Source organism: Plecotus auritus (genome assembly GCF_963455305.1).
Source record: "Plecotus auritus genome assembly, chromosome: 9".
Classification (NCBI taxonomy): Eukaryota; Metazoa; Chordata; class Mammalia; order Chiroptera; family Vespertilionidae; genus Plecotus; species Plecotus auritus.
Window position 1 is genome coordinate 24,736,026 of NC_137783.1, and position 271,018 is coordinate 25,007,043.

The 271,018-nt window shown below is 41.9% G+C and overlaps 7 protein-coding genes across 22 annotated transcripts; 2 read left to right on the plus strand and 5 right to left on the minus strand.

Moving 5' to 3' along the window:
• Positions 1-308: 308 nt before the first annotated feature.
• On the minus strand, positions 309-17,714 carry LOC308257603 (solute carrier family 35 member G1-like). Its single transcript, XM_080687616.1, has 3 exons — positions 17,476-17,714; positions 13,322-13,502; positions 309-1,797 (listed from the first exon to the last, which is right to left on the minus strand). Exons 1-3 carry the CDS (start codon positions 17,666-17,668, stop codon positions 1,059-1,061), a joined length of 1,113 nt encoding a protein of 370 aa, XP_080543742.1. The 5' UTR covers positions 17,669-17,714; the 3' UTR covers positions 309-1,058.
• Positions 17,715-37,045: 19,331 nt separating this feature from the next.
• LGI1 (leucine rich glioma inactivated 1) lies at positions 37,046-77,915 on the minus strand (the record flags this gene model as incomplete). Of its 2 annotated transcripts, XM_080687606.1 has the most annotated exons (8): positions 37,046-40,263; positions 42,850-43,014; positions 43,291-43,460; positions 45,973-46,044; positions 57,055-57,126; positions 57,230-57,301; positions 76,990-77,061; positions 77,449-77,786. In XM_080687606.1, the coding sequence occupies 8 exons, from the start codon at positions 77,661-77,663 to the stop codon at positions 39,428-39,430; spliced, it is 1,674 nt and encodes a 557-aa protein (XP_080543732.1). In that variant the 3' UTR covers positions 37,046-39,427. The 2 variants fall into 2 exon arrangements, with proteins under 2 accessions (XP_080543732.1, XP_080543733.1); XM_080687607.1 differs by lacking the exon at positions 57,230-57,301 and having other exon boundaries at positions 77,449-77,915.
• LOC308257602 (protein FRA10AC1) lies at positions 77,852-158,331 on the plus strand. 8 transcript variants are annotated; one of them, XM_080687612.1, is made up of 17 exons: positions 77,852-78,330; positions 79,192-79,428; positions 80,191-80,260; positions 108,669-108,738; positions 110,836-110,912; positions 112,626-112,721; positions 112,853-112,898; positions 115,791-115,867; positions 116,951-117,034; positions 117,564-117,648; positions 121,362-121,407; positions 130,175-130,288; positions 131,357-131,399; positions 135,710-135,828; positions 139,990-140,028; positions 147,223-147,301; positions 150,065-150,232. In XM_080687612.1, the coding sequence occupies exons 5-17, from the start codon at positions 110,836-110,838 to the stop codon at positions 150,105-150,107; spliced, it is 948 nt and encodes a 315-aa protein (XP_080543738.1). In that variant the 5' UTR covers positions 77,852-78,330; positions 79,192-79,428; positions 80,191-80,260; positions 108,669-108,738; the 3' UTR covers positions 150,108-150,232. The 8 variants fall into 8 exon arrangements, with proteins under 8 accessions (XP_080543738.1, XP_080543739.1, XP_080543737.1 ...); XM_080687613.1 differs by lacking the exon at positions 79,192-79,428 and having other exon boundaries at positions 77,873-78,330; XM_080687611.1 differs by lacking the exons at positions 77,852-78,330; positions 79,192-79,428 and adding an exon at positions 78,873-78,904.
• On the minus strand, positions 153,662-194,644 carry PDE6C (phosphodiesterase 6C; the record flags this gene model as incomplete). 4 transcript variants are annotated; one of them, XM_080687602.1, is made up of 22 exons in its annotated part: positions 153,662-153,932; positions 156,004-156,160; positions 156,509-156,592; positions 156,709-156,783; positions 158,010-158,073; positions 158,162-158,269; positions 159,713-159,813; positions 166,705-166,792; positions 171,386-171,495; positions 172,338-172,445; positions 172,675-172,821; positions 178,910-178,978; positions 180,299-180,442; positions 181,001-181,150; positions 182,479-182,526; positions 183,895-183,961; positions 184,065-184,129; positions 184,896-184,970; positions 186,268-186,408; positions 187,006-187,095; positions 187,203-187,355; positions 194,165-194,644. In XM_080687602.1, 22 exons carry the CDS (start codon positions 194,642-194,644, stop codon positions 153,871-153,873), a joined length of 2,586 nt encoding a protein of 861 aa, XP_080543728.1. In that variant the 3' UTR covers positions 153,662-153,870. The 4 variants fall into 4 exon arrangements, with proteins under 4 accessions (XP_080543728.1, XP_080543729.1, XP_080543730.1 ...); XM_080687603.1 differs by lacking the exon at positions 186,268-186,408 and having other exon boundaries at positions 194,165-194,416; XM_080687604.1 differs by lacking the exon at positions 180,299-180,442 and having other exon boundaries at positions 194,165-194,416.
• Positions 194,645-200,322: 5,678 nt separating this feature from the next.
• RBP4 (retinol binding protein 4) lies at positions 200,323-208,582 on the plus strand. Of its 5 annotated transcripts, none has more exons than XM_080641157.1 (6): positions 200,323-200,627; positions 201,075-201,202; positions 201,301-201,437; positions 201,617-201,723; positions 206,250-206,462; positions 208,284-208,582. In XM_080641157.1, exons 2-6 carry the CDS (start codon positions 201,092-201,094, stop codon positions 208,319-208,321), a joined length of 606 nt encoding a protein of 201 aa, XP_080497283.1. In that variant the 5' UTR covers positions 200,323-200,627; positions 201,075-201,091; the 3' UTR covers positions 208,322-208,582. The 5 variants fall into 5 exon arrangements, with proteins under 5 accessions (XP_080497283.1, XP_080497282.1, XP_080497281.1 ...); XM_080641156.1 differs by having other exon boundaries at positions 200,494-200,733; XM_080641155.1 differs by having other exon boundaries at positions 200,614-200,969.
• A 1,128-nt stretch (positions 208,583-209,710) lies between these two features.
• Positions 209,711-229,033, minus strand: FFAR4 (free fatty acid receptor 4). Its single transcript, XM_080640073.1, has 3 exons — positions 228,054-229,033; positions 220,762-220,890; positions 209,711-211,295 (listed from the first exon to the last, which is right to left on the minus strand). Exons 1-3 carry the CDS (start codon positions 228,618-228,620, stop codon positions 210,906-210,908), a joined length of 1,086 nt encoding a protein of 361 aa, XP_080496199.1. The 5' UTR covers positions 228,621-229,033; the 3' UTR covers positions 209,711-210,905.
• A 16,930-nt stretch (positions 229,034-245,963) lies between these two features.
• CEP55 (centrosomal protein 55) lies at positions 245,964-263,964 on the minus strand (the record flags this gene model as incomplete). The annotated part of the gene is made up of 8 exons (XM_080643247.1): positions 245,964-247,306; positions 248,894-249,019; positions 249,990-250,061; positions 251,086-251,399; positions 254,608-254,758; positions 258,848-258,919; positions 261,754-262,023; positions 263,782-263,964. The coding sequence occupies 8 exons, from the start codon at positions 263,962-263,964 to the stop codon at positions 247,106-247,108; spliced, it is 1,389 nt and encodes a 462-aa protein (XP_080499373.1). The 3' UTR covers positions 245,964-247,105.
• Positions 263,965-271,018: the final 7,054 nt, after the last annotated feature.

Here is a 271,018-nt window from a genome sequence, read left to right on the forward strand (position 1 = left end):
CTATAAATTCAAAGGGAATTTATAGAAAAATCACATTTCTAATGAGGAGAAAACACTTTAGGATGGAAATGTGCACATTGGCCATGTCAAGATTTCTTGTGATTAAAAATAAACAACTTAGTGTGGTTTCAAATATACCCAAAAAAATCAGAAGACAACTGAAATTATAGAATGACAGTTACAGTTGCTAATGCCACTGAAAGAGAAACTATTAGTCAAATTTGGTGATTTAAAAACTTTTCAAAAAGTTTATATATAAATTAAAGTCTGGCATTAAAATGAAAAGGCATAAATATGGGTTAAAAGAATAATAATCATTTATAATAGCCTTGAAAATAAGGCTAATTTATTTGTATTTTTAACACCATTAAGTAGGCACCTATTCCAAGTTTCAGCTTTGGCCTCCTAAACAGAATTATGTTTCAAATGAATTTTCAACATATTAATCATAGCAGCATTATTACCAGTAAGTTTCTTAGCCTCTACACTGCTGAAAGAGCATCTAAAATTTCCTCCCAACCTAAATTCCATCATTACAAACATACACTTTAAAAACTTATATCTATTTATACTAAAGTAATAAAAATTTTTCTAAGTGTTTCTTGAACTAATGAGCTGTCCTTACCAATGCCACCCCAACAGAAAACAAACCAAAAACAAAAATAATCGCTAGACCACACCAACAGGCTATGCTTCACTAATAAAATATAGCATATTCAGCCCTGGCCAGTTGGCTCAGTTAGTTGGGAGTGTCCTCCAGTTCAGTTCTGGTCAGGAGACATACTTAGGTTCGATCCTTGACTGTGGTGCACAGGGGAGGCAACCAATCAATGTTTCTCTCTCTCTCCCCATTCCTCTAAAAAAAAAAATCAATAAACATATCCTTGATGAGGATGAAAAAAAAAAGGCATACCATATTCAAAAATAATACTTAAACTATGAAATTTATTAAATATAATCAATTAAGTAAATGCCGATTTTCCAGGTATGTGCATATGTGGTGTTTGTACTTGGTGACGGTGGACTTGTAAAAAAATACACATTCCCTCAATGATGCTTCATTTGGAACCCTGGCACCATTTACGAATGGCTGCTCCAGCACTACTGGCTACTACGCAGAGCGCACCACCCACCGTCCACCATGTTGGTACATCATGAAGGAAAATAACCTGAAAGATAAAAGCAAAAACCACATCCATGGTCTTCATTAGTGCCACTAGCCCAGCTTTTTCTATTTGAAGGGCTTTGGTGAGAAACACCTGACCCGCCAAACCAAACAGCCCGATTAGTAGGAGAAAGAGCCTGTCCATCCCGCAGTTCGGCAGCCTCCACATTCCAAATACAAAGAGGATGATCACACTCCCCACGAGGCCAATCAGTACATAAAACCAGATGGGCAAAAAGTAGTCCACAGATTTCCCCATTTTTCTGAGGATAACGAGAGTCAAGGCATTAGACACAGCATGTCCGAGTGCTGCGAACGTGCCCTTCAGGTGATCTGAGTAGCTTCCAGTCATCTTTGCAGCGTTGGAACCAAACAGAAACGGCGGCCTCACGATGAGGATCACTCCGGTGAAGGCGAATGTGGTGAAGAGAACATTCCAAAGGCTGTATTTCTCCTTGAGAAATATGCAAGCAAATAGAGACGTAAACACTGGACAGCTAAATGCGACCACCGTGGCATCGGCGAGGGACGTTGCCTGGAAAGCGTAGTATAAAAGGATCATGGCGGTAGAACCAAGGACTCCTCCGAGAATGAGGAAGATTCGTAGATCTTTTGGGCCTATAAACCCAGTTCTGGAAATTCAAATAAAGGAATGCATATTAAACAAAACTTGCTAATTGTTTTAAAATACAATCCTATATAATAAAAGGCTAATGTGCAAATCGACCGAACGGCAGAATGACCAGTCGGTATGACGCACACTGACCACCAGAGGGCAGACATTCAACGCAGGAGCTGCCCCCTGGTGGTCAGTGTGCTCCCACAGGGAGAGTGCTGCTCAGCCAGAAGCTGGACTCACAGCTGATGAGGGCACTGGCGGTGATGGGAGCCTCTCATGCCTCTGCGGCAGTGCTAAGGGCCTAAGGTGGCAGTTGGACATCCCCCAAGGGGTCCCAGACTGCAAGAGGGCGCAGGCCGGGCTGAGGGATCCTACCCCCCCAGTGCACGAATATCGTGCATCAGGCCTCTAGTTTTTAATAAAGTATTATTTTAGAAGTCTTAGCTATCAAAAAAATAGGGGAATAGCAAATTAAATATGATAACATCCACAACTATTATATCCCTTTAAAAATGTTTTCTAAGTATAGCTAATGACATTAAAGTGTTTACAGTATAAGCAAAAATAACACAAGAGAATTACATAACAGTATCATTAAAATTTAGTAAATACAGATATATTTTTTATTTTTTCTTACGTTAGATATTATTTGCTACATGAATATATAGGGTATCCCTCAAAATGTATACACACTTTGAATAATTATAAAGGCAGTGTTTATTAAAATGCATTTCATTTTCAAAATGTAACAAAAATCAGCCATTAAAGTATTAATGCAGTGCCGTGGCTGACCAGCAGACCCCAAGTGACGGATGAACAGATTGATCAGCAAGTTTCTGTGAAAGAGAGGCTAAGGGACTGTCTTACTTTAGAGGAAAAAGCAGTCCCGTTCGCTTGCCTCATTGGCTTTTTATTGTAATAACAGTTTGAACTAAAATTAACCTCTGGATACAATCAGTAGGGTAAGTATCCTTGAGAAAGTATATGCTTCTACAAGGTCTTTAAAGAGTAAACATAGAGATTCTAGCAAAACATCCCAGGGGATCGGACTTGTTTGGAAAAGTCAAGGTAGGGGCTGCTGCCTTCGTCAAGGTCCCCTCAAAGGCCCCCAACCTTTCGGAGAATCCTCCTTACAGACATTCCAACCAAGTCCCGTGCTTCCCCACATCTCCCCCCTTTTTGTTTTGCTGGCTGCAGAAGACAGAGGGAGGCAGCAAACTTTCTGCTTTGGAAGGTTGGGTCTGTGAAGCATGTTCACTGCTTTTGAAGACTATCTATATATATATATATATAAAAGGCTAATATGCAAAGTGTCCCTTCGGGAGTTCGACTGGGAGTTCAATCACTCACTATGATGTGCGATGACCACCAGGGGGCGGTGTGGAATGAAGGAAGGCCTTGGCCGGCAGCCGGCAGCTGGGGAAGGAAGGCCCTGGCTGGCAGCAGGGCCCCTAATCACTGACTGGCCCTAATCACCGGCCAGGCCTAGGGACTCTACCTGTGCACGAATTCCATGCACTGGGCCTCTAGTAAGAAAAATAAAGAGAATTACAATGACAGTTAATGGTTAGCCAGATCAGGTACCAATTGATTTTAGGGAACCATGTGGTGGGGTCTATCCACTCTAAATACTCCTTTACCATATTCTAAGCAGTAGTCTGTTTTTCATGTTTATTCATAGCAAATAAGGATTCTTTAATTTGCCTTTGCAACATGTTTACTTCTTCAGTAAGGTTATCATGAAAGACTTCCCATAGATGCTTTTTAACATCAATCCAATGATAGTCACTACTGTTCCATTTCAAAGGGGTGACACATATGTGCTTATGCTCCCAATCGCAATTAAGCACTTGCCTGTATGCTATAGTGTCCTGTCTTTTCCCTAGATATTCAATGGCTGCCTCTATTGCCTGTAGTCTAGCTAATATTTTTTTTACCTATATGCTATTGTATAGTGAATTCCCTAGTTATATTATAGGCCATATTGTCTACAAATGTGGCCATCTGCATAGACTCAGAAAGGGCCTTCACAGCAATGCTGGCAGTAGTAAGAATAACAGCTGAGATAATGGCTGCAATGAGCATTCCCCAAAATTTTTTGGGCTGTAAACTGGCTCAATGCTCTTTCTAAGACTTCAACAGCTGATGAGCCTTGCCATTTCCTGGTGAGATTAACAGGTATCAGGATTTCTGCTTCTCTTCTAAGTACCATAATAGTGCTGATGTTCAATGAAGTAATATTCTGGGTGGTAATACAGGATGTAAAATAAGCTTTCTTTCTAACCTGTATTAGGAAAGATGAACTATGGTTTATTAGTAGATCGGGGCCCATAACAAAGACAGGGATAAGTGGTGCAAATCAGGCTATTGTCAGTAAGATTATTAGTAAAAGTTACACTATACTGGCCAGAGGAGTTCTGGTAGTTACCATGCCATGCCATGATAGAGTTCTATCCGACAAACGAATCCACAGCGGCCCTGTAGGGGTAGAAACACACGTATATCCTCTCCCCCATGTTAATATTTCATTGGGTCCTTGAGTCCCATATTCTCCCTTTTGTGTTTTACTAGTATGTTCTTTAATGTTGAATGGGCACACTCAATAATGGCCTGCCCCTGTGGATTGTAAGGGATTCGCGTGGAATGCTGGATGGACTAAGTCCTGTAAAAGGTGGTAAAGGCATGGTTGCTATAAGCAGGCCTATTGTTAGTTTTTTATCTTGGTTACTATAGCTATAATTGGAAATAGGTCTTAGTGAATTTATGTAAAGAAATGTATTTCTACTTATTAAGAATTGCTAAATTTTGGAAGGACAGGCAGAGAGAGAAATATATAGTTTACTAAATTGCTTTAAAAATGCTTTCTTATATCTGAAAAACAAAAAGTTTAAGAATTAGCAATACTTTCAACAAAAGTTACAAAAATACATAATTATTTTTTACTTATTCAGCTTTATAATGAAATTGTTTCTTTTTTTTTCTTGCTAGTATTTCTATAGATCTAGATACTTTATAGAGTAATGTAAATTACATGGAATTTTGTTCTTTTTGCAAAATATAATATTCTATATTATAATTTATAACAATTAGTTATAAATTAAAACATATTAGAATTTATTTAATGTGTAAATATAAATAGAATATAATTATTATTTTTTATTTGACAGAGCTTCCCATATATTTTAAGTATAAAATTTCCTTTATAAGGAGAGAAAGTAAATCTTAAAATTTAAATCCTGGGAAGGTAGTCAAATATATTATATTATTATATATAATAATTATTCTTTTTAAAAAATATTTTATTGATTTTTTTACAGAGAGGAAGGGAGAGGAAGAAGGATAGAGAGTTAGAAACATCGATGAGAGAGAAACATCGATTCAGTTGCCTCCTGCACACTCCCTACTGGGGATGTGCTCGCAACCAAGGTACAGGCCCTTGATTGGAATCGAACCTGGGACCCTCAGTCCGCAGGCCCATACTCTATACACTGAGCCAGACTGGTTAGGGCTATTATTATTATTAAACAATACTAAGTAATTTATTTATTTAAAGTAATCAGGTTCCTAATGAACATAACATAATTATTTTATTTTATTTATTTATTTATTTTTTTTTTTTAAATATATTTTATTGATTTTTTACAGAGAGGAAGGAAGAGGGATAGAGAGTTAGAAACATCGATGAGAGAGAAACATCGATCAGCTGCCTCCTGCACACCTCCTACTGGGGATGTGCCTGCAACCAAGTTACGTGCCCTTGACCGGAATCGAACCTGGGACCTTTCAGTCCGCAGGCTGACGCTCTATCCACTGAGCCAAACCGGTTTTGGCTAACATAATTATTTTAATAATATATATATATAAAGCCTTTGCTTCTTAGGCAAAAATATTTTAATGATCCTATATAATAAAAGGTGAATATGCAAATAGACCCAACAGCAGAATGACCAGTCACTATGATATGCACTGACCACCAGGGAGCAGACGCTCAAGGCAGGAGCTGCCCCTTGGTGGTCAGTGCGCTCCCACAGGGAGAGCGCCACTCAGCCAGAAGCCGGGCTCACGGCTGGCGAGTGCAGTGGCGGCGGTGAGGGCCTCTCCTGCCTCGGCGGAAACGCTAAGGATGTCTGACTGTGGGCTTAGGCCTGCTCCCCTGAGGGCTCCTGGGCTGCGAGAGGGCGCAGGCCAAGCTGAGAGACCCTGAGTGCATGAATTTCATGCACCAGGCCTCCAGTATATATAAAACCTTTGCTTCTTAGACAAATATAGGAAAAACTGTTTCTTTTCTTTTTTTCTTACTTTTAGAAATGGGCTTATTTTTCCAATGGAAAATATACTCACATTCTTAAGAAGCATAATAGAAAATAATATGACCTTCACAACTCTTAGGAGTCTGGGTGTGTATGTGGGAAGATAGCAGGTCCTGGGTTTCTTCCCAGGACTGTAGTAACTTCTGGGCCTTTAACGGCTTTAGTGTAAAAGTACCTTTTTGTTTCTTTACAAGGAGAGTGCCCTTTCCCTCACCCCACTGTTGCACTTCTGTAGCTTATTCAAGGGTATTTCTGTAGCTCTAGCCTTTTAGGATAAATACTTGGGGAGTGTAAATAATTATTTCCCATATGTTTTCTCTTTTTGAGTAGATTAACAATATGAAATTTTGTATATAGTAAGAAGAGATCTTAAAAACAGAAACAAAAAACCCTACACTAAGTGAATGAGTACTCACAAAAGGGTGGATTGGGACATTAACCAAGTTACATTACAGACAGACAAGAACATCTACTAGCTAAGAGTTTCTAGTGGCTGATGTCTTGAGAGGGAGAGCAGGAAGGTCCCTAAGAATAAGAATTCTTTAAAAAAAAAAATATGTATTTTATTGATTTTTTAATTTTTAATTTTTATTTTTTACAGAGAGGGAGAGGGATAGAGTTAGAAACATCAATGAGAGAGAAACATCGATCAGCTGCCTCCTGCACACCCCCTAACTGGGGATGTGCTCTCAACCAAGGTACATGCCCTTGACCGGAATCGAACCTGGGACCTTTCAGTCTGCAGGCTGACGCTCCATCCACTGAGCCAAACTGGTCAGGGCAAGAATAAGAATTCTTGGCAACTGCTGGGAACTTCCCATAATCCCTATTACGAGCTCAGCCTGTTACAAGTAGCTGGGGCCCCTAGTAAAGTGAAATATGCCCTATCTTTAAACAAATTAAACTAAACCACAAAGACACAAAACAACAATTAACAGAGACACTCTATGAACAACATTTATAGGCGTGCACAACCTACAGATAAGACTTAATAAACCAGAGTCCTTTCCATGGATTTTTTAGATGTTTTATAGTGCCCGGGACTTACAGCTAGAATGCGGCCCAGAGGGCTCCCGGGTGGGGTGGCCAGTGAACACCCATAAACAGTTTGTTGTTCACAGATCTTATTATATTCTGCTTTCCTTAACAGATATTGACTGGCATCTAGAGTTGTTTTGGCTAAAATCTGCCAGTCCCAAGGAGTCATGTGATAATTTTCAGACAAGGCATTACGGAGTTCTTTTGTAAATGGACTGTTAGTCTCATTTTCTCTAACACTTTTCCTTATTTCTTTAAAGGCATTAAAAAAGAGCGGCTCATAAACTTGATTATCTTGTTGATTTTGTATATCTGGGCAAGTTAAAAGCTCTCCTTCTAACATGGCTTGCCTGACATAGGACCCCATAACTGAGGATCTGGTTGATGAGCTTTCCCACACCGGAGGCGGAGGATTGGGAAATATTTCCTGCAGCGGTGAGGCTTTAGGTATTATAGGCTCTGCTTCAGGCGGAGGGGGCGGTGGTAAATACTCCTGTTGCTCTGTAGGCTTTTGATCTTCAATATGAAGTGGGCATAGGGCAGCTCGAATAAGAGCCCATGTAGTTAATGATGATAAGGGCACTTGTTTTCCCTGGGCCTGATTTCTTTTTAAATTTCTGCCCACTTGTTCCCAGAGATTAAGGTCTAGTGTTCCAGCATCAGGGAACCAACGATTATAAATAAAAACAATCTACACTAATAAAAGAGAAACATGCAAATTGACCATCACTTCACTACGCCCACCAGCCAATCAGGAGTATGTAAATTATAACCCAACAAAGATGGCGCGGCCCTGCCCCCCAGCCCCTCCAGGCCTCCTGGCAACATGCTCGCAGGCATGGAGTGGCCAGGTGGGGCTGGACGCCTGGTATGAGGAGGAGGGCGGGGGGTGGAGGGAGCTACAGGAGCAGCGCTCCGCCCGGAGCGAAGAGTGAAGGCAGCGGCCAGAGCGAAGGGCCTGGGTCCCGGGTGTCAGAGGAAAGCCAGTGACGGCGGAAAACCAGTGCCAGCAGTCAGGGGAAGGAAGGCCTATTGCACGAATCTCTTCGTGCAATGGGCCTCTAGTTTTTAATAAGCTTTTTAGTTGTAGTTCTGTAACAAGAGGCACCACGTGCTTTTAATAACTGTTTCAGCACTGTGATACATTGCTGCTGTTCTGTAGACAACTGTTGTCCCATTATGAAACCTTAGCTGAAAAAGAATTCCCTCGAACTTGGAAATCCCAAGCAGGCTCCAATGACTTACTGCACAGTTACTTTCACTTTCTTCCTCTTTGCTTTCGAGGATTCCGTTGTGTTTTGTTGCGTTCCTGAACTCCTCACACGGCGGGCACCAGCTGCTGGGGCTGACCAGCAGACCCTGAGCGATGGATGAACAGATTGCTCTGACACAGGTTTCTGTGAAAGAGAGCCTGTTTTACTTTAGGAGCAAACAGCCCTGATTGCCTGCCTTGTTGGCTTTTTATTGTAATAACAATTTGAACTAAAATTAACCTCTAGATCAGAGGTTCTCAACCTGTGGGTCGCGACCCCTTTGGGGGTCGAATGACCCTTTCACAGGGGTCGCCTAAGACCATCGGAAAACACATATTTCCAATGGTCTTAGGAACCCAGACACCACTCTTCTGTCTCCAGGCGGGTCCGCCCACATGCAGATACGCCCACATACGAGTACCTGGCGTGATGACATCATCGCGCCAACCCCATCACATACACCCCGTAAAATACAGGTGTGACAGGGTTGGCGCCATAATGTACTTATGCGGACCAGTCACACATGTGTAGAGAGCAGCTACTGTGTAGAAAGCAGCTGCTGTATTGAAAGCAGCTATTCTGTTAAAAGCAGCTACTGTGTTGAAAGCAGCAGTATTGGAGGTAAAACGACACTTCATGAATTATAATTACTGGGTAAATGTAAAATCATGTATTGTAAAATCATCTACTGCAAAAAAAATCTGTACAATGGGAACTTAATCTGGATGCTGAACGGTCTTTTTATATTTAGCTGTGGTTGATGTGAATACTGCCCCCTTGTGATAGTAACAGGTATGTAAAAAAAACAACACAGAGAATGGTAAATCATAGGAAACTTTAATGAACTGTATTGACTGAACTATGCCACATATCATCTTTTGTATTATTAAAGCTATTGTTATATATTATTTTCATTAGCAAACCATCCCATGACAATGGATTGTGTAGAGAAGAACGTTAAGAAAAGAAAATATAATGAGGATTTTTTACAGTATGGTTTTACCTCAATAATTACAGCAGGAATTGAGAAACTGCAATGTGTTATTTGTTGTGAAGTTTTATCAGCCAAATCTATGAAGCCAAACAAACTAAAACGCCATTTTGATAGCAAGCATCCGAGCTTTGCCAGCAAGGATACCAACTATTTTAGAAGCAAAGCTGATGGATTCAAGAAAGCCAGACTTGACACTGGTGGCAAGTACCACAAACAAAATGTAGCAGCCATTGAAGCTTCATATTTGGTGGCACTCAGAAGCACCAGAGCTATGAAACCTCACACCATTGCTGAGGATTTACTGTTGCCAGCGGCCAAAGACATTGTTCAAGTTATGATTGGAGACGAATTTGTTATGAAATTGAGTGCAATTTCCTTATCTAACGACACTGTCCGCAAAAGAATAGATGACATGTCTGCTGATATTCTTGATCAGGTAATCCAGTAAATTAAATCTGCTCCACTTCCAATATTTATTATCCAGCTTGATGAACCTACAGACATTGCAAACTGTTCACAGTTACTGGTTTACGTGAGGTATATTAATGATGGCGACTTTAAAGATAAGTTACTTTTTCCAAACCTCTTGAAATGACAACTACTACACGTGATGTATTTGACACAGTTGGTTCATTTCTGAAAGAGCATAAGATCTCTTGGGAAAAGGTTTGTGGTGTTTGCACAGATGGTGCTCCAGCTATGCTAGGATGTCGATCTGGATTTCAATGTTTGGTACTGAATGAGTCACCAAAAGTCATCGGAACTCACTGTATGATTCATCGGCAAATATTAGCAATGAAGACGCTGCCACAAGAGTTATAAGAAGTAATGAAAAGCGTCATAAGTTCTGTCAATTTTGTAAATGTGAGCACTTTAAACAGTCATCTGTTTTCGCAACTGTGCAACGAGTTGGAAGCACCGAACAATGCTCTGCTATTTCACACTGAAGTGAGATGGTTGTCAAGAGGAAAAGCTTTAAAACATGTTTTTGAGCTTCGTGATGAACTCAAAATGTTTTTTAATCAGAAAGCAAGACCGCAGTTCGAAGCACTTTTCAGCAATAAAAGTAAACTGCAGAAAATAGCTTACTTGGTTGACATCTTTGCCATCTTGAATGAGTTAAATTTGTCACTGCAAGGACCAAATGCAACATGCCTCAATTTGTCTGAAAAGATCCGATCATTGCAAATGAAACTTCAGCTTTGGCAAAAAAAAATTGGATGAAAATAAAATTTATATGCTGCCTACCTTATCTGCTTTCTTTGAGGAACATGACATTGAACCAGACAAAAGGATTACGATGATAATTTCTGTGAAAGAACACTTGCACATGCTTGCAGATGAAATTTCTTCATACTTCCCAAATCTACCTGACACCCCATTCGCAGTCAAAGTTGAAGATGTTCCTGAGACAGCACAAGAGGAGTTCATTGAACTTATTAACAGTGATGCAGTGAGAACTGATTTCTCTATAATGCCAGTTACAAAATTCTGGATCAAGTGTTTGCAGTAATATCCTGTTCTGTCTGAGACTGTGTTGCGCCTTCTTCTTCCATTTCCAACAACATATCTTTGTGAAACAGGGTTTTCCAGCTTGTTGGTTATCAAGTCTAAATACAGAAGTAGACTTGTTGTGGAAGATGATCTTCGTTGTGCTCTTGCAAAGACTGCCCTGAGAATTTCTGATCTGGTGAGAAAGAAGCAATCTCAACCTTTGCACTGACGTTGGCTTTTTACGCATACTGTCGCAAAATGTAGCAATGTAGTTTGTTGTTGTTATATATTAAGACTGTTACCCATGCTACACCATGCTTCAAGACAAAATTTCATTTATTTGTAATTAAAAATAAATATTTCACAATACATAATTATATATTGTTTTTGTGATTAATCACTATGCTTTAATTATGTTCAATTTGTAACAATGAAAATATATCCTGCATATCAGATATTTACATTACGATTCATAACAGTAGCAAAATTACAGTTATGAAGTAGCAACGAAAATAATTTTATGGTTGGGGGTCACCACAACATGAGGAACTGTATTAAAGGGTCGCAGCATTAGGAAGGTTGAGAACCACTGCTCTAGATACAATCTGTAGGGTAAGTATCCTTGAGAAAGTATATGCTTCTACAAGGTCAGGTCTTTAAAGAGTAAACATAGAGATTCTAGTACAACAACCTGGGTCATCAGACTTGTTTGGAAAAGTAAAGGTACGGGCTACCGCCTTCCACAAGGTCCCCTCAGAGACCCCAGACCTTTAGGAGAATCCTCCTTACAGACATTCCAACTAAGTCCCATGTTTCCCCACAATACAGTTTTGGGGGGCACCCTGTATATGCTTGCAAAAAAAGACAAAGGAAAATATACTGAAATGCTCATTGTGGTTAGACCTCATTCTAGTATAGTAATTTTCCTTCTTTACATTTATTTCCCCAAATTTTCTGTTAAATATATAAATATATGAAAGCGTGTTACTCTGATAATAAGTATAATTTCAAGATTTAGCTGCCCCATATAAGAAAACTTGATCCTAGACAGTGTGCATTCTTATGAGTTTTTCTATAAAAGCGGAAGCAATGCTACATGTTCTGTAAGTCATTGAATGTGAGGCAACTTTTCACTGTTCTCTTTAGGGAAAGAGTTAAAACACACTGAAAAAGAACCTGCAGCATTCAGTAAGTATAATTGCCATACAAGTTTTTTCAATTAAGTATTTACTAAACAGAGTACTGTGTTAGTTCCTGGCTAGGTGCATCTTGCTGATCTGTGTTTGGGCTGGACATCTTTAGGGCAGCATGTAGGCCAGACATGGGGACCCTGGGTCTCTGGAGTCAGAAATAAAAGTGTGGTTACCTTTGGTCCGTACTTTGAGAAGCTAGGAATCTTCCTCAATAGTGAAATTTAAAATGGGTCGAACTAAGTTATCACCAAGGTTTTAAGAAAATTTTTCTAGTGCCTTCCTTGACAATACTTTTATTCCAAAATGGGGAAGATGAACAATATTGACCTTAGCAAATTTTAACCTTTTTCACCAAACCCTCAGTATATAGACTGAAACAATTCTAAGAGAATATGCACAGTATTATAGATATAAGGAGAGTTCCGTGGCAAGCGACTGGAGCTTTTAATTTGGGGTTTAAACATCTTTGCCAAAGAGAGAAAGAGCCAGGAAGCCACCAGGAACCGGACTGGTCTTTTTCCCAGGGTTCAAAGTACACAGGGGTGTATAGAGGTTATAACAGTGTGAGAGAGGCATACTTTTAACCTGGGGAAGGTGTGTTAGCAGAATTCACATGAATGAGGAAGATGGGATGGGTGAGATCAATGCTACATTTTTTACAAAGCACTCTGATCTATAATAATTCCATTTGATTCTTGTAACCATGGGTAGGTAGAGGATAAATATTCCCTTCAGTTTACAGATGAGGACACTGAATATGGAAAGCAGTTAAAAAGCCCCTCAAGATTACCTTTCCCCTTTCCCACAGCACCTTAGACCTAAATATTACTATGGTAGCCGCCTCTCTGCCCTTTTAGCAGAGCAATCTATTCTACCTAAAGAAACCTCTGACATTGGTAGACACTACCACGTCCTCTTGTTTACTTTTTCTTCCAAATACTAGTTATGCCAAAACAAAGAAGGGAAGGTGGTACAAGATGAGAGGAATTATACCAGGAAAGTTTTGTTCTCAAAATGAGGGTGGAGAATAACTGAATCTCTTTATCTCCCTCTGTTGGGCATGTTGTGTGTGTGCTTATGAGCATCTTATTTAGGTGGGATCCTTGTGACTTTTCAGTAATCAGAGCCAAAGGGTGTAGGGACTGGCAAATCTATGACAGGGATTAAAGCAGATACTATAGAGAAAATTTGGGCAGGTCAAAAGATTTACAACCACTTATTAATATCATCTACTTTGCAGTTAGGAAATACTTACTTTCTGTATATTAAGCAAGGGATAACGACTAACATTTGGAACACACATCGGAATGTACTAATTTCTATAGCATGGAGGTCTTGCACTTTTTTAACAAATAAAGAGGCCACTGAGAAAAGGAAGGCAGACAATAATGTGTAAAACAAGCCAAGTCCAGGACAGGGTGCTTTCTTCTTGGCTTCTGAAAAAGATTAAATTCCGGTTAGTTCTTACTTCCAAGTGTATGCTTTATCATTTTCACTTAGAAACTGAGAAAAATGGGACAGTGTTAATGGCTAACAAGCTGCAAATATTACCTCCTAAGCATGTCTATTTTTTGGATCGGAAACATTTTCCCACCAAAAGTGAAGAACCATAGAAGAAGGAAACAATTTAAACCTGTTTTCTTAAAAGCAATTTCTTTTTTTTTTTCTTTTTAATCTTTATTGTTCAGATTATTACAGATGTCCCTCTTTTTTCCCCCCATAACTCCCCTCCACCCGGTTCCCACTCCACTCCAGGCCTTCCTCCCCATCCACACTGACCTCCTCAATAGGTGTAAGCTCTTTGTCCAATCTCTTCCCACTCCCCCCATACCCTCTTCCCCCCGAGAATTGTCAGTCTGCTCCCTTTCCATGCCCCTGATTCTACACCAGTTTGTTCTGTTCATCAGGTTTTTTATTCATTTGATTTTTAGATTCACTTGTTGATAGATATGCATTTGTTGTCACTTTGTTGTTCATAATTTTTTTTATCTTTACCTTTTTCTTCTTCCTCTTCTCAGAGAATACCCTTCAGCATTTCATATAATACTGGTTTGGTGGTGATGAACTCCTTTAGCTTTTTCTTGTCTGTGAAGCTCTTTATCTGGCCTTCAATTCTAAATGATAGCTTTGCTGGGTAGAGTAATCTTGGTTGTAGGTTCTTGCTATTCATCACTTTGTATATTTCTTGCCACTCCCTTCTGCATAGTTTCTGTTGAGAAATCAGCTGACAGTCGTATGGGTGCTCCCTTGTAGGTAATTAACTGTTTTTCTCTTGCTGCTTTTAATATTCTCTCTTTGTCTTTTGCTCTTGGCATTTTAATTATGATGTGTCTTGGTGTGGTCCTCTTTGGATTCCTCTTATTTGGGGTTCTCTTGGACTTGTAAGTCTATTTCTTTCACCAGGTAGGGGAAGTTTTCTGTCATTATCTCTTCAAATATATTTTCAATATCTTGCTCTCTCTCTTCTTCTGGCACCCCCAAAAAGTGTGTTTGTGTGTGTGTGTGTGTGTGTGTGTGTGTGTGTGTGTGTGTGTGAAAATGGCCTTGCATTATAAAGGCAAACACCAGGTAATGTATTTTAAGATCCTAGTGTTAGATATTTTTGCCCACAAGTGACACATTTGCAAAGTGTGATGATGCAGTCTTCCTGGTGGCATTCTACAGCCTGTCCTTGGCAGTAACAGATGCCATTCTGGTCAGAGGCTTCACCTCTTCCTGTTCTAGGTGCACAGCGGAAGAGAATGATTGAGCTGTCATGTTACAGAGATTTTACGTTGTCTAAGTGCCAGAATCTCCACATTTTGTTCTGTAATCATGTGCTCAGATACTGCAGAACAGACTACACATACCTACTCTGCCCATGAGAAGGAAGCTTTAGAAGACTGCTTCTAAAGCACCACCACACAATACATGTTTTGGCTGTAGTCAGCCTTAGAATTTAGCTTCTGAAATTTCAGAATTCAAGTCCAAATAAAATAGTTTTTCTTCAAAGAAATCCAACCCATACATAGAACCTACACTCTCAGACAGAACAGAACGAGATCAAGGACAAAAAACACCTTCCTGGTCTATATTTAAAGGATCTTCTCCAACCTAAACTTCTCAGTTTTTCTCCAGGAATATTTTAACATGCTATTTTAACTTTTTGAAGACTTAATTTCACACCCCTGGCTCTGATTATCTTTTCCTTAAGACACATTCACTCACATATTTTCTTGCCTATGAACTCTTACGGCCCATGCTTCCCCATGAGGTCAGGACAGTTGGTACAAGGCCAGCTGAACTTCATTATTTGTTAATGGGGATGAGAACTGGCTCTACACAGGCAACCTCAGTTTCTTACTGAATAATAATTTCAATACTCTGTCAATGGAGATGAGCAAGAGTAGCATAATCCAGAGGCATTTGCTTATGTAATAAGCTTCCAAGTTCATACCCTACCACAAGCATATGTATTAATTTGCTGACTCTAAACAATTCAAATTAATTGGCCATAGTGCAATTTCCTGAGTAAGAAAAAAAACAGAAAAGTTGCTGTTTCTCTAATCTCTGCTTTAAAGTGGTGATTCGAAATCTTGGTTGGGAATTAGAACCGACTAGTAATTTTTTAATAAATCTTTATTGGTGAATGTATTACATATGTCCCCTTTTCCTCTATTGACCCCTTCTAGCCTGCCCCTGCCTCCCACCCCAGCTCCAGGCCTTCCCCATACTATCAACTCTGTCCATGGATTATGCATATATGCATACAAGTTATTTGATTGATCTCTTCCCACCCTCCCCACCCTAAAACTTTAATTCCCAAGCCCTGCCCTAGACCTATTGAAACAGGATCTCTGTAAACTGTACAAAGCTCTACTGGCTAGAGAATCACTGTTAAAGAACTCATTCCTTCCAGGGGAATGTAAGAAAAATTGGTAACAGTTTCAACCTGAACTTGAAAATGAGTTTTGTTGAGGTAACCAGTTGATTCAAGAGGCTAAAATGATACTGTCACACAGTTCAATGACAACAGTACTGTGGTTTAAAGTGTTTCTGTGGCAATCCTGTTTCTGGAACATCATCTGGTCCCCTTTTAATAACTATTGCTAAGCTTTATTGTTACCAACTTTCTTTGAAGTTATAAGACTCCAGAAGATTCTAAGCGCAATCACTTATATTGGTTTGTCATTTTGCCATGTGCCGCCTGAGTGAACAGTGTTCCTCTTCCATTCCCAAACAGGGGAAACGTTTAAGAGTTTGCAAAGTCTGACTCAGCATTCCATCAGAATGACATTTAGCCATAGGGTGATAAGGTGAGAAACTGACCTCTTCAAGGTCTGCACATCTGGCTAACCCCGCTTGGGGTAACTTCTGCTCTAGAGAGAGGCTCTACCATGCGTAAAAGAATAGAATTCTGTTCATTTCTGTTAGCGTTTAGGACAAAAATGGAGCAAGAGTCATTTTCCTGGAGTTTCTCTCTCTAAATTGGAGAAAGGGCATACAGAGAGGAGGGAAGCTGGGGTGCAGCAAGACACATAGAAATCCCGAGTCACACTTAGGGGAGGTGACCCAGAAGACGAGGTGGTGCCGACTGTGTAACTGTGTCTGGAAAGGGCATCTGCTTATTTCTCTCTTCTTCCAAGCAGCTGCTCCAAGTGGGTGGTGGAGTTCAAGGAGAAATGTGCTTGAGGCTAATAGAAAGGGCCCTAGGCTAGGTTTCTGGCAAGCTGGTGCTGAGGGACCTAAGCCAGATCTTCATAAAAACAAAAAAGCCCAAGCCCTCCCTTCCTGGGCCTCACTTTCCGCATCTGTCAAAGTGAGGCGTTGCACGAGATCATGGGTTTTTCCCACGGGGTCCTTGGCTTGGGGGACGAGTCCCTGAACCCCTTAAGCACATCAGTAAGACTGTGCCTCTGCCTTCTTGTGCATCAGTTGCTAACAAGTCCTCCTAACCCCATCTCTGCCTTCCCAAGATTCTGGGACAAACATTTTTTAGACTCGAATGTTTTTCAACTTCCTCTTCAGGGTACACCGTTTACCACCGAGATCAGTTTTCACGGTTAGCTTCCTCCCAGCCACGGCCGGCTGTGGGATGGCCTTTCTCGCTGACCACCCAACCTCCGACCTCGGCCGGGAGCGCCCAACTGCAATCTGACTCCACCGACTTGCCAACACTTTAATTATAGGAACAGTTTAACAGTTTTAGAATCCCCAAAGGGTTCCAAACACAATCAGAAACTTTCTCGGGCTTCGCGCCGGCGGATACAGGGGACTTCTGCTTTGCTGCCCCCAGGTGACAGCTCCCAGGTTTTCCGGGGCTCTAGGCAGGGAAGAGCAGGGGGTCGTGGTCCGCAATGCGCCCCGCGCTAGCGCCTCCCCGGCCCCCCAAGGGCGAGACCGGCGCCACGGTCCGCACGCCACACTCACCGGGCTGCGCGCGCGAACCGCACGGCGAGGAGCGGCACAGCCAGCACCAGCTGGGGCCCAGGGTTTCCACTGCCTCCGCCGGCTCTTCCCTCGCGGCCGGCGACTCTTCACTCGCGGACGGGGAGGTGTCCGCCGTCAGCGGCAGCCCGGGCTCCCGCAGCTCGGCGACCCCGGTGCTGCCGAGGGGCCGCATTGCGCGGCCGGCGCTCTCCCCGCGGCCGTCGCAGCGTCTGGCGTGGAGCTCGGCTGCCTGGCTCTTCCGGCGGCGGGGCGGGGGCGCGCCTGCGCGCGCGGCCCTCCAGTGCTCGGGGTAGGGCTGTCCTTCGCCGCCCTCCCACCTCCAGCTCCCTACCCTCCTGTGCCGCTGGAGGTCGGCCACCTCTCTCATGGGGTTTCGTTGGCCACAGCTGACCCGAAGGCGTCCACCCCTCTGCTGCGGTCTGGCTAGACTGGCCAGAGGTTTGGAGTCTTCTTTCCCAAGGCACACTGGACCCCTTCTCTTGGGCAGGCCTTCAGGAGGTTAGGAGGGTACCCGTTTATTTATTGGTGTGGCGCCATAATCACTTCTGGAAGCTTTGTCAAGCCCTGTTTTCCCCATGACTCATTGCCACTGACCCAAGGAGGGTAGAATGTTACTGGTTCTAGGTCTTGAAAAAGGGGTTAGGGGATTAGCACATAACCATAAGGAAAATATATCAATAGAACTGGGATAGAACCCATTTATATGTTCTTTGTAACAGTAGGCATCTGTTATTGGTCCTTCTGTTGTAAGCAGTTAGACGTGAGCAGAGGGAGGAGGATGGGCCAGGTACAGAAGAAGGTCACCAGGGTGGAAACCCCTAGGTGCCTAGCAAGGGACAGTCAATTATAGGGTGGGGCCTCGCCCCAGGGGTAACTTAGTCCTTCCCTAGCATATCACTGGTCATGCGGTTTGCACTCCCTGACCTTTTCTCTGTGGTGATAACATCTAGGCCTCCTTTGTATTTCAGCTCCCCCATGCCTGTAATAGACATTTTGCATACCCATTCTTATTCCTTTTGCCTACCTCCCTGTGTAATCTTTGTCCTACCTCATATAAGCAGCTGGCTTATGGAGGGGTGGAGGATTGCAGAGCAGATTTTTGTGGATGACCTGCTGCTCTCCCATACTCTCCCATGACTCTGGCTTCTCTGAGGCCTTGCCATGCTCAGCATATTATCCCAGAGTCTTTGGTTTACTAGATCTGTATTGTTGTAACACTCTTTTCCCAGAGATTATGATGATTAGCCTGGTCCAAAAATGTACTACTTTCCATCGAAAGGAGACTCAAGAGGAAAGGAAGAGAGAGTGAATAAGCAGGAAACAGACTGGGTTGGTTCCCTACTTGCTACAGGTCTTTGGTGACTACAGGGAGGCCTTCTGTATTTGGATGAAAGTGGTCTTTCTAGTTGAGAGCTTTCCATGAATTCTACATGTCAATCCTTATGCTAACACCAATCTTCCTTTCTTTTTTTAAGTTTCTGTTTCAGTTTTATTGAGAAATAATGGGCATGTATAAGTTTAAGGTGTACAGCATGATGGTTTGATTTGCATATATTGTGAAATGATTACCATAATACATTTGGTGAATATCAATCATCTCATACTAATGGCCCGGTGCATGAAATTTGTGCACATTAAAAGGGGATTAGAGGAAATATTTTAATATTGCTATTTGTCCTTTCTCTATAATAGAAGTGTCAGAGATGAAAGAATATTAGTAAAATGTATATGAAAATCTTCCTCCTGTCAAACTCTGGGCACACCATGGGACCCAGAGTGAAGTCCCCGCCCAACCCACGTGCACTTCAAAATTGAAAGAGACCCAGACCCAGCCGGCCTCCTTCCTCATTGGGCTAGATCCGGACCCGTCCAGTCCCATCCTTGTCAAGCCCCGCTGGGTGGGTATGCAGCCTCAGGTCTCCTGGCCCAGCACCGGTGTGGGGGGCATGACCTGAGGTCCCCCAGCCCGGGCCGGGGCAGGGGGCGTGCCTTGAGGTCCCCGTCAAGCCTCACCAGGTGAGGGGGGCGCTGCCTCAGGTCCCTGCTGATTGCTCATTAGGCTCGTTACGGGAACTCAGCCTCTGCTGTGGGCACAGCCATCTTTGTGGTGGAGTGATGGTCAATTTGCATATTCCCTCTTTATTATATAGGGTAGATACAATAAAAAGGAAAAAATTTTCTTATGAGAACTATTAGGATCTACTCTATTAACAACTTCCTTATGTATCTCACAGCAGTGTTAGCTATAGTCATCATATTGTACATTACATCCCTAGTTCTTACTTATAACTGGAAGTTTGTACCTTTTGACCACCTTCCTCCAATTACCACCTCCCCCACCCTCACCTAACCACAAATTTTACCTATTTTTCTATGAGTTTGGTGGTTTTTTGTTGTTGTTTAAATTTCATTGAAATCTATTCTCCATTGGGTATTTATAACTGAGCCTTAATTCCTAAGACGATTTTGTTTTTTCTTTCCTGAGTTCTATCATTGGTTGATAAATTTATCTATCATCTATCTCTCTATTGCTTTGTCCATTTCTGTTCTTGAATTTTGAATTTCCAATTTAAGGTTTTTTTTCATATTCCAAACGCTTGTTTTAAGATATTAATCCCATTTGGAATTTTGTGTTTTGTGGTTGTTTTTTGGTAAGAACTTTCTACAGCTAAGATGCTTTGATTCTCATTTTTTCCCTCTCTGAGTGTAGCTTCCTGTGGCTTTGTGATGGTTCTTTTTATTTCACGGAGTTAGAGTTATTTACATTCCTAGTTCAAGATCACCCTCTTCTGTCAGTGTAGTGAAGTACAGTTCCTTTAAAGGATGGTTTCATTTTTACGTTGGGAGGTGATAATTTTCTAATGTTCTTTTTATTATTTATCTATTTTAGTTTCATGATATCTTTTCTGATTTAATGATGTTATCTTCTTTTATTTCCTTGAAGATTTTAGACAGAACTTTATTTTAAGTTGGTTTTATCTTCTCGTATTTCTGTCACCTCAGGATAAAAACCTCTCCTTTGTGACTATTTTTATTGTATTAAGTGTGGTGTTAAGGTCTTCCTGGAAAGCTCATATTGTGTGGGAATTTCCTTGCATACTTCTCTCATCTGTGAAGCAGTTTCTTAGCTGCCTTAGCCTTGGTCTCATGGGTTCACCAGACTCAACCCAGGCCATATGTTTGCAGCTCACCTCAGCGCTCTCCATTTCTGGGATGACACTTCACCTGGTACAGACCAGAAGGGGACTCTGCTGTGGACGCTGGCCCTGAGCAAGTAGTGTATTTCTGCCACAGTTCTACATGCATGGATGAAGGTACATCACCCACTGTTCTTGGGTAGGAATCCCCGCTCAGGTTCCTGTTACAGAAGGCAGTTAACTCCAGCCCTGCTTGCCTGGCTCCATTCCTACCTTTTATACTCTGTTCATTGTTTAAATTTTACTCTCAGTTTGAGCTGCTGAGATTTTCTTCTTATATTTTGAAAGAAGCATATAAACATGTCTTTTAATATCATGTCTCATTGTTATGGATTTGGAGTACAGGAAAGAAGATCATGAGTGTATGTACTTTGAGACCTTTATCCAGAGGCTTTCATGCCTTTTAAAAAGTGAGAATGGCAATATGTTTATGAATTCGAAGAAAATACCCTTTGATCCAGTAACTCTGCATCTGGAAGTCTTACTTAAGGAAGGGAAAGTAGCTTTATGCGCAAGGTAATTATTTTTGGTTATAAAAATTTGCATATATTGGAAATATTTACCAACAGCAGGGAAATATTTCATAAACATAACTGCTCAATGTAATATTGTGCAGCTACTAAAAATAATAATTTTAAAAATGTGTAATATAAAAGTGCTTATTAAAATGCAAGAGAGGAAACTGTCCTTCACCATTTTTGTTGTTGTCGTATTATACAAGTGTGCTTAAAAAAGAAAAGAACAGAGAGGGGTTCCCAGAGGCTGAATTTCAGCGAGTGAGGAATGGAGTGAGCTTTGCGGGTGGAGGAGAATTCACAGAGCTCGTGAGCATTTTGAGTTTTATTTTAAATGTAACAGGAGAGCAAAGGTAGATTTTAAACAGAATGTCATGATCTGATCAAAGTTTTAAGAAGCTCGGTGAACCAATTTCTTGTCTTGTTTCTCGTCTTTTCTACAGTGTTAGATTGTGGCTGGAGTCAGGAGTTGGGGGCCATCAAAGAACAAACACCATTAGCACCCACCAAGAACTGAACCACAGACATTGATTCATTTTATGAAATGCTTCTTTGAAATGTTACTGTGACAGGATTTATGGACATCTGTCACTTAATTAGTGAATGCTTTACGAATTGTGCATTAATCATAGGTAAGAGCCCTAAAAAGTGCCAGCAAGGAGCTTAGAGGTGGGGTCAATTCACGGGTGAGGCTGGAGGGGGTGACATAATACACAATCAGTTCCCAGGAAAAGTCTGTCTGAGGTTGAAGGAACCAGAGAGGTTTGGATTGATTGTATGAGGTTTTGTTCTGACTTGATTTTTTTGAAGACATATTGTAGGGAATAGTTAGGGAATGTCCTACAATAGTGAGGAGAGAGGGGAGCAAGAAGGATGGAATGTGGATAGGTAATTAGAAACCAACCATTTGGGGTTCAAATCCTCCCTCCCTTCTACCTTTTCCTTTTCTCTTTTCTGTTTTTAATATATAGGGGATGAGAAGAACAAGAAGATAGTTAATCAGTGGATGTCACCTTATTACGGTTACCAGGGAACAAACATGCTAAAATATTAATTTTGACATTCAAAATTAACTGGGGGTCCTGTATTTTTATTTGCTAAGTCTGGTCACCCTGCCTCTATGGCTCTGGTTTTGCCGTTCCAGCTCTCTACTCTCCTGTTAGACAGCTGCCACCAGGAGGCAGCTGGGTGCTGTGCTCGCTCAGAAGAAGGACTCTCTGGGCTTCTAGGTTGCTCAGAGTCGGTCTTCCTTCCTCTTCCAACCCTCCCCAACCCACCCCTAACTAAACCACAACTTTCTACTGCTCGCTTGTAATCTTGCTATGTTAAAATAGCTGAACTCTAAAGAAGCATTTAACACCCTTTCAAATGTAGAAAGAATATGCAACAACATGCTTCCTGCCTTCCTAGTTAATTACAGTCATAAATCAATTTTCTTCCCTTAAAAACCTGAATTTGGCTTAGAAGACTTACAGTTTCTGTCACTCACTCCCTTGATCTGGGTGTTCCCTCCCCTCCCTGCATTCCCTCCTGCCCTCTCTCCAGGAGGCTTTTTGCTCCCTCTCTCCCACCCCTTCCTTTCTCAGCTTGTCACCATGGTTACATGGGGACCTTTTTCTGTGGTGCCCTATTCTGTAGCCTGCTTCTGAGGTAATTTACCCAGTGAATTCCTACTCTTCTCTGCCCTTATCCTGCCCTTATCTTCCTTCAATGAAGAAGGAAAAAAAATCAGAGAGAGAGAGGAGAAGAGTACATCCCAGCATCTCAGATATCAAAACTCTTTTTATCTGTAGCCAGGAGACTTTCTCCAGTTACCTCTTCTTTTTGTTCTTTAGGCAGGCCATTCCTGACCCCACACCTCTTGCTCTGGTGTCAATCTAAATGCACATTCAACAGTTAATGAAGCATCCTTTGGCCTTGCAGCTTTAATAACACTGAGCAACTGTTTTCTTCTTTAAATGCCTCCAATTCTGGGATTGAAAAGGGTCCCTTTGGGACAGAAAAAAGGAACTGAACCAAGAATATGGTTATGTCACATGGGGGAGACATCAACTTAGAAAACATCAGCCTGATGAGTCCCTGCTGCAGTGAGAGGTTTCAAAGGAACAGGGCGGGGTGCAAAAATAATTCTCCTCTCACATCTCTGAGTTCTTACAACAGGGCTAGTGATCCAATTAACAGAGACAGATTCACAAGAGAAAATGATCAAAATGTATTAAAGATGTACATGCTGGGGTGGGAGTGGGGTGCCATAAGAATATGACCTGAAAGCGCATTGGGCTTATATGCCTTCTGGAGCTAAGGAGAAGGAGGGATGTGGTTTGGGACTTCAAAGGCAATTTACATGGAGACAGAAAAGCAGTTGTTTGGTAAATAGATGTTGGCCTGACCATCTGTAACCAGGGGACACACAGAGGACTTAGACCAAAGGGCCTTGCTAGGTTCGCCCCGTCTATCACACGTGAGTGCATATTAAACTATAGTTACCTGTGATATCTCCCTTCCTGGAGCACGTCCTCTATCTACATTCATTTTAGACAGTTGTGGGGGAGATCAAAAGTTTTTTCTTTTATATTTTTCTCCTAAAAATAACCAGCTTAAAAGAATAAATGAAGGCATGTGCTGGGGGGTGGGAGTAGCCAGGGAGAGGTCAATGGGGAAAGGAGACTGTGTGTAATACTTTCCACAATAAAGAATTTAAATTAAAATAAAAAGAATCAATATCCCAAAGAGGCATATTTTGGGGTGGCAAACTCTTCTCCCCTCAGCAGGCTGGAGCCAGGTAATGATATGTTAAAGCCAAAGGCGCCCAGAAGAAGGAAGTTTCCAAGAGAGATGGAGTGGAAATGAATCCAACATTTTTAAAGCAGCAAAAATTATTGCAGAAAGCTTTAGGTATAATAATATGGAAGCAAAGATCATAAACAATAGAATTTTGATAAATAATTGGCTTTTGGTTTGCTTGATTCTGTGAATTAGGTAATTTTTCATGATCCTCCTGAGCTACAGTATAACCTACTCAAATTATGCAAATGCCTATTCAAAGGAAGAGGCAGAATTATGTTAGTCTCCTTTATAATTCTAGATTCATGGGCTCCATTATCAAAGAAGACTTGCATCAAATGAACACAATCAAGCAAAGTTGTTGTTTTTTTTTAATGTTATGGACTGTAACCCACAGAAACACTTTCTTAGAGTCCTCGAGTCCTTGCCCACCCACTTCCCTTACACAGCTGCTTCTGGGCCTCTCTTAAAAAATGCAGATTTGGACAGCTTTCATCAACCTAGTTTGAGAGTTTCTTTGTGTACCTTCCTCCCAATTCTGCTTCATGAGAGTTCCCCAAACAGGACTCTGCTGGGAGGACAGTGGGAAAGGGAGAAATTGAGTAGGGGACAGCAGAACCTTCTTTAGCTTTTAGGGCCAGGGGAAGGGCTAAGAATTCCCTGACAGCAGCAATTTTGCCTTGTTAAACTTAGTATTTTTTATAACAAAGTTAGATAACCTTGAGTATCTGAGCATTTGCCCAGACCCATTAGGATAGTCATTTCAACCAGCAATAACTCTGAGTGGTACTCTGTACTTGACCCTACACACATAGCTCAGTGAGTCTTGCTGTTTTCAAGGGCAGTACAATTCAACTACAGTCATCTCTGGTTTAACCAAAGGAGAAAGGGAAGCAATTAATGTGATATGAAGCAGACCCTCTCTTTGTATGTACCAACCTTGCATTGCTCACCATCACCTGAATGAGAACACTGATATTCCAGAGAAGGGGGTGAGAGGCAGGACATCTAGTGGGAAGATGAGAGCGAAGTGTTTGTATTGCCCCCTCTTTGTTGTGGAGGTGGTAGGCATTAGTGACACAGGCGACCCAGTGGTAAATCTGCTGGGGCATGCAGGGAAGGGTGGGCAGTTGTTCCAGGCTGGACTTAATTAATTGTTTATATCTTGGTTGAGTCATCGAGAGTCTGTGTTCTAGTGTTCAGCTTTGCATGATTCCACTTGCTATTCTGACTGTCCCTCTTCGGATGACCTGGCTTTGAAGGATTAATCCAGTCTCAGGAGGCAGGCCAGTGGACTGATTTCAGGGAAGAACAGAGAAAGTCTATTTGGAATACCAAAGCAAGATGCTAGTACTAAATAATTCCTTCAGTTTCACATGCTTCCTCTGGCCCTGGCTGCCTTCCTCATCTGGCAGAAGTAGGACATAGGCAAAGCTTATTTAGCAGGACTTTAATCATCATTACAGTTCTTGAACCTTGGTAGCCCCTGGCCTCTGTTATTGGAACGTCCAGAACAGCCTTGCTGGCCATTCTCAGGAAGGACATCTCTTTCCCCAAACACCCTTTTCCGTTTTAGCTGTACCTTTTCTGGGGACCAGCCTCTGGGATCCATATCTCCTGATCACAGATGTCCATAGCAGATGCCACATTGTGGGTCACTGGGGCCACCTGCAGTGGCAGCATGGTTCTGCTGCCCTCTGCTGGCCACAGTGTGCTTGTTCTGCCTGTTAGCCATTGGGTCATGTCCCCCTCCCCAAAAGGCTGCAGTTCCTATCCCCTAACTCCCCTTCCTCAGCAGTCTTTAGCAGATACCAAACCCTCTTATTATTAAGGACTGGGGCATGAGACCATGATGCAGCTTCCAGGTAGAGTTTATCTAACATGCTCAGGTGAATGATTCTGGCACCCATCACAATGGATAATGGGTTATTTCTGGGAAGGGCTCTGAAATATGGCCAGAAAATGTCTGAGTTCATCAATTATGCCCTGACTCTCATTTGATTTGTTGTCAAACGATGATATCGCTTGACCTTGTCCCCACATATTGTGATACTCCTATTAGGAGGCCTCTAAACACAAAGCCACTAGCTATAGCATAATAATAATTATTGTTATGATTTATCAGCTACTGCATCCTTGATGTGGTAGCTGAGCATTGCAGAAATCTCAAATATCAGCATTAGATTGACCCTTTAAACTGAAAGTGAAGGAGAGATTTGGAAAGATGCTGATGGAGGTGAAATCAGATATCCTGGAGATAAAAGAGACTAGGTTTATATACCCCAACATGCTGGGTCATTAGGGACCATAATATATGCCAAATTTTATTTTATAATATAGACCTCCTCAGAGTCTGGGGCTGGCCCCTCTGCCGATGCAGGCTGGCAGTGCAGTGTCTGAGATGCACTTTTGGGAGGATACACCTACCACGTCGCCTTTCTTCTTTGCCATGGAAGAGCCTTTTAGCAAATGAGTGTGTTTAAAAGTGGTCTGCACTTTGCCCTCACACCAGTGTAAATATTATGAACATGAACATCTGGCCCATATCATTGATGACTACAGGGCTTATTGGCCTCAGATTAGGAGGATGAGACAGCAAAATCCTTATCAAAACAACAGTGGCATCTTCAAGATGACTAGGGTGAGGGGAAGAGGGAGCTTAATCCCTTTTAATCTCTATTTGGGGAAAAAGTCCCTTTAAAAAGTTATCCAGCCCTGACCATTGTGGCTCAGTTGGTTGAGTGTCGTCCCATGCACTGAGAGGTCATTGATTCTATTCCTGGTCAGGGCACATGCCCGGGGTTGTGGACTTAATCTCCAGAAGGGGCTGTCCAAGAGGCAGCTGATCGATGGATCTCTCTCAATGTTTCTCTCTCTCTCTCTCCTTTTCTCGCTCAAATCAATAAAAACATATTTTAAAAAATAGATCAAAAGTTATCCAAGCATTATATGAAAATATATTTTGAAATCAAGTAAAGGAATTCCATTAAAAATAGTAGCATCCAGTATAGCAGTGGTTCTCAACCTTTCTAATGCCGCGACCCTTTAATACAGTTCCTCATGTTGTGGTGACCCCCAACCATAAAATTATTTTTTTTGCTACTTCATAACTGTAATTTTGCTACTGTTAATGAATCGTACTGTAAATATCTTAGGCTCTACAGCGGCAGTTCTCAACCTGTGGGTCACCCCATAGGTTGAGAACCGCTAGCAGGGTCGCCTAAGACCATCGGAAAACACAGATATTTACAGTACGATTCATTAACAGTAGCAAAATTACAGTTATGAAGTAGCAACAAAAATAATTTTATGGTTGGGGGTCACCACAACATGAGGAACTGTATTAAAGGGTCGGGGCATTAGAAAGGTTGAGAACCACTGCAGTATAGGCTTTGCCATGGCTCTCTTTTCCCCTGATGTAGTTACTTAGTAATGTCCCATATAGTGGCTAGTCCATCAATGCGTACATCAGTGTATAAAGATGGTGATACTTTGAAACAGTGCTTTCAATAGCATAAGAAATGTCTTTGTTATTTTAAACCATTCATTTTGGAGCATTACCAAAGGGTTACCAAATAACCCAGCCTATCTTGACTAATACAATCAATGTAAATACAGTGGTCAGTTTCTAGGACACTGATTTCAGATAGACATGGGTTTGAATTAAGGCTCTGCTATCGATTAGCAACATGCCACGGGTAGACTTCTGAACCTCTCTGAACTTCAGTTCCTTCTCTAGAATATAGTGGCAATAATAGCCTCATTGCAAGGGTTGAATGACTAAATACATGTAAAATATTCAGCACATGTCCTGCACATAGTAAGTGCTCAATAAATTGTAGCTATTACTATTGCCTTCAGTCACTAACAGTGTCTTTGGCTCATCCTATATAATAAATAGGTAATATGCAAATTGACCATCGTGCCCTCACAAGATGACTGCCTACAACCAGGCCGGCAGGGGGGTTAGTGAGGAATGACCAAACGACTGAACAAGCAGGCTGTGTGGGGCGACCAGGCCGGCAGGGGGGTTATTGAGGGATGACCAAATGACTGAACACCAGGCTGTGTGGGGTGACCAGGCCAGAGGGGGGGCTGGGAGGGCAACCAGGTCAGCAGGGGGTGCAGTTGGGGGTGACCAGGCCAGCAGGGGGGGAGTTGGGGGCAATTAGGCTGGCAAGGGGGGCAGTGAGGGGCAACTAGGCTGGTGAGGGGCGCAGTTGGGGCAACCAGGCTGGCGGGGGGGCAGTTAGAAGCGACCAGGCCTGCAGGGAGGGGCAGTTGGGGGCAACCTGGCCAGCAGTGGGGGGCAGTGAGGGGTGATCAGGCCGTGGCAGGGGCAGTTAGGGGCGACCAGGCAGGCAGGCAGGTGAGTGATTAGGAGCCAGTGATCCAGGATTGTGAGCAGGATGTCCGACTGCCGGTTTAGGCCTGATCCTCGGGATCGGGTCTAAACCAGCAGTTGGACATCCACCGAGGGGTCCTGGATTGGAGAAGGTGCAGGCTGGGCTGAGGGATCCCCACCCCCCCATGCACGAATTTCGTGTACTGGTCCTCTAGTTAAACATAAGTATGCAGGCCATGTGAAGACAGGCGATGTGTGTGAGCCAGCAGAGTTATTAAAATAGATGGAATACTGTCTTTTAGAAGATGTAGAAAGGAGTTAAGTTCTTCAAGCTTTGTGATGAAAATAAGTGCACATATGACTATTTTGTGATAGTGGAGGTGAAGGGGTTTTTATAGTTGGTCTTTTAAAATAGTATCTCTGCTGTTCACACTCCATTCAGTGAATAAGCCCTCTTTACTGAACCTTGGTGGATTCTGTGCTAAAAATATTCCATTCCCAGTTGGTATAGTGAAATGTCATATCCATTAAACACCAACATACCAAATGCTGCTGGCAGTTCCTCAACACAGCAAATCCAAGTCAACAGGGAATTGTGATCATCCTCGGCTTGTTCATATTTAACATCTCAGCAGATTATTCTGAAGGATATCTAGGCTTAATTGTTATCATAGAGCTACTTTAGAATTATAAAAACAAAGAACTCATGTACTGCAACCAACTCATTTTTAAAAAAAGGAAAGTGTGGCCCAGGCACTGAAAGTGCCTTTTCAAGGTCACACAACTATAAAAGTGGTTTATTGGCACAAGATCTCCAAACTCCCAAGCTAATGTTTCGTTCCTTTTATAACAGAGAGTTACAGAATTTTCAGAGCTGAAAGGACCTTTAGGATGACCTGACCCAGTTCCAATATCTTACAGAGAAAACTGAGGCCAAAAATACCCACCTCAAATGTCTTGTCCAGGGTAATACTTAAAGCTTGCGTATTTCAGAGCTTTTGACCAACTTTTGTTACCATAGGTTGGTGCTCTTGACATTCTGCTGGTCTGTCCACTGTGGTTATTTAGAGCAGGGGCCCCTAAATCCCTGTCAGTGGACTGGTGATGGGCTATCAATACCAGAATCCTAAGAGATGTTTAAAAACAAAATTTCCCAGGTCCCATTCTTCTTCTTCTTCTTCTTCTTTTTAAATATGTTTTTATTGATTTCAGAGGAAGGGAGAGGGTGAGAGGGATAGAAATGAGAGAAAATCATTGATGGGCTGCCTCCTGCACACCTCTTACTGGGGACTGAGCCTGAAACCCAGGCATGTGCCCTGACTGGAAATCAAATGGTGACCTCCTGGTTCATGGGTCGACACTCAACCATTGAGCCACAATGTCCGGGCCCAGGTCCCATTCTTTGAAGATTCAATTTTAGTAGGTGTCAGATGGGGTCTCCAGAATCTGTGGTTTGCTTTCTAATTGATTCTGGGGGAACACCCAGATTAGGGAACCATTATTAACAGAAGTCAGTGTTTCATGTGCTACTTTGCTGAGATTGGCTTATGATGATTTGCAGCTAATGGCTAGATACCTGCTGGAAAGCTAAGTCAGGAAAAGTCCTGGGCCACTAAGGCGCTTCTAAGATTTTAATCTGCAAAGCCAAGCTCAGGGTGGTAAGAGCAAGGAGAGAGGTGCCCTGGCCAGATGGAGATTGATCGGAAAGGGCAGCACATCCAGGGGAACAGGAAGTGATCTAGGAACTCTTGGCCTTGTCTCCCAGGCACAGGGACACTCACTCCGAATTCACAGCTAGACTTCACTTGGCAGAACATAATTTTGAAACAAAGGATATCAATTTAAGTATTTTAAAACAGAATATTTGAGAGAACACTATTAAAAAATGTACAGTATTTAGAAATTGTAAGAGTAAATCATCATGAATAATAGACAAAGATGGGAGATTATATTTTGTCAAGTTTTGCAAAATAAGAGCTGGAAGGGTTTTTCAAAACCTTTTAGTGACACGTCTGAGGGTGTGGCCTCTTCCTTGGTAACTGACTTGCTAAGTAGAGATTCTCAATAGAGACCACACTTCTGTTGATGACTGCTATTTTTCCTGTCCAGCAGTCTTTTCTCCTTTTAAATAGCACTCCAATTTTACTTTAGGGAATCACCCTTACCTCACTCTCATTCCACCTTGGTTCTCATCCAGGGGTTCCAGGGAGGGCACATGACCCAAGCTTGGCCAATCAGAGCCTTCTATCCTTTGCCAAAGCAGTTGCCTCAGGGACAGGCACTGGGCCATGAGCACCAGCCCTGAACTTTTGCTAGGACTACTGGGAAAGAGGCACTGTGTTTCTAAACTGGCAAGATGTAAAGTTGGAGCTGCTGGTGGGTTTCTCTCCACTGTGAACGGAGAGACTGACTTACAAAAAAGTCAATGTAGAGGAAAAGAGAGCAAAGAGAAAGACAGATTCAGAAAGTATCACCTGAGTACCTGGTCCAAGTATTTCTGAAGCTTGGCTAATATTCATGTTTAAACTAGCTTAGTTGGATTTCAGCAACTTACACCCAAATGTCTCCTCATTTAATATGACTTTGCTGAAATTGCTTCATTTTATCATTCAGGGATAATTGCCTTTTTAGACCCAAAAGCCAGACAGAACTTGAAACATTTTTCACACATGTTCCCTCTATTGATACAAACATGGACCACATTTTATTTTTTATTTATTTATTTTAATATATTTTATTGATATTTTACAGAGAGGAAGGGAGAGGGATAGAGAGCTAGAAACATCGATGAGAGAGAAACATCGATCAGTTGCCTCCTGCACACCTCCCACTGGGGATGTGCCCGCAACCAAGGTACATGCCCTTGACCGGAATCGAACCCGGGACCCTTCAGTCCACAGGCCGACGCTCTATCCACTGAGCTAAACCGGTTTCGGCTGACCACATTTTAATAAGAGGAAGTTTTATGAAAGCATAGGTAATTTCCTAGGGGCCCAAGTTCCTCAGTAGGAATGCCTGACTCCTGCTGTCTTCCATGTTGGAGCCAGGGATGCTGCTGGGTGATCTGCTCACTTCACTCGGGCTATCTGTCTGCCCCTCTCTTAGAGGGCTCAGCTGCCTCTGATGGCAGGATCACCTGGATTTTTATCTCACCTCTTCTAGAAGTCTTCAGACAACCTCAGCCCTCACAGAGAAGGATGTGATGGTACACAGGAGTCCTCTGCCTAACCTGACAATGATTACAGCTCCTACACAGCAATACACCACTTTCACAATATTCCCCAAGATAGCAGAACAGCGTGGTGAGGTACAGGCTCCCAGGTCAGGCTTGGCTGTGTGTACGTCAGCAAGTTACTAACTTCATCAGTAAAATGTAGGTATTAATAGTAACCTCCTCCTGGGATAGTTGGAAGGCTTATATTAAATCTATTATCCTACTCTATGATGATCATTATTCACATTTTACAGCTGAAATTTATTAACTTGCCCAAGGTCATAGAACTAGTAGGTGGACACATTGAGATGCAAATCCAGGTCTGCCTGAGTTTAAAACACAAGCTATTGATCACTATGCCCACTGTCCCAAAGACAGAAATATTGTAGGCATCAACTGGATAGACCTACAGGCAAAGAGCAGGAAAACATGGATCATGTTTCACTTCTCCTTTAGATCCTATAGAACTTACTTTGCCTCTTTTATTTTTTTGGATGCTGCAAATAAGAAATTTAGAAATAAGCCCTAGTAGTGTGTAAATCCTTTAAGGGTAGGGACAACTTCTTGCTCATTTTTGCTTTCTTTGTATCACCTACCATAATGCTTTGCATGTCATAGGTGTTCAATAAGCGTCTTGAATGAAATTGAGCTCATTGTGTCCATAGGTGTAAATATACCAATCGATAGCCTTAGGATACTGGGGGCACTCCAGACTCCTGAGGGGGTATCCATCTGGCAGTTCACAGAGTTCTGAATTACTAATATATATTTTGTCTTTAAGCACTTCATAGTATGGTGCCACTGCTGGACACTATCTGAATGAATCTTTTTTTTTTTTTTAATATATTTTATTGATATTTTACAGAGAGGAAGAGAGAGGGATAGAGAGCTAGAAACATCGATGAGAGAGAAACATCGATCAGCTGCCTCCTGCACACCTCCCACTGGGGATGTGCCCGCAACCAAGGTACATGCCCTTGACCGGAATCGAACCCGGGACCCTTCAGTCCGCAGGCCGACGCTCTATCCACTGAGCCAAACCGGTTTTGGCTATCTGAATGAATCTTGACTCTACTTCTTAACTAACTATATGACTATACACAAGTTATTTAGCTTTTCTAAGATTCAGCTTTCTCATTTGTCAAATAATACTATTATTATAAAATTACAGAGGATGGAATGATACTATAGATAAAGCACTTAGTATAGTGCCTGGCTCAGAGTAAGTGCTTAATAAATGCCATTTATTGTTATAATTAAATGAAAATATTAAAGAATATTTCCATATTAAATTTGTTTTGTTTGTTTTAGAATTTTTAAGTATGTGAGGGTAGATAGGATCAAGAGCCTGAAGTACAGAGGACAGCTGTCCTGGGATCAGGCACTGTCCAGAGGACTGATTTCTGGGACACAGTTTTGCTGGGAACAATTGTTAAAAGCTTCAGCCAGGCAAGATGCTCCCTCTGGGGTTCTCTGAGTGGTGTAGACCAAGGATGTGGATCCCTCTCTAGGGATAAAAATTTCAAAGGGCATAGACTTTCCGAAAGTGTTAGTATGAAGCTTCTTGCTCTTTGGGTCTCCATAGATTAATTAAATCAGTTCCCATTCTTTAGTTCTGTGGACCAAGTTTTAGGTAGACCTACAATCTGTTTCAATAAGGATTTACTCAGGAAATATTGTCTCTTTCATCTTCCAGCTCAATCGATTACCCTTGGGAAGCAGGTGGGCATGGGCAGGCCTATTCTTTTGGGGTAATCTGTAGCCAAGATTCTTTGTAGGGCTGGGAATTCACAGTAGGGGGTGTGTCCGCTTCTCAGATATGCAAACAGGAAGGCTGAAGGTGCTTAAAGCTATTTCATTTCCACCAACTTTGTGGACTTTCTACAAAGTAGGACTGTTCTAAGGGATGGAGGGTGAGGTGAGATAGAAGAAAGAATGCCATATGCCTAAGACACAGTCCTGATCTCAGGGATGTGTAACCTGATGGAGAGATGGCTATAACAACAACTAACCATTATGCAAGGCAAAATGAATTATGAGCCTTGCTCATGGTAAAAGCAGTGGGCTGAGAAAACCGGAGGAAGGAGAAATCCTATCTAACTGATTGGAGGAGAAGGACCAAGATTTTAAAAAGTAGCCTGGCTGGTGTTGCTCAGTGGTTGAGCATCGACCCATGCACCAGGAGGCCACTGGTTCTATTTCCAGTCAGGGCACATGCATGGGTTGTGGGCTCGATCCCCAGTGAGGGGAGGGGGCGTGCAGGAGGCAACCGGTCGATGTTGATGTTTCTCTCTCATTGATGTTTCTATCTCTTTCTATCTTCCTTTCTCTCTCTCTCTAAAATTAATAAAAACATTTTTTTTAATAGAAGGGTGGGGAAAGAGGATTGTAGGTGGCGGGAGCAGCACTTAGATAAATAGGGCTTGTCAAGTTGCATGGGTAACTGGGGTGTGGGTGAAGTGGAGGGTGGGAGGAGAAGCTGGGCTAGATTTTAAATTCCACTTTCAGGACTTTCTAAGGCCTTGTAGGTCTTCTGGGCTTGTGGTATCCCTGGATGCCCCATGCCCTTGATAGCAACCATATTAAAATGCATGTATATCCCACTTTAAGACCAATGTATAACTGTAAGAGCTGAGATGAATGCGTTGAGCTCTAATTGACTAGTCTAGTGTACCTATAGATGTGGTCCTAGGACCAGTGCCAGTCTAGGAAAAGTTTAGAATCAGTGTGGGATGAGATAAGCACAGAACTGGAGAGGAAACACTTAGAAACTTTTATAGGCCGTTTGACATGACCACAATAACCAAGCAAGTGATCATTTTTCTAGTAATTCACTTTTATTCTAACTTCCAAAAATATTGGTTCACAATACAAACAGATTACATTGGTCTAAAATGCACTGGAGATTTTTAAATCTCTATGGTCCAAACCTTTTTTAAACATTGGGAAAAAACATAACGTGGAGAAGCACTGATCTAATTGAAATAATATTACTTGTTCAAGAAAGTTGAGGTTGGAGATAACAGAGGAAAGAATTGATGAACTTGAGGATAGATTAATAGAAGTTTACAGTCTGAATAGCAGAGATTGAAATATCTAGTACTTACCATCATATCTATACACATCTATATTATAGTCCATTGTGCCTAAACATTCTGACTTAGTTGAAGCTAACTTTGTGGCAAGTACAGAAATCCACTCAAACTAACATAAAATAAAATAAAGTGTGTATGTGTATGTGTGTGGGTGGGCGTGGTTGTTATTAGAAGACTACAGAAGTACCTAAAGGAATTCAAGGGCAGGGGGTGCCACTGGTACTAATGAGGGGTGAAGCAGGAAATGGAATCCAGGCTGTTGCTCCTCCCTTTTCTCTCACTCACCCTTCTTTCTGTCTCTTTCTTCTGCAATGGAGGCTGTGTTGCACCACCCATCCTCATTCAATAATAAAGGGTTTGCCCTAACCGGTTTGGCTCAGTGGATAGAGCATCGGCCTGCGGACTGAAAGGTCCCAGGTTCGATTCCGGTCAGGGGCATGTACTTGGGTTGCAGGCACATCCCCAGTGGGAGGTGTGCGGGAGGCAGCTGATCGATGTTTCTCTCTCATCAATGTTTCTGACTCTCTATCCCTCTCCCTTCCTCTCTATAAAAATCAATAAAATATATTTAAAAAAAAAAGAATAAAGGGTTTGTTTTCCAGTTGTGGCTGTAAGATGAGCCTCTGCTGTCCGCCATCTTTGGGGATTGCGTTGGCTAAGAAAACAGCCCCATCTAAAGCCATACTTTCTCCCAAGGATGGCCACATCTAATGAGTAATCAACACGAAGGTATAAAGCTCTGGTACCCTTGCTCCAACTTGGGACAACTGGGAAGAGACGTCTCAGCTCTAGAGCTCCCTACAGGGTTACCTTGATGGGACCTGCATCACAGCTCAGCTTCTCTGCCAAATGCTTCTTTCCCCTCCCTTCCAGATGTTGCTCTCAATGGTACTACCTAATAAAGGTTTGTGCATTAACTTCTCAGGTGACCCAACGTGGGACACCAGACTTCCCAATCTTCCTCTACTCTCTCTCCCACTTCCTTTTTATACTCCCATTTTCCCTCTCTCCTTCTCCCTTTTCTTACCCCTTTCCCTCCCTCCATCCCTCAGACTACGTATTTTCTCACTCCTGCTTCTTTCTGAGCTTCTACTTCATTCCCTTCTCACTTTTGAGACCAACCTTCTCTGCTCCTCTGGTACATGGACCATCATGGCTGCTCCAAAATGGTGTCTTCAGTGTCACTGTGGCTTATGCTATTGGTATCCCACCCACATGCCCTTTACTAGGCTGATGCACCCATCCTGCAGCAGACGTGGGTGCTACTTAACAGCTCACAGCTGTACCCTTCTGTGGAGCATTGCCCATAGCCAACCTTCTCTGCTGGAGATTCCTGAGAGATTATGCCCCACACTTTTTGGACATTAACTATCAGATGAGAGGCTATAAAAGTCCATCCTCCTTGCCTCGAGGCAGGATATGCTCTGCGGTACAATTCATGCTCTAGAGTTCCCCATGGGGTCGCACTGAAGCCAGACTTTTGAAATGGCATCTTCACATAGCATCTTTCCCTGCCCTGTGCCCCTCTCACTATCTTTCAGGTGTAGAGAAAGCACTCACTCAGTAAATCCCGCTGCTTCAAGGGAACCTGATATAAGATCATCACCTTCAAATCTGGTGCCTATGGCTACAGACATAGCTTCTGCTGCCCCAATGTCAACTATCCAGGAGGGATAACTACACTGGCTCAGGCTGAGCCCAGCCCAGCCCAGCTTCTGGGTTGAACACCTGGACCAGGAGTTCACTCCAGGCCCAATCATCTGTGGCTGGAGAGTGGTACAGTGTAGGGTAGATGAGGGACACAGAAAGAGAGGGCAGCTCATAGGAAAGACTGGTCAATTCCTGCAAAAGTGGACCCTACCATCTGTCCTTCTCCTCAGTCTTTTTAACACTTATTTTCTCTGTCAGCTTCCTCACCTCTCCCCATCCACATCCCAGGTTTGAAATGAAGGGGGCGGTTTTGAAAGGTAGTGCCATGTTATGGACCAAGGATTGGACCACATGTCAGGAGACCCGGATTGTAGCCTACTTCACCCCACTTGCTTCACATCTCTGGGTCTCAGATTTAAGGTAAATTAGAGAGTTGGTTTGCCAAGTTGAATAGTCAGTGCTCCTATGAAAACAAGCAGAGCAAGTCTTTAATGTCTGCATCCCTCAGCTCAGCACAGTGCCTGGCACAGAGTAAGAACATGGTAACATATTGAAAACAGAAGAGAGCATTTAAAAATAAAATGACAGTGAATTACATTAAGACAGTAAAGGAAGAGTGTGACCCAAACTTATACTGTGGGTGTGGAACCATTAGCACTTGGTGAGTGCTAATCCGTGCCAGTTGTGGATTAAGCACTTCAAATGCTATTCCCAGTACTGCTACAGTGTGACAAAGCACCCCAAAACTTAGCTGTTTAAAACAACCATTTTATTATGTGTATAGATTCTATGGGTCAGGAATTTGGGTAGGTGATTGTGGGGATGGCTTGTCTCTGCTCCGTAAAATCCAGGGCTTCAGTTGGGAAGATTTGATGGCTGGTGACTTGACAGCTGGGAGCCGGAATCCCCTGGAGCCATCACTCAGATGACTGGTGGTTGATGCTGAGACCTCAGCTGAGGTTGCCGACCAAACCCTGGGCTTCCTCACAGAATGGTGGCTTCAAGCTGCTAGGACTTTTGCCATGGCAGTTCAGGTTTGCAAGGCAAAAGCATCATTTTGTAACCCAACCTTCAAAGTCAAACTGCATAATTTCCTCCACATTCTATTGGTTGCCCATCCAGATTTAAGAACAGAGGAATTAGGAACCACTTCTTGATGGGATGAGGGCAAGGTTCTCATAGCACATGTGGGATGGGAGATATAGTTAGACCATATTTGAAAAGTTCAATCTGCCATGTGCTCCTTAATTCTTCCATGTCCTTGGAGTAGGCATTATTGTCCCTTTACGGATGAAGAAACTGAGGCTCGGAGAGGTTAAGTAACTTGTCTGTGGACAAAGCCAGTCCATGGCAAGGCTGGACTTGATCCCTGTCTCTACAAAGCAGGTGTTCTCCAACAGCATATAGGCTGCTTACAGAAAATAGGAACTGAGGAAAGGAATGCATTTAAAGGCCAGTTCACCCTCTGTGCAGAATCAGGAGTGGGTAAGCCTTCTTCTCCTCCCCCATAACCCTGATGTCAGAGTTAATATCTTCGCCATGTTATAAAGGAGTCAGGTTTCTGTGCATAACTCCCTAAGGTATTGCTTCTGGGAGACTCTATAACGATGTGTGTACCTTTGATGCCTCAAGTTAGCCAGATAAGTGCTGGCAGAGGGGTTGCTGTCCTCTTACCCACACCTTCCCACAATCATTTGGTCAAAGACTCTGGGGAACAATGGGCTAGAGGAAACTCTGTTCCTTTACATAAAGGCAGCATGCAGAACCAAGTGCCAGGAATACTTTCTCTATTGTGATCCCCATTTAAACTCTTATCTTCCCTTAAGTTCAAACAAGGACCACTTCTTTCAGGAAGACATCTCTGATGCTCTCCTGAAACCTACAATTGGATGTTCAGATGATACCTGGCACTTACTGCTTGCTCTGTTCTGTCCTAATCCCCCAATGAGCCTTCTAAGGACTCAGAGGGCAAGGACGGTGCCTTTCTCTTCCTCAGTTCTCCCCACACCACCACAGGAATGATACCTTATTCTTATTAGGTACTCAATACATACTGACTGATGAGATCAAAGGGCCTCATAAAGTTTATTATTATAAAAGTAGGACACATGTGCACCTCTGAGAGCCCACGGAGTGCACAGGCATTTTACTATTTGCTACCGACCCTTGTGATCCAGGAGCAGGTTTTAGAAAATCAAATATGATCCTCCTGGGCACTCTGCAGCATGTCAATAACATCAAACTTGGTCTCTAGAAGTCCTTGGTCAGATCAAGAGGCCTTCATTCCAGGTATATTTGAGGCCAGCGCTTTAAGGTTACAATCTCAATCAGCTGTCAGATGATTCTAGAGTCAGACAGTTAGAAAGTCCCTAAAGCGGGTTTTTGAAAATCCCAAATCTTGGCTATAACTTATCCTGTAAGTTGTTTGAATGATTGCTGTAGCTATTGGATAGGAAAGGATGGGTCTTACAGTTTTTATTTCAAATTGGTCTTCTTGTAATAAGCAAATTTCTCTACCCTTCTTTTAATTTGTCACCACTTTACCTCAAAGTGTTCCCAAAAGCCATGACTTTTGGAAACACCTTTGAATGTTCAAAATCAACTGATGAACCTGTTCATAAATTATGGGTAATCAATATCAGTGTTTGACCTTCACTCATTAGTCACAACATACGTAAACTCTTGATTCAAATATAACCTTATGGTATAAAACTATTTCCTAAATACACCATCACCAAGAAAAAAAACTAAACTCCCTTAAGTAATTACCTTGGGATATGAAAGAAAATGTAAACATTTTATTTGGCAGTTGTTTCTGAACACATGAATAAATAAATGGAAAAGTACATATTAATATTTCTTTTTGGAGTAACAGATACCATTAAATGCTTATTTACACATCTTCACTGCAAAGAACAGTTACACAATTCAGTTTTCTCTTATAAAAGGTAACTTCCCACACCACTGGACTGGACAGTTAAAGATGGGGATACTGGTAGTGCTTGGTTCTAGCAGTCTCAATGTTTGAAAGGCATTCATCTGCAAGTGGGATAAGAAGAGTCATCATGCATTGAGTTCATCCGGACCATGTACTGTAGAAAGTTTCTGACGGCAGCCACAGAATTTGTGTGTCATGCGCTTAAGTCAACTATGACATGTTTGTAAATCTGTGTATTTCCCTTAAAACTGGAAGCAAAAAGAAAATTGCGTTTATTAATGGACACATATGTGAATGATCTTGGTGCCTGAACATTTAATTCCTGAAATTTCACAAATTTGGCTTTCTCTGCATCCCAGTTATACACTTGAGTAAAAGAATAATCACTTCCAAGAATTGCATATTGATAGTTATTTATCTGAAGAGGCTGGAACACCATAGATCCTCGTGATGGCATCCTCTGAATATCCTGAAATGAGGAGCCTCCCCATTTCATTACTTTGGAATCACCAATGAATCTTGTCAAGCAAATGTACACGTCACCTTTCACTGAGAAGTGCTTTACAGCATATACATCCTCCATGTTAGGGATGTCAGTTTGGTTAATGAATAATTGTGTTGCTTTGTTCCACTGATAAATTACAGGACGCTGGGAACTACTGGACAGGATTAAGTGAGGCGTTCTGAGTGCCTGAGGTGTTCTGGCTATTTCTAGGTATTCCACATCAGTGTCCCTGTACCACGCATGTAAGGATTGATGGGAGTAGAATCCATTTCCATTCCATTTGTAAATGGTAGTAAAACCAGCTTTTGAACTGTCAGCAACAACAAAGTACCAGTTGTTTTCAATCTTGAATGTTTCAATATCATTGGGTTTTCGGATTTTGAGAATTTCAATATCCTGGATTTTTATGAATTTATTCGCAAAACCGTCTCGCTTATAGATGTGAGAGCCGCCAAACAGCTGGGCCACAATAACATAGAGCTGAGTTTCAATGACTATAGGCTTGCATACTACAGTGGACGTGCCTGGGAAAAGACAAGTGAGAGATTAGCTGGATGGTCATCCTCTTTTGGAGCATGCAGACATTGTCATGTTACATCCAACCTGTACTAGATATTTAGGATACATGGCTATAGCCTGAGTTTCCTTCTCTCATTTCTTGCAGAAAGAAAGCATTGCTCTCCCTAATACATCATGAGTTAATCTTTGTAATTGTAGTGAAAGCAGCCGTTTATTGAGCACCTACTATGTGCTTTGCCAAATCATCTCATTAAAATTTTCCAAAAGGTTAAATAATGAATATTATTATCCTCCCTTTTGTTGATGAGCAGGCTGAAGCTCAGAGAGGTTCAATGCTGCTAGGAGTAGGCAGGGTTGGGATTCAAACCCAGGCCTACCAGCATCGCTATGGGGTGGGCAGCTAGGTGTTCCAGGGTTTCCATCTTGGGCTTAGATCCAACAAGGTTCTAGGAGGTTTGCATGGTGGTTTGGGAAGCCCATAGCTCTGTCTGTAATTGGTTTCTTCTAAGTGCAAACTACTTCTTGAATAACCTTTCCCCTGAGAAAGGAAAGTGATGCCACTTGGCATTTTTCTGCATCTTCAGGTCACTGATGGCAGGTGAGAAGAGAAGGAAGAGGGAGGAATACATAGATGATGCTCATGAATGTTACTTTGGGAAATATTAGAGAACAACACGAGGTCTCTCAGTGGCCTAGCTCAGTATATTTTTGGTAAGAGTTTAATATTTATTAATATAGTCTGAACTCCTCAAGGGAGCTTGATTCTAGGTAATCCAAAGAGAAGCGGGGCAAATCTAGGCCCCTGGTCTTTTCTGCCTGCAGCCTAGGGGGCTCTGAGGCAATAAGTTCTGCATCAACTCTTTCTACTAATTGACTCCATCCAGAGACAAAATTACTCTATTTGTGACCCTTTTCAGGACTCAACTGATTGTATGACCTTGGAAAAGTTACTTAACTTCTGTGGGATTTAGTTTTCTCTTTTGTACAAAGAGGGTTGAAACTAGATCAGGGCTGGTCGCTAGATTTTAACTATGTACCCATAATGACTGACTGATGATGATAAGAGCGACTGCCTGGAGAACTGTGTTGAGAAGGATTCTGTGGCCACTGCTGCACTCTGCAAGAAAGAGCACCACAGTAGATTAGCAATGTCTGTCTGGGGGTGAGGGACGGGATGTTGACCATGTACATGACATCTGTTTGTCATTTTATACTAGATGATGCATTTTGAAGTTACAAATACATGATTCATTTCTCTCTCAAGTGCTCATCTAAAGATTCACTCAAGCCCTAGCCAGTTTGGCTCAGCCCATGGACTAAAGAGTCTGGGGTTAGATTCCCATGAACCTCCCATGCAGGCTCTATCCCCGCTCTCATCAGGGCATGTGTGGGAGGCAACCAACTTATGTGTCTCTCTCACATCGATGTTTTTCTCCCTCTGTCTTTCCCCTTCCCTTCCACTCTCTCTAAAAATCAGTGGAAAAAATGTCCTTGGGTGAGGATTAACAACAACAAAGCAATTGATGGACTGTACACAGGTAAAAAGAACTGGTTTAGATTACACAAATACCTAACGTAATCCACTGGAAAACAAGGAAGGCTTAGGGAGAAAGGGAAGCATAGCCTTTCTCCTTGAGAAAGAAGGAGGATTCTAGAAGGGTATCAGTTAGGAGGGGATTCCTTCATCTGGGTACCTCTGTCTCAAGCAAGCTCAGACCTGTATCGATCCTTTGAGCAATGGGGCTGATGACCACCAACAAAATCTAATTATGACCCTCTCCGTTTTGTCTAGGAGCTTTTAGGAGCAGATTTAAAGGTATTAGAAACTAAAGCTGATGTAAATATTTCACAGGGTATCCCATGTTCTAATTTATGACTTAAAAATTTTCAAGTTGTTGAAATGAGAAAGGAACCTAAGAGATGACCTGAGTAAACGTTTGCATGGCAAAAAAAAAAAAAAAAAATGGTTTCGATGGTCAAATTAAATGCAAAAAATTCTGGAAAGAGGCTTGTTTTTTCACTGTTAGGACTTCTCAGAGCCTCTAATGTGTATTATTCTGAGTCTCCAAGAGGGAGATAGGTTCATAGAAGTATTTGACCACAAAACCCTTTTTTGTCACAGGCACACATTAATATTTTACAGAAGTAATGTTTGTGCAACAAAGTTTGAGACTCATTGATCTAAAATAACCTTCTTATTTTAAAGTTAAGAAAAAGAGGGCCCAGTGAGAGTGAGTGGCTTCCCCAATTTGTGGCAGAACCTGGATTAGAACTCATGATTCCTAGTCTAATATTTTCTCTTCCAGGAAAAATTATCCACCTTTTGTTGCATATTTACTAAGCTAGTTACTCTGGTCAGTTTCTTGAATATATGCTTGAATTATCTTTGACAACCCTATGAGTTAGGTATTATTATTTCAGATTTACAAGTGAGGAAATTAAAGTTTAGGGAACAATTTCAGATCACTCAGTAAATGGCAGAGTTGGGATTCAAATGTCTCAAAGCCTGCCCAATATCGCTCATCTTTTCCTGTTGCCCTTGGTCCAAGCAGCTTAACTTTCCACTCAAAATGTGATTAGGCTTCTCATACCTGTAATGTTGTCATAATTCCGGAAGGTCTTTTCTACATGGTCCCACTCAAGGAAAATGCATTTTCCATTAAAAGGCTGAGCAATGACTACATACTCATCGTTCATATAAGAAAAAGTGTCTATGGACAATGATTGATAAGGCAGCTCTTGAGACTTTGCAAATTCTGCAAAAATAGGAAGTGACAATGAGTAACTGTGTGCTAAAGTCTAGCTCCTTGGCTAGATCTCAGATGTCCATAACAAATGCATTTATTTTAGAAAAGTAGTAAAATGACAATTTTACTTTGCTTTTAAATGCATGACGTTTTAAGGGTTCATAATATTTTAAAAATTAAATTGCTTAGTTGGTTTTTGAGATATAAAAATATCAGTTCCTGCACATGCAAAAAGTGTAGCCCTTCTTTTAATTTTATGAGGTGGAGAGACTTGGAATACATTACCTGTAATGATACAATCGAAATCCTTGGAGGAGAGACTATTGATTTTGCGCTTCTTGTATTCTGGAGGGCTTTCGCAGTAGATGTCTTCGACAGTTGCATTGGTGTGGCCTAGCCATTCCACCAGCCACTTCAGTTTACAGTCACAATTAAATGAATTCCCTCTGAGGTCCCTGAAAGACAAACTTCAGCTGCTTTTGCTCTATGTGGGTCCTACCTTCACAGTATGACTTCTATTTCAGCCATTAGCATGTGCCAGAATGCCTCAGAATCCACCTTGAACCTGACTAATTCACTCTGAGCTCAGAGTTACCACAGTGTATCCTTACAGGCCACCCCAGTCAAAAGAACCTCCTAACTCACTCCCTCTTAGATTCAAAGGTAGCTGGGTCTAGAGCTGTGCTGTCTATAGAAATATAATGTGAATGACATGTGTAACTTAAAATTTTCTATAGGCACATTAAAAAAGTAAAAAGAGACAGGTGAAATTAATTTTAATACTATATTTTATTTAGCCCAACACATACAAAATATTATTTTGATATGTAGTTATTATAAAATTATTAATAAAATATTTTACATTCTTTTTTATATTAAGTCTTTGAAGTTTAATGTGTATTTTATACTCATATCTCAATTTGGATGCTAAATTTTCATCAGAAATACCTGATGTGTTCTTAAGATTTAATAAAATTTCCAGTTAAAAAAATAGATTCACGCACCCAAGTTGTTGCAAAGAGACTTAAAAGTTTTCCAATAATTGAACCGAGAATCAATTTTTAAATTTAAATTTAAAAAAATTAAGTAAAATTTACAATTTAGTTTCTCAGTCACACTAGGAACACACTTCAAGTGCTCAGTGACCGCATGTGTGGCTACCATACTGGACAGCGCAGGTCTAGAGGAAAGTATGTAGTGATTATTGTATCATATTTAATTAAATGGAGTGAGTTATTTGCTTTTCTTCTTCCTCACAGACATAATTAATCCTGACCTTATTTCATGGTCTACAAATTCAATTTTAATAGGAAATGACTTTGACACAGCAGAGTTAACGCAGACATGCAATAGCTCATGTTCATAATAAACCACATATCTAGATAGTTTAAATTTCCACATATGATTCCAACTTACCAACCTCTATTTGTTTGCACTGCTGTTGTTCATAAAGTCCATCTCCTTCCTAAAACCCTTCTTCATCACACAGAATTTGTACAGTAACTATTGCCTACTCTTCACACAGCACATAAAAAATTTTTAAATGTTGAAGCTTTAAGATTTTTTTCAGGAGACATAGTCAAGAAAACCAAGAAATTCACTAAAAGTCAAGTTGGCATAATCCTGTACTTCTTAGATAATTCTTGATTTTGGGCATATCAAAGTAGGCCCAAGAAGCCAAACCCATTATGGGATTCCCTGGACAGACTGAGACAATTTCAAGTGGCTTTCTTTTATTTTTTGTTAGTGTGAGGTACAGGCTGACATAAAGATAAGACAAAGGGTCTCCAAATAAGCTGTATCCCCAAGTCAGCCATGAGGTGTCATCTAACTTCTAAAACATTTCCAGTACTGACCTAATCTCCCAAGAATATTCTGACCCAGAATAATAAGTGTCAACTTTTCTAGGCTATTGTTAACCAGAGCAGATAACTGTGGTCTGTTAGAGACTTTCTTGGAAATGTCCTGATCCCTGCACTCTCTTGGAAATAAACCAGGAATTGGGCTAATAGGCATGAAGGAGGGGCTGGGGGAATACTACAAGGAACAAAGAAAGTTTTTCAGTAGTTTACTGATTTGAACTTAAATACTAGGCTTAGGAGAAAACACTTGACTCAGATTTTTTGTTATTGGAGAAAAGTTGTTCTGAATAGTCTATTTTATCATAAAATAGACTCTATAGCAAAGTACCTGAATAATAAGAAATCTTTTGTTATCATATGTCCTTTCATTTGTTCCTGAATTCTACCTTACGGAATTTAAATACTTTTCAAATATTCTGGAAGGCACTTAATGAAGCTAAATTGCTTTTGAGAGCTTTAGGCATATATTACTTGCTTTGCTTACAGCAAAATATACAAATTCCTTACAAAGATCTTTCACTCTGAGGCTTAAAAGTCAAAGTTTGAAAGCTCTTTTGTTTGAAAAGGGGTCAAAAATAATTAAGTTCATTCCCTTCCTGGGGCTTAAGCCAAATTCCTGGGGATTAAGCCTAGAGTTGTTGTTCAGTCTAATGAGAGAAAAGGCAAACTTTCCTCCCTTCCCCCATTTCCTGCTCCATTTCTGTGTTGACTGACCAACCCATGGGTGTAACCTTTCATCTTTACTCTGTTTCCCAGACTCCTTTATGTTTTTCCTTTGTAGCCCCATTTCCTGGACCTCTTGGGGGAAAAAAAGGCATCTTGAGATTTCTATCTGGGCCTCCTGGTCCCACTCCTTCAAACTTCCTTATCATCACTCCCTCCCACACAGACACACACTCGGTCAAAGGAATGTCTGGGCACTATATTTTCAGAATGTCCAGTGGTAAATACTATTGAAGAAAAACATTAGTCCAAGTAAATTTAAAATTCAAGTCAATTTATATTCTAATTTAATTTTAAAGCCAATTAAAAATTGTAATCATCAATACCAGGCTTCTTTGTTAACTATTACAAGTTAATTGATTAATCACTCAGATCCTCTTACACATTTGTTAAAGAATCCAGGCCTTTGAAAATATCTTTTGGGAGCGTCTGGAGATTGTTGTTTGCAAGGCTCCTGGGGGGAAAGAAAAAGAGTGAAGTAAACTGTAGTCATAAACTAAATAAATGTATTTTATGGTAAAGCTTTGTTATGAGTCCTTTGTGTTCTTCCCAGACTATACTAAATCACTTCTTCTGCTAAGATACTAGTCAGGTTCCTATGGTTGTATTTTCAGTCCTTGCCTCCTTGCTTCAACACTCACTCAATGGTACTTCATGTATCATGTTTATCATGCCCTCCCCACCCCCAAATACCAGTAACAAAACGATGCCTGGGAACTGATCTTTCTGTTTAGAACGGATAAGAGAGTCACACTCTCAGACATTGTCTAAGGGATGTCTCCCAAAGGATGACTAAATGGGTGACAGGGTCTATCCCCAAATGCCCTCTCCCCTCATGCTGCCCCTTCTCTTCCCTCCCTCCTCCTCACTTGTTCCAAAGAACAGCTTAAACCTCCAGTTGATAGAGCCAACAGCTCAGAGTTTGGTGCCTCTGTCCCTTCACCATCACATCTTTTTTTCTTTCCAAAGTACACACCTCTGTTTTCTACATTGTTTCCCTTTTAGTTCCATTCATACCCCCTTTTCCCCCAGAAAACAGCTTTCTCACAAATACCCATCCATCCATCTATCCAGCCAGCCAGCCATCTATCTTCTTCAATCGTCTCCTTCTTTCCCTTTCTTCTAGTTCTTGCCCTATTACCACAGGAATTGTTTTCTTTCTCCTTCTATTTGTTCTTTTATGAATCACTAGAATGATTTTAATCAAAGTCAAAGAGTCTTGACAGCATCAAGGAAAGAGAAATGTGTCTATATTACAGAAATGTGGACAAGCAAAGAGCAGATGCTGTCTGATGGGGAAGGGTTCTAGTTACTGGTAACTTTCTATTTTTTAACCAGCATTGTACATATTCATGTTTCATAAACTTTTCTTAGAAGTGGCCTTTTTTTTCACAATAAAAATCAAAAAGTAAAACAAAAAAAGCCTATGGTGTCAGCCTCCAAAACCCTTGAAAATGGAAATTCTCTTTAAAACACTCTTAAAAGTCTTCTGTGTCTTCCACCTCCTAACTAATTAATATGAGATTTTCCAGTGTAAACATTGACTTTTAAAACCTATTTTGAAGTTAATTATGTTGCTTTTCTGAGTTTTGAAATTACAACTAGATTGGAAAGCCTTTTTCAATGAACCTTGGCATTTAAGAATGAGAACTGAGTCGGAATGTTCCCGCCTTATCGACAGTCTATTTTGTGAAGAAGGACACAGATGTGGAGTCATTCTGAGCTTGGTTTGAATTCTGGGTCCACTATTTACTGGTTGTGTGATTTTAGTTATGCATCTTCTCTGATACTCAGATTTTTTTCATTTTTAAGTGGATGAATGAGACTCATGTGTTAAGATTGTTAGAAGTAGTAAATGAGATAAGGATGGTATCTGGCTTTTGGACTACCCTCAAAGGGCAGCTTGGAGAAAGGAGTGGGGAAAAGAAGGAAAAGGGCTTCTGCCTGTCCATTGCCCAAGACACAGCATTGAGAGAACTGACCATCTGAATGAACTGCTGCGTAGTAATAATAAAATGCTAAAGAAGACTATTCAAGAGAATGTTTCCATAACTCACCTTACTGCCTGGTGGTTGAATGAAGAGATTTCAACCAGTTCAGAGTCACTCTCAAGTTATGTGTCTCAATTTATTTTCTGGCACCATGTGCCCTAGAGTTCTCATGCTCACTTCTCCTCAGTGGACATACCTCCCCCAGAAACCAGCACACTGTCATTGGCTTCAGGGCAGGAGTTTGGAGGAGGCGGGGTCAGGGGACAGTGGGCATGAAACAGCAAGTCCTGAATTATTGCTGCCACTAGGGCTGCATAGGAAGAAGCACTTTGTTTGCATTGCTGCCCAAGGTGGTTCTTTTAAACAATGGAGGAATCTAGCAGTTTTACTTCCTGCACAAAGGAGTAGAGCTCTAGGCCTCACATGCCCCAAGTGAAGGCTAACTGCAGAAGCAGCAGGTGAGATGGTCAGAGATAGAGACTTAGAGCTCTGGGGCTTCTGGAAGAGAGAGTTGGTAATTTTTCATGACAAGATGGATTTATAATCTAACAGATTTGGGAGATGGGCTGATGAGGCAGGCTGGCCTGATGGACTGTAAAATGAGGCATTATGCTTCTTGAGGATGTCTTGTGACAGGGAGGCTCTCGCCAAGGGAACCAAAGGGTGAGGGAGGCAGTGCAGTATGAGGGGTGCCAGAGGGAAGAATGGTGGATGGATTTACTGCACTCAATCAGACCCCTCCCCTGTTCCATCACCAAAATTCAATTGAACACTGACTCCTCAAGGAGATAGGATGGAGCTTCATGACTAGGTTTGGTAAGGAGTAGGCATGAGAAGGCTGCCTGAACTCACAAAAGAAGCAGAAATAAGAGTAAGTAAGACTCAGAAATGAGAGGGAGACTTCTGGATGCCCAAGAAACATAGCTACCCTGTGTTTCTTGGAGGCCTCAGTGACATTGGGTTACATTTGGAAAAGAAGAAAGCAGGCAGCAGGATTTGGGCAGAGAATATCTTAGGGAAAGAATGCTGACAGAGCCTGGGAATTATTCTGCAAAAGATATAACAAGGTACTGATATAAAGCAACCTTCTGGCTCAGGTTGATAGGTAGGTGGTGAAGGGTGCATAGGACACATAGAAGGGATCATCAGAGCCTGAAAAGTTAAGAAAGGAAATGTGAAATGCCACTGCACAAATACTTGCTGTGGCCAGTTAGGACTTTTTACCAATTCCCAAGGAAAGAGAAATTGGAAATATTGGAGGCCATCTGCATAATTGAGAAAAGATATTTAACCTAGAATTGTCTATAGTGGCAAAAACTAGAAACAACCTACTTGCCCATTAATAAGGGATCATGTAAATAAATGATAGTTCATGCTTAATATGAAATATTTTGCAGGAGATTTTTTTAAATGAGGTAGATGTCTATGATTAGACATGAAACAATGCCTAACTAGAAAAATATGGAGTTGGAGAATAGTTGTGTAGACTGTAATTCCACCAGGGAGGGAGGATATATGTCTATAGATGCATAAAAAAAAGATCTGGAAGGAGATATAAAAACTTTTGATGGAGTTTACATCTTGGCATAGCTGGAATCTTTCACTTTTTCAATATAGATGCCTGGATTGTGAGGGTTTTAAATAATCGAGCATGTATTTTTATTTTAAATTCAGAAGAAATGAAGAATAACATTGAATTTTTAAAAGGACCCCTCTGTATATGTAATAGTTCCGTCCAGTGCGGACTCAGTCAGTCTAAACCAATTATTTGACTGCATTCATAAAGATCCAAAGTTCTAGGCTGGAATGCAGATTACTATCACGGTCAGCACTTGGGTGCCTAGGTGGCCTGAGATGGCAACTTCTTTCCTGGGATGGGCTTCAGGATGGAGCTGCCTTCTTTTTTAAAAAAATCTCTTTATTGATTAAGGTATTACATATGTGTCCTTATCCCTCCATTGTCCCCCCATCCCCCATAGTGTCTGTGTCCATTGGTTAGTCTTATATGCATGCATACAAGTCCTTTGGTTGATCTCTCCCCCTTACCTCCACCCTCCCCTACGAGATTTGACAGACTGATCAATGCTTCCCCGCCTCTGGATCTGTTTTTTGTTCATCAGTTTATGTTGCTCATCATATTCCACAAATGAGTGAGATCATGTGATATTTATCTTTCTCTGACTGTCTTATTTCACTTAGCATAATTGGAGCCGCCTTCTTTACCACGATTCCCACATGGCTTAAAGGCCCTCATATCTGGGGGAGTTTAGGACTACAGTCAGGCCAGGCTTGGAACCATCCCTGTGGGTTCCTTGTACGAGCTCAAAGTTAGCCTTCAGGAGGGTCTGGAGCCTCCAAAAAAACCATCAAAGGCATGTGGGGGCTTAAGAGAGATTCTCTGCAGGGAGAGCTACTGAGGACTCTGGGCCAGGGCTACCAGGAAGAAAAAGAGGTAAACCCTGTGATGCTAACTTATGCAAAAAAATGGGAATAGAATGAGATCTGGTGTCTATTTGGTTATATCAACAACTGGAGATATTGAGACAGCATTTCTGGGGTTAGCATTAGTGTTATTTTGGGGGTTGATGTTAGCATTATTAGATTATTCAGATCCCATCTCTACATTGAGTTTTGCCACTGGAAAGCAAAATGGAAAATCAATTCATTCATTTTCCTCCGTTTCTTCTTTCCCTCCACCTGCCCTCCTTTTCCACAGAGTTACAATTTAATATTATCATTCCCTTTTCCTCAGTGGAAGCTCTGGTTGAAATATGTTCTGTATCTTTTGTAAAACTGGTTGTAGCTATTATTATTATTATTATTGTTATTATTATTATTATTTGCATTATTTAGAGCAGTGTAGTGGTTGGGTCTCAAGTAGACAAGGGATTAAATTTTAGCTTCATCACTCTCAGGAGTGTGTCTTTAGACAATTAAATTTAACCTTTCTGGGTTTCTGTGTTGACATCTGCAAAACTGAGCAAAGAAAACCTATTTCATTTATTGTGAAAATTAACACCTGTAGCTACAAATATTTTTATACACATACTTTGAAATAGTTTCCAGAAAAATTTTATCTGCAGGTGAATTTTTTGTTTTGTTTTGTTAATCCTCATCGGAGGATAATTTTCTATTGATTTCTAGAGAGAGTAGAAGGGAGGGGGAGAGACAGAGAAAGAGAAACATCAATGAGAGAGAGATACATCAATTGCTTGCCTCCCACAGGCGCCTCACCTGGGGCTGGTTGTTGAGCCTGCAACAGAGATACATGCCCTTGACCAGAATCAAGACCCTTCAATCTGCAAGTTGATGTTCTATCCTCTGAGCCAAACTGGCTAGGGCTCTGCAGCTGAATTTTTATGCCTTATGTCAGATGTCAAGACCACAAAATCAATCTTTTTCATTGTGGTTGATGTCAAAACCGGTAATATTTAATATCTAAGCACTTTTAAATGCTCAACTCAGGAGGATGAGATACCTTTCTGTCTTTTTGAGTAGAAAGAACTCTATGCCTTGTATTCTTAAATGTTCCATCTTTTACTGATATCTATCTATATCTATGTTCTATCTATGTATAACAGACCACATGTACACATATATACATACATATATACACAAACATATGTAATAGCTATTATTATTATTTCTTCACTTCAATAAAATTTGGAAAGTACAAGAAAAAATTTTAAAGAAGGAAAACAATAATTATTCTGGCAGAGGCAACCACTGTTAAGATTTTGTCATATTTTGTTTTAATCATTAATACAAAGCCCATCTCATGGGGACATTAATGTGGAAAACAGGTGTGTCCAGAGAGCCAGACTACTAGTCCCCAAGTCTTAAGACCTCTGTCTCCTCTAGTGGAAGCCTAGATTGGTGTGAGACAGCTTCTTCCTCTGCAAGTCTTTTTGCTGGGCAAGGGTCAAGTCAGTGCTGGATATTAAAACTGAATATGAATACTATCAGCAATAAGAGGAAGAAAACTTAAAATAATGAGGGAGAGAGAGGCAAGGACATAGAGGTATAGCTACTAGAGTTGACAGGAAAAAGATTTTCTACATGGTACGATGGAAGGAAACCAGGCTACTGCCCAAGCTGACCCATTGCCTGTCAGCCTGACTTCAGGGTTCCCTGGACTCAGCAGCAGAGCACGGTGCCAACAGTATGGGCCCCGGAATCACATATCTGGGTTTGAGCTCTGGCTGTTTCCCTTTCTACAAAGGGAATGATCACTTGGTAGAATGATATCCAGGCTCTATTTTAGCTCTAAAATCACATCTGTATACTTTTCACTGTGGGAGGCATATGGCTTAATTTTAATAATAATAAAATGATACTCAGAGAGCTAATACTTTAAGCTCCATAGATAAGAGTCAGAGAGTCTGGCCATGGGTTTTTATAGAGGGTAGGAGTGCACTGGAATATCTGCAGGGGGTGGATGAGTAGGACTGATTGGGAGAGGGGTGAAGATAAAGCAATGAGAAGTTGAGAAACATTGCATCAGTGTTAATTTTTTAAGGATGATTCTGTGGTGTTACTGGAAGGACTCTTACCACTGCCTCCCCAGTGCCTGGCGCAAAGTAAGCCCTCAATAGATACTTTGAAATGAATGAATGAATGGGGCAGGGTGGGGAGGAGGAGAGGAAGGGCAGCAATCTAGACAAAGAAAAAAGCAGAGGCCCCTTGTACCAAGGCACTGAGCTAAGGAGAAAGTGCAGAGCCCTGTGAATTACTGTGGTCACCCCCCTCATGTGACACGGACCCAAAAGTGCCCTCGCTCCTCTTAGCCTCACCTTGGTAATAATTCCAAAGCACTGGGGAAGCTCTTTAAAGCGTGTCTTCAAGTAAACACCTTGCTCTAGGTCCAGAAAACTGCCCAAATAAACCTCTAGTTGCTTTGAGCCAGCTGAGAAGATTCAAGCATTCTCAATGTCAGCCTTTCCTTCCCAGCAGAGATAATGACCATTCCTCCACTTCGGTTTTTTCATGGTTAACCTGAGAAATCCTCTGATAATGACTGTGGAAACTACTGGAAAGTCTTCTCCCTAAAGCAGACCGGACTGGCTCAGACAGCACGTTTGTTTCAGTTCCACTGGGCTCTGCTGCTAAGAAAGCATCGCCCACAGCCATCTGGGTGCTCCCAAACTCCCCACAGTGCAGATCCTCGTTTGAGTTGGTGTCTCACTGAATTTGTGGTGCTTCAAGTGCAGTTATTTTAATTGCATACAAAATGTTTAAAGGGCATAAATACACGGCAGCATTTGGAATCCTGATCGGGGGCCAATAGAGAGGTCAGGCAGCGAGTTTACTGCATACCAGGCTCTGTTCTAAGCACTTTGCAAAAATTAACTCACTCTCATAACAACCTTAGGATCTAGGTACTTCTAAGTACATTATTATCCCAGCCCCCATTCTTATAGATGATTATTATCACCTTCATTTCACACATAAGAAATGTGAGGCACGATGAGGCTAAGAAACCTCTGATGTCCTCCAGCTGGTAAGGGGTAACATCAGGCTTTGCACCCAGGCAGTCTGGTGGCACAGATCACCCTCTTAGCCACAACATCTCACTGCCTCTCTACATGCATGTCCTTGTGAAGGCTGAAATGAAGACATGCTGCCTGACTGGGAGCACACAGGCACCTTAGTTTGGGGACTTCTGTTAATAGGTTTTGTACTCCCACAGTGCTGAGCAACCAGGAGGTGCTTCACAGCATGTACAGATTGATGACAGTTTTCCCCAAATGCATGCAAATATCCCGCCTCCACTGAGCCCTAGCCACGGTGACACTTATGGGATGCCCAGGGGAATCATTACTAAAAAGCTCAGGGGTATTAACAGAAACCAGTTAATGTTGACAGATTTTGTCATCATTGGCCATCAACTATTTTTTAATTATTTTCCCCTGATTTCAAAAGTAATACATGGTCATCAGAAAAATTCAAACCTTACTGAAATATATAAACTATTTAAACATTTAAGTTAATCATATATAACGTTAGGACAGTATCTAAAATAAAATAATTGAGAGAGGATTTGACTTGCTTTGAAAGGACTTAAATATAAAGAGCTCTCCCCTTTTTAAGGGCTAGTTTGAGAGGCAGGGGTTCATAGAATAATTTTTAAGTTGTCTATAAATGTCTCTTTAGAAGATAAGTCTATTGAGACATGTATAAGAAGGTGAGATAAGTTCATTGCTTTTTTTTTTTTTTTTTAGTTCATTGCTTTTTTAGGAGCTAACTGAACTTCTATACATTCTAGCCTAACATTAAAGCTGCTCCGAAGGACCTATCTGAGCATTTATAGAAGTTCAGTTAGCTCCTAAAAATGCTCAGATAGGTCCTTCGGAGCAGCTTTAATGTTAGGCTAGAATGGGAACTACTTGGATCTAAAATATATGTGTAATCCCAACTATTTGCTTTTGAAAATTAAGAGTGAGGGTAGGGCCTCTGTCTTCAGGATCTTATCTTTCTTCCATAGCCATGGTTGCTCCTCAAATCATGTCCCATGGAAGGATCCACTAGCTCAACAGCTTTCTGGTCCTGCTACAACTGCCATGGTGAAGAGGGCACTGGGTGGCTCAGTGAAGACCTTGGGAAACTTCTGGCTTTGCCGCTTACTAAAGTGGGAGCTTAAACTCAGAGTGCTTCTTCATGCTCTTATTTGTCAACAGGGGTAGTGCTACTGTGCCGTCTCTTTCTTAAGGCCATCAGGAAACGAATGAGGTCAAGAATATGAAAAAGGTTTGTAAACTCTTCCTGCAGCATATGCAAGTTAGAGGGCGAGGCGATTATTCCTCACTGCTTGAATATCTGCCTTTGGGAAGAATTAGTCTTAGGTGGAGAAAAGTGCACTCTGAAACCTAAAATCTTAAAAAAGGAAGTTAATGGCTCAAACAAATGTCAGATTTATTTATAAGTGGTAATTAATGGAAAATGAACTTGATGTACTGAGCAGTCAGAGGAACATTTGGGTTTCAAATCCTCTCTACCCATCATCTCTCCTGGAAAGGAAAAAAAGTAAGAAGGAAAAGAGGAAGGAAGGAAAGAGGGGAGAAAGGAGAGAATAAGAAACGAGCAGAAATAAATAACTCGGGGGCAAAGGCACCAGAGAGAACATATTTGTCCAATTCCTCTTGTTTGAGCTCCTCCAGGTTGGAACTAGATCTTCTTCATCTTTGTGTGGCACATCCTAGAGACTATTTAGAATGAATCATATGGCATTGCCATTTTTATAGACAAAAACAGTCTAATATTGGCAATGCCATATGAGTCAACCCCCAGTGTTAGATAAAGATACAAGAGATCTAAGGGTTATATTCACTCAGTCAGTTTTAACCTGTTCCCATAAATACCTCTTTCCCATTTCCAGGACCTGGCCAGAGAGGTGGGATTTCCCTTTCACTGTTTGACCCTTAAGATTCATGCCTCTCTCTTTTAACGCTGCCTTTGGTGTTCTCTTGAACTTAGCAATTTCTAAATATTAAGTACATGCTGTACTAATGTCCCTTTCTTATGGTCTTCATATCTCTACAGAGAGGCCTCATTATGAGCCAAATTTAAATTTCCATTTTAGTTGATAGATATAATAGGCTCTAGTCAAACAAATAGATACTCTTCACTATGGTGTGTACAGATTTTTTTCTTTCCTTCTTTCCTCCCTCTTATTCCCTCCCTCCTTTATCCTCCCCCTCCTCGCCCTTTTTTCTTCCTTTCCCTCCCTTCCTTCTTTCCTTCTTCCCTCCTTCCCTCTCTCCCTCCCTCCTCCCTCCCTCTCTTCCTGCCTCCCTCCCGCCTTTCCTTCTTTCCTTCCTTCCCTACTGGCTGAGCTAGGTAGACTTGAGTGAACTAAGAGGCATGGCAAGGCTTATATCATGGGTTCCCAGAGAGGACCCTGGACAGAGGCTATGTTGAATGGGATTTATGTGAATCAAGTAGATCTCTAAGTGGTGGTCATGAACTTCAGCTCCTCCTTCCATATATTTGTTTCTTTTATTTACTTTTGCCTGAAAGACCAGGTTTGACAGTGTTTGGCATAACGTTCACACCATCACAAGAATTTTTGCATCACACTGTGCAGAGCAGCATTGCAAATGCTGTTTTTATCATAATGACTATATACAGAAGCTTTGGAAGGTACAATGATTTTATAAAATACAGTGGGCCATCAGTTCCTCCTTGATGCAAATCCAAACAGCAGTAGAGACAGGGCCTGGTAGAGGTAGCATGATGACCAGGTGGACACACTAGGATGTAGGCTCAAAGGGCAGGCATTGTTATCTGCTTTGTTCCCTGCTGTACCTGGGGCCTAGAGCAGAGCTGGGAATGAGATGTTGTGAGGGAGCAGCTAAAAGTTGAAAGAAGAGCACTTAGACCTTTAAGGCATCTTTATCTGAACTAATGAGACACATAGTGGGCACTCAGAAATAGTTGTTAAAGGGATGAACAGGCATTGTGGTTCAACTATTAAGTTGAGGTTATCGTAATTCCATAACTACTCAGTTTACTAGTCATATATCCCCTCCAAGCCTCTGTTCCCTCATTTATAAAAATGGGGATTATTGTGCCTTTCTGGCAGGACAGTTGAGAAGATTAAATGAAAATTCATGTAAAGCATAATGACCAATATAATAGTAGTCACTTGTAAATGTTAGTGTCTTTTCTTCCCATGCCCTTGTAGTTTTCTGAAGATTACATCTGTGTGTATGTGAGTGTGTGTGTGTGTGTGTGTGTGTGTGTGTGTGTGTGTGTGTGTGTGTAAGGGGGCAGGGAGGCCAGGAGAAACAAATTATTTGGTTCATATTGATCAGGATTTCTCAAACTCAGCTCAGCACAATGCCATTTTAGGCTGTAGAATCCTTTGTTGTGGGGGCTGTTCTGTGCACTGTAGGATATTTAAAAGTATCGCTGCTTCCATCTACTAGAAGCAGTTACTCCCTCCAGGCTTGACAACCCAACATGTCCAAACATGTCTCTAGATATTGCTGAATGTTCCCTAGGAAGCAAAATTGCCTCCTGTTAAGAACAATGGACTCTAATCACCCATTGAATAATTAAATATTTCAATTTATAAACAAGTTGTCAGGTACTATGTACAGTTGCCTATGGTTATAATATATGTTTAAATATATATAAAGTCAGGGTATATACAGAAAAAGAAATAAGCAAAATATCAAATTAAGCTATACAATCAACCCATAATTATCCATGAAGTGAATAATGATTTAGATAATAAGAACGTTATTTCAGTCACACAATTGCCCTGCATTAGATTGGTTTAGACTCATCATATTAATAGCAGTCAATTTCCTGGACACACACCGGCTAATACAAGTGTGCATGAAGAGATACAAGTGTGCATGGAGAGAAATTGTTTGCATTTCTTAAATGTTCATGGATACCCACAAAGTGCCCACTTTAACCACAGGTTATTAGCAAACTTAAGAAGTAATAGCAACTTTCATACTTACAGGTGAATTAATGACTTCAGTCCCCGGAAAGTATGTCTTGAAATGGACTTGATGTTGTTGTTTTCTATGAATCTGCAATAGGTTATAACATTTTTTTTGTCAGCCAGCTGTAAAAATCTGAGAGCACTTGTCCTGAATCATTATGTTAAAAAATGTTGTTGTTGTTTTTACTTACAAATACTCTAAATGTGGAAGACCAATAAAAGCATCATCACTGATCACATCAAAGGAGTTCGATGTGAATAACCTGCCCAGAAAAAGTACACAATGAAAATGGTTAAACTGACAGATTGTCAATTTATGCTGCTTTATCTCTCAAAGAAACGAGTGGGAGTTGTGTACAGAAAAATGTCTGGATGTCTGCCTTCTAAAGTGTTATTTATTTAGGTAATTTTTGTAGCTTTTTTAAAATCCCCAATTATCTCCTAACCAAATGCTCATCCAGGAAGGCGGGCTTTGTGATGGATGTCACATGCCCTCGGTAACTTTTTGAGATACAATTTGGGCACTATAACAGCCAAATCAACATTTTATGCATTTTCATGAAAACACACACACACAAAAATACACTAGGAATCTTTCCTTTGCCCGAAAAACTTCTGGAACATTATGACCAGCCCAAACAATGGTGCTTCTGGGTTTTAAGCCACTATGATATCTCTTAGATGAGCCATTGACACTGGCTCAATGAATATCAACTAACCTCCTTCTATGAAAATAGAACAGGAATTTCAGAGGGAAGGTGGGGGTGGGGATGGGAGATTAATTGGGGAATTTATATGCATATATGCATAGCCCATGGACACAGACAATAGTGTGGTGAAGGCTTGGGAAAAGCGGGTGCAGGAGAGAGGGAGTCAATGGGGAAAAGAAACAAAAATAAAAACAAAAAATCCAAAGGGGACACCTGTAATACTTTCAACAATAAAGATAAATTAAAAAAATAAATAAATAAACTTAAAGAACAGAACAGGCTGAAGGTGTGAAATAATGAGGCTTAGGAAGAGTCTTAGATCCAGTTTATTACTAAATAGTTGAAAAGAACACTAACTTGGACAAATTTATTTGCAATTTCAAAATCCACAGGGATTTGGTTTCAAAATTACCAATGAAAAGGAACATTAACCAGCAGTCCTCACACCCTGTCGAACTCTTTGGAAAACTTGCCAATTTCCTGAATTGGGAGGCTTAAAAGAGGTGATCATAGGCTAAACAACACGAAGAGGGTTTTTGGTTTTTAGAGTGAGCATTAATTTTTGGAAATCGCTAGATAAAATATTGATACAAATGAAAAATAAGGTTTTAAATGTACTGATGACAAATTTATAATAACATTCAGTCTACATGTTAAGTTTCTTGTGCAGGGGAATCTCATATTCCATCTGTAACTATTGTCCAAAATGTAACCATGATCATGGACCAGACCAGATGTTAGACATAATTTGACAATTCACATCTCATATATACTGTTTAATTGCACTATTAAAAGTTCAATATTCTGTTATAACATTTTTGACTTTACTTTTGTAGTATAGCGATTAAAAATAACACACACTAACTAGTTTAGTGACTTCATCTCTCTGAGCTTGTTAACTAAGGAGATTAAAAGGAGGAGACCTCGCTTTCTGAACATTTATGAATAACTTATTTGATATCTGGAATTGCTTCAAAATAATCAGGGGAGGAGACAGCAGTGGCTTAGAGGTGAATTGAGCATGAGGTGATAATTTTTGAAGCTGAAAAATGAGTACATGGGAGTGAACTTTATTATTTCTACTTTTTATATGCTTATATGCTTGAAATTTTTCATAAAAATGGGAAACATGAACCAAGCAAATGAAACTAGATGATCTCTTGCACTTCTTCCAAAATTATCAATCCTGGAGTGATTTGTATTCTCTTTTACCTTCCTCCCTCCTGTGTCATAGCTTTATACTCAAGTAATTCACCACTGAAAATCAACACTGATGAATAGTCATACATTTTAGGTGCCCTTAGTTATTAAAACAAATTCAAGTGTGTATGATTTTAGTCACAACATTGTCAATTGCCTCCTCTTACTTCATGGTTCTGTAAAACAAGAAGATTATGTGCCTTTACTCCAAGATAAGCTAACATCCAAAGACTTCCTAAGGCTCCAGATTTTCATTTCATTCTGTACAGACAGCATCAGGGGTGGAGAGAATGGAATAAGGCAGAAATAGATACAGAGAAATACTTCCCATGCTCACTGGTTTGCCAACTGTCCTGTGGGTGGACCAGCAACTTCATAATCATGCACTTCAAGTCACCAGAAGAAATAGCTTCTCTCACTAGTTCCCCTTATGTTGAATCAGATGTAAAACAGAGTGGGAAATGGATATTAGTGGGCAGAACCTGCCCACACATGCCAGGGAAATAAAACATAGGTATTTCCACTAGAATTTTTATCTGCTTGTTTTTACTTATCCCTAGCATATATAATACTACCTGTGCCATAATGGACACTGAATAAATATTTGTTAAACAAAGAGGAATTCACTCTACATTAAATTCTGGGCATTACCACATTACTAGGTTGGTAAGAGCAAGGACTTATCCTTATTTGCTTTTGTGTCCCCAGCCCTGAGCACAGTTTCTGGCTGAATAATATTTGTTGAACTAGATTTCAAGGATTAAACCTCTGGTTAAAACTTCAACTACATACAAAAATATGGATGACTTCCACAAATTTAAGTCAAGGGAAAGAAAACAGAGCACAGTGAAGTATCTCCAATAGTATAGGACCTATAAGATAATACTTACATAAGCAACAAAACCCAGCAAAACTGATTTATGCCGGCAGAAGTCAGGATAGTGGTTACTCTAGGAGGCAAGTAGTAACTGGAAGGAGACACAAGGGGAGTCTTTGGGAATAGTTATAATGTTTGGTTTCTGGGTGCTGGTTATAAGAATGTTCACTTTATTGAAAAATCATGGCAGGGGATGAGTTAAATAGGCAGAGCACAGAGGATTTTAGGGCAGTAAAAATACTCTGTATGACACTGTAATGATGGATACATGTCATTATACATTTGTCCAAACCCATAGAATGTACAACACCAAGAGTGAACCCCAGTGTAGACTATGGACTCTGGGCGATAATGTAAGTTCAATCAATTGTAACATATCTATCACTCTGCTGGGGAAGTTGGTAACGGATGACGCTATACATGGGTCAGGGCAGGGGTTATATAGGAAATCTCTAAGCCAGTGGTTCTCAACCTTTCTAATGCCGCGACCCTTTAATACAGTTCCTCATGTTGTGGTGACCCCCAACCATAAAATTATCTGTGTTTTCCGATGGTCTTAGGCGACCCTGCTAGCGGTTCCCCGCTGCTGTAGAGCCTAAGACCATCGGAAAACACAGATATTTACAGTATGATTCATAACAGTAGCAAAATTACAGTTATGAAGTAGCAACGAAAATAATTTTATGGTTGGGGTCACCACAACATGAGGAACTGTATTAAAGGGTCGCGGCATTAGGAAGGTTGAGAACCACTGCTTAAGCCTTCTCAATTTTTCTGTGAACCTAAAACTGCTCTAAAAATATGAAGTTTTAATTTTTAAAAGTTGAGATGTATACTTAGGGTATATGCACTTTTCTTTATTTTTTAAATTATTTTTATTGATTTCAGAGAGGAAGGGAGAGGGAGAGAGAGAGAGAAACATCAATGATGAGAGAGAATCATTGATTGGCTGCCTCCTGCACACCCCACTCTGGGGATCGAGTCCACAACCCCGGCATCTGGCCTGACTGGGAATCGAACCATGACACTCAACCACTGAGCCATGCAGACCAGGCCTGCACTTTTCTTTATGTATATGATATTTCGATAAAAAGTTTCCTTATAAAAGTGAAAAATGTTCCCTTTGTCTGAGATAATAATGAATATCAGTCCTTCAATTCTAAATTCAGTTGTGGTTTTCTGTGGACAAGGATTCCATGGATAAGGATGTGTAAAATTATACATGCATTCTAAATCAGTTGAGTGGGCTATCCATTTTATTGTCCTCTGTAACACTAAAAAGACTTTACAAGCGCATGTCCTATAAAGTGGATGAAACTCTGATCCTTAATATTTTTATGGATTCTTCTGAATACATTTGATTTCAATATTATAACTTGTTTTTGTATCACATATGTTAAAGAATCCCACAGTCTGTGATAAGAAAAACTGTGCCCACCCATCCCATCTGCACATACAATAGACTTGGGGCAGCCCAGGTATCTGTGCTTTATACCATACAACTTCTGTCTCTCTCCTCAGATTATTAGGGCAAGAAGGACTCAGCTTCGGAGGAGAAACCAAGATGGCGGCATAGGTAAGCACCTAAACTGCTGCCCCGCACAACAATTTCAAAACTACAACTAAAAGACAGAACAGACACCATCCAGAACCACAGGAAAGCTGGCTGAGTGGAAATTCTACAACGAGAAGGAAAGAGGAAAGCTCACGGAGAAGGAGCAGCAAAGGGCTAAGGTATGGAGACACGCGCGTGCGTGCGCAAAGAGGAAGGGCGGTGGAGTGCCTGGCTGGCTTTCTCTGACGGGAGGGGGAAGGAAACCCCCGAGTGCACTGAACCCCAGTTCCGACTGCACTGAACCTCAGTTCCGGGCGAAACCCCGTGGACCCAGGCTCATACAGGGGGAGTTTGGACTGTCAGGTAGAGAGAAAGGCACACGGAGACTCGGAGACTTGGAGACTCAGGGGAGCCACAGTGGCAGGGGTCTGGAGGCGCGAGTGCGCACAAAGACTGACTGTGGAGGTTACCACAGGCTATCCCTAGCAGAAGGGAGTCGGAAGCTCCTGACTGCACTGAACCCCAGTTCTGACTGCACTGAACCGCAGTTCCAGGCGAGCCCCTGGGGACCCACGCTCTTACGGGGGAAATCTGGACTGTAAGGCGGAAACTCAGGAACCACGGAAGGCAGAGGTCTGGAGACTCGTGCGCAAGGGCAGGGCTGACGGGAAGCCAAGACTGTCTGCTCTGCCCTGAGACTCCACCCCTTCCAAGCTGAGCATAGAGGCTTTTGCAATCTGGCAAGGCTAATCCTATAAGGCTGTCTCCAGCACTGGAAATCTCCCAGTGTAGACACAGCTGATCCTCACAGCCAACTGGCCTGCAGGTCAATTCCTCCCAGTGATACCAACAACAATCAAGACTTAACTACAACAAGGCTGTACACACAGTCCACAAAGGGGTGCACCAAGAGTGTCCACCTCAGGTTAACTGGGGAGGCCGACCCACTGAGCCATATAGGCAACCTAGCACACAACTCAGGGAAGCAGTGAAAAATGGGGAGACGAAGAAACAGATCACAAACTAAAGAAATGGAGGAAAACAAACGACTGGATATAGAATTCAAAACCACGGTTATAAGGCTTTTCAAGAATATCCTAGAAAAGGCCGATAAATATAATGAGACCCTCGAAGATATGAAAAATGACCAACTAGAAATTAAACATACACTGACTGAAATAAAAAATATTATACAGAGACCCAACAGCAGACTAGAGGAACGCAAGAATCAAGTCAAAGATTTGAAATACAAAGAAGCAAAAAACACTCAACCGGAAAAGCAAAAACAAGAAAAAAGAATCCAAAAAGTTGAAGATAGTGTAAGAAGCCTCTGGGACAACTTCAAGCATACCAACATCAGAATTATAGGGGTGCCAGAAGAAGACAGACAGCAAGATACTGAAAACCTATTTGAAGAAATAATGACTGAAAACTTCCCCGACCTGGTGAAAGAAATAGACTTACAAGTCCAGGAAGCACACAGAACCCCAAACAAAAGGAATACAAAGAGGACCATACCAAGACACATCATAATTAAAATCCCAAGAGCAAAAGACAAAGAGAGAATATTAAAAGCAGCAAGAGAAAAACAGTTAATTACCTACAAGGGAGCACCCATACGACTGTCAGCTGATTTCTCAACAGAAACTATGCAGGCCAGACGGGAGTGGCAAGAAATATTCAAAGTGATGAATAGCAAGAACCTACAACCTAGACTACTCTACCCAGCAAAGCTATTATTCAGAATGGAAGGTCAGATAAAGAGCTTCACAGATAAGAAAAAGCTAAAGGAGTTCATCACCACCAAACCAATATCATATGAAATGCTGAAAGGTATTCTTTAAGAAGAGGAAGAAGAAAAAAGTAAAGAGAAAAATTATGAACAACAAATACATATCTATCAATAAGTGAACCTAAAAATCAAGTGAATTAAAAATCTGAGGAACAGAATGAACTGGTGAATATAATAGAATCAGGGGCATAGAAAGGGAGTGGACTGATAATTCTCAGGGGGAAAGGGGTGTGGGGAGTGCAGGAAGAGACTGGACAAAAATCGTACACCTATGGATGAGGACAGTGTGGGGAGAGGTAAGGGCAAAGGGTGGGGTGGGAACCAGTGGAGGGGAGCTATGGGGGGGAAAAGGAGAAACAATTGTAATAATCTGAACAATAAAGATTTATTAATTTTTTTTTTTTAAAGGACTCAGCTTCTTACCCAGAGTAGCTAATTCTAAGGTTGGTCAGCATGGCATAGCCCAAGTAGCCTGGATCAAAAAGATGAGTTGGACTAGGAATGAGTTGGACTGGGATGGGGTTTAGGAATCAGCAGAAATGGAGCCAGCTGGCAGAAGAGCTGGAGGAGAAAGGATGCCTTTGGGTTGAGTTAAATCCATGGCAGGCAGAAGTGTGTACAAGACACACTTAGGAGAGAGCACAATGTGAATAAGATGTGTGTGCAAAAGGGAGGTGTGTGTGAAGGCTGGAGCAGTGAGCCCTCTAGATCTGTGTTCAATCCTAAACCAGTATTTCTCAATCTTGGTCACACTTGGAATGACCTGGTGAACTTTAAAAATACTGGTACCTGTTCTCAACCTTAGGGATTCTGGTTACATTCTATGCCTGGGGAGCAGAGGACAGAGAATGAGGATCCAGCTACATCAGAAGAAGGTCAAAGCTAAGGCTGCCCATCATCCAGCTGAGAGGGCAGAGGTGGGAGTCCACAGAAGTGAAAGTACTGGACAGGCACATGCGTCAGTGCCAAGACTGATTGGTCACTGACGCACTTTCCTACTTTGCTTCTCATCTCTTCTAGGGACTAGGAAGGAGCACTCTGAAGAGGGAATCAGGAAGCCTTGGTTGTAATTCCCACATGGCCATGAATCCTCTGAGTGGCCTTGAGCATGTTACTCCTCCTTTCTATATCATCAAATCAAAGGTCTAGACTAGATAACTTTTTTTTTTTAATATATTTTATTGATATTTCACAGAGAGGAAGGGAGAGGGATAGAGAGCTAGAAACATCGATGAGAGAGAAACATCGATCAGCTGCCTCCTGCACACCTCCCACTGAGGATGTGCCCGCAACCAAGGTACATGCCCTTGACCGGAATCGAACCCGGGACCTTTCAGTCCGCAGGCCGACGCTCTATCCACTGAGCCAAACCGGTTTCGGCTAGATAACTTTTTAGGTCACTTCTAGCTTGAAAGATGCATGATTCTTTACTTGAAGCGTTGTGGGCTTCATTCATGCAATAGTAGCTATGGGCTTTGCATGGGGAGTGGTAAGTCTACAGATGGCTGCATGGGAATGGTAACCCTGCTGAGAAAATTTTTCTTTGTCTCAAATCAGAGTGTTCAAATGGTCATGCCAGGGTCCCATGGCTCTAACGACACCCACTTCTTCAAATTCTGTCTAGTCATCTGTGACATCTTGATTACCATCAGAATTGTCATTGGCCCATGGGTGGGCTGTATCCTGGCTTCCAACCCAAAGCAGATTCTCCTGGCTAAGAAGGGGAGATAATTTAGGGGGCTGTCCCATACAATATCCTCTCCCCTGGATGAGGACCATTCTGGATGAAGAAGAGAAGAGTGAGCACTAGGTTGTCACTTGAAGACCACATTGATTAGATATAGAATAAAGAATCTAGTTTCTAATCTTGTAGCTGCCACTTATTATGCACATGATGCATTAAGACTTCCTGGAAGATTTTTAAGACTTGCATGATATGATGTATATGAACATGTCTCCAGTGCTTCTGCTGGAGAATAGCTAAGCAGACTGACATGAAATGTCCGGGCTGGATGAACTCTAGATACAGTGAAGGACTTTAGTTTTACTGCTAGGGAAATGGTTCAGTAAGACTATAACCTGCCCAAGGGGACTGTGATAGGCATCACCATGAAATTGGGCAACCACGGGCAGTGTGAATAAACGTGAGTATGCACACTTCCAGGTACATATGTGTGTCTGTATGTTTATAAGTGCATCTATATGTAGATAAGAGCAAGATGCACAGGTTACAGCTGTTGGAATATTTGTGGGCACAGCCAGAGGGCTTGCCAACTTGTTTAGAACTGCCTCTGCCTAAATGATTCACACTTTGGTTGTTACTAATATTCTCCTTTTTCCAAAAGAATAGGGATGGTTGAATGATAATTAATAATAGGCTGATGACTCACTTTAGTTAAATGTGCACAGTCTAAGTTCAGGTGTTGTGGGAATAACCTGAATAATTTACATTTGAATATTTAAAGATATGCTCTCAAGATAGGAAAGCATTAAAATGGGAAGCATCACACAGCAGCACATTGCTTCACAGTTCTTTTTGACTCTGCTGCTTGAAAAACATTTTCAGTGTAATTCAGCTGATCCCTAAGTCTACTACCACCGCTTCAACCTGGGTTGATGGGGAATTAATAATCTTGCTTTTAGCTCCACATAAATCTGAGGTGGGGGCACCCCAGAAAGATATATAGTTCATTTCCTCTTTTTTTTAGGTGAAGAAAGTGAGGCCTGCAGAAGTTAAGTGACTTAACCGTGTCAGCAGCAGGGCCAGGATGAGAATGTAGGTGTTAGATTTGCAAAGATTCTCTTACGAGTGTTCTTGGCATGTCCACCAGCAAAGATCTGAGTATAGCCAGTATAGCCCTGCCTCTTTGCTTTTCTCATCCCAGGGCTGTCAAACTTTTCCTTTCTAGGAGTTGGCATAACTCCTAGTAAACAGCCCATCTCCCAGTGCTGAAAAAATTCAACTTGCATCGCCCTGGTCCTGAAACACCAAGAAGGACTTCAGTTTTATCTAAAACCTGTTCTGTGCTATGCCTCATCCTTAGCAGCTTACCACCTCTGAGGATCTGAGTTCTCATTCAAAGCCTCAAATGAACACTACCATGTAGGTTTTATATTCTCCACTGAGGTGAGAGAGGGAAAGCTGTATGAAGCTTGTAACTGCAGAGCTGGGACTCTGTGCTTAGGCATGCTCTTCCCAGGGTGGCTGGTCACAGTCCTGGGCAAGGCTGTGCTTCCTCCTTTTAGTCCCATCAGATCAGCCCCGTATCCGCTGCAAATCTAAAGAGCCTTGCTCGGTAGTGCCAGAGTGTATGCCCTGAAATGCAAGATCTTTTGGGGTAGAAAGGTTTTACATGACATACATACATACATACATACATACATACATACATACATACATAAATTTGGGAAAAGTGGTTAATTGAGGTTCGTTCTTACACTCATCTTTCTATCTTTAAGTAAAAGGACTCTTTAAAAGGAAACTAAATATGCAGTTTCCCAGTCTTACGGAAAATGGGACCCTTTTATCTTTGAGCTTTACATAAAATGAATATTACATGGAATGCATCCAGGGAAATGCTGGGTTAGCTGGCTGGGAAATAGCTGTGATGGAACCCACTCCATACAAAAACAGGGAGATTGTATATTTAAGCTCAGGGGTCTTTTTCCTGATGAATGGGCTGCCAGTGAGAGTCTACTTCCATCTAAAGATGGAGGAGCATCCACTTGGGAGGCCCCCAAAGGATTGGTGTGTGTCGAGCTGCTTGACCAGGTAGATAGCCTGGTGGTGAGGCCTGCGTTCCCGATACCACACTTAATGAACCTGCACTAACAGAACTGTGTGGAGATAGATGGTTTAAGGTAGCTTTTAGGATGGGTTTCTTTCTACCTTCCTTAAGCTCTGCTAGCAAGACTCTCTAGAACAGGTGAAGTATAAATAATTAAGCCAAGAAATAAAATGACCACCAAAGGCATAGATTCCCTAAATGTAGTCCATAGAACCAATATTATGGGATTTTAAGAAAAGTGAAACAACATAAAATAAGTCCAGATCCTTTTCCATGCCAAGGTGCATAGCCAAGCAGGGAGAGAATGTGCAGTTTTCCAAATTTATGTGAGCATAAAACCCTTTTCTCTCAAGACAACTGTTTGATGGGACACAAGTTTAGAAAACATTGGCCTAAGGTGTAACTTTAAAGTAAATAAATACTTTTTCTTTTGCTCTCTTCCTCTCTCTCTCTCTCTCTCTCTCTCTCTCTCTCTCTCTCCCCCCCCCTCCCTCTCTTTCCTCCCACCCCCTGCCTCTGGGACCATAGCTTACACATACAAATGAGAGTTAAGTCCCAGGGAAACCACATGTTCTTGCCAGCAATGCTCCAACTCTTTGAAAGGGCTTTTGAAACTCCTTTTCAGTAACTGTCTGCAGGAATCAGGACACATTCTCCCCAATACCCTCCTCAGTGGCAGAGGCTGACCCTTTGAAAGGGAAATTGATTTTGGGGACAAAACTATTCAAAGTCAAGCCCAGTGACTCATGTTCAAGAGGAAATAGAAGTGGTTAAATTGAGGATGTGGATTTAAGCCCCATTCTGCCAGTTATTAGGGGTGTGACACTGAGGAGGTTACTTAACTCTTCTAGGATTCAGTACTTTACCTTCAACGTGGAGATAACCAAACCCCCTCGCAGGGTTATTGTGATGGAGAAAGAAAAGACAAGATATATAAAGAACTTAATGTCAGGCAATATAAAAATGACAAATGTCCTCTAACAAAAAGTCACTGCTTTAAAAAATAGCATGGTTGGTATACTAGCAGTGAAGACAATTCTCAAGGAAGGATCTAGAAATAGTTAGCCACAGAAGTACAGGTGGAAGACTCTGTGACCTCCTACAAGGAGTTCTATGTATGTCAAGAGTTCTTTGTACATATAAATTCTAACCTGTTTAGCTTTTTAAAGTCTCATTGCTTTTTAATAACATTGTGCATAGGCAAACACCTGCCATCTTGCCATGTAAACGGGCCCAACATTTCCTTCCCAACCCTTGCTCTGTGGGAGAGATACTGAAACATTGTGTTATCATCAACCACCATGGGGAAGTCCTGGTAAAGTCCCAATGGACCTGCTTGGGAAATCGGGAACTACATTATTATTTTAATAATAACTTCGTGCCCTAGCCAGTTTGGCTCAGTGGTAGAGCATCACCTACAGACTGAAGGGTTCCAGGTTCGATTCTGGTTGAGGGCACATGCCCAGGTTTCAGGCTTGGTCCCCAGTGAGAGGCATGTAGGAGGCAGCTGGTCAGTGATTCTCTCATCATTGGTGTTTCTATCTCTCTCTCCCTCTTCCTTTATTTCTGAAGTCAATAAAAAATATTTTAAAATAATAATAATAACTTCGTAATAGCCAGTTTCACATTATGAAAAATTTCCAGTCAACAATCTAATTTACTGGTTTGTTAGAATTGATACAATAAATTATGTCCATTTCCTTAACAAGACCATTTTTCTATATTATATTATAGTAACTGTTTGTAAAATAGAATTTTAAGCTAGGAAGAGATCTTAGTTAATTAAATGTGATGCTCTCAGATGCCAACTTATGTTTTGTTTGTTCTTTATCCTGTTTCGAAATCTGCTTCCAGATTTCTGCCTTTCCCTGAAAATTAGGAAAATATGGCTTCATGCTCATGTACCACATTCTCATCAGCAACAATCGGTTGGGGCTGAGGATGCCATTTTAATTTTATTTTTTTAATTAATTAATTTAATTAATTAATTAATTAATTAATTATTTAATCCTCACCTGAGGACATGCTTAGAGAGAAGAGAGAGATAGAGACATTGATGTGAGAGAGAAACTTGGATTGGTTGCCTTGTGTACGTTCCCCTACCGGGGATTGAACAAGCAACCTTTTAGTACACAGGATGATGCTTAACCAACTGAGCCACTTCTCTGGGCAAGGATGTCATTTTTAGATAAGACTTGTCTTCTCTGGCTTATTGTAGTCACTACCATTCTCTATTGTCTTATACCCAGCTATTTCCTTCATTTACCTTATCACCCCAATCCCCATTGGCATTTGAGTTTGAGAACCATAATTTAATCTAGCTCTGATATTTTACACATATAACATCTGAGGCCCAGGAATATTTTGTGACCAACCCATGGTCACACAGCCCATTAGTGGCTGGACTGGATTTCAAACCCATCGCTCATGACTTCTAGTTCAGGCCTTTACTACCCTACCACAGAACCACTCATCTGAAGACTGGCCAGTGCTAATCTTGTAAACAACATTTGACCTGTCTTACAAAATGTGGTGCTAGTTGTTTTATTTCAGCCCTTTTCCCTCTACCCCCCAAAAAGGTAAATAGTTTATGTTTTCCCTTGAGAAGTAGTTAAAGGAAAGATTTCTTTGCAGGTTCTGATGGAGACCTATGTGTGGAACAGCAAAAATTTAATTTGGGATTGTAAGCAAACCCAGCCTACATGATCAGATGCTAATTTGATGTTACGGTCATTCAAATTAAAGTGATCTTCAGATACTATAATAAAAGCGAATGTTTATCAAGTTATAGGAACTTTGCCAAGCACTTTACATGTATTGTTTCATATAATTCTTACTGTAATCTTGTGCAATAGGTACTATGGTTATTCCCCATATTGTACATACAGATAATGGGACTTGATTAAGCTCATCTAAAATAAAAAACTAGAGTGGGGATTTGAACCCATGTTTATCTGACCACAAAAACCTGTGTTCTTTGCTACTTGCCACATTGCTGGCTCACTAGGGTTAGTCATTTTGATACCACAGCTGTCACTGTGAAGTCCTTGCAATCATTCTGTAGCCTATTGCAGCCGCAGGATCAATAATTGGCAAGCACTGCCATCATCACCATTCAACTGAATAACATTTTGAACAAAACAAGGTAGCTTATCAAGACTACCTTACAGTACTTTCTAATACAGGCAAAACATAATTTACCCTTTCAGAGATCACTGCCAGCTTAGAGCTGTCATATCAAGGTGGGGAGGGAGAGATGCCACTTATCTCTGTGTCCTTCACAAAGCCCAGCGCTGTGCCTGTTGCACAGTAGAACCCCAAATGTGTTTGCTGAAATAAGAAGCTTTTGATTTCATTTTGTTACTGCTTGCAGCTAAAAGTGAATAAATACTTGTTTTATCTAAGCAAATATAATTAAGTCAAAGAGGAAATTATCTTTGTGTTAATGAAATTTTTTTCATCTTCGTAATGCTTACTGAACCAGCATTTCCCGTGTGATGTCCTGTCAGATTGGAGAGAGGGGAATTCTACCCTTCACAGGAGAGACTGGTCAGCCTCCAAAATCAAATGAAGAACCTAAGAGGCTAACCACACAATGCAACATACAGCTGATGTATTATAGACTTGTACACTTGAAACCTATATAATTGTATTATCTAAAGTTACCCCCAATAAGTTCACTTTTAACAAAAAGAACCTAAGAGCCTAAATATGATATTTTTACATGTCAAAAGCATAAAGGAAGTCTGAGTGGCATAAAAAAGATTCCGCCAGTGGGTCTAAAGACAGGCTTTGGATCTTGCCTTCTAAGTTCTGGCACATTGGAAATCTCTAAGAAGTTTGACGCTCTAATGTAATAAGCAAATATCTCCTCGCATTTTTTTTTGGTTCAGACTACTTTCCAACCTCAAAACTATTAGTTCCTATGAAATAGAAGAGCAAAAACCAAACATAAGAATGTGAACATAATCAAGACTGTCTACGGATAGAAAAACAGGAGTTTTAGTATAAAATCTATGAAACTATGGATTGAATTCAACAAATATAATGTGTCCCCAAAAATGTATACACACACTTTGAATAATTATAAAGGCAGTGTTTATTAAAGTACATTTCATTTTCAAAATTGAGCTATCAGCTTTTAAAGTGTTTATACATTTCGGGGGGACACCCTGTATATGGTTAGCAAGGTCTAGGCTTACAATATCCAGGCTCTTGTCTAGGAGCTTAGCTCTTGATAATCCTTCATGCGAGACAGATAAGGCACAAATAGCTCCAAAAATGACAGAAAGTACTAGAGACATCAGCTAAGCCCAGAGACCTTGAGAACACAGAAGTCAGGGAATGAGGTACCTCAGCCTGTTTGGATCTTGGTTTGTGTGTGTGTGTGAGTGCGTGTGTGTGTGGTGTCAATATTGTCAGAGAGGACTCTGGACAAATAGCCAAATTCTATTCATATCAAATCAGGTGTTCAGACATTCTGTTTCTAGGAACCCATTACAGGCTTCAAGGCATGGGGGTGACATGATGAGATCTGTATTTCAGGAAGGTAACGTTAAGGAGGTGGATAGGATGGGAACCGGAAGTAGGAGACCAGTGCAGAAGCTCCCACAACAGCCTGTGACACAGTGAGTGCAGCCTCAGTTAGGGCCATGGCCCTCAGGTGCAGAGGAGGTGACAGATTCTCCTGCTATTTGAAAGGGGATTTGTCCAGTTGGAAGTGGACAGTTAGGGAGAAGGGACAGGTAATTCCTAAGTTTCTTGCCTGAAGAATTGAGAGAATGAATTACTTTCAGAGAAAACATTTGTTGTACAAGGCTAGTTTGCGCAATTACAATTAAGTTAAAAATCAGCCCTGGCCAGCATGGCTCAGTTGGTTGAGGGTTGTCTCATGCACCGAAAGGTCACCAGTTCAGTTCTTGGTCAGGGCACATACCCAGGTTGTGGGTTTGATCCTGGTCAGGGTACATGTGGGAGGCAACCAATCAATGTTTCTCTCTCACATTGATGTTTCTCTCTCTCTCTCCCTCTTCCTTCCTCTCTAAAAAACCAGTAAAAACATATTTTTTAAAAAGTTAAAACTCAGAGCTATGGGTCACTGGGAAAGTTGTAGACAAAACAACCTAGATGACTAAAATTTTTACTTCTTGGTCCATTGTGGGGGCATCAGCTCTGCACAAACTGAAGCATGCTTATCCATAACCAGCTACTAATTCTTCTAGAAGCCCTCTTAGCCAATAGGTCTGGCTTGAGTAGTCATTGAAGAGTGCTACATTTTCTTTTTTCTTTTTTTTATATTTTTAAATATATTTCTTTATTGATTTCAGAAAGGAAGGGAGGAGAGAGAGAGAGAAACATCAATGATGAGAAAGAATCACCAATTGGCTGCCTCCTGCATGCCCTTCCTGGGGATCGAGCCTGCAACCCAGGCATGTACCCCCGGCTGGAATCGAACCTGGGACCTTTCAGTCCACAGGCTGATGCTCTATCCACTGAGCCAAGCCGGCTAGGGCAAAGAGTGCTACATTTTCTTACACTTGTAATATAAAGAGGAATAGAAAAGGAGGCTAATCCCTATAAAGGTGAGATAGGCCATGGATATTTTTACCTGGACAAATGGTATTTTGAAGGACTAAAGTATAAAACTTTAGTAAGGATGGATTTATTATTTATCTTGTTCATGTTGCTAGCATTTTCATTTTCAGTTTTGATATTTTATGGACTATGTACTTACATTGATTGTGGATTAATAAAAAAAAATTTCTTCCCAGAAGGGTCAGTTCTATTGCTTCAAATGAGATAAAATCTTATTAGAATAAATAGACATTTTTTTTCTGGTCATACTGAATTTTTATGTACAGATTTTTTTTTTTTTTTTAGCATCTTACCAACACCAGCCCTGTAATTTACTTCCTGCAAATAGAACTCTCTCTTTTGTAAAAAATGTTTTTATTAATTATATACATATATAAAACACACACACACCGAGTGGCCAGATTATTATGATCTCTGAACGCATAATAATCTGGCCACTCAGTGTGTGTGTGTGTGTGTGTGTGTGTGTGTGTGTGTGTGTATTTTTTAGAGTCTTGGTGCATGAATTCATGCATGGTTGGGGTCCGGCCAGCCTGGCCAGGGGAAGGGGACATGGGCGGTTGGCCAGCCTGCCTGCTGGTCAAACTCCTGGTGAGGGGACAATTTGCATATTAGCCTTTTTTTATATAGGATATACACTGAGTGGCCAGATTATTATGCGTTCAGAGATCATAATAATCTGGCCACTCAGTTTATATTATTGATTTCAGAGAGGAAGGGAGAGGGAGAGAGAAATAGAAATATCAATGATGAGAGAGAATCATTTTTCAGCTGCCTCCTGCAGGCCCCCTACTGGGGATCGAGCCTGCCACCCACACATACGCCCGGGTTAACTGGAATCGAACTCGGGACCCTTCAGTCCACAGGCCGATGCTCTATCAACTGAGCCAAACCAACTAGGGCTAGAACTCTCTTAAGAGTTGAAGGCATTTATGTTACTAAAAATATTATAAACAAATGGCAGTGTGGCCACATTTTATACTCTTAAATTTGAATTTTACTTCTGTAATGAGTATGTATCATTGGGGATTTCAGTCTGTAGTTGAGAAGAACAGGACTGTAATTGTGAAAACACATTCATTTCTGTAAATTGCATTCATTACAAGTATCACTCCCTATCACGAAAAGCAAACCAGAATGAATAATTGTTCTCACTGGTTATGTTTCACAACCTGCCCTGAGGAAAACATCAATGAAATTGCATTTTTTTGCTTAAGGTTGTTTAAAACAATAAATTAGATATTTTTAAAAATATATGTTTTATACAACTAATCTGATAAATTTTTATTAGATAATTTTATTCCTTCTCTCCTCTCTCTACGGAGTGTGGGCTTTCTGTTGTTGTTCTCCCACACACACTGCCAGCCACGGCCTATCAGGATCTTTTCCCCAGACACTGTGTGTAACTTAAGGAGGAACCGTGTCTGTTTCCCTCAGTACCCAGGCGGACATTTCCAAAAGTACTTCTCATGATATCTCCTCAGAAGGTCTGAAAAAGCATTTGGGGCCATAATGAATTTATCAGATTGTTAGAGTGGGTGATGGGAATGGGACATTTCCCTGCTCAACAACAGGCAAGAAACCAATTGACTTTGTATGTCCATCAAGCAGAATTGATTCCGAGGTTTATCACTTTGCAGGATATGACAGGTCAGTTTGGTAATCTGTGGTCACAAATGCTGTTAGAATTCATTGCAAACCCCAAGCAATGGCAGGCCTGACCTGCTGGCAAAAGTCATGCAAAGGCAAATTAGGGCCCCTTGGTCATCTTGTTCTAATGGGGGTTGGCAGCCCACCGGGGGTTTTCAGAGCACTAGACGGCCCTGTGCCCCAGAAGAACTCCCTTTGTCTGTGAACTATCCATTTTCACCACTGTTATGATTACGGCGCAGTTCACATTTGGAGCCTTAGCATTTATTTCCTCAGTGAAAACGAGCTTACTATTTCCTCAGGAAAGATGGGAGGAAGCAGAGGACCCGGGCAGGAAGAATGGGAGCAAAATCTTTCGAAAACAGGGTCCTGGAGATTAGAGACAAACTTTGACCCCTGACCATTCTGCATAAGATCAGCCCGGCATAAATCTGTCCCGTGGAAGTTAGCCAATGTGAGTTAAGTAAGGACATACAGGACAGGAATTACTCTCCCTTTTGTTATTTCTGAAACCTGAACTGCTTTCAGAAATAAGGGCTGGAATGTTCCATAGGAACTCGGAGCATGGGACACAGGGGCATGGCACACACTCTGTGTGGGCTATTTAAAAACCAGTTCCTTGGCTTCCCTCTGTGATTCTAAATACGTGTAATCACATTACCCTGCAGCAGCCGGGAACTATTTCTATAACATTGTCCAGCATCTGTGCTTGCCGAGGCCGGTCCACCCAGCAAAAGCAGCGTGGAGATGTGCTCACTGATTAGGTTGATCAATTCAGGCTTTCGGTGTCAGAGCTAAAGTCCAGCTAGTGTGGGAATATCAGGAGTATGTGTTGACTGACACCTCTTGAATTTTAAGACTTATCTATTTAACTATCCTGGGAGATGGGGCGGGGGAGGGGTGCTCTAGCTCATCAAAAGGATGCTTTTTTAAAAAAAATTATTATTAATTTTAATATATTTTTATTGATTTCAGAGAGAAAGGGAGAGAGAGAGATGGAAATATCAATGATGAGAGAATCATTGATCAGCTACCTCCTGCACACCCCCTACTGGGGATTGAGCCTGCAATCTGGACATGTGCCCTGACTGGGAATCGAACTGTGATCTCCTGGTTCAAAGGTCAACACTTAACCAGTGGGCCGAGCAGCCTGGGCAAAAAGGATGCTTTTTAAATGAGCCATTTATTTATTTAACAAATGAACAACAGCACAATTTATCACTTTCTCAGATACAACCAATTCTTACTGTATGGAAGGATCTCAGCATTGGAGACTTTAATACTTTAAGTGCTAAAGACTATCTTTTTGGAGTTTGTTCAATGTGCTAACACTTCCCCTAATCATATCACTAGCCATTAATCAAACACATAAATCCCTTAGGAATATTCTATTCAAATGTTAATTGTTCAAAGACATTAGCTAGTAGAAGGGCATTAACCAACACTGTTACATAATATCAAAACACCTGATCATCTTTGTGAATTAATAAAGTAATCAAACCAATTTTGGCATTTCATATAGACAAAACAATAGATCAAGTGATTTTTTAGCTTTCTGTAAACATTTAAAACCCTACCATTTATAAAATGTGTAACCATTTGACCCTATGCCAAACATTTTATCTACTAAAATCTTATTTATCTCTGATAACAATCTTTTAATGTGTTGTCACTTCCATTTTACAGATGAGGAGACTGAGGCTCAGAGAGATTTAGTCATTTGCACAAGATTACAAATCTAGTTTCTAGTAAGTGGTGAGATAAATTTACACACAGATCTCTCTAATTTCAAAACCATGCTGTTCGCCTCTGTATGTGTAACCTCACACAGCCAAAATGGCCAGTTCAGGCAAGAGAACAACAACAACAACAACAACAACAAAACCTTGGGTCCTGAATCATGCCGTTAAGATAACCAAAACTCAGTTCATCAACGATTCCCTCCTGAAGCATGTTAACGACAGCCCCGAACTGTTGCCTGACATCTAAGCACCGGGGACCTTTTGACTTCCACATGGTCTTGCTCTGAGAACTAGCACTCCAATAGCCAAACATTACACATTAGAAAAAAATTGTACATGTGACATTATGCCTGTGGGGAGACCTGAGTGAAATATTATTTTTTGACTATTTTGAGACATAGACTGAATATGTAGTTCCCTCGTGGCTAACTCAAAACACAACAGCAGAGATTAATCCTTTGCACTACCCTATATTAATATTTTCTTTCCCTTCTTGCAAGGGAAATAATTATAAATTAGATAAGATTAGAAAACAATCTCTCCAGAATTAATCTTTTACGGAATTACCTAGAAAGAATCAAGTCCTCCCCCCGCCTCCCCCCCCCCCCCCCCATGGTAAATCACACAGAGTAGCAGCCTGCCCCAGATCCCCGGGAGACAACATCTTGAGCACATATGTTATGCTGGGTTCTGTATTGACTAATTCAAAAACTCCAGGGCAAAATAACCAAAGTTCCCAAGTCAAAAATGAAAGTAAAATAGTGGAATGAAATTGGAATCATTGTGGCAACATTCCCACAACTTCATACATAGCCATGGAAGTAGACAGCATTACAGGTTAGCGAATTTCCCACTGCAAGAATCACCCTGCACGATGGTGTCACGCTGCACACAAACCCCTGGACCTCTCACTTTACTGATAATCTTTTTCTCTCCAGAAATATAATCACATTCAATAAAATTAAGATTAAGATTGTTTTACTAGAGGGCTTATCCAAATATATGCTATATTAAAAATAGTTATGATATAAATATTTCTCACAAGAGCTGCAGCGATGGTGTGAATAAAAAACTCCCTTCTGAGATTTCAGTAAAACCAGATCTCACAAAGGATCTGAAAGAAAACAAACAGACAGACACACACAAAGAGACACACACACAGAACAAACCTTGTGTTAATCCAGTTTAGCAAAAACAGTCACTATTTTGACACTATTTTATGAAGTACCGTACTGTTCCTTCCCAGATGAAGTAGGAGAAATGAATCTGCTACAGGTTTCTCATAATAATGTTCAAGGGTGGGGGGTACCTAAGCATGTTCCGTAGCAGCTAATCAAAATCAAAATCTCTAAATGCAGCAAAATGTTAGCACTGTCAAATGGCCAAGTGTGCGAGAGGAATCTCTCTCTCCATGCCCTTCTACCAGTACATACAAAGCCCCAAATACACTGGCTGGAATTTTTAAATCGTAAATTAGATAGCAAATGCTTACGGGCCTTACAATGAGATAACATCAGGAGGCACGGTGCGTGGAATGGATCTGGCATTCTCACATAAAGCATTATCTTTGGTACAAGTACACACGGCAGGGCATTTTGGCTTCGCTGGTTTCTTCCCCTCAGTCAGCAAAAGCGCAGATAAGAGACATAGGAAATAAGCAATTCTTTTCAGGGGGATGCAGGCATTTCCCATCCTTTGGCTTCTCTCTGATTCCATGCAGTCGGAAAAATCTCCCCAAACATGAACAGGGCTTCTGGAATTCAGCTGGTGATTGTCTTGCTCTGAGATCAGGTCACATAGGAGTCCACCCTTCCCCTTTGCCTCTGTATCTCTGCTTTTCAAAACGGGGACCTGCAGCTGATTCGTGAGCTGCTCCTCGATCCAGCAATGCACTGCTCGGGGAAGAGACCTGTGAGGTGCTGCGAGATGGGAGGGATCCAACTGCCGGAGGAGAGAGCCGACTTGCATCACCAGGAAAACACTGAGCGCAGACCAGCCTTCGAAGGCAAAGTGAAGTGATGTAACAGAAAATAAACAGCTTTCTGCTTTCACCGGGAGGCCCTGTAATTGTTACCAAAAATAGGACGGCGTTATGTCTTATTAGTGAGTGGGTGGGCGCGTGGGTGGCAGCAGTCATCTTGCCTCGGAGCTCGGCAATCTCAGAAACCTCTGGGAATTTGCTTTTCGTGTGGCAAACAACCCAGTCAGAAAAACTGGCTTTGGACCCAGCCCTGGCTGGAAAAATGAAGTTAAATCAAACTCCCTCTCTCCGCAGCATTTGGCTAAAACCTTGGTCTGCCTTGCTGAATTCACCTGACTAATGCCACCGTTGAAAGACAGATAAGAACACACGGAGAATGTGACTTTCAGGGAATGAATGTGAGTAAGTACTTTTCTGACATTTATCAACTGTCATGAATTATTGGTTTTCATAGTCCACCCCCCCACCTCCAATGTGCAAGCCATTCCCTCCTCCCATGATGAGGGAGGGAAATAGAAGCATAGACTGGCTCTGTGCATAATCCACCTTTCTTGCTTCTGGAACTCCTTCTTCTTTAGCAGTAGCACCCAACGCCTCAGGAACTCTCTGCCAGCTGGATGCAGCCAACTTGGGCTTCTCAGGGCTCTGAAGAAGGCCTGGCTTAGCCCAGGGGGCAAAGACAGGGTGGGGAAAACGCCGGACCAAGAGCCGGAGACTTGCTCTGAGGTCCCAGTTCTGCCATGATCTAGCCTGTGTCTCTGGATCTATTCCCCTGTCGTCAAGTGGGGATGATATCGATGTTCTATAAATATTATGAACATTAAATAAAAATGGTAGGCTGGACTACTGTCATATTTGGGAAAGAGTATGCACCTTTGGAATGGAAATTCATTTAAAGGAGAAACAAATGAGATGCTGGCTTTGGGGCAGGGCGGTATAGTCCCAGAGCTTGGGAAGACTGTTAGGATGGAGAGAGGTAAGTAGACCCTGGCTCCTCTGACCATGCTGGCCCAGGGATGTCAACCCATGGTCTTTCTCTCTCAGCTTCTTAGATTGAAAGTAGTAAAAGCGTTGTTTGAGCAAATGTGTGATTAGGACATAAATTCATCCTACGTGGGAACCTAATGCATGGACAGTCTCCCCGTTTCCTCTCACAGCACGCCCCACAATGACTCCAGTCACTCTGTGAGCTCTGTGAGGAGAGAGCAATGGTTGGTAGTCGTGTTCATTCTTGTAGTTGACTACTGTCTGTTTGCCTGGAAGACAGGTGGCTCCATGTCTGTTTACCTGGAAGAAGGAAGAGACCCTGCTGTGAGTCAGTGCCTGGACAGTGTCGTCCATGCAGTGAGCCACCCATGTGCCCTCATGAGCAACCATAGAGTGAAAAGGCTCTTCTGGTCAGGATGTGCTCATCCAGGGAAACTTCAGATCGCACCTCAGAGTTATCGTAAAGGGATCTGACAACTCCCTGAAGAAGTAATGAGAGAGCAGAGTTCCAAGGTAGGGGGGATGGATGAGAGAGTTGGGGAGAACATTCCAGGTGGAGGGAACAGCACATGCAAAGGCCTGGCCGCCACCTGGCCAGGACCCTGGAGAACAGTGGGAGACCTCTGGAGTGCTTTAGGCAGGAAAGTGATATATCTGGTTTGTGCTTCGAAAGGACCAATAGATTATTATAATTAAGCCAGTTTTTAAAGGTTTATAAATATAATTTTTATAGAAAAGAAAAGGAAAACTCTGTCCAAGAGAAGTAATGATTTTAGAATGGATTCTACTCCTTCACTGTCAAGGATTCTCTGGAGGGAGGGAGTTATCATAGTGTTTTTAGAAACTGTGACCTATGGGCAAGCCCCACATGCAATAGTGAAAGTGTCATTTAAAAAGTTGGCAGAAAGTCAGTATTTTGTACATTGGATCCTGCATCAAGTACACAGTGAAAACGTGCTCTACAAAATAATTATGTGGTGAAAGTTTTATAGAGAGGATCATTTTTATTCAAACAATCACCTCCCCCCTTACTTATCTCACTTGTAAAGGATGTGTTTTGTAGCTATAAAATAAAGACTCTGAGAACTTGAAGGACCTTAGAATTCTCAGATGCAACCCCCATATGTTACAGATGGGTAAACTGAGGTACTAAGAGGTCGCACAGATTGTGAGTGACAGAGCCACCACTCTGCATGGGGTGACACTGGCAGACACTTGGTTAAACTGGTGGATATAGTCAATCAGGATAATTCACTCCCTATGTTCCACTTTCAGATGTGTCAAGTTATCAAGACTGCTTCATCAGCCCTTGGCTTTGTGCTCTGTGGACATAATCAAAGAAACGGTGAGTGGTCTTTCAAACTCTCTGACTTGGTTAAGCTGGGAGGGCAGATGAATGAGGGAAAGAAATCATACCCATACCTATTCACTGTGCAGCTGTATTTCTCTGGCGGTTCAGTTGGTCAGTTTAAGTGGAAAGGACCATGATGGGGAGGAGGGACATGGAGAAAGGGGCGGGGGAAAGAAGGATCCTAAGGACAAGTTACAATGGGCATTCTGAAAAGACAGTAACTTTTTCTTTTTCTATGGCATTTAAGCCCAGACTTGAATTCCCTATTCAGCTAAGATCGGGCAGAATTTTAACTGTAATGCAGAATGCTGATAGCCATTTAGGGAGGAGAAACCACTCCTGCCTCCAGAATTGGGTCTGAGGAGGGGACTACAGAGAGGAGGGCAGGTTGCTACACTAAAGCCCTGAGGGGTCTTGGGTGGGGTCTATTGCTGATGAAGCTTCCTTTCCTGACCAATCCTCTTCTAGAAGCCCTGGCCAGGTCCAGAGAGGCTGTGGGAAGTGGGAGGGTGGAAGCCTAGGGCAGTGGTCGGCAAACTGCGGCTTGCGAGCCACATGCGGCTCTTTGGCCCCTTGAGTGTGGCTCTCCCGAAAAATACCACGTGCGGGTGCACACGGACAGTGCGATTGAAACTTCGTGGCCCATGCGCAGAAGTCGGTTTTCGGCTCTCAAAAGAAATATCAATCGTTGTACTGTTGATATTTGGCTCTGCTGACTAATGAGTTTGCCGACCACTGGCCTAGGGGTTTCCCATTTGAAAGCCTTTGGATAAGGTTTGGCATCCCACCTGGAGCTTTGGGAGAGGGGCCTCGAAAGGAGGAAAGCAGACCTGGAAGGAGGCCCAGGGAGGCTGCAGGCCTTGGCCAAGGCCGCTCAGTGCCCAGTCCGAGCTGTAGAGGAGTGGCTGAGCGGGTCCAGGGCTGGCTCTTTGCTGCCAGCCATGAGCCATGGGCTAGCTACTTAACCTTTCCAGGCCACAGTTTTCTCCTGTGTAAAATGAGGATAAGACTAGTATGAGCCACACAGAATTTTTGAGGAAATGAATACAGTAATGTATCTAATGTGCTTAGCAAGGGGTCCGATACCCAGGAAAGATTCATTGTTGTCATCATGGTCGTCGTTGTCGTCGTCGTCGTCGTCATCATCATCATCATCATCATCGCAACAGGACTCGAATTCTGAACATGTGACTCCTGATACCTGGGAAGCAAAGCTCTCAAATAAAAATGGGTTTAGCTTAAATCTATGCTCACTCTAGAAAGCAGGCTCTTCTGGGCAGGATGACAGACTGTGGCCTTGCCAAGAATCTATTCACATGGAGGAACCAAGGAGTCTCCTGGGAAAGAAAGAACTTACCCGTTTGGATGAGAGTAGCAACATCCAAACTTAGTCCAAGGACAGGTCTGGAGCTGGAAAGGAGAAGGTGGTCTGAGTGCAGGGTAGAGATTGTGTTCTGCCCCCTGCCCTTGAACATGTGTAAGTTAGAGAAGGTAAGAGAGATCCACTTTGGGATCCTTGTAGTAAAAGGAGTTCTGTCCAGTTTGGTGTGCACTGTGGCATTGCCTTTGAGGACCAGGAGGAACTACTCACAGAGCTGTGGTACCGGAGATGCTATAGGATGTGAGACCAGCAGCATCCCTATCCAGGCCCTCAGCTTACACATCGCCAAAGTCACTGGATTTTCCACCAAAAGCAGCTCCTCCTTAGTGGCCGAGCAGCAGTGACAGCCCCACAGACATCAGAGGGACTGGGGAATGATCCCGTGAGGCAGCTGGAGCAGAAGAGAAGGAAAATGAAGGGTAGAGTGTGATGTTTGGGGGCACATGTGCAGTGTTTCCTAGGCATCCTCAGAAACTGGAAGGGGTCTCTGTGGAGGGTTGGGCGATTCCGCGAGAGCCAATGAGAGCAGAGAGTGAGAGAGAGAGAGAGAGGAACAGCCTGTGCTGTGATTCTGATCTCAGTTTTCCCCTCAGGCTGGTGTGGCCTAGGAAACACACTTTGTACAAGTAAACAAATCGTTATTATGAGACTTGAAAGATCCATCTTGGCCCTGCCTCCTTTTGCAAACACTCAGACATGCAAACGGGTGTCAGTTTAAGCAGCTTTCTTAATAGAGCAGGGTTTTTGAAGCTGCAAGTCAGACGCGTTAATGAGTTGCAAAATCAATCTAGGATAAGCAGATTGTATAAGCAGAATTTTAAAGAATGAAATAGTTTTGGCCCTGGCCGGGTAGCTCAGTTGGTTAAAGTGTTGTCCCTATATGCCAAGGTTGTAGGTTCAACCCCAGGTCAGGGCACATACAAGAAGCAACCTATGAATGCATAAATAAGTGGAACAATTGCTATTTCTCTCTCTCTCTCTCAAATCAAGAAATAAAAACACTTTAAAAAGAGTAACTATTGCCTTGTGAAACCTTTGTTTCCATTGTGTGAGTGTGTGTGCGTGCATGTGCGTGTGATGTAAAATATTTCTTACAATCAGTTTATGAAAAAAAAAAGGAAGAGAGGAAGGAAGGAAGGAGTGTGTCACTTAGGATGCGTTGGTAGAAAGTGACAGACATGGACCCTGCCAACCTAAACATAAAAGGGTCTTATTGCCTTGGTAATAGAATGACTGGCAGATCTCAGGGAAGGGCTGTCCAACCAGGATTCAGCAGTGAAGAAACTTGTGGGGGCTTGGGGATCTAGGTGGCAGGAATTAATGGGAAGTCTCTTCAGGTGAATCCTCTCCAGTCAGTTCTCATCCCTGTGTTCCTCTCCAGAGGAGAGAGCCCAATGGACTGAGCTGGGTCCAGTGCCCACCCATTTGCCATAGGGAGGCAGGGCACCTTGGTGGCAATCCCACCAAGAGAGCACACAATGAGAGAGGGGTGGCTCCTCAAAGGAAACTTTGGTGCTCCTACCAGAAGTAGAGAGGATGGACGCTGAACAGGCAAAACCCCAAGGGATACTCAGTATGGGACGTGTGCCAGGATCTGTTAGCTAATATCATTGACCTCTTCCCCAGCCTATCACCTCAAATCCAACCTCAGTATTTTAAGGAGAAATGACCCGAGGGCCATTTAGAAAAATAGATATTGATAATTTCGCATAGGACAACTAAACTCTTATGTCCTGACTGTGAATCAGGGCATTTTCCATTTTTATGGTCCAAGAGAATAGAACTTTGGCCAAAAGAGAAGTTGAGAAGGCAATAATAATGAAAGCTGACACTTACATAATGCATATTATGTGCCAGCTGCTGTTCTAAGCAATATACATATATTCATTTAATTCTCATAATAATCCCAAAGTCTAGATATGTGTATTATTATTTCCTCTCTATTTATAGAAAAGGAAACTTAGGCCTAGGAGGTTAGGTAGTTTGCCCAGGGTCCTGCAGCTAGTGAGGAGTGGCCATGGGATCTGACCCAGGCATTCTGACTCTTATGTCCATGGTATTAGCCACTACTGGACACTGCCTCTCCAAAAGGCTGTGTGGGATGTGGAGAATTGGGTGCCTCTTTGGATGCCCACAGTGCTTCACTGGCTAGGCACTGCTATTGAACTACAATTCCCAGAATGCAACTAGGTATCATCTTAACCCCTTCCTCACCAAAAGTTCCTCACTTTCTTGTATAAAAAATGTTTAGTGGCAAAATTTGGTCTCTCTAAAGGATGATTATGCAATTGAGGCATGAATGCAGGTGTAAGTGGGAGTAGATAGAGAAGATGGCAAGATTCCAGGTTAAAATATCTTCTGCATTTTTTAGTATTCAAAGGAAGACCTTGGGAATTACCATAGGAAAGATTGTTTTTAATTTAGAAATGCATACTGTGGGAAGATCAATAGGGGGTTTTAATGCACCCATTCTCAAACTTGGCTGCACTTTGGAATCACCTGAGGAATTTTTATTTTATTTTTTATTTTTTTTAAATATATTTTATTGATTTTTTACAGAGAGGAAAGGGAGAGGATAGATAGCTAGAAACATCGATGAGAGAGATACATCGATCAGCTGCCTCCTGCACACCCCCCACTGGGGATGTGCCCGCAACCAAGGTACATGCCCTTGACCGGAATTGAACCCGGGACCCTTCAGTCCGCAGGCCGACGCTCTATCCACTGAGCCAAACCGGTTCCGGCCACCTGAGGAATTTTTAAAATTCCTTGGATTGCATCCTTAGAGGTTCTAATTTATTTGGCCTGTAGTACTACCTAGACATTGAGACTTTTAAAAGTTACATGAGATTCTAAAGTAAAGTAAAATTTGAGAATCCTGTTTTTAAAGGAGGGGCATATTCAGGTTGGGTCATAAAAATTAATCAAATTGTGACTAGCTCAAGGAAACTTTTAAGAAAAAAGGGAGGGAGACATAACAGATTCTAACAGTGGTTTTGGCCCTGGCTTCACGTAAGGATCACCTGGGAAATATTTTTAAAAATACGGATACCTGGTTCTTACCCAAGACGGATTGAATTAAAATCTCTGAGGATGTATGCTAGTCCTGAAACAACCCCTGAACAGTGGTTCTCAGAGTGTGTAGCCAGAAAAGTAACATCAGCACCACCTGGGAACTTGTACACATTCTTGGGCCCAACTCAGACAAATGGAAACACAAACTCATTAGCAGGAGTAGGGGGCGGGATGGGGGGGAAGGTGTGTGCAGCAGTCTGTGTTTTTACAAGGCTTCCAGATAATTCTGATGTACTCTTAAGTTTTCAGAACCACTGACCTGGGATATAGGCTCTGGTTTTCAAAGGGAACTCTTGGACTAGGTCAGTGGTCGGCAAACTCATTAGTCAGCAGAGCCAAATATCAGCAGTACAACGATTGAAATTTCTTTTGAGAGCCAAATTTTTTAAACTTAAACTTCTTCTAACGCCACTTCTTCAAAATAGACTCGCCCAGGCCGTGGTATTTTGTGGAAGAGCCACCTTTAAGGGGCCAAAGAGCCGCATGTGGCTTGCAGTTTGCCGACCACGGGACTAGGTGATCTGAAAGGATCCTATACATGTAGACTGCCCCTGCCAGGAATCCTATTGGATAGTACATTACTAGAAAGCAAGGAGAATGTTGAGCATGTTCTTGCATATCCACAAGTAAGTAGCTATTTGGGTGTTGTGAGTTCTGAGAACATTGGGCTTAGTTGCCTCTTGCTTCATGTTGCACCATATGCCTGAAGCTGGTGAGTGGATAAACATTACTAGTGGCTATTCCTGGATGATCAAGAAACCTTGCAAAGACAGAATGAATGATTATTTAGTGAGGAGAGTATTAAAGAAGACCCTGGGGCAGGGTAAGGAGGAGAATGAGGACTTCTCATCGTTTTGGTCTTAGGATTCCCATCAGGTGCTGTGGGCATCAACTTAGAACACTACTGCCCTCCTAGGAGGTGTTTGCCTGAGGGCATTACTGCTGTTACCCTGGCTGCAATTATTGGACTGAAGATGCTGACATCCTGAAACTCTTAGGACCTCTACACATAACAAAGAATTGTCCTGTCCCAAATGCTCTTAGCATTCCCACCGAGAGGGAAAAAAAGAAGTTCCCATAGTGGGGAACATAAAAATCTCCTTTGTGCATTTTTCTGAACAGTAATCAATAATCCATTAACTCAGGAAAGCTGAATGATCTTCATAGAGAATCCAAAACAAACCGACAGCTGTCCTCTGGCAAGAACTGTGGAGAGGTTGTGTGGCCATGGGCAAGGCGTTTTATTTCCTTAGGCCTCAGTTTCTCCATCTTTATAGTACTCACATTCTATAACTTTTGGATTTCTCTTCTCAGAAAGGAGAAATATCTTGTAAAAATCAAAGCTTGGAGAAACTTTGTTTTTTCCCTTTTGTGTATGGTAGACACATATACTGCAGTTAAGCAAAATGGATATGATAAAGTATAAATCAAAATATACAGAAGCAAATGATCCCAAAATATTTTTAATAAAGTATGATTTTAGCTATTTAGCATTTTCTCTGGAAATGTGTTTGAGTTTTTCAGAACCAAACACTAAAAATGCAGGCAAGGCCATGGTAGGCCATTCTTCCTACTGGAATAGCAAAAAAAAAAAAAAAAAAAAAAAAAAAAGCTGTTAGGGAATAAAACAAACATAATTCTACGTCATGGGAAAGGTGAACATAATTGAGCCAGAAGTGTAATTTGGGGTGATTTTGTTGCCCTAGCGTGGGATTTGTTTATTGGACTATAAAGTTGAAAAAATGATTTTTCTCCTTTCTTCTTCTACTTTGTGCCTGAATCACTCCCAAGATAGTTATTAGCAGTCATGTTTTCTTAAAACAGACACTCCTTCATCCTTTCAAGGAGACCATTAACTGCTTTTTGTTTGTTTTGGTTTAAGATTCTGAAATTAAAAGGAGAAACATGCTTTGGAAAATTGAACTTCAAGATGTTGGATTTCAGGCTTTTGCTTTGGTCTTATCCCTTTAGAAAGGCTCTGTTATGTTTTGTCTGGCTTTATACTGTCATTCTGGTGGAACTCAGAGCTTTCCATTGTTGCCTGTGACTTGTGGCCTGTATTACACCCATTAGTTTCGGTTGGAATGATGACCCAAGAAGGTTGGAATTTGACCCAAGAAAATGGCAAGGGGATGACAGAACTGGTGATGACCATAGGATTAGTGACCACAGGATAGGCATCAACAGCAGAGAAGCATCAAGCTTCTGCACCAGCCCCCTTCCAGGCCCCACATTTGGCACTGCCCCTGCTGCCCCCAGCAGTGGAGGGAGGAAGTGACTGTAGGATGAACATCAACAGGAGGAAACAATACTTTCTGGGTTTCCAGCAGGACAGATACTCAGTTGATCATCTTACCTGCCTTGCAAGTGAGGCAATAGCATCCTCACTCTACAGTGAGGAAACAGAAGCTCACAGAGATTAAATGACTTCCCCAAGACTATTTAGTTTCAAACTAACGTCTGTCTCTTTCCAAAATGTTTATCATGTGATTCCTTACTTTTGATATATATGAAATGATGGTTAGTTCTTGAGGCCTTGTCCATGTGAAGCAAGTATTGTGTAAAATGTCTGTACAGTGTCGTTTGTTAATATGAGGCATGGAAACCACTGAGGCTGGCCTAGTCCTAGCTCCGGAGGCTCTCTGGGGATACCTGGGAGACCGCTTGGGCCATCCCAACCCAGTGGAATGCAATCTAGTGAGGAGGTTACAACTCATTATCTGACTGCCATTTACCAATTCAGTGACCTTGGGCAAGATTTTACACTCTCATCCTCAGTTTCCTCATCTGTAGAATGGAGATAATTATTAGTACTCACATCACAGATGGCTATAAAAAAGAAATGAGGTAATGGAAGAAAATGCCTATCACATAGCAAGCTACTATTATTTTGATCTATCTCCCACTATTCAAAGTACCCTTATTAGAGCCCCCCTCCTGTGGTTGTCAGAGTGACGGAGGAAGGAGGGATGAGAGGAGAAACCAGGCCAAAGTGTTGCGGGGGGGGGTGGGGTGTGTGTGGAGAGAACAGACTAGCATGACTGCGTGCCTGACATAGGCTATACCCTTCAACCGCAGTTGGGTAAGTTATGGGAAGGTGACTAGAAAATTTTATGTTAAAAAGATTTGTAAGTTAGTAAGGCTTGTTATGCAAATAAGAGTCCTCTCAGGTGATAAAAGTTATATTGGAGAGGAACACATGTTTACAAATGGAGCTTATGTTACCTTTACAAAGGGAAACATATCCTGCTTCTGGACAGGAAAGGAGAGGGCAGAGAGCTAATTGCTTTCAGCTCACAGCAATCCTAAAAATAGTGGCATCCTTTGGGGTGACATACTCTGATCCCCTTCACCGGGCCTTGCTTGGGTATTAAACATTGTGCTAAGAACCTTCATATCTATTATGTTATATCATTTGTTTCTCTTAACTCAGTGAGGTAGGTATTAGCCCATTTTTTCAGGTAAGGAAACTGAGGCTACAGAGGTGAAATAGGTCATAAACCTAACCAATGGCAGAGGTAGGATTTGAACCCAGGAAAATGAAAAATTAATTGATCATTTCTGAGTAAGGGCATTTTTTTTTTCAGAAGTGGAGGTGAGAGACACTATTTTTCCTAAAAAGGGACCTTTAGGGAGAATCAAGAAAGGGACCCTTAGTAGTTGTAAATCAATCCTCCAGCACCTGGCAGTGCTGGCCACAGGAGGAGCTCAATAAATATGAATTGAGTAAGCAGTAAGAGAGGGCGTGAAGAAGGGAGTGAGGGAATGCATGAAGCCCCTCAGATGGTCTCTCCCAATTCATCAGGACCCTTCCAATCCCAGTCACAGGCCAGCTGCCTGTGTCCTCCTCTCTTGCATCTTGCAGCTCCCAGGAATTTGAGGGGTTGGGTGATTGTTTTCCCCCACTTTCTCTGGTCTTTGAAATCCTAGGTCTCAGCACTGGCTGCTCCTGTGATTCAGTCTCCTTGGCTTCTTTAGATGCTGCTGCCCAGAAGACACACCCATAGCACCTTTCATCTCAAGGGACAGAAGATTACAATAAATAGCAAATGTAAGAACATTATAGAGGTGGTGGAAACTTCCCAAGTTCCACAAGTGGAGGAGCTTGGGATGTTTCCACAACCTGACTCCATATATCATGGTCTCCCCAGAGTCAGACGACAGCCTTGCCACTTGGTACAGAGGTGATCTTGGGCAGTTATTTAACTTCCCAGACCACATCTGCAAAATGCACCTATCTCTTCAGGGTGGGGTGAGCATTCAAGAAGGTTGTGTATTTGAAAGTCTTAGCACAGAATAAATGCTAAATATGTTGAAGTCCTACTCTCCAATATAACTATTATTGGAGATTGGACCTTTGAGGAGGTAATTAAGGTTAAAGGAGGTCATAAGGGTGGGGCCTTAATCCAATAGAACTAGTGTCCATATAAAAAAAGGAAGAGACATTAGGGGTATACCCACATGGAAAAGGCAATGTGAGGACACAGTGATCAGGCAGCCATCTACAAGTTAAGGAGAGAAGCCTCAGCAGAAACCAAACCAAACTTCGATCTCAGACTTCCAGCTTCCAGAATTTTAAGAGAATAAATTTCTGTTGTTTAAGCCACACCAGTCTGGGGCATTTTATTATGGCAGTCCTAGCAGACTAATATAAAGTTAACTCCACTTCTTTTCTTATTGTTTGAACAAACTCACACATTCAAAGACAACTCAGAATTTGAACTACAAAACTTTTGACTTGCCTCAACCCAACTGGAGTCACTGGGACTCAAAACTTGGAAAGAAGGCAAAGGGAGTTTAGCGTGTCTTCTCAGTGTCATAGTGGAACACTGTTTACAGGCGTGCCCAAGGATTAACAATGAGCTGGGCTGAGTAGTGAACCTTTGCTTGAATTTCTGCTTACCATTGGTCAAAGGCCAATTTTAAAGTTACTTCTGCACTAGTAGACTTGTGTCCAGTAGAGAAGTATATGAATTCTGAAAGGTAAAATATGTAATTCTCAAGTTATGGTTCTATTGCCTGCAGGGCATTAGCCAATTTTATATCTAATTCAACTGTCTTCTTCTTAGATTCTTTCTCCAATGCCTATATGATTCCAGTTCTAATTATCTTTAGAACCAGCTTCCCCTTCCATCACTAATGAGTTGAATAAATCTCTGACATGTGTTCATACAAATATAGAATGAATACATGTCAGATATTTATGTTTTTGACTTTTGAAAACTATACTTTAGCAAGTATGAGGAATTCTAATATTTCTAGAATATAAAGATCACACTTTAAGGTGACATAAGGCCTTTTGGATTGAGGTTTGTTTTTTTTTTAATTTCTAGATATCTGTATTAGTAGCTTTAAAGTGCCAATGTTTAGGACTCACAATATTTATTAGCTACAGAAGGATTTGATTCCTTCCAGAGACAGAGCAAACTTAAAGTAGATTGTAAAGGAGTTTCCTTTATCCTTTATTCTACTCTTTCTTTCCTTCCCAGCTTGCCACATACTGACAGGGCTCTTTAGCATGGCTCTGTTATTCTATCTCCTTATCTCAGGTGGTAAGAAATGATCTGGTAGGACATAGGGTATGGATGACAGCAAGGGGTTCCTCCAAGGCTATTTGCATTGAAATAATGGCAGATGTTTTAACCTAGTGGCTTTCAGATTGTATTTCTAAGGCTTTACATCTACTTCCCCTAACTTTCCTTCTCCTTGCCTCTCTTCCTATAAATACAGTTCAGCCAGAATGACTCCTCTTATACACTAAGATTCAGGTAAGATTTAATGTGAATGATCAATTAATTAGAGGTTCATTTAACCCAAAGAAATAAAGCCTTAATAATGGCAGAAGCGATTGTGGTGTAGAGGGGAAAACCCTTAAGCCAGGACACGTAAAGAGTCCTTGCTCTGCCATTTACCAGCTGTGTGATCTTGTGCAAATCATTTGATTTTGTGGAGCCTTAAGGTCCATACTTTACAACCCTATCTTGCAGGTGAATTGGGATAATTAAGAGAAGTTATGTAAAGTGACCTGTAATTGTGGAAGGGTTGCTATGAACAACCTATCAGGCATTGCCAACATGCAATGAAGGAAATTATGGGGACCTAGAACTCCTAAATTATGCTGATGAAGTAGCCAGCTAGTCACATGGCTCTTGATTTTAACCTTATTGTATGAGGACTTGCTCCATCATTACCTTAAATTCCTTTTGCCACCCATCTGCTTCTAATTAAAATTTGGAAGTTTCATGAAAATTCTGCAGAAACAGTTTTTACGAAAATGTCTCCAGTGGAGCAGATTGTGCTGCTCATCCAAGTCAGTTCTCAAACTAATTTAACTCTCAGCCCCATAGCCTTCGTAGGGAAAAGCAGGGAAAGCAGAAATGGAGCTGTGACAAGCAGTGCCAACTGGACTGCCTCATGCTTGTGACTCATTTCAGAACCATTATCATGTCAATAGAAGCATCTCCCCGTCCCCATATTTTTTTGTAAGGAAATGCTATTAGGAAAGCAAGGTCCAGAGGTACATCACATTAAACTGTGATCAGATTTAAAGACAAAGCAGGGTTAGACACCCAGAGATGCCACGGTCACTGGAAAAAAGGGGAAGAAATAGCATTGGGAAAATGGGAAGGGAAAAGTCTACATACCTAAAGCAGGGCAGATATCACATGATAAAATAGCTATTACGTACTAAACATTTACTAGTTTCCTAACACTGTGCTTATAAATCAATTATCGTGTTTGATCCTTACCATTGCTGTATTAGTCAGGGTAAGCTAACTGCCATAACAAACAATCCCCAAATATTAGTGACTTGATATAGGAAAGGCTGATTGCTTGCTTGTGCCTCACCCTTCCCAGGACCTTGGAGTCCTCCATTGACTCTGCATCCTGCCAATGGATGAGGGGAGAGTGAGAGAGCACTTAGGTAGGATCCCATGGGAGGTTTCTTAAGGTCTAAGCCAGGATGTGGAATGCACCACTTCTGCCAATATTCCACTGGCCAGAACTCAGTCACATGCCCCTACCTAACTGCAAGGGAGTCTGGGAAATGTCCAGGAGATATATGACCAAGAGGAAAAGGAAACAGAGTTTAGTGAACACATTGTTTCTGCCATAACAGCTCATCATCATCTTTATTTTACAGAGGAAACAGAGTCTTGGACAGGGGAAGTAACTTGCCAAGTAGCACATAGCAAGTAAGTGGTAGAACTGGGGTATGTTCTCGGGAACAAGGCAGAGGGGTCACTGCCCTCAAGAACTTCTTGTCTGTACCCGAATGTTCTTGCTCCACGATCCCTCTTTTGCTGGTGTCATCTGGGGAATTCGAAAGCAGCTTTAACGTTGCCCCAGGAGAACAGAGTGGCAGTCATCAGTATGGGAAGAGAGCAATCGCTTCTCTGACATCAGCAGATTGAAGGATGGATGTCTTTGTTTCACATCTGTTTTCTCCCCATGAGAAGCAGTTGGCTTCACTGATTATGTCCTATTGAGCGTGACCTTTCTGTTTTTCTCTCTTGGAAATGTGTAATTTAATGTGAAGCATCTATTGATGGACTGCAAGCAGGAAGAATTCTCAGGACAATGTGTGTGATTTTCCCCTTGAAATAAATTCATATTTATTAAGTGTCTTTTATGTACAAGGCATGGAGCAAGGTGCTTCACATACATTATCTCATTTAGTCTCATTTAAGCCACCCAATTGCTTCTAATGTAAGAGGCATCATTAGCCAGCTTTTACAGATAAGACAAAAGGGGAAAGAGGAAATGATAGCTCAGGGCGCAGAAAAATGCTAATTCACTTCCGAGGGACAAATATGCTTACTCTCTGGTTTCTAGTGGGTGGATTTCGATGAACCATTTTAACATTCATACCTGCTTCACATTTGCATAACCCTTTCAACTTTTCAACTCACTGTCAGCTCTTTCATACCTCATCGGATGCTCAGGCTAGTCCTATGCTGGTAACAGTCTAGAACTATCTGATGACGTCTTTTTTCAATCCTAAACTCTGCAGAGAGACTTGCCTTTATTACCTAGCTAAGGTCCAGGATGAAGCCAACAGAAATCTTGACCAAATCCAGAAAATCTAATCCACATCTTCACCTGCAGGGTCTCCTTGGGGTGGTGTAATCTGTTGCTTAGTACAAGCAGCACACATACATCAGTACTCTCATATCAGAGCTGATTGCTAGGACTGCATTTGCCCCCAACATTCTCTAAAACTCTAGATTCTAGACGTGCCTTTACTGCCCTGTCCTTGTCGGGGTCTTCATGCCACTCTGTTTGCCCCAGTTAAGGATAGCCAAAGAAAAAAGGAAGGAAAGAGCAGGTTTGCGTGTTTGTGCAATTAGATGCATTTATCCTAAACAAACAAACAAACAAACAAACAAACAAAAAACCCTCCACTGAAACCAGCACGAATGAAGCAGGGTTGGGGGGGGGGGGTGGCAGATGAAGCATGAAGCAGGTGCTTACTTAATTGCTACAGCTGGTGCCAAGGATTTGGCATAATTTTTCTCCTCACTTTTAATTATTGGCACCGGTGCTCATTTCACTTTTTAGTTGAAGCCTCTGAGGAAAGTCCAGGAAGCTGCTCTGTCCCTCTTACTTTTCCAGAAAAGCACGTCGGCAGACTCTTACAAATATTGTCAGTAAATCCCATTCTGAGGGTGAGTGTGTTTGTGTGTGTGCGCTCGAGCTACTTAAAACAACTCGTTGATTATAGAAAGGGAAATTGGCTTACATGAAATTTGACCTTTTGTTTGATTCTGCCAAAATTGCCCTGGGTTGAATTTTTAACTTCTTTCAAAAGACTGGATTCAACTGTTCAGACTCATCTGAGTGACTTGGATTTCAGTTGGATGTCTGAGCCCACCACTTCCCAAGGCATCTCCCTTTAAAACGCAGGTTGTTACCGTTTCTGGTGGCTGCGGCGCACTCATTTTGCTATTTGACTTTTCTCCTTTAAGTGGCGAAGGGAAAAGTTGGGAAAATGTAGGATACAATTTATTTTATGCACTGTCATTCCAAAAATGTTTATGAAGAGCACACACTGTGCCAAAACCTTATGAAGAACAAAACAATGTGCCAAGAACAACACAAAGAGCCAGGAGGCGTGCGAAGATAAATAAGACAAGGTCCTTTGCTTACAGCTGGTTGGGTCTTGAAAGGGAAGTGCAAGGAATAACATAAACAGTTTTGAGAGAAGGAACAGTAATACACCGAAGAAACGCATGTGTGGACCAATCCCTTCTGATGGCACGTCCAACATAAAGGAAAAAGTGCCTCACTTCCCCCCTTCTTGAAGTAATGTGATTTAGGGGATGCTATTCAATTTCTGTATTTAAGGTGAAATTTAAATTTCTATGCATTTGCCATACTTTATCTCCTTCGTTTGAATCTAATCTCTCTCTCTGTGTGTGTATTTAGTACAGTTTTAAACTGAAATTAAAAAAAAAAAATCAGAACTTTATTTCAGGCTGCATTTAAGGAAGGGGGAAGGAGAGAAAGGTTGTAGTCCAGAGAGGGCATGAGCACACCTGGGTTCTGATCTTGTTTTCACCCTCATGGGTCCCAGAGGGCTTAGCTTGGGTGACTCCCAAGACTTCTTTCAGCGCTAATGGTCTGAATGGAATGTCTCCCATCTTGTGCTGAACAAATCCAGGGGCTGTCCCCTAGGAGCAAAGGGAACAGGAAGCTTGAGGGAGTGTCAGAGGGGCCAGAAATGGGAAAGAACAGTGGTATTGGGGTGACATACTCTTGGGCTCCTCTATTTCTCAGCTTCCTAGTTAAAGACCACCTCATTTGTAGGAAAAGCATTAAGTTCAGAGCCACTCAAGTTTATAGTGGGTCTGATTCCTTTTATCTCCCAGTGGGTATAGCACTGGCTGAAAAATATAAACCATGGCATGGCCTGGCAAAGAAATACCTAAAAGAACTGCAAGCTGGCTATATTTTGAGCTGCATTGCATCCACAAATAAGCCGGAAGGTAAATGAAGTGAATTCTAAGGAACAGACTGAAGGAAATTGGAAAAAGTGTGGAGTGAGAATGAGGAATGCCATTTCTCTCCATGGTTCTTTCCTGTCTAATTTCACAGCCAGCAATCTGGTCCAGGTCCTAATTAACCACATGGCCATTGGTTGCTGCTGGTCCCCAAAGGTCCCCTCCCTTCAGACTCTGCCTTTCCGGTACACACACCATTGTCCTTCCACAAACACTCCACTCACCATACTGCTCCCCTAGGCAGTGACTTATCATAAGGTCCTATTACCTGTCACATCTCATCTGAACTCTTTAGTCCGGGGCTTGGGATCTTTTATCCAGAAAGCCTGGTATTAAAAACAAGAGATTTAGCCCTGGCCAAGTAGCTCAGATTTGTTGTCCCTATATGCCAAGGTTGCAGGTTCGATCTCCAGTCAAAGCATATACAAGAAGCAACCAATGAATTCATAAATAAGTGGAACAACAAATAAATGTATTTCAATTTAGTTTTTAAATATGGAAACTATCATTATGTACAGAGGACTAGACAGTGTACTGAAAATTCACAGAATGAATACAAATATTATCAAGTTTACAATAAATACAAATAACATATAATTTTTAAAAACCCACACAAAACAGACCAGGAGATCTAGCTTTAACCTTGATCTTTGCAGCTGTGTGGCTTTGGGCCAGCTGTTAAACTTCCCTTGCCTTCATATTCCTTGTCTAAATGACTGGGGGCTGAGGTCTCAACTGTAAATGATCTCCTAGAACTGCTGATCCAGTGTGACTGCCCTGGTCTCACATTTCTCGGGAGTGCCCAGATTTAAATATGCTGGCCCACACTTTCAATAGCATCTAGAAACTTGGCAGACCTTGAGTCCCAAGTTTTAGTTTTTAAATGTCATCCCCTAGCTTCCCAAGGCCATCTCTTGTTATTCTCTATAGCATTCCTTTGCTCTGGACAAATCAGTGGCCTCCGGCTCTGAACAAACCTAACTGCTTCCATCTTATCTGCTCTGGCTCTGAGCCAGTGCCCCTGATGGAAAGCAGCTCCCGGTCCCCTATACCACCCCACGGCTGTCAGCTCCCCGATTAAAGCCCTTTTTATCCAGAAGACCTCACTGACTAACTATACCTAACAACAGGCTTTCCTTCCATGGTGACAAGTTCAATAGCCATGTCCTTGGCCCCAGTGGCCTTTGACAATCTATTGAGAAATTCCAATCATTCCTCCAAGAGAACTTTTTTAGGTAAACATAATTTACCTACGCACACTACCTAGGAAGCCCCCTACTCCTCCATTCAGCATTGTATAACAGATGTTTTCTTTCATTGTCTCATAGTCTTACAAGCTATACTGGATGCCTTGGGACTTTTCTCTTTTAAGTGGTGACCCTTCCCCTAATGTTGGACAATTTAAGTGTTTAGTCTTTCAATATTATAAATCTCAGTACATGTAGCTTTTGGAATATTTTGCATCATTTCCCTAGTTGACTCAAATGTGTTGTTATTGTAAGACAAACTTTTTTACCGTATCTTGTGGGTTGGCAAGCCTTGCATGTACCTATCTCGAGCTAACTTCCTGGCACACCCCTACAACTGTTGTCCCAGACCTCCTCTGCTGCTTTGGCCTCCACTTAACTCTCTCTGTCTTCTGGGAGATAGCCTTCCCCAGGACACGACATAGCTTTGTCTCAAAGATCCTTGCTTCTTCAACTCGTCCCTAATTCAGTGGTTTCAGTCTGCAGGTGCATTGGAATCCCCTGGAGGGCTTGTTAAAACACATACTTCGGGGCTCATTCCCAGAGTTTCTGATGCAGTAGGTCTGGGTTGGAGCTGGGAAATTTGCATTTTTCTTTATTGATTAAGGTATGACATATGTGTCCTTATCCACCCATTTCTCCCTCCCCACCCCCCCAACCCCCCCCCCCCCCGCCACCGTCCCCCCACTCCTGCCCTCTCACCACCCTGGTGTTGGAAATTTGCATTTCTAACAAGTTCCTGGTGGTACTGATGCTGCTGGACCAGGGTTCACACTTGGTGAACTTCTGCACTCATTCTTCCCTCTGATCTCAGAGGAAACAATTTAGTCTCTCTGACTCATACCCTCCCCAATACCTATCCTCGGAACCTCTTTCCCATCTACTCTGGGACCAAACTCCTATTCCTGCCTGTTTTCCTCTAGTGCTTCAATTATCTGCACCACTGAAACTCCTTCCTCTGTCCTTCAGGTGTCCTCCCACCACTGCTAAATTAATAATAACCTTTTTCTTACCAATATTACTGATGTCTTTCCTCCTGCTGCAATCTTTCTTGAACTTGAACTTGTGATTTTCACTTGCTGCTTCTACTTCCTATCCATGTATTTCCTTTTTAATTCCCAGAAACTTCCAAAGCTGCTCTACTGAAACTATCTGGAAAGTTTAAAATTACCCCTTTCTTCCCAAATTCCATGGTTCTTAACCTTGCCCATTTTTATTATGTAATAACAACAGTCAATAGTCATTGACTTTTAACTGTGTTCCAAGTATTGTGCTAAGCATGGTATATATGTCATGTGAAGATTATCCTTATGTTGGTGGCAGCAACAACAGCACTAGGTGTCAGTCCAGTGGAGTCAGATCGGACCTTGGTTCAGCAACCTTGGTACTTGAGTTCTGGCTAGGAAAGAATTCAGAGTCAAGACTCAAAACTATAAGAGAAAGTTCATTTAGGAAGTCATAGAGTAGAAGAAGTGAGCGGTAGAGGAAATGAACTCAGAAAACAAGCTACAGAGGCAAAAGAAGGGGCCCTTGGAACTTAGGAGAGAGAAGGGTAAAAGTAATGCACCTGAGGAGAAGGTGAGGGTGAGGAAGAGAGCACAGGGTCCACTGTCCTAAGGGCTTTTAAGGGCAGGGAGTTTTAAGGGAGGTCCCAGGGGAGGATTAGTAGAATATTCATCAGCTTCCCAGGTGTGTCTGTTCAGGGTCATGGTCTCCACTGATTGGTCAGCGTCAGGGCAGGGGTCATTAGTCAAAGTAGCTGGTGCTTGTATGGTTTTGCTGCTTTTCCAGGCCTGGAGCTGAAACACAACTGAGACCTGGATATATTTGATGTGGGTCAGAACCTCCTTGTCCTGAGGACTTAATGCTTAAGGGCCATGCTCTTGACCCCTTGTTCGTCCCCCCTCTAAAGGGGTCTGACCCACAAGACCAGCAATATGGCAATATGCCAGGGGGGGAAAGGTCAGGAGAGGATTCAAACTGCATGATCAGTGATATGCTAGGGAAGGAAAGGTTCCCCTGGGGGCGAGGTCTTTGTTTTGCCCGTTTTGCCTATTGCTAGGCACTTGAGGCTTTCCACCCTGGCGACCTTCTGTGCCTGGTCCTCATCCTTGCTCTGCTCATGTCTGTCTAACTGCCTACCACATTAATATCAACTGTATATAGTGGGCATTATTTTACAGATTTAAAAAACTAGGCTCAGAGAAGTTAAATAATTTGCCCAACAGCTCAAATGAAGGGACCAAAATTGAACCTGGCTCAGATTCCACATCTCACGTGTTTAAACACAATTCCAGAACACACATCAAAATCCCTGGGCACCTATTACAATACCAATTCCTGGTTCAAGTGCCAGACATTACAAATCACGTGTGGCTAAGGCCTAGAAATCTGAATTCTTAACATTCCCCTGAGTGATTCTGATGTGGTTGCTCCAGCAGCCACACACATTTTGAGAAACAGTCCCTCTGTATTGACATAATTGGCCACTTCCTTTCTTTAAACACTTCCCTCGGTTGCTATGATACAACATTTTTGTTTTCTGGTTCGGTGGGTTCTCTGAGTCTGTTGCTCTCCCTCTCCTTCTTCCTCTCCTGCTCATATCAATGCCCCCAGACTCTGCCCTTCACCTTCTCCTGCTGCTGCCTGTCCCCATGAGCCCATCCACTTCCAGTACTCCAATTCGGGCAGATGGTTCTCAACCTTGCCCTTCTGGTGCCAGCTTCCTGGGGAGACTCACAGAGCAGCATGAAATGATTTTGGAACAGTGATGAGCTACAGCCTAGGCCTTGGACAAAGCCCTGAGGCAGGTGACATTGATCCTGGAGTTCCATCGCCCCACACCACCGTCTAGCCCAGTGGTCGGCAAACTCATTAGTCAACAGAGCCAAATATCAACAGTACAACGATTGAAATTTCTTTTGAGAGCCGAAAACTGACTTCTGCGCACGGGCCACGAAGTTTCAATCGCACTGTACATGTGCGCCCGCATGTGGTATTTTGTGAAAGAGCCACACTCAAGGGGCCAAAGAGCCGCATGTGGCTCGTGAGCCGCAGTTTGCCGACCACTTGTCTAGCCCATCAGATAGCTTTGCTTTGCAGCTTTCTAATCAAACCAGTTCAGGAAAAGAGCTGGTCATTTTACACAGTCACACTAATATGTTAATTCTCCCACTCATTTGCATTTTTAAAGCCTTTTATCTCTTTTTGTGGGTTCAACTGATGCTCATGTGTTGAAGACATTTCAGGCTTCACTTAACTGATGGGGGAATTTAGAGGGAAACTGGGACCAAAGAGGAAGGAAGGAGGGTGAGTTGGTTTGGGAGGCCCTGTCTTCCGCTGGAAATTTTTTGAAGCATAGACTCAAAAGCAGCCGCAACACCAATGGGAGGGCAGGACTTGGCTGAACTTGCCTCCTGCACACCCTGGGCTGGGTAAGCAATAACTGCAGCTGCTGCAGACCTGTCCCCAGAAGCTAGAGGGTGAGGACAGACTGTGGAGTTGGCTGCTCGCTGGCTTCCTGCCACCCCCCACACTCAGAATGGCTGGCTCCTCTTCATCTTTCAAGTCTCAACTTAAATGTTCTCTTGGAGCAGATCATCCTGATGCCCTACTTAGAGAGATTCCTTTTAGTGATTCTCTGTGTTGGCAGCTGTTTTCCTTCATTGCATTTTCCAAAGTTTGTGATTATTTTATTTGTTTATTTACTTATTCTTCTTGTCCCCATTTGGACCAATAAGGTTTAAGAGGACAGAAACCAGTCTGCATTAATCCCCACTGTGCTCATAGCATAATGTCTGCACCTAGTAGATATTAAGTATTTGTAGCAGGAATAACTAAATAGCTGTCCTTTCACCACAAGGCACTTAATGAATAGTCCTTGAGCTGAACTCACTGTCCCGAGTAGCTATCCCAGTGCTGAAAGACTTGAGAGCAGCTGGATCACCTCACTGCTGCGGTAGGGGTGGGGTGGGGAATCAGAAAAAAATGATGACTTTGAAATAGGCAAAAATTACTAGGAGTCCTTTTTAGTACCCTGTTGAGTAATCAAAAATTTCATTGTCTTTGAGCTATTTTACAACTTTTTAAGTTATATAAAACTGAGAATAATACAAATGATTCTTTTCAATGGAGATGAAAAGGAAAGTTGTCTGGTGGAGGAGCAATTGATTATTGCCCTGAGGCTATTGACCAATTTTGAATCTATTTGTACATTCATTTTAGCATTCCTGATTGCCTATATAGGTGTATTCTTTGAGTTCTCTTTTGAACGATCGTAACATCTTGCTGGTTCCCTCATGAATTAGTTAAATAAAATATCATATGTGTGTTAATTTTATATTTGTACAAGAACCACAATTTTAGCCTTTAAAATTTACCTTTTTCAATTGGACTTTTAATCAAATCAAGAACTTTTGTGCATCAAAGGATACAATCAAGAAAGTGAAAAGACAGCCTATGGAATGAGAGAAAATATTCGCAAATCATATATCTAGAGTTTACAAAGAACCAAAATTCAACAACAAAAAATAAAGAACCCAATTCAAAAATAGGCAAAGGACTTGAGTAAACAATTCTCCAAAGAAGATATAAAAATGGTCAATAAGCACATGACAAGACTCTCAATACATTAGTCATTAGGGAAATCCAATCGAAACTACATTGAGCCCTGTTTTGGCTCAGTGGGTAGAGCGTTGGCCCAGGGACTGAAGGATTCCAAGTTGATTCCTGTCAAGGGCACATGCTCTGGTTGCAGGCTTGATCCCCAGTAGGGGTGTGCAGGAGACAGCTGATCAATGATTCTCTCTCATCACTGATGTTCCTATCTCTCTCTCCTTCTCCTTTCATCTCTGAAATTCCATAAAAATATATTTAAAAATAAACCTTTAAAAAAAACTACATTGAGATACTGCTTCATATCTACTAGAATGGCTATAATAAAAAATAACAACAAAGAACAGCCCAGCTGATGTGGCTTGGTGGTTGAGTGTCGACCTATGAACTAGGAGGTCACAGTTTCATTCCTGTTCAGGGCATATGCCTGGTTGCAGGCTTGATCCCCAGTGTGGGGTGCAGCCAGCTAATCAATGATTCTCTCTCATCATTGATGTTTCTATCTCTCTCTCCCTCTTTCTTTCTCTCTGAAATTAATAAAAATATATTTAAAAACAACAACAAAGAACAGAAAATAACAAGTATTGATGAGGAGGTGGAGAAGGTAGGAATGTAAAATGGTAGCTATTGTGGAAAACAATTTGGTAGTTTGTCAAAAGATTAAACATAACACTCTCATATGACCCAGCAATTTTACTCTTATGTATGTATCAAAAAAATTGGAAGCAGGGATGCCAACAGATATTTGTACACCAGTGTTCATAGCATTATTCACAATAGCCAAAAGGTAAAAACCACACAAGTGTCTATCCACATATGAAAGAATAAACAAAATGTGGTCTTATATGCAATGAATATTATTCAGCCATTAAAAGGGTATAAGCAGGGACACATCAGCATGTAGATGGTCCTCTGAGCCCTAGGGATGACTGTGAGTGTAGGTAGAGAACACTCAGCCCCAGCCTTGCTGAACACCAGGAGCCTGAGATGGCCAAGACTCTGTGGAAGAGAGAAAACTGAGTGTGGTGTTGTAGAAGCCAAGACAGACCTTATTCCTGATGTCTGGCAACTCATTGTCCAGTGACTTGGAGTCACTTCGGCTGCTGCTTGCCCTGGGAGATGGCACCGTCCAATAGAGTAATACTTCATAAACAGAACATATTATTGTCAGAAATTGTGCTAAATAGTATAGTATACAGAAGGACAATGTCAAAAAACAAATCCGGATTTAGTTAGGAGCAACTTTTATTCAAAAAGGTTATGGCAAGGGGGAAAGGAACTATCGCAATAGGGGAAGAGCACTATTGCAACAGGGAGAACCTGCAAGTATCTCAAACGTCAGGCAAATAAAGGTCTTCTTTTATAGAGAGGTGTGAACAAGGCTCGAGAGAACGGAATGTGGGGAAATGGAATGAAAGGGTGGTGTGATCAGATGGTAGATCAGAGAATAGTTTATGCTGAGGCCAGTCTGTTCACAGGAGGGGCTGTATGCTGGCTCAGGCTGAGGGTAGGCCAAAGCTCAGGGGCTTGGAGGAAGTAAAGAAGCTTAGCCAAAGTTTGGTTAACAAACATCTAGTTCCAATTGACCAGTGGGGATGATCGGTGCAGTTAATTATTTATGAGGCAAAGAATGGGAATTTAGAGGGTCTGTGTCTAGCTTTCTTCCAGGTTAAATAGTCTTATCTAAGTCATGTGGAAAAGAGTGGTGGTTTGTAGTAAGCTGTTTTCCAGAATACAAAAATGGGGGGTGGGTAGCAATAAAGTGTGTCACTGAAAAAGTTCTGCTTATGAATCCAAGTATTACGTTGGGTGCTGTTGCTTTTACATAGCCAAAGTAAGGCAAGGCATGAACTCTCCATCTCCTGTTACCACTGTTCCTTTAAACCTATCCTGTCATTTATGTTATCTGTGTGTGTTTATGTATGTCCATTTCCTACCAACAATTATCACCTTCAGTTACCAGGACATCTAATCAAAGAGGTTTTACTTTCAGAGAATATGTTAACTAAGGCATCATTTAGGCACATGTAATTGCTTACTATTTACACCTAACTGCCTGACCACATAATAATGATGACATGCATCCTTAGACATGTGGCAGACTCACTGCACGGGACATTTCACTTCATTATACCAGCACACTCTCTACATGGTCAAACTGTGTTCATAAATTTTAAAATCATGTGATACGGTCAACTCTTCCTTGGTGCTTGCTTACATCTTATAAGAGAAGCTCTTGGTGCCATTGGTGAATATGGCAGGTCTTTGCCTGGGAGGATATAAATCCCTTTCTTTTGGATGCAAAGTCAGTGCAGTTTGTGGCACAGGATTAAACCTATGGTTGAAGCATTTTGAACATGAACATGAAGTCCTCTGTCTCTGAAGCATTTCCTGTCTTCCTTCTCTCATGGCTAGGTGTTCCCACAGGCTTCTGGGACTATTCCTAATGCCCATAGCACTGAACTATTTCTGTGCCTGTGTCCCACCTAAAATTTGAACTTGATGAGGGGAATTATATCTTTTTTATGATTACAGCCTTAGGTCTAGCCAACCCTTGAGGAAGGGTCCAGAGGTACAATACCTGCCGAAACCGGTTTGGCTCAGTGGATAGAGCGTCGGCCTGTGGACTGAGGGGTCCCGGGTTCGATTCCGGTCAAGGGCATGTACCTTGGTTGCGGGCACATCCCCAGTGGGAGGTGTGCAGGAGGCAGCTGATCGATGTTTCTCTCTCATCGATGTTTCTAGCTCTCTATCCCTCTCCCTTCCTCTCTGTAAAATATCAATAAAAATATATTAAAAAAATACAGAGGTACAATACCTATAACCTTCATTAATATAGTGAGTCTCTCCACTTGCACATTTATACCCAAGGATATTATATGACACAAAAAAATAGTGCATCTGTTTTCCGGTGACGTTTAGTGTTCCCAGTCTCTGTTTCTCATCTCATCTGACCTGCTAAGTATCTCCCTATCTCTTAATCACAAGGCTCTTTATCCATGACTGCCTCAGAGAGGGGTTCTATAGACATCCTGTCTCTGCTTTTGCCTCCTGGGAACAAGCCTAATAATGACAATTAATTCATTTGGCTAATAGGTATATTGCTGTCTTTCCACTTTGCTTCACAGTGTTAATTCATGCTCCAGCAGCCTCCTCCTGGCACTTACACAAGCAAGGGACTGACCTTTGACCAGCTTGCAAAAGATAGCTATTAGACTTCGTCTCTATTCATGGACTGAGCTTTACTACAGAGGCCGTGGATCTGCCTTCTGCCTAATTCTGGCTTATAAATGTACAGGAAGTACAGGCTGACCTTGCCAAGTGTTCAAGGCCTGGGCGCTTGCAGTCCTTTGGGTGCTGACTAGCATCTTTTTAAACACTTATAGAGCCCCCTGTCTGCTTCCATCTCAGTGCCTACAGGAAATTTGTCTTTGACTGTGCAAGCATTTAAATAGCACCATTTCTGAAGCCTCAGGAAATCCCACCTATGCATTCTCCAATCTATTCTGTCATTTCCATTTGCCAATTGGAGTCAAAGTTTAAAAAACGGAAAGGAACAGTTACATTTTAAAATGTACACTTTTTGTTGAAATGTTACATACATATATATAAAAACGCACAAATCATAGGTATAAATGGACCATTCATGTAATGAATAGAACCAGGTCGCTAGAAGCACCCTTCCCGCCACTGCCACCACTGCCTTGTTCCCACTTCCAGTCTCCTCCCTTACACACACCAGGAAAACGACTATGCTGGCTGGTAACAGATAACTTCTGCTTTTGTCCTTTATATAAATGGGGTCATTTTATATGTGCTATTTTGCATCTCCAAATGCTTCTTTGGCTCAGCATTATATTGATGAGATTTATCCATGCTCTGCCATATATAGTTGTACTTGGTTCATTTTTATTGCTGTATAGCATTCCATTGTGTGAATAAACTGCTATTTGTTTAACGATTCTAATGCTGATGGACATTTGGATTGCTTCCAGATCTGAGTTATAAACATTGCTGTCATTATCACTAGTGCTTTCTGATATAGGTCTTTTGATGAACATAGGTACACTTTTCTGTTGAAAATACACTGGGGAATGGAATATATGAGATACAGGATATATACATTCAGCATTAGTAGGTACTATTGAACACCTTTTCTGAGGTGGCTACCCATTTACACTCCCACCAGCAGCATATAAGAGTTATAGTCATGACACATCTTCATCAGTACTAGATCTGTCTTGTCCATTTAGGTATTCTGGTGGGTGTGTAATAATGTGCATTGTGTTCTTAATTTTCATTTCTCTGATAACTAGTAATGATGAGCACTTCACTTTATGTGCATTGGCCACTTGAATATCTTTTTAAAAAAATATATTTCTTTATTGATTTCAGAGAGGAAGGAAGAGAGAGAGAAAGAGAGAGAGAGAGAGAGAGAGAGAGAGAGAAACATCAATGATGAGAGAGAATCATTGATTGGCTGCCTCCTGCATGCCCCCTACTGGGGATGGAACCTGCAACCCCATCAGGTGCCCCTTGACCAGAATCTAAACTGGGACCCTTCAGTCCGCAGGCCAATGCTCTATCCACTGAGCCAAACTGGCTAGGGTTGAATATCTTTTTTGTCTTTTGCTAATTTTAGTGGCGGGGGGAGGGGTTTATACCATTTACTTAATAATTTTTAAAAATACTTTTATTGATTTCATAGAGTAAGGGAGAAGGAGAGAGAGACAGAAACATCAATGGTGAGGAAAAATCATTGATAGGCTACCTTCCGCACCCCTCTTCCCCCACCAGGGATGGAACCCACAACCTGGGCATGTGCCCTGACCAGAATCTAATGGTGACCTCCTGGTTCATACGTCGACCCTCAACCACACTGGCTGGGCAATAATTTTTAAAGTTCTTTTTATATTCTGATAAAGTGTTGAATATGCATATTGCAATGTTTTCTCCCATCTTGTGAACTTAATGCTTCTTTTTCTTAATAGTCTTTTAAATGAGTCCTTTGTTTGTGTTTTGTATCGAAGAAAAGTTTTCCCACTATAAAGAAGCTATCATGAAATATCATGAAGATGTTTTCTATGAAATTAACTTTTGTATATGGTGTGAGGTAGGAATCAAGATTATTTTTTACCATATTATTCTGTTGACCCAGAACTGTTTATATTGAAAAATTCATACTTAAACGTATATCATTAATCATGGGATTATATATGTATGGATCCATTTTTGGACCATTTCTAAGAAACAGTTAATTGTTAAACTTATTCTCAAGAAAGAATGCCTGTAATCTGATTCTTTCCTCAAGTAGCATTTATTATATGTTTATTATGAACTAGGCATCATGTTAATTAGCTGCATCATTTCATGTTAAACCTTATCAACCTCCCCGTTAGATAGGCACTACTACTACCATTATCTCCATTTTATAGATAAGGAAATTAAGACTCAGAGAATAAAATAACTTGCTCAAGATTTCCTAGCTAGTATCAGAAACCTGATTTGAATGTAGGTCTGGCTGACTTTGAAGTGTGCCTCTTTATTATACTGTTTAGAGCAGCTTTATTTTGGCGGGGGGAAGCAATAAAGATGTGTGAAAGGGAGGGTGATGGAATGTGGGGACCAACTTCCCTTACCTCCATTATATATCTATCAGAATATTTTGTTACTTTATTTGAGTTACACAGCCTTGGTGCACATTTAAATTTTCACATTAATTGAAATAATGCATTTTAAAGATTGGGAACCATAGGTTCATGCCATTTGCTAAGCACTTGGCATGTGATAGAATACGTTGTTGTTATTATTCTATATATTCTTTCTTTCTTACTAGCCAACTTTCAAGAGTAAGGAGTGGCTTTTACATATTTGTAACTCTGATTACTAAGGACACTGCTCTGCCCAGAGCAGGCACTTAATAAATAATTGTGTGTTTTTTTATAGTTGTTGAGCTATAATTGCTAACTTGAGATTTCCTGATCAAGTAGGGTTTCTATCCTGTATTAATGGTTTTCAGTTTAGATCATGTGACCAATTCCTAACATATATTTTCTATTTTTTCTCTTTCAATAACTGCTGCCTCAAAGGGGAAAATGCAGATCTGTGGCTCAATGGTCTGGTAGCAACAGATCTGAAATTTTTAAAATGTATAATCAGGAGCTGCTTCCCACACAACTGAGGAGTTAAAAAGAAAGAGTGACAGAGAGCCTGAAATTGACACACAGAGAGACAGAGAGCAAACTGGGTCTTGTTCTAGATCCTCTCCCCATCTGTGGCTTTAAGTTCTGTGCTTCTATTTCTCATATGCAAAACAGGACTAATAACACAACAGCACAGGCTTGTTGTAAGATAAAAGGAAGCAACAGACAAAAATATACTAAGAATTGGAGGAAAATGCTATTTAATGTCAAATATTGGTAGAAAGTAAATTGAATACAGGTACAGATGTGTTTGCTTTTATTGTTAATAAATAAAAGAACAAAATACATATTTTTAGATATTTACTAAAAATGGAACTGCTTGACAAAATAATTCAATATAGTATAATGGTAAATTGTGAAGCTTTCTATTGCTTTAAAATTTTTGAATAAACATTTTAATTGATGTATAATCAGATTACATTTTGACGTAACTGAAAAAACAGTAATTTAACTTACAGATTTTTAAGATCATAGTCAATGTGTTGGCAAGGCAGGATATTTCTTAATTTACTGATAAAAGGGGCCTTGAACCAATAAGCATATTGTTATCTATTGGGTAGTGTAAAAGATATGAAATAATGAGTGTGTATTAAGTGCCAAGATTTTCTCTAAACTCAGTGGTGTGCCAGTTCAATTCAACAAATATTTAATTATTGCTTGTGTTTTCCAGGGACCCGTGTTGGGTACTAAGGAGGAAGCAAAGATGAATAGCATCAGCCAAAGGGAGACAAGGCATTAATCCAGTGACTAGGCTACAAAGCAGAATTTAGAATCATAAAGTAGAAAAGGTAAAACACAGTGAGGACCTGGTGGAGCCTAAAATAATTTTTCCTTCCTCCCTCCTTTCTCTCTCTCTCTCTCTCTCTCTCTCTCTCTCTCTCTCTCTCTCTCTCTCTCCCTCCCTCCCTCCCTCCTATTTTGGACCTCTTTTCACATGTGCCAGGTGGCTTATCTGAGGTCCCTTGTCTGCAGAGAATCTGCAATCCTGTAAAATCTCCCCTGTTCATCCTTTCCTCACATTTTTATGAGCTCCCCTGCCACCAGCACTGCATTTGGAATGGTATCTATTGTGTGGGTGGTAAAACGATGGACAGCTATTTTTGTTCTAATTATGAGAACGGGTTTTATTGGGCGCGGGGGTTGGAGGGGGCGGGTAGGGGAGAAGGAAGAAAGCAGATCAGAGACTGAGCAGCTCAGCAAGGATGCTTCGAGGAGGCGTTACTAAGGTTACTAGAAAGCGGACAGCAGGTGATCTTTAGGCAGGATTTTTTCTAAAACAAAACATATTTTCAAATGAGGCGTGTGGACTTAGAGCAGTGCCACACAGTATTAGATGTGGCCCCAGTGAGAGCAGTGCCACACAGTATTCTCGAGAGGGGAAGGGAAACAGGCACACACACACACAAAACAACCCCGAGGGCTGCGACTTCGAGACCGCAGGGAGCCTCTGCCTCCCCTTCAGGCCCTGTTCTTCCGCCGCCTTTGTTTCCCGGGAATCTTCTGGTTGTAGCACAAGTTCGGCTACTCCTGGGGACGGTGCCATTTAGGTGTGACACGCGTCCGAGCCGGGCCGGAAGCACCGCCCAGTTGGGCCCCGTAGGGAGAGGCGGGGAGCGGGTGGCGGCGGCGGCGGTGGCGGAACTGCGCGGCCGAGCCGGACGGGGGTGGCCCTGCAGCAGCTCGTTCAGGCCGTGGGTCGTCGCTGCAGCCGCCTAGAAAGCAGAAAACGACGACTCTGCGGGCGAACTCGGCAGAGCCGGGAGACGGGGAAGGAGTGTGTGAGAAGGGCCGTGAGTGCATTGGGCGTTGGGGAAAAGGACCTCGAACTTGCACCTGCCATGCAAAAGTTGATTATCTTTTTTTCTTTTCTTTTGATAGATTCTGGAGATACCCGGCGTCTCCTTCCTCGAATTTCTCTCGGCCCTTGTCAGTTTATTCGTCGCCTGAAGTGAGTGAGGAGAGCATTTTAGTGCAACCGCTGAGTTGAGATGGGCATGGGATGGATGAAGCGGCCAGAGAAAAAAAGAAACGGGAGAGGGGAACGGGTAGGAGGTAGTGTCCTGGGATGTGGGAACTAGATGGTGATGGTACTAATAGTTAGCATGTACCGGGTTTTACTGTACCACACACTGTTCTAGAAACCTCTGAATGTGGTCATTCAATTTCCAGTCCCGTGAAGCGGTCCTCTTCACTAACCTCACTGAGAGATGTGGACCCTGAGGCTCACAGGGTGTAGAACCTGCTCAAAGGAAGACAAACGAGACGTGCAGAGCCAGGATTTGAATGCTGACCCCAGAACATACCTCTAAGCAGCACCCAGTGGTTGTTCCCTATAAAGATGTGAAGAAAGTGAGGACTTAAGGAGTGAGGGGCTGGTGTGGCTTGAACAGATGTGATAGGTGGAGCAAGGAACCGACAGAGAGAGAGTGTGATCCAGGTGAAGACAGATGTGAGGGTAGAGCTGAAACTACTGCCTTATAACCCTCTCCAGTCCTGGCCCGGGCCTTCCTCTCTAGGATTCTGTGGATCGGAAGAGGTATTCAGCCACACACCTACACTTGAAAGTGGAAATATAGAAGATAGTCAAACCTCGGTTCTGAAACGTCTTCCATCTCAAACAGTTAGGTTCTCAACCAGGTTGTTCATGCACAATTCTCTGTTGTCGAACAAAACGTTGATTCTCAATCATGCTGATACCTGTATGATCAATCACTGTCTCAGGCAGCAAAGGAATGTGCCAGTGGAGTCAGTTTACTGCTAAACCCCACGTTAACATTTCAGGAAATTGTGCTGTGAATATTTTCGTGGGTTTTTTTTGTTTGTTTTGTTTTTTGGGAGGGGGGCTTTTGGGAGTCTGGAATGGATTAATTCAATTTACATTATTTCTAATGGGAAAAAATGATTCGGTTTTCGAACAGCCTTCCGGAACAAAGTACGTTCCAGAACCAAGGCTCTACTGTAATAGATCATAGGATTTAAGGATTATGTGATACAGCCACCTTATTTAGCAGGTGAAGCCCAAAGAGATGAAGTAATCTATTCAAGGTACCCAGGATTAGAAACATATATTTTGTCTTAGGTCCAGTGCAATGAAATTTAGAGTTCTTCCCTCTTTTTTTTTTTTTTCTTAACTCATCACCTGAGGATATGGGTTTTTGTTGTTCTTTTTAGAGAGAAAGGAAGGGAAAAAGAGAGAAACATTGATCGGTTGCCTCCCGTATGCACACTGACTAGGGATTGAACCCCCAACCTGGGTATGTGCCTGCAGGAATCGAACCTGCAACACTTCAGTGCACAGGATGATTCCCCAACCAACTGAGCCATACATAAGGCAAACTGGTTGATGTTTCTCTCTCACATAACATTTCTCTCAAATTAATAAACATGTCCTCAAGTGAGAATTAAGGAAAGGAAGGAAAAAAATAATGTACTGTTCACAAATGCAGTAAGTCTAATGGAATATAATAAAACATTAGCGTATTCCAGAGATGCAATTTGGAGTAGTGGAAATCATGGGCTTAAGAGTCGCTTAGCCACCTATTTGCTCTTTATAATTGATATACTTTACGTCACGTGTCCTTGATTTCTTTATCTCTAAAATGGAGATATTAGTTCCTCACTTGCAATTAGAAGCAGTGTTTGTAAGTACCTAGCATAATGTTTGGAACGAAGTTGATGATAAATACACAGCAACTGTTATTACTCCAAGTTAAATGAAAGTGAAGCATTGCTGAATCTTGTATGCAGTCACATGGCAGCTTCTAGACCTGATATTCAATAAAAGGGTCAAGGACTGGCCTCTCGTTGGCCTAATGGTGAAAAATGTTTATTCATTTTTTGAAGGGTAAGTCTGTTATTTCAAAGTGAATGAAAGTTTCAGAGGTGTGGATAGCCCAGGGACATTGATATATCCACCACAATCCTTTAAACTATTTTTGCTTTTAAAGATAACATGTTTTTTTCAAAGATAATTTATTTTTGAACTATTCTGTTTCATGAATAGTGAGCAACTTAGGTTCTAAGTAACTGACTTTATACTTTACAGATGCATGGTCATGGAGGCTATGACTCTGATTTTAGTGATGATGAACACTGTGGAGAATCTAGCAAAAGGAAAAAAAGGTAATTTTTTATTGAGCTGTGCTTTGGATCCTTTCTAGATTGAGATGGAATATAAAGAAACAATAAAAGTTTTGGGATTGTGTTTGTATGTGAAGACGATGTTCTACTGAATTAATTTTTGTTTAAAGATTTGAGAATAGTTATGTAAAAATAAGAAAATGTTTATGCTGTGAAGGTGGAAGGAAAAGAAGGACTTTTTATTTGCAGATGTCATAGCTAAGACGGGGTGTGGTTGGTGGTCCCTTTGCTAGTGCTTTACTTCAGAATAAGCTTAGTGTAGGGGAGTTAATGGGAGTTTTTATGACTTGAAGGAACAAGATCTGTCAGCCAATAAAGCTGGGGCTTTGTAAGGAAGCTACTACATCTTGGTGGGATTGCTATTAGGGGTGTGGTTTTCAGCTTCTAGTGCTTAGAAACTTGATTTTATCTAGTAACTTAGGAGTAGTTGACTGATTAATCAAACTTATAAAAATTGGTTTATTATTTTACACTGAGAGCAATATATTAGAGATACTAATTGAGACTGAATATTTTTGTTGGGTATTCAAGTCTACATGGATAACCAAAAGAATAGAAAGAATTATAACAAACTAAAGGCCCGGTGCACAAAATTCGTGCATGGGGGTGGTGTCCCTCAGCCCGGCCTGCACCCTCTCCAATCTGGGACCTCTCGGACATCCCTCTCACAATCCAGGACCACTGGTTCCTCACTGCTTGCCTGCCTGCCTGCCTGATTGCCCCTAACTGCTTCTGCCTGGCAGTGTGATTGCCCCCTAACAGCTCCCCTGCCAGCCCGATTGACGCCTAACTGCTCCCCTGCTGGCCCGATCGCCCCCAACTGCCCTCCCCTGCTGGTCCGGTTGCCCCCAATTGCCCTCCCCTGCCAGCCCGATTGCCCCCAACTGCCCTACCCTTCTGGCCCGATTGCTCCCAACTGCCCTCCCCTACCGGGCTGGTCACAGCCCACTGTTCAGTTGTTCAGTTGTCCCTCACTAACTCCCCTGCCAGCCTGGTTGCCCCACACAGCCTGCTGTTCAGTTGTTTGGTCATCCCTCACTAACCCCCCTGCCGGCCTGGTCGCCCCATGCAGCCTGCTGTTCAGTCATCCGTCCAGTTGTTTCGGTCATGACGGCCCCTGGCTTTTTATGTATTAGGATTACATCTTATGGTGCTTTCCATTTTTAAGATTTTTCATTCAAAAATATTACTTTGTTAAGAATAGAATTTGAGCAAATCTAGTTAGACAGTCTCCTCTGCTCTAGGGTTACATATATCTATCTAACTAGGGCTAACCATTATAGTCTATATTACCTATAACCAGTCCTTCTTTTCATATTATCAGTTCTCAAAAACTTTGATATCTCTACTTCACAAACAGGGAAATTGTGGCACAAAAAACTTAAATAACTTAATTTTATTTAAGATTAAGATAGTGAATGACAGAGCCAGAATTTGAACCTAGGAACCTTGGGGGTCAGACACCAGGACTCATTCATTTGTTAGTTTCATCTCCATTTTATAGGTATAAAAGAAAGTTAAGGTATTAATTAAGACATATAAGGAAACATAAAATGTATCATTAAAGATCAGTGAGTCTTTTTTTAAGTTAAGACTTAAATTCTTTAAAACATGTTCCAGTTGTAAAAATATAAAGAAATAAGAAACCCTTTGAGAAAAACAAACTCTTACTAATTTTTCTTCTCAATAAACCAGAACCACTGAAGATGATTTACTGCTCCAAAAGCCATTTCAGAAAGAAAAACATGGAAAGGTGGTCCATAAACAGGTTGCAGAAGAATTGCTGGATAGGTATAGTATTTCAACATAAATCACTTTTTTTGATTTAAGATGTTTTTGTAAGATCGGGGACTTGAAGATTTGAATATATTAATTAGAATATAGACATTGGAATTTGCTTAAAATAAAATTTGTCTTAACAGGGAAGAAGCAAGAAATAGAAGGTTTCATCTCATAGCTATGGATGCTGTATCCTTTTTATATTTCTAGGTTTTTAGAACAAATAGAATATTTTAAAATCTTTTTTATTTTATAAAAATCTTATAAAGCCAAATTAATACTTTACTTTTAAAGTGTTTATTGAATTTTGTCATTTCTACTTTTGAGTACAGTTATTTTTTTTTACTAATACTGTATATAAAAAAGATTGAGGGACAAAAATAATAAAACATATTCCCAATGTTCCAAAAACAGGTTTACAAAGTTAATGAACTTGCAAATATTTTTTCCAACCTGTTTTGCTATGCTCTCATCATTTCTCATTTTAATACTATGCTTGCCTTCTGTCTTATTTTAACTCATTCTCTTCCTACCCGCTTCTTGGGTAGTGAAGGTCTTTGTAAAATAGTATTGAAAAGTAGATCTGTCATAGACTGTTCTCAGGTCTGCTGTGGCTTCAACTCTCAGGCGTGAGTTGGGCCTCTCTTTAAGCTATACCTTGCTTTCCTGTTATGCCATGTCTCAGCTCAACTTTTTGGTAAGACTGTGGCTAATTACAGTAACTACTGCCACTGGACTTCCGTATTACCGAATATTGGAAAGTGAAAGAAAGGCTAAGCAAGATCTGAAGTATTTCTAGGTGTGTTACTATGGTCAGAATTGGAAGAAGGAGACAATGTCAATTAGATACATTCCCTCCCATCTGTAGCAATCTGTTTCACTTTGTTATCATTTCTGATACTTTAAGTCATAGAGGTTTTCTTTTCAACAATTTATTCCTCTTATCTCCGAACCCAATTGCCAATTGCTTATATCTGCATTTCAGCTTCTACTCTGCCTTCTCTGGCACTATTCATTTAGGGGTGTTGGGCATCTACGTAAAGCCTGGTGAGGGTAAAAGGTCCCCTTTTTTGGCATGGATAGAGGTGGAACATAGTTTTTTTTCTGGAGTGTTTGGCTGGATTAGAGTAGTTATTGTCTAAAAGTTATCTAGTTTGTTAGACTGCCACTCTCTTGGTTATTCAATTAGAGAGGGTTTTGGGGCCTTTTTAAAAAATCTGTGCTAGTTGGTATTTCCATCTTTCTTCACTTCCAAATCTAGGATTTAAAATGCAAAAAAGTTAATTCACTACCATGTTATACCATGGGTCCTGAGGTCTCTAGCTTCTCTCCATCTTTCAGAGCCTTCCTGTTTTGTTTTTAAAGAAATTTTTACTGATTTTTAGAGAGAGAAGAGGGGAGAGAGAAAAACATCTACAAGAGAGCGAAACATCGATTGGCTGCCTCCTGCATACCCACTTACGGGGGATTGAGCCCGCAACCCAGGTATGTGGCTAACCAGGAATTGAACCAGCAACCTTTCAGTGCATGGAATGATACCCAACCAACTGAGCCACACTGGCCAGGGCTGTGTGTGTGTGTGTGTGTGTGTGTGTGTGTGTGTCTTTTAAGTATATAATTTCCAAGGGATTTAGCTGTTCTTGGTGGAAGGAATAGGGAGAAGTATATCTTTGTCTACTCCATCTTTCTGGAAGAAAAGCCCCACCTACCACCTGTTTTGGAAATAGATTTTTAGAATCACAGCTATGCTCATTCAATTAGATGTTATCTGTGCCTGCTTTCATACTAAAATGGCAGAACTGTGCATTTGCAACAGAGACCATATGGCCCACATATTTACAAAAAATGTTTGCTGATTCTAGCTCTAAAAGATTTAAGTAACTTGCTAAGGTCACATGATTCATGAGTGATAGACCAAGAGCTAGAACCCATATCTCCAGATATTTGGCTGTTCTCTTTTTTCTTTTCTGACATGTTAACTGTTTTGTTTCCAGTTTTGGAAGTATATTCTGATTTGATACTCTATTAGAACACATTGTGATCAATTAAGTCACTATCCTCTATAATAAAAGGCTAATATGCAAATCAACCCAATGGTGAAATGACCAGTTGCTATGATGTGCACTGACCACCAGGAGGCAGATGCTCAAGGCAGGAGCTGCCCCCTGGTGGTCAGTGCGCTCCCACAGGGGAGTGCTCCCACAGGGAGAAGCCAGGCTCACGACACAGAGGCGGTGGTGGGAGCTTCTCCCACCTCTGCAGCAGTGCTAAGGATGTCCGACTGACGGTGGTTTAGGCCATCCGGACTGTGAGGGCTCCTGGACTGCGAGAGGGTGCAGGCTGGGCTGAGGGGACCCCCCCTCTTCTCCCTCCCCCCCCCCCCCAGTGCATGATTTTTGTGCACCGGGCCTCTAGTCTTTAATATAATAGGATGTAGTCACAGACAGCATTATAGATGCGGTAAGATCTAGTATGTGTATGTTCACTTCTAGAGAGTACCATTAAGCTTTAACCTCATATATCTGTGGATTCTTTGAATATTAAAAAAAGGTATAAAAATAACATTATATTAACTGTTTTTTGAAAGCCTAATGTTAGAATCTAATATTATAGAAGTTGCACCTTCTATTTTTAGAAGTTTTATTACTAGATTAGCTAAATTATATTTTATAATAGTGAAAGATAAATTCTATTCCTTACCTTTAATTTTTGTACTCCTTAACTACAATTTTTCATATTGTGATGAGTAAAATGAGTGGTGGTGTGAGGCTATATGTAGTTTAGCAATAGAAAAGGAAACTTTCTTTCTCGCTGGTAGAGAGATGTTTTATCATGAGTATTTATCTACTTGAAAAAAGTTTAAAACAATATAAACAGTATTCAGTAGAAAGTGAAAGGTAATGTTCTCTATAATGTTCATATGTAATAGTCTAATATTTACCTTTTTCTATCTCTGAATTTATAAGCATTGTATAGTATATATTTACATATTAAAAAAGCATACTATGCTTTTTATTTCTACTCACTAAGATGTCATGGACATAGAACAACTCTTAAAATCCTTAATTTTTTGCATTTCAGTATCAAAGGCATGCAAAGTTTGTAAATGACTATATTTTATATTATGGTGGCAAAAAAGAAGATTTCAGGCGATTGGGGTAAGTGTCATGAAGTTTAATTGGAGGGGAGAGTGGAGATCTTTTAAAGACCCATAGCTACTATGTCTTCTGGTTCTGTAGTTTTTCTCTGTTTCCATTCTGTAATTTTCCTCTGCTTTCCTCTGTTGTATCATAAAATGGAGAGACCATCCATAGCTTCTGGCTAAGTAGCTTCTCAAGAACCCCATTTCTCTGGCAACAGGTAGCCTGCAGAGCTACGGCTGCCCTGGCAATAACAGATTGTGAGGAATACACATGTACCTGATTGATTATGCAGGGTGTGTTTTTGTTGTTGTTGGGTTTTTTTGACGCTCTTTGAACTTTTAAACCTCAGTGTTTGGGATTGCTTTTTTAAAGGTAGGGAAAACAAGAAACCTCACTCGAATATTTCCCACACGTGAAACTGCTTCCTATATTTTGGGCTCTTCTCTTGAGAGCCTCTTGGTTTTGTGTGGGTTTTTCCCTCTGACTTAACAATTTTCTGAATTGGGAGACCCCTAGAACACTTCATACCAAATCATCTATCCCAAACTTACCTCCCTCTCAATTTGGCCTCTATTCCCCTACAATCCCTTGTTTTACCCCTAAACTGTTAACATCTGGAAAAATTATACCCTTCAACTCTCTTCCTTACTGTCTTCCTAGGAAGCTATAGTAAAATGAGGAATGGAAAACTCTTCATATAATTTTAAAACTAGATCTCAATAGGGTAGTGTTACTGACATTTTTGTATTTTCTGAAAGTTATTTTCATACATTTTCCCTTGTCCATTTAATGTTTACTCAGATTTCTCATTCTAGCTTTGGTTATTTAGCACCATGTGTATAATTGAAATCAGTGCCAGAGATGGATGGGTTTCTTATCCATTTAAATTGCTTCTGTAGTAGCACTCTTTATAGTGCCTTTGAAAAGTACTGAAATAATTTTTACAAATATATGTACATATATGCATACACATAAAACTGTCTTTATCTTTGTGTTTTTCATTTTTACTTAGGTCTTCAAAAGCCTCACAAACTGTTTAACTTTCTAAATTTGACTAATTTAGTGTTTATATTAGATTGAAATAGTTTTATTTTCCAGGGAAAATGACAAGACAGACATGGATGTTATACGAGAAAATCATAGATTCCTATGGAATGAGGAGGACGAAGTGGACATGAATTGGTAATTTTAGTCATCTGACACATAATACATCAAATGCTTTTGTTCTATCTCTTACCCTGCATAGAACAAATTTGAATTGAGGACATAAAACCATGCTTCAGCTTACTGAATCTAGTTTGGTTCTTCTGGTAACTTTTAGCAGTTTTAACTGACTTCTCATTGTTTGAGTTTGTCTTAAAAAAAGAAAAACATTTAAAAAGTGATTTTGTTGCCCTGTAAAATGCTTCTTTTCAAATTTTTAAAATATTTTGGAAAAAAGTAATAACTGAAAATGGTCCTAAAAATCCAAACATTACAAAGGCTAAAAAGTGAAGAGTAAGGCTCTTTCTCATGCCTGACTGTCAGTCTTCTAGATTCCCTCCCTGAGAGAGCAACTATAATAGTTCATATTCAGAATTCTCTGCATGTATAAGTAATAGACCTCTTTTAAAACATTTACATCATATGCATTATTTATTTGACATTGCTTCCAAGTAGCAAACTATGGTTAAATTTCTAAAGGAAGATTTATATTTTTTTATGAATCTAGGGAGAAAAGACTTGCAAAGAAATACTATGATAAATTATTCAAGGAATACTGCATAGCAGATCTCAGTAGATACAAAGAAAATAAGGTATGCCTTCCAAATATTTCTATAAGAAGGTTCTTATAAAAGTAGAGTGTTACTTATTATACTGTCTTTCTCCTCATTATTCTTTTAAAGATGAGATTCTAGTCTAAAGTGCCCTGTATCTATAAAGTATCATTTGGACCATTTAACTCTGCAGCTGTGGAACTTACAAAGGGCCCCTTAGTCAAGGGTGCTTCTTTGTGAGCTGAGGCAAACAAGTCTAAAATTAAACACAAGTGGCTATTGGATCCTGTTTTCATCTTGACTCTCGTCTAGAGCCTCTCATGATTATAATGAACGATTTGACACTGCAGAATGGTGTCTTGTTTCACAGATGAAATTGATTGACTATTTTTTCCAAATTGATTATCATTTATAAAGAGACAGATGCACATCTTTTATTACAGAAATGTCTATTCCAGTAAAATTAACTTATCCGCTAATTAGTAATGGCAGATTTTCATTCCCACTTTACATCTTATTTTAGTTAATATTAAAGGGATTTTTTTTCCTATTCCATATTTCACATTTGTAGCTAGAGAAGGTGACCCGAGAACATATGATCTCAATTTGAAATGTCAGGGGAGGGAATGTTGCATAAATCTATATGTTTGGATTATGTACATTTATATTAAGAAAGACATCCTGTTTAAAAAAGCTGTCTTAAATTTATTTATTATAAGGATTTTGTTTTCATTTAAATAGTTAAATCTCAGAATCGTGGTTGGTTTAATTTTTCAGTAGTGCCTTTATTATGTGGGTTGCTTCACAATATTCTTATAGATGATAGTAGTGTCCATTTTTATAACCTATGCACTTGGTGTATCCCAAAGACTTCCTCAGTTTCATGTGAATTAGCTCTCATCTCTGTACTAGTTATTGCCATATCGAATTCAAAAAGCACCACAGCAATTGGAGTTACTTGAAAGTCTCTACACTTCAAGTTGAATGTGAAACATAGGTCTTTCTAAGAGCACATAATGAAGCAGCTTTTTCAACTGTGACTAATTTGTTGATTATTTTTCATTATTTATTGAGGACTAGGCTGGGTATTATGGATTAACACATGGTGTCTGCCCTTTAAAAAAACAACAACACACCAAACCTATAGTCCAGTTAAGGGAAGAATGTGTACTTAGTGAATAATTAAATATTTGTATTCTCCACAGTATATTACTGGAAATCATACTTTAGAGAGGATAATCTTAAAACAAATTATATTTTCCTATTAGAACATGATGAATAGTAAGAACAAGGGTTAGTGCAAAAAGAAATCAGATATGACTCGCTTGTTTTGAGTGTGAATACTAGAGAAATAGGAAATATGGAGGGAGGGGATCTTTTTAAAAAAATAAGACTTTATTCTTTTTTATAGCAGTTTTAAGTTAGCCAAATTGAGGGGAAGATACAGAGATTTCCCATCTACCCTTTGCCCCACACATAGGAGGGTATCTTTTTTGGCGGGGGGCGGGAGGTCGTGGAGGGGGGGGGAGATAATGACTGCGTTTTGGCATACCATGTTTGAGGTGTTGGAGACAGAGTAGTACTTTTGATTTCCTTGCTAGAATGCATTTTCTCATAGTTTTATTTACCCAAAGACAGTGTTTTATTCGTTTTTTAATTAACCAGCTCCTAGCTCAGTGCCTACCATATATAGTAGTTAGTTAGGGAATTTTAGTGAATTCCAACCTTTGTCCCACACCTCCATTTCTTTCTTTATTGCTTTTTTCCTTTCATCATTGAGAATTTGGTTAGATCATTGCATCAGGATTAGATTCAGCTGAGGAGAACAGCAAGCATTCCCAAAGAACATGGGCATAAACGAACTAGTAGTTCAGTCCAAGTAGATGGCATCGAACCTTGTGCTGTGAGGAAGTTAAGATCCTTCTCTCTTATTGCTTGCATGTGTGAGCTCTTTGTGCTAGAAGGTATAGTGAGAAGAAGAGGCTCAGCACCAAGCCCTGAGTAACTCCAGTGTTTAACCCAATGTATCAGCAGGAAAATTTATATCTTCAGGAAAGAATGTAAAAACATACCGAGACAAAACCTCTAAATCTTTCATCTGAGGAAATTGGCAGTTGTCACCTTTGTGGTGACACTTTTAATAACCACTTTTTATCCTCAGAGTGCTAAGCCCAAAAAGTAGTTGCTTAATAATTTTTTGTTGAATAGATTAATGAATGAAAGATAAAGTTTGGAAACTATTACGTTACACATTTGACTGTGCTTTAGTAGACATCTCAATATATGTTGGATGGAAAGCAATCCTCACATACTGGTACATGTAGGGGTTTAAAAATAAAGTTATTTTGAATTTTTTATTTCTCTTTTCTTGGACTGGGAAGATATTATTTTCTTTGGGTTTTAATCATAATATTTTGAAATATTTTGTGCCCTGATTTTTACTTGAAATACAAAATTGCCTGGCTTAGCCAGGTTGGCTCAGTGGTTGGAGCATTGGCCAACTGACTGAATGGTCTCGGATTCAATTCTGGTCAAGGGCATGTACCTGGGTTGCAGGCTCCATCCCCGGGTCAGGGCAGGCAACCAATTGATGTGTCTCTTTCACATCAATGTTTCTCTATCTATCCCCCTTCCTTCCACTCTCTCTGAAAATCAATGGAGAATATCCTCAGGTGAGGATTAACAAACAACAACAACAAAATTGCCTAATTCAAATAATAGTTGATTTAAAAAAATAATACAACAACCTATGATATTAGGATTTTTATAACAAGGAAATAGACTAGACTGAGAAGTTAAGTTACTTTCCCAAGGTCACAGAACTGTTTAACAAATGATAGCGCTTGCTTTGGGTCTGCATATTCTGGAACTGAACTTAACTATTATAAAAGTAAACTGAGTAGAAAACTACACCATTACTAGAATTAGGTAAATTAGCTTGTGATTGTGAAAGATATTAAAAAGCAATGGAGAAAAATCATTTTTAGTCAAAAAACGAAGTTGTGTTTAGGAATCTGGAGGGAAGTTTAACATCTTTCTGCTTTAGGGTTTGAAACTGGTACCATTACTCTTTCCTGTTTATGATTATACTGTTGTAGTGGGAAAAGAGACACATGAATGAATGGTGTGGTTGTGTTTCAGTAAAACTTTATAAAAATAGGCAGCAGGCCTATGGGCCATAGCATGCTAACCGGTAGTATAATATATACCAGGTACAATTCTAAATACTTTATATGTATTATTTAAACCTCTTAACCCAAAGAGGTAGACGCTTGTATTACTTCTACTTTACAAATGAGGAAACAGGAACAAGTAGATTAAATAGCTGTTAAGTGATAGAGCTGAGAAGTAAATCTAAACAGTGTGACTCCAAATGCTGCTCACTTTTGTGCTGTAGTATACTGCTTCTTTACTGTACCATAACCTCGTTTTCCGTTTTCTGTCAGTCATAGGAGATACCTATCTATCTATACACACACACACATAATTAATTTAGATATCTTTTGGCCTGGCATCTATAACTTTTAAAAGTAAAGAAGATTGTTCCTTAACAGATAAATTGATAATTGTTCAAGTGTATTTTTAAGTACCTGGAATCCTATGAGGAGAGAAAAAGCTATGATAATGGGAATTGGTTTTATTTTTAGGTTAATAAATGTCATTATGTCAATTGTCTCCAGGTTTAGATTTATATACAATTTAAATAATGTTTAAATTTACTCTGGCATAATTGTAATGTTTTTTCTTGTCAGTTTGGATTTAGGTGGAGAGTAGAAAAAGAAGTAATTTCAGGAAAAGGTAATTTTTTTCTTTAAAATTTTATATTTTAATAGGATAAGGTTTGTGGGAACCCCTTTCACGTCCCGCGTTGTTCAGGGTTCTGGTTTAGGGTTTGGGTTCTGGAGAAGGCTGCACACAAATGAAAGACTAGAAAAATATTAATTTGGGAAAGGGGGGCCAGGAGGAAGCCCACCTCTAGTGGGAGGACTACGCTTTGCTTTGGCCCTTTTATTCAGGTTTGGGATACATCCATTGCCCTTAGGCAGGCAATTCCAGTAACAAGCAGATTATCTTATCAGTAAGGATTTACATGATTATTTGGTGGGGAAGTTGCTTCAGCTACCATTGTCTCAGTTAGATAGGGAGTGGTTGGCTCTGACCTTTCAGAGCTTCAAGGTAGACCAGCCTTCCAGGTTCCTTGTCCACACCTTTCTAATTAGTGAGACAATGATCGGTTTCCGGCATCTCCCCCGTTTCTTTCCTTAAAAGAAAATCTTGCATCTGCAAACTAGAAATAAACGTCTGAGAACAAAAATGTTTGAGTCCCAATTTCAATGTCCAACAGTTCTGAGTCCCAGTTTCAATGTCAAACAGTTCCTTATGTGTACATGTCAGCAATGATATTTTCAGTTCTGGATGGTGGACAAATGGTGTTAATGCAGGTCCGACCCTCTCTGGTTTGGTCCTGGGCAACCTGCAGCGACACACAGCTGCTGACTGCTAGCGTGGGAAGGCGTTGTCAGCGTCTTCCATCTCTGGACTGTTTCTCCTCTTGTCTTCGTGGTTGGAGCAGACCTGTCAATTCCTCTCTGTTGCAGGAATCCACATGGTCTTGGAGTTGTTTTCTGAAAATATACAAACATATTCTCGACCAAAAGTTAATAAAGGAGTCTTTTCTATAAATTTGACTTGGGATCCTTTTTATTTTTGCCCAAATGATTTTCCTTTGGCTTATTTTGACACCATGTGTGTTTTTCATGTGTGTCTTGCTGTTAGCATTACAAATGAAAATTAATTTTCAAAGTAAAAATTTTTCTAGATGTAATTTACTTACAGGATATTTTCCTTATATAATATTACTCCACTATCCCCCCTTTTTTTGATTTAATTATTAGGAGGCTTTTGGAAAATATATAATGCAGTCTTGATAACTTTAAACTTTAATTTTTTGCACAAAAATATGACTGCTTTAGGTTCATTGCATGTTAAGCAAGTTTACCATGAGATGAACTACCAATAGAAATTTTAGTTAATACTTTAGGAACAGCTTTTTGTCCAGTACAATTAAATTTTCTTGAATATTCACTTATTTCATTTGACCAATTTAAGTTAATCTGAAAACTTGACTACTATTTTACTGTCAAATTTAATACTCTAACAACAATCTTAGTTTGCCCTGTAAATATTAGTGGAAAGGATTATTTGCATTCCTGAATAGGCTCTGAGCATTCCTGGTGCTAGGCTGGATTTAGATAGAGGGCAGCTGCTGTCAGTCAAGTCTCTGTCTGTTGCCTAGGCCCCAATCTGAGCTGGTCCAAGTCTCTTTCTGTTCCCTGGTTCCCAATCTGAGCTGGGCGTGGGAAGCTCGAAGCAGCCATGGGGGCAGGAGACCTCCCTCAGAAAGGGCGAGGGTTCAAGCCCCTGCAATGTTGGGGGGTGAGGGTCTGTGCCCCACCTCTGTTGACCCCCAAGTTCTCTCCTGATGGCCCCTCTGCGACTGTGCCTGTCTTAGGTTGTTCCTTCCTTGAGGAATCTTACCCATCTCTGGCTAACCAGCCATCCTCCAGGGCCAAGCAGGGTGATGTGAGGTTCATTTCTGTCTCCTTGGTAGTCTATGCCCCCGTGGCCTCCACGCCCAGCACCTGCCTTGGGATCCCACCTCGGCTGCCGGTGGGGCCCCAGCACTGATCACAGATCTTGGGAAACCCAGGTTTCTTCTCCAGAGAGGGCCCAGCTCACACCATTGGGCAAGAGACAGATCCATGGTACCAGCCACTACGAGGCTTCAACCTAAAGCTCAGGCAACAGCTGTGGGCAATTGGATTGTGAGAAGAGGGTCCCTCTTGGCAAAATGGGCAAGAAGGGCCAATACAGAATGCTCAAGTACCTTCCCAAGAGGCCTTCCACACAGTGGAAGGGATTAAATCCTTTTATGTCCTTTTTATATTACTGCCAATTATTCAAAGAATTAGTTTGTAAGTTTGTTTGGAACAATTGTACAACATGCTGTTATAAAGCATCGAAAATTACAATGACATTGTAGAATAACATCATGTAAGGATATTCTTTGCTCTAAGCCATGACAATTCAATTTCAAACTGGCTGTCAATTTTTTTTTAAAATATATTTTATTGATTTTTTACAGAGAGGAAGGGAGAGAGATAGAGAGTTAGAAACATCGATGAGAGAGAAACATCGATCAGCTGCCTCCTGCACACCCCCTACTGGGGATGTGCCCACAATCAAGGTACATGCCCTTGACCGGAATCGAACCTGGGACCTTTCAGTCTGCAGGCTGACGCTCTATCCACTGAGCCAAACCGGTTTCGGCTGGCTGTCAATTTTTGTATAGACAAGGTCTAGTTACATTTCTTCACCTCTCAAATTTCTCCTTTTTTATTAACCTGGAATTTTATTTTTTAAGAGTATCCCCATTAGCTAATTTGCATATACAGAGGGATCATGGGAAGCCTTCAGTAACTTTCTTAGAATACTTAATCAAATTGCTTCAAAGACACTGGCTTATTCCAAAGGAAAGGGTTGGCCCCTAAGGCTTCCAAAGGGACCGGCAAGCCATGTGGCCATCATGGCGGCTGTCCGTTCTTTTAAAAGACAGTCAAATTTATATTGCAGACAAACAAAAATCTCACTAGCTGTTTCTGGTCTTTATTAGAATTGTTTATAAAAATATTGGCTTTTTATTTAGCTGAAAACCTTGATTATAATTTAAAAAGCTAATTTATTTAAGTAATTAAAGTAGGTATCTTCATTTAAAAAGCAAAGCAAATTTAGTAAATGTTTACGTCTGATTCACAAGCCGAAAATGTTGCCTCGCCTCTAGCTTAATTAAGAATGCAGGCGGCTACGGGCTTTTTGTCATTTTAAATTCTGCTGTTGGATTATAAGAAATATTTAGTTACTTCATTTTGCCCTTCTTAGAGCACAAAACCTTCATAACATTTAAAATAAATTTATTAATTTTTATTTGATAAGGCTTTCCATGTGATTTCAAGTATATTAGATCTGTTAAATTTAAAAAGATTTCCTTTAAGAGGAGAGAATAAATTTCTTGTATTACTCCGGGCCCTTGGAGCTTTCTAAGAATCTATATATGATTTAAAGATTATAATACTTTTTATAATTATCTTAAGATATCAATTAGATTTTAAACTAGTTTTTGAATAGAAAAATTTTGGTTGGGATCACAGAATTAATCCTCTTTTTTAATTAGAACAATAATAAGCAACTTATTTTGAATTTCTAATTATTAGAGAAAACACAACATTTTATTTTCTCAAAAATAAGTTCTTATACTTTAGACATTTAATTACCACAACTATATAATTTCTCCCTATTTAATTTGCACTTTGAACTTTTAAAGCTGGCAAGTCAAATATATTTAGCATTTCCTAGATTAATAACACTTTACATTTTTAAGAAAAATACAAGACATAATAAATTAATAGATTCAATTCTGTCTTCTAGGTTTTTTATGAGGCAAATTTAAACTTTACTTTTTATTTGCCAGTAGCTCTGTAAAACCAGGTTTGGTTTATTCAGAGATGGTTCCTGGCAGGAAACTAGATTACCTGTCTGCTGGGGGAAGGGCATCTACCCCTTCCTCCATTAACAAAGGGCGTAACCAGTTACCTGGGCTACTTAGATCTTTATAATTAATACATTATTTATATTTCAACAATTTCTTTGAGATTCTGGGGTCAATTATAATTATTTTAAAGCATTTACTTTGGATAAATTCTATAAGAGATAAATTTACTTATTTTCTTGAAGGCCTTAAAAGTTAACTTTGACCGAGGTTAATTAGCTTTTTTAAAAACTACTCTTTATTATGGAAATGCGAATCCTGTTGCTGGAATTAGCTTGAATTTCTTTCAAGAAGACTTTTTCGCCATTTTTCTTAGGAAAAAGAACCAGTTCTGGGTTTCTCATTTTCTATAGCTTTTGCAGAGAGATTCCAGCTGAAGACAATCTGAATGTCTGAAATTGGACCATGCGCACATTCTGTCTTATAGCTAGGTTCTCTTCTCACGAGCACAGAAATTCCAAACACTTTCTAAATTTTTAAGACTTTTTCATGGCGAGAAAGGAAGCTTTAAATTAGCATACTGGGAGAGTGGGCTTCCATATTGGATCTCCACGTGTCTCCCTTCCCCCACATCCTGCTTACTTTGGGGGAAGTTTCAGCAACAGATCTGGCCGAATTTCTTTTCATGCCTGAAAGATAGACAGATCTTAAATTTTTCTTTCTTTTTCGCTTTCCGAAGTAATAACTAGCACCCAATTTGGCCAAGATTTGAATTTCCCTTCGAGTTCTTTTATGATTTTTAAAAGAAACCTTAAGTAATCTCATTGCGGGAAATCGGATAGCCCTGCCCTCTCCTGCCACCTTTGAATTTCTCTGCACCAGAAGTGGTTTTATCAGTGGAGTTTCATTTCTTATTACAGATTTTAAATTCCAAATACCAATTAAGATTTTAATTTGAACAAGAAGCCACATTATTTTATAATCTAATTCTTCCCCATTAACCTGGCTGAAAAAGACGTTCCCACCCTACTTACAAATCGAGACTCTGCAGCTGGCCGTGGGCTTTGCGTGCGGTGAATTTCCCTCACCTTTTCTCGGTGAATTTTCCACACCTTTTCTCGGTGTATTTTTTCCCTCCTTCGCTCTTAGGCGAAAAATATCATTTCCTCCAGACGTCCCATGGTCAGGCACCAGATGTGGGAACTCCTTTCACGTCCCGCGTGGTTCAGGGTTCCAGTTCAGGGTTCAGGTTCTGGAGAAGGCCGCACACAAATGAAAGAAGACTAGAAAAATATTAATTTGGGAAAGGGGGGCCAGGCGGGAGCCCACCTCTAGGGGGAGGACTACCCTTTGCTTTGGCCTTGCCATCCCTTTTATTCAGGTTTGGGATATACCCATTGCCCTTAGGCAGGCAATTCCAGTAACAGGCAGATTATCTTATCAGTAAGGATTTACATGATTATTTGGTGGGGAAGTTGCTTCAGCTACCATTGTCTCAGTTAGATAGGGAGTGGTTGGCTCTGACCTTTCAGAGCTTCAAGGTAGACCAGCCTTCCAGGTTCCTTGTCCACATCTTTCTATTAGTGAGACAATGATTGGTTTCCGGCAAAGGTTATTTTGTTATATTATTGAGTTTAAGTCATTGGGTAAGATTATTCCTAATGTATACAGTGAATAATTACCCACAAAAGTAAAATTAAAGAAGGTATACTCATGATGTATTACTAGCAGAGGTCAAAATAATTAATGCTTTAGATTTTTACCTTTAGAATTTTTGCTTTTAGAATATTCAATTGAGTATAAGTTTAGAATTAAAAATTTAACTCTAAAGTTAAATATCAACTGGTGAATACTTGATTTTTTCTCTTTATCAATTTTTGGAATAATGAGTTGGTATTTCTGTATTACAATCAAATCAACATTTTGAAAGTAGAAATTAAATATCACTTTGAACCTAATAAAATTTTTGGACAGGCTAGTTCTTCTTTTTGGGAGTCACCGAGATTGAGCCCAAATATTTACTCTTACAACAAAATAACAGACATTTGGTAGGCAATCAGTAAATGCTTTTTCCATGTATTGTTGTAATCTATTCACAAAATTTTTCTGAATACTTAATATCTCTACACTGTCATGCTATAAAGTTCTCTCTTTATCGATAATTGCATTTTTTTTTTTTTTAAATATATTTTATTGATTTTTTACAGAGAGGAAGGGAGAGGGATGATAGAGAGTTAGAAACATCGACGAGAGAGAAACATCGATCAGCTGCCTCCTGCACACCCCCCACTGGGGATGTGCCCGCAACCAAGGTACATGCCCTTGACCGGAATCGAACCTGGGACCCTTCAGTCCGCAGGCTGACGCTCTATCCACTGAGCCAAACTGGTCAGGGCGCATTTTTAATTCCAATAAAAATTAATGTTAATGCTCTGAAAACTACAGAGGAGCATTTAGGAAATAATTTTAAATTAATAACTTAAATTTCTAACTGAAAATAAAAGTTACATTTTAAATGAGTAAACATTTATGCCATCAAAGTGGTTTATATACATCTATAAATTTGAATGTCTATGACAGGTGTGAAATTGGACATGCAGTTAAGCAGTAGGAATTTTTTTTTCTTTAGATAATAAATATTAGCCCCGAAGCTACTTTAGAGGACAAGGAAAAATAAAGTTTAAAACTTTTTAAGCTTTTCTTGATATTGCATTTTAGTTTGTTTTTACCTAAAACAATGAGATATATTGAAATGTCTATCACAATTTAAATTTTTGTACTTTCATTGAATGGAATTTTCAGATGATGGTAAATAATGCTGCTTTTTAAAACCTGATGGACATTCTTGAAATTAAATTAACTGAAGAAAAGATTAGTTGGGAAGGGGAGAGAATGCTTTTGCTATCCTATATAATAAAGAGGTAATATACAAATTGACCGTCACGTCCTCACAAGATGGCTGCCTACGACCAGGCTGGCAGGGGGGGTTAGTGAGGGACAACCAAACGACTGAACAAGCAGGCTGCGTGGGTGACCAGGCTGGCATGGGGGGCAGTAGAGGGCGACCAGGCCAGCAGGGGGGGGGCAGTTAGGGAGACCAGGCTGACAGAGGGGGGCAGTAAGGGGTGACCAGGCTGGTGGGGGGGGGGCAGTTAGGAGCGACCAGGCTGGCAGGGGGGGCAGTGAGTGGTGATCAGGCCAGTGGCAGGGGGCAGTTAGGGGCGACCAGGCAGGCAGGCAGGTGAGCGATTAGGAGCCAGAAGTTCAGGATTGTGGGAGGGATGACCGACTGCTGGTTTAGGCCCGATCCCTGGCAGTCGGACATCCCCCGAGGAGTCCCGGATTTGAGAGGGTGCCGGCTGGGCTGAAGGGACCCGCCCCCACCCCATGCACAAATTTCGTGCACCAGGCCTCTAGTGATTTATAAAGGTACAATTTTTGTTTCTGTTTTAACAATAGAACTATTACTGAACATGTACAGACTTAATAAAGTATTCTTTTTAAAAAATATATTTTATTGATTTTTTACAGAGAGGAAGGGAGAGAGATAGAGAGTTAGAAACATCGATGAGAGAGAAACATCGATCAGCTGCCTCCTGCACACTCCCCACTGGGGATGTGCCCGCAACCAAGGTACATGCCCTTGACCGGAATCGAACCTGAGACCCTTGAGTCCACAGGCCGATGCTCTATTCACTGAGCCAAACCGGTTAGGGCAATAAAGTATTCTTTTGAAATAAGTAAAAATGCCAATTTAGAAAAGTTATCAGCCTTTTAGGACTGATAATTTTCAAAATTCATTTTGATAATTTAATTTTTATGAAAAGTTCAGGTTCCTGCTGGTGCAAATAATTAAGACACAAGTTTTATTTGTACAAATAAAAGTTTGATCTTGTGTTTTTTTTCTGTCAAAGTTAATAATCTTTGAGTTTCTCTCCCCCCCCCCCCCCCTCTTGGATCATCAGTATTAGTCCTTTTTTGCAGAAGGTTTTAATGTACAATGGATATGATAATGTGGTATTGATTTTAGTGTCAAGTGACTCTAAAATTTAGAGCATTGGATTTGGTTACTTATTCTATCTACTTCATCTCAAAGTGCTAGCATTTTAAAATGTGCTTTTAATGCCATTTTATGCTGATATCTAAAATAAATGCCATTATGTTAATACTTAAAAATATCAATTGTAATAATATTATTAAATATTGAAAAGGATTCACCCAGATGTATGTGTACTTTGGAAAATATATTTATTCTTTTAGGGTATTAGTGAGTATATATACTCTTTCAGTATTACCGTTTTCCAAAGTATATGATTCCCTAACAGGGACACTAAAACTCTGTCTGTAAATATAAACAGTCTATCTATTGAGCAAAAATTCTGGGACTTATTTTTTTTTTTAATCAATTTTAAAAAATTGATTTTGGAGAGAGAAATATTGATCTGTTGCCTGCCGCACGCGCCCCAACTGGTGATTGAACCCACAACCTCAGTATGGGCCCTGACTGGGAATTGAACCCACAACCTTTTGGTGCATGGGAAGACACTCCAACCAACTGAGTCACACTGGCCATGACTGTGACTGATTTTTTAAAAAATATATTTTATTGATTTCAGAGAGGAAGGGAGAGGGAGAGAGAGTTAGAAACATCAATTATGAGAGAGAATCATTGATCGGCTGCCTCCTGCACTCCCCCTACTGGGGATCGAGCCCACAACCCAGGCATGTGCCCTTGACTGGAATCAAACCCGGGACCCTTCAGTCCCCAGGCCAATGCTCTATCCACTGAGTCAAACCAGCTAGGACTGATTTCTTTTTAAAACAGTTCTTTCAGCTTTTTAAATTGATACTTGTATACACATTTGTTGAACTTACTATAATTATTGTGGTCAGTTGTTTATTAATGCTGCTTTGTAGAACTAAGAATTTATGTATGTTAAGAGTAAATTTCAGCAGTAATACCAGATTAGATAGAATATTGTCACACTTATAGCTAATAATTCCTTCCTTTTTTTGCAGGCCAGTTTTTCTGTGGAAATAAATATTGTGATAAGAAAGACAACTTAAAGAGTTGGGAAGTTAATTTTGGTTATATTGAGCATGGTGAAAAGAGAAATGCACTTGTTAAATTAAGTAAGTTGACTAGATGATTCATTTCTTCAAAGTTTATCTAATAATTTAGATTTTAAAATGTATGGACTAATTTAAGACTCAATTCAAAATTTTAATGTTTCTTCCTGTAAGTGCCCTTTTTCTCAGAGCTTCCCAAAGTCACAGTGTTTGAACCAAACGTTTTAGTATTCTCAGCAATCTGGTGACATTTAGGTAAAACAGTTCTAATGTTAAATGTAATGCCATTGGTAAAGTGAAGACCTCTTCTCATTAACTTGAGAACGTCACCAATGTAGAGTGAAATGCATAGTTATCAGAAAAGGCACTGTACAATCTCACATTAGCTGGTAGCTATTGTTGTAGTGGGGATAATAATAAATACACTCTTGGTGTCAATAAAGGAAAAGTTTTAGGAAGGCATAATTGTTCTTGATATCAGTCTTAAAAGCTTAGGGTTACACCCCAGAATATAGTAGTTTCTCTTAATATGCATGTTTTAGAATCTGTTATTCATTCTTTTTCCCCCCTAAGCTGGTATTATATCAGCTTCTCTTCACCATATTAACAGCCTTCTCTAGGACCTAAATAAATGTACCCTCAGAGTGTTCTGCCCACTCCAGAAAGAAGTCATAAATTTTCCGTATGCTACTTAACACGCACCAGTACAGACTGGTTTCTGAGTTCTGCTAGAAGTGCTTGCTCATGAGGAAACGTCACCTAGTGTAAACTGAGATTAAGACAAAACAAGAGGCCACAGTTGTAGAACTTTTTGAACAGCCCTCTTCCATTTGAAAGCTCCTAGAGCACTTTACTATTGTTATCAGATATCTTTGATGTAAGATACACATTAGTGCTGCCTATTGCTTTTAGAATAAATTGAGGGCGCATTTTTCTAAAGTAATGTTAGAATTTCAATTCCTCAAGCATTTTAATATTATTTTTAATATTAGAATTGTATTGCTTTTTTAGCTTATTTGTTTCCTCTCATCGTAAAAGAATATAAGGGAAAATGAGAATTTATGATACTAAAGGTAGAGGAGCAGTGCAGTTATTCACATTCAGCAGTGTGACTTTTTTCCTTTTTTTTAGGATTATGCCAAGAATGTTCCTTTAAATTAAATTTTCATCACAGGTAATTTATCTTTTAAAATGCTATTTTTAAGGGTTAGTAGTCTTGGACATAGTCACTTATCTGCACTGAATGTTTAAATGTAGACTTGAAGGGTTGATAGTTTAATTAGTTGATTATATAGAATATCGGCATCACTTTATGGCCACATAAACGAGAGAACTGGAATGGAAATTCATGGTGCTTTAATCTAGCCATCCAGTTTTAAATGTGAATGCTTGTGCAGGATGGTAGATAGATCCTAGAATTTTTAGTTTGGAGTCTATGTTCAGATACCATGATATTCTTAGAAACTGTATTATAAAGCAGATCTTCATAATGTGATTCTTATGTCTCATTTAAACAGTGTTTTAATTGGAGTTTGTCATTCATAGTAAAGGATTATAAACCTCTATGTTAAAATCAGGTTTCTACAGAATGAACTAGAATGTGTCTCCATATTGAGTAGGGGAGGGTTATCAGTGTTCTGCAAAGTGCAGTAGATATAAAATTATAGGCTTTGAAATCAGACCCCTGTGTATTCCTCTCAGCTATTCTACTTACTAGTCATCTTCATGAGCACTTAACCTCTTTAAGACTAAATTTTATCATCTCTAAAAATTAGGGTACTAAGATTATTATGGGGATTACATGAAAGTGCCTGGTATATGCTAAGTTAAACATAGTGGGGTCCCTAGCATTGAAGATGTTCAGACAAAATCGGTGTGACCTCTCAGGATTGTGGTAGTTAGGTTTCATGTTCTGAATAACAATTGAAAGTCTAAGAGTAAGATTCTACAACTTTATAAAATATCAAAGTTAGTATATTAATTTTAAAATCAGCTATATTATAAATGTGCCCTATCTAGTATTTTAGCGATTAAATATTAAAAATAAACATTACATAATTAATATTTTTTGATTTTTAAAATTAGCAGAATTTTTAGTTTACTTGAATAGCCTAAACCATTATTTTCCCTCTGTATCAATGATACTGAACAATATCAAAGACTTTTATTTGACCTTAACTTTCAAGCTTCGTTTCAAATTTGCAATGATGCTTATGAGAAGTAAAAAATGATTACTATCTTAAATAGTATTATATAACATTTGGCATTAGAACCTTAATTTTTGGAAAGTCTAATAAGTTTCTTAAAAGTAATGCTCTCTGTTGTCTCTTCATCTTCCTTTCTCTGTCTGAGTTTCAGCATTCTCACCTTTTCCTATTAAATATTTCCTTTTTTCACCAATTAAAATCAATTGCTTGACAACCATGGTACTGATAACCTTGTAAACCTGGCCTAGAAGAAATAAAGCTACAGCAGTAAAAGGATAAATGGTCTCAAGTAGACATATGAGTTAACAATACGTCCTTCCACCCTCATTCTATAATAGTTTTACTAAAGGGTGTGGCAAAAGTAGTTTTATAGTTGTGAGTACGTGAAACAGAGTTTATTCTTGTATATTTATTATTGTATTGTTTTCCATAAGAAACAACTGTAAACCTACTTTTGCCCCACTCTATATTCTTTAATACTTTTTTTTTAAATAAATCTTTATTCAGATTATTACAATTATTTCTCCTTTTTCCCCCCATAGCTCCCCTCCACCCATTTCCCACCCCACCTTCTGCCCTTACCTCCCCCCCCACTGTCCTCATCCATAGGTGTATGATTTTTGTCCATTCTCTTCATGAACCCCCCATACCCCTTTCCCACTGAGAATTATCAGTCCACTCCCTTTCTATGCCCCTGATTCTATTATATTCACCAGATTATTCTGTTCCTCAGGTTTTTAATTCACTTGATTTTTAGGTTCGCTTGTTGATAGATATGTATTTGTTGTTCATAATTTTTCTCTTTACTTTTTTCTTCTTCCTCTTCTTTAAGAATACCTTTCAGCATTTCATATAATACTGGTTTGGTGGTGATGAACTCCTTCAGCTTTTTCTTATCTGTGAAGCTCTTTATCTGCCCTTCAATTCTGAATGATAGCTTTGCTGGGTAGAGTAATCTTGGTTGTAGGTTCTTGCTATTCATCACATTGAAAATTTCTTGCCACTCCCATCTGGCCTGCATAGTTTCTGTTGAGAAGTCAGCTGACAGTCGTATGGGTGCTCCCTTGTAGGTAATTAACTGTTTTTCTCTTGCTGCTTTTAATATTCTCTCTTTGTCTTTTGCTCTTGGCATTTTAATTATGATGTGTCTTGGTGTGGTCCTCTTTGGATTCCTTTTGTTTGGGGTTCTGTGCGCTTCCTGGACTTGTAAGTCTATTTCTTTCACCAGGTGGGGGAAGTTTTCGGTCATTATTTCTTCAAATAGGTTTTCAGTATCTTGCTCTCTCTCTTCTTCTGGCACCCCCATAATTCTGATGTTGGTACGCTTGAAGTTGTCCCAGAGTCTTCTTACATTATCTTCAACTTTTTGGATTTTTTTTTTTTTGCTTTTTGCTTTTTCGGTTGAGTGTTTTTTGCTTCTTTGTATTTCAATTCTTTGACTTGATTCTTGTGTTCCTCTGTTCTGTTTCTGGGTCTCTGTATAATATTTTTTATTTCAGTCAGTGTATGTTTAATTTCTAGTTGGTCCTTTTTCATATCTTCGAGGGTCTCGTTATATTTATCGGCCTTTTCTAGGATATTCTTAAAAAGTCTTATAACCGTGGTTTTGAATTCTATATCCAGTCGTTTGTTTTCCTCCATTTCTTTCGTTTGTGATCTGATTCTTTGACCCCGCATTTTCACTGATTCCCTGAGTTGGTAAGGTAGATATTTGTGCTAGGTTTCCGATATGGCCCAGTGGGTCTGCTTCCCCAGTTAACCTGAGGTGGACACTCTTGGTGCACCCCTTTGTGGACTGTGTGTACAGCCTTGTTGTAATTAAGTCTTTATTGTTGTTGGTATCACTGGGAAGAATTGACCTCCGGGCCAGTTGGCTGTAAGGATCAGCTGTGTCTATGCTGGGAGAAGTTCGGTGCTGGAGACAGCCTTATAGGATTAGACTTGCCAAATTGCAATAGCCTCTGTGCTCAGCTTGGATGGGGTGGAGTCTCAGTCTTGGCTTCCTGTCAGCCTTGCCCTTGCGCGCATGTGCGCTTTCAGTCCTCCGCCTTCCCCAGCTCGAGTCTCCGCCTGAGAGTCCAGACTCCCCCCACAAGAGCGTGGGTCCCCAGGGGCTCGCCTGGAACTGGGGTTCACTGCAGTCAGAACTGGGGCTCAGTGCAGTCAGGAGCCTCTGACTCCCTTCCACTAGGGAAAGCCTGTGGCAACCTCCGCAGCCTTTGTGCGCACTGGCACGCGCGCGCGTGCGCACTTTCAGTCCTCCGCCTTCCCCGGCTCCCGAGTCTCCGCCCGAGAGTCCAGACTCCCCCCACAAGAGCGTGGGTCCCCAGGGGCTCGCCTGGAACTGGGGTTCAGTGCAGTCAGAACTGGGGCTCAGTGCAGTCAGGATCCTCTGACTCCCTTCCACTAGGGAAAGCCTGTGGCAACCTCCGCAACCTTTGTGCGCACTGGCCCGCGTGCGCCTTCAGACTTCTGCCTTTCCCAGCTCGAGTCTCCGCCCGAGAGTCCAGACTCCCCCCGTAAGAGCGTGTGTCCCCAGGGGTTCGCCCGGAACTGGGGTTCAGTGCAGTCAGAACTGGGGTTCAGTGCGGTCGGAGGCTTCCTTCCCCCTTCCGCCAGAGAAAGTCAGCCAGGCTCTCAGCCGCCCTTCCTCTCTGCGCGCACAAAGCCCCTTTGCCATACCTCCAATTCTCTGTGAGCTTTTCTCTTTCCTTCTAGTTGTAGAATTTTCACTCAGCCAGCTTTCCTGTGGTTCTGGATGGTGTCCGTTCTGTCTTTTAGTTGTAGTTTTGAAATTGTTGTGCGAGGCAGCAGTTTAGGTGTTTACCTATGCCGCCATCTTGGTTTCTCCTATTCTTTAATTCTTAAGAGAATTTTCTGTTTATTGGTGGTGTAGAACTCTCACCAGTGGATTCTTTTTGTTGTATTTGTTTTTCAAAGTGTAGGTAGATAATGAATTATTTGAAGGGAAATGAGATTTGTTTTGTAATTTTCTTTTAAATAGATAAATAGAATATAAAAAGAAGGAAATCAGTAAAAGTATGATTTATATTTACTAGGTTTGTATATGGAACTTATAAACAATAATTTTTGTCTCAGAATTTTCAGGCATTATTATCGTACAGAATTGTCCTAAATAATATACTAACCTAAAATACTTACAGTCTCATTTACGGAAGTACTTTACTGATTTTTTTTTCATTGGTTTTAATTTTTGTGAACGTCAATTGAAAAAGTTGAAAAAGTTAACTTTAATTTTATATTGTTCAACATAAAGGAGAAAAGAAGTTAAGTCCAAAAAAAGGAAGGACAGAATCAAAAAAGATTGTGAAGAGTCACCACATAAAAAATCCAGATTATCTCCTGCAGAAGGGACCTCTAAGAAAAAGGACAAAGGTAAAGAATTAGGATGCAATATCTACTCATATTTCTGAAAATGAAGTGTGATCTTCCATATGTTTCAAATGTAGAATGTAATTGGTGAATACGTTTAGAATTCTGTTTTATAGTTGTTGAAAGGAATCTGATTGGAGAATTTAGATATGAATTTATAGTAATAGGAGTTTCAAGAACAAGATTGGTTTTGATTCATTTTTGGCAGATGGTATAATATTTTGCAAAAAGCCTTCTAATTTCTGGATTTGTCACTTAAAGGCTTGTTACCTTGAGCAAGTTACTGAACTTCTTGTGTTTTACTTTCCTTATGTAAGTAGGGGTGTTGTTACTATCTAGCTTCTGTACAGCTCGAGCTTATTGTGGAGAATCAAATAATCTGAAAGGCACTTTTAACACTTTAAAACAGCGGTCGCCAACCTTTCAGGTCTGTGGACCACTGGTTGGCGACTGCTGCTCCAAAGGTTTCCTTAAGCCAGCGGTCACCAACCTTTTGGACCTCACGGACCAGCAGTGGTCCGCGGACCACCGGTTGGCGACCGCTGCTTTAAAATAATACATAATCTGTAAGTGAGTATAAAATTATAACACTATGATTTCAATTATGGTCTGATTTTCTCACTAGCCTATGACCTTCTTGAAATGATAGAGATTGATATAATGTGTCATCAGAATCTAGCATGGTGCTGTGCACATACACTGAGTAAATAATTATTAAATTCAAATTCATCAATTCTTCCTCTGCAATCCTTAGGCTTTCTAAGCCTTCATTTCTTCATGTGTAAAATGGTAATGATAATAGTACCTAGCTCATAGAATTGTTCAGAAGTTGAAATGAGATAATACATGTAAGCTGTTTGCTTGGTACTTGCCACATAATTAGCTATTATGAAGGTTACTGCTAATTGCTTTTTCAGTCCCTAATAGAATCAGATTGGCTATAACTTAGAGTGATTCAGACTTAAGTTAGGTAGATAATGGTAGATTGAATTAGATTCAGTCCAATGTTAATAAATACTTGAACAGGAGAGGGCTCCCTTGCTTCAGCTGTGAAGATCTTAGCTAGGTTACATTCTTACATGCATTTTTTTTCTTCTGCTTGCATATTATGCTATATTTAAGCTTATAGTATTACCCAGTTTAGGCTTGATAAAATTGATAGATTGAAAGGAAAATACTATTATTCTATTGTTTATTGAGAAATGGTATTCAAACCAGAATGCCTTTTTCTCTCTATCTTAATCATTAACTCTAAAATAAATTTTAATTAATAAATATGAAAATATCATTTGAGCTTTTAAAAAATTTTATATACTCTTATGTTCTAGTAAAATATTTGAAAATTTTGTTGCATTCGTTATTGTATTAGATAATATTGTTGCATTCATATCAGAGTATGATACCGTGTTAGTCACTGCATATTCCAAATTAAGGAAGAACTAATCCCATGTAAAAATTTATTCATTACCTTCAAAACAGATAATTAGGTAACTGGATACTTGGGATGGGTTGCACCATGCATGTGATCTTCCTTATAAATATTTTTTCTTCAGTGTTTCATATTTCAGTAGATGGCAGACATCTCTGTTAAACCAAATAATAATATCAGAAACCTAGGCATTATCCTTGATGCGGACTTTTTTTTTTTCTTTTTTCATTATTTATGTTTAACTTGTCACCAAATTCTATCAGCTTTACCCCAGGGTATATATTTCTCAAGTTCTCTCTACCCTAGTTCAAACTACCATGTTTTCTCATCTAGGCTTCTGCTCTATTCTCCTTACTGGTTTCTTCACTGTCTTGACTTCCCACTTTCTCTCTTCTTAATCTGTTTGCCATAATGCAGTGATATCCTCTTGTTCTTAGGATAATAACCAAAATCCTGGACAAAGCCCAAAGGCTCTAAATAATCCTATATAATAAAAGCCTGATATGCTAAGTGTCTGGTCATCCAGTCGTCCATTCAACCAATCAAAGTGTAATATGCTAACGATATGCTAAGGCCCCTCAACCACTCGCTATGATGTGCACTGACCACCAGAAGGCAGTCGATCGGTTGATCAGTTGCTATGACATGCACTGACCACCAGGGGGCAGACAGTCGACCAGTAGACCAGTCGCTGTGATGTGCACTGACCACCAGAGGGCAGACGCTTCGACCGGTAGGTTAGCTTGCTGCGGGGGTCTGGCTGATCGGGACTGAGCGAGAAGAGCCAGACACGCCCTGAAGCCCTCCTATGGTCCCTCCCCAACTGGCCAACTTCCTGCATCCCTCCCTGGCCCGATCATGCACCAGTGGGGTCCCTTGGCCTGGCCTGTGCCCTCTCACAATCCAGGACCCCTTGGGGGATGTCAGCCAATTTCGGCCCGAACCCACAGGCCAGGCCGAGAGACCCCACTGATGTATGAATTCGTGCACCAGGCCTCTAGTCTTATGTACAAGGCTTGTTTATCACCACTCTGCACCTCACTTTCATACTTTACCCATAGAGCCTTTTCGTTTATGGAAATTCCAAACTTTTTTAAATTTAGGGACTACATAAACACTATTTCCTCTCTTTCTAAAACTCCCAGTCCCGTCCTAACTCATCCTTCAGGTCTAAGCTTAAATGTCACTTCCTCAGGGATCATTTCCTGACTCCATCCCTAACCATGGATCTGAATTAGAACTCCCATTTATAATGATATCACAGCCCCAGAACTTTTTCTTCATTACACATATGACAATTACATAAAAACCCAAGGAGAGCAGGAATTCTGTCTGCTATGTTCATTGCTATATCTCTAGCACCCATTAGCACATTAGGCATAAAGAATGAGAAAATGAAAGATTTTGAACATTGTTTCAAGCAAGTTCAGGGAAAGAAAACCAAACAGAGTGGAATTATCTCTTTCTTATTTATTCAGAGTATCTTTGATAGCAGAGAGTACAATAGATATAGTTCTTTTTTTTCAGCTTAGGTGATATAAAGTAGAAAATGACTTTTTAGCAAACTTAATAGGAAAACCTTGTGGAACTCTTTAATAAAATCTTCATATTGGAACACTCTGGAACTAGATTGATCTTGATGGGATACTCTCCTGCTAGTCCACCTTAATTTGGCCCAAACTTGAATAGCAATTAATAAATGCTTAATATCACAGCTGCATTTAAACTGTTGACACTCCTTCTCAAAACAATCTACATTTTTGATTTCCTTCCTGTCTTCCTGGCCTCTCCTCATCTTTTTTTTTTACTACAGTTCCTCCTTGGTCTTACCCTTAGAAGTTGGAGTTGCTCAGGCTGTTATAGAACTTCCTTCTCTCTCTCTGTTCCTCCTGTACGATCCCATCTATTCCCACGGCTCAGGTTACTGTTACATAAAATGTTACATAAGTGGATATTTGGATGAATGGATGGATGGATAATTGGATGGCTAGGTGGCTGGGTGAATGGAGAGGATGTGTAAGAAAGACAGATCAATAGCTTGACTTTGAGGACCAGTCTGCTTTGGTAGGTATGAGTAGAACTTAGGTAGACTGACTTGACTTCAGGATCTTCCCCCTCCCACCACCACCCCATTCCCAAGCTCAATTCCTTGGAAAGGCCTTTTCTGACACTCTTCACCCCACTCTTCAGGTAAGGTTAAGTCCCTGTTACACATTTCAGTAGCACTCTTTTGGAAGAACTCACTGGATAACCATTGTAGAACTGAATATTTTAGTTTTATGACATAATTGTACGTGTGATTTTTCAATTACTGAGAATTCTCACTTGAATAGGATCTTTGGAAAAGTATTTTGAAAAATGAGTATTTATTTATAAACAGCTTTCAGATGTTCAACATCTGTATAAAGTAGTGGTTCTATTGTAGTAACTCTATGGGGTTGTTTTTTTTTTTTTTTTTTTTTTTTTTTAGTAACATGAGTTTTTTTTACAGGTATTCATTATTTTTTAAGCTTGTGCTAGGTATTCCAGTCCATATGAAGGCATAAACTGTCCCTGCAAAGAACCTAACATTTTAATTAGGGAGATAAGTCTAAGGTACATGAAAGATTGGAAGACGGTGAACCGCTTTTCTGTAAGACTATAATGTAAAGACTGTTGGGAAGAATTCTGGTTACAGCTATGACTTGATCTACTGCAAGAGGATTCTTATCAAAACAATGCTGTTTCCTTTTCAGGACATTCATCCTCAAAGAAATCAGAAGATTCTGTAAACCGTAAGTATTAAGTATCTGTTTATTTAATAAAAATATGTAGATTCAAGTTATTTGCAATTTGGGTTTCCCATGAATTATGATCTGCTGTAATGTAAATTATTTTTTGTTTTTGTGCTATGTCAGAAAATCATAGAAAAAGACCAGATGTGTATGATTTCTTCCCCAATTAAGAACACTTAAAAGTTTCTTAAGTATTAGGAGAGCATTAATCTTTTTTCTGTGGATACAATAATACACATTTCAATTTTACATTATGGATTATGAAGGAAGAGAAATAGAGGGATGGGGTTGGAGGTGGATTAAGATTTAAGAAATGTTGCTTATGTTGCACGGGACTGAGTTATCTCTGTCATTTGGTAATTTTGGTTGATCAAATGAAGTTTGTGATTTGTGCATGGAAAGCAAATGGTTGTTAGTTTTTTAATAAGTCCTATGGTTTTCACAAGATTGTATCAAACCATATTTATGGAATATTTTCTACAAATTTTATTATTTTTTCCCTGCAACACTCCAAAAAATATTCACAATGACTTACAAAAATATATACAATAAGATTTTTTAAAATTTCTTTATTGTTGAAAGTGTTAGATGTTCCCATTTTGCCCCCCATTTACCCTCTCCCCCCAACTTTCACCCCCTCCTCAGGCCTTCACCACACTATTGTCTGTGTCCATGGGTAATGCATATATGTATATAAGTTGATCTCTTCTCACCCTCTGCTTCTCTTCTCTCTTGAGAAAGTTCACTCTGTTGCTTGCTTCCATGTCTCTGGGTCTGTTTTGTTTGTCAGTTTATTTTGTTCATTAGATTCCACATTTAAGTGAGATCATGTGATATTTGTCTTTGACTGGCTTATTTTGCTTAGCATAATACTCTCCAGGTCCATCCATATTGTTTCAAAGTGTAGGAGGTCCTTTTTTATAGCTGCATAATATTCCATTGTGTATATATGCCACACCTCTCCACAGCTTTTTTAAAGGTGACATCAGAAAAATGTAAAAATAGCCCTAACAGGTTTGGCTCAGTGGATAGAGCGTCAGCCTGCAGACTGAAGGTCCCAGGTTCGATTCCGGTCAAGGGCATATACCTTGGTTGCGGGCACATCCCCAGTAGGAGGTGTGCAGGAGGCAGCTGACGGATGTTTCTCTCTCATCGATGTTTCTAACTCTCTATCCCTCTCCCTTCCTCTCTGTAAAAAATCAATAAAATACATTTTAAAAAGAAAAATGGAAAAATAAGATAGAATAGCAAAATAAAGCTAAAGGTAAAATTAATATAGAAAAATTTTTACCAAAAAGTCCTTCATAACTTGCAAAGATAGATTACAGATTTGTCATTGTTCTTCCTAACAGCCAAACCAAAGTAGAAATCACCAGTAGAATGATTACACAATAAAGCAATTATATCCATATGGTGATAAAGAGAACTTGAAGAATATTTAGCTCTTTCCAGGCAGAGTTTTAAGAACAGAATCTCCTGTGAGTTCATAAAAGGGGACATCCATTTGTGATATAAAGACAGTATCCTTGTATCTCAACTAATACAGTGTTGAATTTCTTAAAGACTTTGCAGTAGGCTTAGGGCCTAACAATATAGTGTAAATCAATAGCATGTCTAATCATTTTTTTAATATCTGGACTTATTTTATAAAAGTTCAGAAATTTAAGATTTCTAGGCTTATTTGGAAATGTATAAACTTAAATTTTAATTTTTTTCCTGATTTTAAAGTAATATATGTTTACTGTGGCAAACTCAGGAAAAATTTTAGTAATTACTCCAAATCCCACCATTCAAATGTAAACATTATTAGCATTTCAGTATAATTCTTTTTGTTAAGTATGTAATTCTTGGGTAGTTATGTTTTTTAACTGCTGGGCTCTGATGCTTTTTTTTTTTAATGGATTATTTTAGAAAGAGGAAGTGGGGAGAGAAGGAAGGAGAGAGAGAAACAGCCATGTGAGAGAGAAATATCCATCAGCCACCTCTTGAAACTTGGGTATATGCCCTGACCAGGAATAAAACCTGCCGCCTCCTGGTGTATGGGACAACGCTCCAACCAACTGAGCCACACCATCTAGGGCTAGTATAATTCTTAAGGAGAAGTTTTACTAGTAAGTGTTTAATATTCAAATTTTGCACTGAGAAAAATAGCAAAATAGGAATTTAGTTTAAGAGATTGAGTTTTAGAAATTTAATGAAAAGGGGATTATCAGTGGAGGCATTTCTAAATTACACCAATTTTGTTTTCAGTATATTGGAAGTGTTTAAATAACTAACATTTTCTTCCTCCCCATGTGAATACAAATTTATCAGCAGTTCCTTCTAAATTGGGTAAAGTATAGTGACAGTTTCTAGAACATAGTCAGGCATGAGACTCAGACATGCTATCTGGGATGATGTAGAAAATATGTATGTTTTTTAAAAAACACACATTAAAATGGAAATTTTTATTTTGGTTTTTATCCATCTCCACAAGTGCATTGCAGTGAGAAGTGAGAAGACCTACTTAATAAAGAAAAAACATTGTTCTTTTCCAATTCCAATTTTTCATTATTAAAAGGTCTTGACTTACTTATTTTCATTCTTTCATTTACTCTTCCTTTTCCCTCCCACTATTCTCTCTCTAGCGCTCTTGACCCTCCCCCATCTCCCAGAAATAGCCTTAAGTTTCTTTATCTCTCAACTAGGTCAAACTTATAGTAGTAGAGAGAGAATATTGTGAAGAATCTGTAGCTTAGTTTGGTTTTTGAAGAAACAGATTATCCACCTCAAGGTGACCTGGCTATCCATTTAGTAACCAGAAAGCCATTTACTATATTGAGTAGGAGACATGTACCTCATTATGTATGGTATGCCAAACTCAGATGTCTTCTCATGTGGTCAGTGATCCATCTTAGATGGTCTTGGCAATTTCAGAACTCAAGTTTGAAATTCATTTACTTTTGGATAATATTCATTTACTCTTTTACCCCCATTTGACATAGGGATTATTAAAACCAAATCCAGCCTAAACCGGTTTGGCTCAGTGGATAGAGCATCGGCCTGCAGACTGAAGGGTCCCGGGTTCAATTCCGGTCAAGGGCATGTACCTTGGTTGCGGGCACATCCCCAGTGGGAGGTGTGCAGGAGGCAGCTGATCAATGTTTCTCTCTCATTGATGTTTCTAGCTCTCTATCCCTCTCCCTTCCTCTCTGTAAAATATCAATAAAATATATTTTAAAAAAAACAAATCCATGAAGAAAAAAACCCAATTTCTGTGGGTGAAAAGAATTTTAACTTGCATTTGTTGATTGTCTACCTTGTCAGCTACAATGGCAAGTGGTTTAGTTGTGTTATCTCATTTAATATTAATAATGGGCATTTAATATCCCATTTTGCAGACTAGAGAACTGAAACCCAGAGAATTTATAGGCATTTCTCAGAAATATTGCATGTTTGGTTTCAGACTACCACAATAAAGCAAATATTGCAATAAAGCAAGTTGTAATCTTTTTGCTGGTGGAGGGTCTTGCCTTCAGTTTGTAAAATAATGCAACATCTGTGAAGCACAATAAAGCAGAGCACAATAAAATGAGGTATGCCTGTATATAAATTGCCTATGATCAGGTAGTTGGGATTAAACACAACTGATAAGTCTTTATCTTTAATAACTATCAATGAGTCAAATGCAAGTCCACTCTGTCCATTTTGGCAGATACATTATGCAAATCCACATTAAATGATACGCTCTGTCTGTGTCTCAATCCTATCTGTAAAAATAGGTATAAAGAGACTTTGTTGGATTATTACCAGTTTAATGAGATAAAATATGGGTAAATCATGTATCTGATACAAATTAAGTCCTTGATAACCTGTAGCTATAATTGTTGTTATAACAAGAGAAAAGAAAACTGCACATTAAACATCTTCTGTATTTGTTCTCTAAAATTGGTCAGATCAAAAATGAAGTATGTAAAGTCTGATCTACTGATTTGTTGTCATAATTGGAGGCTTGCCACTTCTGCTGTAGGCCAAGGTATTTAGGTATCATATAATATCCAGAAAAATCAAGATGATAGACCTGCTTTTATTATTCAAAGCATGTAGGGAAAATTGTATGCAGTTTGCATCACATTCTAAAGGGAACATTGAAAACTTAAAGCAGGCCAAGACTAGAACAACCACAGTGTTGACACAAATTGAAATTGTGTCTTGGGAAGGTTGAAGGAACTGTGGATGTTTAGCTTGGAGAAATATGAAGAGATTGGAGGGAAGGAGTAAGGAGGTAGATATGGAAACTAGATGTTTGCAAGACCACTACTATGTGGGAGACTTATTTTTGATGTGTTGGGGAAAGGGGAGGATTAACCACCCCCCTCCATCCCCATATCCTTCCTAAGTTCTTTTTTTTTTTTTAATATATTTTATTGATTTTTTACAGAGAGGAAGGGAGAGGGATAGTTAGAAACATCGATGGGAGAGAAACATCGATCAGCTGCCTCTTGCACACCTCCCACTGGGGATATGCCTGCAACCAAGGTACATGCCCTTGACTTGAATCGAACCCGGGACCCTCCAGTCCGCAGGCCGAGGCCCTATCCACTGAGCCAAACCGGTCAGGGCTCCTTCCTAAGTTCTTAATGGCTGGAGTAACAGTAAAATTGACATAAGATTAGAATACATGCACATAGGAGGTCATAATATGATGTTCAGATTATAAAATGAGGCTCAAAGAAATGATCAAACCAGGTACCTTTTATGAGTTTTAGACAAAGAAACAATAAATTTGTAAAGGAATTGACAGGACAAAAGGAAAAAAAAACAGAACTCATTAGAAGGTTTGGGTAGTCATTAAGGAGGAATCTAAACAAAATTTGGGATTGGTATAAATTAGAAAAGAGGGGACAAGGTTTGTTTACACAAATTCTTTGGCTCTTGGTTCTTTAATTCTAATAAGGGAATTCACATGTGAGATTTATCTCCTGCTTTTAGGAACAGATGGCTCAGTGTTCTTTCACTGCAGTTTCCTAAGTAACTTTAACTCAAAGTTATCAATATGGCCTTGTAAGATATCCTGGGGCGGCCTGCCTTGGATCCTGATAGATGACTGGTTCGCAGAACTAGAGCCCATGGATAAAAATTGCCCCAGGACAAAGTTTTGCCTTAATTTAAGGACGAAATTGTCGATTAAAACTATCTGAAGACAAGAATGGAGGATTGTGCTGCTTCAGGAAGTAGTGAGATGTTCAAGTGTAAATTGGACAGCCAGTTATTGGAGGTGTCGCAGTAAGAGATTCATTCCATGGGTAAGGGTTGGATTAAAGACCTCCATGACCCACTATCAACACAGAGTCAAAGACTTAAATTCTGATCCCCACTTGCCAATTGTTTGCATAGATTTGACACTGATGCAAGAGTTTCATTTTGTATTGCCCATTGTACTAATTGTTATTTCTTTAGCACACTCTTCCCATCTCTGGTAGGTTATAGCAGTTATCATATGAATCAGTTTAATTAAAAATAATAAAGATGCTTCTATTTTAAAATTATGACAAAATAGACATTTTTCAAATCAGTCACCCTATACTAGTCAACTAAAAATGATCAAATATTTAAAAATGTATTATAAGGCAATAAAATTATATGCCACAAAGTAACTACATTAATAATTAATTCTTCTCCAAAAATGACCATTAGTCTAAAAAAGAATTGACACAAATTTGGCCTGTCAGTACAGAATGTAAATACAGAATGTCCTTTAGTTAAACACCACAAAAATAAAACAGTACTGATTTGCCACGGTGGTTCTAGCCTTTTACCTGTTGAACTTTGATTCTTGAATCAGCATGTGTATCTGAACTTTAGTCCTAACTGAATCTGTTCTGGCACACATTCTAACAAAAAATGGATAAAAAAGAGGGGATACATTTCTAATGATCTACATACAAAGGTGATAACATTATAAAGCCTCTGGAACAATACTGCCACTCAGTAACAACCAGTGTCCCAAACTGAATATGCGAGAAGAATCAAGCCTTCTTTTATTTTTATGAAAAACAAAACAAAACAAAAAACCACATACAAAAAAACACACAGAAAAACTAATTAGGCTGAATCAAGTTATGACTACGCTGTAACCCTGTTAATGATGTAAGGGAACAAATTCTACAGTGCCTTTGAAAGTGGACAGCTAATTTAAAAGGCCTTACAACCACTTGCTCTCATATTCGTTCTCAGGAGTACTTCCCAGATTCCAGATTTCCTACACTAGTTTTCTAATACCAGACAAGAGGTCATCGGTTTGATTCCCAGTGAAATCAGGCTCGATTCCTAGTAGGGGATGTGCAGGAGGCAGACAATTGATGATGTCCCTCTCTCATCAATGTTTCTATCTCTTTATCCCTTTTCCTTCCTCTCTCTCTCAGAAAAAAAAAAAAGACTCAATAAAAATATATTTAAAAATTTGATATAACAGACATTTTTCCATAGTAATACATATAGTATGGTAAGGTCTTTTTAGCAGCTGTATAGTATTTATTAAACCAATCTTTAATCCCTAATTGGTGGGGATTTAGGTTGTTCACTTGTTATAATGCAATGAACATCTTTGTACATATATTTAAGGTGCTTATTTTAAGTAAATAATTAAATTCCTAAAAGCATCATTGCTGGTCAAAAGATTTTGTATAGTCTTTTAAACTAATCTGTATTACCAGATTTTCCTTAAGAGAAAGTTTACAGAATTTTTGCTCCTAATAAATAACATATGAGAATTCCTGTTTCTTCACTGAAATAGGCCTCTTCTCATTAATATACTTTTTACAAAAATCTTAATTTACATATCTTATGTATGACCAAAAAAAAGGAAACTGAGAAACAAATCAAGGACAACCATGTATAGTGCAAGAGATAGTTCCCTTATAAGAGTTAATATTGTAATTACTACTTTAACTCAGTGTGACTTAGAAAAGTTTTCCATGAGACTTTAAATCCTTGGTCTTTTTGCCAAGACTCTTTGGTATATCTCAGATTATTTATTTATTTTTAGAAAGACTTTATTGGTCTGGAAGAGTGAAATAAATTTCCAGAGAGCCATAAAAGTTGAAGCTAAACTGCAGTTAAATCTGAAGTTAATTTAATTGCATTGGTAGGTATTTCAAAATGTGTTTTAAATATAATACTTATGTTTTTAAAAAATATCTTTTAAATGAACAGGAATCTCTGATGAGGAAGAAAGTACCTCAGAATCTGAACTTTGGAAGGGCCCACTACCAGAGACCGATGAAAAATCACAGTAAGTTCTAATATTAATAGATAATGCACACTTTTACATCAGTTTAGGAAGCTCTGACCACAGCCATTCTTGATAACAGTTAATGAAAAAATTTAGCATCATAAATGTCTGTTTAATGCCAAGGGCCACTTAGCCTGGTAAGATCAGTTTATACCCAGCCATTGTTTGTAGCCATGAAGAATCAACTTGTTCAGCTTCCTCTTGGTGAGTAAGTTTTTCCTCAGCTCTAATAGATGATGACCTTCTGGTTTCTGCTTAGATTCCTTCAAAGAAGGGTTGTTTACTAGCTTCTAGAGCAGTCTGCCAGTGATACTTTGATTATCATAAACTTGAACTTAATGCTGTTTGAAGACATATACAGGTGTAACATTTACTTGCCAACACCCTTTGCCCCAAAGACAGGTAACTCATTGCATGCATTTTTTTCTGCTGTGGGTTGTAAGAGCTGTCCATATATGGGATAGAATGGTATCAACTCCTTTCATCTACTGGGATGTTCACCACTTGAACTTTATCTGTTAAAAGAGGATAAAATGGTATATATTGCATAGAGTTTATTATTAAAGTTTGATGAAATAAAGAATGTAAATCTGGTATAATACCTACAAATATAGTAATTGCTCAATAAATTTTAGTCTCATTTTGTTAGTTCCTACGAATGTTTGGTTCATAATAGAAAGAGACCTGTTGAATCAGTCATAATTTAATAATTTAAGCTGATTATAAAATATCTTGTTAATTATATGTTCTCAAACTAATCGAATTCAGGTGTGTTTGAAAGAGTGTTTTGTTTTAAAAAGATTACTTTTTCTGTGTCCTTTGTTCTTTTTATTTATTTATTTTTTAGCCAAAGAATTCTCACGTGTGGTCATTATACATCACATTATTAAAAAGTTATTGCTATAAGTAAAATATTGCTATGTTAAATTATTGGCTAAACTTTCAACTGTATAACTTCCCCTTGAATAGCTTTACAGCTGAAAAAAACAGAATAGGTTTTAGAGTTAACTCACCTTTTTAGACAATAAAGACACTTGATTAAATCCTAAGTAGGCTTTTATAATCCAGAACTCTTTGTGACTTTTAAAAACTTGACATTGATCAAGTACTGAACATCTGAGTACACACAGAGATTCAGCTAATTTTACTTATTTAAGTTCTTGCTATAATTTTAAAAATTCTACTGCATTCTTCTGCCATGCTAGGGGAAAGGGACAATAGCATGGGGAATACCAAGTTGCAGATAATTCTTAAATCAACTTTATCTGATTCTGTAATTTTTTTTCAATTTTGACATGGTTGTGAGGGCTTTATGCAGTCACAGTTATTTAAAACCAAATGATAGAGTCCCATTGTGAATCTCTGATCTAAAAAGAACATTTTCTAAAGAGACTGGTACACGGAATTTGACTATTCAGCTTGATACCCTATTCCCAGAAGGAAGAAAAGCAACTTTGTATACATTTAACCCTTACAGCAACTCTATGAGGAAATGAAATGTTCTCTATCTTACAGAAAAGTAAACTGAGCTCAGAGACATTAAGTAACTCGCACCCGCAGCTAAAAAGTGACAAAACTATGGCTTAAACACTGTCTGACTTGAAAACCTGTACCATTTCCACAGTACCACTCTGGCTCCCAGCATTAATATTTATTTAGTACTTTATAATTTTTAGAGTATTTAAACACATTAAAATATAATTTATATCTCTTTCAGAGTTCTATTCTTTATTTTAGACACTAGAGGCCCGGTGCACGGATTCGTGCACTGGTGGGGGTATCCTCGGCCTTGCACCCTCTCACAATCCAAGACCCCTCAGGGGATGTCAGAGAGCCGGTTTCAGCCCAATCCCCGCAGGCCAGGCCGAGGGACCTGTGCACCGGGCCTCTAGTATGCATATAAGATCTTTGGTTAATCTCTTTCTGCCCTCCCCCCTCCCCCCTCTCTTCTTCCCTCTGAGATTCATCAGTCTGTTCCATGTTCCCATGCCTGTGGTTTTCGCTCCTGTGTTGAGCTTCTGCCCCCTCGTGGTCAGTGCACATCAGAGCTACCGCCTGTTGGCCAGTCAGCCGGTCACTTAGGCTTTTATATATATATATATAGATAGATAGATAGATAGATAGATAGATAGATAATCTACTGGTACATTTACTATTTTACTCTTCTTTTAGTAAGAAAAGGTTGAAATTTAAATATACGTTCCCTAATGCTAGGAGTAAGACTTGAGTATTTCTTTAAAATAGTTCATTTTTCATTCATTTCTTTTTTTTAAAAAATATCTTTATTGTTGAAAGTATTATAGATATTATCCTTTCCCCCCCTATTCACTCCCTCCTCCCTGCTCCCACTCCTTCCCCAGGCCTTCACTGCACTATTGTCTGTGTCCATGGATTATATATATATATCATTGATTTCTTGATCACGCTATAATTTAATATGAGAATGAACAGAGAAGATATAAAGTGAACCAAAAAAATAAATAGAAGAAATGACATTTTATAAAGTATTTCAAAGTAAAATCTTAGGCAATAAATATATTTAAGGAGAGGTGCTAACATATAAAACATTTTAATTTCAGTCAATCTGGGTATAGTTTTGGTTGTTCTAGAAGCTAAGAATTATTTAATGGATGAATCATGAAATATATTGACATGTAGAAAAATCAGCAAATATGTTGAATTAAAATATTGTTATTAATCTATGTCACCTAGTAATATTTTTTTTGTTTATTTTAATCAATTTGTATCCTTTTTTTAAAATAGGGAAGAAGAATTTGATGAGTATTTTCAAGATTTATTTCTGTGAGATGGAAGAAAGAAGCCTACATTCCTTAATGTAAAAATATACTTTGAGGCTTTTCTGAAATGTTTTATCTACAAGTTGCAGTTTGAGTGATTTGTCTTTGGAAATAAAAATTCATCCTCTCTCAAGATGTCAGATGATTTGGAAGTTGTTAGTGCTATTGGAGACACTTTCCCCACCCTTGGAATATCTCTTGAGTTGCTTATCTACAACTCTGTTTCTTCTGTAGCTCCTAGAGGTTGGAGCTAGTGCACTGTACAATTCCACTGTTCTTGGTTTTGGGGGGTTTTCTTCTTACTTATTCATGTTTATCTTTCCTTGCCTCATTATTAGAATCTCACAAAAATCATTAAGTAGATTAAGTATATCTTCAACTTCTTTACTTTCATTTGATACACTGGCATCCCTCTCTTGAGCACTTGTTTCACATTACTACCAATTTCTAGCTGCCTCTTTTTTCCCCCTTACCTTTCTGTTACTTCCTTCTCACCTCTACCACTGAAGGGAATTAGTTATAATCAAATTTGATTTTTCAGTGTGTGTAATTTATTACAAAGCAAATACCATAGAGAACCAAATGAGGTCCCAGTAGTCTGAAACAGAGGATGTGTTCACAAAAGTTGACTCCAATTGACACAATAACTTAACTAAATAATACAGTGTGCATAAAATAGGGCTTGTCTCAGATACAGTCATGCAAGTATGGATATACTTAATGCACAGATATATTCTAAAATGTAACTTCTTAACTCGGGGTCCACACCCCCAAGAGTAATTGGGTATGTTTTAGGAGAGCTAAGTACTCCTAGAAGCTGTGTAAAACTTCAGTGTCTGTGTTTTTGGAGGGAAGGCTCTGTAGTTTTCATCAAATTTTCAAAAGTATTTATTGATTAAAAAAAATAAAGACCCACTTTTATAAAGAGCAAAGAGGTGGATAGAGAGAAGAAGATGCATGATTTGATTAATAAGGACATTTGGTATTGCAAGTATGGTTAATGGACAACAACTTCATTTGTAAATTTAGATCATTATATAGAATCACAACATCTAATCCATTTATACATAACTAGAGGCCCAGAGCATGAATTCGTGCACGGGTGGGGTCCCTCTGGGTGGCCTGCGGGGATCGAGCCAAAATCCACAGTCCAACACCACTTGCGGCTCCTACCTGACACTCCCCCACTGTGCCTGCCATGGGCTCCTGCCCAATCAGTCCTGATTGGGAGAAGCTGGCACCACTGCAGCAGCACTCGCCAGCCGTGAGCCCTGCGTCTGGTGTCCTCCCAAGGGGAGTGGCCTGCAGGATCGGGCCGAAACTAGCTCTCTGACATCCCCCGAGGGGTCCTGGATTGTGAGATGGCGCAAGCCAGGCTGAGGGAGACCACCAGTGCACAGTCGGGGCCGGGGAGGGACCACCGGAGGCTCCAGGGCGTGTCCAGCCCATCTCGCTCAGCCCCCATTGGCCGGACCCCAGCAGCAAGCTAACCTACCAGTTGGAGCGTCTGCCCCCTGGTGGTCAGTGCTCATCATAGCAAGTGGTTGAATGGCCTTAGCATATCATTAGCATATTATGCTTTGATTTGTTGAACAGTTGCCATGTCACTGGAAGACTGGACACTTAACATATTAGGCTTTTATTATATAGGATGGCAAATCATAGGAGTCATTTTTAAGGAGTCTTTGAAAAGGCCTCAAGATGATGAGTTTAAAGATTGATTCTCCCACAGACCTATTTCAAATTTGACTGTAGTGCAGTCAGTGGTGTTCAGTGAGCCATTGGTTTGGAATATGAAATGTACTTACTTATACTTACTCTTAAGTGAAGTTTCTAGTTTTGCAGACCTTAAGAGGTGGCACATTTCTTCCCCACAATTCACTTTTTAGTGAACAAGGAAGGGAAGTTGTTTGAGCTGACTGGTATTTTGGGGTCCAAAATTACATAAAGCTACAGAATAATTTTTTTAATGCAGCCTTTAAAATAATCCTAGAAGTGGAATTTCAAAATTATTTTAAGCAATAGAAATAAGATGTATAGTACCACTGTCCACTTAAACAGAAAACACTTATTTGGTTGAAGATATTGAGTTTTTTTTCTTCCCCAAAATATTAACTTACAGGCACTCCTCATTTATAAACCTGAGTGATGAGATTTATTAAAAATATTCATATTTACTGAACACCTACCTTAACACCAGGCACTTCTCTAGGTGCCCGGGTGGCATTATGAACAAAACATCCTAAAATGGACAAAAACTTTCATCTCATGGACCTTACATTCTTATGTGAGAGTAGCAGTCAGGATTCTAAGTACCTAATTCACAAAAATCTAACAAATGGTGAGTAATTTCTTGGTTGCTTAAAATTAATATCTTCTGTTTAACAAAACATTAGAGGCTCGATCATCAATTTGTTTCATTATAATTTAGATATCTTTTGATAAAAAAAATCTATGGTGTAATTATTATTTGGTCTGTTTTCTAATTCAGTCTATGGTTATAGATAAGTAAAGAAATGTTAAGTTTTTCTAATGTCCTGACATGCACCATGTAGTAGAAGTAGTGGATTGTCCTTAGCATCTCTGGACAAATACATAGAATCAATATATAGTTCTAATAATCATTTTTAAAAGTAACCTCTCTCGACGTCCTTCCCAATAGCCTTTGGTAATAAAATTGTCACATAATCAAATTACATTCTTCTGAATAATGCATAATATTTATTAGCTGGTTTAATTTGCATTAGGATTATCCAGGTAATGTTTTATAAATTGATAATTCTTTCCATGAGAAGACTAGTTCAGAACATAAAATATTCTTAGTTACACATAAAATAAAAATTTTCAGACTTGTGGAGAGGGATAGGCATAGGATAAGACATAGTTTATAAGCTGCCAAAAGTGGAGTGGTCTTGACCATTCCATTATCAAGGGTAAAATGTAGAGGAGAGAGATGATAAGCAGTTCAGATTAAATAACCCTTGACTCATTTTGTTTTCTGTATAGTATTTATATACATTATACATTTTATACCGTATATTCTCCTACAATAAGACATGTTGATGAGGTATTTTTAGTTCAGGAAGGGATTTGAGTATAAATCATGATTATTAATGTTATGGGCTGAATTGTGTCCCCCCACAAAGGCATGTTGAAATAGAAATCCCCAGTACCTCATTGTGACTGTATTTGGAGATAGGGTGTGTAAAGAGGTAATTAAGGTAATATGAGGTCATATAAGTGAGCCCTAATCCAAGGCAACTGTGTGCTTATGAGAGATTAGGACACAAATACACAGGAGGAAGACCATGTAAAAACACGGAGAGGCTGGCCATCTGCAAACCTAGGAAAAACCAACCCTGCCAACATCTTGAACTTGGACCTCTAGCCTTCAGAACGGTGAGAAAATAAATTTCTGTTGTTTAAGTCATCCAGTCTGTGGTATTTTGTTATGGGAGCCCTAGCAGATGAGTACAATTAATAAGCACTTTTAAAAAGGAATTATATCTTTTAATTTAAAACAGATTGGCACCAAAAAATGCACTCATTCTCATCTTATTTTGCACTTTTGTGGAACTTTATTTTATCCTCAGGTATTCTGGCTAGCAGTGTGTTTTCCCCTGATAGTCATAAGAGGAGCTTTTCTGAAGCCCCTCTTACTGTGTTACTTGATGGTTTGCTGAATGAAATTTGCTGAAGTTCTTTTGAATGTTTTCTCTTTTTCTTCAAAAGTAGAAACAATAACTTGAAATGTAGACCAAAGGGAACATATTACAACATTAGGCATGTTTTGGACTTTTTGTCATCAACACCACCTCCTGAATCTTCTGTAGCTAGTAAAAAGGAGAAAATCAGTATTATTAGGAGTCTGTGGCTACATGGTGTTTTTATTCTAACACTCTAATGATATTAGTATTAACTTTATGGCTTAATTAGTTTTAGCTTATATCAAATACTAAAGGCTTGACTATTTAAAAACTTAAATACATATTCAGAATTAGTCCACTTAAAAAATAGAATCTAATAAAGAATTAGCCAATTATAACATCTGTTTCTCAAGAGAACCACTGAAGTACACAATCTGGGAATCTGAGTTGTTGCTTTGGGCTAGGCACAAAGCTCGTTGCCTGGAAATACAAAATAATGTCCCTAGTTCACAGAAACTTGTCACTGTAATAGGATAAAAGTTCAGCAGTGATTTTTATGCACATAAAGTAGAGATCCACATTCAATATACTGAATACTAAAAAAAAATTTTTTTAAATGCCAGGAGCCACTTAAAGGACCTGATACCCTATTACCCTGTTTATCATAAAATTGAGAGAAAGATGAAATTTAATTGTACTAAGAAATATCACTTGCTCAGTAAAATTACCTCTTCTGTTATCTTTTTGAAGTGCAAATTAGGTATTATGGCTTTCCTGTTTAAATCCCTTTAATGACTTCCCCTAGCTCTTCTGGAGGACACATCCTTAGTAAGGCCTTCAAGGCAACACAACCTGGCAGGGCTGCCTGCATGACCAGCTTCGTCTGATACTTTGCCCTGGTTATTGTCTGTCTAGTCTCCTTAAGTTCTCCAGTTGCACCAAGCTTATTGCCACTTCAAAGCCTTTGTACATATTCTCTTCTTTTTTTTTTTTTCTTCTTTTTTTTTTTTTTTTCTTTTAAAATATGGAACGCTTCACGAATTTGCGTGTCATCCTTGCGCAGGGGCCATGCTAATCTTCTCTGTATCGTTCCAATTTTAGTATATGTGCTGCCGAAGCGAGCACTACATATTCTCTTCTTTCTCTCCCTTTTGAACCCCACCTCTCTTTGCTTAGCCAGAGTTCAGAGTTTAGCATAAGCATCCTTCCTCGGGTACACACCTCATGCTTCCTCTGATAGTTAGATAGCCAAGCACTCATTTATTTTAACATCTAGCTCTCCCATCTGTGAGATAAGGGACCAGTCTCTCCCCAGGGCCTGCCTAACACAGGGCCTTGTACCGAATAAGTACATAAGTGAATGGATATCAAGGAGTCAGAAACTCCTATTTTTATTCTGTTGAAGGATATCCTTAACCTCTTCAGCAAAAGACTTTCTCCCTCTTTGAAGTCTTTAAAATACTGCTAAACACAATAGAACGCTCTAAAAGGACTGTTGTATCTTCTGTTTTGCAAGGCCTTTCCAGATAGAGATGATTTATTTGTTAAACAATAAGAATTTCTTACAAAACTTTTTGAGTGCTGAACTCTCAAGGAAAAAATGTCATCATATTCACATTCCACTTTAAAGATGACAGTTTGATACATCTGATGAACTAATAGTTGATCCTGAGTGTTTTACAGAGGTTTTCTAAAGAAAGTCAAAGTGATTTTAGGAGAAGAGATTTCATTAGGAAAAATAGTGTGTGGAGACATTTGAGGCGCAGGCAGGCAAAGTCTTGGAGTACCGGTTGACACCTCATTCAGCTGGCCAGCTTTGCTTTACATGTAGGGCTACCTGGAGATCTGTAAAACCTTCTCATTATATAGAGAAGAACATTAAGCTTAGAGAGGTTCAGCAAGTTGTTCAACGTTTCAGCGAATGCATAACGTTGGGACTAAAATTGTTGATCCCTTTGATTTTATGGTTTTCGTATTATTTCTAAAAACTCAGTATCTGCAGAGGTGCCTCAGGAGCCAACTTCTAGAGTGGATGAGGAAGCCTAGTCCCACCCCTAGCTCAACTGGACCAGCCAATCCCATCTGGAATTCTAAGTAAGGTCTGTGTGTGTGTTTGGGGGGGTAACCTGACAACCACTAACATCTTAAAATTATCAGATCGTACAGTAAAGCAAATTTAATATTTGTGTTTACTTTTTATGCTTTCATCATGTGACTTCTGGCTACTTGCAAGAAGGAAAATCAAATTCCATCTAACCTTTTTCAATCATGTTTCCTTCTTCCTGTTTTTTCACCTCCTCTTCCATTACCTTCACCTTTGCATCGTATTCATCAGCCAGGGATTTCCACTCCATTCTGTTTTTCTGAAGGCCATTCAGCATGGGGGTGACTTCTTGGTGAAACCTGGAGAACTCCTACAGAGAATTTCAGGTCAAAAACTACTTAAATTATATGGTTAATATTCAGTACTTTCCATATGCAGAAGAGCTGTAAGAAAATGTTCTGGTGTTCAGAGCTGCTAGGTCGAATTTAACTCAGTGCCTTGGGAACGGAGACAGGGGCTGCCTTTCCTGCCTGCCTAAATCAATTTGCTCTCATCCGAGTTCTTTCTCCTTCCACTACTGAATGAGAGATTAAGATAATACCGCAAACTACTTTGGAGAAATAAGGACACCACTAATGGCTTTTCATTAGTGGGATCTTTTTGAATTTGGCTAACAGTTTGAAAGCAAAATTCTCACCCAAATAATTTGTTTACTTACCTTATATACAAAAGTGCAAACAAAATCAATAAATCCAACTTGAAGTTTAGGCAGTTCATCTTTTTTGTTTCTGTCCATCATAGGCTAGAAAGAAAAATAAAACCTTTAAAGATAGTTTTCTAAGGTTCAGCAAACAAAATAGACTGATTTGTATAAATAATTTTTAATAAGTAGTGTGTCTTTTATGTCAAGGTCTTTACAATAGGTTGTTGCTGCAGCACCGTTCTCTCCAGATCTCCTTGTTCCCAAAATTCACTTGCAACTAGAAGTGCTACCTGCAAATAAGAAAGACTTGGTTCATGAAAGCAACTTATTAATAGAGAATCTGCATTGTATTAGTATGAATGATATTTAAGACAGGGTTTATAGTTACTGTTTGAGGTACCTCTGAGCATATTGTCATACCGTATGCTCTTTGGTTTTAAAAAGATGTCATTTACAGATGGTATGGAAATGGGAAAGGAGAATTTCTCTTCTTACCAGTGTTCCAGACTTATTCGGGGACTGCCTACCTCCTATTTGCTATGGCCACCATCTCTCAACAATAAAAAAGGGAGATGGGAAGATATTTAATTCCATTATATTATGCTTCAAGCTCTGGAACCTCCCAAGTCCTTCTGTCCTGCTTCTATTAGCATCTATCTGCATGTATGATGCACACCGCATTCTCACATATGCACACAAAGGCTAGCACACAGCTTTACTTGATTACAGCGTGCAGATATCTAAGGGTTTATTTATATCCTTTTTAAAAACCCAATATCAAATTTATTGAACACCTACTAGCTGCCTTACATTGGCATGAGCCAGGCTTGCCAAGAGGAATGAGATGTTACATTTTTAAGATGCTCACAGTCTAGTGAAGGCAGTCATGTAAACAGTGTGGTAAGTACTATAACAGTAATAGCATGAGTGTTATGGAACAAGGAGAATGCAGTAAAGATAAGTTTTATAAAGGGGGGAGGTTGTGCACTGAAGAAGAGATTGTAGGAAAGAGAAAAGCACTAATGATTCATCCTTGTGCTGATTTCTCACACAATCCCTGAATAACTGTACATAAACTTTTTATTGCCTGTTCAATGATAAGGAATACTTGCAGGAAAGCATTTTCTTTCCAATATTCCCTCTACTTGTCTTGTTCTGGGACCTGATCAAAAAGACCTATTGTCTTACATTTGTGAGCTTGTGAAAGCAATTGCCTTTTTTCATACCCAACAGGGAACATTTTATCTTTGTCTTAACTTCTCAAGTTCCTCTTTCCATCTTTTTAAATTATAAACTGTTTGAGAGGGCAAGTCCAGGGTAATGGAAGATAATGGCTTATAAAATATATAGTCATATAAGTGATAGCTATAATATGACTTGATAACTCTATTGATAACCCAAAAGGAGAATAATAAATGTGTGTGTGGATAAATGTCTGAGATTACCTGATATACTCATGTTCACTTTTACGTGGGACCTAAGAGTGTGACAGAAAAGGAAACATAATTTTATTCACCTGACTTTGAACCTCCCAGGGCTTGGTTATAGCTGACAAGTCACATGCAGTCATCATCATTGCCCTTTGGAAGAAACAAAAATTGTTAATACAGAAAGAAATACAAAATAAGTGATTTTTGCCAAAAGAGGAATAAAATTCTGACTACTCACATGATGATCTCTTTTTTGGTTGGATCAATGGTTATGTATTTGATGGCCTCTTCTTCACTTTCCATCTTTTCACAGGCATCAACAATTTTTTGAAACATTGTTCTCTTCCTAAAAAAAGATACAGCTGTGCTATAGCATATAAGACCAGAGATTAAAAGGCTATCTTCAGCATGAGCTTTTTCAGATCTCCTGAAGCACATCCAATGACTCTTGTGGGTGTGGACCCCAAGGTAAGAAGTTACATTTTATAACATATACGTGCATAAAGTATAGCCATATTTGCACTACTGTATCTGAGACAATCTCTATGCACACTGTATTATTCAGTTAAATTGTCTTACTTGGGTCAACTTTCGTGAACACATGAGGTGTAAAATTGAAGATATGCAAAACCTACAGCAATTTCATTTCTAGGGAGAGTTTTTAGGAAACATATATATATATAAATATATATAGACATACAATGTAGTATTGTGGGCAATTATGAAAAATTTGAAATAATCTAAATGTCCATGAATAGAAGGATGGCTAAATTAATTATGGTATAAGCATACAGTTGAATATACAGTTAAAACAAATAAACTGGATCTCCATTTACCACCAAGGCAAATCTTTAAAAGAAAATGTTGCATGTAAAAAGCAAGTTGCAGAAATGTATATACAGTATGATACCATTTATGGGAAATTTTTAAATCTACTTCACAATACCATATAAAAACATGGATGGAAAGGACAAATACACATCAGCCTCTGAATGGTCATGTCTTTGAGGGAGAAGGGAGGTGTCTTCATGGTAGAGTGTGTGTGTGTGTGTGTGTGGGGGGGGGAAATACCTCATTTCTATAACTTTTTTCTCCTTAAAAAAAAAGATCTAAAACAGGTGTGGCAAAATCTTAGCATTTGTTGAATCTGAGTTATATTATTCTTAGTATCTGTCTTCATGTTTGAATTATCTAATAATTAAATTTTTTAATTAAGAAGGATCAGAGAGGCACAATTTGATACTTCCCATCAAAGTCATTAAATATTTGGATCCTATAACTTCTTCACTTCGTTCTAATCCATTTTCACCAGCAGCTTTATGGTTCACTGACAAGAAAATGTGCAGAAGCTTGAAGTTTCTGGTCCTTGGTAACTATTATTATAATAAATAAACTGGCACTCTGCTGTATATAACTCAGAATTCTGGGAGTTCGGTTCATGTGCATCAGTATCACCAAGATTGTTCATCTCCCAGACTCCGGACCATGGTGAATTCAGGACAAAAGCAACCTTATAAGGTTGTGTGGGATCACCCTTCTGGCAATGCGCCAATCTTGCTGAGTATTCCTCAACTGAACCTTCTTCAGATAAACTATTTAATATTAGGGGCTTAGCTTTTAAAAGTTTCCAGATGTCTAGAAATTCACTGTCATGCATCTTGAAGGTGTTCTATTGATAACCCAAAAAAGAATAATAAATGTGTGTATGAATAAATGTCTTTCAAGTTCATTGCAATGGACCATTTATGGAAGGCAGAACCACACAGGTATAAGGAAGTTCTGTACTTACTTGAAGTATAAAGCCAGGTCAGTTGCTATTATTGCAACTTCAAACAAATGAATAGCTGTTTCAAACTGGCGTTTATTTAGGTTCTGGAAGATGTTTAAACTCTGTAAGATGAACATTCACAATAAAGTGCAGTCATTAATTTGCCTTTGATTCAACAAACAAACCAAACTATGCCTAAAATAAAGATTATTCTATTACAGAAAGGAGAAAACTATGTCTTCCACTGTTTTGCTTCCAATTTTTGTATCTTGTATTAAGGAAGCCTCTCTACTTTGAGTAAGTAATTTACCTATAAAAATAGATATTAGCAAACGTTCATGTAATCAGTATATGAGGTTTTGGAATAAGTAAAAATGTTTTCTTCCAGGACCATTTAAACAATACTAATAGATTTAAATATGTGCTTGTATTAATCAAAGAGCTTTAATAAAGAATATCTGGTAGATATCTAACTGTTAGATATCCATGTTGAATTACCTACCATGTAATTTCAGAATGATTACAGAAACTGTTGGAAAACTTTTAGAAACTGTGAATTACACTAGTACTTGTGTGTGTACAAAAAATAATGAGCCCTGGCCGGTTTGGCTCAGTGGATAGAGCGTCGGCCTGTGGACTGAAAGGTCTGAGGTTCGATTCCGGTCAAGGGCATGTACCTTGGTTGCGGGCACATCCCCAGTGGGGGGTGTGCAGGAGGCAGCTAATCCATGTTACTCTCTCATTGATGTTTCTGACTCTTTATCCCTCTCCCTTACTCTGTAAAAAATCAATAAAATATATTTTTTAAAAAAAATAATGAAATCCTCCCAAGCTGTTCTCAAAATGTATCCTTGCAATAATATTTTACAAAGACTTAACTAGACCTTTCTTCAAAGAGTTTCCCACTAATGATCTCTTCACATATGGATTGGTTTCCTTTCTTAGTGTTCTAGAAAACTAGAGTATAAAGTTGGGAGTGGTTTTTAAAAGATATGATATTCCAAATAGACCTTTATAGGCATACAGGCTAAAGGACAGATGTACAGTAGTTTTGCCAAATGAAATTGACTGATATGAAATACAGGAAAAGTTCCATTGGAAAGAAAAGAGGAAATAGTATATTAACTTATGTAGAGATAGAGGCAGCATAAAATAGACTTGGCAAGGCCAAGACCAACTATGGCTCTCTGTTATTCCTGAAGACTGAAAAACTAGAAAGCAAGAAATGAACAAAGAACTCAAGTTTTCTATATTATCCTATGTAATAAAAGGCTAATATGCAAATTGTCCCCACAGGCGGTAGTTTGACCAACCAGGAGTTAGATGTGCGCTGGCCACCAGGTGGCAACGCAGAACATGGCAGGTGTTGGCAACGATGTGGCACTGGCAGCGGATGGCGGTGGAGGTGCTGCCAGCACCGATGGGTCCTGACGAGAGTGGGACCGCGGCAGGATAGTGGAGCAGGTGAGCAGGTGGAGCCAGGCCAAAGTGGGTGGAAGCGGGTCCCCAATCGCCCTGCTGGTCACCCCACAGATCGGCCCTGATCACTGGCCAGGCCTAGGGACCCTACATGTGCACGAATTTCGTGCACCGGCCCCTAGTATGTTATATAAACCTTCATTTAAGTCATTTTTTATAACAAATTTACTGGACTAAACACCAAATAATGATAGCAGCAACTCACATAATGCTTTATGAATACTTTTAATCTTACAACAAACCACAGCACAGACTGGTTAAGTAACTTGCTCATGGTTAAACAGAGAGTACACGGCAGAGCTGGAATCTAAACCAGTGCAGTATGGCATTACACTGCCTCTCAACAAGGAGCCCAGGTTCGGTTCCCATATTCACCACTTGGTAGTTGTATAATCTCAGACAAATCATTTAACATCTGTATTTGCTTTCTCAAATGGGGATAATAACAGCTGCCCTGCCTAACTGCCTAGCACTTACTAGTAGTCTATGCTCAAATATTTGTGGAATGGTAACTCAAATGAGATAACTGAGAATGCATTTTAAAACCATAAATTGCTACAAAGGCCGTATCATTATTCTTGTTATATAAAGTTTTGAGGCTAGCTTCAGGTTAAAATAGACTTGCAAACCCAAGACCAACTATGGCTCTCTCTCATTCCAGGAGATTGAAATACTAGAAAGCAAGAAATGAACAAGAACTCAAGTTTTTTTATATTATATGTTATATAAACCTTCGCTTAAATCAACTTTTTATAAAACAAATTCTAGGGTCAAAAATAGTATTTTACAAGCAGTTATAAGTAGTAGAAAGGAAAGCTATGATATTTTTTGGTAAAATAATGAGTTCATAATGGCAACTATAGTCTTTTTGAATTGATAGAATGAAAAAATGGCTGTTGAACACTCCACAAAGTACAATAAACAAAAGAAAACCTGTCTAGATCAAAATCAGTTCCTTACTTGACACAGTTCACAGCAGCCCCTGGGGCATCCCAGTCCATACTCTGAACCAAATCTGGATACAGGGCATTTTCAACCTGGCCTGGATTGGCCAGGAAGAAGGAAGAGCAAAGGGGGCGTTTGCAATTTTAATCTCACTTCCTGCCCCTGATTTTGGCACCATGGTGGCCTTTGGACTGGTGGTGACCCAATGGCATGTTTATGTCAGTGACTCACTCACTGTCTTTATTTGTTCATTGAAACACATTTTTATGTTCCAAATGTAATCTGACATATACTTTGTAGCTCAGTGACACTTAAATTCATCCTTGATTGCTGTACTGGGGGAAAAGTGAGGGCACGTGTAGAAATGCCTTAAACGTTTAGACAAATTAATATTAAAAGCACATGAAGGCCGAAACCGGTTTGGCTCAGTGGATAGAGCGTCGGCCTGCGGACTGAAAGGTCCCAGGTTCAATTCCGGTCAAGGGCATGTACCTTGGTTGCGGGCACATCCTCAGTGGGAGGTGTGCAGGAGGCAGCTGATCGATGTTTCTAACTCTCTATCCCTCTCCCTTCCTCTCTGTGAAATATCAATGAAATATATTAAAAAAAAATAAAAAAAATAAAAGCACATGAAGACATTTTAATTTTACTGTATACTGAAAATTTGCTAAGAGAATAGGTCTCAGGAGTTCTCACCACACATGCACAAAAAGGTAAATATGTGAGGAAATGGATATGTTAATTAGCTGGTTGTAGTAATCATGTCACTATGTATATGTATATTGAAACATGTTGTACATCTTAAATATGTAATTTTAAAAAATAAAATGAACAAAAAGTTAGGAAGAAGAGCCAAATTAAAACAAAATTGGGGGTGGGGGGGTTGGGAAGCAATGTAGGCTGGTAAATTTAAATAAATAATCCCTTAGCCTATAACTTTCTGTCTCTACCAAGTGTCAGATTGTACAGGGCGCATAATCTATAACCATCGACCAAATAAATCAATATTTTTATGCACCAATTATTTTAATGTATATTATTTATATTTGTAAACCTGGATACCTGTTACTATTTGCTAAGTATATCTATATGAGAGGAAAAGCTACATATAAAGAGAAATATAAAAACATGACTAATCCTATTGTACCCCATTTAAGTCATACCTTTTCCAATCCAAAATAATAAAACAGCTGTATTAAAGCTGATAGATTATCAAAAGGTCTTTCACATTACAAAGTAAATCAATATTGGATTTTTTTAAAAAGATGAACATGGCATGCTTTTAAAATTGGCATGATTAAGGAAAAAGAGTGTACATTCAACTTTTTAGTACTGCCTTTTTAATAGATAGCACAATATACCTAAATTTCACTCATTTTTTTCCTAATTCATTTTCACTTTTATCTAAAAAATTGTACAAGTCTACTAATTGAAAAACCATTTCTTAATTCTAAATTCTTTCATATTTTCTCTTTTATTCTTTCACAGCTAAGGCCTTTATAAGAAAAGCTTCTAAATGGTTTCTTTTTAAGCTGTGGACATAGATTCATACAAAGTATCCTGCTTCTGTTCTGTATTAGTTGCTAGAAAGCTCTTGATCAAATTTGTGGCCCATGTCTAATAAATGTTTATACCTCACTGTACACATTTTGGAAACATTTTGAGCCTTTACCATACTTTGTCTTAGTTTTCTTATTTTTCCATTAGCCCTCTCTAATGTTATATGTATTTTTTGGAAGCTCCACCAAATCATTTTGGACAAAAATTAAGGATTAAACACATATTCATGCATGCAAATTTTTTTAAGTAAGCAAAGATTCTTTCATTGGAGCAAGGGCTCACTTACTCAAAGAAAGAGTATATTTTTATTCTCCTTCTATTAAAATGGCAATAAAAATATAAATTCTGCATAGCACATCAAGATAGGTAGAAGTGGCTCTCATTCATTCTGATTAGGGCTCCCAGGTGAGGAGAAGCACAGAAAGTACAGGCAGTTTTAGTCTTCACGTTGGAGGGGAGTGCCAACCTGTTCAGGGCTCACTGGTGACTTACACAAGATATTTAGTTTCTTCATGCCTTCTTTGTATAAGATGGGGTTGGTATGAATAGAATTATTATGCACTTTGTTGGGAAGTGTTTTTGAGTAACAAAAGGGTTCTGTTATTTGTGCTGAGCAATTTATTTTGTCATTTTTACAGTACATTGTAATATTACAATGTATACTCTCACAAATCTGACTAACAAGGTTTTTCTAGCCATTCACTCAAGTTAAAGGGTAGGTTTCTGTCTGGTTAGAATATAAGTGGTTCTAATTCTCAAAGCAGTGAATCCCACTCCACTGGGATATAAGGCCATTTTAGGCCAAAGCCTTATAATATGCAAAACAAAATGTCTGAGTCATGCCCATGAAATGCTAAAGTTGCTAGATAAATCCTAAGGATCTTCCTTATTTAAAAAATTAAAGATTTTAAATATAAAAATTTTTATACAAAAATAAGTAAATAAAAGAGTCACATTGTCTACGTAGGATGGCTAAAAATTTCTTTTTTCCCCCAGCATTTAATTTGCCTGCTTATAAAAAGCTCTGTGATTGCATTGCCTAGCGACTCTATTTACAGGCCTTAAAAGTCTGCAATTAGCAGATTGAATAGCATTGTAGGCAGGTCCTCGCCAAGGTGGTAAAGATTACTGAGATGCAATATTCCTTTTTAGAATGAATAATAAACCTTTATATAGCCATCAAAACCAGTTCAGGCTGCAGAGTAAATAGCATTAAAAAATTTAAGATGGAAAACCACAACTCTATTATAAACTCTCCAGTCCCAGAAAGAAAAAACTTATGAGATACAAGGAGCCTTCCAATGGTAAACATTTAGATATTTGGCTGTAGTTTCTAAACATATTTTCCTTTAGTAAATAAAATTAAATAACAAAATTAAAAATATATTTGACACTATCTGCCTTTGGTATCACATAATCACTAGGAATTAGAAAATTCTTACTCAAAAATATAAGATAGTCTCAACCAGTAGAACAAAGACTCATAACAAATTGGATAATTAACAATTTACTTTTATCTCTCTGAATTACTTTCAGTTCTCCTTTGAATTCTCCTGGAACAGATATTATAATTTTTATGGCATAAATGCTACTTCAGGGAGAGGTTCTGGCTATGCATCAGAACTATTAAAGTTCTTGGTGAAAATGCAGGTTTCTGGGCCCTCACCCCAGAGAGCCCAGTCAGTAAGTATGAAAAGCAGCCCACGATCTGTGTGTGTGTGTGTGTGTGTGTGTTTTGTTAATCCTCACCCGAGGATATTTTTCCATTGATTTTTTTTTTTTTTTTTTAGGGAGATTAGAAGAGAGAGGAGGGAAACATCCATGTGAGAGAAACACATCAGTTGGATTTTTCCTCATGTGCCCTGATGAGGGCCCTTGTCCGGAGTCAAACCCAGGACCCTTTGGTCCTCAGGCTGACGCTCTATCCATTGAGCCAAACCGGCTAGGGCCAGGATCTGTTTTTAACAACCTGCCCACCCACCCTGCCCTGTGAAATCAATGATTCTGACACAGCTGCTCTGGGTCACCATGTCTGGGTGCTGTTTCAGCCTTAAAAACACTCAAGGCACTTCACTACACAACACTTTTCTTCCTGGTCACACTGCCTTATAAGTTTTTCCACATGGTTTTTCATTACCTAAAAGACTGTAGTGTTATTGTGAAACTTGGGGCATATTTCTGTGTATTCCTTCCCCTGAGCCTTTAATAATGATTGTTATGGAAACTGAGAAAAGCTCCATCCTGGAGAGGGCTTGTGCATCCTAATGAGCATCTGCAATTCTAAACACAATCTCTGCCATGACAAAAGTGTTCCACTCCGTCTAATCAATGGCTCCTTTTAATTGTTTGGTTTGGAACTTTCTCAACTGATTTTTCAAAAAGAAAGTATAACTAGACTATATCCACAACTTTTCCACAAGCCTATGTACCCTTAAATAAAATGGATAAAGAGAAGATTGACTACCTCCCATGGAATGCTAGCAGTACTGATACATGCAAATCAAAGTGAATTCAAGACCAAGTTCAAAGGCACTTCATGCATAAAGCTGTCCCTGATGCAATCTCTGTTCTCCCCTGTGCCCTGCCCACTCCTGAATGTGATGTCTCCCTCTGGAACTCTCCGTGCCACTCTGATGGCAGTTGTCCGATTCTGTCTTATATCCCAGTTTCATGCCCCTTTCCACTACGAAAGCTTGACTTTCTGAAAGTACAGACCATACCCTACAGGGAGTGCCAGGAATGAAAAAGAAAACCAGTGACTGATTTACACATCCCCTCTAAGCCTTTTCTTCTTTTTCAACCGACCCACAGAGATTCTGTGAGGTTCCATGGCTCTTTTGTCCTCTATCCCAGCTACTTCCAACTTGGTTGTTCAAAAACTGTTGCAATATAGCAATTTCTGTCATTGACTTTTATGAGGTAAACACTGTCAGCTTCCACCCCTCAAGTCCATCTCTTTCCAAGCATTTTCTGTGGGTTAGTGTTTTGACCCAGAGCTTGTGAGCTGCCCTGGAGAGAGGCTCATGTACCTCATCCTGGAGGAGAGTCTTACTGTACTCCAGATGGTGCCTCTCCAAAATAGAAGACCCGTGAAGCTTTGCCAATGGAGACGTGGATCTAGAAGGAGAAGGATATGCCATGATTTTAGCTGTTTAAAGATTATGCATATGTCCATACAACATAGAATCTTTACTATCTGAGGATTTTTTTTTCTTTCTTTTTTTTTTTTTTTAAATAGAAGATTGTGTTTTCTTTTTCTTTTTTTTTTTAAATATATTTTTATTGATTTTTTACAGAGAGGAAGGAAGAGGGATAGATAGTCAGAAACATCGATGAGAGAGAAACATCGATCAGTTGCCTCTTGCACACCTCCCACTGGGGATGTGCCCGCAACCAAGTTACATGCCCTTGACCGGAATCGAACCTGGGACCTTTCAGTCCGCAGGCTGACGCTCTATCCACTGAGCCAAACCGGTTTTGGCTGAGGATTTTTTTTTTTTTTTCATTTCCTCTCTCTCCCCTACTGCCCGTGAAATGGTCAAAAGTTACATATTAAATCGCCGAAACCGGTTTGGCTCAGTGGATAGAGCGTCAGCCTGTGGACTGAAGGGTCCCGGGTTCGATTCCGGTCAAGGGCATGTACCTTGGTTGCGGGCACATCTCCAGTGGGAGGTGTGCAGGAGGCAGCTGATCGATGTTGCTCTCTCATCGATGTTTCTAGCTCTCTATCCCTCTCCCTTCCTCTCTGTAAAATATCAATAAAATATATAAAAAAAAAGTTACATATTAAAAAATGTTTTAGATTTAGAAGATAAGAATATGCTCTTTAAAACAAATTTCTTTAAAAAAATAATATCCTAATTTATTGAATGCATAAAATGATTGAATTGTTTAAACTCAGAAATCTAGTCCTTCCTCCTCATCTAAAATCTTTGTCCCCAGAGTTTATGGTGGTCGAATATGACTCACAGAGCATGTAGCAAAACTGATAAAGCCTGTAGCTCATTGATAGAGAAAGTGTTCATTAGGAATTGAATATTCTTATAAATACAGCATAGAGAATATGGTCAATAATCTATATACATAAAACCTTAATATGCAAATAGACTGAACGGTGGAACAACCAAACAACTGAACAACCGATCACTGGCATGCGCTGACCACCAGGAGGCGTGCACAGAACGTGGCGGGCATCGGCTGCGGTGGGATGGTGGAGCAGGTGAGCAGTCGCTGTCATCAGGGCGAGCGTCTAATAGTTACTGAAAATTCTTTGTTCCTGCATGCCGTGGTCCCGCTGGGCGCTCCTACCCGCTGTCAGTGCTGGAGCCGCCACTTGCACCCGCTGCTGGTACCCGGCGCCGGCCCCTATTGCCCCTCAGGGCTTCTCCACCTCCCTCCTGAGGGGTGATTGGGGCTGGCAGCCGCCTCTTGCATTTGCTGCCAGTGACAACCCCACTCACACCCACTGCCGGAACCTCCGCTCGCACCCACTGCCGGCGCTGGCCCCACTCGCACCAGCAGCTGGCACCCAGGGCTGGTCCCGATTGCCTCTGAGGACTTCTCCACCTCCCCCTGCTCCTGAGGGGCAATTGGGGCAGCAGCCGCCGCTCACACTCACTGCTGGCACTGGCCCCAATCGCTCTGCACCGGCAGTGGGTGTGAGCAGGGCCAGTGCCATCAGTGCGTGGGAGTGGCGGCGGCAGGAGCAGAGCTGCCAGCAGACAGGGGACCAAAGGCCTCAGCAGGAGGGGCTGGGCAGGGGTGTGGAGGATAGGCCAAGACCCACCCCTGTGCCCACCGCAGCCTCGCGGCCCACAGTTCCTTTCAAGGTGCACAAATTCGTGTACTGGGCCCCTAGTCTATATATATAAAAGGCTAAGTTGACTCGTGCATGCATGATACATATAAAGCTCTCACTGGCGCCAATCACATGTGTGTTTCGATCTATCATTGTTAATCATGAATTTGGTTGACACCTCTATTATAGAGAAAGGGCAAATAGCGATATTAAAATATTTCTTCTAATTAATTTCCTTTCAATGTGCACGAGTCCATGCACCAGGCCACTAGTGTTGTAATAACTGTATAGTGTCAGATAGGTACTAGACTTAACAGGGTGATCAATTCCTAAGTAATATAAGTGTCTAATCACTTTGTTGTATACCTGAAACTATTATAATATTGTATATCAACTGCAAATAAAAAAAATTTTAAGCATTTTTTAAGAAAGAGGAAGAAAAAGAATGTATTGGAACTAAAATGAAAATCACTATCAAGTAACACTTCTTTCCTCCTCCAAGACAGTGAGATAAATTTAAACTTAAATTTTCCATTTGCTAGTATTTGGATCATGCTTTATGTAAGTGGGGACCTCAGTCTTTGGTACCCTATCTTTCTTCAGTTCTTCCTGTTGGAGGAAGGAAAAGTTGACATCCTATCTAATAAAAGAGTAATATGCAAATTAACCATATGTAACTCTGCTACACCAACAAGCCACACCCACCAGCCAATCAGGAGTGAATATGCAAATAAACCCAACCAAGATGGCTACATGCCACAGAGAGCAGGAGGGAGGCTTGGGTTTCCCCGGCAATGGAGGAAGCCAAGCTTTCCGCCTGCCCTTACGGGCCTAGGCCTCCACTCAAGGCTACAAAGTTTCCATGAAAGAAGATACATAAACCCAAACAGAAATGGCGGCAGCCACTGAGCTGGAAAGTGCAGGAGGCTAGGGTTGCCCACGGCGATGGAGGAAGCCAAGGTTTCCACACACCCTGGCCTGCCCAGGCCTCCGCTTAAGGCTACAAAGTTTCAATTATAGAAGATACATAAATCCCAAAAGAAATGGCTGCTGCCACAGAGCAAGCAGAAGGCTTGGCTCCGCTCCAGGCTATAAAGTTTCAATTGTAGAAGATAAATAAACCCCAGATACCAGGACCTCTGCTTGGGTCACCGGGGGGCGTGGCCGGCCTGCAAACCACCACAGGCCCCTCGCCCAGGCCACCCCATGCCCCAAGGGAACCCCCGCCCTGATCCAGGACACCCTTCAGGGCAAACCAGCTGGCCCCCACCTGTGCACCAGGCCTCTATCCTATCTAATAAAAGAGTTATATGCAGATTGACCATCACTCCAACACACAAGATGGCTGCCCCCATGTGGTCAAAGATCCTTCCCCCATGTGGACACAAGATGGCCACCACAAGATGGCCAGCAGGGGAGGGCAGTTGGGAGCGACCAGGCCTGCAAGGGAGGGCAGTTGGGGGCGATCAAGCCTGCAGGGGAGGGCAGTTAGGGGTGACCAAGCCGGCAGAGGAGGGAAGTTGGGGGCAACCAGGCCTGCAGGGAAAGGCAGTTTGGAGGGACCAAGGCCTGCAGGGGAGAGCAGTTGGTGGGGACCAGGCCTGCAGGGGAGGGCAGTTAGGGGAAAACAGGCTGGCAAGGGAGCAGTTATGCATCAATCAGGCTGGCATGGGAGTGGTTAGGGGGTGATCAGGCTGGCAGGCAGAAGCGGTTAGGGGCAATCAGGAAGGCAGGCAGTTGAGCGGTTGGGAGCCAGCAGTCCTGGATTGTGAGAGGGATCCCAGATTGGAGAGGGTGCAGGCTGGGCTGAGGGACACCTCCCCACCGTGCATGAATTTCGTGCACTGGGCCTCTAGTCAAAAAGATGAAAAAAGAAAAGATGGAGAGAAGCTGAAGTCACAGGTGTACCTTGATAATGTGGAAATGTTGTGATGGAAATATGGAATAAATAATTTTAAGAAAGGAAGACATCAGTAATGTGGATGGCAGCCTTTGTAGAGAAGTTTCATTTTGTTTCAGAAAGAAGAGAACTTTAGGGAGGAGAGGGGTCATGAACAGGTTTGGTAAACCAAATATACTAGTTAGGGGTCAGAATTTTTTAAAATATGTTTTTATTGAATTTTTAGAGAGGAAGGGAGAGGAATAGATAGATGGAAACATCAATGAGAGAGAAACATTGACCAACTGTCTCCTGCATGACCCCCACTGAGAATCGAGGCCACAACTTGGGCATGCAAACTGACTGGGAATCGAACCAGTGACCTCTTGATTCATGGGTTGATGCTCAAACACTGACCCACACTGGCTGGGCAGGGATCAGTATTTTAACTCACATTCAAATGCCTACTCTGTGTCAGCACTGGAGATTTTACAAAGATGAACAAAGCTCAATTCCAGTGGAAAAGAGTGATTATCTTTAATTCCTTTGGGTTTAAAAACATCAGTCAAAAAAGGTTACAGAGGAACTAAATATTCACCCAGTCTCAAAGTAACACCTCACAGATTATTTATTAATACAAAGGAGAAAATGTACCTTTGCATAAAGAGATCAGCTGGACATTATTCATAAACAGATAATGGGACAAATTAATATCATAGGTCTCTTGGTGCAAGGCACTGAGAAGTACACAATGTCTATGTAGAATTCCTACCCAAAACGTTTCCCCTGAATCTCGTAACCTGGAAACAATCAGACAAAGCCAAATAGAGGCATATTCTGCAAAACAACTGGCCTAGACTCTTCAAAAACATCAACATCCTGAAAGACACATAAGGTTGAGGAATCATTCCAGATTAAAGGAGATTAAAGATATGACAACTAAACCTGGTATCAGGTGATTTTCATTTCTTCTCCCCTTAGACAACCTCAAATGTCACAAGTACCTGTCGACACTGCACATGTGTTCACTTACTTCATCTGATACAGATTATTGGTGCCTCTGTGGTCAATGTCATGGCAGAAAGCAGCAGCAAGCATGGCAAAAGCTTCGAGGTCTGTATAGTATTTCTTTAGCTTTCCTGTCTAAAAAATATATATATATTTATGATTACTTGGATTAATACACCTCTATAGCATGAACTGTGAGGCCTGCCTGCAATGAAGAAAGAGTTCTGTATTTTTAGAACAAGTTGTTTTTATTTCTTATTGGGTATTGTAGCTAATTCTGGGCAATTACAAAACCCAGCAGGATGGGAAGGGGTTGGACGGATGGGTGAAAAATAGATAAATGAAGGGATTAAAACATACAAATTGCCAGATATAAAAACAGTCATGGGGATGTAAATTACAGCACAGGGAATATAGTCAATATTGTAATCACTTTGTGAGGTATATACATGTCTATATTAGTTTCAAGTGTAATGTGTGCACCTAAAACTAATATAATACTGTATGTTAACTGTAATTAAAACAAAATTTAAAAACAACAACCAAAGGACTTGTATGAATGTATATTGGCATAACCAATGGACACAGACACTGGGGCGGTGGGGGCTTGCCTGGGGTGGGAATGGCTGGCGGGGGGTGGCAGAGTCAAGTGGGGAAAAAGGAGACATATGTAAAACTTTAGACGATAAACAAACAAACAAAACAACTAGCCAGCAGATAACTGAAATTTCCTTCGAGGAGGTATGTGATTGTCCTCAATAAGTTTAAGGTTTCTCTTAAGAGTGACAATCCAGCCAAGTGCCCAGGCATCCCCATATTGTCTGGCATCATCTACAGGGGAGTCTGGGGCTTATGGGATTGTGCCCATGAGTTCCAGAATTACTGATTTAGACTGATGGACTGTCTCCGGTTCTCACTCGCCATGCTCAACAGGGAAATGTGCAAGTTTATGATGATTGACAGTGCTCTGGACCTACCATCAGCAATGTGAACATGGTCTGCCCCACATTGAATCCGTGCCGCCAATTGTGGTAAGTGACAGAACGGTACCCTTTTCTCACGGTGTACATCCATCTGGTAAGAACCTGTCACCCACAGAAGATAACACCATTCAGACTTTGGAACAGAATGCTAAAGGTTGGAAGGTCTGTGACAATCTTATCGATTGTACTTGTTTACAGAGGTTAAGCTGATATATTTACAAAGTTAATAATAATTTAAAATTCAAACTGAAGTTAATCTTTTAAACCACAGGAAACATTAGTGAAGTACAGCAACAGAATCGCCCAGTATTTTACATTAAAGACCATCTACCTCTACAGGTACTTTGAATTTCTCCACCACATTTATTTCAAAAAATAGTCGCAGTCCACACTTAATCAGCCCGTGCTCTGTAATGGGGAAGTCACTGAAGTGGAATTCACACAGGTCTACTGCCTTCGGGTCTGGCAAGTCCTCTTTCTGTTGAAATAAGGACAGACCGTGTCAGATTGCATTCACACATCCAACATTGGGTGTGAAACAAATTACAATGAAAAGACACCATGTGCAATTTGCTGAGCCTTTACGGGCCTGGCGCTGGGTGATGCAGTTTGTATGTGTTATCCTCACAACAAACCCACACAATTTCACCCAGTTTACAGATGGTGAAACTGAGACTCAGCTATATCAAGAAACTTTGTAAGTGGTGGGATTCAATTCCAATCATATGCCAGTGGCTATTTTCTTTATATGATGCAAAATGAAATGCTGGGTTGCAGCAGCTTCACCCATCTTCGATACCCAGCTTCTCTTTTTTCCTTTTCAAGAAATATTCAGGAAACAGTAAATGATCAATTCAATTCTATCATATTTTCTTTACATGCTCAGTGACGCTTTCCCATGAGACTGTGAGCTGCACTGGGGTGGGATTGTGTCTCCTGTCTGTGTGGTATCCCAGACCTGCAGTGCCTGTCCCATGAAGGGGTTTGGTAAATGTTTATTGAGTGAATGCATGAATGAATGAATGAGGGCCCTGTAGTATATTGGTACACTTGCAGATAACTTATTCATAGGATTATGAATGAGGCACAAGAGTATTGACATGGCTTGGGAAATTTAAAAAAGGATCTTACCCTTAAAGAACTTAACTTATTGAAATGGTTATAGAATGCAGACCAGGGAAAGGTGAAAGCTTAGAAAACGCACAGAGCATAGCTTCAAGTGTCTGGGACTGTGGGAGAAATTGAATGCCCGAGGGCAGGAAGGGGGAATTAAAGGAGGAGATATTCTGGAGGGGTATTCAGCTGACTTGGTAGGAGAGAAAGCACCAGGAGGCAGGTGTTAGAAAAGGCTATTAGGGTCTACCAGATAGATGCAGAGGAGCAATTCAGTTCAGTGGGCATCTACTGGGTCCACTGAGTTTACTACTGTGTTGAGGTCCATTCTCTCGATAATGGTACACAGATATTTTAGGTAAAATTACAGTTTCTGGTCCTCTAGCCCCTGATCTGGGCTCGTCCCTCACACCCTTGCCCTTCTCTCCTCTCCCTGGGGCTCCCTCCTCACCAGTGCCACTCTCAGACCATCACTTTAGGCCAGTGGTTCTCAACCTTTCTAATGCCGTGACCCTTTAATATAGTTCCTCATGTTGTGGTGACCCCCAACCATAAAATTATTTTCGTTGCTACTTCATAACTGTAATTTTGCTACTGTTATGAATCATAATGTAAATATTTGTGTTTTCCGATGGTCTTAGGCAACCCTGCTAGAGGTTCTCCGCTGCTGTAGAGCCTAAGACCATCAGAAAACACAGATATTTGCATTACGATTCATAACAGTAGCAAAATTACAGTTATGAAGTAGCAACGAAAATAATTTTATGGTTGGGGGTCACCACAACATGAGGAACTGTATTAAAGGGTCGCGGCATTAGAAAGGTTGAGAACCACTGCTTTCGGCAGAGACTTTTTCCTGCAAAGCAATGGCTTGGGCCAGGAGACTAATGTTCAGTTCTGGGTTTGGATTAATTAGCATGTCTCCCGAACGGAACAAGCCTCAATGTCCTCATCTGTAAAATGGGAAAGATATTAATAATCTTTTCATCTTTGTTGTTTTAATTAAAAAGTAATTTTGATTAAAAAGCAATTCTATTTGCATGAGTCAAAGAAAATTTGAGGGGATTCAATTCACAGCTCATAGTAACACTTCACAAAACTCCTTTCTCCATTTCTCATAGGACCCTCTGATACCCTTTGTTACTCATTCTCATCACTTTCTTTCTCTCTCCAAACCCTCCCAGATTCCTTGCCCAAAGAGGCTTTTCTTTTTCCTTTATTCATCTATTATTCACTCAACAAACATTTGTTGGTTTCTGTGTTCTAAGCATTATGGAAAAAGGAATGAATAAAAATGCTGTCATTGCCCCTGAAACATGTTCTCATGAGCAGAACAGTAGCACAGCTTATAAAAACCAGAGTAAGAGAGCCCCAGCCAGATGATTCTGGTTGGTTGGAGTGTCATCCCATGTAACAAAAGGTTGTGGGTTCAATTCCCGGTCAGGACACATACCTAGGTTGCGGGTTGGAACCCTGGTTGGGGCACATACAGAAGACAACCGATCAATGTTTCTCTCTCACATCACTGTTTTCTCTCTCTCTCTCTCTCTCTCTCTCTCTCTCTCTCTCTCTCTCTCTCTCCCCATCCTTTTTCTCTAAAAATCAATAAAAACATATCCTCAGGTGAGGATTTAAAAAAAATCAGGGCAAGCCCTAACCGGTTTGGCTCAGTGGATAGAGCGTCAGCCTGCAGACTGAAAGGTCCCAGGTTCGATTCCGGTCAAGGGCATGTACCTTGGTTGCGGGCACATCCCCAGTAGGAGGTGTGTAGGAGGCAGCTGATTGATGTTCCTCTCTCATCGATGTTTCTAACTCTCTATCCCTCTCCCTTCCTCTCTGTAAAAAATCAATAAAATATATATTTTTTAAAAAATCAGAGCAAGAGAAGAGAGTTATAGGCAGTGGTAGGGGTGCCCTGTGACACATAGCCTCCTTGCTGGAGGTCATTGCTCCTGTACAGTTCCCAGAGTGTTATGTAAAGATAAAATGTGAAATTGTTTTTTAATGCATTTCAGGGTCTGTGCTACTTAAATGTAAATGTGTATTTTAGCAGGAAACAAAGTAAGTTCTCAGAATTATGATTCCCAGGTGCAATTAAAGAAGAACCAGTAAAGTAACACTTGAATACAGAAACCACAGGTTTTGAAAAACAACCATTTGTAAGTCTGTGATGCAGAGAGGTTGATGAAAATAAAGGCTTTTGATTGGTCTGAGAAGTAGGAAGCCTGGCGCCCAAGGCTGATGTTCTGCTGTTTGCAGGAATCAACAGCTGAGGTGCATCCTGCCAGGCCTCCTGGGCTGCTCCTCCCCTCTGCTCACTGGGGCGCTGGCCACAGCCAGCTGTCTTTGGTTTCCCTCAGATAGCAAGCTATCCTGTGTCTCCAGGCCCTGGTCTGTATGCCCTGCTTCCCCTTCTCATTCCCAGCCATCTCCAAGCCCCCATCGTCCATCGCTGCCCAGCCCACAACTGCTTTCTCTTCACACCTCAGGGCCATGGCTGTCATCTCCTATTCTACCACCTGTGAGTAGAATCAAGCCCTTGGCTTCTGAGGGCCCTTGGTGCTTCCACTCTGTGAACTTGTCCACACAGGGCAGTGTCAGTGTCATTGCTTCTATTTTGGTCTCCCTATTAAACAGGGGGCTTCTTGAACCAGATAAGAACCAGACCATACTATCTTCTGCTCTCAGGACCCTACAGAGTTCTTTGTACTATAGTGCATCTCAATGATTACTGAATGAATGGGGAAAAAATTGAATAAAGGATGAGTGGGTGAGGTACTTCTCTGGGGCCTTCTTTCCAGATGGTCTATCTATGGGTGATCTGAAATGTTCTGGAAGCAAGACAAAGGTGGGAGGAGGACTTCCCTCACTTCCTTTGTCTGAGTCAGTGCACAGCTGCCTCAGTCCTTCCCAGCACAATGACATGCACCTGCTGCTACACTTACAAAATAGGCCTGGCCTTCCCTGAACCTAGAATTAAAGTGCACACCTGGAGAAAGAATCGTGGTGAGGACAGTTACATGAATAATTATGTAACCAAGAAATTATGCCAAGATAATTTTGAAGAATTCCTCTGAAATACTTGTTTGTTTCTTGAGTTCCAAGTTTTACGCAGCAAAGATTTGGGCCAAACTAATTTCCATTAAAATAGGGTGTGTTTTGGTAAAGCTACTGGTTCTTTATCCATTTTATTGCTTCTCCAATATAAGGTCCTCCCTCCTCTAAATAGACAACTAGAGAATTTCTAAAGTATCATGATGTCAATCAGAATTTTGTTTTACAAGAAGATGCATGTTGTTGAGGGCAGGCAAGAAGGAAGGGTTATCTTCTGGGCCACGTGTGAGAAGAAAGTGTTTAGAAGTCAAACCAAGAAGAGTGGGATCCTCAGGTGACACAAAATTATGCAGGGTGGGAATGGAGCCCTCAAACAGGGGTCAAAGGCCACTGGCTCTGTGATGGCAGAGGACAGGAAGACACACCTTATAAAAGATGTCAAGGGGAAAGGTGAGGTAGTCAGTATGTCTCAGTTTAGAAAGCAGAACACTTACATCACAGATTGCAAAAGGACAGAGGAAAACAGGATGAGGTAGTTAGTTAGGAAATAGATATGATACTATTTCAATTTCAATCAAATTAGATTCAAACTAGTGGCCTGGTGCACGAAATTCGTGCATGGGGGGGGGTTGTCCCTCAGCCCAGCCTAAACCCTCTCCAATCTGGAACCCCTCGGGGGATGTCCAACTGCCAGTTTAGGCCCGATCTCTGTGGGCAATCGGACATCCCTCTCACAATCCGGGACCGCTGGCTCCTAACCGCTCACCTGCCTGATCGCCCCTAACCACTCTGCCTGCTGGCCTGATCAACCCCAAATGCACCCCCCTGCTGGCCTGCTCGCCCCCAACTGCCATCCTCCGCCAGCCAGCTCACCCCCAACTGCCCCCCCTGCCAGCCTGCTCGCCCCCAACTGTCCCTCCCTTCTGCCTGCTTGCCCCCAACTGCCCTCCACTGCCAGCCTGATCGCCCCTAACCCCCTCTGCCTCAGCCCCACCACCATGGCTTTGTCCGGAAGGACGTCTGGAAGGTCTCCTGGAAGGTCTCCCGGTCTAATTAGCATATTACCCTTTTATTAGTATAGATTTTTAAAGTTCCAGGCCTAGGGGCTCGGCTTTCAGTTGGGATCCCAGAAGGGCCACACTCTAGAAATAAGGCCTCTACCCTCATAGTAAAGGCAAAACTGAAATAAATTATCCATAACAAAATCTAAAATCAACTTTATTTACCTGTCAGAAGAAAATCTAGTCCTGCAGAAAAATAATGCCACCCAGAGGCCCTACAAGTTTTCATCTACAATGTCCAGTTTTCAATGAAAAACAACTATGAAGCCAATTTTAAAATAATCAAATTACTAAAACCAAGAGCAAAACTAGACAGTAGAATCAGACCTATAGGTGATTCAGGTATTGAGATGGAAATTTTAAAATAAATGTGGTAAATAAACTCAAGAAAATAGAGGGAAAGATACACAAAGTAGATAAAATGATGAAAAATTTTAACAAAGAGTTGAAATCTTTAAAAAAATTAAATGTACATTCTAGAACTGAAAAAGATTAACTCTAGAATTAAAAAATTATTGGATTGGATAAATCTAACTGTAAGTTGTGGAAAATGAGTTTGGGTGTGTTGAATAGGATGCAACAAAATACAGGATGAATTAACTGGAAAAGGAATTAATTTCATCCAGAAATAATAGAGACAGCCTAATGACAATGAAAAGAGAACTGAGTTCCTCAGACTCCAAAAGAGAAACTAGCAATGGTAATGATAATTGTGCCTGGTATATTGTTCCTAGAAGGTTCATATGTTCTGTGATTCCATCATGTCTTCTAGGGTGGCCATGGTGAGATCCAAAGCTATTAAAATAAATCAGACCAGGACATCTCTAGAATCTGTGCCTCAAGTTCCTTATGCCATAGTCTCATTTAGCTGTGATTCTAAATTATCTGTGTGGATCGGACTGTAGGGGACAAAGGAAAGGAAATCAGGAAGCTAGAAGATGACTCTTTAGAAGAAATATAATTTCTTTTTAGCTTTAAAAGTTGTCAGGGAAGAAAAAACACAACATTTATTTGAAAAATGAGGAAGCATGTCCTAATATCTATATATATAAAAGCCCAGCAACTGGAACAGTGGAATGACCAGAACAACCGGAACGACCAGTGGCTATGACGCACACTGCAGCAGCCAACCGGCCTGATCTGGCCCCCAATCGGCCCCCAACACCCCGATCGTGGATGGGGCCAGCCGGCCAACTGCCCGTGGCCCCTCCCCACGCTGGCCTGGCCCAATGGGCCCCCATCGTGGCCAGTGGCCACACCCCACCCGTGCACGAATTCATGCACTAGGCCTCTAGTATTTTATTTAAAAGGCATTAAGGATAGAAGTAAAACACTTACCAAAATTGTGACAAGTTGTTTTTCTTCACAGTCTTCAATTACATCTATACTTAGCTTCTCTTTAAATTTCTAAAATGTAAAAGCAATTGAGATGTGAAATTCCTATAAAGGAGATTTCTATATAATTCCTCTGCTCTCAAAATCAGTTAAAATATACTTTAAATATGCTGTAATGAGTTTCATGACAAAGATACATTCTGGATACAAAAAAAAAAAAATCTAATGCATCTGATTATGAAGAGTTTTCTCCAAGAAATAATCTGATTGATTTCTCTATTCCCCCCAAAGGTAACATAAGCTGTCTGAGTGAGGAGAGAGGGAGAAGGAGAGAGAGAGAGAGAGAGAGAGAGAGAGAGAGAGAGAGAGAGAGAGAGAGAGAGAGAGAGAAGGTCTTTTTTTTTTGTATGTAGGTAAGAAAGAAAAACAAGGGGCTTACATTTTTTTGTTGTTTTGTTTGTTTTTTAGTTTATAGCAATTTCCCTTTTTTCTTCCGAGACCTTCTCATCTTCAAAATCTCAAATTCTCTGAACTCTCAAATCACCCAGCAAAACTAACCAATCAAACAACAACAACAACAACAACAAAAACACACAACTGAAAACCACCCAGCAAAACTATACCTATACACACACTCTAAAAGCTGGGTAAATAAAAGGAACAGAGGAATAGAAATAGTGTGATATATCTCTTCATTTGGTGGTAATTAGAACAACCAAATATCTTAGCAAATATCTACTTTCTCTCCCACCATCCATGATGTTGGTCTTGGTCATGTTTGGCCAATGAGAATTTAAGTGAATGTGATATGAGTAAAGACTTGAAATGTGCTTGCACAGTGGGCTTGCTCTGTTGCTCTGTGTCATGTTCATAAGAAGAACAGCTACTATGGAACACCTGATCAAGAAAAATGAGAGAAACACATAGAACAAACCAAATGCACAGCTTGGAGCCAAGCCCAACTAAGATCAATTGAAGCCTGGTCAACCCACAAATGCATGAGTGAGAATTAGATGTTTATTGTTGGATACCACTGAGGTGTTATGGTTGTTATGCTGCATTACATGGCAATAGCTGACTGGTATACTTCTCTTCCTGGAAATATTTTTTTTCCTGCTAACACACTTGAATCCAGGTATCACTACTTGAGCTCCTACAGGCCCAGACACTATTTTTAACAAAGTGCTATTCCAACCAAGCAGCCTGAAAGTCCAGTCAGGGTCTAGGTACACTGGGCCACCAGGTCCCCCCTTAGTTCCTTCTTCTTTACCTCCCCTCCTTAGCTCAGGACTAAACCTATTCTCATTAGTCAGACCTCTGGGTAATTAGGTGAATTCCAGAAGCCCTGATTAGATACCACCTAATGTCCACAGGACTGAATTCCCCACTTACCAAAATAGACTCGATTTCATCAGGAGTGGCTTTGGTCTGGTTCATGAGCATTTCCTGAGCTATCTCCTTTCTGTTTTCTAGCTTATTCATTTTCTCATAGGTATCAGTATTTAAAAGAGACCATCCAAGAAATTGTGTGAGAGTCTGAAATATATAAAATGTGATTCAATTCTCTAAAATGAAAGGAAAATTGATTTGAAGGCAGCAAACCACATGCTTCCCTATCAATCTCCCTTTTGATCTAAGAACAAAACATATTAGCAATGCCCCAGACAATAAAGTTGACTAAGCCCTGATTTCCAAAGTGCACTGTGCACCCTGAATACTTTATTAGAGGAGAGAAATTACAAAAATTCAGTAGAATAAGCATGACCTGAAAATTAGAGAGAGGGCTGGGGGTGAGAGCAAGAATAAGAGGGAATAGAAGGGAGTTGGGGAGAAAGGAGACAGAAACCTTCTTTCCCAGTTTCCTAGTATTGTAAAGAATTTTGATAAAGCCAAAAGTTCATACTTTAGTGAAAAAAATGTTGCAGTTTACAGAAGTCAGAAAAGAGAAATGACACAATGACATATTGGCTGCAACCATGTGTGACTCATGTTTAATTGCCCTTCAAAAATAACATTCCAGAATAACAAATAATTATGCATCCTCTATTATTTTATGAATTTCATTTACCTCCATTATTTTATAATTGCACTTACCTCAGTAATGAGTTCATCATATTCATCAAAAGGTTTTCCATCCTTCCTGTTATAAAATGTAGCTACTCCCACAATGTCTTCTTTCTTGTTGACAATAGGCAGGGACAAGACATTTTTAATGACCCAGCCAGTATCATCTACAGGTCCTTTCTAAAAACAATAAAGACACTCAGATTATTTTTTTAATTTTTAATTTTGAAATAATTATAGATTTACAGGATGTTGCAAAAGAAATGTACAGAGAGGTCCCAGGTACTGTTGATTCAGTTTTCTCGATGGACCATCTTGTGTCACATATAGTACAGTATTAAAACCAGGAAGTCTACCTTAGCACAATCTGTGAAGCTTATTCAGATTTCACCAGATTTATATGTATTTATTTGTGTGTGTGCATGTGTGTATGGCTTTATGCAAATTCATCACATGAGTAGATGAGTGCAACCTCCACTGGAATAGAGATACAGAACTAACCCAGCACCACAATAGCTACCACCCCATCACTTCCCCACTGAGGTTATTTTTAATTTAAAGAAAAAATAATCTTTGGGTGTTAGATGCACAGTTCCTGTGTTGTGTCAGAACATGTCTAGGATTATATGGCCATAAAAGTATTCTGGTACACTCAATTAAGTGTACTAGAACCAAGTGTCTATCCTCCTGTCTTTGTCTCCCCAGCCCTAGGGATGAGAAGCACTTATCTCTGTGTTCCCTGTTTCACTTTTTCTGTCCTCCAACACCTGTTTAGTTAATTCTTTATATTAAATTATTTCTGTTGAAATACTTAGTGTGGTTTCTGTTTTCCAGACTGATCTATCAATCTAATCTTTTGTACTGTGATGTAGTTCTGTCTGGTAAACATCTGTCAAGCCCCTATGATGTATCAGGACCTAGTTGCTGGATACAAAAATAAATACCTCACAGGCCCTCACCTCAAGATGACCACAACCTAGTGGGGGATGCAGACAGATATTTAGGAGTGTTTTTCAAAGTGTGGCCCCAAGCCATATGCACGTGTGTTTTTTTAGCTTGTTTCATAATCTCTGGGCATGCATCTTGAGTAAATTATTGGGTACTTCTGATGCCCTCCGAAGTCTGAGAATCATGGAACCGTGATGTGGCACCTACACAGTATGCAGCAAAGCAAAGGTAGTCAAGCACTCAACATCACGTTATTCATTCTTCAGCCTCCTGTTAGCTTAGTTGGTCATCCTTTGAGGCCCCAGGTAAGCCTCAACTCTCGCATGAAGCCTTCTCTAACTTCTATTTCTTTTTCAGAATTCTAAAAGCAGTTATAGCCTGGACCATATAATTTAGTATTTAAAGATGTTTTCCAAATGCTTCAGAATTCTTTGTGTTTTGTTTCTCTGAGTCTAGAGCTGACTCTGGAGAGGACAGAAATGGGGCGGGGGGGGGGCGGGCAGTGCTGCTCCCCTCCTCCTCAGCACTGAGAGGTGTGGCCTGGAAGAGTGCAAGGTTACCTGAAATGTGAAGTATTCATCTGCGGGGGCATTCAGCATATTACATATCTGTAAAGCAAGAGGAGATGGAAGTCCTGAAACATCATGTGGTGAAGCCATTAAACCCAGAACAAGAAAGAACACACCAGGTATGAGTATTTCTTCCATAGGTCTTGATAGCTCACAAGCAAATTATTGGCACTGGACCGTGGCTAGGCCAGATTTGCTAACAACACATTGAAGTTAGCTTCTCTTCTGCTAATTAAGTCACTGGTTGACATTTAGCACCATCTCTGCACCTTCCTACTCTCCCAGCCTCTAAGGATTCGTCTTCCAAATTCAAAGCAACTAGATGAATGAACACTGCAAAAAGTACAAGGACAACACTAAAGAAAAAACAAATATGCAAATAAATGCTGCACATATATTTCAGGAACTTGGATCTGAAGGGGGAAGAAAGAAAAATGCAAACATAAAGAAATGTTGAAAGCATCGAACATTCTTGCAGGGAGGAATTTTGATGTAAAAATTCTACTGTCCACTGGGCCCACCCAACAGACCAGGGCAAAAATCTTCACTTCCTTTATCAACTCACTACATCTTGCATTGCAATCAGTGGCAAAATTCTCTCTTTATGTATTTTTCTCTTTTGTCTGTAATCTTCCATGCTTATAAAGTCTTGACCAAGGGAACTGTACTTGAGATAAAATTAAACCCAGCAGGAATCATGGTCATGGACTTCCAAAGGACTCTGAAATGTGTGTGGTTACAGCTTTAAAAGCTGGGGTCCACTACGTGTATTACATAGGTGATGCTGTTATTTATTGTATTACATGGTATTCATGGAGACAGCAAGGAAAACATGTTTTTCTAGTCTTTGTATCAGAATATAATGTGTTTTTTTCTAAACAACCTGATTCTATCATAGGAACACTGTAAATTCTGTACCTGATCAGTTTTCCTATTTAACTGGAAAGCTAAGAGTAAATGTGCAGCCTAATTTTATTAATGTGGAGGACATTGTGCAGCAAATCATTGTTATCTTTAGTTCTGGCTCTAATTTACATCCTGCCCTTGATTTTTTTTTTCTTTTTCTTTTTCACCTATTTCTATTTTGTGTTATATTGCTTTATTTGGTTGTTGAAACTTAAATCCTTTTTGTGACAATGTAAATATGAATAAACATATATGGAAATGAAAAAATAAAGGCTGGGGAATGGATCAGTTTTTCTCCTGCTGACAAAATATTTTCTCGTAGAGTTTGGGAGTCTCTAGTTAACCTACATTCAACTGCCAAGGTTGCTCTCACCGATGTCTTGTGCCAAAGGAAGTGGCCACCTCACCTTTCCCTGATATATTCTGGCTTTCACATTTGTTTGCAACTCTTAGCTAATAAGAGTTCCATCCAATATTATTTAATTTTTTTCAACAACTTACAAATCCATTTTCAGCGACATATGTTGGTAATCCACTAACAAGAGTCCAGTGGTCTGCGGGAGGTGTCCTTGAGGAAGATCAGAGGAAAGAAAATCACTGTTACACTGAAAAGTGCATTGTGTACAAAAATAAAATGACAACTCCTACAGCCGCTTTATGATAATACTCACGGAATCACTTTGATCTCTTCCTTCCCATGCAAAATGTAGTCAATGATTTTATAAAAGATGATTTCCTAAGAGGAAAGAGAGAGATTATGAGAAAAATCTTATTTCCCAATAAGCACTTTTCATTGATGAACTTACATGAATAGTACCTTATTTCCCAACCACGTTTCTTGGCATAACATAAAATCGCAAACTGCATTGGAACAAATCCTGTCATTTCTCAACCTCAGTCAATGTTTCCCCTTCCCAGCTGGGCGGTGAGCACTCACCCCCTCCGGCACTGGCTCATCTGGACAAGTGCCTTGGAAACAGAATTCGATGGTTATGTTGAGAACTAGCTCACTAGTTCTTTGGACAGAGAAGAACCTTAGGCCTTGACACGTGTCCCATCACCTTGCCTTTCCTGTGTGCTGGGAATACAGTGGTAAACCACAGTTCCTGCCCTTTGAAGCTTGCAGTTGAGGGTGGGGAGTAAATCTAACCCAACCCTTCCCTAGAGATTCAATGTCAGAAGAAGGACCTGGGAACAGTGCGTTTCAAAAGCTGTGCAAGTAGCTCTGATGTGTCCCTCCCTGTGGAGAACCATTGGTCCCAAGCCTTGGCTTTACAGAAAAGAAAGCTGAGAAGTTAAACAATGAGTTAAGGCCCACCCCACCGGGCTGGAACCTCAAACTCCTTGTGTAGTACTCTTTCTACTACTCCAAGGTTCTGCAGAAAGTTACAGGACTAGAACCCAGACCTTCTGGGGCTTATGCTCCTTCCACTATGCATGGCTGCCTCTGATTTTAGCACCTTGCACCATGTATGGATATCACCAAGGAAGATGGCACTTACTCTGCCATCTGGTGTCTTTGGACCTTTATAAGGCTCGACTTCTCCAAGCTTGACTGGCCATTCATCGTAGAATTCCTGGAGACAGTTATATTTAAACATTATTAAACAAATTGTTTCACGAACTACCATATCTTATATGAATTTCATGTGTTTGCATATTTTATGTTAATTTATAATTCTGGAATTTTAGCGCTGAAAAACATCTGTAATTCCCAACAATACTGCTTATAGGAACATGTGACTGTGAACAAGTCACTTAACAGTAAATGGGGACAATAATAGAATCCATACTACAGAGTCATTGTGAGGATTAAGTGAGTAATACATACAAAGCACCTATTCTGATACCTAGTTAAAAGTACTCAATAAAGAGCAACTCTTTTATAGAATATTAAATCTAGCAGTTTCTCACAAAGCTAAATCTAGTCTTACCATATGATCCAGCAATAACCCTCCTTAATATTTACCCAAAGGAATGGAAATTGTATGTCTACAAAATGAGCTGTATTTTATTTATAATAGCCAATATTTGGAAGCAAACAAGATGTCCTTCAGTAGGTGAATGAATAAACTGTGGTGCATCCAGACAATGGAATATTATTCAGCATTAAAAAAAAAAAAAAGAGCTATCGAGCCCTGAAAAGACACGGAGGAAACATGTTTATTACTAAGGAAAATAACCCAATCTGAAAAAGCTACATACTGTATAATTCTAACTATACGGCATTATGGAAAAGACAAAATTATAGAGACAGTAAAAAAAAAAAAATCAGAGGTTGCCAGAGACTTGGGGTAGGGAGAGGGAGAGATAAATAGGAGGAGCACAGGATTTTTAGGTAAACTATTCTGTATGATACTGTAATGGCAGATCTATATGACATTATGCATTTGTCCAAACCCATAGACTGTACAACACAAAGAGTGAACCTGAATGTAAACTGTGGACTTTAGTTAATAATAACTCGTCAAAATGGATTCATCAACTGTAACAAATGCACCACATGAATGCAAGATGTTGTAATAGGAGAGACAGATAACACGGGAATTGCTGAACTTGCTGCTCATTTTTTCTATAAATCTAAAATTTCTCTTAAAAAAGCAAGTCTTTTAATTAATATTTATTTTTTATAAAAGACTCATTGAAGACACAGACAACTAGAAAATAGAAAGGCCAAGATTCAAGCCCAGATCTTTTTTTGCCCAAAATGCTCACTTTTTACCTCTGTACCTTACTTTCTTGGCACTGGTTTTTGTGAACTATCATGACTGATTATTCACATAGTGTATCCATTTTTAAATGAACCACATTTCGTGTGATACGTATTTTACGGGTGATTTCAAGCAAGGCAAAAATGTGTGGCACAGTGAGGACCTTCTCCTTGGTCATGTCCAGCAGTCCAATGGAGTACCGCTCACAGTGCAGATATGTTCGAACTGTGTAGAGCACTTTGTGAAACTGTCGCTCAACATCTGTGAGCTCTTCAAATACTTTATTGGCTGACCACATAAGGATCTGAAAGTAGATATTAAAAAGAAAACAGGACAAAATACACTGTGAAAATATAGAGCTTTAGCCATGAGCTGCATCAAATAAAATGAATCCATATCACTAGACAATGCAATTCCATTTTTGAACATGTCCAAGTCTGACAAAATACTGATTCTCATGTGGGATAATGAGTAGCCCTTTGCAAGGCTGTGGGCTTATGAAAGAGGATAAGTATGATTGGTCCCTATGTCCAAGTGTTTTGGCTTTGAAGGGGAGGTCATCTAAAATTGGATGCAGAGACAGTCCCTAAGCAGAGTGCAGTATTGGTGGCCCACTGGCTCCTGTGTACTGTAATTATCATTGCCATCTCATAGATGAAGAAATCACGGCTACCTTGGATGAAGTCTGAAGAAAGGAAGCCAGTGTACATACAGATGGAAGGGCAGGCAGGTGGGAATGGAAAGCCAGAGCAGACCTTGAGAAAACACCTGGGATTGAAGTTTGGGGATCTGCTCCATGTAGGCTAAACCCCCACAGGGGAAAGAGGGGGTTTGGGCTTGTTGCCTCCGGGTCCCTTTGTCAGAACAAGTCAGCATGAGTGATTAGTCACTTTCCCTTTACCTGGCTTCTTCGGGATTCAACACTGTACAAGTAGTGGGTATGATGAAGCTTTAGGATGATGGAAACAAAGGTGAGGTATTTGGAAAAGACCTACAGACAGCAGAGAAAAAAAGCGAATTAGGTATGACATCTTTCTCTCGGATCTATAACAAATACATTTCCTGAGCCACTGACTGGATGCCCAGGGTTAGCATTACCTCTTCATCCTGCTTGGAGAATTCAGATGCATTTACTTTGTTAACTGCCATAACCACAGCCAGAACTTCCTTGCCCATTACGATCGGGGTTGCCAGCAGGTTCCTAGTGACATACCCGGTTTGTTTGTCCATGAAGTCAGAAAAATGGCTGTTCTGAAAAACACACACACGTTTTCCAAGCAGCACAGAACCATGTAGTGTGGATCTAGAAATGGCAGCAGGTCCTTCCATCTAGTCCAAATTCTATTGACAGTTATCTGGGGTCGCAGTGCAGTGTTCCTGAGCAAACACCCACCATCCTGTGATTGCATAGAATGAAATTGCCTGTTTCAGAGGGAGCGTTTTCCAGCTGAGCTGTAGCCTATCCAGGTTAGGCTGAGGTTGGTCCAGCAGAAAAGAGGTGATGTCACGGCCAAGTGGAAAGAAGATGCTAAGAGGAAGGGAGGGAAAGATTGAGGGTTACAGTGAACAGAAAGTGTGTGGCGGGAAGGAGAGCACAGCTGGGGTTACAGGTGCGTTTCACAGAGCTCACAAAAGTAAAATGTGCAGTTGAAACCAGAGAACCAATACATCATAACCTAAAGAAAAACTTAGTATTCCCCCAAACTTCTAATATTGCCTACCAGGAAATCAGTGTTAACTGCTTGGTATGTCTCCTTCTATGCCTTGCTCTACGCTTTGACAAAGACTTTTCTATTCTGTTTTTTGTGGGGTTTTTTAATCCTCACCCAAGGATTTTTAGTGAGAGTGGAATGGGGAGAGAGAGAAACATCGATGTGAGAGAGACACATCGATTGGTTGCCTCCCACACACGCCCCGACTAGAGGCAGGGATCGAATCTCAACCCAGGAATGTGCGCTTGACCTTGAATTGAACCCGTGACCCTCTGATGTGCACTCTAACGTGGAGCCATGCTGGCCAGGGCTCTTTTCTGTGTGTGTGTGTGTGTGTGTGTGTGTGTGTGTGTGTGTTTAAATAAAAAATTCCTTTCTCATTTCATACAATACTTTCATCATATAACAATACTAGAGGACCAGTGCATGAAATTTGTGCACGGGAGGTGTGTGTACCTCAGCCCAGCCTGTACCCTCTCCAATATGGGAATCCTCAATTGGGCCTAAACGGGCAGTCGGACATCCCTCTCACAATCCAGGACTGCTGGCTCCCAACTGCTCACCTGCCTGATTGCCCCTAACCACTTCTGCCTGCCAGCCTGATCACCCCCTAACCACTCCCCTGCCAGCCTGATTGACACCTAACTGCTCCCCCGCTGGCCCAATTGCCTCTAACTGCTCTCCCCTGCAGGCCTGGTCACCCCCAACTGCCCTCCCTTGCCAGCCTAGTCACCCCTAACTGCTCTCCCCTGCTGGCCTGTTGTCCCCAACTGCCCTCCCCTGCAGGCCTGGTCCCCCCCAACTGCCCTCCCCTGCTGGCCTGATCGCCCACAACTGCCCTCCCCTGCCGGCCATCTTGTGGTGGCTGTCTTGTGCCCACATGGGAGCGGTCATCTTTGACCACATGGGGGTAGCCATCTTGTGTGTTGGAGTGATGGTCAATTTGCATAATACCTCTTTATTATATAGGATGTTATGGACATCCCTCCAGACCAGTGCGTATGGATGCAAATTTACCTCCTAAATTCTTGCACATCACTCGACAGTGTGGAAGCTCCATGATCCACTCAACAAGCCTCTACTAATTCATTCTGTTTGTAGTTTTCTCCACTGCAAACAATGCTGCACTTATCATTCTTGCTTTTATGTTTATGTGATGGGTTTCCCAAAGTGGAAATCCCTTTTGGGTCACCAGGTGTATGCAGTTTTTATTTACACAGATTACAAAAGGTTGGAATTCTTACTTCCACTGATGGTCATGTGTGAGCAGACCACCCTCCTATCAGCACCAGATCCTTATCAGTTGCTATTGTTCTACCAGGTTAATGTCTTTCATTCATATACTTTTTTTCTCTCTCTTTAGCAGAGAGGAAGTAGATCTTCCCAGATACAAGTCTCATGTGGTAGATGCAAGAGATGATTCTAATACACTCACCATGGGAAGAGCAGAGAAGTGAGTTTGGAGAGGTGTGCAAACAAAAGGGCTTGAGAAGAAGGTCAAGGATGGTGGTTGTCTTATTGGCTGTAAGTCAGAGGAATACAACTCTGCATAGGAATAGACTCAGCCTTCCCTGGTCCTGACTAGCTTCTCTTTGAACCTGAGGCTTCTTCGATCAGAACTGAACTTACAGCCTAACTCTGAGAATCCTTGGCCAAAATTAACGTGGTGTTGCTCTCACAAGTTGTATTATTTTCATTTCCTAATGTTGATGGTGCTTCTAAGAGCAGCACAAACCTTGGAGGCTGGACTCTGATCAGTTTCCCAAAGTAAAAAGGTGAGAGAGTCCACTGGTGTGTGACTTCTGGACTGGAATTTCCACCAGGGAACATGGGCTGCTTGGTCAACAGAGCTCACGGCTCAGCTCAGAGCAGGAGTCCCTGCCTGTGCCTCAGAATTACCTGCAGATAAACGCAGACTTACAGACCTTACAGCAGACCCATCAACCCTAATCTTCCTAAAGTGGGGTCTGTCTTCACTAGGAATCTGTACTTTTAGTGGGTGAATCACTCCTGTGGAGAATCCCTAGAAATGTGACCCTTCACAAAGAAAATGTGAGGTGTCTGACACATAGTGGGTATTCAAAATATACCAGGAAGAGAAACTTGAAACTTTTTGGGTCTCCCTGGATGAAAAATAGCTATCTTTTACAATTACCATTTTGCTTTTAGTTCTAGTTGTTCTAACCAGTTCTGATCATTAAAGAAATTAAATGCTCTTCACTGATGGAAGACCATGCCTCCTTCTGAGGGCCAACACTGCCGCATGCCAGCAATAGCCACATTTCTTTCCTAACTACTTCATCTGGTACTTCTCTCTGCTCCGGTAGCATCTTCACTCTCAGGCTCTTTCTCTTACTGCACTGCTTGCCCAGGCCAGCTTATATTCCGATTTCCTCCTGTTACCCATTACAGAGCATGATCACCTTCACTTACACAGCAATCCTGGGCACTAGAGGGATAATCAAAATGCCAGAAACATGCACAATGGAGTCCAGTCAGCATCTCCTGGTGGACACTCCACTCTGCAACTTCAATGCTTGCTGCTAGTTCGCTCTAGATTCTACACACAAGGAAATGCTCTCAAGTTCAATCGGCTGTTTTGAGAAAATGGCTTATACGTTTGAAAATAGAATGCTTGCTTATTATTGTATCTGAAAGTCCTGGATGAAATCACCCATCCAAGTACAGGGTAGGAGAAATGAGGCTTTCTACTTTTTTATTTTCACCAGCTCAAACAATCCTTACTGAAGTTTGTTTGGATCATTTCTGTATTTCTCAAAGTCACAAACTCCCCTTGATGGTCCTTCTTCAAAGCAGCCACTAAAAGCATTGGAGAGAACATTGTTTAGATCAGCAGCCCACCTGGATCATGGCATTATTAAATTCTGATTAGATACCATTATCCCTGGAGGTTAGGAGTCAGAAAGAGAAAAGAGAAGGAAGAGAGAGGAGGGAGGAAAGGAGGCTATAAGCACCGTGTTAATCATTGAAAACTTAGGGCTCCTGCATGGCGTTCTTTTAACCACAGTCAGAATGAGAAGCGCCTATCCATAGAATTAACAGCTTTCCCAATAGAAAAATAAATGATTAACTGGAAAAGACTATCCCTCAGTTTCCTGTTATTCAAAGTTTTCCTGCCTTTAACCTATTTTAAAAACAAGCAATAACCCTTGACCCAGTTTTGTCTACCCACACCCAGCCCCCAAACCCCTTTGGCATAAATATAATGCTGTCAAAACAATCATTTATTGAGCACCTACCAAGAACCAGGCACTTATATGCATAGCCTACAGACACAGACAATAGTATGGTGAAGGCCTGGGGTGGAGCAGGAACCAGGTGGGTGGGGGGCATGGAGGGGAAATGGGGAACATCTGTAATACTCTCAACAATAAAGACAAAATAAAAAAAGGATCAGGCACCTCATGTCCATTTAATCTGTGTATTTGGTTACCTCCATTTCTCAGGTGCAGAAACAATCCATCACACCATTCCTCACCTCAGACCTGGATGTACACCCAGATCTGTCTGATATCAAAGCTGTCACCCTACACCATGTGGCTTCCCTGTTGCAACCTTTGTGGACCCCCAGGTGTGAGAGCATCCAGTTCTGCCTTTGTCTGGGTGTGAGAAGACCTTCCCTCACCTGTGCCCACACTGCTAGCCCAAAGAGTTGTGTGTGGTCAGTAGTGCAGTACAAGATGGAGGCCCCCGAAGGCCTGAGTTCTGGTCCCAGGCCCACCACATCCTGCCTCATTGACCTTGAGAAGAATCTTACATAGACAAGATGGAAAAATAGATATGCTTTCCCCACAGGGTCTTTGTCAGAATCAAGTGAGATTGAGAATGAGAAAATCTTTATAACTAGCCAAGTGCAAGGAAAAGGTAAAGAATTAACAGAAATTTCATTTAAAACATCAGTTTCTATCACCTTTCTCTTTGCACATTTTGCCACAGCGACGGAAATGTGGTGAACCTGCAGAGCACGGACTGCTGGCTGCCAGGGGCGGGGGACTGGGTGAAAAAAACAAAGGGATTACAAGTACAGACTGATAATTACAAATCAGTCATGGGTGCCAGGTGGGTGCTGGAAATATTGGGGGGATCACTTTGTAATGTAATTGTCTAACCACTCTGCTGTACACCTGAAACTAATACAAAATAATATTGAATGTCAACTATAATTTAAAAATTAATAATATTGAATGTCAACTGTAATTTAAAAATTAAAAAAAAAAAAGAATTAAAGAACAAATTAAAAAGAAACGGCAGAGACATGGTGTTTGGTGAGGGTGAGGCCTCGATTCTCTTCCAGCCCTTTTCATTCACTGACCAGACCATGAATTCTGGGAGAGATACAGCTCCCGTGACCCTAACTTCCCATCTGCCCCAGGAAAGAGTTGGACTAAGGACTCCAGGAGCCCTTTCCCTTTAGAATTCCACAGTTGACTTGAAATTCACTTCCTCCTCTCGCATGTGCACACCCAGAGAGGAGTGGTTTTCAACACTGACTGTATAGTGGAATCATCTGAGGAGCTTTTTAAAAATACTGCTGCCTGTATGCCAACCCCTCAGAGTCCATGTAATTGATCGACTGAGAGTCTCAGACATCAGTATTTTTAAACTCCCAATTTGATTTAATGTGCATCTAAAGCTGAAAAGCACCACTCTTGGAAAAATAAATAAAAATGGAGACTAAATGAGACCTTTGTCTCTCTTCTGAGCTCAGGAGGGTGTCTGTCTTCAACACATACACCTCTGTCCCACCTGTAACAGCCAGAGGTCCTCGGGGGAAAAGGGAGGACAGAGAGACAGGGCACGCCCACCCCACATGAACTGCCCTGTCCACGCAGGACGCTCACCATGGACAGCAACAGACCAAGGCCAACTGACAGCAGCTCCATTCTACCATTTTCCCCTCAACAAGGAGAACTGGACTCATTAGTAAAATATTACAGCAGAAGTCATTTTATCCATCTCTCCTTAGAAAGAAAAACAAACCTTGCTTGTCAGTTTCTTAAGTTTGATGTCCTAGTAATTTAGGAGATGGGCTCAGCTGGAGACTGGCCAAAAGCACATTTCCATGAGAAAAACTCAGGTGTGTGGGGACAGCCCTCCTGGTGTCCCGGGAACTTTGCCGTAGGGCACAGCTCGCTTTAGTCACTCAGAGCAGCTGCTGTGGGCCTCTCACCTACTTGAAGCAGCCTCAGTTCCCTGAAGGGAGGGATGGGGAAGGACTGAGGACTAACGTGTCCAGCGGCAACCCTTGCACCTGAGAGCTGTCCTGTGGTTGTTTGCTGAGTGTTGCAAATATTTGACCACTCACGACTTCTGGATCGGTGCACCCCTCCTCCCCGTAATCAGCTTTGGGAGGCAGGAGGGAGATTATCCTCTCGCCTCCACTGCCCCCTTCACAGGCCTCCACGCGGAAAGCCTGTCGGGGGCGGCTCCCGGTGGACTCCCTGACAGCATAATCCTCCTCTCCCCTTTCATTAATAGCAAATCAAAATAATGGGACACGTGTAGAAAAAGTTTCTCCACTCCAGGCTGTTGCCTATGGCTCTTGAAGAGTGGAGGGATTATGGTTGATTTGCATTTCCTCCTTTTTATTTGTATTTTAGAATTTTCCTAAAAGAAACCAGCATTGCGATGGAGTAGTTAAATGTTATGTTTTTAAAAGGAGATAATCATTTGTGCGATATTGGTCTCAGGAGGGTCCAAAGGTCCCATTTACCAGATTGGAATTCATTCTTGATATGGATCAGCATTATGGGGGGGTTGGGATGGCCAATGGCTCTTAACCATCACCAACATTCACATTTTTAATGATCTAAACCTGAACTTTCCGATGGTATTATTTTTCCTTTTGCACATTTGGTCTGTAGGTGAAAGAATCCATTTAGGAGCCAATCCATCCCAGACGTGTGTGTTGTGGGTGAGAGGCATGGGGAGCAGCGGTTCAGGAGCCTTGGCATCTGGCTGTTGGCTGAGCTCCCCAGGGGCAGCCTGCTGTGTGGTGTTGTTAGAAGGACGTGCCGGAGCATGGAGGTGTAAGCGAAGGTGTGAACTGTACCTGGCCCAGGTAAGTTGCCTGACAAAATGCCAAATTACACTAAGAAATTATTCTTTATCTGAAATTCAGATTGAACTAGGCCTCTGGAATTTTTTATTTGCTAAATCTGGCAGCCCTGGACCTGGGTACTCCTCTTCTCTGCTGCCCTCACTCCCCAGGTTAGAGCCAAATCCATGGCACAAGGATGGTCCCCTGGACCTCAGCTCTCTTTCCTATTGTCCCTCCAGGACCCCGCCACATCCTCATCTCCACCCCACTGCCCCAAGGCCACCTACCTTTGTTACATCTGGGACATTAAGGGCTTTCTTCGAGTGAGCAACCCAACCCACTATCCCGATGTCCAATGGAAACACCACTTCTCTGTCAGGGACCACCAGGTTGTCCTCAAACTTGGATGTCGGGGTGACGTCCAGCAGCCTGGAGGCCACCTCGGGCGAACCGTTGCGGGCCCGGCACAGGAACAGGCTGCAGCGGTCCGCCTGCAGCAGCCGCGCCAGCCTCTGCAGGGCCAAGTGCACAGCCAGTTCAGCACTGCCTGCTTCCTCCCGCATGGCCTGGAGCAGCTCCAGGCACAGGGCCGCCTCCTCCTCTGTGGACAGCCCGGGGGAGGACCCGCTGGCCCGGCCCTGCACCTCGCTGTGCTCGGAGGCTTCTTCCAGCGCCCCTGCCTGCAGCTTCTTGTGGAAGTACTCCTCAGCAAACCCAGGGTGGTCCTCCAGGTAGCTCTCCACAGCCTCTTGGCTGACCTCACCCATGGCGAGGCCGGCCTTACTGCTGCTGTTCAGGAAGGAAGACCTTCAGAGCACCACCTGGGGCCGAGGGCCAAGAAGGAACTACATCCTGATCAAGGTTCCTGTGTCGATCCTAAGTGGCACCTCACTGAACCCCAAAGGTCAAGCGGAATGGTTGCTTAGCAGAGCTTTCCAACTGCCTGTAACTCTGGGGATGTGACAGAAGGTCCTGGCTTAGATTGGGATTCAGGAAGCACAGGATTAGAGAGTTCTTCAGGACACAAATCCCTAAGCATCATTAGTGTGTAAGTCCTCGGAGAATCCTCAAAGCATCTTAGATCAGACAGGCAAGCAGCACGTTGAAGTAACCATTTCAGAAATATAGCTGCACATGCTGATTCTGCAGTTAGTGGAATCATCATGCAGCTAGGAAGCATCATCAACATATCCATGAACATATCCATTAGCATAAATTGACAACTTGAATCATTCTTTCAAGATAGTGATATGAAGTGAAAACAACCTTGGGTGTGTCTGTTTATATAGCAACTTTAATGAACACTGGGGGGAGATGGAAGGGTTTAACACCAACCCAAGATAAAATGGAATATTAATTTTCCCTCTTCTTAAAAATTCTTTGATTATCCAGGTTGCATGGCCTACTTTTTTCTCTAAAACCCTCACCTCTCATTGCCCTCACTTGAGAAAGCTGGATCTAGGAAGTGTTTTAAAGGAACTAATCTTGGGCTTATTACTAGAAGGTGAATGTAGCAAAACATTAGTCTGTGATCCAAGCCTCATCAAGCCACAACGTAAATAATAATCCTTATCAAGAGACATAATCACAAAAAGCAACCCATACAGCTGCTAACTGGGTTTTCCTGCTAAGCATATTAGCTGGGTTTTGTTTTCAACAGTAATAGCCAGACCTCATACATTGTTGCTCTAAGGTACAACCTGTTAAATGTACTGGATAAAATTTGTCTTGTCTGTTGCTAGGATCTTTAATGTCTCAGGGACTTCTGGCCTGGAAAGTACACTTACCACTACTTAGTTTTGTTTAATATTCAATTTATTAAGCTTTTACATTGATTAAGCACATTTTCCCAAATATTTAAACACTATTATGCAACTCATAAGTCAAACTACCCGTTTCATGGACCAATTTTCCTTAAATATTTAAATGCTGATTTCAACCTTACTCAAGATCTCTTAAGTATTTCAATAAAGTTACAAACTCTGTATTACATACTCTCTTGAACAGAAATACACCTTTTACTTGTTAGAAATCGAAGCACAGAGAAATTAATTAACTTGCTCAAGGTCTCACAGCTAGTAAGTGATAATGACCTGCCCTCAAACTACCAGTTTAAATAGGATTAAATTAAAGAGTGCACCCATGAGCTGTACAGCACATCAGACTAGCTGCTTACAGGGGAATATACAAAGACCTTTCCTCTTAGGAATTTAAAATCTAGACAGAGATCATAAAATGTCAAAGACCACACAAGAATTAAATAAAAATCCCAGGAACTCTTTTTAAAAGCCTACAGATAAACCAAAGAATGGTTTAACTTCCTTAAACTTTCTGCTTAACAAGTTTACACTTTTTAGTAGTATACTATATTAATAAACACACATAATATTTAATTCCAAAACTGCTAAAATTTTCCACTGTGGTTAACTATTTCTATAGGAAGTAATACTTAGAGAATAGCCAAAATTGTAATAAACAGAGTTATTTTAATAACTGGAAAGAAGCAACGGGAAGGCCAAATATTATGGGCATGTCATATGTGCATCTTTGCCAGGAAGCTACAGTAAAGTTTGGGTGAAATAGGGAATATATTTGCCTGTCAGTCACACCTGAGAACAGGTCGCTGGCCCCAGTAGGTGTGGCCACGGCCAACGCAGGAAAATTTAAGATATTTAATCTCCTAAACAAAGAAGTCCACTCTCTCGCTCACTTGTGTTCTTGTTGCAAGGGGTGTGCTCTCCCGGCTCCCCCGTATTTGCTGTGAGCCATGTGGACCCCACACAATGGACTGATGGACTGCAACTAGCCTAATGCTATACTGGACCCAACTCCATCATAGAAAGGAAACTTTGGATGCTGGCTTTGCTTTTAGCTCCGATGAATCCCCAGCTACATGTTTTCCAGGACTGGACTTTGGAAACCCAAGGATGTAATTCCGTGCAGATAAAAATCACTCATGCTCCCATGTGAGTTTCAGAAAAGTCTTTCTCTCAAGATATTGTAAATACTTCAACTCCCACTAGCAATGGAGAAAGACCACCCACCTGGTCTTTATTCTCTGGTATCAGCAGGCATGTCAGGCACATCCTGGCAGCTAACTGCAAAGGGCCCTTTCACCTTGCCCTTTTGCTCTTGAGAGAGTCTCTGCCTGCACCTAATTGACGGATATGACCAGGCATCTCAGAGATTATTAATCGATTAACTAAATTGATTAAACTTAATGACAGCTTTGTCACCACTGAAAAAACCTTATCGAAAAAATTAGTTTGACTTTTTGTGCCTGAACATGTTGGTTGAATAATCTTCATTTTCTCATCAATTATTTTGTCATCTTTTGAATGCAGTCAGAAGATAAATGCTACCCACTTTTTCTGTTTCTATTTTTCCTTATCTCTCTGTCAGGATATGGATGTAAATGTCAGTTTGTACAAAAGGGAGCTGGTTGGAAATGCTTAATTTTTATAATGGTAAGGGCATACTTTTCTTGCATCACATCTCCTTTCAATTATGGTAAAACATTTTTCAGTATTTCCTAGGAGTTAGTGGTTTGTTTGCTGATGATTAGTTAAGGTAACACTAAATCTGTTACTACAGGTAACCCCCAAAGTTCAGCAGCTTAATCCAATGAGAGTTTACCTTTCATTCACATAAAGTTAATAATCATTGCTGGGGTCCCAGGCTGATGGAGGCTCCCCACTGGCCGGGTGAGGAAGGAGAGAGCGCCAGGAAAATTGGATGGGCAGCTTCACGAGCCCTGTCTGCGGGTGCACACAGCACTTTAGTCTACCTTCTACTGACCAAAACTTAGGCCTATGGCCTCATAGAGATGCAGAAAGTGGGGAGGTGCCCTTTGTCCAATCAGCCTCTTCCCCAAAACTGTACATCATGGAAGGAGAGTACAAATTTTTTTTGACAGAAGGATGGTTAACCACCTCTGCTACAAGGGCTAAATCCTGAGAAATTATATTTTAGAAAGAATGACCGCTGACCAGGTTTTTTAAATAAATGTTTTATGAAGCTTACCTACTATGATTAATTTCAATACAACAAATAAAATCAATATCTATGGATTGAACATCTACCATGTGCAAGTCTTTTGCTGAATCCCACGGCAAAGCTGGTGGGGGGAGACACCAAGGTGAATGAAACATGGTCTGTTTCTCCAGGGCAGGAAAGAAAATGAACTTTTGTGTATAGTATATGCAACATAATTTTTCATCTAGAAAAAAAAAACTGTTTGCAAAGAGAATATCTGTTTTATATTCTGATTAAACATTTTCACTGTAGGAAAATTTGTAAACTACAAATAAAAAAACAAAAACAAAAAAACAACCACCTTTATGCCCCTAATCCTATCACACAGAAGTAATTGCTGTGAACATTTTTCCTATTGATATTTTATCTATATATGCATATTTTGAAATTGTATTTTACATAGATAAATTTCAAAGCACTATAGTTAAAAACATCAGTTGACCTGTTGACCCGTATTCACGTACTGTGATCATGAAGAAATTCAAGAGATGATGCCAAAATAAACTGTTTTCTTTGCTGGTGTCTGGGACAACGGATTCATTGATTTAGCATTAAGAGAGAGCTTGAGTAGGAGGAACATTTACACACACTGACCTTTAAGCATCTAACAAGTAAATGGAAACGTGTTGCTATAAAAACAACCACTATGAAAATGCACTGAAATCCCCTACATTTATTCAGTATACGGTGTGTGTAAGGACCACCAGAATATGATCTAGGAGAAATGATTGAAGGGGCTGAGGTGTTAGGTGAACTTTTCTAGCATAATAGCTGTCCAAAGCCGGGAGCTCTCCATCACTAGAAGCGTTGGGGGAGAACCTGGAAGGTCTCTATTCTGGAATGGCAGAGGGGACCCAAGCATTGCATAGTTGATTTAGAGATGCCCCAAGTCCTTTCCCACCTACAGTGCATAGATACTGTATCGTTATCTGAGCTGGCTGGGATTATACATCCTGTGATAAAACTGGCCTAATCAGAAGATCTTCTAGTTAGCCCGCAGGCCAGAAACAGGGCTTTCCTAGCTCTGGGGCAGTAAGGAGTAAAAGCATCACCATTGGCTCTCCAGAGGCACCACTCAAATGGGAAGAGTGGAGGGGGAGGTGCAAAGTGGAAGCAGAACAGGCGGGTAGATCTCCAGAGTTACAATGTGGGGGCTAAAAATCCCACAAAGCTTCCCTCCCACCTTCTAAGTTCTTCTAGTTGAGCTAATAATCACATTAGCAGAGACAGATTAACAAGAGAAAATAAAAATGTTAATACATGCAAGGAATTCAAATAAGCATGAAAATTCCAAAGGCAGTGAGGGAACATTGGGTATATATGACATTTTGGAAAAGGAAAAAGGTTGGGGGTTGAGTGGGAGGGTAGGGGGGAATAGGGGTCCAAGATTTCAAAAGTGAGAATGGCGATTCATAGGGAGTTAAAGAAGAGGGAACACAGGTGGTATGCAAGTCCCCCGAAGCAACTCAGAAACAGTGGGACACGGGGAGTGTCTGGCTAGCAGAAGCACTTCCCCTTAGCTCGGCTTAATTCACATTAGGCTAAGGTGACAGACAGACATCCCAGGTCCTAAGGGTCCCTTCCTGAAGCAGGTGTTCCTCTCAGTCTCTCGGGCATGAAAGGAAGAGAGTCCAAGGTTCTTTTCTGAGTCTTTGTCTCTTAATAACCAGTTAAAGCTCAGTTTCCCAAAAGGCAGCTTCCGGGTGGCAAAACTTTAGTCTCCTTACCAGGAAGGTGATGAAAACTCAGGTGCCTTTTCAGGGGTCTCAACCGTAACCCCAATGCTTTCCCCTGCGGAACCCTCAACTCCTTATTTCTATGTTTGGCAGCCAACCCTCTCTTCCCCAACCCTCTCTTAGTTTGTGTCAGCAAAATGGTACAAATTCATCTCAGTTCTTTCCAATTTGGGTCATGGAGACACAACTGGCATTGTATGGAGGGAATGTTACAAAAGGGTATTTCTTAGTCAGATCACTAATTCTCATTCAGCCAAAAGCCGAATCTTCGGGCTACATTGATCAGATTAGAGGAACTTGTTAAGTCCGAATGGAAAGAGAAAAATAAGGTGGGTAAATTGTGCCATCACGAAGACAAAAATAGCATAACGTGTCACACCGTTGTAACTTAATTGATCATTAGACGTTTGTCATGGAGTTTACCTCCCCCCTCTTGTCTACCACTCAGACAACTGCTTTAGCTGTTTTGAAAACAAAATGAAGTCCTACTATGGCTTTGAAATAAAATTGTATCATAAACAATTGGTAGGTGTGTTTCAAAGTGGTTTGAGCAAAGCGCCACAAAGTAGGCGACCACTGAGGTTGCTAAAATATTTCCTGTCCTGACCAGGGTTGCGTTTCTGGAGAATATTTAACAGGGAGGGTTTTAATGCTTCTAAAGATGTTGAAACTAAAGAACAAATATTGACCCACAGGGCACCACAACTCTCCTGAAAGGGAGTAAAATACATCCTTTATAAAATGAAAAACGACTTGGCTGAAATACTCCCCAACCCCTTCACAATTGGCCCTAAGAGGGCGGAGGGGCCAAGTTGGCACAGCCAGGCCCGGGCACTGACGCACCAGGCAGCATCATCGTAGGTCCTCTCGCGCTGGGAGGCCACGGTTTTCCCGCCAGGCCCACCTGGGCCCCAGCCAGAGCCACTGGGCCGCGAGGCCACCCCAGGCCGCCGCTGGAGGCCGCTGGCACGAGTGCGAGGTGAGTAGGCCAGGGCTTGTTCCCGCGGCTCGTCGCCGCCAGAGAGTTTGGGCTGCGTCGAGGCCACCCTGCGCGACGGCTCCACCAAACCCGGGCCGCGCTGGAGGTGAGGCTCAGGCCAAAGGGACCCTCCCAGCGTGCGGGCGCCTGTGAGTCAGGGCGCGTTGTGCAAGTGCTGGCCCGCCGGCCCCGCGCCTCCCCCTTCCACTCGGCGCGGTTGCGACAGCGCGACCCCCTCCCCCCGGCGCTATAAAGCGGCGGGGTGGCCCCCGCGGCGCGCTCGCTTCCCTGGCTCCCTGCGCGCCCGGACTCCCGGGTCAGGTCTGCGCGCGTCTCCCGGTGGTGAGCGGCGCCCGGGCGGGGATCGGCGGGGACGACACGATGGGAGCGGCGCGGGTGGGCCGGGTGGCTCCGCGGGCCAGCGCTCACGGCGCGCGTTTCCCGCAGGGCGATTCCTGGGCGAGATGGAGTGGGTGTGGGCGCTCGTGCTGCTGGCTGCGCTGGGCAGCGCTCGGGCGGAGCGCGACTGCCGGGTGAGCAGCTTCCGAGTCAAGGAGAACTTCGACAAGGCTCGGGTAGGTACCGGCCCGGCGGCCCCGGTCCCCGCGTCCCCCAGCCCGCGGCCAGCCTCACAGTGCTCTCACCACCAAACCTGCGCTCATCTCCTTTGCAGTTCGCCGGGACCTGGTATGCCATGGCCAAGAAGGACCCCGAAGGCCTCTTTCTGCAGGACAACATCATCGCCGAGTTCTCCGTGGACGAGAACGGCCAGATGAGCGCCACAGCCAAGGGCCGAGTCCGTCTGTTGAAGTCAGTGGGCTCTGGGCGGCAGAGCTCTCTGCGCCCCAGGGTCCCCCGGGCTGGGCGCCAAACCCTGAGGGGAGGGAAGGGAGTACCCGGGATGGAGGGATGCAGGGATGGAGGGATGGAGGGATGGAGGGAGGAAGCCTTTTGCCCGGCCTGGCTCAGAATCCCCTTGGCCTTTGCAGTAACTGGGATGTGTGTGCAGACATGGTGGGCACCTTCACAGACACTGAGGACCCTGCCAAGTTCAAGATGAAGTACTGGGGTGTAGCGTCCTTTCTCCAGAGAGGAAGTGAGTAATCAGCTCAGTGGGACTGTCTTGGGGGGTAGGAGGGCCACAACCTGGCCAAATCTCTGGGTTTCTTTTCCAGTGGCGCCCTTGGGGAAAACGTGGTCTCTAAGTGGCAGGAACCCTCCGTACTGCCTGAGGTTAGGGGCATGAGATTGGCCCACCTCCCCCATGCCCCCAGCTCATAAAACCTGGCCCAAGTTCAAAGGACCTTTGGGCTTGTGAGGCCTCCTCCTGCCATTTTTCTGTCCAGCCACTATTCCAGGGTGTGCAGCCTTCTCCAAGCTTACCCCTCCCCCACCCCCCCAAGACCCAGCCCACATCACCACTCAGCCTGCCTTTGCATTTCCTCTATCTCTTTGGGTTGAATCCTGGGACAGCTTGACTACTTGGGGCCCTAACAGAGGCTGAGAGACCCCCATCCAAGGATGTAGGGAGCATGGTGCATAGGGTTGGCCCACTGCCCGCCCGGTGCCCTGTCTGATGATGCAGAGATTCTGAGCCAGGCACAGCACTCTTGGTGGCAATGCCCTCTTCCCTTTCTCCCAAGCACCAAAACTTAGATGTGGGGGAGGGAGAGCATTGAGGACGCTCAGAAGAGCATCCTAAAACTTGGCCCAATCATGAGAACACAACTCTTTTACTCCCCCCCCCCCGACCCCCCATTTCTCCTAAATTTCAAATCTGGAGTCTACTTGGTACTTAGGGAGTTGTGCAAGCCAGGGGGGATCATGGGATCTTAGAGATAGTTAACCCTACAAAGGTTTCGATAAACAGATGAATAAACTGAGGCCAAGAGAACATAGTGCTTTGCTCACATCATACAAGTTTGTGAGAGTCAGTGTCAGAACCGGGGTTCCAACTCCTGGGCCAGAATTAGCAGGGACTCCTAATTTACAGACCAGTTTTTACAAAGTATGGGTCTCTCTTGTGGGATAGGCACAGGGGGCTGCTCAGGGGACTCTCTTAGCTGGTGGTCCAGGGCAGAAGCATTCTTTACGTGGCCCATCACTCTACACACGGCACATACACCTTGACTTCCTCTAAAGTTGTATGTTAGATGAAATCGCATGTTTTATCTAATTGCAGCGTCAGCACTGATTGACACTGTACAGATGGCGTTGTTATTTTACAAGGGGTAAAAAGCTCTTATCCTTAGAAGTAATCATAATTATTACAAACAATGAAGCAAAACTTTCCAAAGTGAATCACATAGCATGAAATATATACTTTTCTGATAAGGCGTTACAAAAGTCAGTACTGGGGGTACTAGATTACTTTCTAAAAAGCATAAACACATAATTCTCTGTGGCAGTTGGAGATGCACTCTTTGAAGGACTAGGATCCTGTTGGTAGTGCATTTGGGCCGCGTAGAGAAGACCCCATGAGCAGGCAGGGTCTTGGGCTTGCCTCCTCCTCCCCCTTGAGAACTAACCAGATTAGTTCTGCCTTTACCGCATGTAGATTGAGGTTCTATCTATGATTTCATTTAGAGAAAAAGTATTGAAACCTTGAAAGTGATTGCTATGATATTGAGGTAACTATGGAAGCCGTAAGGATAAATTCCTTCTTAGGGATGTTTCAGAAAAGAAGCTGTGCAGTGTAGTGGCTAAGCACGCAGTTAACGTTAGATTGCCTGAGTTCAAATCCTACCTTGTGGGACCTTAGATATGTTCCTGATCTTCTCTGTGTCTCAGTTTCCTCACCTGTACAAGGAGCACCTGCCTCATGGAGTTGTATTATGGGGAGGCCATGAGTTAACTGTGCAGAAAGCACTTAGAACAGTGCCTGCGACATGAGTCCTCTCTCCGTGTGTGTTATTACTGCTTAGCTCTCTCCCCAGTCATGAAAGACTAGCTTGATAGTCTGGGTCAGGGATGATAGGATCCACAAAGAGCATCAGGTTCACGACTCTCATTTTCCAATGAACACACTAGAGAAAGCCCACATTAGAGAGGTGACTGGCCTAGGGGCACACAGCTAATCCCCCGGGTCCCCAGGCCTCAGACTCTTTGACAAGGCCTGCTGGGCTTTTCAGGTGATTAGTCAGGACTAGCATCACACCACCGTCCGCTGGCTCACCTGGGAGGTTCGACCTGAGAACTGCAGAGAGCTTCTCGTCACTTTAGGAGATTGCAGGACACAGGTGTAGGGAGCTGGAAGGACACATTCCAGGCCCACCGCAATAAGCCCTCTGACTGAGTGGGTTTTTTGTTTTGGATTTTGGACTGGTAATCAAAACCTCCGAACTAGTCTGTGTAGACACAGAGGCCGTGTAGCCCCACTTCCTGGGATGGTAGCAGCCATATGGCCGCTGTCTCTACTCTCCCTGGCTCTGCTGTGTGTGGATAGCTGCCATCCAGAAATGTCTGGGAGTCTGGCTCTTTAGAGGGACCCACCCGAGCAGCTGGCAGAGAGGAGGTGGGAGGCCTGAGCTCACTCTTTCTAATAGGGCGCAGACAGTTCATCTCTTATTTTAGGAGGAAGAGTCGAGGAAGGATTATTAGAGTTTAAATTCTTCATCTCTGCACCATTTAGCCAAAAAAGAGCCTGGATGTAACACCTAGCCAGGTTAGGCCTTTTATAAAAGTCAAGAAGGTAGCCAATTTTCCTAAAGCTGAGCTTTGAAAGTTACTTAGTTCCTATGTTAGAATTCACATTCTGGCAACAACTCTGGGGAAAAATTAAGCTGCAGATTTGCTGAGCTAATAGCTGCCTGGATCATGAATCCGGGTCATATTTCAAAGCACAGTACTTTTGTGTCTGAGGGGTAGGCTGCTGGGGTGCCTGTGACTGAGAGACACAGTGAGGCCCATAACCAGGGAAGAAATTATTTCATCCGGAGAGAAGGCAGACTCTGCCCAGAGCTTGTGAGGGGAGCTGGTAGTTAGGGTGGGGCCCAGCAGGCGGCCCCTTGGCTTCTGTTCCTTGCCCACCTGCTGAATCATGTGTCTGCACACCCCCACCTGGCCCCTGACACTCCCTACGTGGTTAAGCTTGGAAGGTGTGGGGGTGGCTCTTTCTTCCTGGGGGACCTGGAGTGAGCTGAAGAGGGGCCTCCACCACCCCCTGCTATGCAGCCCTCCTGCAGGGCCTGGGTTGGGGCTGAACTCCTACTGGCTGGCATTCTCAGCCAAGAGGCACAGCCAGAGGTGACTTAGGGCAGTGTTAGCAATCTCCCTCACACGCTCTAATGCTGGGGAATCCAGTACCGCTGCCGCCTCCGGTGTGGAGCATGACACGGGGCAGAGATGTTCACTTGCTTCATGACTCCGACATGAGATGGAGATGCAAAGCCTTTATGTTTCTTGTTTCCTCTGCCCCTAATTTACTTGTTGCCTGGAGACAACATGGTGAAGAGTTTATGCAAGTGGGGCCCAGAGTCCGATTGAAACCCAGTTCTGCCCTGCTCTTTGGGATCCCGGGTGAATTATTTAGTTTCTCTGTGCCTCACTTTCCTCATCTATAAAATGGGGGTGATAGTGTGCACTTTTTGGTTCATGTAAAAAGTAACTGGGGGGAAAAGGGAAAGTGTCTACACAATGACTGACATGATTAAGTGCCCAGAAAGCCCTATTCATGGTTATGTCAATAAGAATGTTAAATTAACAGTAGAGATGTGGCACTTTTTTTTTTTTTTTTTTACCATTTATAAGGTATTTGGATAAGCCTGAGTATTGTTTCTCTGTGGCAGATCCTTCACATACATTCTTATTTCCCATCCTGCCTTTGTTGGCATTGGCATTTTCCCCACCTTATTTACACTTATTCGTGGCTTACATCCCAGTCTTAGGAATAAGTATCTAAATTTTTCATTGACTTAACTCTCCCTCTATCAGAAGAGTTCTGACAAGTATAAGCTCTAAAAAGCATAGCTGATAATAGATGGTAGGCATCATGTGTCTCTCCGCTCCCCGCCCCGCCCCCGGCCCCTAAAAGCAAAGACTACTCTTTTGCCTGCTAGGAAAAGTGGGCAGAGTTACTAGACAGGAATTAGGAGGGAGCCAGCCATGAACCAGGCCATCAGAGTGGCCTCCTCCAGTGATCGAGAGGCAGGAGGGCAGCGTGGTTACTGAAAGGACTGGGAGCTAGCTGATAGAGACCATCTCAAGAGATATATCCTGATGTTGAGATAACATAAGTTGGTGGCCATCAGACATCAGCCCTGAGGCAGAGCTGTTGTTGGGGGATTGATGGAGAAGACACGGAAGGAAGATCTATTCCTTGGTTGTGATAGGCCCACATTCTCAGTTGTTCTTTAAAAAGATGCTCTCACATTCATCTTCAGGGTGAGAGATAATCATTGAAGTGAATGAGGTTCCCCCAACTCAAACTTTTTATCCGTAAAAGAGAACAACATCCGTCTCACTTGCCCAGATTTGTAAAACCTGTCGGAATTCTCTGGGGTCTCCTGCTCCTAACAAAATGAAACCAGTTTCAGAACATCGCTGGCTTCTCAGTTTGGGTCCGTTTCCTTGCGGGCTGAGCCGGCTGAGGGTGAGGCATTGGCTCTGGTGTCTGGCTTACAGATGATGACCACTGGATCATCGACACGGACTACGACACCTATGCCGTGCAGTACTCCTGCCGCCTCCTGAACTTCGATGGCACCTGTGCTGACAGCTACTCCTTCGTGTTTGCCCGCAACCCCTACGGCCTGCCTCCGGAGGTGCAGAAGATCGTGAGGCGGAGGCAGGAGGAGCTGTGCCTGGGCAGGCAGTATAGGCTGATTATGCACAATGGTGAGTGGGCTGGTGGGCAGGAGCCCAGGCAGCAGCCAGCTCTCCCTGAGGGGTCGGTGGGCAGGGAGTTTGTGCCCACCTGCCAGTGAGATGTGTTTCATCCTAAGGCTCCACAAGAAAACAGGGAGCCTTGGTTTTTCTTCTTCTTCTTCTTTTTTTTTTTTTTTTAAATATATTTTTATTGCTTTCAGAGAGGAAGGGAGAGGGAGAGACAGAAACATCCATGATGAGAGAGGACCACTGATTGGCTGCCTCCTGCACGCCCCCTACTGGCGATCGAGCCCGCAACCTGGGCATGTGCCCTTGACTGGAATCGAACCCAGGACCCTTCAGTCCGCAGGCTGATGCTCTATCGACTGAGCCAAACCGACCAGGGCAGTCTTGGTTCTTCTTGATCAGATGTGTCAGTGGCCTCATCATGGGGCTGATGCGGAAGGAGCAGACAAACGCCTTTTTTTAAAAACCTGGCACTTTCGCTTAAGTAAAACTGCAGGGGACTCTCTTCCTTTTTTTCTGCCAATTTAGCCCAGTCGGTAGTCACATGATTTTGCCCCTGGATACTCTGCCCAAAAACCCATTTTGACTGAATTAATATTATTTGGGGATTCAGTGGCCCCAGTGAAGAGTTGGGTTGCAATGTGGCCATTAGTGTAAAAACTTAGAGACATCACCACAGCAAGTTCAAGGTGATTTCAACAAATGCTTTCTCTAACCTGAAACCAAATTGACTAGCTGATCTTCCTCACTTGTATTTTCGGATGTTCCCTGGAATGACAATTGGGTCTTTATATAGATTCTATCCTCATCTGATATTGATCTGAAAACCAGGAACATTCTAGAGGAAAGAGTGCTGTCTACTTGAATTGACACTCACTCCCACGGGAAACTGGGTTTCAAAATCCATCTATGGCAATGTAAAAATGTAGGAAACAGAACAAAACTGAACTTTTCGGTCAGTCTTCTAACTAGCTGAGCAAAACGACACCAAAACAATATGAACCCAGACCAAACACAGAAACCAGTAAGATTTTGACGTTTCACCCTGGGGTGGTCTAGGCCAGGATTTCACCATGGACAGACTCCAGGCCAAACCCTTTGCCTACATTTCATCTAGCCGATGAGAAAATTAGAGGCTAAGAAAGATGACAAAAGTTGCCCAAGATTGTATAGTAAGTAGCTGAGTTGGATGCAAACCAAATGTTGTGTTTTTGTTTTGTTTTGGCACTGAAGCCCCTTGTGGCACCTCCTGGTGATACATGGCACAGGACCTGGGGAACTTTCTATGAAGTTACTAGTGGGGTGGCTGTGATCAGGCACACTTTCTGAAAAGGAGGATGCACCCCCCAACCCTTTGAAATGCAGTGAGGCAAATTTAAGACAAATAAAAAGAACAGTATTTTAGCCCTAGTCGGTTTGGCTCAATGGATAGAGCATCAGCCTGTGAACGGAAGGGTCCCGGGTTCGATTCCGGTCAAGGGCACATGCCCGGGTTGTGGGCTTGATCCCCAGTAGGGGGCGTGCAGGAGGCAGCCGATCAATGATTCTCTCTCATCATTGATGTTTCTCTCTCTCTCCCTCTCTCTTCCTCTCTCTTCCTCTCTGAAATCAATAAAAATATATTTAAAAAAGAACAGTATTTCATACAGCAGATCCCATTGCCCCCAGAGAAATTTAAAGGGTTGCAGAGAAAGCCTTGAAGATGATTATGAATTACAGCCCCATCTTGCTGTAACCTTATAAGAATGGGTCCATAATTCATAATCTACCTTACACACTGGGTCCATCTTTCTGTCACTGATGACTTTGTTTTCTATATTTCAGGTTACTGTGATGGCAAATCAGAAAGAAACCTTTTGTAGCAACATAAAGGATGTCAAGTTTCGTTTGAAAACTTCCCACTTTCAGCCTTCAACTCTATTTATCGTAGTTTAGTCTGGCCCTCTCTCCTCCCCGCTTCCTCAGGAAACATAGCACCTTCAGGACACATAAAAATACATGTGGGAATAAGTGAATCCATTTGCAGTCAGGTGTATATTTTTGGGGGGCGGTTTCTAGGAAATCATTTGAGGCTTAGGATTCTAGACTTTGAATTATTAAAACATAGTCTCCTGTTTCCTATGATCTGGGTGTTCATTTGTGTCCACGTGTTGTCAAAGTGAGAAGTCTTGCAGATGGTTGGATAGGATGCACTTCTATACCTTTGGAGGTGTTCTTGCCTCCCTGGTTCTTTATGATCTTGGCCTGTTCTGGTGCCTAATCTCCATTAGTGACAGTTGCTTCTCCCAACTTCCTGCAAAGGGTATTCTCCATTAACCCAGGAAGGCCCTAGCTGCCAGCCTGGCCAAGGCACCGAGGCTAAACCAGCAGGTGAGTGAGTGTGGGCCAGGCCAGGCCAGTGAGCCCAAAGCCCCGGGAAGCCCAGGGCCGGGGAAGGGGCAGCATGGCCGGCTCCCCTGGGTGTGTCTGAGAGGCACGGGTCTGGGTCAGCTCTGGTAAACATCCCCAGCCCTCCACTGTTTCTAGCACTTAATCCACTCCTTTTTCAGATGTGGCCAGAATGTTGAGGAGAGGAGGCCTTGGGCTTCCCTGAGGGAATTGGAACATGGGGCCCACGGAAGCCAGGTCTGGGGGAAGCTCCCAGTGCTCCCTACCTGGACCTGGAGCAGCAGGAAAGGGCATGGTGGGTGGCGGTGAACACCAGGACCCCACACCATCAGCAGTACTTGTGAACATCACTGTACAATTGCTGCAAAGCCATTTGCCCCCGTTTCCCAGGAGCTCCCAGGAGGCTTTGGTACCCAAGTCTTTAAGTCAAAATCCAGTTCTGACATAAAGAAGCTGTGTGATTTGAGCTGGTTACATGGCTTTTCTGAGCCTCACTTTTCTCTTGTGAAATATGGGGAAACAGTATCTGCCTGATGGGATGCAGTGAGGATTCAATTAGAGCACGTGGGAGCTGTGCAAACACTGGCCATGCCCGGCTGACAGCTATGAAATGTGTCAGGTGGGGAAGGACACCTCTTTCCCCCGTGTGCAGAGATCTCTGCCTGAGTGCTGGCATAACAAGGGCCCATGGGAGGCTCCTGGGTCCCCCATCCCAGTGTGCTTGTCCTCCCACCAAGGAAGGAGGAAACAGGTGATCATGTATGGGAAAGCCCTACCGATCATCACACACAGCAGCAGATTGTCAGAGCCAGGCCCTTCAGCCTCAGTTTGACAACCCAGAGACCCATAAGATAGCCACACATCACTTCAACATAGTTTTAATTCATCAAGTCTATTAGATAAGATGAACAGAAAACCCCAGTCCTCTTGTCCTCGAGCACCATGAGTCTTACTTCAGAAGCTATTCAGGGAACTCCACAAGCAGTGGAACCACTGCTGCTGATGTACTTGACAACTAAGCCATGTTGAGCACCTACTATGTGCCAGGCCCCGAGCGACTGCGCATTCCAGCATGGGCCCAACGTCCATGTGATGGCATGTCCCATGGTTCTGTTTGGTTCTGGTTTCTTCTCTCTTCTCTCCCAGGGATAATTCCTAAAACCTTAGGCCTGTAAACACTATCTGATGACTCGCCACATTGCATCTTCAGGCCCACACTCCACAACCTTGCATCCAACTACTGTACCCACTCTCCATTTGGATCTCACTGGATTTCAAACTTACCCAAGCCATAGATAAAATTCGTGGCTCTACCACCCCAAGTTTTCCCCCATTGTTGTTGGTTGGCCCACCATCCAACCAGTGTCAGGCTACAAATCTAGAAGTCACCTTTGCATCCTCTCTTTCCCTCACATTGTATATAGTGCTTGCTCCATCTTCCCAAAATATGTCCCATGATCATTTCTCACTCTTCCCCTGCCCCCCCCCGCCCGGGCCCCCAAATATTGGAGTTCTCCTATATCTTCCGATTTCATGACACTGAATCTCCTAAAGGGGTCCATGGCATTCCTTATAAATAAATAAAAAAGTCACCTTTGGTTGTTCCTGGGAAATTCCTCAAGCATTATCGACATTAATGAACGATCCCAAGGCCTTGCGAGTCCAGGGGAGGGACCTAGAGTGGCTGTGGCCCTTCAGAGAAATCTCAGTCCTGGACCAGTTGCAAGATTCACTTCAGGAACCAGCAAGGTGTGGCTTTATATGTAGGAGATGTGATTGTTGAACAGGTATAAATAAAAATTTATTACATTCAATCATATGACAAACACACTGAAAAAGTTCATATTTCAAGAAACCCATAACAAATCCTTTTATAAAGGATACAATTCTTTCGCCGAAGGATCACCCCTTAATTTACTGGTGCCGTGAATGCATTTGCATAGGTCACATGTTCCTAAAGCAGGGCACCCTGGTGTGAGGGTCCTGGAGATTCAGTCCCTTTGAAGACACACCAGTGGCTCACCAGAGTGACCCACTCTGCCTCTAGAGAGAGATTAATTATGTGGAAATAATAGACAGGTCATTTCTTCTGAGAGACGTGTCTGTAAACATGGCTCCCTTGTCTGGGAAGAAGATGCCCCGAAAGATTTTCCTCCACTCGTTCCTGAACAGGGACATGTTGTAGAGGATGGGGTTCAGGGCCGCGTTGGCGAACGTGAAGGCCACCACCCAGAAGAAGAGGGACGGCCAGATGACCAGGTCCTGCTTGAAGTTCTGGATCAGGATGAGCAGGATGGTGATGATGATGGGGCTCCACATGATGAAGAAGGAGATCATGAGCAGGAAGAGGGTGCGGAAGAGCCGGAAGTCCTGCTGCGACACGCGGATCTGGTGGCTCTCCGAGTACGCCAGGCTCACCGTCAGCCTCTGGCGCGACGCCTTGGTGATCTGCGGGGACACAAGCAGCGGAGCCTCAGTCACCGCAGGGTGACAGCAGGGAGGTTCAGAGTTGGCATCTGCTGCCCCCGCTGCACGGGGACTATTTTGTGCGCAGAGAGCGCCCTTAGGAGAGGTTTGTCCACCCTTAGGTGCGCTGAAGAAATGGGGCGCCTGGGTGGCCCCCTGAGAAATAAGGCAGGAAATCATCCACTTGTAGATAGAGTGGAGGAGGGGACGTGAAAGGCCTGAACTGGGTGGTGTAGGAGAGGGATGTGAGGATCCCCCAGATTTATTTGTTAAAACCTAACCTCCAAGGTGATGCTATCAGGAGGTGGGGCCTTGGCAGGTGATTACGTTATAGGGAGGAAGCCCTGCTGAGTGGGATTAGTGCCCCTAAGAAACAGATGAAGGGCCCTAGCCGGTTTGGCTCAGTGGATAGAGCTCTGGCCTGTGGAGTGATTCTGGTCAAGGGCACATGCCCGGGTTGTGGGCTCCATGCCCAGTAGGTGGCGTGCAGGAGGCAGCTGATCAATGATTCTCATCATTGATGTTTCTATCTCTCTCGCTCTCCCTTCCTCTCTGAAATCAATTTAAAAAATAAAATAAAAAATAAAGAAGTGATTCTCCTCTTCCTGATAAACTGAGAGCACTCCTTAGAAATATTCTACTAAAAAAAAGATAAAGAGATTAAGCTTCATTCATCAGCAGTTACAGAATAGTCATGGGGATGTAGTCAATACGTGATATTGTAATAACCATGGAGGTGCCAGGTGGGGGGATCATTAGGTAAGTCATATAAATATCTAACCACTATGCTGCACATCTGAAAAACTAATTAATATTCAATATCAACTGTAGTTTAAAATATTTTGAATTAAAACAATTAGAAAAGAGGCCCGAGCGCGCTCCCTGAACACAGCTGCCGTGGGAAGACACAGTGCGAGGTCGGCAGTCTGCAGCCTGGGGGAGGGCTCTCACCAGGACCCCCATGCTGGCGCCCTGATTTATCACTTCCAGCCTCCGGAGCGGTGAGAAATCAATTTCTATTGTTTATAAGCCACTCGGTCTGCGGTATTTGGACTGATGACAGTCCAAAAGACTGAGACACACAACTTCCCTATTGTCTCTTTTTTTCGAAAAAGCTAAGTATTTCTCACGAGTTCCTGTGCTGCTGCTGCTGCCGGTGGTCCGAGGGCCACACTTTAAGTAGCGAGGCCTATGCACCCCTTCTTTGTACAGGTGAGGAACCAGGGCTTTGAGGGAGAGTTTAGCCTTGGAAGTGTTCAATTCAGAGAGCAAGAGCCCCACAGAAGCTGAGTCTGTGAGAGAGGAGGTGGGGGCTGCCATTTAAGTGTGTCTCCCAGGCCCAGGTGGTGGGTGGGCTGGCGGGGCGGGGGGGGCGGCCTGGCCTCCCTGGTGGCTGGGAAGAGTCCAGTGCTCAGGGGCAGGCTGCCCTGGAGATACATACAGCATCCTGCCTTGATGCCTAATTCCAATTGTCCTTCAAGCACAGCCAGAGGGCAGAAGGCCAGCTGTCCCCTATCACTTGCTCAGCTTTAACGGTACCCAGAGTTTTGGGGGTGAAAGGGACAAGGGTTTGTGATGGTGAATGGGGACAAACCGGTGCACAGTTAGCACAGGATGCGATGGGGCGCTGTACATGTGAGCCTGACATGCTTTGTTCCACCTGTGACCTCTGTCCCCAAGGAAGAGATCAAATTTAGGATGTGTTGGTCACATTCATGGTCCTTGCTAACTCCCATTTGTTTAGTCTGGCCCCATGTCCTGCGGTAGCCACACAGTGGGTGCTTACATGACTGGAGACTTTAATGGCCACAAATCTCATTAGCAGGCCTTCCCAGGCCCATTCCCCTAAGATTCTGGAATCTCAAGAGGGGAAGCAATTTGAAAGCAATTAGGGTAATTCACAGTTCAGGCAAGTTTAACTAAAAGATCACAATGGCTTAAAATAGTCTCCTTAGAATAGTTGTTACTAGCTAATTAAAGAGTAGCTGTTTGTTTTATGATCAAATGCAATTGCTTGTGGCTTCTGTGCAGTAGCTGAGGTCCACCTCTTGGTGATGGAGACCAGGGCAGCGGATGCTGAGTGAACAGAGCCCTTTCTTCCCCACCCACATCCCAACCACAAGAACAGTGGGAATCAGGCTCGCTGGGCTTCGGGGAGGGCTCCCTGTGTGCCAGGCACTGTACTGTGCATTTATATGTATAAATGGTCGCATTTCATCTTTACAGCTACTCTTTAGATTGGTACTATCATTATTTCAGCTTCAGAGATGAGGACAATGAATCTCAGGCAATGTGAGTAACTGTTGAGGGTTACTCCACTGGTGATACATGGTCAAAACCCCCATCTGTGCAAACCCAGCTTAGCTGAGATAAAGATGAGCCACATCATAAAAGGCTCCAAAGGGGCTGCCATCCTCTTCAGCCCTGTTCTGCAGGGTGGGGCTGCTCAGGAGACATAAACCACCATCTCAGGCTCGCATGCCGGAGGTCACATTGGCACACCCAGGTCTGGAAGCTGCTGTGTAGAATCAAGTTAGAATGTGTGTTCAGGTGAAAGCTGCTTAAACTGAGACTGCCTTGGCCGACAGACCTATGAGAGTAACGGCTGGGCAGGTTGGGAGGTGGGAGGGCTGCAGGGGAAATGCCACCATCTCTGAGTAGGGGTGTCACTCTAGACCAGTGGTCGGCAAACCGCGGCTCACGAGCCACATGCGGCTCTTTGGCCCCTTGAAGTGTGGCTCTTCCACAAAATACCACGGCCTGGGCAAGTCTATTTTGAAGAAGTGGCATTAGAAGAAGTTTAAGTTGAAAAAATTTGGCTCTCAAAAGAAATTTCAATTGTTGTACTGTTGATATTTGGCTCTGTTGACTAATGAGTTTGCCGACCACTGCTCTAGACACATAAGGAATGATTCAAAAGCAGCCTCATCGCTCGTGCTGCCCACATTGCCTGCCAAGAAGGATGAAGTCCCTGGTACTGTGTCTCATTTTTGTGAATGAATGGTGGTGATGCATGTTCATATTTATTGAGCACTTATGTGCCAGGCCCTGTACATATCACTTGGTTTATCTCTTTAAATTCTCCCAACAGTTCTGTGACACATGTACTTTGAGGATCCCCATTTTACAGATGAGGAAACTAAGGCTAAAAGAGGTTAAACAACTTGCCCAACAGCACCCAGCACTTGCAGAGCCGGGCTTCAAACCTTGGCAGTCTGACTCCAGCCCATGCTCTTAATCTTAAACTAGTTCCTTCCCACTCTCTACTATCTCTGTCAGTGGAAAGCCTCTGCCCAGCCTGTAACTCCAAGCTCTAATGCCAGGAGCTCTGAGGAGATGCACCAGCTTCCTGGTTCATCTCCTGCGTGGCACCAGCAGTGCTTCGTTTCAGGTAGTCACAGGGCACCTGCCACAGACACTGTGTGATAGACGTTGGAGCGTCATTCTTGCCTCTGAACCCCACACCCTGGGTGTTGGGCTGTCCTGTGGCTTCTGTGCCTGACAATGACTGTGAGCAAACAGACAAATTGGACTGACTCATGAGCCAAGTAGCTACATGGTTGCGTCTTTTTTTAGCACTGACTGCTGCTACTATTTCCTTCTGTGCACAGTTTCTGCAGCTCCTGGGGAGTGAGAAGGAAAATGGGCCCATTATAATGAGATGTGGCTCCCCCTCTTCTCTCTTCCCCACATTAGATGACAAAACCAGTCAACTGCTATCCAGGGCTTTCAATGTCCCTGGCATTGGGCAGAATGTTTGATGTGCTTTTAAACTAAATGCTCAGTTAACTTCTGAGGATTAACTTTAATCCTTAAAACAAGTCAATGGGGTAAGTTCTGTCATTACCCATTTAGGAACAAGAGGTGAGGCTCTGAGCAGTGAAGTGACTTGCACAAAGTCTGGAGATCAAGTGGGGGCGTGTACCTCGGGGCGGAGGGGAGGGGACCTGAGTTCTTCACTGGACACTGCTGCAGGGAGAGAGGACAGTGCTCCGGGAATGTGGTCCACGGCCACCTGCACCAGCCACCTGGCACTTGATAAAACACACCTGCTTGGGCCCACTTTCAGACACTCTGCTTCTGTGGGTCTGAGTAAAGCCTAGAAATCTACACTTTCATAAACTCCCCAGATGAGTCTCACCCACTAAAGCATGAGAACTATTCATCTGGGACAACAGACTTGAGCTTTCTCCCAGACCTTTGAGGAGTCACTCCAAAAAAAAAAATTATATATATATATATATATATATATATATATATATATATATATATATTTCAGAGAGGAAGGGAGAGGGAGAGAGAGAAAAACATCAATGCTGAGAGAGAGTCATTGATTGGCTGCCTCCTGCATGGGCCCCACTGGGGATCAAGCCTGCAGCCTGGGCATGTGCCCTGACCAGAAATCGAACCATGACCTCCGGTTCATAAGTCAACACTCAACCACTGAGCCACATCGGCAGGGCCTGAGGAGTCACTTATTAAATAGTTTGAGACTCGCCACCTTCATCTGGAGGCTGTGAGGGAACCTTCTCTCCACCTCAGGCCCTTAGCCACTCCATGCCGCCAGACCACGGCTGCTGACAGGTGGGTGCAGGGAGCGGTTGCTTCTCCCTGACACGGCTCAGGTCCCTGAGCGCTGGGTCTCTTTGGGGGCTGCTTGGTCCATCAGCAACTTCCTAATTAGAATCATCAGACATAGCCTCCATCCTTCCAGAGGGCCCACCTCCCTTTCCATCGGCAAACAGACCTCAGAGCTGGGGAATGAGGGTCAGGCGTGGGGAAAGGCATGTGTGTTCACTTCCCAGCATCTTCACGTTCAGCTGAAACATTTTGTTTCTCAGGTAAGCTCCGAGATAGAAAAGCGTTTTCCATCTTTAAGCCACAGACTCACTCCCATGCAATAAACATTCACTGAGCCCCTTCTATGTGCCAAGCACTCTTATAGGTGCAAAAAGCAAGGGCACCCTGCCTACCCTGCACTTCCATGTTAGTGTGTAGTAGGGAAGGGGGAGGAGGAACAAGAAACATACAAACAAAGGGTAGAAGCATCTCACCTTGCCATGGCAATGGTTGCTGGGTGACAATATAAACCAAGCCCCAACAGCTAACATTGACAGCCCGATCGAAGGTACTTGGGAGGGGCTTGGAGACTATTTCCCTGGGAAACTGTTGATTGGAAAAAGCCACTGAAGATGTATAGCCTGGCTGAGTCATGAGTAAAAAGGAAGCAGGGCGAGCAGAAAGGCAGATAAGATGGGAAGAGCCCGGGTGACGTCTGTGCTCAATCCTGTCCAGGGCAGAACCAGCAACCTGGGTGGGGACTTTAGAGCCGTTTCCCGAAGGAGACTCATGGAGCGCCAGTCCAGAGAGATGCTCTGTGGGGAACAGAGTCCTGCTGTCAGGTTTAGCCATGCTGCCTACTCTTACCCTGTGCTGGAGATTCCCAGAGTACATTCACATAGTAAAGACGCTGAGAAGTCCTGCAGCAAAGAAATCCATGTAACTTGGATTAGCCTAGCATTTCCCAGACTCATTTGATCATGGAACCCTTCCTAATGTCTAACATCCAATGGAGTTCTAGAGAGTGCATTAGGGGGACTCTGCCTTAGAGGAATAAAAGATCAGGGTGATCTGTAAGGGGCACTTCTCAGGCCAAGAGATGGAAGCTGAGTTAAAGTCAGTAGTGACAGGTGAAAGGTGGGGCTGGTGAGAAAGGGGTACGTGGTGTAGCTGTGTGTCCCATGGCTCCACATGATTTGCTAATTGTGTCTCTGTAAATATGGCTAATTAACACTGACATTCCATGATTTTACAGAGTTATATACTCTTGACAGAAAAACTCCGCAGAAAAGCTGAGTCAGTGTCTCTGAGTATGAATATCTTCGGAGGTATCCTGCCCAGACCACCATCCACCTGGAGGCAACTCACCTGCTTCCAAGTTACCAGCCTGGCAAACCCACAGGTACAGAGTGAGGACACATGGTATGGTCCTCCCAGGAAATGGGCAACAGGTTTGCTAGTAAGCGAGAAGTAATTTTTAAAATGTCTTATATTTGCATTAACATTGTGATTTTCAAAACATTATCATATCTGCTCTCATTTTGTTGAGAACCACTAGCAGGGTCGCCTAAGACCATCGGAAAACACAGATATTTACATTACGATTCATAACAGTAGCAAAATTACAGTTATGAAGTATCAACGAAAATAATTTTATGGTTGGGGGTCACCACAACATGAGGAACTGTATTAAAGGGTCGTGGCATTAGAAAGGTTGAGAACCACTGTGTTAAACAATCCACGGAGGCCCATTTAGCTCCAGAGAAAACTGAGTGACTTGCCTAAGGTCACACAGAAATAAAGCTTGGACTAGAACCTGGGTCTTAAGACTCTTCAAGCAGTGATTTTCCCACTGCCCAGGAGGAAAAGGTCCTGTTGGCCCTGTGAGTGCCTTAGTCATTCAATGAGTGTTTATCCAGCACTAACAATGGATGAGCCAGGCCCCTGTTCTAAGCTTGGGGCTATAGCAGTAAACAAAGTCTGCCCTCATGGAGCTTGCATTCGAATGGGAAGGACAGATGACATACAAATAGATACATATAAATGGAATATGACAGGGGCTGTAAGTGCTTTGAAAAGAAGTAAATAAAGAGAACTGGAGAATGATGGCGAGTCTTGTTGGAGAGTGGGAATTGTTGAGCATGCTTCCTCCTAGTGAGAGGGCTAACCCCTATTTCGTAAAACTACTGTTTGGAATTCTCTGCTGTTTTTTTTAGACGAACTCTTATTCTAAAAAATAACTTTGCTTTCTAGCCTGCTTGAATAATGAGGAAGATAAACTTAGCTGTCTGACCTTGTAGGCCAGAGACTAGATATGCCCATACTCTCAATGCCATGCCAGGTGCATTTTTTAATTGGATAGAACTGTGTTGTTTCCAAGGCCAGCAGCGAGATAACCCACTAAGCGCAAATAGGGCTGGCTCTTTAATTAAGGAAAACTGCTTTGTTTTAAATTGTTTTAGACTGTTTGCTCTGCAAAAAACAGGATGTAGTGAATGGGTTTAAATACGGTCAGACACAAAGGGTCGGGGCTGCTCTCTGATCTCCCTGCGTGGAGAGAGAACAGTCCCCGGCCGGCAATAAAGGCTCCCTAAATTTTAATTTGGTCTGGACTCCAGTGGTCTTTACTCACGTTCGCTCCACAACAGTCTCTCTGGGGAGCAGCCTTTTGACTGGAGACCTAAATGAAGAGGAGGAATGGCCCACGCAAGAATTAGGGGATGAGGGATCTAGGAGCGAAGGTGGCAGACGCAAAGGCTCGAGGCAGCAATGTGCTGGTGTATGTGAATAGCCCCAAAGCCAACATGGACACAAGAGAGGGGAGAAGATGAGGTGAGAGGGGCAGGCAGGGGCCAGATCACATAGAACCTTAAGGAGGTGTCTCTTATCCAATTCGTCAGTTTTCAGAGACTCTGCATATAAACCCAAGGCCAGCCTTCAGTTCTTCCTATCACAGACCCCGGGACAGCTCCTGGGTGAAACAGAATATCTATCACGACTCACAGTTGTGAAACGGTGCCCTGAGTGATGGGGCAAAGATATAATTATGTCCCCTCACTTTCTTTACAGATCCCCCAACCCATCAGGGCTCTTGGGGTCTCCTAGAATGTTCCAGTGGGCCCTGGCCTGAGAAAACAATGAAGGGATGAAGGGGTGAGGAGGAAACCTTTTCTTAGAATAAGTCAGTCCTCCCCCTCAGGCAGCTGAGAAGTATGAGACATGAGTGAAAGGAGAAGACCAGAGCCCTCTTGGCTTCTAAGGAACTCTGGAGCCAGACTACCTTACATTTTGATACTGCTGCTTATGAGCTGTGTGACCTTGGGCAAGTTACTTAACCTCTCTGTACCTTGGTTTCCTCATCTGTCATTCTTAGTAATATTAAATAAGTTAGTTCCTAACACACTATAAACACTATGTAAATATTTGTTAAATAATTTTTTTAAATAATTTAGAATTGTTTCTACATCTCTATACATTTTATACATTCCTTATCCCCTCACTTCTTTGAACATAACAATAACAGCTAACACTTACCACATAGCACTTACACATGCTAGGCGCTATTGCAGGCACCTTACAGACCTTAACGCTAGGCGTGAACTGTCCTCATACCATTGAAAAGCCCCAGAAGTGGGTCACTTGAAGGAGGGTCAGAAGTCCACTGGTGGGGGAGAGTCTAGGGAATACCACGGGACCCAGGATTAGCAGACTCGGATGGAGGTGGGGCTGGCTTTGGGTTTTGAGCATCTAAAACGGTGACAGATCTCAGCTACAAAGAAAGAGCCATAAAAGTGGCCAGACAGCAAGCAGGACCTACAGGGCCCCACTTCAATATCCCTGTTTGCCAGATGACCCAAAATATGCTATAAAGCCAAGATCTGACAACTGTAAACCTCTGAGAGGACTCAAAGGCTTCACATTAAACCGTCTCAAACAAGCACAAACACACATACACACCATTTGCCTGGGCTGGCACATACATGTAAACAGGCTGCCTCCAGAGGTAGGAATCAGGCTGGCAGGGCTTTTTACATCCCTACATGCTTGCTCCGAAGGCAGAGGCCATGGCCTGTGTCAGCCGCTTTGGAAAGGCACGTTTCCGGGGCTGGGGGCTGGGGGCAGCGGGTGGAAGGTGTGCGGTGGGAGCTGGGGAAGGTGCTGTCTGTCGTGCTGTTTCTGGAAGCTGCTTCGGGAGTGGGGTCAGTTTGCAAGCTGTGTGTGTGTACTGGGTGTGCTTTTCTGTATGCAGATGATGCGTCAATAAAACATTTTAAAAGTGTGTATTCTCTCACTACACTGCTGTGTGTGGTAGGGAAACAAGGACGCAATTCTAAAGCCCATAAAATAAATTAGGCCACAGCTGTATGACAGAAGATCATCAAGCCGTTAAAAATAATGAGGCAGAGATAAAGGATCTGATATGGGAAGATGTTATGGTAGAGTGTTAAGCGAAAAAAGAAAGCTAAGAAACAGATAGTAGTATCTCAAATCTGAAAAATAGTTGGTATTTGATCATTTTATATGGTTTATCATACACATAGCATAAAACTATGTATTTATGTAAATAACTTGGAGAAATACACATAGAATAAAACTATGTATATATATGTAAATAACTTGGGAAATATACAATGAATTAGCAACAGGGGTAGCATAGATTTTTAGTTTGTATGTTACACATTTCCATATTTCTTTAATTTTTTGTAATACATTTGTATTTAGGGATTAGTGACAAATAATAACAATCATAAAGGTGTAACTTTTCTTTTTGCAGGAGGGGTAGATCTCGGCAGTGAGCCAGAATTGAGCTGGCGTGAGCCCTAAGGTAACTTCTAACCCAGAAATGCTAAGACTCCACCTGTCAGCTGTGGTCCGGAAGCACACGTACCTGTAAAATTTTGGAGTAGCTGATCACAATGAGCAGTCCCGGCACCAAGAAGTTCAGAGTGACAAAGGACACATCCCAGGAGATTTCTCCAGCAATGCTGGGCCAAACCAGTGTGCAAATCAGAATTTCCTAGGCATAAAAAGGAAGAGAAGGTCATTTAAATGCTGGCTTCTTATTTGGCCTTAAGCTCATTCCCGCTGGGGACTTACCAGGCACTCTAACACTGATATGTTACTTATTGGTACACTACCACACAATTGACAAGAAATCCCAGAATCCCTTCCATGGCCCACACAACCCCACTTACAAATCATTTGCCTCTGACCTCACAATAACGCAGGGTCACCGGCTGGTAAGAGCCAGAGTTAGTTCCCAGGCATGACTCCAAGCCCAGTGCTCAAGGCAACAGGGTCCACATGAAGGCATAGTGTTCATTTGGAGGCTGTTCAAACGTCTGCAAGTGTCATGCTGCATCAGAGAAGGGCATGGCTGACGCCAAGGCAACGCTGGTGCCCAGACTCGGGAGTTCTGTCCCTGGGGGCCTCTCCCCAGAGGAGCACCCCGCAGCCCCAGACCAAGACGCAAGCACAAGCCTCCATCAGTTTAAGTGGTGAAACCACTGGAATGTGGCCAAAGAACCTGCAGGTGTGACCTTGCTGCTACCACTGTGTCGTGTTGAATTCAAATATTGGGCACTAATACAGACCCCAAAACAGCGGGGACATTACTGAATAGTTAAGAGATGCTGCAACCATGTCCTCTGATGAATAAGTAGGCCAATGAAGAGTCCTATCTATCATCTATCTATCATCTACCCATCCCTCCTCCCAAACCCAAATATCCTGTGCCCGCTTCACGGTAGGAACAAAACTGTTCAGGGAACAAGTTGCTCTTCCAAACACGTGACATAGGTTTTGAAGAGTATATTTGTGTAAAAAGACCGTATTATTGATTTTTGGTGAACAAGGCATCTTAACCAATGTCTAGAAGAAATATTATCATCCATAGCACCATTCATTCATTCATTCATTCATTCATTCAATGTTTACTAAATGCTATACTAGGCAAAGAGTTTTTATCATTTCTCAACATGTATCATAATTAGGTGGTCAAACTCAAAATACAGTCAAATAGACCCTTCTTCTCCTATTTGGTATCAACACAGCACTTAGTCCACAGCAGGTAACACTTTACCTACATTATCTCATTGGATGTTCACAACAACTTTATGGAGATGTATTATTACCATTTTTACGCAGAGGAGGAAACTAAGGCTTAGAAACATCCTCCTCAAATAATATAACACTAATGATGTAGTCCTTGTGAATCATATATTTTCCCTAAAGAGCTAAGACCAACTGTGGTAGGCAGTTAGACATGCGCAAAGCAAGGCTGATGGGCCGGGTACAGAAAGTCACCAGGACAGAAAGCCCCGAGTGCCTAACAATTAGCAAAACTGGGAAAACAAGAACCTCACCCCAGGGCATCCTTGGTTAAATGCAGTGTTTAATTTCATTTTAAAAATTAAAAAAAAAATCAACAAACACCAGGCCCACAGTCACAGCTCTAACTTGATGTTATAATTTTGTTTCTGTGGGAAAGTCTATTTGACGTAAGTCGTTTTGATTCTAGGTTGTGACTCACAGGAGTTTGGCAGCGAATCAAATCTGGAAGGTGGGGGCAGGAGTGTTCTAATATTCTCTGCATGTTTGAAATGTTTCCTGATTTTAAAAAGGAAATTTGAAAACCCAAAGTGCTAGACCTGCTTTGTTACTGAGCTACAGAAGTAAAGCTGGCTGAGTCAACAAGTGTCCTTTAATTCATTTGTTCAACCACTATTGACCCAAGCCATGGTGGCTGAGCCACAGTGAGGCCACAGTGAGCGTGGGCTTGGTCTCTGCAGTCAGGGAGGGAGAGGCCCTGGGAAGCTTCAATGCAGGGCATTGAGCTGGAAGCGCCCAGCAATCGACAGGTGACAGGAGAGTGGAGTCACCTGGCAAAGCTGAATCCTGGAGGGTGTGTGTCAGCTGTGTCTGAAAGGATGGGGTTTCCGGAGAATGGAGAAGCTGGAGCTCAGTGTCAGGACCAGAAGGGATGAAGGCAGGAGGCCAGGCACATCATGTGGTTAAATGTGACTTCCATCCTCCCCAGCCCAACCTCCACCCCTTCCTAACACACTCATTCATTTCCATGACTTCTTTTTGCAGATGATGCTGAAATCTAGTCTTTTCAGCCAGTCTTCTTCTGAAGCCCAGACTCACCCCACTTACCCTGAGGACATCTCTACAGGATGCCTCATAAGCACGTCAAGCCTCCCACATCCCACTCCCAAAAACTTCCACCTCCTGCAGTCACTGACTCCGCATGGAGCTGCCATTCCCCAAGCTGCCAGGAACCTGAGCACTAGCCTTCTGCCTTCTACCTCCCTCTCAGAGGGAACCTCGGAGTTCCACCTCGTAGCTATCCGATCCACCCACAGATCTCATTCTAACTTTTCACCCCCTCCCAGACCAGGCCATCTCTCCCTGAAGGGGTGTACATGGCCCTTCTCCAGCTGGCCCCTGCCAACCCTCCTGGCACAATCTCTTGCTGACGAGGGGCTATTTCCTTTGCCTGCAATGTTCCTTCAGTCCCCCACATCCTTGTCTGGCTACCTGCCTCTCCTCTTCACACTCTGCTAGATATACTTCTTGTCTTAAGAAGACTCCCCTGTGGATAGGGACATCTTCCCACAGGCGCTGTTCAAACGCTGCCTTCTCCCCACACTGGTTGACTTACAGGCAAATGCCACCTGATTCCAGCTGTTTCCTGTCAGCTTCTCTAATGATTCTTCTGATAGGTTGTTTTTTTTTTTTTTAAGTATTTTAAAATTGATTTTGAGAGAGAGAGAGAGAGGAAGGGAGGGAGAGAGAGACATCAATCTGTTGTTCCACTTATCTATGCATTCATTGGTTGATTTTTGTATGTGCCCTGACTGGAGATTGAACCTGCAACCTTGGCATATAGGACTATGCTCCAACCAACTAAGCTACTTGGCTAGGGCTCTAAAGATTCTTCTGGAACACCCTGGGGATCACTTCATAAATCATCCTTCCTGTCCCACCTCTTCAAACAAAAACTGTAAGACTTCAAGGTCATTTTAAGGAACTTCGAATCCTACTTGCACATCTCCTTATCTATCAGCTTCCCAACAGAAAAGAAAGAAAATATCAATGCAAGCGATAGACTTACTGTCTTTTATCTTAAAAGCGTCCTCTAATGTTAACAAAGGCAAGCAAACTGTTTGTTTCCTGAGCCAACCCACACTCAGTAGAGACACGATGGCATTATTGGCCTCATATTAAACCTGGGTAGGGTGGGCAGTGGACCAAGGCTCCTAAGGAAGTATCAACTCATGAAAATGACACCAGGAGAAACAGACTGACCCCGGCTAAATTCCAGCTCATCTCTTACCTGCTTTATGACTTTAGGCATTTCTTCCTCCAGGAAATAAACACAAGAACACCTACTCATGGGACTGAATTCTGCCAGGGCCTGGGACCATCTGCATGCTCAAAAAATGCACTTCCTTGAAGAGGATGAGAGTGTCTTGGGCATGTAACCCATGGTGAGGGCAGGGGGAGGGGTGCTCAGCAAATGTTTGTAGAATAAATGGGCCGCACATTCTGGCCAGGGTGGACAGTCCTCCCCAGCTGCCAGTGAGGGTCACCTCCCTACCGGGGCCACGGCACACACAGGCAGGAATGCCGTTGGTACAGGCTGAGCTGACCTGGCTGAAATGTCTAAGTTACTAGGATGTATCCCCCACCTCTTAAAATGGCAGTCTATTATTTTTACAGCAATCAGAAGAATTACACTGTTTAAAGAATGTTTAAAATATTTCTATCCACAGATAAGGAGACTAATAATAGCTGGTAATTTTTGAGCGCTTAACCATGTCTGTGCCAGATATTGGCCCCTTTACTGAACATTAGTCCCCATGACAATCCTAGAAAGTGGAAACCTTATATCAGGCCCATTTTGCAAACGAGGCAGGTGAGGTATAGAGAGCAGGACCACTCACTTGCCCCTGTCACACAGCTCCTAAATGGCAGAGATAGGATTCAAATACACAGCATTTGACTCCAAAGGCCACATTCGTCATACCAAATTATGCAGCATTTTCTGAAATGTCCATGATTTCAATCTCCCTTCAGGGAAGTCACCCTGAACTGCTGGGTTACCTGGACTGCTGAGCACTCACTGCCCAAATGGACAAAGGGAATCATGTTTCTGATTTGGTGGGGGTGGGGGGTGGGGGGTCCAGGTAAGCAGAAAGCCCCCTGGCCAGGGCTCTTTGAGAGCAGAGTGCCAGCTTGTGCTCGGGGTTAGTTAGTTCATTCTCTGCGCCTGTGCTTTGGGTAGGAAAATGCCGCCCATCCACAACCTCCACATTTCATGTCCAAGTGGGAGGTGGCAGGCCAAACCTACAGCCAGGAGGCGGGCAGTAGGGGTCTGAGAAAACAAGCCTTTGCTGATTTTAATAGGAGACTTAGTTCAGTCTAGACCAGATCCTTCTTTTTAAGGTCACACTCCCTTTTGTCCCTCCCTTTCTCACTCTTTATTTCTTAAACCACGGGGCTTATTTGCTCACATAGAAAATGAGATGTTTCTTGCATGCTCAGGTCACAGCCTTTGAGGAACGAGGGTTTTTTCTGTTTGTTGGCTTACTGGCAGGTGCATGGGTGGGGATGGGCGGGGGGAGGGGGGAGGGAAGCATAACACAAAGGGGAAAAGACAAAGAGGATGGAGAGCTGGAAAGGACTGTGGAATTCTCATTACATGCTCCCTCTCCCCACCTCTACTAATTTCCGGGAACAGGGCTCCAGTAAGAACTCACCTGTCCCCCAATCTCCTGCGGTGCTGTGAGAACCCATCCTCTCCCTGTGGCTTTGCCCAAATCCCTTTCCTAAGGCTCTGAAGACCAAGGAGGTGTTTCCGGATTAAAATCAGAGGGTTCTGTGTGCCCCGCCCAAGGGGAACGGATGGAAGGCCACTTCACACAGATCTCCATGGGAGCGCCTTGCATGGAACCCTCGTCCTTCTGGAAGCAGAATGCAGAGGGCTTTGACCACATCCACATGCCCCCCCCCCCCCCAGGGGTAAAATACAGAGTGGAAAGACATGGAAGACAACTGCAGTGCCCATGTGGGCAAGCAGTTGTAGTCTGGGCTTTTGGCCTAGAGGCGACAAGAGCCTCATTTTTTTAAGTGTTATTTGACAGTTAAGTAGGCGTGTACCTAAAACAATTGTAAAAGAGAGAGGCACAAGATACACATCTAGAAACATAAGATACCCTTAAGCTCTATCCTTAATTCTCTGATTTGTCATTTGTTTCTGTAAAAAAAAAAAATGGGGAGAAATCCCTCAAGTTCTGTTTAAAATACAGAAGCACTAACTCAGTGAGGAAATTACTTAAAAAAAAAAAAAATCACAAGACTGATGGTGGAACCCCAGCTCCAAGCTGATCCAATTGGTCTGGGGTGAGGCCTGGTCTTCCACTTACTTGAGAGCATCTGTGTGGCCACCTGGATTCGTAGGTGTATCTGGGCAGAGGAGACCAGCTGCCCATGAAGCTAGGGCCCTTGGTCTCCCCATGCCAATGGCACCCACCAGCTCAACTAATCCCAGCTTTTGTGGCCCCACTTAAAGAGACATGCCACAGGCTCACATATTCTTTGATCAAGTGCCACGGGTCTGAGGCAGTTCCTGCCTGTTGGTCACAAAACAAACCAAACAAGCAAAACCCCACAATGTATTCCACGCAAGATATCAACTATTAAGAAAGAGACTTTTAGGTCTGAGTTATGTTAAAAAGATACTGCTTACACAGGATGCAGACTTCTCCCCCACCCCCAGTAAAAGGCCTGGGTGACAGACAGGTCAGGGGAGACCCCCAGAGAAGCCCACCTCTGTGTCCAGGCTTTGGAAGAGACACCAGGGAGCCATTGGTCCAAAGCTCAAAGCCTTCTCCTCTCCAACCTCCCCTCCCCAGCCCAGCCTCCCACCTTCCCACCCCTCTGGCCACTGCACGCGCCTCTCTTTGGGGCTGTGGTTTGTGTCAGGCTTGCTCCGGTGCCCACCCTCCCTCCCAGGGCCAGGGCTGAGCAGTCCTGGGGAGCGACCTCTGGAGGAAGAAGGAGGGGGAAGAAGCCAGCTGCAGCAGCCTGGGGAGGCTGAGCCGCCTTTTGGTAAGGTGCACAGAACCCTAGGAAGACTAACACCCAGGGGCTGACAGTCAGAGCCGCCGGCCACTGTCCTCCCCAGCCCGCGCTCAAGTCCAGCGTCCTGGAGTGAATCGCGGCTCGCAAACCCTGCCCGGGCCCAGCAGGCTAGCAACGCAAACAGACCCGCGCCCGCGATTCTGGAGCGCGGACGGGAGCAGACCAGAGCCAATGTCATGAGCGGTGCGCAGAACTGTTTTTAGATGGTGGACCCACCCACCCCCACGATCCCAATGACAACTGGGGGTCGTGGTGCCTCGAATAAAGCTCATGGGCCCAGCCTCTGGGACCTGCGGGACATTTCGGGTGCCCAAGATATTCTGAAACCACCCATCACCCGGGTTCCCAGGGTAAGCTCCCGCGGACTAGTCTCATCCTTCCATGTCGCAGTTGGAAAAACTGAGGCTCCAGGAGGAGAAACCACACACACACACACACACACACACACACACACACACACCTAGAGGCAGTCTTGGTCCTGGGGTCTCTAGGTCTCTAATTCCCTTTCTCCCCGGCCCATCCACACGCACCTGCCCCCTCCAAGCAGGGCCCGTGCCAGTCTCGCACTGAACCTGCTGCGCACGACCCCAGCCCCTCCTCGCGCTACGAGTGAGATGCCCCAGCTGCTCCTCGGCCTCCGCTTCCCCCTGCAGAGTAGGTGAGCAGTACGGTCGCACCCGGCCAGAGAGCGGAATTTAACAGGATGTGATTAACCACTCCGAGTGCCCTAAGTTCCGTCCGGCTGGCTGTGAAGCCCCCGTTATTTCATTACTTTTGCAATGAAGAGTGGGTGCCTTTTACAGGCATTTTGGGGACCCCACTTACAGCATTTTGGTGGGCGTTTACGGGATCCACATCGTACGGTTGCAGTGAAATTTAAGGGATAACCTCCATCGCTCCGGGCACGGTGACTGACACATGGTTAAGTGCAGCAAATGGCCTGTTATCGTTGCTGTTAAGCTTCATCCCAGGCGACCGTTTCCGTCGGATCCCCGCCCGCCTGCCCGCCCCGACAGCTGCCCGGCTCACCTGCTCGGAGCCCGGAAGCCGCTGGGGGAGGACGTGGAAGAAGACGCAGAGCGGCAGCGCGGCGAGCGCCGAGTAGCCCCAGATGAGCGCGAGCAGAGCCGCCCGAGCCCTCGGGCCCGGGCCCCGCACCCCGCGCTGCAGGCGCACGATGCACACCACGCGCTCCAGGCTGACGGCCGCCAGCGTGAGGATGGTGACGCTGCCGCTCAGGCTCATCACGTAGAGGAGCAGATGGCAGGCGACCGGGCCCAGCATCCAGGCCTCGGTCCAGCGGACGGCCAGCACGAGCGGGATGGCGCTGGTGAAGAGAAGGTCGGCGCAGAAGAGGTTGAGCACCAGGCAGGCGGTGGTGCCGCGGCGCCGTCGGCGCGCCACCAGCACCAAGGCACCCACGTTGCCCAGCAGCGACACCGCAAAGATGAGCGCCAGCACGACGGTCTCCACTGCGCTCAGCACCAGCCGGTGGTCGCCCTTGACTTCGGAGAAGAAGGAGAAGCGTGTTCGGTTGTCCGGCTCCAGGATGCGCGGGGGCCCAGTGCCCGCCGCCAGCGCGCAATCAAGGGACATGCCCGGCGGCCGGCGGCCCGCAGCTGTCTGCGAGCGCGCTCATCTGGGAGGTGACTGCGCGCCAAGGCTGGGAAAGAGGGAGGGAGGCGGTTGCGACACCTCCCCTCTGACCCCCTCCCGACTGAGGAGCGCTGGCGCTGGGCGTAGCAGCTGAGCCGGGGCGCGCGGGAACGAGGAAGTGCCAGGCTGGAGACACACGGCGGCTGGAAACGTCTGGCTGCGCCGGAAGGTGGTCGTCTAGAAAGGGATTCCCCGTCCACCGGCAGGTTTGGGAGCGCCCCAAGGGCTGAGAAACCCCACCTAGTGAACCCTCGGAACCCCTGAGGGCCTCTCCAGCCTCTCCCATACTCCAATGACAACCGGTGTGCTGAAGCCTTTAATCCACCGATTTAGCTAAAATTGATTTAGGAGTGTCAGAGCAGGACTTTGGAAATCATTTTGGCCTGCGCTGTGCAGGCTTCACCAAAGAAGCCCCACGGGTTTGAGAGGTGAATTCCAAAGCACCTTATAATGGATCCAGATTTGGGGGGAGGTGATATGGGGAGAATTTTTTGTTTTCATTGCTTAATAACGTGACTTAGGGGGCTGTTTTATCTCTCTGTGCTCCAGTTTTTGAACCCACAAAATGGGAATAATAAGACATCTGACTGGGTAATTATAAGGATCATATAAAGAAATTAACACAACACCACACAGTAATTGCCTGGGAAGTGTCATCAATTATCAGTTACTGAAATGAAAATGCATGTAAATTTTGCATTCTGAGCAATGATATAAAATGCCTTCAAGTAAAAAGTGTGATCTTGAATAAACTTGACACCCGGAAGGACATCCCAGTGCTTTCAGGTGCACACACAGGCTGTGAATGTGCCTCAGGCACCCGTTTGACAAGCAATGAGAGATCAAACCCCCTTAGAGATGAGGAAACTATGGCACAGAAAGAAGTGACTTGTCCAAGGAGGCCCCTGGTTAGTAATAAAGAGCCATGTCCCTGCCTCTGCCCCACACATTCCCACCACGCCCATGCCATCTCGTTTTCCGTGATAGTAAGTTAGGCAGTTAGAGAGTGTAAAGTGTGCTTGTGGCCCTAACAGTGCCAACTTCCTCACCACCCAAGCCATCACCCCCTCTCCCCTTTGCCACACTGCCAGGCCTCTCCCACTTGCCCGTTCTGTCTTGTGAGTGTCTCTGTGTATTTATGAAGGGTCCAGTGTAGCAGTCTCAGTGCTTTCTGAGGGGAGGGGTGCGTTTGTGGATCTGCTTATTACTGTGTCATATGGGTCTGAGTTGACAATGTGACCTCTGACCTGAGGGGCAGTTTGCATGTCAATGAGAGATGTTCCACTTGAATCTTGACTAAGTTCAAGTTGTAAAATAACCAGTTTGCTTCCTGACACAGTTGAAAAGGGGCAAGAGATTGAAATTAAAGGAACTCAGATGGAAAGGGGCGTTGTCTGACTGGGGTCAGAGGACAATAGTTTTGTGTGAGGGAAAGGAAAGCTGTGTGAGAGAGAGAGAGAGGAAAGAGAGAGAAAGAGAGAGAGAGAGAGAGAGGCAATTCCATTATTCCAGGCTGAAGTGACATGGGGACAGAAAGGTTTCCCCGGAGTGGATTACCAGGGTGAGGTCTCTGGGCTAAAAGGACTTCTCCATCACTACCCTCCAGGCTTCTCCCAATGGAAAACGGGTGCGTGCAGAGGTTCCCAAGCTTTCTCCTTTCCATCACCTTCATGGCACCCCTAGGCCAAAAAAAGAACCAGCAGCTCCATTTAGGCCGCTGGGTCCAAACGACTTAATAAGACTTCATGTCCTAACAACTTAGTAGGCATCAGAGTAAATAATAACTATGAGTTGAAAAATAAAATTTTTGTTTCATTCTTCAATAATCGCAGTGACTTCCTAATGGGATGGTGCACCTGTTGAGCTCCACAAAACTGGGAATGAGATTGGGCACTGCCACCCACATTTTCGGCACCACAGTGATTTTCATGTATCTGCTTTTAATCACAATAAACCCTGAGCACCCGGCTTTGTAAGTGGATTTAATGTTGAAACTGTGAGTGACCTAGAGCTAGTACTTCATGTGGAGTCCCACGGATATCGAGTAGTGCTGTTTCCCTGGGCACCGAGCATATGTGGGCACAGTGGTTAAGAACACGGGTTTGGAAACTCGCCTGTCAGGATACGAATCCTGGCTACACAACTCACCATGTGACCTTGAACTTCAGCTTCTAGTTCTTCGGTCTTTCCATATATAGAAAGGATATAATAATAATACCAACCTCATAAGGTCTAATGAAGTTCCTACATGTAGAGCACATAGCACAATGGTCATCAAACAGACACCAGGTCAGGCTTGATGCTCAACACTATATAGTCTTATGGACCAACCACACATACCCATTTGCAAAGACAGTCTCAGGTTATGAAATTATTGTTAGAACTCCCTTTCACTCTCAAATTGCCCTGGTTTGGAGGATAAATTATATGCTCGGACTGTTTATTAACTCATTCAGTGCTCCTGCAAGTTGCACGCACTGGGATTCATCTCTAGGCAGTCACACCCCAGTACCCCTGCTCTTAACCACCAGAGCAGTACTTCTTGGGGAGATTTTGCGCACACACACACACACACACACACACACACACACACTGCAGAGATATTTGGTAATATTTGGACACATTTTTGATTATCACAGCTGGGGAGTTGCTACTGGCATCCAGTGGGTAGGGGAGAGGCCAGGGTTGCCGCTGAACCTCCTACATGCACAGGACAGCCCCCCAATAAAGAATTGCCAGCCCAAAATGCTGATAGGGCTGAGGGTGAGAAATCTTGTACTATAGGCTATGGCCTCTTGGGACCTCACCAAACTTTATTTCTTGTTGTCATTCTCTGCTGTGAAGTCCTACCAAGTGGCAAAAAGCCAGAAATGTTATCATTTTCCTGGTAGAGGTTACACCGAAAACTCTCTCCAGGCGTCCTCAAACTACGGCCCGCGGGCCACATGCGGCCCGCCGAGGACATTTATCCGGCCCGCCGGGTGCCGCTGCCTGTCCTGCTTAGCAGCCGACTCATCCCGGGCCCACAGTGCGCATAGGAATTTGTTCATAGTTGTTTTTTTAAAACTATAGTCCGGCCCCCAATGGTCTGAGGGACAGTGAACTGGCCCCTGTTTAAAAAGTTTGAGGACCCCTGCCCCTTAAACCAGCCCACAGTGAGCTCAGAGCGATCTATGGCTCCAGGTGTGCACAGTTGTCAAATCCCCTTGGTCCATGGGGCTGGGCCTGGAGTCATCAGGGTGGACCGACCTCACGTGTTCTTTGGAGACAAGACGGCAGGAAACCACAGGCAGAGCCCTGGTGAGTGTTGTATTTATTGCTCATGGTCATTAATTTCTATTATTGTCATGCTCCTTTGCCTCTCCACTCTTAGATTAAATGGTAGAATGGAAACAAGGACCCACCAAGTGTAAATACAGACAGTGTAGTTCTGAGCTAAAGGGAAGGCCCCATGGAGGGATGACTCCTGTGCCTGTTTATTTTATATTTTTAACCAAACAGGAGGTGGGGACTTTTCTGTGTCTATTTTTTACTGTTTTTGTTTTACTTTTCCTCTGGAAAATGTTTATAAAGTTTGTATGCAAATGCTTACTGGCCCATTGCTTCTCTTCAAACCTCTCTGTGAATAATCTATCTTCTATCATACATCTATCTATCCTCTACCATCTATCATCTATCTATCTATCTATCTATCTATCTATCTATCTATCTATCTACCTACCTATCATCTAATCTATCTATCTCTCTATCTATCTACCTATCATCTAATCTATATATCTATCTATTCTCTATCATCTATCTATCTATCTAGGCCTTGCAGAGATCAGAATATCTCCTTACACCTCTGCTCCATCTTGTCAAGGACAGTCTCCACTACACCCCCCCACCCCGCCCCCCAAGTTGCCCTGAGCATTCACAGCCAAGTAACCCCCTCCACCAGGCCAGTGGGATAAAGGAGGGCCAACTTGTGCTCGGAGAAGCTCGCTGTGCTCCTTCTTCAAGGAGGGCCAGAGTTCCCAGGCAGACAAGGCACTGGGCTGAGTTCCAGCACTTGCAACAGTGGGGAGGGCAAGAGCTTCCACGTGCCTCAGGCCAGTCATCTCGACTGTCCATAGCAGGTCTATCAGCCAAAAGAAAAAAATCCAAGTTGAAGCTGGGCAATGAAAAAGCTAAACGCAAGTGGAACGAGTGATCAGCCCACCTGGTTGTGAAGTATTCACATAGGAGGGGCCCACGGCAGGGATCTTAAAATGAGATGGGGCAGCCGAGCCACAGCTAACATATGCAATGCTTTATATCCATTAGAAAAAGCGCCACCCTGAGCAGACAGGAAAGGGCAGTCCTTTCTCGGGGTGGATGCAGCCTAGTCTCCGGGCTTGGCAGCAGGGGTCTGGCTGGGTTTCAGGGCCATGTGACCCCGCAGGTGGGCGTCCTTTGCAGGGAGGACACGTTGATTCGCTGTGGCTCTGCCTCGTGCGTTATGGGCTTGTGGCAGCCAGGCCCCATCGCACTGGCTCTTCTGCTCACTTGCTGGTGGTTTCTGCCCTCAAAGCCCAACCCCATGCCCCATCACATCGGGGCGCCGACTGAGCAAGAGTGTGTCCCCAAGCCAATCACTTGCCTGGGGAATTTCCACAGCTCCCTGTGGCGGGTATGCTGTCTGAGATGAAGAGAGGAGAGCAAGGGTCAGCCTTGTAGCAACTGTGAGGACTACAATGTGCAAGGAGGGGCTGACCTAGGCCTGTCCGCCTCGGTTGGAGTCCTAGTGTGACTTAACTCTGTTTTCTGAGGCAGATAAATAGGGTGGGGCCAGTCCTAAAAAAGCCCCTGCTAGCCGGTTTGCCTCAGTGGATAGAGCGTCGGCCTGCAGATTGAAGGGTCCTGAGTTTGATTCTGGTCAAGGGCACATACCTCAGTTGCAGACTCAATCCCCCACCCTGATTGGGGCACGTGAGGGAGGCAATCAATTGATGTATCTCTCTCACATCAATGTTTCTCTCTGTCTCTTTCCCTCCCACTCTCTCCAAAATCAAAGGAAAAATACCCTCAGGTGAGGATTAACAACAACAAAAGCCCCTGCTTCCCTGAGGGGGTTTTAGGAACCAATAATTTAAGGAGGGATCAACCCCCACCTCTGAGGTAACTTTGGGGAGAAGAAACAATGAGGACCAGGAGGACTAGCAAGGTAGGGAAGACTAATAACAGTAATAGTTATAGTAGTAGTAGTAATAATGATAATAATAATAATAGCAAACACGTGCTAATTACCATATTTCAGGCTCTGTTTTAAGCACTTGGGTTAACTCATTTAATCTTCATAACAACCCTGTGAGGTAGTGTGGCAGTTATGAAATGGAGCTGGGAACTTTTTGACACTCTTCCCTTCAAAAGGTGGAGCCTAAGCCTCATCCCCTTGCTCGAGGGCTGGACTTAGTTTCCTCTAAAGAGTGAATGTAGCAGAAATGGTGCGATGTGACAAGCTAGTTCACACACAGGACATAGCTTCTGCCTGGCTCTCTCTCAGGTGTCACTTGTTCAAAGGGGAGGACACCCAAACAGCTCACTTAGGAAGAAACTGAGGCTCCTGCCAACTGCTAAGGCCAACTTGCCGGCCACATGGGTGAGCCACGTTGGAAACAATCTTCCAGCCCCAACTGAGCCTTCAGATGACTGCAGACCTAGTCTCCATCAGACTGAACCTCTTGAGAACCACCCAGCTAGGCTGCTCCTGACCAACAGGCACTGAGAGATTATAAATATTTGTTGCTGTTTTAAAACACTACATTTTGGGGTAATTTGTTTCACAACAAAAGGTAACAAATGCAAGTTGGTACCTGTATTATCCTTATTTTACAGATGTGGAGACAGAGCATAGAGATGGCATGAACTTTACCTGAGGTTCTAGGAATTAAGATCTGAAACCAGGCCTCCTGGCTCCCGGCCCGGGTGCTTAATCCCCACAGTGAACCTGTTGACTCAGAATCATAAGAAAACTGAGGCCTGGACAGGAGGCAGGACTCGAGCAGTGGTCCCTACAGCTTGGCTGCTCTTGGGTCCCGCCCATTTTCTCAGTGGCTCTAGTCTTCCTGTCCAAACTGGGAATTTTCAGGAGCATTTCCAATGCATTTCTTTCCTGCTTAACTTGCTCAGAATTAACTCCTTTTGCCTGTCGCCAAGATGTCTAATCCATGGAAGACCCATTCTCCCCAAACCCTGTTGTTTAAAAAGTGGTCTTGCCGAAACCGGTTTGGCTCAGTGGATAGAGCGTCGGCCTGCGGACTGAAGGGTCCCGGGTTTGATTCCGGTCAAGGGCATGTACCTTGGTTGCGGGCACATCCCCAGTGGGAGGTGTGCAGGGGGCGGCTGATCGATGTTTCTCTGTCATCGATGTTTCTAGCTCTCTATCCCTCTCCCTTCCTCTCTGTAAAATATCAATAAAATATATTAAAAAAAAAAAAGTGGTCTTATTTTAGTGGCAGCCAGACTGAAGCTTAAACTCATAAAAGGGATCTTAGCGATCACTTTGTTCCATTTTTCCAAGGACAGATGCAATCTGAAGACTTTGAACACAAATTTTTAAAGTCAGAGTGGAAATCAGTATAGGGAGGGTCCATTTCTACTTCAGGGGCAGCTTTTCTCTGTGGCCTCCTCTTGTCCAGGAGTCACACTGACCAGCCTAATACAGGAAGCAGTCCACTCAACACACGGCAATAGAGCTTGCACCACACGCCAGACAGCAGGCCCAGCCCTGGCTACGCAAAGACAGGAGTTAAGTGACGCCAGCACAGGCCCAGAGAGCCTTCTTCAGGCCCAGATGTGGCTTCACCGACATTCTGCCTGTCCCGGGGAGACCACGGCGAAGGTCTTACACAGTGTGTTGCATGATTCCTCTTGCATCACTTTGTTTCTACTTTATTGGTTCTATGTTTCTGATTACAAAACAGGAAGATTTGGAAAATGCAAGAACTCAGAGAAAATAAACATAATCATTATCCTTCCATCAGATTTTGTTGTATAGCTTTCCAGTGGTTTTTGTTGTTGTTTTCTGTGTGTCTGAGGCTGTCTTAGGCATATGGGTATTTTACAAATTAGGGGTCATGGTTCACACGCTGTTTTGTAATGGGTACTAAAATTTTTTTCTGGGACATGACTTTTCTGTTCCTTTCTTCAGTTCCCCCAGTGCACATGACTGCCCCGTGATCTAGTTTAGCCCATCTCCAATGCCCAGGGCCCCTATAAACCACACACCTATGAACTACACACCTTTAAACCACACACCTATAAACCACACACCTTTATACCACACACAATCTTCAGCAATGGTTCCAGAGGCCAGTCCTTGCTTTAGTCTCCATGTCTAAAGTGACATTGGGGAAAGTATAAACCATGTAATTTATCACGAGGCTAAATACACCCACTTTTAATTGCAAGATTATGTCCTGCGTTGTTTTGTTTTCTTTTAGGACAGAATGTTTATGGCCATCATTTAAAAAAAAAAAATCCTACATAAAAAAAAGTTGACAATCCCAAGTGACTTATTGGGATTTATAATAGAAAGAATTATCCTGGCCTGTGCAGTCCTGAAGGCCAGGAACGTCTGCTCTAGGCCTCCAGAAGTCAATCAAGGCAGGCCAGCCGGGCTCCTGGCAATGACGCTCGGATGTATACAAGTAAAGACCTCTGCATTCAGAAACTCTGTGGTGTTCATGCTCTGACCTCATCCTGGGACAGCTCTCCAGACAGGAAGTATCCTCTAGGGTCCAGCATGGTGAAGGGAGAGAGCTCAGCTCACAAGGCTCGTCAGGCCCTAATCCAGCAGACCCCCACCCCAGTGAGCTTGGAGGGGCTCTTCTCTGAGCTGCAGCTTTGCTTGAGCTGATGACGGGTCCCACACAAAGTATAGATGTGCAGTTGCAGAATCGAACTTGTTGGAACATTCTGGAATTCCACTCCAGGAGCCACAAAGCTACAGTGCATGTAAGTGGTCAGAACCCAGTCCTGGAGTTCTCTGCTGCTCCTGCTCATCCCTTCGCCCCTGTTCTGTTAATTCCAGCAGAATGGCTGTGGGCTTAACCACTCTGTGGCTGCCTGCCGAGGTGCGGAGACCTGGGTGTGAGCAGCCACAAGCCCAATAGTGAACGTTCCCTGGAAACGCCTTATCGTTTAGGTGGCAGCCTCCAAGGTTTGATTCCAGTTCTGTAGCTCACTGCTGTGCCCCCTTGGACAAGTGACGTCATTTCTCTGGAACTCTGCTTCCTGGTATATAAAATCGAATTAACAATACCTCTCTCATATGGCAAGGACTGAATAAATGCAAAATTGTTTCAGCCCTGACACATAGCAGATGCTTAACATTTTAAAAAAATAACTGAGTAATTAAATAGATAAACGAAGAAAAGGAAATTTTGAGGTATTTTGTGTTCTCCAGATACCTCTCTCTGCCACCTAAGGCATGGTCCTTTGGGAATCTGTTGGAAGAATGTGTGGACAGCCAGGAGGGGAAGAGAGAGCCATCACCATGTTAGTCTTCTCCCCAACGCCCCCTGCTTGCCCACACACAAAAAGATAGAGGAAATTAAATAGCAGGGCGAGAGGAAATGGTACACAAGAGAAGTCAATTTTGAGAGAAGCATCGTTGGAGTAGGACATGTTCTGAGAATGCGGTCCTTCCTTTTCTGGGAAATATAAGCTACAGTGACATAAGTCTCCACAAGGGAGAAGAGACGTGTGAGAGAAAGGGGCAGTCCAATGAGGGCCAAGTCACCGAAGCTGGGACCAGGTTGAGAGGCTGGGAAGACACACTAGATTCTGAAGGATGCACTCAGTGGTCCATTTCCTTTGTGCTACACATGTTCACCAGCCAGCGGTCCATGGCAGCCTCCTAAGAAGGGATCCAGGTGATAATGAAAGAGGCTTGGCAGCACCAGGGCCCACGGAGCCTAGGGAGCTGGGTTGACGGGCATACTCAATGGAAGAGCCCGGCTCAGGAGCTGTGTGCCCCTGGGCACAGCCATCAACCTCTTTGACCTCTACATCAACCTCTTGGGCCTCAAGTCCTTCTCTCACAAAATAAGGTCTAGAAAACCTGCCAGCCAGGCTTTGGTAGAGGAATCTGGGGAGGAATTGACAAGCTGCTCTACACTGCCCCCTCGTGGCATTTGGCTACAGTGACCATTGTCCCGCAAAGCTCAGGTATCCATCCATCCATCCATTCATTTCTCCTTCTTTTCATGAAAAAAAAAAAAAAAAAAAAATACTGATAAGCACTCTGCCAGTGGTTGAGGACTCCATAGCAAATGAGATATTGTTCCTGTCCTAAAGTGAAACTCACAAAACATACATAGATAAATAGGGGTCTCAGACAAAATGTCATGGGAGATGGGTGGGGAGAGTAGCTGGCTCTCCTGGGGGACCCAAGCAGAACCATTCAACAGACAAGCACTGAGTGACACCCAGAAATGAACTGGGATGGGGCAAATACAAACACAGGCAGTGCATGGAAATCACCAGAAGGGGACGGGTGGACATGGGAGAAGAGAAGAGAACCATTCTCCACCCAGAGGCTCCCTCCCCCTTGTCCAGGCCTGCGGGCTCCTCACAGGCACTGTCCCTAGGAGTATGGGGCAGAGACTGCTTTGGGGCATTGCCTTTCATCTGCTTTCTGGGCTTTTCTAAAGAAAAAACCCGTTAGAGCAGTTTCTCAACTCTCTCCTCCAAAATGAGGTTTCATCTGGGAAGAGACTAAACTCCAAAGCTTTAAAAAATTACTTCTGTCCCTGCATCCGAAGCTGGATGGCTGATTTCATCTTTAGTGCCACTTCAATAGGCCTTTGTTTCTGCAGAGGTAAAAACCAGAGTTGAGTCTTAAGGGGAGAGAAGGTGACAAGTCAGAGCCAACTGCAGGGTCTTCCTGTGGGCCTGGTATGTCTCCGAGGAGTGTGTCAGCTCCTCATTTTAGAGGGAGGAGAAGAAAGAGACCTGGTCCATGTCGGCGGGGCGGGGGTGGGGGGAGGGTCAATGACAACCTGAAGGAGCAGAGCCACATGGAGCAGGCGTGGCCAGATGGTACTTGCAGCTGCGCCCTGACCTCAGTGACACCCAAATGAAGAGACTGGGCCCCTGCTGCTGGTGGGGCTTGCATGATGGATCTTTGGATTTCTAAGGATGAAAGCACCTTGGAAATGGGACTTTGAGACATAGATCATATGCCTATTCACACACATGTACACAATATAGAAATGCTGCTGGGGGAGGTATGCACACTTGATGGCTGTCCTTCTGAATCCCATTCTGTGACTGGAAAACTTCCAGCATTATGGGTCTTGCCTCCCCAAGGTCAAAGGCTTGACACTGGCTTCCCCAACCCCTTTGCAACAATGCCTATACCCTAGGCTTAGCCAATCAGACACCCGAGGCAGACTTGGCCTCCAGCAGAGGGCATTAGGAAGCTGGGGCTGCATAGAATCCATTGGGGGTAAGGGTTTAGGGCACAGTTGTGGGTTTCTGGCATCCAGTGGCCCACGCCAATGGCACGAGTTGAACACAGTGTCTGGGCCCTGGGGTGACGACATTATTCGGGACTGGAAAGTCTCCAAGACCAACTCTCTGACCCTCCCCTCGGAGACCTGTGTTACATAATGCCCTGTTCTGTTTAACCCAGCAGAGTGGGTTTGTGTGTGAATTTTGCTCCTCCCTGTGCTAATGTTTTTCTTAACCTCAGAGCCTTCTGGCCTGCCTTTATCAGAATTTTACCCCCGCCCCCCGGCAAAACAGTCTTAACTGAGCATTCTCTGAATGCAGGCACCGGGTCCTTTCCTCCTATAACCAATGCAGCAGCAAGGTTATAAGGCCTGGCTAACTTTCTCCTAGTTTATTTTCCCTTTCCCCAAACTGCATTGCAAAACCACCCATCTCGGTCCTGCCAACCACGTCACCTCCCCTTTCTCCACCTCTCTCGCAATTCCTGCTCTTTTAAAACTGCCAACAAGATGTTCTTCCATGGCCCAGCATCACCTGGCATTGAAGAGAGAACCCTGAGGGAGGGAGTGAGCACGTGTGAGAAAGGTAGGGTCAGTGACTTCCTTGCCAAGGAGAGGGGGTCAGGGCCTGCCGCTAGCTGCCCGGGCCGACCAGAAATAAAGAAATAGCAACTTCCTGGCAGAAGTTGCTGACACAATGCTTTCTCTTTTCTCATAACTGGTCTTATAAGAATTTATTCTCTATATTTTTATGTGTGTAACAGTTCTCCTCCCCCCCCCCTTTCTTTTTTTTGGGGTGTGTGTGTGTGTGTGTGTGTGTGTGTGTGTGTGAAGGAATGAGATTTTCTGAATTCAGTTTTTCCTAACTCATTAAAGGTAATAGCGACCCTCACTATGTGACAAGTGCTTTATGTGCATTGAGTCCTGTAAATCTTGCAACAATCTTATATAGAAGGTGAGCAGCACTGTTTCTTCATTTTATAGTTGAGAAAACTGTGACAGGGAAGGATAATTGTCAGGAGTCTTTTGGTTACAACTACCAGGAATTCAACACAAAATTAAACAAACAAAAAGAAGGGAGAGGAGGAGGAGAAACAGGCAGAGGGGAATAAAGAAAGAAAAAAGTACTGGCTCAGATGAGCAAAAAGTCTAGTAGATGGATCCAGCTTTAAGCACCCCAGGATCTGGGTACCCAAACAACATGTTTGGACATCTGTCTTTGCCTCCTGACTCTTTTTTCTGATTGGCTTTATTTCAGGTACGCATCAGTCCCCTTGTGGGATCACAGAAGCCACAACAGTTCTTGTCCACTTCCTACCAACTCAGCAAACTTTTCTAACACTTTGGGCAAAATTCCCAAGGATGGCTCTCATTGGTTGGGTTGAGGTCACATGCCCATCCATCTGCACTGAGACTGAGGGAGGGCAGGCTGTACAGAGAAAAGTCCAAGGGCCTGAGACCAAAGATGGGGAAGGGATTCTGAGTAAGCTAAGACAACAGGGGGAGGGAGAGAGAAGGGGTTAAGTAACAACGAAGTGGGCACACCAATTCAAAGCCAGGTGAGACTTCAGCATTTGCTATAATTTCATCCGAGGTCCATGAATGACCCAGGAGATCTGGACTCTAGTTCTGGTTTCATTACTAGTTAGCTGGTTTGACCTTACAGACTTAACCACTTAGAGCCTCACTTTTCCCATTTGCAAAATAGAAATAGTAATACTTGTCCAATCTCCCTCATTGAGTTGTTGTAGGAATCAAATTAGACCTTGAATTGCAAGCACTTCGAAGAGTCACATATAAAGTATTATGTTATTCCTATGTATACCTTCTATTTGTTTTGTTGAAATTAGCTTAAAACCCTCTATAGTTTCCTAATTCCTTGTATTATTTTTCTTTTAAAAAACTCATTACAGAAGTAATGCTTGCTATAAGCAATTTTAAAATGTAGAGAAGAAAAAATAAAAATTTAAATGACCTATAATCCCAACCACCCTTAAATAATTACTATTAACATTTTTATATAATTTCTTTCTTGTCTCTTTTTCTGTGTGCATGAACACATGCCAGTCAGTAAAATGGGCATAGCAGTACCTGCCTCATGACACTGCTGAGAGGATCAAATTAAATAATGCACGTAAAGTCCTTAGCATAATGCTTGTAATATGGTCCTCAATATATTTCAACTATAATGGTGATAATCCTTGCTGATAAAGTGCCTCACATATTTGGCTTCCTTAATTAAATTTCTTAAAGAGTATATATCAAACTACCCTATATTTTTGAGCCCCTGCCTCAGCCACCATCACTGTGACGCCTTCTCTGGGCATGCGAGGGACTCTCAATGCTTCTAGTTTTGAAGATGTCGTTTTGGTTAAAGCCCTAAAGCCAGACTGAAGGAATTCTAAGTGGGTTTCCAGAAGTCAGTTTCCTGAATGAATGCTCTACATATGTTGATGTCACTGATCAAATGTTTACTTGATTTATGGCCACACTCTTGAAGTCTGCTGTGTAATCTCTTTTGCAGCCATGTTTGCTTAAAGGTTGAATCATACTTCTCGTTCCTCAATGATTTTACTGGAAATTCTGAAGAACCAGGTGTGTTATATTGTTGTTTTTTTAGATCCCCATCTGAGGCTATGCTTCCATTAATTCTCAGAGATAGAGGACGTGGGGACGGAAGAAAGACAACCTTTTGGTGCATGGGATGATGCTCCAACCAACTGAGTCACCCAGGGCAAGAGCCAGGTTTGTTTGTTTTTTAAGACTGTCAAATGGTTGAAATCATTGTTTTTAAAAGGCCCTTATTTACTTGCTCTAAAAACATGTATTGAGCACCTCCTACAAGCCAGGCCCGTTTAAGCATGAGAGGTGGGAAGGGGAGACAATTTCTGACCTTAAGAAACTTACAGTCTGTTGCGGGTGGGGTGGATGCGGGGAGAGAGTGACAGGTAAGTGAATGATTATTATAAAATGGAGAGAAAAAAGCTGCATCCGAATCTTGGAAACCCAAGGATTTCCTGCCGCATCTTTATGCAGGCTTCCTGGCCTGGTGAGAGAGCCGGTGGGCGTGAAATGAGTGGCAGATTCCCACCCATCAGACTTCCCCAGTTCCCTTCCCTGACATCCTGGACAGCCACGGGCGGCACAGGGTGGTAGGTGAGTAACCGCACACTGCTTCTTAGGCTGGGCAGGTGGTCCTTCCCAGCCACCTTGCAGGAATGGGGCCCTGAGATCAAGTTCTGACCAATAGGAGTGTGGGAAGAGTGCCTCACTTCCGGTCTGCGGTCTGCTGCTGGTAGGGGCTCCTGCCCGCGTCTTCACCTCTCTTTTTCCGCAGCGGAGACCTCGGAGGCCTCACGTTCCAGGTGGTGCAATTACAGGATGAAGGAGGTGAGTAAGACGTGAACCTACACTGTGCGAAGCCGTGGAGATTTCCGTGTTTGTTACTGGCGCCTCGCTCGGCTCATCCGAATGCACTGTGTAATCAGTTGTAGTCAATGAGAGGTTAAGGGGAGTGTGCTGAGGAGTTTCTGGATGGATATTTCCATTTGTAGTAAACTTCCTTTTATTGGATAAAAGGAGAAAGGCATTAAGGAGTGCTCATTCATTATCATGCCTCGCTGTCTGCTTGTTGGTTTTGAAAAAAAGTCTCATTAGCTTGGGATGTTTGGAACTTAAGGCAGCCTTTATGTGAGCATGAGGAGAGGACCAAGAGAATTCTAGAGATGACAGCCCAGAACCTAAACGTTGTGAAACCGTTCATCTAAATTGGGATGATCTGATTCCAGACTTTTAAACAAACAACTGATGACCTGATAGTGTCAGTCTTTTCTGTTATTTGCATCTGAATGCATCTGTCACTAGTTGCAAATGAGGACAAGGACTATGGTTCTAGCAGAGATGGGGAACCTTTTTTCTGCCAAGGGCCATATCGATATTTATAATATCATTCACGGGCCATGCAAAATTACCAACTTAAAAATTAGTTGGTCAGATATTTAATTAACTCTCCCCTAATGCCTTGGCAGGACCAGACCAGATGATTTCTTGGGCCTTAAACAGCCCAAGGACCAGACGTTCCCCATCCCTGTATGGATGAGTAAAGTGAATGGAGGTTCTTGGAAATAGGTCATGTCACTGTCTTATCTTCATTCCTATCCACACTATAATCATTGTGTGTGTGTGGGGGGGGGGGATTGAACAGTATTTCCCATCTGCAATGTGCTTTCACATACATTTTCTGGGTTTATGATAGAAAAGTATAAAGTCTAACAGCTCTTTCTCTAGAGGTAGACATACTCGAGTTCCAGTACTGGCTCTGCCACTGTCTTCACTGTGTGACCTGAGACAAGTGAATTAGCTTTCTAAACCATAGCTTCCTTATCTGTATAATGGAACAATTATATAAACTCCCATATAGTGTTACTGTGTGGATATAATGACACGGTACTTATGAAGTATTTTGCTAGAATCGTGCCACACTAGCCAAAGTGTAGGGCCTCTCACAACCACTGACTTTGGAGCTGGAGCCTCCCTCACTCTCCTGCAAATCAACTGCGTGACCTTGGGTAAGACACCCCCCTCTCTGGGATTGTTTCATCAGGAAGTCAAGGTTAGACAAGCTCAATGGGTCTCAATCTTCAGTAAAACACCAGAATGCCCTGGAGAGCTTGTAAATAATGCATATTACATGCTCCCTGTCCCCCAGACATTCTGGTTTAGGAGATCTGGGGGAGGCCAAAGAATCAACATTTCCAACGCACTCCAGAGGTGAGGTGGACTTCCTGGACCAAAAATGCTAGAGTTGATGACCTCCCAGTTCCAGTCCAATTCGGACACTCCCTCAGCTGTTGGGTTCCGAGAGTAGAGAGTACCAGGGACATGCTAGCAGCCAGCCAGTTCGGTTTGGGAAGTGTATCCAAGAAAGCTAGATGGCAGTGGAAAGGATGGTTAGAAGGGTCATAGTCACACTGTGTCCCTCAGACAGGTGTGTTTGATTGAACTGGATTTGAGAAGAACTCAGACCTAAGAGAGTAGGAAGGACTGAGCCTACTTCAGCTTCCTGCCTATCTCAGCTGAACTAGCCACTCTTTTTGCCCCAGACAGATGCTTTAAACGGGAGTTACAAACGGGAAATGTTTAGCTTACATAGTAGTAATTTTCCCCAACATTTAGAGAAGTTTGGAGATTTCACATTTAAAACTTCTAGATTTCTCTTGGAAAATCTGAAAGATTAGTCACATTGGACTCATCTGCATGGAACATTAGCTGGAGCTGAGCAGCTATGCCCCCTTTGGGTGAAGGTGTGCATTTTCGTCTCCACAGTCCAGCTGGCTGGCTGTAAGAGACTTTTGAATTGGCTCCTATCCCTAAAAGTTGCCCTGGGGCAACAGCAGAGAGCTTTCTATTGGGAGAGTATGGAATTGCCTGCACTTGAGGATTACGGACATGATTCCATACACGATGTTTTCACCTACGCGTAAGAACATTAAGAAACTAGAGTGGAACTCACTGCTGTTTATCAGACTGTTGTTGAGGCTATGGACCTTTACATTACATGGTTTCTTTATAAAGGCACACTAGAGGAATCTCTTTATAGTCTCAGGATCGTAGTAGGGGCATTTCTCTTAAAGATCAGCTGTATTTTTAAGTCTTGTGAATGGTGTACAGGAGTTTCTCTGTACTAATAGCTACAAAGCTCAGCACCAAAGTCAGGGCTCACCTGTCAGAAGCACTCCATGGCCTGCTTGGGGCTATTCTTATGAGTGGCTTTATTTTACTTTAGTCTTGTTTTCCTCTTGCTTTTTCATACTTTTTAAATTTTATCTTAGTACTAGTGGCCCGGTGCACAAATTCGTGCACTGCTGGGGTTCTTTGGCCTGGACAGCAATCGGGGCTGATCAGGGCCATCTTACCCAGTCCCGATTGGGGCTGATTGGGGCCAGCTGCCCAGTGGGAAGGACCGCGAGAAGTTGGCTGGCCAGGGGAAGGGACCGCGGGAGGTTGGCTGTGGGAGCGCACTGACCACCAGGGGACAGCTTGTGCATTGAGCATCTGCCCCCTGGTGGTCAGTGTACACTATAGCTACCAGCCAGTGGTCCAGTCATCAGGTTGTCCAGTCGTAACGGTCGCTTAGGCATTTATATATATAGATGAGTTGTATCTTTGAAGAGTCAGACTTTCAATCAATGAGGCAAGGTTTAAATAAATAAACTGCTCTATCCTACATATAAATTCATTATAGCACTTCCTATAGTGTATTATACTGTCTCTTTAGATTTTGGTCTCTTCTACTAGATTGTATTTTATTATCACTGTGTCACTAATACCTAGCCCAGAGCCTTCTATACATAGTTGGCATTTAATAAATGTTTGGAGTTGAAATTAAAGATGTCAGAGGACTCCCATAGCAGGGTCCATGGAACCAGGTGGAGGGATTTGAAAAGGCAGAACTATTCAGATAAGAGGGATGGAGGAGACCAGGTAGTGTGTTCTGTCATTTTTCTAACTCAGACTTCAGTTACGGTATCGCTTAAGTATATACTGCGTTTGGAGAATTCATAAAGGCTTCTGGCATGGTGGAAAGAAGATGGGTGTTGAAGTTGACTTTGAGACCCAAGAAAGTCTTTTTTTTTTTTTTTTTAACTATTGTGGAGATTTTGCTTAACTTTTCTGAGCTTAATGTAGGTTTTGGTTCCATTGTATCCTCACCTTACTTTACACTGTATGTTAATCTGTAATCTCTCTGGTACTCCTCTTAGGGTAGAAATCTTAGAATATTTATATACATACATGCTAGACATATAAAAACTTATTAAATAATTTTATTTTATTTTTTTCTCCTTTATATTACTAACAGTGGCCCAGTGTTAAGCATTTTGGAAAACCCAAATAAAAAATTTTTTGGTTTACACAAACAAGTATAAAAATATATTATCTGCTCATTACATTGCCAGCTTTAAGAGTGCCAAAAATAAGTAAATAAAATACCTGCAAATTAAAATGCGAGGGCTAGATGGTTTTGTTAAAATTCGTTTTAACAATTTTAGCTGACCAACATGTGCTAATAAAATTTAACTTAGTTATAGCTGCCCTGCCACTGTGGCTCAGTGGTTGAGCGTTGACCCATGCACCAAGAGGTCACCCGTTCGATTCCCAATCAGGGCACATGCCCAGGTTGCGGGCTCGATCCCTGGTGGGGGTCATGCAGGAGGCAGCTAATTGATATTTCTCTCCCATCAATGTTTCTCTCTCTCCCTTCTCATCTCTCTCTAAAAATCAAGAAAACATAATTAAAAACCAAACAAAAAACCCATAAAGTTAGAGCCAGTAAATATGACAGAAAATATTGTGTGTATGGCTTCTTAGAAATATTCCTTAAGCAGAATCTGCTTTGTGCTTAGAACATAGGTAGGTTTACAGTTTCAACAGTAAACAGCAATAAAGACTAAGAACATTCCCAACTTGTCTAATAACCGCTCTATAATAGCAAGGGAAAAAAAGAAAAAGTATCACCATCTTTTAACAATGGACTCAATTGTAGGTATATCAAGTGCTTAGATAAAAAGTGCTAAATAAGACAGTAAGATACTTGGTTAATTACCTTCGATTTTTAAAAACCCACAAACACAAAATATTTGCTTGCCTGTGTATAGATTTAATTCACAAATAATTACCTGAACTATCTTTTCTTCATCAAGTATTTTAACAGTGCAAAATGTCAGCCATCTCGGCATACACTAAAACCTAACATGAACCATCTCAGGTAGGTATCAGTGCCAAAGAAAATGCAAAGCAGCCCCCAAATACAGGAAATTACTGTATGCCAGAGTCTCAAGGGTAGATAGACAGTTTCTTATAGAGGAGATGAAATAAAGAATTCACAATGTTCCTTCACTAACATAAGATACAGTATTGAATCTCTTGATAAAAAATAAAGAACTATTGCTACTGTGAACAGTATTCAACGTGGACGAGTAGATCTCGATGTTCGGTGACTGGATACTGGATATTGCACTTGGGACATTCCACCAGGCTCTCGTTCAGTGCAGCTGTGGGACTTTTTGGTGAGGCAACTTTTACTCTGTTTTCAGTCTCTCCTTGGAAAGTGACTAATGGCTCTGTGAAGGCAAATTCAGGAAGCTGCCTCTGAAAAATAAATGTCAAATGAACACCATTTGTACATAAGTTGTAACCACTCCACAGATCCAACTGCTTCAGCCCTGCAGACAGATTTTCTTTGGAATCTCTGCTCATCAGTATTGTGGTGCTAACATATAAATTACCCAAATTACCCGGGTGGTTGTAAATTACCCAGATTACCTAGGAAGTACTGGGGTTAGGTGTTTATATGGACAGGTTTTTTAAAAATGCATAGAGCCAAATGTAAAGGTAGGCCTGTGTGTAAGGCTGACAAAATTTGCTAGTCTTATATAAGAGGAGCACTTCAGCAATAAAGAAGTGCATGAAATTAGGAGCAGCACAGAATGGATTTTAGCAGATCAAACAAGTTATACACAGAAATGACTAATTATGTAATACCTTTGAGACTTTCCTTTTCCATGTTTTCTGAGGAACTTAGGATAGTCAGTAAAGCTTAAAAATGTGAATTTCACAGCAGTTTATCACGACAGACAGTAGGAATACAAAGAAAGTACAGGAAAATAATGGATTCTTTTGTATACCCTCTGGTTTCCTATATTTTGAGAAACAGTCATTAACAGAAATGAAGGATAAATTTCCAATATTATAAATGGTCAAAATCAGTAACATACTAAAGGATAGAGCCAAAAAATTTTTTTTTATTTGTAAAGAAGTTTCAAATGATTTTTTAAAAAACATTTGCTTTTTTTTCTCTCTTGAAAACTGAGGAATTCTATTTGTAACATTTCTCCATCTGAAATACTCAGCAGTACTAGGATGATATGTGCTATGGGACACACACACAAACACAGACACCAACAGGTTTGGTCTAAAAGCCAAACATGAAAATAGGTAAGTAAAAAACCATTTCCTCATAGAACCAATGTTATTTAAAAGGTTTTTCTTTTAAAAGATTGTGTGTTCCCAAAACAGTGATTACCAGAGGGAAGAGGGGGCGGAGGGAGGTTGAAGAGGGCAAAGGGGGGATAAATAGTGATTGAAGGAGACTTACTTGGGGTGGTGAACACAAAATACAATATACAGATGATGCAATACAGAACTGTACACCTGAAACCTATATAATTTTATTAACCAATGTCACCCCAATAAAGTCACTAAAAAAAGTAAAAAAAGATTAGATGTTCAGGGCAACCCACAAAATGTGCTTAGTTCAATATGCTTAAAACAGTATTTTAACAGTAATAGTCCATTATCCCTGGAAACAGCATTTCTTTCTTTCTTTTTAAATGGAAAAACAAAATCCCCTCCTTTGCTCTTTTCCTTCTCCCAAGCCGGGTACTTTTTAGTGCCTCCAGAGTGACAGCCCAGGGTGAGTGGGGGATGGTCTTAGGCACCAGTAATGCAATGATTACCAAGAGGCACATAGGGTCCCACTTTCTAGTGCTCTGAACTGATGCTCAAAGGTCACTTGCTTTAAATGAGGCAGAGGCTCTGCCTATTGATTTGAGAAACAGCTGTTCTTTAAGCAGTATCCTCCCAGTTTGGGAACTGGTTGATATATATTAGTAAATGGGAAGAGGGCAGAAAGAAAAAGAAGAAAATAAATTTTAAGTTGAACCATTCCAGACTCACCAAGGATTCCAGTTGTATTATTTGACTTCTTGCTTTTCGAAGCTCTTTAAGAATTACATGCAATTGATGCTGCACATTTTGACGGTCAAGTTTTTCATTTTCAAAGTCTAAAGTACATGCCTGAATCTGGAGAAATGCCCAAAACAAGATAGTTACAGCTGGTATAAACTGTCTAGTTCTTGACTGGATACTTGCATTTTTTAATTAGCACAAGAAGCAAAAATTTGTTATACTATCAGAGCAAGAATTCAACTGAGCACAGTGAGATGTGGAATCTAATCAACAAATAATTTAATAAACAAAATAGAAACAGAAGCATGGATACATAGGACAGACTGACAGCTCTTAGAGGGGAGGGGGGGTTGGGAGGCTGGATGAAAAAAGGTGAAGGGATTAAGGAGGAAAAAAATATATATATATATGACACATAGACACAGACAACTGTATGGTGACAGCCAGAAGGAAACAGAGGTGGGAGGAGGTGGAGGAGGGCCAAGGGGGAGGATAAAGGGAAATGGAAAGAGACTTGACTTTGGGTAGTGAGCACATGATGCAGTGTGCAAATGATGTTTGAGTTGTATCCTTGAAATCTGTATGGTATGATTAACCGATGTCACTCCAATAAATTCCATAATAAAACGAAATTAATTTTAAAAAAGAGAAGTTTATGGTTGAGGACTTGGTTGATCTAAGGAGCAAAGCCAATGCCTGAGGCATAGGTAGCTCCCCCACCGCTTTTTTTATGTGGAAGGGGGAGAAGGGAAAGAGATGGCTGCTCCTGGTTTGGAATGTACCAAACATCTCTGGTCCACATTCTGAGAATAAATGGTGTCTCTTTGAGTTCTGCTTGAAGTTATAAGGTAGCCCTATTAGGGAGATTCCATTAGGTTACAGTAGGAACTACAGAGCCATTTGGAGAAGAATAAAATTAGCCAAGGTGAACATCTACCTGTCAAGAAAATTGCCAGCCTCACTTCAGAGGATCTACTTTAGCCTGACAACAGACTTTGAAATGGTCCTTCACAAAATAGTGTAAAGATGAGAAACCTTCCATTTTCTAATGGGTTACAATGAATTTAGAAACCCCAGTGAGTACCTGTTGTTCCAACAAAGCTACCCTTGTTTGTTCCTCTTGGTGCTTTAACAGAGACGTGTAAAGAAACTGGATCTGTAGGGTGTAAAGACAGACAGTGTTGCCACATCCAACCTTTTTGTTGCTTGACCTGGATGCATGAGCAGCTCACTAGCCTCACAGCTCTAACCAGAACACCACCTGCTCAGCTGAGTGAGTCACTCCAGCTGGCTGTTTGATGGCTATTCATGCCAGCAGCTGAGCAGTGCGACCCAGGCTAAGAGCTCCCTGAGGCTGAAAGCTGATAACCGGCATAGAACGCTGATCCACTCCCCCTTAGCTTTTGGAGGATTTTTAAAGTTACTATTCTAATAGTAGAAATCACTAGCAAAACTTTTACATTCTCTCAATCGACCCTCACAAAAGCCCTATGATATAAGAAGTATTAATTTGACATGGTTAACCTGCAAGTCAGAGATGCTAGATGATTTGCCTAAGGCCACACACATCCTAGACTAGAGACCAGATATAAACTCCAAATACTGTTCTTTCCATTATTCCATGCTTTGCTAAGCAAAATTTAGCTTAATGAGTTTCTGTCAAAGTAGCATTCAATTCCAATAATCCAAACTCAGTACCTTCAACATCCTGGCATAAAGCTAGAGAATGAGAACATGGTACATGCCACGTGAATTAATGAGCATGGTGTCACGGTCAAGGCCTAGGGATCAGCCTGATTCTCCTCTTGACATCTTTTGGCTTCTCACCATACTTGCCTCCTTCTTTCTCAGAGCCTTTGAAGTGTCTGTGAGTTCCTCTGGCTGGAGAGAATTCCCATCGTCACTCACAATGCTGGTTCCTTCTTGACATCAGGTCTTTGTCCAAATACTATCTCCTCTGTGAGGCCTCCACTGGCCCCCAATTTCTCTTTGGCATATTTCCCTATTTTCTTTTCTTTAATTTGTTTATGGTCTATTTCAATTCTAAATATGAATACCCACAAAGGGAACAGGAACTTTTGTTCCTTCCTGGTTCCCTAATGGCTAAAATAGTCCCTGCACTTAGTAAGTATGAAAAATTTGAATTATGAATCATGGACAACCTTACTGGTTAGGCTCACCTGAGATAAGAGCTCTTCAGATCTCTTCTTCTCTTCTTCAAGTTTTCTCCTCGCAATATCATTCTCTTCCTCGAGCCTTCGTATTTTTTCTGTTTTATGCCTATCATCTTCCAGATGTTGTACATCTGCCTTTCTTTGTGAACACAACAGTTTATTTAGATCATGAACTTCTTTTTGGGTTTCTTCATATTTTCTTTGAAATTCATGAAGTTCTAAATTCAACTGAGTTACTGTTTGTCGTTCAGCCTCAAGATCTTTTTTTGCTTTTGCCAAGAGATGGTAGTCATGTTTTTGCTTTTCTTCTTGAAGATAACCTATGACAAACACAGCCGGGAATAACTCACATTATAAAATATGTAATATTCCTGAAAAGATAAAGATAAACTCGTTTCTATAAACAAGATCACATTATTTCCTCACCTTACAAGATGAAGAGTCAAGAGATAGGGCTGGATGGAGAAACCAAGATGGCGGCATAGGTAAACACCTACACTGCTGCCTCGCACAACAATTTCAAAACTACAACTAAAAGACAAAACGGACATCATCCAGAACCACAGGAAGGCTGGCTGAGTGGAAATTCTACAACTAGAAGGAAAGAGAAAAGCACACTGAGACTCACAGGAGCTTCAGAAGGCAGAGGTACGGAAGCGCACGTGCATGCACGGAGAGGGCTGGCAACTGAGTACACGGCTGGCTTTCTCAATTGGGAGGGAGACAAAAGCTCCCAACTGCTCTGAACTCCGGTACCGGTTGAGACTCTGGGGACCCAGACTCATAGGGGGAGAAACTGGACTGTCAGGAAAGAGAAAAGCACACTGAGACTCAGAGGAACTGTGGAGGGCATAGGTATGGAGGCACACGTGCGCGCAGAGGGCTGGCAAATGAGTACGCAGCTGGCTTTCTCAATCGGGAGGGAGACAAAAGCTCCTGACTGCTCTGAACTCCAGTTCCAGGCGAGACTCTGGGGACCCAGACTCATTCGGGGAGAAACTGGACTGTCTGGCAGTGGGCGAAACTCAAGGGCGGCTTTCTCGCAGAGGAGCTTGCAGCGATTACCGTGGGACACTGAGATCCGGGGGCCTCTTAGGGCAGGGCTGACAGGAAGCCATTGCTGTCTGCTCTGCCCTGAGACTCCGCCCCATCCAAGCTGAGCACAGAGTCTTTTGCAAGTCTTATCTCATAAGGGTGTCTCCAGCACAGAAGTTCTCCCAGCGTAGACACAGCTGATCCTCACAGCCAACTGGCCTGGAGGTCAATTCCTCACAGTGATACCAACAACAGTCAAGGCTTAACTACAACAAGACTGTGCACACAGCCTACAAAGGGGTGCACCAAGAGTGTCCACCTCAGGTAACTGGGGAGGCTGAGCCACTGGGCCCTATAGGACACCTAGCACACAAAGCCACTCTAGCAACTCAGGGAAGCAGCCAAAATGTGGAGACAAAGAAACAGGTCACAAATGAAAGAAATGGAGGAAAGCAAACGACTGGATATAGAGTTCAAAACCATGGTTATAAGGTTTTTCAAGAATTTTCTAGAAAAGGCCGATAAATTTAGCGAGACCCTCGAGGATATGAAAAAGGACCAACTAGAAATTAAGCATACACTGACTGAAATAAAAAATAACATACAGAGATCCAATAGCAGACTAGAGGATCACAAGAATCAAGTCAAAGATTTGAAATACAAAGAAGCAAAAAACACCCAACCGGAAAAGCAAAAAGAAAAAGGAATCCAAAAATATGAAGATAGTGTAAGGAGCCTCTGGAACAACTTCAAGCGTACCAACATCAGAATTATGGGGGTGCCAGAAGAAGAGAGAGAGCAAGATACTGAAAACCTATTTGAAGAAATAATGACAGAAAACTTCCCCTACCTGGTGAAAGAAATAGACTTACAAGTCCAGGAAGCACAGAGAAACCCAAACAAAAGGAATCCAAAGAGAACCACACCAAGACACATCATAATTAAAATGCCAAGAGCAAAAGACAAAGAGAGAATATTAAAAGCAGCAAGAGAAAAACAGTTAATTACCTACAAGGGAGCACCCATACGATTGTCAGCTGATTTCTCAACAGAAACTATGCAGGCCAGAAGGGAGGGGCAAGAAATATTCAAAGTGATGAATAGCAAGAACCTACAACCAAGATTACTCTACCCAGCAAAGCTATCATTCAGAATTGAAGGTCAGATAAAGAGCTTCACAGATAAGAAAAAGCTAAAGGAGTTCATCACCGCCAAACCAGTATTATATGAAATGCTAAAGGGTATCCTTTAAGAAGAGGAAGAAGAAGAAAAAGGTAAAGATAAAAATTATGAACAACAAATACATATCTATCAACAAGTGAATCTAAAAATGAAGTGAATAAAAAATCTGATGAGCAGAATAAACTGGTGAATATAATAGAATCAGGGGCATAGAAAGGGAGTGGACTGACAATTCTCGGAGGGAAAGGGGTGTGGGAGGTGCGGGAAGAGACTGGACAAAAATCGTACACCTATGGATGAGGACGCGGGGGAGGGGGAAGGGCAGTGGGGTGAAAACCAGGTAGAGGGGAGCTGGGGGGGGTGGAAGAGGAACAATTGTAATAATCTGAACAATAAAGATTTATTAAAAAAAAAGAGATAGGGCTGATATTTGATAGGACAAAAATAGAAGTTCAGGTATGTTATTTGAAATGACAACACTAAAAACTAGAAGAACTAAAAAGTAGCAATATAACTATTCTATGGAGAGGAAAAGTCACTAATGTCTAAAGAAGATAAATCAACAAATAGGGATATAAGCTAATTATAGGTGAGATAATCACCCAAATTAAAAAACAGAAATGTTAACAGTAGCTACCCTGATAGGAGGAAACAGAGACAGGATGAGATGGGAAAGGTGGAGCAGGACCCTCCTGTACTATTAAATTATTTTAGCAAACCATTATTACTTTGATAACAAACACACACACACCCCTATATTACCAAAGAAAAAAATTAGACTTAGCCAATAACTAAAATCCTACTTTCATGTGTAGTAACCTTGTCTCCTTAGGGATAAATAGCTTTGAATTATCTCCAGAGACATTCCTTTTATATTCTCTTGTTAGCATTAGCTTCATTTTTAAAAATTTCAAATATGGAGCTCCAAGATTATGAGCCTGGTCTGCCTTTCTCTCCATATAATTCAAGGCTTCTGTCCTGATAGGGCTCTCAGTCATCTAATGAGTGCTTTGCATGGGGTTTCTCTTCTGTCTCTAGCTTGTCACCTGTAAGATGAGTAATGACCTTTCTGCCCCACCTCTTAGGGTTCTTGTGAAACTCAACTGAGAGCTATGGTGAGACTCAAATGATTGTAGTATCACCTGCAAAATGTATTCTTTCTCCGGGGATTGATAGGGTAATTGGTGACAAGGCCGGCTCTGGGAGGAATAAGGTTGGAGAAGGGCTTTGAAGGAGAGGAGGACATGCACAGTGGAGAAAATACAGTGTGCCCCGGCAGGCCTATTCCAAAAGAACATATTATACCAGTACCTTCTGATTCAGTCTTTTTTGTAGGCTGTGGGAGTGAATGAGCAGCTGTTTCCAATTTCTGTTCCAACTCATAGATCTTTGCTAAAAGTCCTTTTACGTAGACCTCTCGCTGCTGATCATACACAAGCCATTGCTGATTTTTCTCTAGAGCCTCAATGCGAAAAGATACAAAAATCAGTAATAAACATAATAATAATAAAAATAAAAAAGCAAAATCTTAAAATGGGAAGGGAACCCAAGTGATGTAGTCTTTTCCAGCACATAAAAATTCTTATGACTCACAGAGTAATTCCTTCCTTAGTTCCAAATGTATAAAAATAACTGCAAAACTGTCACTGGCCAACCGAAGATTTGAGATCTGGCTTCCTGGCATGACGGTTTGGCTCAAATAAATTCATACAAAAATTCTCTACAAGTTTGGATGTTTCTTATATCTACAAACCCTTTGTAATAAAGCTGTCATAACTATTTCTATAATCTTACAAGTTCTTAATCTGTGCCCCTTGTGTCACAGTTCATCCAAGACCTGTTGTAAATTGTTATCAGTGAAGTAGCAGCCAGGATGAATAACTTCCTGACCTTCAGGGCTGCCAGAGGAGATGGCACAAAGTTCTTAAAAAAAAGTCACATGGTATAACCTCACTGAAGTAAAACACACACTAGAATATGTTTTCCAAAGTGCTCAGATCTTTTAGAGCAGGGGTCCTCAAACTACGGCCCGCGGGCCACATGCGGCCCGCCGAGAACATTTATCCGGCCCGCCGGGTGCCGCTGCCTGTCCTGCTTAGCAGCCAACTTGTCCCGGGCCCGCAGTGCGCATAGCAATTTGTTCATAGTTTTTTTTTTTAAACTATAGTCCGGCCCTCCAACAGTCTGAGAGACAGTGAACTAGCCCCCTGTTTAAAAAGTTTGAGAACCCCTGTTTTAGAGTCACCCTACATTTGTCACAGGTGAACTGTAAAGGGAGGGCTCCCTTCCTCCACAAGCTGGCATCTCACTCTAGAGGGATGAGATGGGTTAAGTCCTGAGAACACACTGGAAGTTTTTGATTATGTCAGTGGTCGGCAAACTGCGGCTTGCGAGCCACATGCAGCTCTTTGGCCCCTTGAGTGTGGCTCTTCCACAAAATACCACGTGCGGGCGCACATGTACAGTGCGATTGAAACTTCGTGGCCTGTGCACAGAAGTCAGTTTTCAGCTCTCAAAAGAAATTTCAGTCATTGTACTGTTGATATTTGGCTCTGTTGACTAATGAGTTTGCCGACCACTGGATTATGTATCAGGGCATCTTCTTTCAGGTAGGAATTTCTATTCTTTAAAGATACAGGCAGTTGTGCCGAAACCGGTTTGGCTCAGTGGATAGAGCGTCGGCCTGCGGACTGAAGGGTCCCAGGTTCGATTCCGGTCAAGGGCACGTACCTTGGTTGCGGGCACATCCCCAGTAGGAGGTATGCAGGAGGCAGCTGATCGATGTTTCTCTCTCATCGATGTTTCTAACTCTCTATCCCTCTCCCTTCCTCTCTGCAAAAAATCAATAAAATATATTAAAAAAAAAAAAAAAGATACAGGCAGTTGAGCTGCATGTCCAAAAAGGTCTGTATATTTGTACTGGGGGGACTGAAAGAGAGTGCAAAATGGGATAAGGTATTAACAATGATAGAATTTGGTAAAGGGTTAATGGGTGTTTTATGTACCATTTTCATTCTTGTCACTTTGCTGTGAATTTGAATTTTTTCCAATAAAAGATTTAAAAATAATTATTTATCTTCTCTAAAGTCTATATTTTAAAATGAGATTTTTAAAAAATAAAGAGCAAGAAATGCCTATGGAAACTGCCTTTTAGCTCTTTGGTTTGATTTAGTGTGAAAGTTGCTGACGTCATTAGACAGTATTCACATCATGAACTTCATGGAATTATTTCAAAATGTTGGCTAGACTTACGTGGTAGCTGAGGATTGATACAACTAGGCTTTAAGAAAGGTAAACATAGTTTTTTAGGGCTTCTTTTAGCATAACAAACACTAATCTTAAAGTAGGTAGGCAAACTTCCACAGAAGTTTTGCAGGAGCTTTGAGGAGGGGTATAGGACTAGAACTGCTGAGCTCTCAAAAGCTGAATAATGTTGAGTGTGTGTTGGCTATGAGGTGTGCGATTTCTCTATTCCTGCTCCTGCTCCCTAAATCCTCCAGCTACAATTTTCCTCCTGCTCTGTAAGATCTGCAGATTCCAAAATGACAAACAGAGCTAAACTCCTCTTGCTTATCAAAGGTAAATTAATGGTTCTCAAAGGATGGCCCTCAAACCACCAGTAGGAGCAGCAGCTTCTGGAGCTAGTTGGAAATCCAGAATCTCAGGCTCTACCCCAGACCAAGATAATGAGAATCTGCATTTCATGACAGTCCCCTAGATTCATATGCACATTGGAGTCTGAGAAGCATTGCTTAGTCTAGATCACCACTGAAGGTGAGGTGGGTTAAATTTTACTCCATTTGTCTAAAAGCCTTTCTAAGGTAAACAGAGCAAAGAACAATGTAATCCTTAAATACTCTGGGGAGATAGAACAAAACAAAAAGATTGGATATAAGCATGTAACATTTTAAAGTCCATTTCATAAAAAGAATCATTATCTAAAAATAACTTTTGGCAGGGGAGGGTGGGCGGCAGGAAAGAGATCAACCAATAAACTTGTATTCATATATGCATAACACATGGACACAGACAATAGGGTGGTGAAGGCCTGGGGTGGGGTGGGGGCACGCTGGGACAGGTCAATGGGGGAAAACAGGCACATATATAAGACTTTCAACAATGAAGATTAAAAATAATAATAACTTTTGTTCATATTTAAAGCAGATAGTGCTGAGAAGTCTGAAAAAATAGCATATATTTTTTATGAGTTTAAGAAAATAGCATATATTTTCAGGTACTTTGCTAAAGGAGACACTAGTAAAATGCACACAAGATTCCATTCAGTCATTCTTTCAACTGTTTTAGATGCTGGGGATAATATGTGAGACAAAAAAAACCAAACTTATTTTGATAGTTAAACACTAAGTTTCTTCTTTTAGTTACCTCTATGTAAATTACCTTGATAAGGGTACTACAGTACCCCACTATACAGACACTCAACAGATTTAAATTCTTCTTTTGAAAATTAAACAGACTACAAGGTATACTTGCTAGATGAAATAAAACAGGAATCTTAAAAGCATACTTATATCAGGATAGACATACCAGTAATATTTCTAGAATCAAAATGCCTACCTAGAATTTCATACTTTGTATATCTAATCTTAAAGCTTGAGAAAAAATACAGTGAATAGTAGTAGTCCTGTGTCCTCAATTTGTTTAATTTCCAATGAAACCAACCAATCCATTTAAGACATAAGCTTAAAATAATATGACTTCACCATATATATGTGTGTGTGTGTGTGTGTATGTATGTGTGTGTGTGTGTGTGTGTGTGTGTGTGTGTATATATATATATAAAAAATAGAGAAATATGCAAAATAACTGGGACGCCGTAACGGGTCGACCAGACAGGAGGAGGTTGCACGTGAAGCGTCGAGGGCGGGGTGGCAGGGGCCTCTGCGCGCCTGCGCTGGGGGAGGCCTTCATCAGCAGCGGCCTCGGCTGCTTCAAGGGCCAGAGAGGGAGGTAGGGCCGGACCAGCAGTGGCTGCGGCTGCTGCGGGGCCCAGGGGAGCAAGGCAGGGTGGGACCGACGACTTGAGGGTGGGTGGCACCTCGAGATTTCGAATTGTGCGCTGTGCTCCTAGTACTGAAAATAACCTTGTATCAAATTCTAGAGAAAAGAAGTAATGAGTATACAAAGAATGTATTTTCCTTTTCAAACTATGAAAGCAAATCCTGGTTCTAATGGAAGAATTTCAAACTAGAGTACATCTTGCATGGATAAAAAAAAGAGAAGAAAACTTTAAATTATATTATAATAACAAAAGCTGAGCAAATTAGATTTAGGTAGAGAAGGGGTATTTGCTGTTGAGGTATTTGGTAGTGATAGGTAATTTCTAGCCTAACAAGACCATGATTAAAGGAACTGGCCCTGTTGAATACCTGGAAAGAGACTTAAAGGTAGTAACCTAGAGAGATGGAGAACCACTCAGTTCTCCACCTCAACAGATTTTTCACGGCATCAATGCTGTCAAATTCCATGAAATTTAAGAATAAATGAATTAGTCCCTTTTAGCCACAACTTAACAAAAGGAAAAGGAACTTACATCTTTCAGCTGTATTTCCATTTCATGAATATTATTCATTGGTGAGGTAAAGCAGTGAATTGTAGTCTCAGTCTGTAAATAAACCAGTATTAGTTAACATCATAAATGTAGTAATAGAAGCTTCCTCATTATACTTCACAGGGCATCCCAAAATCCAGATCTTATATATGCTAGTGAACCTCATGCAGGGGAAAGGTACTTAAGATCTTCTGCCAGTATCCTAAGCAGATTGGAAACCTTGAGATTTCATATCTAATTGACTTCTGAGGACCTCTGGACCCCAGGATCACCGGAATAGCCCTTAGTGCATATGAGTAGCCTAGTGGTTTTCACCAAAAGGAGACAAAATAAAACTGGGCTATTTAAATGAAATCTGAAAAATAGTAAATTGTCAAAAGATAAAAGTTGATTTCTAGAATTATGTTTATATTAGAAACAGAATTATTAATTCACAGAGATTACATGGAACTCAAAACATAACTTGTCTTTTTTTTTCTTCATTTTCTCATAAAGGAAATAAAGAAGGGAAAGAGGTTGTTAGGTACCCAGGCTAGCCAACATAAAAAGCTGTATTCCAGTCTTCACTTGCACTATTAATTTCTATATTATTCAGTCTTCACTTGTGTGAATGCTGGCAAGGAAGCTTGAAAATTTTTTTTTCTCCAAAGGTGCTCTAGACACTCACCCTAATATAATATGTAGCCCCTTCTCGCTCTCAATTTGGTTCTTTAGGTGGAAACTATGACAGGGGTATGTCACCAGACCCCTTTCCTTTCTGCCCTGGGCACACTGTAGATGAGTTTCCCAGCCTTCCCTGTGGTTAGTGAGGCCATAAGATTGAATCTGTCCAATGGAATGTAGGCAGAAGTGATATATGCCAATATCATGCATGGCCCCAAACCCTTCCCCAATTCTCCACAGATTCTCTCTAGTTCATCTATATATATAAAAGGCTATTATGCAAAGAGTCCCGTTGGGAGTTCGACTGGGAGACCAGGAGTTCGATTGCTCACTATGACGTGCGCTGGCCACCAGTGGGTGGCATGGAACAAAGGAAGGCCCCGGCCGGCAGCCAGAAGGCCCTGATTAGCCCTGATCGCCTGTCAGGCCTAGGAATCCTACCCATGCACGAATTTCGTGCACCACGCCTCTAGTAGCTTTTTAAAAGGGGTTTGATGGAAGACTGCACATAAGGGACAGGAAGGGTGGGGAAAGAGAAGGAACCTGGATCTCTGAATGGCTGTATGGAGTAAAACTTCCTCCATTCCAACCTGCAATAGACTGTGACATGAGGGAAAAATAAACATTTGTTGTAGAAGACTATAACATGGAGGTGGTTTGTTACGGCAATTACACATGCTAAATAATATAGAAATTAATAGTGGAGAGACCACACAATTATAAGAATACATTTTTTAAATGATCATTTCTACCAAAATTTGCATTTCTACCTTCAAAAGTGGAGAAACTAATTCTTTTTTAAAAAAATATATTTTTATTTCAGAGAGGAAGGGAGAGGGGAAGAGAGAGAGAAACATCAATGATGAGAGAGAGAGAATCATTGATTGGCTACCTCCTGCATGACCCTACTGGGTAGGGAGCCTGTAACCCAGACATGTGCCCTTGACCAGAATCGAACCCAGGACCCTTCAGTCCACAGGCTGATGCTCTATCCAGTGAACCAAACCAACTAGGGTGAGAAAGGAATTCTTAACCATAAAGAAAGGTTTTATCACCCACTTTGGATCTGACTGGAATGCTTCGTGAGTTTCAGCTCTGTGGAAATTCTCTAGAAAAACTTAACCTCTTTGAACTCATCTATAGAAACACTAAATTTCCCATCTATGAGAGTACACAAATGAATAGATCTGGTCACTCTACTCTAAAGGGTAGACAAGTACAGAGACCTTAACAACATGTAGACATTATATCTGAAAGCTACAGATTTTCTTCTATAGGTGGTATTAATAGCTGTAGTATTAGTATTATTCAGATGTTCAAATTTCCAAAAGAATCAAAGCCCTGATCAGTAAGAAACCATTTCTTGAGCACTTACTATATGTCAGGCACTATGCAACTTATGTAATTATTACATTTAGTCTCCACCATTCTTTCCTGATTTTACTAATGTGAAAATTGAGGTTTGGGAAGAGAGGTTCGAATTCTAGCATTGTCTCTAAAACTAGAGAGGTTGAGGAATTTGTTCACAGTCATAGCTAGCCAGTGGCAGAACCAAGATCTGAACTTAGATCTGCCTACCTACAATCCTTGCTCTTTCTGCTACACTAGTGACTCTAAAACAATACAAGGGAAGGAAAAGCAAGCATAGTTAAGAAAAGCATACTTAATATTGTAACTTTATATCTCAAATATGAAAAATAACAAACAAAAATGAAGCCTATTGTGATGATACATACTACAGGAAAAAAAGCTCAATAAAGTTTTCTTTGCTGTCTTACACAATGGATTCTGTATTCTGAATATTCCCTTGGGCCAAACAATGGTGGGGGCATGGAGGAAGCCATAAAAAACTAGAACTATTTTTGCTTATAGAGAGGGTTCCAGGCTACAAAAAAAAAAAGTAACCGCCCTAACCAGTTTGGCTTAGTGGATAGAGCGTCGGCCTGCGGACTGAAAGGTCCCAGGTTCGATTCCGGTCAAGGGCATGTACCTTGGTTGCGGGCACATCCCCAGTAGGTGTGCAGGAGGCAACTGATCGATGTTTCTAACTCTCTATCCCTCTCCCTTCCTCTCTGTAAAAAAGCAATAAAATATATTTTTTAAAAAAGTAACCTATACTATACTGTTTCATCATTTGACAAGCATGTTTTAATGAACTCATTCTTTATAAGAATTACCAATTGTGTCAGAAAGAAAGAAAATCTGTTTAAAGAAATTATTAGTACCTGTGATACATGAAATGGTTTGGTTTCAAGTTCAGCAAGTGTTGCAGGAGCAATAGACAACTGTTTTTTCAACACATCTACCTCTTCAGACAAGGATTTCAACAGCTGTTCCTTCCTTTCGCCTTCCTTTGTTTTCTCTTCTAGCTGCTCAAGCAGTGCAGTAGTACTATATTTGGCTTTCAGCTGGTCTCTGAGGCGCTCTATTTCTTTGTCCTTCTCTGTGAGATGATAAGCATTCTTCTCCCTCTCAGCTTCAAGAACTTGAATTGTCTACATATAAACTAAGAAGAATCTTAGAGCAAAGCCAGGTCAAACTTGAAAGTAAATGATATACTACAACAAACAGTTATGAAGTATTTATTACATATCAAGTCAGCATTATACCAGATACCAGAACCAAGGTCTTATGCTCAGAGAGGTAAATCAATACATTAATGCAATATGGTAAGTACTGTAGTTAAGATATATATAAGGTGGATGAGACATGGATAAAGAAAGGAGAAACCAACTTTGTCAAGAGTGGCGAGAGAAAGCTAAAGAAAAGCTGGCTTTCACATGAGTATCTGGTAATCATCCCTCCATCATATGAGTCCTAACAATCCAAGGCTAAAAGTTAGTCACCCATGCTCATTGATGAACGTGAACTTGAAGCAAAAGAACTTAAAAATTGCAGAACGTTTACACCTGGATACAAATGCATTCCTTAAGTTGCTTTTTGTTAAAAATGATTTGGTACCCAATCTATAAAGTGATTATGAAAGGAGTGTACATTTTCAAGCTCTTAAAAGATAAAGGCATGGATGTTATACTGCTCTGGCATAAGGGAGAAAGCACCAATAGAAATGATTGAAAAAGTTAAAAGAATGACTTTACATGCTAACCAAGTTAAAAACATCATAAAACTAAAAACTTCATTGTGGGAGAAGGGGAAATATAAAATGGGGAAAATTGAGTTGGATGGTTGTGTGAAAATGATGAAGGATTTTAGTTAGCTACAAGCTTACGATAAAGCAGTAGTGTGCTAGTTACTAAAAAGCCAATACAATTTTAGGTTTTCATGGGCACAGCATCCAGTGGCAATAATAGTACCATTTCAACCTGTGTTTGTCACTGTGTACAGTACTGGGTACATGATTCAGAAGGAAAATGAACATGTCACCAAGTGTTCTGGAAAGTGGCAGGGTGATAAGAAGCCAGAAAAGCTGCAGGATATGGGATTGGTCTACAGAAAAGTAAGAGGAAGCAAGGTTTTCTTAAATATCTGAAAAGCTGTCAATTGGATTAAAAGCAGACTTGTTCTGTGTAGCTTTAATGGGCACAATTAGAACAAATGGATAGAAGTTACAGGAAGTTTAGTTTCAATTGATTATAAAGGAACAGAGATTTGACACCAGAGCTTGTCAAGTGGAATGACAAAGATATCTCAGGGAAGCTGTCAGATTCCTTCACCAGATTGGAAAATAATCTTTATGTCTAAGAATTTGTGATAGATCATTTCTCAATGCTTGAATAAGTATTTATCTCAATATGTATTGTTAAAAATAATCATTTGGTTTTATGATGTGCCTATAAAAAAGAATTTAAATAAATCCAACCAGTTATTTTCTAACTTTAACAATAAAAGTACTATTACAAAATAAATTAAAATCAAATGAATGATTAAATTTTTAAATCTTTCCAGTTTTAATAAATTCCCAACTGCTTTACTGACTATGCCACAACAAACTGAAAATTAGGGAACCTGAAATATAGTTTAAAAGAATGCAAAATGCCAATGTATGTAATGATATGATCTCAAAAGAACCTGAAAACAAAGGTTACTCGGAAAGCAGCCAATATACACAATAAAATAGGTTTCTAAATACTCATATTAATATCTGAACTCTATTTAACACTTTAAAGTTAGACTTGATTTTTTACATTTAGTAAACTAACAGAAAAGCTAGGTTATGTCATTATTGGGAAAATACTTTCTCATTTCCTCCCATAAAGCTTACTACAATTGAAAGGGTTTTCAAGGCCATTTACCTCCAAAAGTATGTGTCTTTCTTGATCAGTCCGCTTTGCTCTCCCACTTGTGATTTCATCCACTGATGTTTGTAAGGGTGCAGTTTTCCCCCTAAGATTTTCTAATGTAGTTTCTGATTTGGAGTTACTAGACTTTGATCGCCATTTACTTTTAATTAAATCTTTGGGACTTCTACAAGACATCTCTGAAATTGTAAAAATAAAAACAATTATATTTTATAAATCTGAGTTTTAAACGTCAAATCTCAGGTTTGAAAAGGTATAATTACCTCCTTGCTAAGTAGAAGAACTTTTCTATTGAAAAGAAGTGATATGGCCAAACCACTAGGGACTGAACCTTGAATTATTTTTGTCACCCACAGTGCCCAAGAGCAGGTGCTAACAAAATAGTTATAAATTTCCTGAAGCGATTTAAGACAAGCTGGACAGGTAACCAAAGAAACCCTTCAACGCGGCAAAGTGCACAAGGCCTCGATTCCAGGCTACGTCAACGGCAAATGGAGGTAAATCTTACAAAACCCTCACATAAGATATCACCTGGGGAGGCACACAGGCAAGGACAAACTGCAAAAAAGAGGCGCACTTTCTTCTCTCTAAAATGAAGATGCTTGTAGAATAGACAAAAGTGATTATCAATCGGCAAAATGCTAAACTAAGCAAAGACCTCGGCCAAGTCACCAGGCCTCTGCGCCTGTCTGTAAGGGGATGACAATACCCACCGAAAAGTTGAAAGGAGAGAGCCAAACCACAACGGTCGAGAGGCGCCCAGCCGGTGCCAGGCACGAAGCAGACGCCCGGAAAGGGGCGCTTAAATCAGGCGGGTAGAGATTGAGTCCAAGCGGAGGTGAGCGCTCTCTGACCCCGCCTCCCTCGCGGTCCGGCCCTGCCCCGGGGCTGGGGGCCCTGGCCGCCCCTCGCCAACCTCCGCGGTCGCCTCCCAGCAGCCTGCCCGCTCCCGAGGCGAAAAGCGGAGCTCGCGTTTGCCCAGTCACACCTCCGGTGCCAACGCCGCTTCCGGGAGTTTGAATCCCGCGGCTGCGGGGCGGGGCACGTCACTGCCGGTGGGGACACGGCCCGCAGGAAGGAGGGGCGGTGGGGTCTCGGCTCCCCGATTGGCTGCAGCTTTTACCAGGGGCGGGGCTTGGAACCTGAACGCGGAAGGAGGGTGGGACGGAGGTGGGCGGGGCTGGGGCGGTGTGGAGGGTGGGAACGCCTTCTCCTGGCTCCGCCGCCTAGTTCTAAGGCTTTCTCTGGGTTTTTCTGAGGGCTCAGACCTCAGACTCGGTGTTTCTTTGTAAGGAGCCGATTTGTGTTTATCCGCTTTGGGGATGAAGCAAATTCCTCTGCTCAGTGAGATAAACCCAGGGACTGTGAACCGGAACTCACTCATTGTGTGCCCTTGGATCCCCCAAAGGAGCACAGCTTTCCGGTCTTCCCTTGGGCTGAGCCTGTATCCTGACCAGAGGCAGGGGTGGCGCAATGGGAGTGAACTAGGTGGGAGAAGTGACAGGCACGCCAGGTTGAAAACTGAGATTATGAGGCCTGGAGGAACCAATCAGGCCTTTGTTACAGATTGCTGCCCTCAGGCTTGAGATCCATCTATCTATTGCCAAGTCTGGGTCATGGTTAGCCGTTTTGAGAACTTGATTGCTAAAACGGAGAGGCACAGAAAGTGTTTGGCAGGGCCTACCTTTCAGACCAAACACACCAGAGATTTAAAACAATAGATAAAAGGATACAGTAGCAAAACATTCTAGGAAAGCAATCAAGCACACTGGTTAAATTCTAGATTAGGACTGAGTTTAGCTCCTGCCTCTAATTATCTAGTCGTCCTGAATAAGTTATCTAACCTCTCTGATCTTCAGTTTTCTGATCTGTAAAATGATGCAAATAATATCAACCTCACAGGGTGGTTATGAACATTGAATGAGAAAATCTATGTAAAGTGCTTGGCATTTTGTAAATGCTCAATTGATGTTAACCGTTATTACTCAAAAAGCAACAAACTCCTATGTTACTAAATAGAATGGATGAGAAACCATATAGAGAATTTTTAAGAATTTTATTATATGTAATGCAAGAAGATAAAGTTTGGTCCCTGCTTCCAAAGCGTTCACATTTCTGATGAAAAGGTGAAGAGAAGGATGTGTCATGTCTGTTGGTTAGAAATGTCCGATAGAATTGGAGTGGGAGGAAGTCTGGGCAAAAGGTAAGTGAGGGGGTGAATGTAATTCATTGACCAGAGTTGAGAACAAGGGCAAAATTACTTTCCATAGAAATGTACAAAGATTTTTAGAACGACATGCACACAGAGAAATCACCCTGCCCAGCTTTGAGCCAAATGAGTAGAGAAGAGAGGGAGTAGGAGGGGCTGTGTGCAGAGGGTGACCAGTATCTGAGGGCCTTGTGCCTGGGCCTGCTGGGCCAGATAACCCAATTATACATCTGCTCCCCAGGTCCCTCTTTTCTGATAGGAGCTCCCTCTGTGGGGGCAAAAAATGGACTCTATAATAAATCAAATAAACCCAGATTTAAATTTGGTAAGTAACCTCACAGGGTGATCTGATCATAAATTCCTAACTGAGCAGGACATGGTGGGTAGACACACTGCAGACATATAACTTCTTTAGTTAAAGGTTTATTTTTGCCTTAAGCAAGCCCTGTCCATTGTCCTTGTGCATCTAGGTGTTAATCATAAGTCATTCATAAAGTCATAACCACCCTCCAGAGCAAATAATCTTGTTAACTATCCAGTACCTTGCTTTCTCCAACTTTCATGTAATCTTCCTTATGTTCCTTCTTTAATTCTAAACGTATAAATGAAACTGCAAAACTATCATTTACCAGAGCATTTGAGATCTTGTTTCCCAACCATGTGGTCAGTTTGCTCAAATAAACTTTTATAAAAATTCTCTACAGATTTGGAAGTTTCTTAAGTCAACACATGTGACTAGGGACCCCTGAGGAAGAGGGGCAGACACCAGAGACTCATTGGCCTGGTAGCTTGTTTAATTGTCATTATTAGACCTGAAAATCAATGTTTGCTCTTCGCAGATAGGTGCCGAGGGGCATAAAGTGGGAGGAGGTGGTAGTTTGCACAAGACCTCTCAAGCTGATAGTACTTTGATGCTGACAGTTAACTCAGGAATCCTAGGTCAAGGATTCACAATTTATCTTTATTCTTTTACAGAGAGAAATGTAACAGCCAAGCAGGCTAGAGATTTCCTCTCGCTGACTAATCTCATATGGGAGAATTCTTATTAACCTAGCCAGTCAGTGATACTCCCTGCCTTGGTTCTCGATTCAGGGTGCATTCTATTTGGAGAGGGTGGCTCTCTGGACACTCACTGTTCTGCCTGTTTTAGCTCCTTTTAAAATTTAATTTTAAGTCTGTGGGTTTATTTAAATTGTCACTGTAAGAATATCCAAACCCATAGAACATTTTTATAAGAATTTATTTGAGCCAAACAGGGGGCATGCCTGGAAGCAGGATCTCAACAGACTGAGAAAAATGTTTTCCAGAATGACAGCTTGCGGTTTCTTTGATATGTTTTGAATTAAGTAGGGAATTAAGATTGGAAAGCAAGATGGGTAAATCTCTATGATTGGACTATATGATAGTTAAGATTATATGCTCCGTTGAAGGTGGTTCGGCTTCTGAGGGGTCTATAAAAGGGGACATTTTCAAAGGTGCTTTAACCTAGATGCAAAACGAAACGAAACAAAACAAAACAACGGAGTGCTTGCATAAAGCAAAGATAACCACCTCCCAGGGAAGTTCTAGGCCTGAAGCATGACTACACACCATGGCCTGTTCAGTTAGGAATTTATGATCAGATCACCTTGTGAGATTACTTCTGGTTAGATTTATTAGAGAGTCCCTTTTCATCCACAAAATGTTTTCTTTGTATTCAGACTATTGTATACAATTCAATCATTCTGCTACCCTGCTGAAAAATGCATCTTTACTAAGTCCCCACTGCCAGTGGGGCATGGTTTCTGTCAGGAGTGAAGGGCATGGACTCTAGACCGCCAGTGCTCAGATCCTGGCTCCACTTACTTCGGCAAGCTGCGTGACCAAACTACGCCTCAGTTATTTCATCTGTAATATGGGGATGAAAAAATAGTACTTACTTCATAGCATCGGACAGTGGAAGAATTAAGTGAGACGAATAGCATCTGGCATGTAGTGAGCACTCAGTGGATGCTAGTAGTTGGGTTCTCTGGACTGGTGCCTGCCTGCCTGCCTGCCTAGGGTCACTGATTGACTCTTTCACCTCACACATGATAGTTCACCAGAATCAAATGTCTTGAGGTTCCCCACGATCACCATGTGTGTTTGTTTAACTCTATCTCAGATCACACACACATACAAAATTAACACCCAGAAATCTATGGCATTTTTTTATACACCAATAATGAACTCACAGAAAGAGAAACTAAAAAAATTCCCATTTACCATTGCACCAAAAAAATTAAGATATCTAGGAATAAACTTAACTAAGGAGGTAAAAGACCTGTACTCAGATCTCTCTCTCACACACACACACACACACACACACACACACACACACACACACGTGCACACATCAATCCAACCATTAATACCCAGTCTAGCTGTCACCTCCTTCAGGAGCCTCCCCTTCCTGCCCACCCCTGCCCTGTCTTCTTTGTCTCCTATCATTATACACACTCATTATGCTGTAACTATCTGTGAGCTTCTTGCAGACAGGAAATGTATCATAATCACCTTGGTAGTTAGTATTGGGCCTGGAACCAAGTAGACTTTCAATAAGTGTTTGCTGAAGAGATGCATTTGTGCATGAATGAATGAAGACCCTTATATTTACCTATCAAACATTTTGATGAGGAATTAAAAGTAAGCACAAGGCTTAAAATGATTCTAACTTTTCCTGTTTTATTTTTTTCTAGCTGTATTTTAGAAAATATGTTAATACTTACTTGGAGAAGGTCAGATTCATTCCTATCTTTCAATTATTTCAAATAATGACAATGTGATGATGCCAAATGTTATAAAATACTTTAGCCCTTCCTGTCCTCCATGTAGACTTAGTCACCACCAGACAGTTTTTTAAAGGGATGAAATTTAAATATATTATATATTAAGTTATTTCAAAATAGCATCTACTGCTATACAAAACCCTATAATTAAGCTACTAAAACTAGTTTTTTAGTTCTCAAAAGCATTTTAGTTATCAACCAAAGTAATTCTTAAAGCAGTATTTCAGAAAACAGATCTTAACAATGGACCCTCTGTGTATGCCAGTTTGAATGTTGCCATTAAATAATAGCTAAGATTCTGTAAAACTGGAATTAGAATAACATATTATGAATCTATCTTCATTTCTTTTCTGCTAAATCCTCTTTGCTACCTCGATTACTGTGTCCACATGTCCAGATTTTTTGCCACACCTCTCCTCTCCTCTAAATATTTCTCTTTCTCTGTCCCTTTTGCCTCAAAGCTCCAAGACAAGCCTAAGGCCACTCACTTACATTAATGCATGCGTTTACTTGACAAAATGTGAGGAATCATGAAACAGCAAAGTATGACATCTCAGCTGAGGTGAAGTTGGAAAGGGAGTAGGACTCAGAAGACAGTGGGTTTGAATCATGGCTCACGTTTTGAACTCTTTTGAGCCTAAACTTTGTCAGCTGGAAAGACGAAGCCAGGAGTTCTAGCTCCCGGAGTTGTTGAAAGCAGTGCCTGATAGACGTGTGAGACCTACCATGTGGTCCCACCAGCCGGGGCGGTCTAGCAGGTCAGAACTTTGGCTTATTCTCTGCTGAAGCCCCAGCACCCAACACATGGTACTAGCAGACTCTCAAGTGTTTATCGAACAAACATATTTGCGATGAATAAATGGCTGATCACTGTGTTAATTTACTCCTATCTCTAACTCTTACTCTTCCATGATTTTCCTAAAAGGAAATATTTTTCCTTAAGTGTTTTTCTTACAGTGTTTGTTAGAATCTTATAGATTTACATGTAAAACCTGATTGTCTTGGTAAATGAATGTGGTTTCCAGGCCATTGCAGGAGGACGGATGAGATAACTGCAGAAATGAGAAGTTAAGAAATGTGAACACTGCCTGGCCGGCATGGCTCAGTGGTTAAGCGTTGTCCTATGAACCAGGAGGTCACAGTTCGATTCTTGGTCAGGGCACATGCCTGAGTTGCAGGCTCAATCCCCAGTGTGGGGTGTGCAGGAAGCAGCCGATCAGTGATTCTCTCTCATCATTGATGTTTCCATCTCTCTCTCCCTCCTCCCTCTCCCTTCCTTTCTGAAACCAATAAAAATAAAAATAAAATAAAAAAATAAAGAAATGTGAACATCCACATGTCTCAGAAATGGTGTAAGAGGACCCATACTCAGATCTGGCTGACTGCTAACCCCAGGCCTGGATCACTAGGCGCGCTGCCTCACATTCTCTCCAGGTGACGAAGATCCTTTGCTTGACCAAACGTTAGCCAGCTCCTGAACCTTCCCCTAGGCCCATTTTGCACTTCCTTGTAAAATTTAGTTTTAGCAAGAACCCTACTAAGTCCCTTTAACCAGAACATCCCAGGTCCACATACACACCCTCCACATCTGAACACCTCCGATACCTGACGACTTCTTATCTACCATCCCCAAGGGGATTTCTAGTCACCTTGACCTGTGTTCAGCAAGAAGCCTGTTAGGTCAGTTTTGCCAGAATCCCTTCTCCCTGGTGTTTCCTTAGAGTAATTTCCCATCCACTGTCCCTCATCCTGCTCCGTGGCTCTACATTCCCACTTGCTTTCGCTCTATCTGAGTTGAACCCAATCTCTCCTCTCCGCTGCACAATTCCATCGCAGTGGTCCCTATACCTATTTCAGTAGCCCCTCTGACCTTGAATAAAGTCGTTCTTACCAGGCTTTCACAAGTGTCATTGACCATGTATATTTTTCTTTAACAAAGGAAAGACACTTCTCAGGTTTAGGTCCTGAGAGAGTAGAGAGCCGTTTTCTCATTTTTATTGAAGACTGTTAGCAGCATTTGCTGGACCATGAACACTTAGGTGCTCAGCTCTTACCACTTAAGGATTTTTAAAGAAATACTATGGTGAATCCTTTTGGAAAGCAAAGGATCAGCCCATTTTGTAAACCCATTATTACTGCCTCCAGATTGGGCTGGCTTGAACTAAACTCAGTTATTCCTCTGCTATACAGCAGGGGGCACCCTTGAACGGATTTT

What these genes read in the sequence shown, in the direction of transcription:
- LOC308257603 (XM_080687616.1), bottom strand. Translation starts at nt 17,668, where the DNA reads ATGCGGCCCCTCGGCAGCACCGGGGTCGCCGAGCTGCGGGAGCCCGGG. An exon ending in CGGTTCGCGCGCGCAGCCCG is followed by an intron (nt 13,503 to 17,475) that starts GTGAGTGTGGCG and finishes AATCTTTTTCAG; the next exon opens with AAGCCAAGAAGAAAGCACCC. An exon ending in CCTTGCTTAATATACAGAAA is followed by an intron (nt 1,798 to 13,321) that starts GTAAGTATTTCC and finishes TTGAATTTCCAG; the next exon opens with AACTGGGTTTATAGGCCCAA.
- LOC308257602 (XM_080687612.1), top strand. Translation starts at nt 110,836, where the DNA reads ATGCATGGTCATGGAGGCTATGACTCTGATTTTAGTGATGATGAACAC. An exon ending in ATCTCATAGCTATGGATGCT is followed by an intron (nt 112,899 to 115,790) that starts GTATCCTTTTTA and finishes TTTGCATTTCAG; the next exon opens with TATCAAAGGCATGCAAAGTT. An exon ending in AGAAGTAATTTCAGGAAAAG is followed by an intron (nt 121,408 to 130,174) that starts GTAATTTTTTTC and finishes CTTTTTTTGCAG; the next exon opens with GCCAGTTTTTCTGTGGAAAT.
- RBP4 (XM_080641157.1), top strand. Translation starts at nt 201,092, where the DNA reads ATGGAGTGGGTGTGGGCGCTCGTGCTGCTGGCTGCGCTGGGCAGCGCT. An exon ending in GTCCTTTCTCCAGAGAGGAA is followed by an intron (nt 201,724 to 206,249) that starts GTGAGTAATCAG and finishes TCTGGCTTACAG; the next exon opens with ATGATGACCACTGGATCATC. An exon ending in TAGGCTGATTATGCACAATG is followed by an intron (nt 206,463 to 208,283) that starts GTGAGTGGGCTG and finishes TCTATATTTCAG; the next exon opens with GTTACTGTGATGGCAAATCA.
- FFAR4 (XM_080640073.1), bottom strand. Translation starts at nt 228,620, where the DNA reads ATGTCCCTTGATTGCGCGCTGGCGGCGGGCACTGGGCCCCCGCGCATC. An exon ending in GGCTTCCGGGCTCCGAGCAG is followed by an intron (nt 220,891 to 228,053) that starts GTGAGCCGGGCA and finishes TTTTATGCCTAG; the next exon opens with GAAATTCTGATTTGCACACT. An exon ending in GCTACTCCAAAATTTTACAG is followed by an intron (nt 211,296 to 220,761) that starts GTACGTGTGCTT and finishes GTGTCCCCGCAG; the next exon opens with ATCACCAAGGCGTCGCGCCA.